At 39.3% G+C, this 288,358-nt stretch overlaps 1 protein-coding gene, 3 long non-coding RNA genes and 1 other non-coding gene across 9 annotated transcripts; 3 read left to right on the top strand and 2 right to left on the bottom strand.

Moving 5' to 3' along the window:
• Positions 1-5,628: 5,628 nt before the first annotated feature.
• On the bottom strand, positions 5,629-25,733 carry LOC106824794 (uncharacterized). 3 transcript variants are annotated; one of them, XR_011506492.1, is made up of 6 exons: positions 25,635-25,733; positions 13,139-13,248; positions 12,343-12,484; positions 11,642-11,774; positions 10,526-10,607; positions 5,633-6,619 (listed from the first exon to the last, which is right to left on the bottom strand). It is a non-coding gene; the product is annotated as an uncharacterized lncRNA (long non-coding RNA). The 3 variants fall into 3 exon arrangements; XR_011506493.1 differs by lacking the exon at positions 10,526-10,607 and having other exon boundaries at positions 5,629-6,619; positions 11,642-11,778; XR_011506491.1 differs by lacking the exon at positions 10,526-10,607 and having other exon boundaries at positions 5,630-6,619.
• Positions 25,734-100,256: 74,523 nt separating this feature from the next.
• Positions 100,257-138,283, bottom strand: LOC123289611 (uncharacterized). Of its 3 annotated transcripts, none has more exons than XR_011506490.1 (5): positions 138,074-138,283; positions 137,079-137,155; positions 122,955-136,509; positions 122,788-122,847; positions 100,257-102,842 (listed from the first exon to the last, which is right to left on the bottom strand). It is a non-coding gene; the product is annotated as an uncharacterized lncRNA (long non-coding RNA). The 3 variants fall into 3 exon arrangements; XR_006533677.2 differs by lacking the exon at positions 122,788-122,847 and having other exon boundaries at positions 122,955-136,024; positions 136,364-136,509; XR_011506489.1 differs by lacking the exon at positions 122,788-122,847.
• Positions 138,284-147,680: 9,397 nt separating this feature from the next.
• LOC123289440 (uncharacterized) lies at positions 147,681-215,920 on the top strand. Its single transcript, XR_006533429.2, has 3 exons — positions 147,681-147,772; positions 208,121-208,198; positions 215,722-215,920. It is a non-coding gene; the product is annotated as an uncharacterized lncRNA (long non-coding RNA).
• Positions 193,429-193,535, top strand: LOC123289644 (U6 spliceosomal RNA). The gene has a single exon (XR_006533708.1). It is a non-coding gene; the product is annotated as a U6 spliceosomal RNA (small nuclear RNA).
• A 53,027-nt stretch (positions 215,921-268,947) lies between the features above and the next one.
• PTGER4 (prostaglandin E receptor 4) lies at positions 268,948-282,626 on the top strand. Its single transcript, XM_014831247.3, has 3 exons — positions 268,948-269,526; positions 269,983-270,907; positions 280,652-282,626. Exons 2-3 carry the CDS (start codon positions 270,026-270,028, stop codon positions 281,240-281,242), a joined length of 1,473 nt encoding a protein of 490 aa, XP_014686733.1. The 5' UTR covers positions 268,948-269,526; positions 269,983-270,025; the 3' UTR covers positions 281,243-282,626.
• Positions 282,627-288,358: the final 5,732 nt, after the last annotated feature.

Here is a 288,358-nt window from a genome sequence, read left to right as displayed (position 1 = left end):
CACAACCTTGAGGCCCAAGAGATTATGGAGGCATTATCGCCTGCTAAGATCCTTTATAAACTCTAATTCTTTCACAAGCCTTACCTGTACCTTGCTGCATTCCTCAGCTAACTATCTGGTAAATTATTCTTCTTCTAAGTGGTTAATAGCTCATATTATCATAATATATTGTCCTCCCCAGAGAAAAATGCCTTCAACATAACTTTTACAAAACAATCTTTAAATGTGGAATTTCAGTTATTGGGGCAAGCCAATGAGGGAGGTAAGTTTGATAAAATTGTCCTAAAATCATGGGATTTTAGAGTTCAAACTTTAGAAGCCAGTGCTTTTACCTCTGCCGGAAACCCTCATTTTATGGTTAAGAAATTACAGCCCAGAGTGGGGAAATTTACCCCACATCAGCTAGACTTCAATCCAGGTCCCCTGTTCACTGACTTTTGATGAACACATACAATTTTACCAATTCCTCCTAAATTATGCCCAATCAGCAACTGATTATTCCCACCTCAGATCTGCCACCTTTGATCAGCATTCAGATATCTTATCTAAAATTGATGCCTTCTCAATTTTTTCATAGTACTAAGCATCAACCAGGCATTCAAACAACATGGTCTTTCCATGGGAACTTTCAAAGAGCCCTATTTCAACATTAAAAAATAAAATCTGTAAAAACACAAGATGAAAACTTATAATCTCCTCTGTGCTTTCATTTGTTAAGATAAGGCTTCATGGACATAGATCAAGTCATTTTAAAAGCCAAGTAAGTTGGCCCAGCTCAGGCTTTGCTCACAGAGCCAGCTCAGCTGTATGGCACTTTGTTCTATTTGGTCTGTATTAATACTGCACAGTTAGTGGGATGGTTTTCATCTGTCATCATGTAGCTGAGAGACACAATCTCCTTCTGTTGGGATTCTTGCTACCCAACTCCCAAATGTCCCCCAAAGTCTTTTACAAGACTGTCCCAGTAAGCGATAAATGCTGCAAAAAGGGAAAACCCAGGACAACGAGGAGGGGAAATTGGTAAGAATTTGGAGTCAGAATTAAGGGCTGGAAAAGAAAACCCTAGAAGTAGATAAAGGCAAGCCCTAGGCAGGTAGTAAGGAAAACCAAAGAGAGGGTGTGAACGTACCTGGATTCTGCAATTTAAGTGAAGAAATATGGAGGCCTAATGATATTCCTAAAGAAGGGGCTGGTGTTGGCCAAGCTGAAGGGACTGGGTGGCACGCTTTAAATCCACAACTCTGCTGTCTTTGGTCAAACTAGAAGAACCTAGCAGTGTGTTTCCTCCAGAGTCCTTTTCCTTGCCTCCTTTCCTCATCCACTTCTCATCCATAGTCACAGTTAGACAGAGAAGAGGCTCTATTCAGATAACCCCTTTTCCCTTCTTACAGGACTCAACAGAAAGCAGTTTATTATTTAAACATACTCTCTGGGGTTGTTCATTTTAACACACGCTCTGGAGAGGAGATTAGTTCCAGACCAGGGGAAGGAGAAGGGTCATCCCTGCTACAATTCCCCCGAGTTTCTTCCCCTAAGAGATTGCTCAATCCCTCAACTAATGGATACTTGTAGATTGGGAAAGAACAAGGCCTTACTAAGAAAAGCCACTGAACACCCAACCACACTAAATTCTCTACTCTAGTTTCCTTATCCATCCCAATTTCCTCCTCCTTTATATAAGTAAAGGAGAGCAAGACTTAAGTTTCCTGAAATAGACTGAATTTGAGGGATGATTGGGATTGAAATTATATTCCAATCTCTTTTACATACCTCATATTATTTATCACAAGCATATTAATATGATCATTTACCATTGGAATCAAACAACAACAAAAAAGTTACCACAGATTCATATATGATGCAAAGTCCTGATCCAAAGTTTGATTAAATAACCTGATGTTCCATTTGAAACAACCCCCAAACAGTTTGAAGAATCCTTTTTATTGAAAGCTACCCAAAGTCCTAACAACCATCTGAAACTTTCTCAATGCCCTTTGCTACACCTGAATTACTGCTGCTCATTTTATTTCAACAAGATGCATGTGCTCAGAAGCATTATAGGAAAATAAAACAATTTACAGGGCTATGCAGTAAGTGTTTGGTTTGGCTTAAAAATAATTTGGAGTCTGTAGTTGATCATACACATGGGAAAACAAGAAATTAACAAATACACATCCTTTTTAAAAATCCTTATAAAATCTAATGTCAGTTGCTACATAAGCAGAGAAGGATAGAAAAATCAAACAGAAACTTGCAAATCAGAAAATACCCTAGAAATCTTTATAAAAAATGAGTCATCCTCTCCCAGAATGACTCTTTCAGACAAACTCTTCATCTTGGTAACAGTCCTGGAGTCATATCAAAAGACACTGGTGAGAAAACACTATCTTTTTTTTTTTTTCGATAAACTAAATTACATCAAAGGATCATTTGGAAATCCATGGGAATTATCTAAAAATAACAAATACCAAAAGAAATATTCATAATCTTTATTATATTAATGATTTGAAACATATGTGGTAACACCAAAACACCAGGCTCAAATGTGGCAGCTCCACGTGTGTTTCAATCAAGGTTAGCTTTGTGAAACTAGACTCTGGATCACACATGACAATAGGAAAAGGACAGAAATAAGTACATAATTTTCTGGTTAAGTCATGTCTACATAAATATTAAAAAATCAACAATTCATAGTGTTGGGTAGGCCCTGAATGCCTTTGAGAAACTGAATCTTCTCCTGGAACAAAAAAAATGGACCTACCGTACGCAATATTGCACACTATTCTGAGGGCTATGGACTCCTGAAGTTACTTTATAAAATTCATGCTAAGAACCCCTGATGCCAAGTTAAACGTCTGATGGAAACAAACAGAGGTTAAGTAAGCCTTTAGATGATATTTTGTAACAGCCTTTACAAAGTGTGAAATCTGTGAGCCCAGAACCAATCCAGGGCTTGCTGGCTCCTCTTCCGCAATTGGATTCCAAGAGAGCTACAGGAGGTCGTGATTTAACAGCCCCTGCCAGACTGGGAGAGTGGCCTGGGTTACTGGTGAGGGTCAAAGGAATGGGATATTTTTCAAGTACCTAGAAAATTGGCTCACTTGGAGGTTGTGGGCAGTTACTGGAAACTGTCTACTGAGCAGTGACGGTAGGTGACGGTCATTTTCCTCCCACCTCCTAACCTCACCCAGGTCTCCTGGAACTGAAAAAAAGGTGGCAGTTGGTTTCTTTGGACCTGGATAGATGTGAGGCTGGCTTTTTCCAGTTACTTCTTTGAGAAAGGAGGCGGAAGTAAAATCCCAACCATAGGAAGAGAAGGTCTGAGACACTGGAGTCTTCATTTTAAGTCCTCCTCTTCCGCTAGTATACTTGGGGTGAATTTTTCTCTCTGCAATAGGTGGCAAGAAATGAAAGAACTCAACCTCATCTCTCCGGCAGATGAGAGACAAGACCAGCAATTTTGAAGAAGCAACAGCCAATGGCAATACTTCCCAGAGTGGGTCTGGCCCCAGCACATAGTGGGGCATGGCAGCAATGGAGCTTCTAGCAGTGCAGCAGGCACTGGTAATGACCAGGCACTGCACTATTCCTGGGACAGGGCATGCACAAAATAAGTGCTTTCCAAACATTTTTGGAAGGAAGGGAGGGAAGCAGGGAGTTAGAATAAGGGAGGGGTAGAGAGACACATTTATGAAGTAATGGAGGAAAATACATGAGCAATGAGACCAGAGGGTGTATTGGTTTGCTAGGGCTGCCACAACAAAATGTCACAGACTGGGCGGCTTAAGCAACAGAAATTTATTTTCTCACAATTCTGGAGGCTAGAAGTCCACGATCAAGGTGTTGGCAGGTTTGGTTTCTTCTGAGGCCTCTTTCCTTGGTTGCTGTCATCTCCTCTCTCCTTGGCTTGCCTGCTTGCTGTGCCCCACACAGTCTTTCCTCTGTGCGTGCACACCCTTGCTGTCTCTCTGTGTGTCCAGCTTTCTTCTTCTTATAAGGAAATCAGTTCACATTGGATTAGGGCCCATACTAATGACCTCATTTTAACTTAATCGCCTGTTTAAAGGCCCTATCTCCAAATGCTGTCATTCTCAGAGGTACTGGGGGTTGGGGCTTCAGGATATGAATTTGAGGGGATACAATTCAGCCTGTAACAGAGGGGAACATCAGTTCGCTGTGTTCTAGCTCTTCCTTCTCCCCCTCACACCCAAAATCTTGACTGGGGGAACAGATTCTCAGAGAGGAGGCCCAGCCAGGGCTCCAGGCCCTTAGGTGACATGAGCAGTGATGGCATGAAGTCTCTCCAACTCTCCCTATAGGACACCGCAGTAGACAGAGTCACAACTACCAGAAATCACAACCACAGAGACAAAGGGCAAAGGACCCATCTCGGAAGTTGCCTAAAAATGTTTTCAAATGCAGGAAGCCCTCTGTGGAAGTGTCAAATGGTTTTCTGGTGCCTGAGACTCTATCTTTGGAAGTATCTTTAGTCCCCAAGCAGAGAAGGAGCCAAAATGAGAAAAATTTAATCTCAATTCAGGGGTAAACTGAAGGAACTTGTCAGGACCATGATAATGTGATTGGCTAAATACATTAGGAAACAACCAAACAAAGCACCTCATCCTACAAGTTGGAGCTTGACGGATGCCATGCTGAAAGCAATGAGAATATCAGACCCTTAAGGAAATCCTGCCTTTCTCCTATATGTCTTCCAGAATATTTGTTTTCATTATGCTTATCTAAATGACTTATATTTGATGACATCTAGTAGGAAATCCCCTATTTGTTGTGGATTTCAAGGCTTCCTATTTTTGGTCACACTCTGGCACAGTATGCACTGGATCAGAGTTGTGAGCTCCAAAGATGACCCCACCACACTTATGGGACGTGTGGCTGCTGTCAGTCACTTAACCTTTCCGAGCTTTCATTTCCACATCCATAATTGTGGGCAGTTAGTAATCTCTGTCTGGAGATGCCATACCTTTAATGCAAACAGTGAGAATCTCCCCACATGAAGCCATATAAGTACAAATTTAGTGGGTCCCACTCCCACACATTCTCCTAAAATGTCTTTAACTTCTCTGTGGAAAGCTTTGACCCTTAGGGACTATTTAGTACAGAATTTATTTTAAAACTTGCTCAACTTATTTAATGAAAGATTAATAGAGGTTATTACCATGACGAATGGGTTACTTGTGCCTTAGAAGTTTCAGACTGCAAACAAGAAATGCTCTTTATGGTCACCCAGAGACTGCTGATAGTGGACACAGAATCAGCAGAGCATCAGAAGACTCTATTCCGTTATCTCTACTTCTGTCTCAGCCTCTCTCCAAAATTTACAATGTCTGTTTTACTAAGATAGTTACAGTGGCAATAATAATAATAATAATTGCAAGAATAGAAACACGTTTCTGGACCTTTGCTGTTCTTCTGCTTCTTGTAATACTATGCTTTCCTGGATGAAGCCTTACGGCCACTGAAAAGTTAAAAAAAATCAATTTAATTTTCATATCAGCATCCCAAATATCAAGAATGGAATAAAGAAGAAAAATCATTTCATTTGTCCCAGAAAAAACATTTGAAAAAATTTCACATCCATTCATGACTTTTTAAAAAAATTGCACTATTAGAAAACAAGAAATAGAGAACTTTATTAATCTAGCACAGAGCATTGCAAAAGAACCTACAGCTAACATTATAATCAATGGTGAACTATTTAATGCTTTTCTAAAATTGAGGAGTTCATAATAATATACCAGAGTTCATAATTAGTGCAAAAAATCAAAAAGATAAGTTAATAAAAGGCATAAATAATGAAACACAAGAAATAAAACTATCAAAATCCAAAGATAACATGGTTGTATGTGTAGAAAATCCAAAAATATACAATACATCATTAGAATTAATAATCAAAACATTAAAGGTTGATTTAAAAAATAAAGCAACTATAATTCTATACTGCAGCCACAAACAGAAAATAAGAACTTAGAATCTGCATTTAAAATTGCATGAAAATGCCACGTACCCAGGAATAAATGTAGCAAAATATGTGCAAGACCTTGACCTAATACAAAGTATGTGCTTGTCAGATACAATTCATCCAAATCAGAACTCTGACCCTTTATTAAGTGTTACTAATAATTTCAAGCACACAAGCAATCAAGTCACCAGCAAAAGAGGAAAAGGACTGAAGCCTCCTATGTGGCTCCCTAAGGCCCTCTTTCCTGCATCAGACAGGAAATCTGTGGTCCTGAATAATAGATGAGGTCTCTAATGAGATTTGTAGGTCACTTCATACAATGGGGAAATTTTAAGTTAGGAAACATCTCATTTTATAACCCAGAGAGTTTTATAGCTTATGTGACATTCTCCAAGGAGTCATACCTCATAAATCCATAAATTGTAGGTTTGTTTATAATAAGCAATCCTAAACCAGGGATATCTTGCTCAAATCATTCTATAGATAAGGCCTCTTCTAGCAACTGTCATTATTCTATTTGTCTAGAGGTCCAGTTACTAGGTTTATAAGGAGATAGACCAGGTCAGTAATCAGAGGGAAATAAATGGATCACAGGTCAGCTGCTTTAAATCCTTCTTTCCCAGATCTGTAAGCAGAAAACTGTAAAATAAAAAGAGACGTCAACATCAAATAAACAGAGAATTTCATTATTTTCATGGATAAAATTACTCAAAATTCAAAGATATCAATTCTTTTAATTGGATTTATAGATTCATTGCAATGTTAATCAAATTCCCAACAGTTTTTTTCTGTAAAATTTGACAGATTCTAAAATTTATATGGAAATGCAATAACTAAGAATGGCCAAGTCATTCTTGAAGAGGAAACAGGTAGGCAGCCTGCTCTACCGGATGTCAATCTAATGTAAAGCTACCGTGATTAAGACTGCATGCTAATGGCCAAAGACAGATAATAGTCTTAGGGAACAGAATACGACATCCAGAAATAGCCGTCACACGATTGTTGACGCTTGACTTATAATAAAGATGGCTTGCAGAGTATTGGGGGAAAAGGCCATCTTTTCAATAACTGCTAGGTGAATTGGATATCCAGAGGGAAAACTTTATATTTTGACCCCTTTCTCATGCCATACACAAAAACCAGTTCCAGGTGGAATAAATATGGGAAGTTCTAAATGTGAAGGGCAAAACAATAAAGCTTTTAAAAATTATTATAAGAAAATATCTTTGTGCCTTTGGGATAGACAGTATTTCTGAAATAGGACACAGATAGCACTGTTCTTAAAAGAGATGATTGATAATATGATTACACTAAATTTTAGAAGTTCTCTTCCTGGAAAGACCTCATAAAGAGACTAAAAAGACAAGCTACAGAGTGGAAGTGATATTTCAATTCAATAACTGACAAAGGCCTTGTATCCAGAATATATAAAGAACTATTTCTAATCAACAAGAAAAACACAGTCATTAAGAAAAATGGGAAAGAGATTTCAATGGTCCCTTGGAAAAAGAGGAAATCCAAATAGGCAATAAACGTATGAAAAGAAACTGAAAGAAATGCAAATTATAAACACTTTCAGATGCCAGTGCATATCTTCCCAAATGGCTAAAAGCAAAAAGACTATCAATATTAAATTTTGGCTGGGCTGGCCTGGTGGTGAAGTGATTAAGTTCGCATGTTCCGCTTCTGGGCGGCCTGGGGTTCACCGGTTCAGATCCTGGGTGTGGACACGGCACCACTTGGACAAAACCCATGCTGCTGTAGGAGTCCCATGTATAAAGCAGAGGAAGATGGGCATGGATGTTAGCTCAGGGCCAGTCTTCCTCAGCAAAAAGAGGAGGGTTGGCAGTAGTTAGCTCAGGGCTAATCTATCTCAAAAAAAAAGAAAAAAATTTGGCGATGACATGGAACAGAAATGTGCTCTCATAGCAAGTGGAAGCATAAATTGGTACAATCATTTTGAAAAACTGTATGTAACTTTCAGACTAATTAAAAATCAATAAGTACAGAAAATAATATTTTGAAATATTATATCTTTAAGATATTAGGGGAAGAAATATATCATTTGGTTTTGGTGTTCAATATAAAGCTAAATATGAGAGTCATATTAATATAGATTGTGTGGTTACATTTCAATGGTGTATTCTGCATGTTAGATCAAAAAGCTGAAATCCTGCATTTTTCACACATATTCAATTTCTGTATCTTGAGAATACTCAGGCAAGCGTAATGTCTCTTTTTGGTGATATTCCCTCTGAAATTAGAAGGTAGTTTTCATGTCCCCCTGAGTCTTCTCTCCCCTGAGTACCTCCTTCATCTACTTTTTCCTTCACAATCTAATCACTTTCCAATTTGGTTCGTATCTCTTGAAGTGTCGGGGTCCAGAATTAAACACGTTATTGTATGCGCGTCTTGACAAAGCAGACTAGAGTGAGACAGAAATTTCTCTTTTATCAGATATTATATTTCCAGTAATGCTAAAATCCTGTTAACTTTTTAAGAGTGACTTATGACTTTTATACTTTTGAATATGTGCTGCTTCCTATGAACCAAAACCTTTGTCTTTTCTACACATATTGTTACAAAGCCACTCTCTCTTTCGTGCATTTTTAACTCACTTGCAGACATTTATATTTATCAATTTTTAAATGTATATTGTTAAATTCCACACAATGTTCCAATCTCCCTTTAGGATTCTATTTTTGACACAGTAAACATTCATTAACTGACCACATAGTATAGCATGAGCTCCGTGGGGGGTGGTGTGTGTTGTGTGTGTTGCGCGTGACATGTGGTGTGCGGGTGTGTTGTACAAGTTGTGTGAGTGTGTATAGATGAATATAAATAGATACAGATAGACATTGATATATATTAGTATAAAGATATATGGCAGGTTTTAACTACAGTCATTCTGAAGTGGTAGGATTAGGTGTGATTTTTATTTTCTTGTACTTGATTTTGATATTCTTTTGTAACATGTACCTAGTGAGGCAAAAGTTTTGAAATTAATGCCATCTTCTATGCTTAGAGGTGAAGAAGGCAAGTTACATTGGGACAGGTTAGCCCCAGGTAATACTTGGGTTACAAATGCTTGAGACGGATCTTAAAAATGAATAGAATTTTGCTCCAGGTTAATGGATTGTCATTAGCAAAGAATATTCTAGAATATTCTAGATTTGTGGAGAGACTAGATAGAAAAAATGTTATGGCTTCATCATCAGTGACTTAGAATACCATACCAAAGAGTTTATTATATAGGTAATTTATTCTAGCGATACTAAGGAAAATTAAATGATTTTCAGGAGGAAAGTAACATCTTATCTATGCATTGGAAAGATACCGGTGATAGTAGTGAAAAAGCTAAATTTAGAGATGAGAGATTGGAGAGAAAGACAGCTGTGAAACATCCACGATAGGAATCTTGAGCAAGATGACTGGGTCTGGATAGAAAATTGTCAAGGAAATCAAGAGACTAGATTCCAGCAGTATTTCCCAGACTAGAATACCAGTATTTACTAATGAACATCTTTGAATACCCATTAGTATCAATGTTCTTATTAGTATTTCTGTAATTGGGAAATTGAGGGGATTGTTTTTGATCAAATAAACATTAGAAATGTCATATATTACATTCCTCTCTTGAACATTTGAATGCACACAAATATATTAAAGACCTGAGAAGTCTTGCCATAAAGAAATGTGTTTAATTTTCTTTAGTACACCATTTTCCAAACTCATTCGATCCCACAGAAAGCCTGTAAACATCTAATGGTATACTAGTATTTCATACACCAAATTTGGGAAACATAGCATTGGAGAAATATTGAGAAGGCAGAAACAACAAAACACAGTATCTAATTACCTAAAGAGGAAGAGAGATGAAGAGAATGAAAAGATGATAAGTTTTTAGCCCCCCAACTAGGAAAACAGTGCTATAATTACCAGGTTCATAAGAGCTGGTTTGATTGGGAATTATCCGTGTAGGTTTGGATTAATTAGGTGTCAGGTGTCAGTGTACTAACATTTGAAGATACTCATGTAACAAATCTACATATCTGCAAAACATACTTCAAAAGCTGCAGTAGAAATTCAGATAAGCTATTCACAGAACTTTGCTGCTAATCAAAATACATTGCCTAGCAGAATGTTCCAGCACAGCGTCTGGCATACAGAGTGACCCATTTTGTGTCGGAGGAGAAGAATGATGGTAAAGACGCCGCTAAAAAAGTCACGGTAAACGATTCTCATAAATGTGGAAGCTGGAAAATTATTTCCTAGACTTTATGGTGTCTTTTCCTAGACACCATAACTAAAGGACTTCAAGCCTCTTGCTCACTGGCGCATGAGATTCTGGGAAATATCTTTAATCTTTATTGCTATTTCCTTGAGTTTCCTGTTATTTAAGAGCTTAATTGGCATGACTGTTTTAAGATAAATTCAAGAAAGTAAAACAAGATGTGAACTGCTGGGGGCTGAAATTACAGAGCATGAAGGAAATTGTCAGAAAGAACATTAACATCTAGTAGCTGTGGATATATTTCACACCTGGGAGAGGCAGAGTGACTACCACCCTCTGGCAGTCCCAATCTGGCCGAGCTCTGAAAACGTGTAGGAAATCTACTTCCTTCTGAAAGGAAAAAGTGAGAAGGCTAGGACATTTGTTCCAATTCCAGCTGTTTTGCTGACCTGCTTTCTGAGCTGAAGCAATTCCAGGAATTGATCTTCTTCGATCCCACATGTGTAGAAGGGAAAGAACAGCCACAGCAATGTGCCTTGGCTGTCTGCTCTGTAAGTTTGCTGAAAATTACCAGAAGAATTAACGCCTGTAAGTGTGGCGTGCCTGGAAAAGGCTTGAGGTCAGAAGGAGGTTTACCTCCCACAACTCCTTTACCAATTGAAAAATGTGACCTTGACTTTTTGGTCTTCTACTTTTCTCATGTGTAAAACAAGAAGAATAATTCTAAAACTATGAGAAACTACAGAATTAAATAATACCTACACATGTATTTTAAGAAATCATAAAATTATAAAAGATCAAAGCAAAATCATAAAAATCAAAATACGCGCTGAATAAATTATTGTGGTTATTATTGCTATTTGTATTATCTATTCCATATAAGTAAGCTTAATGAAAATATGCATGAGATTTCTCTAAGAAATGTGATGCATACATACATAATTCCCAACACTGAATGTTAAACTGTTTAGTTCCAAAACCGAATGCCTTTCTTCATGCTCTACTCAATGATTTTCAAAAATTCATTTCATAAATAAAGCAATTGTCTATGTTTCCTTGTCCTGCTTTCTCTGTTTCTGGGTGATATTTTACCATTTTTATTTCCAACCTGTCCTTAGGTCATTCATCCAAAGAAGAAAGATTTTTTTCCCTTAAGCAGGGTATTTCTTCAGCACTTTCTGTTACGTGCAAAGTTGCCTCAAGGAAAAAGTTCTTTCAAAGACTCCTTTCACTTCTCTGTTAGATCCAGCTAATGAAACTTTAACAAGACCCCACAGGGTGCCGGCTTTTCTTGTTAACTGAATTTTCTAGTAAACAGGAGAATAAATCAGAAATGATTTTGTGTTATCCATTCATGTTTCTAGTAAGTTGATCTCTCTCTTGCAAACCTAACTGAATTAATTTTTACTGTTTGAAGTTCTTACCTGAGTCAGGGCTGTCATTTTAAATACAGAGATTTTATCTCCCAGGAGTCAGGGCGTGACTGTAAACTCAGTGTATTTTACAGCATTGACCGTGCAGATGCAAATTCTTCGAAGACATTGCAGTGAATGTAGACTGGCTCCAAGATAAAGTGAGAAATTTGCATTTTTTTATTGAACAAGTTTCTTAAAAGCTTATTTTGTGACTATTTCCTACTTCTTTTTAAAAGTAACATACCTGAAAAACTATGTTGATTAGTTGAGGGTTTGGGTTAGATTCAGTCCCTTCTCAGATCCAAAATAGTTCACGAAAAACTTTAATTCATCAAACTTTTATTCCCTACCCATAGTGAGCAATGCACTAATGCGGGTCTAGTGCCAGGTGAAAGGACTGCCCGACGTATCTGGTACCCTTTGGAAACTTCTACCTCCTCCTCATCTCTAGCCCTTCCTAAACACCTAGTAACGAAAGTAGTCAAGACAAATATTCCCATTTACTAAGAACAATAAATGGACAAGTGAACTTGAAGCTTAGGAAGTGTACATATTAACCCTACATCTAGAACCACTAATCAAAGCATCCAAGTGGCAATACTGGGTAGCACCTGACCAGCAGATCTCTTTCCCACTGGTACCACCTGCAGCGACCTAACTTCCCCAATAATGAGATGGAACAATATTGCAAAAATTACTTCCATTCATACCTATTTGGAGTTGCTTGCCCCTCAAGCGAGGCTGTAACCACCTACAGCCTGGCCAAGACTCCCGCTTGCTCCACCTAGTGTATAAGGAGCCATGGCTCCTGTTTTCTCCATCCGTCTTGCTTCTGCACTATTTTCCATCCTCCTGAAAAACAAGTTGACTTCTGTAAACATATTTTTCTATGTATAGCATTGCCAACATGCAAATAGATGATAATACATTTCAGCCAATAGGAAAAAGGTAAATATTTATGTCCCAGGTTGAGTTTCCTGGGAAGCAGAATTGGAGATAAAGTTTTGCATACAAGATGTTTATTTACAAGTGTCCTTGGGATCAATATTTGGGGAAGGAAGGGAGTAGAAGCAGAAATGGGCATAAAGGAAAGTCAAACTACAGTGACCACCTGAAAAGAGCCTTGGCCAATGCCATGGGGAACTCTGGAGCTGGAATGGACCTTTAGAGTTGGCCCAGATAATCAGACTTTTACACTCCATCAATCATTGGACATGGGTCATCTGAGGAAGGGTATGACCCTGGGCGAGATGGCTGTCTATTGCCAAGGTAATCACTGAAGGGGCTGACAACTGAAGGATGTCTGCTGACAGCACTCCCAACAAGCCCTTCATTAAAGGGGATCGGGGCTGTGCGTGACAGCGTCCACTACAATTTGGCAGTGCTTAAATTTGGTACATGATAAGCCCTTTCAATCTCATCAAGTCATGGTATTGTGGGATGGCTGCCAGCTCCAGCCACGGTAACTGCACAATAGAATGGAATGTGCTAAAGCTCCTGAAGTACCTATCTTGTGGACTATTCCATGAAGTCTATTCAGCTGGAGTCAACCGACAGGCATCTGAAAGCATGTTTTGATTCATTCTTCAGGGTTCCTGGGGCATCCTTCAGGAAGACTGCAGGAGTACAGTGAATTCAGCTGGACATATCAGACAGTTCTTCATAATGAGCCACAAAGAAGACAGGGCACCACCGCTCGTAACAGTGGTTATAAAAATAGCAGACTCAGATCAGCAATCTAAACTATGAAATGTTATTAATCTTGGTCAAGATATACAATTAGTCAAAAATAATTCTCATAAACCAAATAAAGTTAATGCTATTTTGGTAGTTCGCTTTACTTCATAAACTTTCAAAAGCCAGAGTGATACTGTGCAGCTGTTACATAGCATTTATAATGAACAGGGTCTCCTTAGCTGCTATGAACTATATTCACATCCCAACTATGAAGAGACAAAGCACATGGTCACGAAGTATTAATCATATTATTTATATGATCTCCCACTTAACCTTATAGCTTGGCACATTTAATAATAAAGCCATTCTAGCCATTTTAAGTCAGGGGCTGGTTTTGCTCCCTTTAATGTTTAAGAAGGGATAATTCTAGACCAGCATGTGAAGGTGACAGTGTTTCTGGGCTAAGAATTGGAAAAGTTCCTGATATGCCTCCAACCCAGTGACCTTGGACAATTCAGCCTCATTTTCTTCATCTGTATAAGGAGAGGATTAGAATATTATATAATCTTGAACAGTCCTTCTAATCTAAAACTTTATGATCCTCTTCACATTTCTGATTAGTTAGTAGTTGAGAGGAAGCAGATTAAGATTCAATAACACATACACAACAAACTTCTGTAAATACGTGTGGTGACTGATGTTAACTACACTTATTGTGGTGATCATTTCACAATATATACAAATATCAAATCTTCACGTTGTACACTTGAAACTAATATAATGCTATATGTCAATTATACTTCAATTAAAAAAAAGATTCATTAAGAGTGACTGCAAGATTTCCTCTTTGAGAGACGAATTATGAAAGTCCCATGTGTGAAATAGTCAGGATATGAGCTGACATCATCCTTCTGATCATCCATCAAGATTAAAGACATTTTCTTTCATTACAGAAGATGGCTAATGAGAGTCTGAAACTGAGAGACAGTCCTGTGATTGAATATCATAATTTTGCATGATGACCAACCCTAGGTTTTCATTAGATCTGAAAAAAGTAGGTTTTTAATTTTTTTTGTTGCTGTAACATTAGATTATAACATTATATAACTTTCAGGTGTACATCATAATATATTTTGAATTCTGTGTAGATTACATCATGTTCACCACCCAAAGACACATTACAACCCATCACCACACACGTGTGCCTAATCACCCCTTTCACCCTTCTCCCTCTGCCCTTCCCCTCTGGTAACCACTAATCCAATCTCTGTTGCTATGTGTTTGTTTATCCTTGTTTTTATCTTCTACTTATTGAAAAAAGTGTTTTTTTAATGAACCGTCTTTTCTTTTTCTTATTACAATAGTTTCATCTCAAAGTGTTAAGATTACCGTAATACATCTCTTGCAAATGGTGTCCAAGACAATAGAGTCACCTAAGTTAATATTAATCATGTACTTTATATTTAAGAATATCTTAAAAATGCTTTAACTAACACAGCAGTTTCATTGTAAGCTCTAACCAGGAAAATAAGGGTAATTTCCAAATGGTAGATTCTAGGAACTGGATTGTATAACCCACTTATAGACTTAACAGCTGGTTTATGCACCCATAGTTGCCTTTTGTGGCTTAAAAAAAAAAACTATCAACACAATTTGGAAAACCACTCTCAGTCGGAAAAATGCAGGCTCTGCTTCCATCACATTCCTGCTAATTTGAACCAATCCTTTTAAAGAGGGAAATCCTATGCTATGATTTGTCAGATCTGAGTTTCATGTCTACCCTGTGTCAGCATGCAAGCAGAACACTGAAACTGACGGTACCACTAGAACTACCTGGGATAGTGGTGGGGTGGGTCTCAAATAGAGATAGCTTTGCTGAGCAGACAACAAGACTGACATTACCCACATCGTAATCAGTTTATTTTTCTTGAAATTCTCCCCTTCCATGGCTTCTTCCATGCTATCCTCCCCTGATTTTCTCTTACCTTTCCAGCAACTTTTCCTCAGTATCCTTCCAGTGTTCTCTTCTCCCACTCCCCTTTCAAAAGTGAGTTTTCCACTGAGCTCCATCCTCAGCCCTCTTCTCCATCTGTACTTTTCTTGGATAAACTCATGGCTTCAATAGCCACTTTTGTTGCTAAATAATATCACTAGCCTAGACTTTTCTATAAGCACTAAACCCATATTTTCAATTGTCTGCTATATAATCTATAAACACTTCAGATTCAGCATACTTGAAAACTGAACTTATCAAGTTCCTCAGAAATCTGATCATCCCTCTTTTAGTCAGTAGCACCATCACTTCCATCATAGGCCTGAAGCATGAAGAGGTAATGCTACAGTCGTCTCTTCCCTTTCTGGTCTATAGTCAAGTAATGTAGACAGAAAATAGATCAAAGCAAGGGCACTCCTCAAGAGACTGCTGGCATGAAGGTATGCCATGGAGAGCCGGGGGATTATACAGATGTGCTGGCAGTGGGGACCAGTCTGGGCAGGGTTTGCGGGTGGGAAATGGCTATAATGGTATTAAGAAGGAGGAGAGAAATGCAGGGAGAGGGATGGACATGCTCAAAGACAAATGTCTTTGACAAATGTCAAAAACAAATAGAGATATGGGAAAACATACAAAAGACGTTGAGGTGAAATCAACAGAAGAATAACTGGATAAGAGGAGTAGGAGAAAGAATGAAGTTGACACGACCCCAAGATTTCTGATTCCAATGGTAGAGTAGATTCAAGTGTTTTTCATTTCTATCTCCAAGGCTACCACCCTTCTCTAAAGAGTAATGAGAGATATCATCTTTTCTCACCTAGACCACTGAAATATCCTCCATATTAGTTTCCCTGAATCTACTCTTCCCCTCCAATTCAGTCTCCCAATAACAGTCAGAGTGATGTTTTCAAAGCATAAATTTTATTCTTTCACTATAAGGATTAAGCCTCCCATAATGGATTTTCTCTAATTGGTTGTAGGAAAAGATGAAAATACTTGATACATCTTAGAAGGGCCTACTTGGTCTTGTCCTTGCTTGCCTAGTCTATACTGAAAACTTTTACCACTCCCCTAGATATATCTATCTTCTTTCTAGTCTCTCTAATATGCAAGTCTCCCTCTAATGCGCTATGCTACCCCCCCCCCCCAAGGCCTTTGCAGATGTTATAATTTCCGCCCGGAAGTCATCCTCTGCCTAGTTAACTACTACTCATCTTTTAAATCTCAGCTTAATTAGCAATCTGTCATGGAAGTCTTTCTCCCTCTCCCCCCTCCTCCTTTCAGAGAAGGCTGCTCTCTTGTTAGATGCTCTCACAGCATATTGTACTTGCCCCTCTTAGCACTTATTCCAATGTGAAATTAATTTCCTATTTGCATAATAATGTGATTAATGAGTCTTCCGTCTCTAAATAATAAACTCTATAAATGCAGGGACCACTATTGTTTTGTTCAACATTTTATCCTTAGTGCATAGGCCGAGGTCTGGTCCTCAGTGATGCTTGACAAATTCTATCTTGGTTGAATGCATGAATTAATTGCCAAAGGGGAAGCAGATATGTTTATTGGCTTTAAGAGGCCTGTAGGAGATTCAGAGGAAGATGTTTAGCATGTGGTTCAGAGGCAGATCTCCATGATTGAAAAACCCTCCTTTTAGGGTCAAACTATCAGGGTTTAAAGCTGAGTTTAGACATTTTCTATCACTGTAACCCTAGACAAACTGCTTGATATCACTGAACTTCAGTTTCCTCCTTATAAAATGGAGATGATAATAGCATCTGCCTCATTGGTGGTGGTTCTAAGAGTTAAATGAAATCCTGCATGTATACTTGGTAACCCAGTACCTTGCACATACTAAGGACACAGTGAATATTGCCATTGTTGTTGTTAATATTTTGGAAGTCTGGACTACAAGGAAATGTTGGGACTGGTTGTAGTTTTCAAATTGTTCAGGATGGTTGAAATGGTGAAAGTGGTGAGATTGCCGAGAAAGAAAATACAGGGTGGAAAAAAAGGCCAAAAGAGAGAACTGGAGTGAACACCAAAAGATTCAGAGGGAAAGGAAAAAGACCTACGAAAGACTGATAAGAGAATAGGAAGCAGGACAGGAAAGTTTGGCATAAAAGAAGACAAGAGATCTGATTCTTTCCTATTCATTGATGACTTTATAATAAATTTATTCTTTAGATGCTAGACCTTAAAATGTCATGATGAAAAGTCAAAGTCCTTATTGAGTTCTCTAGAAATTATCTACTTTGGCTTAGCAAAGTTCTTACCAACTGGAAAGCAAGGAAGTCAATGTTCTTCCCTCATTATTATATCAGAGAACAGCTTCCTTGGTCCTTAGTTGATCTAAAAAAGACTATGATGAAACAACACATTGATGGAAGATGAAAATGGCTTAAAGAATTTTCCAGCAAGCAATGTACAGCCCTACATCAACCCCAGGGTCCTTTGTGTATCAAAGAATCTGCTGCAGAAATAAAATGACTGAGTGCATGCCATTTTCTTATGATTAGAATAACAGCAAAAAAAGCAACCTGCTGCATGTTTTATATCCAATTCAATGCATTGTATTTTCATTCCTAACTACTCTCCATTAGCTCTGACATTTCCAGATTCAATGGAAAACCAGAAATTGCGCATTCTGCTTATAGTTTTGTCTTCTTTTTCCTCAGGAAAATAAATGACTGTTCAAAGAGATTTCCCAAGAAATTCATCTCCAAGGACTGCTACTCTTATCAAGTGGCCACGCCCTTTGTAACCACAGCATATTGGGGACAATCTGGCAATCGAGAACACAAAAAAACCCATGCTTCTTCACATTGCTTGCTTCCAGATGGTAAACAAAATAATCAAGTCTCAGAATTAGATGCATTTTTTCATCAGATAAAGAAATGACACTTGGGTTATGTTATTGCATTTTCTGTAAGTAAATAACAGCTCTTATAACTTTACAAGTAGTGGACATGACAACAGCAAAACCAGAGTGGTTCTAATTATCCTACCAGATTGAAAGTGCTGATCAGTGTTCCAAAATGTTCCCAGCCACATATTCTCCATGAATAATTCAGAGAACTATGGATATATATTATTCAGATTCAAAATCTAGAGTTGTTAGACAAAACTTTTACAGACTGTTTTCTTGACTAGCTGTTTCTGGAATTTGTAACTTATGTCGGCAAATTTCAGAAAGAATTTAAGCAATGAGGGCCGGCCCTGTGGCTGAGTGATTAAGTTCACACACACCGCTTCAGCAGCCAGGGGTTCGCCGGTTCAGATCCTGGGCATGGACCTATGCACCACTTGTCAAGCCATGCTGTGGCAGCATCCCACATAGGAGAACTAGAATGGCCTACAACTAGGATATACAGCTATGTACTGGCGCTTTGGTTGGGGGTGGGTGTAAACAATGAGATAGGTTTGCATCCATTCATGAGAACTTCCAGTTTCACTTAGTGAAACCACATCAACAAATACATTTTGCATGGGATAGAACACAAAGATTGTGTTATGTTAATATTCACTGTACTAATTTAGAGAATTTGTCATTGATATGAATATCTACACAACCCTATCTGTCTAATAACATTATGCCCAGTGGAAAAGAATCTCCTTTTTGAGTTGGCTTGGAGTTATTACAAGAGTCACAGTTGTTTTAGAATGCATTTTGAAGTCATAGCGAACAGAAATACTGGCTTTAATTTGGAAGTAGCAACTATTATTTCTCTGGGTTCTCATTTACCTCAATCACAGAGAGCTTTATTACCTGAATCAGTCCTATCCATTATAGTGACATATTTAACACAGAGTGGTTGATAAGTGTCAGATACCATACTTCAGCATTCGGCAAACATGTCTATTATACCGTGGCCAAAAACTTTAAATAATAATAATAATATCTTCTGAATGATAGATAGTAGACCACGAATTTATCTCCAGAGTTACAACAGCCCATTTGGGCATATCCAGTACAGATCGCTTTCCACTCAGCAAACACGTTCTGGGAAGCAGTAAGTAAATTCAGAAAGGACAGAGAATGGAAAAAAAAATTCATTTCAGAATTTGCTTATCTTTGACGCAATCAGCAAATCTAAGAGCCTGCTACAGACAAGGTGCTGACAGCAGAGCTAAGAGCATGGTCTCTGCCTTCTAAAAGCCTGGAGTCTAGACTAGTTAAATTCATGGAGCTATGCTCTCCATATCAATCCACATTTTACATGATCTCTTATTTCCCAGCGGGCAAACTTTTCTCCGTGGGCAGTTTCCTGGAACTCTAGTCCAAAGATCAATTTATTCCTTCTTAGGAGATTTCTGTTCTCTTTGGAATTCTCTGCAATACTAACCTGATTAGCAGGGAGGCCAGGACCGAGTATTAATGAGATAATTATGATGTTTTCTTACACCAGGCAACCAGATACTTCTGGCAAGGACCAGTAGGATGGAAAGCAGGAGGACAAAGGGAAAAACCTGGCTTCCAGAAATGACTTAGGCTCTCTGATATCTTCATTGAAGAAGCAAAATCTAATAATAATCATCACAAATACAACAGCACACAACAGTGAGGGAAGAACAATGAGTACAAGGCCCTGGGAAAAAAAAATACTTGAAAGTTTGCCTGTAACATGGCAGTCTAGTTTATGGAACTTTTCTGCACACATTCTGGTAAATATCTCCTATAATTAAAGTGTGTTTTTTAAAATAATTTCTTTTTCCTTACTGGGCACATTGCAAGGTCACAAAATTTAAGTCATTCCACAACTAAGGTATACATAGAAAAATTTAATTTCTTGATTTTTTTTCTAAATAATGTCTTTCTCTTGAGTCCCAGACCTTGGTTAACAGAACAAAAGATACAAAATGTCTGATTTAATTTAACACTTAATTAAATCAAATAATTTACACATCTTTCCCAAAAATGGTGAGTTGATGTTGGCATAAGAAATTTCCTCCTGGTGTGAGTCCTCAGGGATGTTCTGGCTCCTGTTAGTACCCAGCACGATGTCCCTTGTTCTCCTAGTCCATACGTAGTGTGAAAGTCAGCACCTGGCTTTTCGTGGTCTACTTTTTGCCTAGGAAAATTACTCCCAAGGAGCATCTGCAATTTGTTCTCTTTCTAACTCAGCTTTAAGCTTTTCAGACCTGTAAAGATCTCTTCCTCATGGCCCTGAGACCCAGCAGGTCCCCCCCAGCTCTGGCTATGGGATCATCTCATCCCACTATCATGACCCTGTGGGATTTTTTAAAATCCATCCTTTGACAAATGCTCTACTGACAACTTTCCACACAATCAAAAATTTAAAATATTCAGAATACAGTAGACAGTATCTTGTGCACTAGAAATCAACATAACAGGAGTCCCTTCTCATGATTATAAAAGCAAAGCAAAACCTAAAAACTTAGTTTGAGTGGTGGACAGGACCTCTAAAATAATAAAATAAAATAAAAAAATAAAATTAACTAAAAAATACCAGCAGAGAATTAAAACTGAGGTGTAGGGTAAGGAGGGGATGAGATTTTAAAATAAATGCTTTTGTGACACAAAAAAACGTGGAGTTAGAAAAGAGTTTTGGGTGAAGCAGTGTCTCTGACTGTAGCTATCACTATATGTCCTTCTTGCCCAGTGCCCTAGTGCTGACTGGAGGTACTGCTATGAGCAGCCGCAGGGCGGGAATGCATAGAGCATGCCTGTGTTTTCTCCCCCATTGGACACACCCACTGGCAGGCTGACAACCCCTGTAACTGTGTTCTGTTTGAATTAGGAGACCATGTTCCTGAGTAGGCCTGGCTCCTTCACAGGTGTACCCTTAGTGCCAGGCCCACTCGGGGTCACTTAGTGTCTAGGAGACCACATAGCCATTCGGCCTTTCCTGCTTGATGCATTTTATTACATGACCTTGTCAAGATTAGGTTTGTCCAGTTGAAGGTGCTGGACAATCCTCAGACAGGCAGCTTATGTGGTCTTTGAGGAGCTCGTTAATAATCCCCTGGTCTTCCTCTAGGACGTGCATAGATGTTGAGAAGCAACTGTTTTTCAACACAAGAAGCCCATTCCTACCCTGTGATGGTACCTAGCTCTCAGGACAGTGCCCATGACAGGCAGCGACTGAAAAAGGCTTAAGAGGGTTCTCTAGACCCAATGACACTCTATTCTCTTCACTCCACTAGAATAGTCTACACCATGCATACAGTGGTTGGCTCCCAAAATCCCAGGCTGGGGAAACTAATCCAACATGGGGAGTGTAAGAATGTATTGCCTGAGCTTAGTTTTGAAACATAAGGATGAGTAGGAAAACTAGATGACAATGGAGAAAACTGTTCCAGCCAAAGTTAGAGATAAGTGAAAGGGCAAGGAGGCAAATCACATTATGACATTTTCAAGAGAGCTGCAGATGGTTTAGTAGGAATAGATAACAGAAGTTTATATGAGAATGTCAAAATATATCTGGGGGTATAGTCAAGGCCTAAGTCATTTAAGGCATTATCTGCCATGCTTCATGTTTAAGACTTGAGAGAAGCGTTGAAGGGTTATAAGCCTAGGATGAAATTGGCACTTTAGAAAGATCACTCTAGAACCATATGGAAATTTAACTGGAGGCAATTTAGAAGACTTGCAATAATCCAGCTGAGAAATAATAAAGTCATGAACTAGTACAGTGGCAAAGAGAGAGAATGAGGAGACAGACTTGAAAATTATTAATGTGGCAGAATGAAGGAGTTGATATCTGATGGTCTGTGTGTGATTAGAAAGAGAAAGGAAAAATGAGACATTTCTGACTTGAGGGAGGGAATACAGGAAGACAAGCAGGTTTTGGAAAAGATGATGATTATTCCCAATTTGTTATTAATTTTGTAATTGACAAGCACCTGATAAAACTAGCCCCAATGAGACAGAGCTTTGATAGGGAGGAGAAGAAGAAGAAAGAAGACAGGTTGAAAGGGGGCCAGAAGAGGGCAATGTGTTTCACAAGATCCTTGAATCTTTAATTTCATACTCTCCTTTATTATGCATACCCACCAAATCCTGTTGATCTCTCAGTCAGAAGCCTAGAACACTTTTTTAGTCCTCTATATTTCAACTGAGCCTTTTATTCTTATTCATTTATATTAGAGGAAAATAAGTCTCATCCTGTACCCAAAGGAACCACATAAGAGTAATGCATCTTGAACATATCACCCCTTCTCTACCCTATCTCCATAAATTTATCTTTACAGAATTACCGTTTAGTAAAGAGTTTGACTTTCTTCGCCAAAACCAATGTAAAAAAAAACACTGGATGTGGAATCCATTAGCATTTTTAGTAAAAAAAAAAAAAAAACAAAAAAAGCTCTTTGGTGCATAATTTTGTGTTTTAATATCTTTACAGACTTGATGTCCGGCCTGCAGCTTTAGATTCATGGTTTTGTTCAGTGCTGTCTGTATAAGGACATCACGATACATTCACCTCATATCGAAGGGACAGGAAAACATTGTTTCTTTTCATCAGCTGATAGATGGTCTATCCTATTGTCAGACAATGAGAACTACACCATTCGCTGTTTTCCTCTTGCCTGGGCTACAGAAAATCTGAGTATAAAGTTTAGAGTTAATTATTTATACTATTCTTAATCTGAGATTTGTTTTGTTTTTGCTTCTCTTCTTCATGCCCCTGCTCCCCAACTTTGTTACTTAGTTTGACTTTTATTTTACGTTACTGATTGCATCCATCTGTACCATGTTCTCACTATAAGCCAACTTACACCCCCTTTAGAGCTCCTGATTCCTGTTCTACCGGGGATCCTAGAAGCCTGCCTGCTACTGAGGGCCTCCTAGAGTTCTCAAGCTATATAAACATTTTGCTGGGATCCTTTTATTTCCTCCTCAAAAGCAACATCGAATCTCCAGCTGCTGGGAAATAGTGATTTTCCCTATTATTGGAATCAATGAGTCAAAGCATATGCCTTTAATGGAGGTTTTGGCAAGCATGATATTAGAGTTATTATTAGATAGAAGTAAACTGGATGGTTTATTTTCTGTGCTGCATATACAAATCAATGGTTTAAATCAAACACTGCAGTTTATAATGTGGTAGAAATATTTACATGGGAAAAAAGCACTAATCGATGCACAGCATTAAGAAAACCTAAGTTTTGCAAATTCCAGAAGCCAAAATATTTCACAGATCACTAGAAGGGTAAGAACAAAGAAAACTCAAAGTATATAAACCCATGTTAAAAAATGTGCTCCGCCCTCAGTCTGGATCAGTCAGCATCTTCCAGTTGCAAGGAAAAAGAGACTCACCTAGTGATCCCAAGTAATCAAGTAACATTGGGGTGGCGAGGAGGTGTACTGTGTGAATACAATTGCAAAGGAATCCAGGAAAAGTTGAATAACTAGAGTGGGATTCACAGTAGAGCCAGGCTACAGAATCTCCACTGAAAACCTAGACACAAGTCTGTAAATATGGCCAAACACATAATAAATGGTTTACTGGTATTGTGTTACAATGCATGATGAAATAATATTATCTGTTTCTACACTTTATGGCTACCCTGGAGTGATATGTCACTAACATCTCTCCTTGCCCTCTTCTCTTCATTATCAGTTTTTTGGTTCTTTCTTTTTACCTTCATACTTTTTCTTACGTAGTTCTCTTTTAATACTTTCTGCTTTCTTCTAACTCCAGCTTGATGCTACTTATGACCTCAACCACACATCTTAATTCTCTCTATACGTCCTCTGATATGCCTCCCAATTCCCTCTGCAATTCCTAATTTGGTCCAAACAAGAAAAAGCCTGATTGGCCTATACGTCTTTTTGCACCAGGCCACATAATAGGCCATTGACCTGTCTGTGGATTTGGTTAGGGAAGCCTTTGGGGGTCATATGATACTCCTAGACCTGCCCTATGAACTACGAGCAAAGAAGTTTCACTTAGGAAGGACAAAGGGCCTGGCACCAAGACTGTGGGTCTAACATGTAGCCCTATAATTAACTCATGCGATGAGAAAGTGACAGAGTTCTACCACTGTGCTCCTTCAAAAAATTAAATTAAATTTCATCTTCTGAATTTTATACAGATTTCCTGGGTACTCAATATGGACTTCCAGAATGAACACATATAGCCTAATCAAAAGAATCAGTGAATCAAGGCATATGTCTCTAATGAGAACAAGCTGCTGCCTTTGTCTTATGCATTCAAAAGATGAATGCAAGTGAATTTCCGATTATTGGGTGTTGTTCTTTATCCTCATCACCCTCCCTTTGAATGACATAGTCTCCTGCTGTAACTGATCTTCTCAATAGGCACCACTACTCAACTCCTGATGCAGCTATTGCAATTAATTCCATCTGTATGTCTTGCACCTTGAAGGCTTCAAGTACTTTTGGAGCAAAATGTTCTTGCTTCAAAACTCTAAAGGGATTAAAGCTATATATACTTAATAAATGTGGATTAATAGAATATGTGATTATATCTAGACTCAAAGCTCATTGAAAGTAGGGACTGTCTCTCTTGTTCATTTCTCTTCCCCAGATCCTAGTATGATGTCTGACACATAGTATGTGCCCAAAATATTTTTCAAAATAAGTAATCAATCAAATCAATGAACACCATATCTATTTGCCCTCAACTTCTAAACAGTGGAAAGAGTGGAGAATAGAGTCTAGTAAGGACCATTTTTTGAATAGTATCCGAAAGTATCATAGTATGTCATAGTATATCATAGTATGATACATTCCATAGTATCAGTGAGTAGACAATTAAACTAGAAGTGAAACAGGTTTAGACGCAGGTCTTCTAACTAAAAATGAGTTCCTAGATAAAAGCGAAAGTAAAACAAAATACTGCAGAGACTCTAATAGGAAAAAAAAGTATTTAATTGTTCTTAGATGGATCTAGATGGATAGATAGACACATGGATACATAGGTAGATGATTGATAGATAGATAGAGCTAAAGATAGATCGATTGATAAACAGTAGCATCTACTAGCCAAAGCTTGGTGTTTACTGTTTGGTATTCTCACACGAAGAATTCTCAGATATAAGTTTCTGTGCCTTTTTCTGAGGAGCGAAGATTCTTAAAAATAGACATAAGGGGCCTGGCCCTGTGGCCAAGTGGTTAAAGTTCCACACATTCCACTTTGGTGGCCAAATTTTGGATCCCAGGCATGGACCTACTCCACACACCAGCCATTCTGCAGCAGTGTCCCACATGTAAAGTAGAGGAAGATTGGCACAGATGTTAGCTCAGGACGAATCTTCCTCAGCAAAGAAAAAAGAAAGAGACATGAAACCCCTCATACCCCAGGGCAGGACCCATCCTCCAGCAGGAGTTAGAGCCCCATTGCCTACCTGGGAGTGATTTTGTAGAAAAAAGTCCTTGCTCTGGATTACCTCTCTCATCTCACTTTGGTCAATACAGAGTAATTAGATTTCTAAGCCCATCTTCACTCTCTAAACAGGAAGAGAAAAAGGCAGAAAAGAAACCCACAGAATGTTATCTGTGACTCATTTCAACTTTGTGTGAATAATTTGGCAGCACTTGATAAGGACAAGGGCATGATTTTGCTATTAATGAGGAATATTCACATATGTTTTCTCTCATACTGTTGTGCACCCAGATGAGAGACTAACTGCTCTGAACAATGCTGTTGTTTCTCCTGGGGCTTGTTGTCATTAATTGAAATCATAGAAAGGGCCTGATTCACCAAAATGAATCACTCACATAATGGCCAAAGTTCTAGAAGCTTGTGCCCTGGGGCCCAGGGACTGGATTCTTTGTGTTTCTGATGTGGGCAGCTCTGATGCCAGCTCATTTGGTAAGGTTTGGGGGAACTCTTTAGTCTCTTCCTTTAAATTAAAAAACAAACTTTGTCATTTGGATCTTTGACAAAAAACAATCCCTTTGCTAAATAAATAAATTTTAATTTCTCTTTTAGCTATGAGTCACAATCTCTTGGAAGGGGTAAGATCCAACGGGTATTAATGGTGTCCTCCCTGGTTTGAAGGACTGGGTGCATTGTTTCTGCCTAGTTTTGTTTATCATTTTTAAATAGGACCAACGTGGGAAGACTGGCAGGTGGCACACAAGGCCACAGGTCCCTCAGCCCTCCCGCCTGACACCTGACACACCCTTCCTCCTTCAACCAGAGGAGCTGGGCTTTTACTTCTGTTTTGCAGGTTGAATTTCTGCATGATGTTTCATTTGAAAAAATGATTTGAAGATTTAAAAAAGAAGGAAAACCAGTGCTGTGAGGAAATGAGCCCCAAACTAAGAGTTAGGGTATCTTAATTCTAGCCCTATTCTGTCCCTACTGGCCAGCAGACATTGAGAAATCACTTCAACTTTTTAGAGCCTGATTCCCCTGCTGTTGAATTGAGGCATCAGATGGTGGAATTCAAGCCAGGCCCTGTGAAGCTCAGAGGCTCCTTCAGAGAAGCCCTCAGGGTTCATCTTGGGAAGGAAGGGTGAGGCCTCCATTTTCCCAACTCTACTTCAAACACTGCAACTCTGTTATATACATGTATACATATGTATATATGTATATATACGTATACATATATGGAGAGAGCAAGAGATTTTCCATATAAAATTTAGTTTGAGAAAAGCTTTAAAACTTTGGAAAGCATTCAATTCTATATCAAAATACTCTTCCACTCTGATGTTCTGTTGCTCCACAATACCTGCATCCTACCTTGCACTGATTTAAAACAAAACAGTTGCAATGAATTTTTTATTTCTAATATTATGCTATTTGTTAATGTTAGTGACATATATGATAGAATAATATATCACACACACATATATAAAACATTTTCTTTTTCTAGGTACTCAGAATATACATGTAAATTCACACATATATGTAAATTCATATTCATATATATGTAAATATATATACACACACATTTTTGTCTGGTCAATATTAGCATTTTCTACACTACGTTCCATGAAATAATCTTCTGGGACATATTAGCAAGCATAGCACGAAAAAGATGCCATATGGAAATGAGTTTGGGAGATTATGTACATTTAATCTCTCTGTAGATAATTCACAAGGTACATGCACATGTTTGAGGCTCTGAAAAGAACTTCACTGGAAAAATTTGCTGATTTTGTTTAATCCAGAGTTTCCCAAACTCATTTGAGTGAAGCACTCTTTGTTATCAATATATCTATTGAAACTGCATGAACTATGGTTCTGAAGCAAACTGAGAACCAACAACGTAGTAATTGTCCAGTGTTATAGACTGGATGTTTGTGTCCCCCAAAAATTTCTATGTTGAAGCCCTAACCCCTTTGGGAGGTAATTAGGTTTAGATGAGCTCATGAAGGTGGTGCCCTCATGATGGGATTAGCGGCCTTGCACGAAGAGGAAGAGACACCAGAGCTCTCTCTCTCACTCGGTGCTAGCACAAAGAAGAGGTCATGTGAGCACACAGCCAGATGGTGGACATCTGCAAGCCATGAAGAGGACTCTCACCAAGAACCAAATCTGCAGCACCTTGATCTTGGACTTCCCAGAACCTAGAATTGTGAGAAATAAATGTCCGTTGTTTAAGCCACCCAGTCTACGGTATTTTCTTATGGCAAGCTCAAGCAGACTAAGACATCCAGGCTAAGAAAGTCATGATTTGACTAGTTATAAAACTTAGCGATTCAAATAGCATTCTAAATTTCTACCTAAAAACCTACTTGAAAACTTCAGTCAAGATGGTGAATTAACTTCATACTTTACCACACCCTACTTCCTCCAAAATATAATTGAAAAATCTAAAAAGAGAAAATCCAGAATATATAACTGAGCTTCAAAGTAAAATATGCATCATTATGAACGAGAATTGGAACAGAAATGCAAAGCAGAAAATATGGCTAAAGCCCAGAATCTGCAGGGTCTACAGTCTGGAAACAGGAGGGGGTTGAGATTCCAGTGACTTCAAGTAAGTAGGATGTAAAATTCTACAGCAGACGTGAGATAAGATCAGGTGCTGGTACGGAAGTACTCCTCTCTGCCCATCCTCCCCTCCTCATTGCTCATAGGAGGAGGCTGATAAACTGCTTTCATCCAGGGCCCATGACCTTAGAAACAGTGGGCTCAATGAAGCTGATTGACAAAGCATAATCCCGAGCTCAAGAATGGGCTCCCAGACTGGATGTGCGCTATATCAACCATCTGAACAACGCGGGAGCCCCCATCTCATCAACACACCTGATTCTAGACTGGAGGCCCAGAGAGCTGTGTGGAGACAACAGAGAAAACCATGAGACAAGGAGGAAGTGAGCACAGAAGAGAAAAGAAAGAAGATAAAATCATCCTACTCAGAAAAGGATCCCGCATACCATAGGAAGAAATCTCCTGGTAAGAAAGGCAACCAACAAAACCCACAATGAGAAAAAGAATCCCCTGCAGGGGACCAGTAGTCAAAAAATATTCCACCTAAGAATTGTAAAACGTATTTCGTTTAAAAAGAATTATAAATTATCACAGAAAAATAGGAAAATAAAATAAGAATGTGCACCTGCACATAAAAAATTTTTAAATAAAAAAAAGCTAGTTGAACTCAGGATTTGACAAAAAAAGGAATTAATGAATAGAAATATAGTGCTGAGGAATTTCTCACAAAAGGACAAGGATAAAAATTTTGAAAGAACAGCTAGGACACGTAGGAGATAGAATAAGAGATGCCAATATATGTTTAAAAGTGGTGGTGAGAATAATAACCAAGTGATATTGCATCTCAAATTTAGATGACATGCAGGCAGTTATCAAGGTCCAACAGGATGACGACAAATTGATTTCAGAAGGAGGCCCCAGGCTTGACTTCATTCTTAGTTCACAGCAGACTGTAGAGCCATCAGTCAGGCAGCAGCCTATGGGGAATCCATCCCAAATTCCACGGAGAAGAGCAGGAGAGGGTACTCCCACCAACCCCCAACACGAGCTCTAGCCAGGCAGCTCAAGGGCCAGGAGGTAGCTTTTAACAAGCACCAGTCTTCTAAGGATTTCTAGAAACCAAGGACAGTCTAACCTCCTTGGGGAGACGTTAAGGGTCTCCTCAGGCAGAAGCAGGCAAAGGTTATGGTTATGTCCACACACTTGTTCCATGAAATGAGACTCGTAATATCCTGCCAGCCGCTCCTCAGTAGTTTCAGGGCAGATGAAGAATGTCCAGGAATCGCACACAGCTGCGATGGGTGCAGGAATTATTAATTTACATAGCAATTCATTGAAAAGCTAGGAACTGAGTGGAGACTGACAGAAGAAATATTTTAACTTAAAAAAATTAAAAAATAAAAGGAATGCAAATAGCAGAAAATCAGAAGAGCAGTGAAGGAAAAGTAATGAATGCCTCTCCTGGGCTGAAAACCCTTCACAACTATCCAAATTATTCTGAATGAAATCCGAAGTCCTTGACATCACCTTCAAAGCTCACAAATGTCCCCACCCCATCTCACCTGACACCACGCTGACCTCATCTCCTCCTGATCTTTGTTTTGCTGTCTGTTTTCCAACCACACTGTCCTCGTGGCTCTTCTATGACCTTTCCAGGCAAGCTCCAGCGTCAGAACTTTTGCACTTGCTGTTCCCCTGCCTGGAAATCTCCTCCTCCAGAATGTCCCACTGCTTACTCCCTCCCCTCCTGCACTTCGTGGCTCATGCCATCTTCCTCAGGAGGACCTTCCCTGAGCACCCCGTTAAAACCTGCCTCCCCACTCTCGCCCTCCAGTCTTCCTTCCCCACCTATACTTCCCCTCAGCACTCAGCACCATCTCATATTCCGTATGCTTTATACATCTACTTGTGTCTGTCTTCCCCCACTAGGCTGTAAACTCTTTGAGGACAGAGGTGTTTATCTCCTGTGTCTACTGCTGTCCTCCAGTGCCAGGAACATTGCCTGACACGTAGTCACTAAGTAACTGTTTGTTGATAGAATCAATAAATGACCCTTAGCATATGGGAAGTACTCGACAAAGGCTAAGTATTGTGATTTAACTACAGTCGTTCACCAACCAGTAACTCCCTACTTAGTCTGCTCTGCTAATCACTCTGCTCCAAGAGGGTCGGTCATGTCATGAACATAGTAATGATAACCACTAATGAGGTGCCTTTGCCATTTTGTATTTCTTATATCACTTTTACATCAACTCGGAAATGGGGAAATTATTATCCCCATCTTATTATGATTAGGAGACTGAGGTACTACAAAATTAGCTGATTTTCCCATATTCATATACCTAGAAGAAGATAGGGCAGATCTGGAACCTGAGTATGTCCTCCTCCAGATTCTGCTGTCCTCTTCACTGATGGATTGGTCCTCTTGAAGCTCTGCTCAAGGACTCTCCATAATCACCCCCTCTTCTCCACAATGCCTCTCTTTTATTATAATCATCTCCCATAGCGACTCTAGTGAACACTGTTACCCATTCCTTCTTGCTAAGCCTAATTTATCTGGATTCTCTCTCTTCCAAAAATAACTCTAAGCATCCCCAGCTCCAAGGGTAAATCTTGATTAATCTAAGGCAATCAGAAAGCTCAAGTGATATCACCAAAAACAGCAGAGTGGGGAACTTCAGGGCTCTGTCCCTTCACGAAAGCAACTAATAAACTGGCAAAAACTGTCAGAATCTAAGCCAATTATGGCAATCCTCGTCAGTGATTGGTTCAGGAACAGGCATTTAACACAATTCCAGCCAATAAGACATGAGGAGAGTCAGCTGAGGCACTTTTGGGAACAGTTTCCTCACTCTCAAGTGGAGGGAAGACAGGAGACATGGACTCTGCCTCCTCCACGCATGTTCATCTTTAAATGAGATGCCTGAACTACTGTCTTTCAATCATGCACAAGATGAAGCTAACACAGGAAAGAGAATAGGGTCGATAGAACCTCAGGGAAGTCAAGTTAGAGACCTTGTATACCAAGCCTAATGCCTGCGTTACCGATGGAAGTTATGTGAAAGTTTTCAAAAGTGCTTGTACAGTAGTAGCAAGGTTGAGTTTGTTTTCCATTACCATAACGAAAGTACCTGATGCCACAGCACTCTGTTCCGATTTTAGAAGCAGCCCAACCTCCAAAAATCACTTAGATAAATCTGTCTTCAGTTCTACTACTGGAACATGGACAACCATTTATTTGAGTCTGATTACTTCTGAAATTGGGTTGGTTACAGGGCTGCTGCTAAAAATAACTTAAGATAGAATTCTGGTTCTCTCACTGAACAGTTGAAAGGTGGAGCAGGAGAGCTGAGATCAAAGATCAGGCCCTAGTTTGGTCACAGAAGGTTACATCTTTAGGAGTATACTGAGGCATGAATTTAAGTAATTTGTCCAAACTCACCATGTTAGTTACAGGCAACGAGACTGTAAGTTAAGTTCCTCACCTTCTCTTATAATACATTATCCATACCCAGGTTAAACCTAGTTATATTTATACTTCCAGGTGCATTGTGTAACTGGCCTAATGGGAGAAAAGGGCTGAGATTTATTGGAATTCAATTATACCTGGGAGATGCATGCCTAAATTTTGTTCACCCATGATTATTCTTCATAGTGAGGAAAGAAGCTACCATTTGAACATATAATTCCACAGAGCTGTTGATCTCTTCATTGGATTTCTGTCAGGTAAACAATTAAACTACAGCATCTCCCCTCTTTATCAAGAACAATATTAGAAAACCCAAGCCTGTTTCATGTCTTCCATCTTCTTTTGTAAATGATTTCCTTTGACCTCATTCCAGGAAAACTATTGTCTTCCAGCATACAAGTATACTTCTCATAAAACTTGGCTCCTTTCTGACCTTAGACGTCATCCTTGGAAGGATATTAATGTTCATATAAGATTTGTTCTAGGAATTAAGTCTCCTTTAAGTGAATATATGTATATGTATAATTTCAAATGATTGGAGATAGAGAATGTCTTGGTTTAGAAGTAGTATGATATTATAGTTAAGAACACACACTCAGGTACTAAATCAACTGAATTAAAATTCTACCTTCTCTGTCTGCAAGCTGGGTAACTTTCAACAAATTATTTAATTTTTCTGTACCTCAACCCACTCTTCTGTAAAACTTAAACTTTTTCTAATAGCACCTATTTATGATGTGGACAAAATTATACCAAACTTTTTTATTGTATATAATAAACAGTACCCATATGTTATGTGAATTAAATGAGTTAATATATGTGAAGTTTCTAGAACCCAGCCTAAAACATGGTAATCATTATACAGGTGTTATCTACTGTTACTGTTTAGAACGTTAATGGTAGATGCAAACAGTAAAGTCAACCGACTGTTTGCTATAGTCCAAGCACAGAACCAGATGTCCCAAGTGCAATTGCACACACAATAGAAACAGTTCTTCCCCTCATATGTTTCAGTCTGGAAATACAGACAATAAACAAACAATTGCAATGTAAAATCAAAAATGCTACATACAGGTAGTACAGGATGCCATGCTAAATGTGGGCAAGGAAAAGTGAGAGGAGGGGAAGAACATCACTTCATCTAAAAAGAAACCTTCTTGGAAGGAGAGGCACCTCAGTTGGGACACCAATTAAGTGTGGAAGTTAGCTATGCAAACAATTGGGGGGGCGGGGAGTGATAGAGGCATAGAAATAAGTCTTACTGTTTCTCTAGCCCCATAGTAACTAAAAACAGCTCCCTTGCTTGCCCCAGCCTCATCACTGAACACACCAATACTGTCTTAGATGCCTGTCATTGACCAGGTGGAGCAGGGAGATGCGGTCTCTTCCCTTCCCTCTGCCATGTGAAGACATACCTTAATAAGTTTCAATTAACTCTTTACTCCAGGTTCACAGTGGCACAGTTCAACTGTACTGAGTTTGAGAGAGGGATGAAATCCAGGACTTTCCACCTCTGGTCTATCTAATTCCTCCCAAAGCACTGTACACCAGCATGCAGACCCATGGCTCAGCCCTTCCAGTGATCCCCATGTGGATGCTCCCTAGGTTAGTGGAGGAGTCTATTCATCCTCATCTTTCATCTGGCTAGCCCCTCCCCCAATGCCTCACTCCTCTTACCATCTTCTCCTAGCACAAGTCCCCCCATCTCCTCTCTTTCTGATGGAGCTGTGTTCATTGACCTAGTGGTTAGCAAGCTCCAAGTCTTTCTGTTTCTTATAAATTTTCCTGGATTCTTGTGCTAATTATGTGAAACTTTTCAGATAACTATTCTTATATCACTATTCTTCCTCTTATTCTAGTGTGGGATAGAGGAAGGGGAGTTTCCACCCTCCGAGTAGACGAGAGAAAACAGAGCATTGAGGGTTGTCTTATGCCAAAGATTTCTGACATTCTTTTCTTGTTTTCCTGAAAAAGATAATTATAACAGCAGCAACAACAATAATCATCAAAGACATCTTACACTGAGAAAGTTAATTTCCTTTTGCATCATGCTCTCCCCACCCCCAACTCTAACAGCATAAGTTTTAGGTCTTACTTTGCTAAAGAGAATGTTGTCTCCTTTCAAACCACATTACAATCTCTTCCCTTATTAATTTAACCTTAAGAGTATTTTACTCAGTTCCTGGATACTCTCCACACCCCTCGCCCTCTATCCCCAGTGGTGAAGGAGCAGGAAGTAGGAAAGTCTTGAAAAATGGAAAAGTATTTATACAAAACAGTAATGGTAGTAAATTTTTAATAGTAGGATTGTGGGTAATTTCATTTTTATTCATTAGATTTTTTTCTTTATTTTTGACCTAACAACATTGCTATATAATTTGGCAATATAGGAGAAACACTATTCTTTCAAATGAGTGATCATTGACTTCAAATGAACTTAGGAAAAAAATGTAAGAACTTCTACTTAAACAGGATAGACACACATAATGTCTCATCTCCCTCAGCTCTGACCTCCCTGGGTGTCTAAAAATTATAGAAAAAAAGTCTTTTTAAATCCATAACTACACTCAAAACCAAGAAAAGGAAACTCAGTAAACCAGAAGCCATGAGGGATCTCTGGAAGAGGGATAAGCCAAAAGAGTCTATCAAGCCTAAAGAATAAAGTCAGGCTAATAGGACAAATAATAAATCAAATATTATGGGAAAAATGGTATTGAAATTAAAACTAAAACCTTTAAATAAAATGAATAGTAGAAAAGACACTGCTGAAGTTGAACTGGTGAGCTGGAAGCCTGAGGTGATGAATTTTCTAGAACATATCATAAAGGAATGAAGAAAAGTGTGAAAGAAAAGTCAAGAAACATGAAAGATAAATTCAGAACTTACAACACCTACCTCCTGGAAATACCAAGAAGAATAAACTGAGGAGATTTCTAGAGAGGCAAAATTCAAAGGAAAAAAACCCCAAAAACATGACTCTGATTATTCCTAAACTTTTTTTTAATAATGAGGTGACCATTTTTAGAATTCTTTTTTCATTCATAATTCACTCACCTAATATTTAGTCAGATTCAACAATGTGTCAGGCACTGTGCAAGGTAATGGGAATCTAATAATAGTAACAAATCCTCTCCAGAAAATGCATATATGCACACATCACAATTTTCCACATTATTTTAGGGGTTAAGAGTTCATTGAATCATAATCTTTTGTATTTTTATTACAGTTCACCTGTTTTGACTGGAATGAGTTGGCAAAAACAAGACTATTTTTTTTCCTATTGAATTGCTGGATTGTTTGACAAAGAGTATCTTAGCAACTGATTGTTGGAAGGCATGAAATCATAGAGAGACTCAGTCTATAATACACTGGAATTGTTGAACTCACGGTCTTGGGGCTATTCCACAATGGTTATAGAATGGTAATGTTTCAAGAGGTAAATTGGAGTAATTTTCAAATTTCAAATGAGGTAAACTGAAGTCCTTTGAAGAATTATGAGCTATGTTGAGTACTAAAAATCACTAGTTTTCTACTAAGGGTTAGTGGACAATCTCACAGGTAATCTCAGCCACAAAGAAAGTCAGCAACCAGATAAGAGGGCAGTCTCCCTACAGGATTTTGGGCAAAGGGAAATTTGTAGTCAACTGGGGAAGTTAAAAACAAAAAGTTGTCTAAGATAATCATATATAAATAAAGAGTTGACCATTGAATTAATTTCCAGAAAATTAAATATATTTAAGAATATCACGAATTCCTTTGGGGACATTTATTGAATTTTGTCAGATACTGATTGACACAGAGAAGGGCTAAAGAAAAATAGAGAGAAAAGAAAGAAAATAGAAAGGACTTTAATAAAAACTAGAGATGAAAATAGAGCATTATAAACAACTAGAAAACCAACCTGAGGACAAAGAGACAGGTCAGTCAAAAGACTGGATTTGCAAATGATAGAAAGAAATAACATGTTACACAATGGAACATAAGTGTATGATATGGAAAAAAAAATGGTTCCTTGTATGCAAGACACGAACACATACATGAAGAATTACAGTAGCTGGGGTGAAGTTGATGTCTGGCTACGTATCTATGCCCTGACTTCTATTCCTTAGTGTTCACAAACATTATACCGTAAGATATATTTTCACAGTGTCTTCTGATTGAATATGACACACCAGATGAAAGGCATGGTGTTTGATTCATCATTTCCAGAGTGTATCCTAGAAGCAAATATTACAATTGCTAAAACAAGTTCAGATATCAGGACAAGTGCTCTGAAGCACTATGAAGAGGGTTGTGTCAGTAGGATGCCATCAGATCTATATTCACGGTTAACAACTCATAACTCTGTAAACTCTAGAAATCACTTTTATTCATGGTTTAATTTTATCTTTTCTCAGTGTTCCCTGAGTGTGGTTCTTTCTGAGTTGTTGACAAATTATCACAACTTGTCTTGTGTGGTCTAACCAAAATGCTGCAGAGAGATGCTAAACTAAGTTAAATCTGTTGTGAAAAGAGTTGACTCACAAAGTTGGCCACCAAAACTTACGGTATTTTATGTACTCAAGATAACACGCTGAGGTCTTCATAGCCAAAATGTCTGTTGGAGTTTCAAATGGGCTTTTCCGCACACAGTGGCCAGCCACACCTTTGTGCTCATTCTTTGCTTGGCTTCTTTGTTTTATGCAACAGTTTACAGTCATTTATTGTCTCTTGCATTGCCACACAAATTGTTCAGTGAGCTTAAGCAGCTGGGTGATTTTACCAAGACACAAGAAACTTCATCCACTAGAAGTTAACTGTCATGTTGTAGAGGTTAAATGAATTTTTTAAATCTGATGATGTTCATCATTGTTATATTTTGCTCTGGAATAAATGTTAATTGTTAAATGTTAACTTTTTAAGGACAACAAAGTGAATCTGATTTACTAGGAACAAACTTATAATGAAGAAAGTCCTTATCAGGAAAATGTTAATGGATCATGAAGCCCAGTAGCAACCTGGCATGCCTTAAATACTATTATAGGCCTCTGGTATCTATTAGTTTTGAAACAAAAGAAGGTTGAGGGCCTCCTCTAAGTAACAATAAGACTAATTATAACTAATCAATCAAATCCTTCGCAAACCATGGGAAGACTTTGGCCCAGAATGAGCCCAGAATTAAGCAGGAAGAAGATAGAGTGGCCAAGATTGTAAGGATAAACAGTAGGAAGTGCAACAAAATGGCCCCCTCCTGCTGTCTGGGCATATCTGCTGCATGAATGTTACACTGAGTTCTGAGTTGGTGATTGTGGATAGGCTTGCCATGGGTAAAGGCAGTTACCCAGGGAAGGAATGAGCAGTCTCTGTGTCAGCTGACTGAAGGAAGAGGTAGGTCCTCAGAAAGAAAACTTGCACTAAGAAAGCCATACTGTAGGGAGGAGACATGGGGTGGCCAATGAGCCCTGTACTTGGAAGAAGCAGACCTGGGTTCAAGTCGTGGCTTTACAGTTTTCTGTTTGCATGACCTTGAATGAAGCACAATCTCTCTGAGTCACAGTTTCTCCTCTGTGTAGAATGAGATACCAATACTCACCTTGACCTTTCCATAAGATTGTTATGAGGACCAACTGATCTATGTACTTAAATTATAAAGTTTCTCTTATATGCAAGTTTCTTATTTTTAAAAATAAAACAGTAGCAAATTATTATCAATACTGTTGGTAGTAACCAGGAAAGAATGTAGTTACTAAAATCAGGGCAAAAGTTAAGACCAAGACAGTTGACATATGCAGAAGCTGTATAATATAGACGAGGCATAGGGGACAGCTGTTAAGGGCTCAGACTTTGAATGCAGTATCCCTGGCTTTGAATCCTGGCTCTGTGACTTAGTTGCTGTGAGATTGTGGGAAAGTTACTTACACTACCTGTGCTTCAGTTTCCACATTTATAAAGTGTGGATAATGGCACCAACTTCATGGATCTGTCGTGAGGATTAGGTTAGTATACATGTATTAGTGTTTAGCACTAATTAGTGTCTGGCACATAGTGTTTGCTAGCATTAAAATGCTGAGCTAAGGCATTTTAAATCCCTCCTCCCTGGGGACTGAGCTGCTCATAAACTCTAGAATTAGGCTGTAGGACTCTAGATGTGTAGAACTACAGGGACCCTGGGCAGACATCTAAGCAAGTCATTACATAAACCACTGCACATTGACCATAGCTCAGATTTCTATTCCTAAGTGAGAATAGCACAAAAAAAGTTAACTTTTCCATCATATTACTACTTTCTGGCTGTCCATGTGCACCTAAAAAGAGCACATGAACTTTTTCAGAACATTAGATGGATCCTGGTCATTATCTGTATTAACCAAGTGAGAAAAAGTATGTCAAGTCAGTTTCATCATCTCCATTAATCTTGTTTGACTTATCCTCACATTTGTTAACAGAAGCAAAGCACGCGTTTTCCTTTATCCAGCGCATATCAGTGGCATAAGGCCCTTGGTTTTCTTGTTTTGCTTTTATTGGTCTCCATTTAGATAATAGATTTCTATAGTCTATTTTATAACCATTTGTCCTTTAATAACGTCTAGATGCTGCAAATCACCACAAAAGCAAATAAAGAAAATTGGGTCACTGGATAACTAAGATGGATGGATGCATGGACAGATGGATGGAAAGACGAAGAGAGAGAGAGAATTTTCTTCAACTTTTTTTTTTTTTTTGGTACTTTATACCAAGAAAAGAAAGGTTCAGAAATTGCCTAACTAGAATTATATCAACTTTTAAGTTTAAAAAATTTCTAATAGTGAAAAAATCAGTTAGAAATGATCAAAAATAGGACAGTATGCAGGTAAATTCAGTTTTTAAATATTTGCTTAGAAAAAGTTAGAATTTATCAAAACGTAAAAAAAATACTCATCCACGTTTTGTCCCTTTTAGTAAAATAGGTAAATAACAACAGTGAGTAAGAGTAGTGCAAAAAGACAAAAGAATAGAGATGGACTCAATGGAATACGAAATCCTTATCATCTGTAGCAATTAAAATTATATATGCAGCAACAGCTTTGCCATAATTAAATGTGTGGGTGCATCTCGAAAACAACAACAATGTTTACTGTGTGCTTTATAAAGCGGATTCTTATAATGTTGAATGAGAGAAATACGTTGTTCAATGTATTTTGAGGAAAATGAAAATGTAAGGTATCCCTTTCATAAAAATCCTTCCAAAGAAGCTGGTCAACACTCAAGATCCTCATCAGAATTTTCTAATGTCGAACACACTCCAGAAACCACATATGTCAAAAATCACAAGTAAAAACAAAATTGTGTCAGTTTAGGAATATGAATGGTATTGTTCACACTGAATTAATTTCACAAAATAAAATATCCAATGGAGCTATTTATTTTGGTTGGCATTCTTAACAATAAAGTCTCTGGGTCTCAGTTTCTTTTTGAAAAATAAACTGGTTATGCCTATTAAATAAGATAATCTACAGGAAGCTACAGTGTAAAAGAGCTATAAAACTCATAAATATAACTTCTAAATGCCGTAGCACATTGAAGAGCCATTGAACACGTTAAATGTTCAACAAATACCTGAGTTAATGATTGAAGCGTTGCAGGGAGTCAGCGGTGAGGCACTTGGCCTGAACGACCACACAAGGACTGTTTTCTTCACGATGACAATGCTCTAGCTGAAAGTGTATTTTTTGGTGAATGTTTTCAATCTAAACAGTATTACTCAGCATGGCAACCTACCTTATTGATCATGATTTAATAGTCTTTCCAGTATTCAAATTCACTTTCAATAAGCAAACATTCATCACAATCAATACTATTCAATGAAGAAAACAAGCCCTGGAAACAAATCCAAGATAGGAGTCTAAAAAAAGAGACAGCATTTAAAAAAACAGTACATAATATATGAAGGTGATTACACTGAAGATACCAGTACTCGTAGATGAAGAATTCTGGGTGTGTAGTTCCGTTTATTTTTCTACCACCAATCTAGCAGATACTGCTATGCAGTAGTTGCTGCAGAATAACTCCCTCCATAAGCTTTTAACCCTTTTTAGTGTACCTTCTTAAAATGCAAAATCAGGAAGCTAAAATGATGCTTCTCAGACTCCCCTGCAGCTATTCCAAATGTGATCGAGACGCAGAGGTGGCTTAGACTTGGGTAGCAGAAGGAGACAGAGGCCTCTCTTCCGCTGCTGCAGGCATTTCTGCTGGCAAACCTCGGGGTAGATGTGCTCAGATTTCTACAAACACAGAGCAGAAGTTATAGTGACTGGTCCCTCGCTCCATGGCTGTTAAGAAGAGTCTGAACCCATTCTGTTGGTGGGGATGACAGGAGGTGTGATTTTAGAACCAAAGGTTCTGGCGGTGGCTTTCTGGCCCATGGATGGCTACTGAGGCCGTGTGTGCTGGCACCAAGAGTTAGGCAGCAGCTTTCTGATTCCCAAGCTGAAGGAAATGTCCCACACTTGTTGGTCTTGGCACAGGATTCAACCCCCTTGGCAGACCAGTTCTATGGTGTTTTTTGGGGACTCACTCCTGGAAGCTTAGCCCAGAGCCTATACTCCAGCTCTTCTAACATATTAAAAGCACCCAATTCCCTGTGTTAAATCTCTTTCTATTTAAACTAGCTCAAGATGGTTTCTGTTTTCTGCAACTGAACCTTAACCAATACGATACTCATACTTCACGTATATGCAGACATAATTGCTCTGATTTTATGAAGAATTACAGGCACATTCCATGAACACACCATACCCGTATCTGTGTTTTGGTGGAAATGCTCTTACTCCCTTTCAACACTTAAGAGACAACTATTCGTTACCTTCTTTGCCAAGCCTGATCTAACTTCCTCAAGCCAATGATGCACTTTCTTGTCTTTCCTCCTACAGTACACATGGACATACCTTCACTATAATAATTGTTACACTGTATTCCGTTTCTTTGCCTGCAGGTCTCTTTCCCAAATAGACGTTTAGAAAAGCATTGCTTCTTTTCATTTATGTACTCGCTGTGGCTGGCATATATACGGTAGGTCCTGAACAGTATTAGGAGAAGAAAGAGGAAAATAAGGGCCTGCAGTCAAAATAACTAAGTTGAATACTGGCTTCTCGCTGCTCCCATTAGGTGATCCAGGGCAACTAAATAAGTTCTTTGTGCCTCAAAGTCCTGATTTTTTAAATGGGGATAATAAGAGTATCTAGCTCATTCAATTAACAAATTTATCATATTTAATCCTCAATATATACAAAAGAGATGGAGTCTTTAGAAAAGTGGTACATAGTAATGTACAATAAATATTGGGTTTAACTATTCTTAAAAATTAACTTACCAGTTTTAATAGACATATAGAATTAACACTACCCTTTTTCATTATGAACATTAGAGTACACCTTAAATAGATGATAAATAAAATGACTTTTCCAAAAATATTAACACCAAAAGATATGAATCATTAACTGACCGAAAGAAAGAAAAAGAAAAAGGCCCTGTGGGATTTAAATTTAAAGGATATTATTTTTTAAAATTCACTCAGGGACAATCAGAGACTAACAAATCATAGCTGTCACATTTTGGAAGATATAGTTTATCCACTAGCCATAAAATTTTGGCAAATTTTCACCTTTTATTCTTTCTTCAATTTGTTTTCATAGCCAAAGGAGCCCAAAAATACCTCTCAATGGGCTATTGATAAATAAAATCCAAGTGACAACTCTGATCATTTCTCACCACCAACTTTCAGGACTCTTACCTACGTTTCCAAATATATCACATTGTAGGAAAAGTCTTCTATATTAGACACAAAATTAACCTCTACATCCAACAATGACTTATTAAAGTTTATATTTTATTTAAATCCACAAATTTTATAGACACAAATGGAGTAGAATTTGAATAAATTTGGGTGTATAATTTGTTCATTATCCTTTAAGTTTGCAAAAATCTTAAAGATAAGCTGGTAAAAAAAAAGAAATGGAAATTTTAGAACTAAAATATACAACAATCAAAATAGAAACTCACTAGATGGACTTAACAGAGAATGGCAATGACAGAGCAAGGAATCAGTAAACCTGAAGACGGATCAATAGAAGTTGTGTTATCTGAACATCAGAGAATTACAAAAAAATTTTTTTTAGTGAACAGAATCTCAAGGACCTATGACACAATATCAAAAATGGTAATATTTATGTCATCAGAGGCCTAGAAGGAGAGGAAGAGTTTGGTGCAGAAAATTATTTAAAGAGATAATGGACAAAAACTTCCCACATTGGGCAAAAGATATAAACATACAAATTCAAGGTAATCCAGAAGTTAAATAAATGAGGAATAATTAATTAAACTATTACACAATGGTTTGATGAGGCAGAATGCAGCCATTATAAAATGGTATTCAATTATGCATCTAAATATGGAGTAGAATTTTAAATATAAACAGGAAATTCGTTTTATTAAAATAGTAAGAGCATAGATATTATTTGGGAGGCAAACTTTCTTTAATATTGTGACATTATTTTTACAATGGAAAAAAGAAAGGAATAAGGCAGTACATTGACATTTATTCATTGAGCTATCACATCAAAGCATTCCGCTTCCCACATCGCAGAGAAAAATGAAAAGATTAGTTAGTTATTGGAGGAACAGTGCTTCTACACTCAACTGTATGTCCATATGAAAGGTATGGTTGGCCCAATCACACCCAGATTGTGGTGAAGACAGAAGCTTGCAGCAACTAGACATTATAAGGTTATGACAAAATACCCCTTAGAGCTCCCAAAACATTTCCAAGAGCATTGACAGCTTTACTGGAAAATATGTTTCCTTAAAATGGATAGTCATAAAGCTAACCAACCCCAGATTATGGCTGTTTGTTACAAAAATTAAACATCTGCTTTCTCTTTATCTATGGCTCTCTCTCCACTTTCATGAAAAAGGGAAAATAATACGTTTAGACTTTGCCTAAATAGCTTAGTAGATGGGTGAGTGTTGATCATTATATTAATAACTGGAGAAATTTCAATACATAAAATTATTCAAGTTCCATATTATATCCCTTTTCACTAACCATACTCCCAACAGGCCTAGGTAATTTAAGGTATCTTCAAGCCAAGTCCTAATGTCTATAACCTCATGGAATAGTTGTCCAAGTTTCTTCCTCTTAAAGTTTTATTTTCTGATTTGGAAAATATGACTTATTGAGCCAACCTTTCATTAAATACTAAATTCTTCTCAGCCAACTCCCAGAGGGGAGGTAATTTTGTTTCAGTATATGAATAGCAATACATGGAATTTGTGGGCAAGCCCCTGCAACTATCTCATAGTTCACTGCACCAACTTTTTATTTCATGATCCAAGTTGATATATCCCTCCACATCCAGGCTAAAGTTCCCCATCTAGAGGCTAACAGAAAAAAGAGGAGGAGGGGCCAGCCCTGTGGCACAGCGGTTAAGTTTGCCCATTCTGCTTCGGCAGCCCAGGGTTCACTGGTTCGGATCCCACATGCGGATCTATGCACCACTTGTCAAGCCATGCTGTGGCAGGGTCCCACATATAAAGTAGAGGAAGATGGGCACGGGTGTTAGCTCAAGGCCAGTCTTCCTCAGCAAAAGGGGGAGGATTGGCGGCAGATGTTAGCTTAAGGCTAATCTTCCTCAAAAAACAAAAGAAACAAAAGGAAGAAATATTGTATAGCACACCTAAACCTAAAAACCCAAAGCATGTTAAAATAGGTTTTATTTTTCATAGCATAAAGTAGACAGCAATTTACTACGAGTAGAGCAGAGACTAGTATAGTGCCTCCAATTTTCTAAATTGAATTACAGCGATAAAACATTTCTATCAGAGCAATTTGATTTCTCATCTACATACCTCATATTCATATTTAATTATTTACTAACTCATTCATTTAACTACTGTTTGAGTGCTAACTATGGGAAAAACACTCTACTGGCACTGTGGACATAGTGTTGAACCAAAAGAAGATGGTTCCTATCCTCATAATGGTGAATACAGACATTAAATAGTCAATTACTCAATTACGTATATAAATACATGTTGTAAAGAAGACCTACAGGCTGTTAATAGCATGAACAGAGGGAGTTTTGAAAGGCCCCCCTCAGAAAAAACAACACATGCTGGAATATGAAATACAAATAAGCATTAACAAAGTCAAATTGGTAATGAGGAGATAAGAGAATGAGGAACAAAGAATGTTTCAGAATGAGAATAGCAAGTGCAAAGGATCTGAGGCAGAGAAAGTAAACTGAAAGATGGTTAATATTGCTAGAGAAGACAGAGGATGAGGACAGAATGTGAAATGAGGCTGAAGAATGGGTAGAGGCAGATCACGTCATGCCTTATAGGTCACATTAGGATTTGGCTTTTGTTCTAAGAGCAATGCTAAGACATTAAAGTTTTGGGAGCAGAGGGATGACATAAACAGATTTGTGGGTTTTTTTTTTAAATCACTATAGCAACAGATGAAGATTGAGTTCAAAGGAATCACATATGGAGGCTAGGAGATTAGTTAGCCCATAAAAGTTGAAGGAAGAAATGATGGTGGCTTGGACTAAAACAATGGTTCTCAACTGAAGGCAGTTTTACACACACCCCCCAAGAGTACATCTGGAGACACTGTGGTTGTCGCAAGTCGGGATAGTGGTACTACTGGCATACGGTGGGTAAAGGCCAAGGATATGGTTCAACACCCTACCATGTGCAGGACAGCCTCACAACAAAAAATTACCCAGTCTTCTAATGTCAATAGTCCCAAAGCTGAGAACTTTGGACTAGGGTGACGGCAATAAAAATGAAGAGAAGTATTTAGAAAGTAGAAATGACAAGTCTGCAATGATTGAATACAAGTTGAGGGCGGTAAACATAATAAAAAATGTCAAGAATAAACCCCAGGATTCCGACTTGTGCAATTGAGTGAAATGTGAGTCACTCACTGAAGATCCCTCGAGTTTGGAGGCAGAAGATCAAGAGTTTGTGTTCAGATTAATTGAGATGAGATGCCGTTAAGACCTCAAGTTAAGTAAGCAGTCACACATTATTGATTTGAGTTTCAAGGAAGTAGCAGGCGCTGAATGTTCTGACAAGTCAAATAAGATGAGAACTGTGCCTTTGGCAAAGTAGTTTGTCCAAGATGAGATCAGAAAAAAGACTGGTAAGTAGAAGCGTAACTAAGAGTTAAGAAAATGGAAAGTGTGAATACAATGATTTCCAGAAATTTGATTAGGAGGTGGGGCAATGGCTAAGAGCAATGTGATATGGGAGAGCTTTTCTTAGGGCTCCTTGTGTTTACAAATTGGAAAAGTCTTGGGAATGTTTAAAAGGCTAGTAAGGAAAGATCCAAAAGAAAGTGAGTTGAAGACATAAGTAGCAGGAATAACAAAATGACAACATTTCTCTTCTCTAAAATGCAAACTCTTCTTGACAGCTGCATTTGGATGTCTCAAAAACATTTCAAATATACTATATTAAAAACTGAGTTATGCTCTCTCTCCTGCCATGGTTCCCTTTCTCAAAAGACAGCATCATCCAGCCATTTAGACAACCCAATAACAGAGGGCTCAGGCTTGACATCTCCGTCTCAGCTGCCCCTACATTCAATCTATCATGAGTATCTCTCCAATTATTTCATTTCTCTCCACATCCCACACCTTAGTCAAAGCAATCACCCGCTCACCAAACTACATAATAGCCTCCTGTTTTCTTGCTCTTTATGTTCTTCTACCCTAGCCACAAAATCTGATAATGTTATCCCACAGCTTAAAACCTGTCAGTGACTTTTCATTGCCTGATAGACCCAAATCCTTAACACTGCCTACCAAGTCCTTTTTCTGTTTCCAGTCTCAGCTGATAGCAGTTGTTCCTCACTCTTTCTGCTGTAGCCTCATTGGTCTTCTTCCAGTCACACCTCCATCTGGTCTTTGCACACACTGTTCTCTCTCTACTGGGACTTCTCTTCATTTCGCATTCCCTACTCATCCTTCATATTGAAGCTCTAAATCCATTTCAAGGAAATCTAGCCGAAGAGCCTATTTTTCTCCCTTGTGGTACCTCCCCTTGAAGGAATTCTACACGCAGTTTTGTATGCTTCTGATCGTGTGCAGAGGTCCTGCTTGATTTTGTTCCCGGTCAAGTGGCTTATCTCCAGCATTGTGCCTGACACTTAGGAGGCACCCAGTAACCACCAGTTAAATAAATCAATGCATCTTTATAACAATCCTATGAAAGGAGTTTAGTTGGTTTTTCGTTGTGATTGTTGTCTTTGTTTCTTACTGATGATAATAAATCTAAGGCTTAAGGATTTAAGTAATTTGCGCAAGGATCACAGCCCTGACTGGTGAACCAGTATTTGGATCCATCTCTCCTCACCTCCTGAACTAACCCCTTTCCCACTCTGCCATGAGGCCTCCAAATTAGGTAAATTTCCAATCAATGTACAGATCAAATGACTCTCTGGGCTAATTCAAAGTTTGAGCATGCCTCTCTCATGACTCCCACCTGGATTTCATTTTACACCACCAACTTCAATTCAGGATAAGCTTCAAACACTGCCACAGGAGATCAAGTAGGTAATTCACATGAAAAAAATTTTTTATAAAAAAGCTTACCACTGAGAACTGCGGTTTTTCTATCAGAGCTTTCCCAGAACACCTACAGGGAAACAGTTTGGTATAACTTGATAAACTGTGTTCACTTAAAATCTTAATTAAGAGTGCAGTATCAACTTGTAAAAGATTTGCAACTAGCTTGCTCTGAGAATCAATGGGTCTAAATTAGAAATCATCTTTAGTAAAACTGCTAACTCACATTTACCACGTCACAGTCTGCTAAATTCTACATGCACTAAAGATAAATGAACCTTAGCTAAAAATTTCTGACCTATGGATATAATAAATAAACTATGTTGTTTGACACCTTAGCAACACAATAAACTCAGAGTACACTAAAATGCCAAGTATTCTGGTACCACAAGATTTAGCATATCCATTATTTACAAATTACCATTTTTCAAAGACATAATGTTCTATAAGATAACATTAAAGTTATTATAAATACCCCCCTCCAAACATCAGCTCCACCAAAAAGCGGGTCAAGTTTCATTATAAACTGACTGTGGCACCCCCGGGGACCTCTGCGTCGTCATTGCTTTTATTGTCTGCACCAGACATTAAGCACTTGGGCAATTTCTGCCTTCTATTATTCATGACTGTATGTCATTTTGTTGAAATTTCCAACATTGTCTTGGACTCAAAGTCAAGGGAAAAGGGGATCTCATAATTGAGTACCTATTCAATTGCAAACAATGTGTAAGAACTTTAAACATATCTTCTTATTTAATCCTCACAAAAGCCCATGAGATCAATATCTCCATATTGCAGAAGACGTAGAGTCAGGAATGATTCCAGATCACCACGAGTCCAGATTTACTGATTTATGGTAAATTATGGGTTTGGGTATTTTTCCGATAATATTGCAGAAGTATCTGAACCCTGCAGATATCACAGGTAGGGCTTTTCCAGGTCAGATAAGATTCAGCAGTTCTCGAACAGTACTGTCTGATTCAAAGAGCACTTTGACCTTCTTTATCAGTTTTATATTGTTTCTTGCAAACAAAATCTCTCTTTCTTGGGGTGGGGGGTGGGGGGGGGGGTGTTTAAGAAGGATAGAGGGGCTGGTCCGGTGGAGTAGTGGTTAAATTTGTGTGCTCCACTTTGGCAACCCAGGGTTCACCTGTTCAGATCCTGGGTGCAGACCTACACACCACTCATCAAGCCATGTTGTGCTGGCATCTCACATAGAAGAACTAAGACTTACAACTGAGATATACAACTGTGTACCAGGGCTTTGGGGAGAAAAAAGAAAAGGAGGAAGATTGGCAACAGATGTTAGCTCAGGGCCAATTTTCCTCACCAAAGAAAAGGATAAAAAGAAGATTTTAACTTTGAATAAAAACAAAAAAAAGAAAGAGATAGTGGGGCTGGCTTGGTGGCATAGCAATTAAGTTCTCTTGCTCCGCTATGGCAGGCCAGGGTTCGCTGGTTCAGATCCTGGGCATGGACCTACACACTGCTCATCAAGCCATGCAGTGGTGGCATTCCACACAGAACAGCTAGAAGGACTTACAACTATGATATACAACTATGTACTGGAGCTTTGAGGAGAAAAAAAAAAAAAAAGATTGGCAACAGATTTTAGCTCAGGGCCAATCTTCTTCACCAAAAAGCATCCAAAAAAAAAAAGAAAGAGAAATTTTAATACTATGATTTGTCTAGGAAAATAGTATCACAGATAAATTTTAATTTTGGCAAGAAGTCTCTGGTGTCTATTTTTCATAGTAAAATCATGAGCAAACGTCCATTTGCAAGGAAAAATGTCCAGTGTTTATGTGACTTTCAAGCATTCTTTAGGAACATGATTTTAAAACACATGCTAAACTGACAGGCCAGCACTCACCTATTTACTGTTAACTTTTACTTAATAAAATCAGCTAGAATTATGAACTCAACCTTGCATGACTTGGCCAAGATTTGAGAGAGCAACATGTTGTTAGTCCAGTTTATCTCAGAAAATCAGCAATTTTGCTAGGTAAGGCAAATCCCCTGGTTTTACTTGTGTGTTTGTTGGCTTGTTTGCTTTAGATCTATGATTCATTTTTCTAATGATGACCTAAGTATGTGCCTTAGCTTAGGTTTATGGTGAATTAATAAACTAAGTTCACAGAGCGCCATAGTGTCTGGAATTAGGAAATGATTTGCCTTTGCTATTCTTGAAAGAGAGGAAGTAGTTTTGTTTTAAGATGCAGGTGCAGTGTTTGCTCAAAGAAGGCAAGCTGAAACTGATGTTTAACCTGAAGAGGCTTCTGTGAATTTCTGTGTAGTTTCATCGGGATTTTAGAAAGATTATATTTTCCGATTTAACAATACAAATGATCGAGAGTGGGTAATACTTTAATATTACTCTGAATCTAGCGCACAGTCCTGGAGGAGGAAGGAAGAGAGGCAGGAGGGACAGAGGGAGGAGGAACAGAGAGAGGAGGGAAAGAGGCAGGCAGGCTATATTATTCAAATTTACTATTATAATACTATATCGATGCAAAGTCAATGACTTTAAAGTAGCTGGCCAACAGAAATACGCACTCTGTAGGCCCTTATTTTTAGTCTGACACCAACGATGCAATAATAATCACAGTGACCAGCATTTATTGAGCTCCAGCCAGGGGTTGGCATTGTGGTAGACACAATTCATCATTATGTCATCTGGTCCTCACCACACTCCAGGAAGTGAGTATGATTGTGACACACATTTTATAGATGAGGAACCTGCAGCTTAAAGAGAGTTCTGGAGCTTGAGCAGGTGGGCAGAATTAGAACTGCACAGCAAGAAGCCCTCCCAGGTCCGACTCCAGAGTTCATTATATGCTTGTCTGTTCATTTTATTTATTTTATTTCTTTCATTCTCCATTCTGTTATTCTGTGTTGGAGAGAGGTACATATCTAAAAGAGCTTCTAAGAAGAAAATCATCCTTTGTTTTAAGCCCTAAGCCTCCAGAGACAAATTTATCAGGGACCATATGATTCATTCAAATCTGTTTAAAATACACGCACACGCACACACACACACACACACACACGCAAAGCATCTCTTCCTGCACATCCTCACAAATCAGATCAAACTCTGTGAGAGACGAGTCATCCTGCAATAATAAGACTCTGAATTTCATTTGTGCATTGTTTTACTTCTCCGACTTGCCCAGGTCTCTCAGACAGCTATGGCATCTTAGGAAGTCAAGGAATAGACAATAGGGGGAATGTAAATCTGCTACCCTCTAAGATATAGTCTTTTTACTCTTAAGAAGTTTACTATATTCTCCACAGTAAACAATATTTGGTAAAACACCTTTTTATTGTCCTCAAAATGTTACCAGTAAAATGAAATGCAAAATTCAAAGAGACAATTTTTGCACAAAACATCTCAGTTTGCAATTTCATAAGACTAGCACCTAATTTCAAATCAGCCTTAAATTATGCAAACTGTAGAGAATAAACACATCACCTAGAGCCCAAGTTGCCATGTTCCACAATTCTTTCTAGGACTTTCTAGCATGTAACTTCTGAGAGAATCCAAATTCTTTCTTTTCTCCACCTGTCATCACTTTACACACAGCGAACTGTGATAATTTTTTCTGTTTAAGTGATATATGTTAGACTCAAGTCTGACACCATGATAGAAGCCACTGAAGTGGACACCCACATTCCTTTGGATTCTCTACCAACTTGTGCACCCAACCACCCTGCGTACTTTTACTAACAGTCAGCACCTGCCTCTCTTCCTCAAGGAGTTGGCCTCAGGCTGCTAGAACCCCTTTGAGAGCTCATGTAAAGCAGGAACCTTCTGAAAATGTTCATTCCTCATGGGGAAGCCTTTAACTAATGACTGATATTAGAAGGGACTGGCATTCCGGCTCCCTTCCTTCTGATGAGGAGGGCTCTACGGTGTGACCACTTCAGACCTGAGCCAAAGTTTCCTGGGTGGGACTTAAACCTGATATCATGTCCTTGCTTGGCCAAATTCCTTTCCCAATCCTATTTCTCAAAAGTCCTGTTTTTCCTGGGAACACTTATTAATAAATTACTTTAACACGAATTCTCACCTCTGAGTCAGATTCTGGGGAAGTCAGCCTAAGACATGACGCGTTGAGTCCTTACAAGGTAGGGACTGGAACTGGGCAATCCTACCTAAAGCCAGGAGCCTCGAAGAACAGTCCTTTCAGTGCAAGAAGCACCACCAGCCTAGGCAAACCATAAAGCAGCTCTCTGAATGGAAATATAACAAGAAAATTCTTGGGGCCATCCTGGTGGTGATTTTATAAAAAATTATAAAATCAGCGCACACATGACACTTGGGTGGCCTGGGGTTCACCGATTTGGGTCCCGGGTGTGGACATGGCACCCCTTGGCATGCCATGCTGTGGTAGGCGTCCCACATATAAAGCAGAGGAAGATGGGCAAGGATGTTAGCTCAGGGCCAGTCTTCCTCAGCAAAAAAGAGGAGGATTGGCAGCAGATGTTAGCTCAGGGCTAATCTTCCTCAAAAAAAAAAAAGAAAGAAAGAAAGAAAGAAAGAAAATTCTGCCATGAGAAAGTGAGATCCATGCTTCCAAAACACACATGTGGAACCAGAATTTACATGATTTATGAGATGCAGGAACTGTCAAGCTAAGAAATTAAGATGCAAAGTGGTCTGGAACAGGTGAGATGCAGATGGAAATGCAAAACTACAGCAACATTTCTGCCATGAATAAGACAGGCAACTCCTACAGAAGTGGGGGTGAGGAAGGGGTGTGTTGGATGATGAGAGAAGCTCATGGTCTAAAAAATTACAAACCACACAAAGAAATAGTTTCACCTTGATAAAATCTCACTTAGGCAATTGGAGTATTCTACAATGTGAAAAAATTATAAAATCAGGAGTATCAAATGATTGAAGAAAATACTAAGGAATGGAAACCATGATGAAATCACTATAAAAAAATAGCAGACACGTTCGAGGAAAAATGTATTAGAACATCTATAAATGTTATGATGGGAGATTGAACACATGAATTTCATTTTACTGACTCCATGAAAAAAAAATTTTTTTAAGCCACAAAGATGGAGAGAGTGGTAAAGAAGACAGCGGTAACAGAATTTTGAAAGTTGGAAAGCAGGACCAGTGTAAATGACTTAGGAGACCCAAGAAAGATGAATACAAAATTGGCAGTTGGAAAAACGAATAACCAAGTCCATTCTACCATAGAATCCTAAAATATTCTTAAAGTAGCAATACTCAGTAACTCTAGAACTGTGAGTGAAGGAGAGTGCTCTTTGTATAGAAGCAGTTCTGTTTCTGCTAGACTAGATGCCCTCTCCTTTATCTTCCCCAGTCCACTCTTTGGAACAATTATTCCTGCCCCAGAAGTTTGGAAGTTTCTTTTCTGAGAGGGTAAACAAAGGCTGTACGGACTGATACATAGCAGTGAGAGCTGTGTGTCTGTATGGGAGGGTTACCAAGAAGAGGACATTAAGTGACAAGGTGAATACTCAATGCCAAATGGCTTGGCTCCCAGAACACAGTCAGACCGCTACCATCCAATAGGTTAACAGAACAGACTTCTCTAAGTCTTTAATCCACCCATGAGGCAAAACCTAGAGATACTGATCGTCCTACAGTGATGTTCAAATCCCCACTCAGGCACTCATCTTCCAATCAGCTTTTAAATCCCTGGTTCCTAATCACGAATAATGAATAGAGACTACAAGAGCCAAACACACAAAAAAATCACTTTGGAAGAAACCAACTCTAAAAAGGGAGAAGAAAACTTTAAAAGTGGATGAATAAATAAAACCGTCACTAATATCCCCAGAGAGAGACGAATATTTTTTAGTCCATGAGAAATAATAGATGCCATAAAGATAAAATAGACATTCTGATGACAAAAAAGAAGAGACATTTTGGAAACCTTTCTAAAATTACAGGGAAAATGAAACATTCAACAGAAGAGTTGGAAGATAGTTAAGGAAATCTTCTGGAAAATAGAACAAAAAGAGATGAAAAAAATGAGAGAAAAGATAAGAAAATTAGAAAACCATCCCATAAGGTCTAAGATCAAAGAACAGGAAATCCAGAAAGAGAGAAAACATGAAAATACATCACTGTGACAATTCAGAACCCAGGAAACAACAAAAAGATTCTACAAACATCTAAATAAAAAAATAAAGTGACCATATAATCTATCATACCAACCAGACCACCTTAAAGTTAGACATTTCTAAAAATTTCTTGACGAATAAATTGGTTTATTTCTTTGGCAGTACAAAATACTTCTATTCAAAAACTAGCTTCAAAAAAAGATCCATTCAAGAAAAATACATTTGTAACATTAAAGCAAAAAAACCTTCTTTTTATTGGTTTTCTGAACATTAAATAATAACAAGTAGAGTAATTTTTGACACATATTCATTTACATTAATCATTTTCTTAGCCATTTCTGTTTGTAATAATATGTCATTTATATTTTTCTGAAGAATGCTTCTTTTTATTATGATCATATAGTTTTAACTGTTTTAATGAAATTGACTTCAATCTTCTACATTTAATGGTTAATAAATTTGAAGATATTTATACTCTTCTTTGGCTTTTCTCTATAAGCCATTTTTAATTCAAAAACTACTTTCCCTACAAATACTGGAGTATCTGGTAACTTTAGAGCAATTTTAATTTTTCCCTATTGAATCATATGATTACTTTAGCTCAAATATATTTCATTCAGGGTACCATACTTGACAATTTCTTTTAAGTTTATTAATTTTTTTATTGAGGTAACATTGGTTTATAACATTATATAAATTTCAGGTGTACATCATTATATTTTGATTCCTGTGTAGATTACATCATGTTCACCACCCAAAAACTAATTACCATCCATCAGCATATACACGCGCCCTTTAATCCTTTCACCCTCCCTGATCCCTCCTTCTTCTCTGGTAACCACCAATCCAATCTCTATATCTATATGTTTATTTGTTGTTGTTGTTGTTTTATCTTCCACATATGAGTGAAATCATATGGTATTTGGCTTTCTCCTTCTAACTTGTTTCACTTAGCATAATGCCCTCAAGGTCCATCCATGTAGTCATAAATGGCAAGATTTCATCTTTTTTTATGGCTGAGTAGTATTCAATTGTGTATATATCAAGGAACCCACTTCACAGAAAATGAAGTAAGACAATGGACCCATTCTTACTGAATTCACTGGACTTACCACGTTCCCCACCATGCTGCAGCAGCTGGCTTAAGAGAATGGTAGACTGGCCTTTTGAAGACTGTTACAGCACCAGCTAGGTGGCAATTCCTTTTGGGACTGAGGCAAGGTTCTCCAAGAGGCCACGTGTGCTCTGAATCAGTTTCCAATACATGGTTCTGTTTCTCTCATAGCCAGGATCCATGGGTCTGGGAGTCAAGGGGTGGAAACGGCAGGGGCATCAGTCACTATTACTCTTAGTGACATAATAGCAAAATTTTGTCTTCCTATCCCCTAAAACTTTATGTTCTGCTGGGTTAGAGGCCTTAGTTCCAAAGGAAAGACTGCTCTCAACAGGAGACACAACGATTCTATTAAATTGGAAGTTAAGACTACCACCCAGCCACTTTGGACTCCTCATGCCTCTAAATCAAGAGAGGAAGAAAATTACTGTGCTGGCTGCATGAGTGATCCAGACTATCAAGGAGAAATTGGATTACTACTACACAATGAAGGTAAGGAGGAACATATCTGGAATACAGACGATCCCTTAGGGCATCTCTTAGTATTACCAGGTGCTCTGATTAAAGTCAACGGAAAACAATGACAGCTCAAGCCAGGTAGGACTTTAACAGCCTAGACCCTTCCAAATTGAAGCTTGGGGTCATCCCATCGGCTTAAGAATCATAACCAGCTGAGGTGTTTGCTGAGGGCAATGGGACTACGGAATGGGTAACGAAAGAAGGTAGTACTAAATATCAGCAACATGACCAGATATAAAATTAGGGCTATAATTGTCATGAGTATTTCTTCCTTATTTTATTATGAATATGTGTGCGTATGTCAAATGTCTTTGTTTTCTTGACTCTCATCCTCTTATTACGAAACATAAGGTATGTTGACTTTATAGCATAGCATTTAGCATTGTTAGCTTTATATTATACCACTTAAGTCACAGGATGTCAAGGAAAATAGTAAACACCACCCAAGAATTTTGCATCTTCTTCTGGGAAAAAGGTTAGGGCATTTTCAGTTTTATGCAAGATAGTTATATCATGTTAGGTATAAGTAGGACCTTGTTATTGTCTTTATTTGGAGATTGAGTATGGTTTAAGGAGATGTACGTGGATGGTGAGTTGACAAGTGGTGGACTTGTGCTGCTTAATTTTATGTGTCAACTTAACTGGGCCACAGTGCCCAGACATTTGGTCAAACATTATTCTGAAGGTTTTTGTGAAGATATTTTTGGATGAGATTAACATCTAAATCAGTGGCCTTTGAGTAAAGCAGATTGCCCCTCATAAGGTGGGTGACCTCATCCAATCGGTTGAAGGCCTGAACGGAACAAAAGACTTGCCTCCCCTGAGCGAGAGGGAATTCTGCCAGTGGACTTCCTTTGCACTCAAACTGCAACTCTTCCCTGATCTCCAGCCTGACAGCCTTCAGACTTGAACTCTGGCATCAATTATTCCTTGGGTCTCTGGTCTGCTGTCTTATGCTGCAGATTTTGGACTTGTCAACTTCCATAATCACATGAGCCAATTCTTATCTATAGATAGATAGATAGATAGATACATACATACATACATACATATCTATACATGCACTTATATATATACATACACACTCTCACGTGTTCTACATGTTCTGTTTCTCTGGAGAATTCTGACTAATGTAAATGGTTAAGGAAAAGTCAGGACAATTGTTACCTGGTGGTTGCTGGCATGATTGGAGAGAGGCACACAGGAGGATTCTAAAATATTGGAAATATTCTATTTTGTTACCTAAGTAGAGAGAACATACATTTTATATTAATATAGGCATACCGTGGAGATATTACAGGTTTGGTTCCAGACCACCGCAGTAATGAGAATATTATAATATCACAATAAAGCGAATCACAGGAATTTTTTGGTTTCCCAGCACATATAAACGTTATGTTTACACTATACTGTAGTCTATTAGCGTGTAATAGCATTATGTCTTAAAAAGACAATGTACATTCTTTAATTAAAAAATACTTTATTGCTAAAAAATGCTAGCCATCATCTGAACCTTTGGCAAGTTGTAATTCTCTTGCTGGTGGAGGGTCTTGCCTTGGTGTTGATGGCTGCAGACTGATCAGGGTGATGGTTACTGAAGGTTGGGGTGGCTGTGGCAATTTCTTAAAACAAGACAACAATGAAGTTTGCCATTTCAACTGACTCTGCCTTTCACAAATGATTTCTCTGTAGCATGAGATGTTGTTCAACAGCATTTTACCCACAATAGAACTTCTTTCAAAATTAGAGTCAGTCTTCTCAAACCCTGCCACTGCTTTATCAACTAAGTTTACGTAACATTCCAAATTCTTGGTTGTCATTTCAGCAATCTTCATAGCATCTTCACTAGGAGTAAAATCCATCTTAAGAACCCACTTTCTTTGCTCGTCCATAAGAAGCAAATCCTCATCCGTGATAACATGAGATTGCAGCAATTCAGTCACATCTTCAGGCTCCACTTCTGGTTCTAGTTCTCTTGCTATTTCTACCACATCTGCAGTTATTTCCTCCACTGAAGTCTTGAACCCCTCAAAGTCATCCATGAGGATTGGAATCAACTTCTTCCAAACTCCTGTTAATGTTGATGTTTTGACCTCTTCCCATGAATCATGAACGTTCTTAATGGCATCTGGAATGGTGAATCCTTTAAACCAGGAGGTTTTCAATTTACTTTCCCCAGATCCATCAGAGGAATGACTATCTATGACCCCTATGGCCTTAGGAAATATATTCCTTAAATAATAAGACTTGAAAGTCAAAATTACCCCTTGATCCACAGAGTAATGAATGTTGCTGAAGAATAGATGTTGTGTTAGCAGGCATGAAAACAACATTAACCTTGCTGTACATCTCCATCAGAGCTCTAGGGTGACCAGGTGTATTGTCAATAAGCACTAACATTTTGAAACGAATCTTTTTTCTGAGCAGTAGGTCTCAACAGTGGGCTTAAAATATTCAGTAAACCATGTTGTAAACAGATGTGCTGTCATTCAGGCTTTATTGTTCCATTTATAGAGCACAGGCAGAGTAGATTTAGCGTAATTCTTAAGGGCCCTAGGATTTTCAGAATGGTAAAATGAGCAGTGGCTTCAACTTAAAGTCACCAGCTGCATTAGCCCAGCCTGTGTTTTGAAGACTTGAAGCCAGGCATGGGCGTCTCCTCTCTGGCTATGAAGGTCCTAGATGGCATCTTCTTCCACTATAGGACTGTTTCGTCTACATTGAAAATCTGTTGTTTAGTGTAGCCACCATCACGAATGATCTTAGCTAGAACTTCTGGAGAGCTTGCTGCAGCTTCTACGTCAGCACTTGCTGCTTCATCTTGCGCCTTTGTTATGGAGACGGATTCTTTCCTTAAACCTCAAGAACCAATCTCTGTTAGCTTGAAACTTTTCTTTTTTTAAATTATTTTTAATTATTTTTTCATTTATTTGTTTATTTTTGGAGGTATATCATAATGTATTTTGAATTCTGTGTAGATTGCATCATGTTCACTGCCCAAAAACTAATTATAGTCCATCCCCTCACATGTGAGCTTGATCACCCCTTTTGCCCTCTGCCATCCCCCACTCCCTCATGGTAACCACCAATTCAATCTCCAATGCTATTTGTTTATTTGTCGTTGTTTTTATCTTCTACTTATGAGTGAGATCATATGGTGTTTGACTTTCTCCCTCTGACTTATTTCACTCAGCCTAATACCCTCAAGGTCCATCCACGTTGTCTCAAACTTTTCTTCTGCAGCTTCCACACCTCTCTCAGCCTTCACAGAATGAAGAGAGTTAGGGCCTTGCTCTGGATTAGGCTGTGGCTTAAGGGAATGTTGTGGCTGGTTTGATCCCCTACCCAAACACTAAAACTTTCTCCGTATCAGCAATAATGCTGTTTCACTTTCTTATCATTCATGTGTTCACTGGAGTAGCACTTTTAATTTCCTTCAAGAAGTATTCCTTTGCACTCACAGCTTGGCTAACTATTTTGCACAAGAGGCCTAGCTTTTGGCCTACCTCAGCTTTTGACGTGTCTTCCTCACTAAGCTTAATCATTTCCAGCTTTTAATTTAAAGTGAGAAATATGCAACTATCCCTTTCACTTGAATGCTTAGAGGTGATTGTAGTGTTATTAATTGCCTAATTTCAATATCGCTGTGTCTCAGGGAATAGGGAGGCCCAAGGAGAGGGAGATTAATGAGAGAACAGCTGGTCAGTGGAGCAGTCAAAACACAGACAACTTATCTATCAAGTTCACCTTCTTATATGGGTGTGGTTCATGGTGCCCCAAAACAATTACAGGAGTAACATCAAAGATCACAGATCACAGATCACAATAGCAAATATAATAATAATGAAAAAGCTCGAAATGTTGTGAGAATTACCAAAATGTGACACAGAGACACGAAGTGAGCAAATGCTGTTGGGGAAATTGATGACGATAAACTTGCTGGATGCAAGGTTGCTACAAACCTTCAATTTGGAAGAAGGGCAATATCTGTGAAGCACAATAAAGGGAAGTGCGATAAAATGAGTATGCCTGTAATATATATGTTTGATATACTTTTCTGTGTAAATAATGGATATCACGCACGTAAACACACACATACACACAGATTTAAGTCAGGACAGGTAAAATAGCAGACTATCAGTTTAAGACAGAAACAGTAAACTGGAAGATTATTATCAAAAATATATAATAATATATAATATAATTATTTCCTCCATGTTTCTTCTCTTTCAGAAGAGATTGGAAAAAGTACAATATTGCTAAACTCTTTGTTTTCTAGTAGTGTGTTTTCTTAATTTCTTCAGATTCTATCTGCTTAGGAGTTCAGCCGTGCATTTTAGAGCATGTTTGTTGTATTTTATGCAACATTTCTGGTGTTTGAAGTCAGGAGGTTTCCTCATTGGCGATGTTCTCAGCAAGTTCATTATCAAGAGATTTACTCTCTCACGCTAGCTTTTCCCTATCTAGCTGTGGAATCGTAAGCAAAGCACTTAACGTCTGTTAGTTTTCTCCTCTTCAAAGTTATAAGACTGCAAAAGGTGACCCGGTGCAGCTCTGAGTTTCTTTAACACATGACCCTATGACTTCTATCCATTTTTAACTGATAGATCACTCTGCTGTGTCATAGTGAATATCCTTTTTCTGTCTTATAAGGTTTTGTTAAATGCTGAAAATAGTTACCCACCCTCTCTTAGGGTCTAGAGTTGGCTGCACATTTGGGGAGTCAGGAAACAGGCTGTTCCTAAAGCTGTGAATGTTACCTGAATCTGACCAAGGTGCATAAAGCCTGTTTACCTTTACTTCTTTCCCACTGTTGTCAAAGTTATTGCGTTAAAAATACCACTGAACTAAAACTCAAAAACACAGTCTTCTTGTGATAGGAAGTGAGAACCCTAAAAGAAGAGAGAGTCAGAAGAAAACAGGTGCTTCTGTCTTCCCACTGCCGCTGGTGGCTCCTTCTTTTAAATTCCTCCTGCTGGATTTTAGATAAAGAAAAAGAAAGGAAGAAAAACTCCAATATTTTAGCTCTATCATTGACTGGGAGTCATGTATCAACAGGAAATATCAAGATTCCAATGGTGCAAGGAGTAACCTTAGCAATTCTGTGGACGGTACGGAACACTGCTGATGAGGTGGCTCTGTTAGGATCAAGTTGACCATTGGCTCGCTCGCTACATTAGGATTAGGAAGGTTGAGGCAGAAGCAGGATGCACTGGGAACATTCCTTCACTTTTGCTCAGAAGAACTTTGCCATAATTGTTGCAGAACCATACCATTCTAAGTGAGGTCCCTAATGTCTGCCCCCTGCTCTCCAGTCGTTCCTCTCCACAGCTAAACAATAATGAAGTCTCAGCTGAGTCTAGCTTCAGCCTGATCCCACAGGGAGCGCTGGAGCCTGAGTTGTTCACAGAATTATTCTACCTTCAGATGAGGAGATTGGTTTTAAGAATGCCTATGCCACTCCATCATTGGCTGAGGACTGCTCCTTGGGGCCAGGGCTATAACTTCCCATGATAGGGTTCCTGTTTGACTGCGGGTACTTCTCCAGAGAAGCCAGTAGCAGCAAGCCTTAGCTTGCAGCACTCACAGTACCCAGAGTGGGCGTTGGAGAGTGCACCAGCTGGTAATGGGGGTCTAGATAGGGCACCTATAGAATTCGCTAGTTTCCAAGACTTCCTGTTCCTATAGCAAAGTCTGTTTGCAGGGTGAATGTGGCCCTTAAATGGTCTATCAAAAGGAATAATTGGGCTTTCCCACTTTTCTAACACTGCCCAGGATAGAGTTTGCCCTTAACTTCTCAAAAGCTGATACTTCTTTATCGTTTGGATGGGGTGAATAGAGAAGAAGAATGTTCCAGAAACTCCTTTCAGAACACCATGATATTTTGCTGCCTTATTTCAGGATCCACTTTTTGAAACTCATTGAAAAAACCAGAGCTAATTTCAGACTTCCTATGCCTTGCAAAGATCAGAATATTCTTTATAAGGAAAACATATTTGCATCAGGGTACACACAAACCCGGTCAATTTAATTAAGCACAGCAGGTTCTTTATCATCTGGGCCTAACCATATTGAACTGCCATATAAATTCAATATAGAACAAGGTAATGTTTGGCACAAAAATAGAGCCATAAAATATGTCCCACAGTGCTGTAGCCTAGGTGTAAGACAAGTTTTAGATACAACTGTAGAAAAATTACAATAGACGCATGTGTATAAAAGTGGTAGCCCCTCAGTCCTTATGAAAAATAAGAATAATTCTTCATACCAGTATGGATGGGAAATTCAGATTTAAAAACAATTGGGAAAAAAATGCCTTTTTACTTATGCCTGTAGATGCACCAATTTTCTCTGGTAAGATTTTCAAGAAACTGGTAACATTGGCTCCCTGTTCAAGAAAAACTTTCTGGCTGAGAAGGGTGAGTGATACAAAACCTTTTAGCTTTTTTTGCTGTTTGAATTTTGAACCGTGAGAATATATTATAGTTTCAACAGTTCTTAAGAGTATTTTCTCCTTCTGATATTCCTCCAAATATCTGGATTTTGATTTTTAGGAGTATGCTTAAAATAATTTTATATTGACACACATAGAAGTGGAGATACACATTCACTGAGCAATAAATTTAGTGATGTCGTAATTCATCAATTGCCTACTATATGCTAGCTATTTTTGCTAAGAGATTTATTTAATCCTCATCACAAAATTTGGTGTAGGTGATGATATTTTTGCCATTGTACAAATGAGGGGATTAAGAGTTATTATGAATAAGCAGCTTATATAAGATCTCACAGTTAGTGAGTAACTGGTATAACCTGTTGCTATAATCCAGGCAGTCTAACTATAGAGCCTTCTAGCTAAAAACAAGTTAGTACACATTCCCCAATCTGAGTCCTTCTTTTTTAAAAAATTCATTTATAGACTCTAATTAATACTGTTGTAATCATTCATTCCCCTTCAAGTTAGCATTAGGAAAATTAGTATGAGTGATTGTGGTCCTGCTGAGACTTCTCCAGATCAGATCTGGAAGATGTAGGCCTCCAGGAAGTATTCCCAGGTTAACCTTTCAGGCCAGAGGATGGCCTAACCTTGAGAAGATCACTTTCTCCCCAGTTTCATGTTTTATCTAAAGTTAATTATTTGATTTATGGATCTCAAAGCCTCCTAAGAAATGGACATCCAAGTTTCTAATAAGCCATTGGGACTGATGAGACATACGGTGTAAAATAATCATTGCTTCATCCAGTTCATCTCATTATTGTACATTTTTTAGAAACTCACCTAATTCATGACCTGTTTTCAAAAATATGTGGAGATACGGCCAGTGCTAACCCATGGAAATCGAAAGGGGAAGAAGAGATTTCACAGACAACATTGACCTGTATGCTACTTTGTTCTAATTCTGGAAATGGGAATTACTCCACCCACTGCTGAGAACATTCTGGTCTCATGCCTCACCCACTCTCACCAGGTAAGAAGGATCTGCTCAGCCCCACCTGTGGATTCAGACACAGACTGTAGTGAAACACATAATCCTGCAAGAAAATGTATAGAGTCTGTTTGTGTTGTTTCCTCATGAAATCAGTTAGGAATACCAATAAGGAAACCTTTGGAATAATCCAGGCAAAACACAATAGAACCTGATGTAGGACCATGGCAATAGGGATGGAGAAAGAAGGGGATGAACTGTGGATGTTTAGGGAGTGAAATCTACTGGCCCTGAATAGTCATAAGGTGCCATAAGAAGTCTGAAGGACGCGTAATAGTCATAAGAAGACAGAGGGAGAAAAATGAGTCAAAAAAGCCTGCCAGATTTCTCAGTCAAATAACTTAGTAGGTAACTGATGCCATCCACGGAAACACCGAGGGAGCAACTGAAGTTTGGGGCAGTTGTTTTTGCCTTTCATGTGGTTTCACTTGTGCTCAATTGCTTTTGACTTTGGTGAGTTGGAAGGTGGTTAGAGTGAGATGATTGATTTCATGTCAACTTCAACAAGCCCAAACTAACCAGTTTCTTGTTTCCCTTTCTTTGGTTTCTATTCAAGTCTTCGTGGTTCTTAAAAGGACACAAAGGGACCCCAAAGCATCCAGAAGACAGAAGCTGTGCACTACTCGTAGCCAAAAATTCTCCTGAAGCTAGACATCACAAACTGACACCCATCAAACTGACTCCAGCCCTTACAGCATCCTATACCTGGGGAATTAGCTGCCAAGGTTTAAAAACAGAGATGTTTCATTTAAAAAGACAGATTTTTGCTTTCTATATTTGAGAAACCACGAGCCTTGATTCCCACATGACAGAAACAAGTGGAACTGACCCTTCCGACAGAGCACGCACTCTTCATTGCATCACTGTCTACTCCATCCTGGCTTCAGTCTGTACACCACCTGCTGGCTTCCCTAGGCATTCTATTTTAAATTGCCTGTCTTAGGCCAAAAGCCTTGACTAGCTTTGAAACTCCTTCCCCCCTCTAAATATTATCCCCTAGCCTCACCCCAAGTTTGTGATAACAGACCCTAAGGACCAACTAAAGCAAAGGAAGAAAAATGTTTTCTTCTTAATTACAGCTTGGATATTAACCTACCTCTATTCACTGGATTCTGGATAGGTACCAAAACTATTTTGCACTTCCATAGCAACCTGAAGCCCTCTTTCAATCTTTAGCCACCCTTAGGTCCTTATTCAACAGTGCCCACCCCAAAAGAAAAGTGGTTGAGAGAGGAAGATGGAGAACAAGTACTGCTCAGGTGTTAAGTGCCTGGATCCCGAGATCTGGACCACCCCTCACTCTGAAGGAATCTCTTATTACCCACTCTTTCCTACCCTATGCTGATGCCCTAGACACATGGACCTAACCTTCCAGGTTAGATATCTAAATCTATCCTTGATTCCAAACACTTGATTCCAAACTCAAGATGCACTCTTGGTACCTACTATATCTCAGTGCCCTCCTATCCCATTCCAAACACCAGACATTGAGCCTACCATCTGTCTCAGTGAGTCTACAAAGTAAGATGGGGTGTGGGTTGTAACAGAATTATATAGTTGAGGAAGGAGTCTCAATGAAAAGCTCAATTATAGTTAGCCAACCTTAGTGCTGGAAATCTGCATAATCTCTTGGCTGGGTTGGGACGGGAAAAATATTCAGAAGTCCCAGCATACATATTCCCCTAAGGTAACTCTGCCCTCTCCCTATGACCAACCAAATCCATCCTTCATGAATTTTCCATCTTGCCACTGCTGTCTGGCTCCTGTGCCGAATAACCGCTCCTTTCTCACTCATAGCCCTAGAAAACTGGCCAATATCCTGTCTTGACTCATTCGACTTTGAGTGTATGAGGACACAGAAGCCAGCTGGTAGTCTGAGAAAAATGCATTTAGATTTGAACAGCTAGTTTTATCATGGGAAAGTTTGCTTATTCATTCATTCAATTGAATTAAACATCCAATGTGTGCCGCACGATAGGAGTGCAGAAATGAGTAAGACACGATCACTAATGAAGAATAAGCAAAAAAAATTAATTATACAATTCAGTGTGGTAAGTGCTCTAATGGAGCCATAGTCATAGTTTTATGGTATATTAGCAAGCACAAACGAGAGGTACCTAACTTCTAGAATAGTGTTTCTCAAATTTTATTGTGCTTCCAAATCACCAAGAATCTTCTTAAAATGAAGATTCTGGGTCAGTAGATCTTGAGTGAGACGAGAATCTGCATCTCTAACAAGCTCCCAAGTGATGTTGATGATGCTGGTCCGTGGACGAGACTTTGAGTAGCAAAGCCCTACAGGACCAGGAAATACTTTCAAGAAGAGACAGTGCTTGAATTGATGTATTAAAAAAATGAATAGATCTTACCCAGTAGAATAAAATAAAAGTGGTCCAAGCAAAGAAACAACACATTTTGAAAATCATGAGAGTTTTCTAGTGACTTGATAATTAGCATGAAGAATGTGGGAACTGGGCTCCCTTGTTAATGAAATTAATAGTATTCAACACATGTGGATGGGCTAAAATAGTTTAGATACTCTTCACCCTTCCCTCAACAAGTTGTTAGAATCTAATGGGGCCTATATCCTGAATACCTTAGGGACGGCACCTGAGCCTTAGTTGCTGATCAGTCAGTGTCCAGTCAATAGTTTTGGAGAACACAGAATTCAACTCTGAATGTTGTCCTATGTGCCTCAAGTGAATCTTTCTTATGCAGTGTTGTTAAAGAACCTCAAAAGAGAGTGGCCTGGAGCTTCATCACACTTACAGACTCATTTTGTGCCTGCTTCTCTAATAAATGTCTAGCAGATATCCATAAATGTCACAGATTATCATCTGAGACATGCTATCATTATATCCTGGCCATGCAGTTATGGGGGAATAGTTAACCAGCCCTCACCACCCCAAAATCTTTGATTGCTCTTGTTGTGAACCAAAACTTTAAGAGTTGTTGGCCGAGTTAGGTAAGTTGACATCATATCTGCAAAATGAAGGTAGCAATATTTGCCGTGCTTATCTCACAGAACAAATTAAGATAGATATACTCAGAAAAATTAAAATATGATGAAAGCATTGGCTGTAATTCAAAGAGCCGAGGGCTTTCCTACAACATCCACCAAGGTAGAAGTTCTCAGATTTGCATGATCATAAGAATAATCTAAGGTTCTTGTTAAAAATACATATTCCCTGATCCTACTGTTGGAGATTCCGAGTCAGTTGTTGGGGGAAGCCTACATATGTAATAAGTAACACCAAATGATCTTTATGATGATGGCAGTTTGGGAACTGTGCACTATGCAATGGAATCGGGAGCACACAAGACAGAACACTCAGTCTCCTCCCCATCACTGATCTCATTATACGCAAGAGCACGTCTATACTGTTACCGTTACTATGAATGACTCAGAGCAAGTATTTTCCAGTCATGTAGCTCCCTTCCTCCCGGCAGTTTGTGTGAAACATGAGACTGAATTGATGCTATATACAATACAACTTACAAAGATATTTGAGAAGCAAAAATTTGAGACTTCCAATACACCAAATTATTTTTCCTTATCACTTTATAATCAATGAATTGCCTCTATTTGAAAGACTTTTGAATTTTTATCCTCAAAGACGAGCGAAAAAATAATGAGTCATTTAAAGATGTAATCTATTAACTATTTCTTTCTAAAGCTGAGCTATAGTAGAGCCCTGGCAGGTATGGCCATGGGATGAACATTACTTTATGAGGACTAAGTACACAATATTATGCTGGTTATGTTTGTGTAAAGTCTCCATGACAAAAACAACCCCAGCAGGCCATCCAGGTACCTAAATATAACTGCCACATAAAGACTCACAGGTGGAGAGCACAACTACGCCGACAGTGGATTACTTCACTAAATTTCTTACCTGGGAGTCACATCCAGCGGGGCGAATCCTCTTATGTCTCCCTCACAGAACCAGACCAGTGAGCTCTGGAACCAGGTTAGATTCAGACAGAATTGCTTAGAGAATCCAATCAAATAAGCCTGTGCATGAAATTATAAACTACTGCTTTAGTTAGAGAGTGGTGAACTTCTAGATTTTATTATCCCTAGAGGTGCTGAAAACATCAGTTGATTTAAGATAAATCTGTGCTGATAGATCGTGAATGGAGAAATTAAGGATATTTGGGACACAGCCTTTACCTTGAAGGTTGACTGAAGGAGGATGAACAGACGCCTGCGGGATGAACTGTGGTGAATGTCACAGGTAGACTGGGCAGACTGCGTCCAAGCCGATCAGTATGTGCTAAGGGTTTGTTGCTCTTTGTTCTTGTCAGTTTCCCAATGTGGTTGAAGCTCTGTCAGTTTAGCCCTATAAACATCTCCCCCACGACTAATAACTAGAGCAAAAAGTGTGTGTGTAACAAAATGTGCAATCTAGAGATCAAACCGTTTTACGAAAGCTTCAAAAACATCAATGTTTGCTTTAGGAAACAATGTCACGCTGTTCAAACACTTGAACGTAATATTGTCTATTTTGCTCTCAGCCTGACTACAGATTAATGCCAGCCTGAACAAACTTGATCTTCTTCCCAACTTATCTACTTCAACAAGAAATCATGAAGGATCATTATCGCCTATAAAATATTTTGAAAATTGGAGAATAAGTAATGGTAGCTATTTTATTAATAGAAGGAATATATCTTTAAGTAAGCGCCTCTGGTTGCCAGACATCCAAGGGTTAAAAAAATGTCAATATATACAGAGGACAAATTCACAAAGCAGTTAAATTGCAGAGTATTTGCATGAAGCAATCATGCCTACTTCACTCCAAAATGAAAACTGTGAACTGACAATTTTAGATGAAAGGCAGCTAAGACCTAAATCAGGAAGTTGGTCTGGTATCCCTTTTTTAAAGGATAGGAACACATGTTGTGCATCACAACTCTCCTCCTAGATGGAGTTTTTCTTGGGAATTGTTGTGAGATGCTTGTAAATGCTGATAATTAACAATCACACAACATGACACAGCACAACATAACAATCGTACAACTAGAAGAGGTCCCAGAATAGCATTCAAAGAAAAGACAGACTACTTCTCACTTTATCTCCAGCCCTAAGCGAGCGGGGGAGTCAGTCGTGTCACTAAATATCTCATAGCTCAGCTTCCTCACCCACTTAATGGGAAGAACGTGCGTGCAATATATCTTGGCGGATTACCATGGAGTTGAATGAGATCATGTACAGAGGCAGCACAATCTGAAACAATGTTTCCTTTACCATAATTTTTCTGCTAAATACCATCAGCGTCTGAATTTTTAGCTCTTGTTTCAATTTAGTGTGCGCTCCTCTCCTAATGCCCTTTGTAACTAGTGTGCTGAACTTCCTGCTTTGTGATTATATAGGGTTCCCTTTATTTTCATTTTTTATTTCCCCTACATAGCCACCAACCCTTGCCCCAGTACAGTACTCCATCCTTGAAGCTACCCCATCTCTGGCTAACAGGACTTTTATGCTCACTAAGTACCAGTAGGGCAGCGTAGCCTGGTCAGGGAATTTTCACACTAACCCATAGAATCAAAGCAAAGGTGTTTCCCCAGATAAGTGGCTAAACTCTGGTTGCCAGAGCAAAAAGCACTAGAGCAGAACTATTTATCTTCTGATCGTGAGAGATACTTCAGGCAATTTTTATTAGAAGCTTCATATGCAAAGCATTCCCACTAAACCATGAGGAAGTTGGAGTAATGGCCTATTTCCAAACCCGTCAAATTCACTGAGTGAATCAGAGCAAATCTCACCTACACCTTCTCACTTCCTGGTATATTTTTCATAGATTAGTTATTTTCCTCAAAATCATAGACAAGCCTCACCTAGGAAGACTTCACGCTACATGTGTCTGATTATATGGCACCAATAGCCCCCATCAACCCCCTTTCAGATTTAGAGAGAAATAGCTTGAAATTGAAAATGAAAGAAGAACAAATTACATACTCTTAAAAGTACACACTCTTCAACTACAAAACATTGTAGGCCATGTCTAGGACAGTGGGATTAACAAGGATGGGACGTCTTCTCAGCCAGCTGTGTCACTCTACACTGGCCTATCTTCCTCCTGCTTCCACACCTCGGCAATCATTGCCATCCTACAATAATCAAGGTTATTAATTTGGTCAATGTCGCTGTTTCTCATTTAAATCCTCCCATACAACACAGAATATACATTTCACTCCTAACATAGTCTCAATTTTTTTAAAAGCCTGGCATGAGAAGTAGGAAGCTGAGTGAGAAAAAAGGCAATGAAGTAGATTGCCAAGAATATTATGAAATTGTTGTTCATTTCTGCTTTTTTTTTCTGCTTTTGCCCTCTGCTGAAAGTAACCACTGAATTACTTCATCTTTCCATCTGCCTACACACAAGTTGTTTGTGCACATTAAGATATACAGTTAACAAATCCATTGGTTAATTCACACTTAACACTAAATCTCAACAGAGGGGGAAAACAAAAAGATTTACTGTCTTTTCCCAAAAGAAGTATGGAGAAACTATTTTCCATTATTAAAAGCATAAGAAAAAAATGAAACTGATCCAAGAGTCAAGAGACTATTTTTATATGTGAAAAATATATATATTTTAGCCAGGCGTTGTGACATAAGTAATTCCCTTTGGAAACCAAATTTCCACTCTGTAATTGTGCCTCTGATGATTTAGAACTGAGTCAGTTTGAACGTGATGCCTTAGGAATGCCAACTGGCTACAGAAGTGTGAAGAAGCCTGTGTGGTCACTGACACTTCAGCGGCACTCGCAGCCCTGGAGGAGGGCCATCCTGGGAACACCTCCCAGGTGCTGTGTGCCGTCATGAACAGGTAGAACATTTCCACTTCTCTAAAAGGAAGAGAATGTGGCTCCACCTTGCCAGGAAGAAGAATCTGACAAGCTTGCCATCAGGCAATTCTTCCAAAGTGAGTCACCCATACACCCTGGGTATAGGCGAGGTTCACAGGAAGGACCAGTCCACCTTCTAGTCCAGCAGTAGCCACACTATCGGCTTCTGAATCGCAGTATTCAACTCATCTCCAAACACATTTATTTAAATTTCTGAAGCCAAAGAACATACCTAATCATTGTTCCCAGCCTTCTCTCCCTTCATAGGATCATTAATTCCATAGATATTTCAATGTCTATTATGTGCAAGATATTGCACTAGGCCCTGGGTAGAGAACGGTTAACAGCAAAAAAAAAAAAAAATACCCTTATATTCTTGCGTCAAATGGGAAAAACAGAGAAAAAGAACTGAGAACAGTTCTAAGAAGGAAACAAACAGCCGCTGTAATAGACTCACAGGGGAGGGTTTACTCAGGGAAGTCTCATGTTCTAACTTAAATTCTTGTTCACATGCAGGTTCCAGTGTAATAGGTCAAGGGTAGGACCCGGGATTATGCGTTTCTTAGAGGCTCCGATGTGCTGCTGCTCCACAGACCACTTTTTTGAATAACAAAGATGCTGGGGTTTCTCCACATAAGCAGTTCTAGAAGTGTGGTCACCAGACCAGCAGCTTTAGCATTACCTGGAAACTTTTATTAGAAGTGTAAATTCTCAGGCTCCAACCCAGACCCACTGAATCAGAAGCTGTGGGGGTGGAGCCCAGCAATCTATCTTTTAACCAACTCTCAAGGCGATTCTGATGCCTACTAAAACCCCAATATAGCAGCCTCTAGCCACACATGGCTACTGAGAACTCAAAGTGTGGCTAATCTGAACTGAAATATGCATAAATTACATGCCAGATTTCAAGGACATGAAAAAAGAATGTAAAAATGCCTAATTAATAAATTTTTATATTGAATACATATTGAAATACTATTTTGGATATATTGGGTTAAATTACCTATATTATTTTTTTTTAAAGATTGGCACCTGAGCTAACAACTGTTTCCAATCTTCTTTTTTTTTCTGCTTTTACTCCCCAAATGCCCCCAGTACATAGTTGCATATTTTAGTTGTGGGTCCTTCTAGTTGCGGCATGTGGGACGCTGACTCAGCATGGCCTGACAAGCAGTGCCGTGTCGGCACCCAGGATCCAAACCAGCAAAACCCTGGGCCACCGAAGTGGAGCGCACAAACTAAACCACTCCACCTCGGGGCCGGCCCACCTATATTATCAACATCAGTTTCATATGTTTTATTTAGCTTATTTTAATGTGGTTACTAAAAAAATTAAAATTATACATGTGGTTAGCATTATTTCTACTGAGCAGCACTGCACTAAACTTTGAGAATCATTGCCATTGGGTAATAGTTCTCAACTGGGACAATTTTGCCCGTCAGGAGACATTTGGCAATTTCTGGAGATATTTAGGGTTGTCACAAATGGGGAGCAGGGTTCTATGGACATCTAGGAGATCAAGGCCTGAGATGCTACTAGACATCCTAGAATGCACAGGACAGCCCCCCCACAACAAAGAATATCAATGGTGCGGAGGTTGAGAATCTCTTCTACCACAGTGATTCTGCACGTTAGAATCACTCAGAGAGTTAAAAAATTCTGACGCCCTTGCCCTTGGCCTATCCCTAAACTAATTAAATTGGAATCTCTGGTACAGAAGCCATGGCATTGGCTGTTCCTTTCTCTTTGGTTTTTTAAATTCCCCCAGGATTCTAACGTATAGCCAGGGTTGGGAGCTCCCTTGTAGAGGGTAGGATGGGGGCCTCACTCATTTATAAATGCTCTGTGCTGCCAGCACCCACCTTGCCTGAGCCTCACACCTGAGAATTTGCATTTCTATCAAGTTTCCAGGTGATGCTGAAGCTGCTGGTCCAGCATCCTGAGGAGTATTTACACACCATCCAACACAGCTCTAGGCACTGCTGCTCTCCAGATGGCCGAGTACACAGAGGAAGCAGAGACCTCACCAGCCCTGGGCAGTCGCTTCCTGTGTAGGAGAGGACAACCCCACAGCCCAAGGTCCCCTTTGACTGGAACCCGAGGCTCTATGGAAGTGACTTGCCCATTTCACTGAGCAGATGCAGCTCTGTTATGGAGCAGGGGGGGACAAGAGGTCAAATGCTCACCCAAATCCCCTCTGCCCGCATTGCAAGCAGGAAACAAACATTTTAGGTAAGGGGTCATCTTAGTTTTCACTTGACTCTTCAATTTCTGCCAACACAATTTAAATCACTCTAAAATAAGTTTTTATAGATTATAAAATGATAGAGATTGAAATAACTTCTCCCTAAAACTAATTCCTAAGAAAGCAGGAGCCAGGGAAAACTGGAGCTTTAAACATTTTATGGTTTCCTACTCCATAATTAACTTTTGAGAAATAGATATATAAATCTAAAATAGGTGGCCCTCCACACACAGACACACCCACACGCACACCATTACCCTGCTGAGCACATCACCCACTTCTCTGCTCCAGTCACAGTGACCTGGCCTCCTTCCTGTTCCTCCCACACATTAGGCAGCCTTAGGGCCTTTGCACAAAGACCCTTCCCCAGCATCATCTGGTGGATGACTCCTGACTTCCTCCTGCCTTTGCTCAAATGTCATTTTCTCTCTCCCCTCTGAACCCCTCTTTCTCAACCACTTTTTCTCTGTTCTCCTGTTTTTTCCCTAGCACTTACTACATTTTGCCAGTACTACCCGATTGACTTATTCTGTTCATTGTTTATCTCTCATGCTGGAATCTAGGTTCCACAAAAATGGAAATCTTTATTTTGTTCATTCACGTTACTCAAATGCCTAAAATGATGCCTGGCACATAGTAGGAATGCAATAAATATTTGCTGATTTGAATAGGTGTTTTTTAAAATCCAAAATATTTCATTTTTCTCACGACTTTATTGCCTTTGTTAAATTACTTCCAAAATTCTTTGTGGGGGCTGTATTTTTGCTGTACCCCAAGCAAATGATTAGAAAGCTCATTTGACAGGCCATCACCAATTAAACTGAGAACTCAAGCACTTTCTAGAAGTGAAATGCTGTCCCTGTGACTGCACCATGGTGAACCAGGGGAAATGATCATAGTCAGGGTCAGAGGCCAGGCTATGAAAGGTCTTGTGAACCAGGGCGAGGAGTTTCAGTTATGTTGTCAGGTAATTAGGAAGCCACTGGAGGTTTTAGGCAGTAGGTTAGGCCAAAGCACTGAGTGTCATAACATGTGGTTGGTACGGCCCACTGCACTGCTCTGAGGCTGCCATTTGTCCATGCTTTTATTCAGTGAAATGTATCTGTCCCTGATCATCGGATGATGCTTAGTTTAGCCAACTTGCCTGCACCGGGGAGTGCTGTATTAGCTAGAAATGCAGTCAAACCATCATCAGAATATTTGATTTCACCCCTAGATCTTTGCAACTCAAAGTGTGGTCTGTGGGCCAAAGAAGCGGCATCATCTAGGAGCCCGTGAGAAATGCAGAGTCCCAGGCCCCACGGTGGCCCTACTAAACTGGAATCTGCATTTTAACAGGATCTCCAGGTGATTCAGATGCACATTTAAGTTAAAGAAGCACTGCCCTAGGGTGGAGAATACTGACTGATCTTTTCACTTCTAGCTCTGTGAGGACCACAGTGGGGAGGGGCAGATGAGAGAACTCTTTCTACGCAATCTCTAAGCAGCAGCACTTATATCCTCGACTAAAGAACCCAGAGAGATAAAATCGCCCTGCCTGGTGATCCTTCCTGGCTGCCTCTGAAGCAGAAGGCTTATATTCTTCAAGTTCATGGTTTCTTCAGGCAACTTGTTTCCCAATAGAATTTTCTCACCTTACTAAAACTTCAGAGTGTGGTCAGGGGACTCCTGGTGGTCCCCAGCAGGTTGCAAAGTCGAAACTATTTTACAGTAAAACTATGGCATCATGTGTCTGTTTCACATTCATTTACTCATGAGTGCACAAAATACAAAAAGCTCATTGATGGGGTTTCATATTCCACATTGCAGCTAAGTTTTCAGAAACTACTACTTGTCCACTTTGAGTGTAGTGTCAAGAAAGAACATTCACCGTTATCTGAAAAGGCTGATAAAATACTTCTCACTCTTCCAACTATGTATCTGTATGAGGTTGCATTTTCTTTATATGCTTCAATTCAAGCAACATATTGCAAGAGATTAAATGCAGAAGCAGGGATGAAAATCAAGCTGTCTTTTGTTAAGTCAGCCATTAAGGAGATTTGCAAAAAATGTAAAATAATGCCGCTATTCTCACTGGGGTTTTTTTGGCTTGGGAAAATAGATATTTTTCATTAAAAATATATTTATGTTAACTTGCAATGGGTTTATTATTTTAAACAAATTAATAAATATTTTTTTAATTCTGTTTTAATTTCTTTTTTTTTTTTGAGGAAGATTACCCCTGAGCTAACTGCTGCCAGTCCTCCTCTTTTTGCTGAGTAAGACTGGTCCTGAGCTAACATCCATGCCCATCTTCCTCTACTTTACATGTGGGACGCCTACCACAGCATGGCGTGCCAAGCGGCACCATGTCCGCACCCGGGATCCGAACCGGCAAACCCTGGGCCGCCGAGAAGTGGAACGTGTGAACTTAACCACTATGCCACCGGGCCAGCCCCTGTTTTAATTTCTAATACAGTAGATGTTGATAAATATAACCCATGTAAACAACAGCTCTTTGAGCCTTCAATAAAAGTGTCTGGAGATCAGAAAGTGTGAGAACTGCTACATTAGAATGAAGTAAAATGAAGACTGAAAAGCCTCTTGTGGGAAACAAGCTTTTCCAGTAGGCTGTTGGTAAGCAGCATGAAATATACTGATAAGAAGAAAGAAAAGAACAAATCTACTTATTAAACAAATAAACATAACCATGAGGACTGGAAGCGTCTAAATTAGATTCTCAATGTTCTCTTCATTGTGGCTATTTACTCTGTCATAAATAACTGATTGCTAAAACCAGGCACACTCCCCACTTTGGACCCTGCTGTTTTCTCTGCACGGAATGCTCTTCTAACAGCTATCCATATAACTAGTTTCCTCACCTGCCTCAAGTCCTTTATGAAAACCTACTCTCCCAGTGATGCCCACCCTCTAACCATCCAATACAAAATTGCAGCCCATCCGGCTCCATTCACACAGGTTTCCAACTCCTGTCACTCAACTTTGCTTTTTCTTCTTCCATAGTGCTTACCACCTACCATAAACTCATTTGTTGATTGTGTTTACCCTTGCTAGAATGTAAGCTGCAGGAAGGAAGGCTTTTTGTCTGTTTTATGATCTGTCCCAATCGTCCGTCCTAAAGCAGTGCCGGTACAGGGTACCTTACAATAAACCTTTGTTAAATGAAGGAGAAAGAGTTCTGCAGATAGAGGCAATGGAGCTCAGGAGGGCAGGAAAGGCTGTCAGACTTAAGCAAAACCTGGATTTGAATCCTGGTTTGGACAGTTACCAGGCTCGTGATCTTTGGCAATTATTAAACTCTAGCCCTCAATTTTCTCACTGGAAAAACCTACCTCACAAGATGATGGTGAGAATAAAGAAGAGATATGAAAACTGGAACTTAGTCATTGATCATTAACACAATGGATCATTGTGAATTAACATTCACACTGCGAGACTCATCACATCATTATTAGCTACTTTGGCTTTCATGCTCCCAGTAGCCAGTGTCCAGGGTTTCCTGACTGGGTTAAAGGCAATGGACAGCCCCAGGTTCACTTAAGCTACACAAAGAGTAGCTCAATGTTCCATTGCTCAAGAAGACAATATCTTCCAGACTCAGGGATATAAACAAAATAGATTTAACTCATAGCATGTCTGCGCTGGAAGCATTTTGAAGGGTCATTTAATTCAACCTTTATTTTATCTTAATAGGTAAGGAAATGGAGGCCTGAGGTAAAGAGGTTTTCTAAAGATCACATAGCTTGTTAGTATAGAGCATAACCTAAAATCCAGCTTCTGGATTCCCAGGCCAACATTCTTTCCATTCCAGTCAGCATAGAAACTGTTAACTGGAACCCTTAAAAAGTCCCAAACTTTTCCTCCTGTACAAGGTTAGCACGGAGAAGTAGAATATAACTGAGATCATGTCTGGGATGGACCTAGGGTGCCTCTCTATCACCCAGAAGCCAACTGATAAAACATGCCCATCATCTTTACAACTCATAATCAATGGTTTGCACAACAATACACAGTGAACAAATAAATCCTATTCATCCACTGAAAGAACACTAAGTCCCTTCATATAACCACCCCAAAGATTCTAACCAAGGAAAGATTAATCAGTCAAGTAATTGCTGCAGAGTTTTTTCAACTTTAGTATATTAATTTTAGATCTCTTAGATTGTATCTATATATTGCACATTTGGATTGAAATTCATTAACCAATTTAGTCACTATTTTGGCTGACTTTTTCCCTGAATATTGTCCTAAAGTGTCAAAAATAGCAAAATCCATGGTCTACTCTTGTTAGTAGCACTCCTAAACACATATTCAGAATTGGCCCACATACTTACACATAGGTTATTATAAAGATGGCTCTTCCACTTGTACAAACAACCAAATGACACAGACTAAAATGGAAGCTGTATAAAAATTCAAATATACCAGATGTGACAGTCTAGTCTCTGATCAAGCCTCAAAAAAAATATATTACTAAAAATAAACCAAGGAAGCAAATAAAACCGTTGTTATGGAAACATCTTTGAATCACTGAAAGCAAATTAAAGATCCCTCCTATTTGGCAAACATTACCACTCAGACTCCACTGCACGATACAGGCCTGTGCAAATCAACACCGTAAAACAATATATGGAATGCAGTACCACACTAGACCTCCAAGACAGTGCACGACACTGAATAATAGGAAAGTCCCCACTGGTAGTTGATTATGAAGTTCGTTACCTAAGGAATCTAATCTATAAGCCATCATAAATTCATTCATTTATTCAACAAATATTTATTAAGCACCTGCTAAGTCAGGTTTGAAGCATCTGGAATTCAAAGAGGAATGCCATTTTGATATATTATCCAGCTTAGAATATAGGGAAGAAAGTCCAGACCAAGTCTGTTTTGAAAGCTATGGGTAGATAAGGAAATAAAAATAAAGACATCCACGTTTAGCTGAAATAGATACCACCCTCACTGTTGGGCAAAAGCTAAATGTATAATTATAAAGGGTTGATTTAAGGAGGAAAAGAAACAAACAGGAAGTGTGAACACTGTTCTAATAGACTAAATCTAAGTTTCAGGAGTCGAATGGGAAATGCAAGCAGTAATTTTATCATGGCTAAACAGGAAATATATGATCAAGGAAAGGCAAACACCTGTCCAGAACCAATGATAAGTATATAGAATGTGAGGAAAAGAATAAATGTAGTCCTGAGTCTAGAGAATATTGGGGCATCCACCAAGGAAACCAATCATGATATCATCACAGATGACACTCTCCTGTGTAGGCATTAGGACATCTCAGTCATAAAGTACATTTATTCCCACCCCATTTCTTAACCCAATAGACAAGACCAAGACAGAGCCAACACAGTACATAACAGAGTATGTGGGACTTGGCAAAATGCTGAGTAATATAGACTAACAAAATGTTTGGGTCATTCTAGCTTCTGGGAATCAAATGAATAAATCTTGCTTGTTCAGCTCTGGAAAAGTGAAGGCATAGGGAGTATTTGGCAATGACACATACTTTCACTAGTTGCAAGTAAAACATTCCGGAAGGGTTCTTTAGCTTTTAGGGCCCTGAACTTCTCTTTCCCAGCTCCTAAATCATGGCAGTCAACTAGTTTCTTAAATAATCCCACAAAAGCAATTCACACCTACTCATTCACATTTATCTGCTTTCATGTTTCCCCAGGTCTTCACCCTAAGGAGACACCAAATATCGTGGAGAGGAGCGTACACTCTGATATTGGACAGCCCGGGCCAGAGTCAGGCCCACCTCTGCCAGCTGTGTCATCTTAGAAGAGTTCATACTGCTACACTTCAATTTCCTCATCTGTTAAAGGGGGAGGATGGTAAGGAACCATCGCTCAGGATGGTTGTGGAGCTTAAAAAAGGCTGCCGCGTGGTAACAATCTAATAACTTTGGCCATGATAGGTGTGACTGCCTAAACATCATAAAACAAATTCCAGTATTAGCAGTGTGTGTTTGATATTATAATAAGACAAACGCCCGGGTATGAGGCAAAGGAGATTATGGTGCCGGCAGCCATCATTGGCCTGAATAGAGAGTACAGTCAACATCCTGTTTTTAATATTTTATTATCCTTCTTACTAGGTTCCTTCTTAAATGAATTCAGATATTGATATATATGTACTATTTACTATGCATGCTAGAAGGTCCTGTAGTCATCCTCTGGGGTCTCTCTGAACGGCCCCCTTCACCTGTGCTGATGCTCACATCTGAAAGGATTATGCCTCCATTTCCTCCGTGAGTTAGGCTCTGAGTAAGGCAGTTTCCATTCTAGCACTTCTTCTGATGTCCAAGGAAGGCAAATTCCACAACTCAGCCCCCACCTCCAACATCACCCAGTAGGGGCATGGACAGCGTATGTCCTCAGGGCACTGCCCTGTGCAGCCTGGCTGAGGGGGCAAAGTGAAGCAGCAAGTAGGGAAAATGATTCTGGGAATGGTTCTAAGAACAGCAAAGGCTTCTAGACCCAGGGGCCCTGCTGGCCATAGTTGATTTGGTTTCCTTCTATACTCACCAGTGTCTGGACAACAAACTACCCCTGACTCCTCAGGAAAAAATCCCAATAAGATGCCTTAAGGATTCCTTGATACATGCTCAGATTGCACACATTATGTTCAGTGTACAATAATAAATCAGGTCTTCAAGTCATCAGGACAAAGATAACTATCAAAGTAAAAACAAACCAAAACAAAAAGTCTTTTTGAGTGAGAAAAAAACAATAACAGGAAGCACAGTCATCTTTCCTGACCTCTTGAGTACCTTTTATCAAGATCTTTAATCTGTTCAGCCTGGAGCTCCATGGAGTACACCATGATCTTGAACCCTTGTACCAAGCTTGGATAAAGATCCCCAGGACCATTGCTGTAGCATGAATTATCGGTGCTCAGAATACAGAAGTTGAAACCATCAAGTCCTGCGTCCCTGAGTCCCCCTAAGCCAAGATTATGTAACATCATGAAAATACATAATTTTGGTGGGATTGGTCCAATTGACCCTCTACTCCGAGGTATTCTTTTCGGGCCCTCCTATGCAGAGGGCGGAAGGACTATTTGATTGTCTATGAATCTACTCTGTTTCTTCCACACCCCAACCAACTGCACCTTCCACTTTTAGCCCTAATAATGCTGGAAATTGCTGTGAAGAATATCATGCCCACAAGAGAACTGACTGGAAGCAAACACTTTACAAATGTGCATCCTTTTAAGATCTAGCTCTCTTTTAAGAATTGTTAGAGTGAAAAATTAAAATAACACACAGGTATGGCTACCCAAACATCATAAAACAGACTCCAGAATGAGCAGTGTGTGTGTGCTATTATAACAAGACAGATGCCCAGGTAGGAGGCAAAGACTAATTGAAGTGGACGGGTTCCAAATGGAGACAGACTTGTTTACCTTCTGCTATTTCTCCCTGAAAAGAAACAACACATATTCCAAATATTTCTGTGCTCTTTCAATAACAACACTGTGCATCCAATTTCTCTGAAGCCTCTTGTTACGTGTTGAAAAGATTACTATTTGCCTTTTGTCTGTGGGTAACCAAAGATCAAAGATCATACCTGCTTAGGTAAGACAGCCAGCTAACGAAGAAGGCAAAGCTACTCTCCAGACCAGCCTGAAATGCTCATTAAAATAATCTGTGAAAGGTCAATCTTGACACACTGGCAGTTTGCAAAATCTTCAGTGCGTAAAAATCACCCGGGAATCTTGTAAAAATTACATATTCCCAAGCCCTCACTGCTCAAGGATACCTGAGGGTAAGAGCAGGAATTTGTATTTGTAACAAGCATTCCAGGAATATGATACATATATGATTAAAGGGTTGGAGATAGGACTTACAGGTAAGGGCCAAAGGAAGCGAGTTGTTTAGAAAAATAGAGATAAGATTTCATTTTTTTCCAAGTCCTATGAAAATATATAGATATCAATATACAGATAATAAAGGAACAATCTTCTATTTCCACTAGACAGGACAACTTCGAATTGCAACAGAAGACATTTAGATAAGACAAGCTAACTGAACATTATGTTACCTGGCTAATTATAATAAAAAATGGGAATTATAGATATTTCTTCTGAAAGGATTATAAGGATAAATTATCAAACATTCTCTTTGAGTTTTTTTTAAGAGCAGGGCTTTGTAGAAACAGGGACGACAAGGAGACTGCCTGGAAAGCTTTATCATCTGATTCTATTATTTTGTGAAAGGAAAGGGCATCTTTCCAAGGTGTCGTGATGTTACTGTAAAACTGCTCTCACGTGTTGGCCAACACTGCTCACATCTGTTTGTCCTGCTCTTGCCAATCCTTGTTGATGCCTTCGCATAGATAAACAAGGTACAAAAGATTCATTTAACCAGATGCTACCTAGGGGAAAAAGCTGGCTTTTAAGTATACTCCTACTATTCTTAAACTCAGCTTAAGAGAGACTCAGAGTCCCTTACCTCTTCTTCCAGGAAATATATGCAGTCCACGAAGACAAATTAAGAGCAAGGAGGAGGAGGCGGAAGGGGAGATGGGGGAGGAGGAAGGAGGGGGGGGACTTCCACTGTGAGTGAACCACATTTTCACATATAATTGGCATGACTATTGCTCAAGAATGAATAATAACTTTGAGCGGGAGAACGTGAAAATATATTCATTTTCCTCCGATTGCCATGTAAAGAATTCTGTAAAAATTGCATTCGTTTCCAATGTATTTCTCAACATTGGCACTACTGACCTTTGGGGTCAGATGATTGTTGTGGAGGCTGCCCTGTGCACTGAAGGATATTTAGCATTCCTGGGTTCTACCCAATCGACACCAGAATCACCCACAGCCCCCCATTGTGACAACCAAAACGGTCTCCAAATATTCTCCTGGGGGGACAAAATGGCCCCTGGTTGAGAACCGCAGTACTAGAGCAATAGTCCAGGATGGTAATCTCATATCCTACTTTGAATTGCTGAAAGTAACTATAGCACAATATAGACTGGAATTTACCTGTTCCTGGAATGCCCTAATTAGCACCATTTCTGGGTCTCTTCCTCCTTCCTGTTGTCTAGACATTGCAATGCCCTGGCAAAGAGGGGTAAGCTTTCAGCAGAAGTCATGAGCAGGGCATATACACTGGAAAAACCACTGCAGATCATCACCCACCCAGGGAACTCCAAAGGGAGAAAAAATGGGATAGGGCCAGGGTGCTCCAGGTACCAGTAACTTATCCACAACCAACAGCGGCCACAGAAGGGGACCAGAGCCGTGGCACTGCCACTACCTGGCACTTATTTGGACCCATCGTCTTCTGTGCCCAGGCCTGAACGTACATAAAGATGTGACATAAGCAAGGTTTCCTTTGGTTGTCAACTTGGTGACCTGGTGTCCTCAAGTCATGGGCTATGGGGTCACACTAACAGAAGTTCAGATTCTAGTTCGGCCACTTACTAACTCTATGATCTTCATCAAATTACTTAATCTCTTCAAGTCTCGGTTCCCTTGTCTGTAAGGTGAAAATAATAAGTCAACCCCACAGGGCGTGGGGACCATTAAATGAATTAATGTATGTACAATACAGATGCAATGTAAGCCCTCAACGAATTCTAATTTTTTTAATTGTCATTTTTGATGTTGTTTTTGCTGAGACTGAAATCATCAACATTATTATTATTATTATACCAATGGATCCCAAAGTTCTTAGACTTCCATGGGTTCAGGAATTCCAGGTAAAGGATTCCTGCTTCAGCCCATTCCCCCTTTTCTCTTTCACATTTAAGAAATCTCTGCAATCTTCTAATGCAACTCCAGTGAGTGAATTCGTAATAAAGTGTTATCATCTCTGTGGCTAATTCAACCATCACCAATTTTATGAATATCTTTAAAAGAGTGCCCTCTATTTCTTAAATTGAAGCCATAAGCCTAATGATGGAAATCTGAGACATTGCAACAGATTTGAGGCCAGAATTTGAAGGTTAGGAGGATCTATCAGTTGCTCTTCATTCACACCACCTTGCACGAGGCTAACTAAGAAAAAGCAGAATCGGCTTTCCCAGAACCTCCCACTTCTGTTAGTGCTGGGAGAAGACTGAGGCTGGATCAGGAAATTTGGCTAGTGCTAACACATGATTACGAACTTCCAGTTTCAATACCCCTTTCATCCTTCCACCCTTGACTACTTGCCAGAGAAACTGCGTACTTCTCACAGCCTGGAAAAGCCATGTTCCTCTTCTCTCCCTAGAGAAATCTTAATCATTCTTCAAAGATCATCTCAAAAAAAGTACTCCTCTGTGAAGCCTTCCGTGATAACCCAAAGTTGAGGGTAGAACCACAGAGCTAGAAGAAAGCTTCTCTAATTTTATGGTTTGAATAAATTCCATGTTTTAAAGGTACCATCAAAGAGCGTTTAGTAGGAAAAAGAACTGACTGATTCCAACTATGAGCATTCTACTTGGAATTAAATTTTTTTTTCATCTGCACATATTTGTCTCAGGACTTGCTTTCACAGGAATCCAAGCAAAGCCAGTTCATAATATTCATACTTGTGAGGGTCTAGGGAAATGATCAGACTCAAACATCGTGTGATAGGAGCAGACTTTTCCACAGCCCTTTGAAGGGTAATTGAACAGGCTATCCACATTTTAAAAGTGTATACTCTTTGAACCAGGCATTCCTCTTCTAAGTGATCTAAAAAGTAACTAGTAAGGGTAAGTATCAGTTGACGCTGTTGTCTTTTATATGACCACTTGCTCTTTTAAGAAAATGAGAAAAGCCACATGAACAGAAAATATCTTTGCAAACACTCACAGTTTTCATACGCAAACTAAGGAATTACAAGGGCACAGGAAATTAAAATCAACTTTAAATGTATACTTAAACCTCTTGCAATTTTTTCATTTGTTTCTTTTTTCAGGAAATTAAATGATGCTGAATGACAAAGATCTGCAGTCTCTCAAGTGTTTGAGAGGAAGTACAGCACTGATCTAAAAGCAGACTACGGCCAAAGATGCTATTGGTAGGAGGACTGAATAGATTTGAAAAAAACGCAGTGAATAACTAACTCCAGGAAGAGCCAACCAATTGTGGCCCACACTTGTTTGTCTCTATAGAATTCTATGAATGTGGGAGATTACCTACTGCCTAGTTACAGTGATTCCAACAATGCAAAGAGAAAGACAGGGAGTCAGTGGTGAGAAATATGCCTTCTGCTTGGCATGTGATTATAAGCAAAGAATCCCTAGCCTTACCTTTCTGTAAATAGTTATATTTACAGAATATGTATAACTTTCTGGAATAATAATATTAAATGATGAGGTTGCTCTGAGGATTAAATGAGAAAATGTATAACCAAAGCATTTAATCAAGATAACACTACTCACACGTTGATTTTTGTCCTTATTCCACTTGTAGTTTTCAAAACTCTTATATGGGATGAATAATAATAAGATGATCAAAAGGTATAAAAGACTTCAATAATACATCACTTCTGTAAAACTACTAATGACCTACAACCTGATCAGTGTGGCTGGCAGGTTTCTATGGAAACTCAAGAGGAACAAATACGCTGGCATTGACACACAGCAACAAATTATGTGTGTTAAATCTGCTTGGTTAATGATACGGGGTCCATTCATTGAGCTATAAGTACTGAATACGAACTATGCTTCATGCACTGTGTTAGATGCTGTGAACAGACAGTATTGAATAAAACAGGGCTCTTACCCTAACAACTTAGAATCTAGCACAGATGAAAGACAACGAAAAGAACAATACATAATTCTAAGTATGTAATAATTTATTTAGGAGATGATCTCAAGAGTCACTGTGAGGGAATGGGGAAGTGAGACAGGGAAGGGAGGAAAACCAATAAAGAGTGCATTGACTAGCCAGTTACCTCTACGGTAGTGTGGTCAACTATCCTAGTTCATGCAGGACTGAGGGGGTTCCCAGGGCACAGGACTTTCCATGCTAAAACTGGGCCTGTTCCAAGAAAGCTAGAATGACTTGATTACCCTACTGTATGAGCAACTGGGTCTCAGTCATTGGGGGAAAATTCAGAGAGGGTACATGGAACACAACTTAGAATTATCTCAATGAAAGGCAAGGAAGTGGAGTATTTATCCACTGACCCTCAATGGTTAATTGCCCCTGCATCCAGAAAAAAGCCCTCTGGAGGAAGACATGGGAAAATGTCAACATGTCTGTGAAGTGTCTGCAGGCAAACTCTTCTAGGCTCAGCCAAGGGGACATGGATGGGACACCAACACCATCTAATATGTGATTATTTTTCCCCAATCTGATTGGCAAAAGGATTATCTCAATATTGCATTCATTGGGATTCCCTAATTAGTGGAGAGTTTAGACCTAACTTCATATTTGCATGCCTTTTTAAGCATTTAAAGACAGTTTTAGGGTAGGTTATTTTCTTGGCCTGGACAACTGACTTCCATAATAGAAAACAATACAAAATTTCACTGAATTTACCTAGAATATGTGTGTGTTGGGGTGAGGGTAGATGTGGGGAGCAGGGTAAACTCTTTCATGTGAACCAAAGGTGAGAATTTAATCATAGTGTTCCCAGCGCCATGATCCTTGTTACACTTCCCTTTACCTTCAAAGCAGAATTGAGATCCTTGAGTTTTGCATGTCATATTTTTTAGGTTCCCACTGAATTTATTTACAGTCATGATTCATACCTGCTTCTCCTCCAAGGTTCTTCTCACATACCCATTTCCTCTCAAGTATATTTTCAGATCACTTCTAATTCCCCATAAGCCTGTAAACCATCGCGGGTGTGCACTGCCTCCTTTCACTTCTGCTGTGCCCATTGCTGTCCATTGCTATCTTCTTCAAGTCTCACTCACTGCAGTCTATTTTGAATTGGATTCCAGCTTACTAGTGGGGAAATCAGGATGTTTAACAGAGCTCTCAGAGCAGTCATTACTGAAATCAACACACTCAAAACTCTTGTGTAACATAAAACCCATGACATTGCTTAGCCTAAAAGCTACAGTCTGAGGGATTCACTATATCACAATAAGAACGCGAACTCTGCACACTCAGAGGATAACTATATCATAAATTTAAACTTTAGCTTCTGTCACTTCACTTAAGCTCTCAAACATTTCCCCAACTACCTAAGACATGTTACTATTTATCTTCCTTGTTTGACGCATTCCATCTCGCTGCGTTTCTCAGCACATAGCTTATGGCCTTTTACCAACCTTATCCTCCAATCACGATTAAAAGCTGACAGTACCTCAGCACGATGATTGTTTGATGGTTTTATTACTAAGCAGGAAGCAATCTATACAGTTCCTGTCTCATAAACTAATTGCTTAGACTTTTCCTGATAACCTATCATCTCAAAACTTACCCCTATTTCAAAAAGTAAACCAGCCTTCATTTTACAAATAAAGGAGTTGAGATTCCAAGACATTAAGTGACTCACCTGAGATCACACAACTCATGGTCAAGGCCAGAAGTCCTCTTCCTAGGCTACTTGTCTTTCATCTACTTTATCCATCTTTGTCTTCTTGCTTCTCTGGAAAGAGAACATCTCAGGCAGTCTTCTTTCCATTCATCCACCTGACTCTGACCTCTGTGCTTCAGGATTTTCCTCTGCCACCACCACGCCCCACCCTTCAAACATTCCACTTCAGACAAGTTAAGACCAGCATCTTTTCAAGACCCCTTCAGAGCACTGACCTCCATAGGCATGGCATGAACTCCGGTAGCGCTTACAATCTCTTCCAGACATTTGTTACTCATGGTGCTCTATCTGGATAGCTACTAACCTCTTCATGAATAATGTATCTGTCTGCACAACTCAAATTCAAGGACCCTGAGGGCAAACATTGTATTTTTATGATACCTATCACTATGCATATGGTAGATATTTCACAAATATTCAATGAGGATGATAATGATAATTTCATGAACAGAATCAATTTCTTAAATTATGTTGTGCATCCCAAAATGAAATATATATATATAAAATTCAGGTATATATGTATATGTATGTATATTGTGTGTATATATACCATGTGTATATAATATATACACATATGTATTATGCAATATGCATGGTACATATATGTATATATTATACACAATAATATATACTCACATAAATATATGGCATTAATTTTTTATTCTTGAGAATAAAATTAATTATATTTAGTAATGAAAAAATAATAAGAGACATTGGCTCACAAATGCAGTGCTACCTGTACAGAGACCAGAGCAGATTCCACACAAGCATCTCCATCTGTAATAAGGCAGAAGACTTATTTCTCATTTTTTGTTGTGTTTTTATTTTTGTGTTTGTTAGAGCAACCACGTTACAGACCTGAAGAGATGAATTCACAGTTAGAGAACTGAGAATTTTAGTAGACCCTTGATGTGATATGCTTTCATTCAATTTACTTCCCCAGAGATAGCAAAGATCTTGAATCTGAAGTCAAATTCTGCAACATCTGGGCAAGTGATGAATCCCAAAGGCGACTTCTGTTCTACAGTTGAGGGTCAAAAGAGTACCAGACACAGAAGGACAAGTGTGTCAGTGAACAACTGGCCAGGGAACAGCAACTCACATTTTTAATCTTGCCACTGCTTTGGGAAAGTATTAGGAGTTTGAAATTCTGCCTAAATTTCTCCTGTAAGGTACACGTAGAGATCTGTAAAGTGAGTCATGAAGAAAGGTTTAGGAAATTGCACTTATAGGGGAAAATGTAAAAAGAAAAAAAATGGAGTTTTATCTAAAACAAAGGACAGAGGTCTTTTTGATCTTCAGGTATTTAAAAGTAAACAATGATTTTATATTTCTTCCAAACCAAGACAGGTATGAATTGTCACAGAGAAGCTGGGAATTTTGCAGGCGAAGGATAAACCATGTTAAAGGAAGAGAATATATTGCTAAATTAACAAGGTATCTTAACTGTCCCAAACCAGGATTTACGCAAGTCAAGTGGTTCAAGCTGCCACTTGGCAGACTGGACAACGAGAATAGAAGTTTGCATGTCTGAGTATGCACCAAATTCCTGAAGTGAGAACCTTAGTTTGCATTTGTAACCCGAGTCCTCTACTGCCCTTTGGGAAGGTTAATAACAAGAGCCCCATGTTTCAAAGGCCCTGGAGTGGGTGGCATCTGGAGAGAATGGCTCCTGGCAGGACATTGGAGGTAACTTACTCAGCATGCCTGAAGCCATCAAAATGTCTGTCAATCAAAGGCTAGACATTTGGGCCATTCAGGGCTTAAAATTACTATCTTGAAAGTAGCCAACAAAAATTAATAAACTTAATGAACTACGTCCAGCTACAAAACACATGACACCACAGAAGGATACGGACACTAACACTGATACCAGTTTCATCTCTTCTGAAGCTAAGAGCTAGAAAGAACAAGAGGGCAGGACATGTCACAGAAACCACTGATCTACCACAGAACCTGAGGTGTTAGAGAAAAAGCAAACTAGAGAATTTCCCATTTGTGAAGACTGGAAACGTGTGCACACACCTATAGTTGACGAGGTAGTGCAAAGTGAGGAAATCTGGTTTCCTACTTAGATAGCGTAGATGGGATTTGGCACAATTCCATGTAAGAAGAAAGCGCCAAATTTTCAGAATTTCTTATGTAAGGTGGTGTTAAAAACAGAAATTGTCTGGTGCATAGCCTGTATTTCTTTGTCATAAGATCTCAGGACACTAGGGTCAATATGAGACTCCGCATGGATAATACTGTTGGATTCTGCTTCAATTCTTTTTGGAAGTTGGTGGGAGTATAAAGTTAAGCATGGCACAATGGTAGGAAATGTGAGGGGGTTTTTTTGTTTGTTTGTTTGTTTTGCTGAGGAAGATTCTCCCTGAGCTAACATCGGCTGCCAGTCTTCCTCTTTTTCCACGTGAGCTGTCGCCACTGCATGGCCACTGACAGACGAGCGGTGTAGCTCAGCACGGAGGAACTAAACCTGGGTCACCGAAGTGGAGCATGTCGAACTTAACTACTAGGCCACTGGAGCTAGCCCAGGAAATGTACTTAATTCTGTTTTCATACTAGGACTTGAAAAAGAAAAGCAACCATTCTGGCCATTTGTTCTTCACCAGAACAGTATTGTTCATTTCCAAAACTGGACAGCAAGTTCTAAAAGCCAAAAACCTGTCACTGACCTTAGACCCCAAAAAGAACCCGGTAGGCTGGACTTAAGCAGGCTGAAGCAAGTTTACGTTCTTAGATTAGGTTTACTATGAGTTAACCCTGCGTTTTATAATACATTATCTCAGGCATTTTATCATGACTTATCCCGTGTGGATACTGGTCAGATCAGGGACAGGTATTTCTACAAATAAAAAAAAAGTGTCTTTTTTACATCTTTCTGAACAGCTGAGTCAAGACCTAGTCCTGATCACCTAGTGTGATTCCAGGAGATGGAATTCTAAAATATGACCGGAAAGTACACGTAAAGGGTCAACCTTTGAACCTTGTGCTTTGAGTGTTCAGAAGTCACTAATTAGACTACAAACACCCTTGTCTGGTCTATCACCTTAGGCCTTATCAGCAGATAGCTGGCCTGTGTCTGTGTACAGAGAGCCTTTTAATCAAGCCTTTCAGTACAATTTGTAAATATTTTTATAATATTCTTGCTGGAATATATATTTGTATTTGAAAAGTTATCTGGGATATTACATAGAAGACTTGCCTAACCTTGTAAAGTTGAATCATTATAATCATTGAATTTTAAGAAGGATTTCTGGTCAAGCATATATAAAATACCATATTTAAGTGAACTTTATATTGACCAGGACCAGAATGTAGTCTATGAATGTCATTATTTTGAATTAAGAATTAATATTTAACATTCCCAACTGTTTTAAGTGTTTGATATAATTTGTAAAAAATGTTTATTCTCAAGGTTTGTTTAAATTCCAAATAAGTTTATATTATTATTATTATTATTATTATTATATTATTGGAGACCAGCAGACAGCAAAGTTGGGTGAGACTGGGGCCTAAGTTTAGTACAGAAGTGGTGGGTCAGGACAGTGGGAAGTAAAGACCACGACAGGCTGAAAGAGAATCAAGGGCAGTATTTGCCTCTTAGCACTCAACTCAACCCAAAATAGAGACCTCACAGGAGTAAATTCCAAAGAAAATGAACAATCAGGCATATGATCAGACTACCTAGAGAAAGAAAGATACGGAAATCAGGATCCTGGGACAAACAGGGAGCATGATATCCATGAACAAAGGACATCTGGCTTGAGAAAGAGCTGAGGGGGCACCAAGGTGCAAACTGACTAATTTAAACCAGAGAAATCACTGATTTGGGTGGCGGGGGCAGGGGATGCTGCTAATGAGCAGGCTGTAACCGGTCATGTCTCTCCCATGCCCGGACCCAAGCTTACTGCTAATTGTTCGGCCGGCTTCCTTCTCCACCGGGTTTTGACAGTCTCACTGACCATCTGGCTTTCACTCTCCTTAGCAGCAGTATGGGCTGAATAAAGCACCTATTTCTTGCCTGTCATCTAGCACATGCTCAAAAAATATTAATCAATTTCCTTTCTCTTTTTAACCACAAAATAAGAACCGAAGATCAGACATATTTTCCAATTAAGAATTAGAATGGATATATGTATGCTCAAACTCCAAAAATATTTCTGAACAGTAGAGAGGGTGGTGCTTTTTCTGAAAAGTTTTATAGATACCTTTGAGGGCTGAGCTCTTAAAATCACCTTGTCAATGAATCTTGAAGAACCGGAAGTTTGGATAAAACTCCCTTGCAAAGCTAACGTGCTCCTGATTAGTCCCAAAACCACTCACACCCCAAGGAAGAAATTCTAGCTCTCCAGAACCTTCTTCCCACATCTAAAGAACTTTAATTGTTCTTCTTTGAGGCAACTCGTGGCCACTGGTCCCCTGGAAATCTTCTTTCCAAATCTGTGCAGCGTGCTACTCTGTCAAACTCGGAAATGCTGCATGTGCTAAAATAAGTCAGAGATGGCTGGTCAGATTAGGAAAACAATATTGTAGGCGGGCAACCAGAGACGAATTTGGCAAGAAAGGATGTCAAGGGGATTTCCAAAGTCTTCAAACTGAAGCATAGCGATACCAATTACAAATAATTCCACAGTGGTCTAACGAGGAGAATCCACCCATGGCAAAAACTCTAATAGTTTTGAAGGAGAAAGGAGCTTAAGGATGAAAAACAAGAAACTGCCTGACAACTATCATTTTCACCGTGAAGGAAAAAAAGGAAAAAAAGATACTTCATGGAAAACCACTTCATGACAAACAGCAAAACTCCTCTCCGGGTAAGGTCTCAGCCCAGGTGTGTTTCAGATGTCTGAGGAAGAGTTTCTAATGGTTGAGCTCTCCGCTATATTACAAAGCATTTTTCTAAGGTTTGCACTATCTCTATTTACGATATCTGATAATCAAGGAACAGAGCACTTTGAGCCAACACATGGACTCGTCACAAGGATGTGAATTTGCTTGAGCCCAGACAGCCACCAAAAGTACAGGCTCAGATGAAAGTTCAAAGTTCTCAAAACACACACACACACAACACTACCAACAACAAGGGCAGGAACTGCAGATGGCTTTTCTCAATTTTGAGTCACTGCTTCTCATGAAGAGTCCCCTCTCTCGTGTTTCTCTGCACCATAGAGAAAAGGAAGAGCTGTCTATGATCCTAGTTTTAGCACTAAGACAGACCTCTTCCTTTCTCCTGTGAAAACTTTGAGGGTTTCTCATTGCCCACAGAAAATTTACAGCCAAGCCCCACAGCCGTAAGTGGCTAAGTGGCTTTTTAAAGAACAAGGAAGTGCTGCTGCCTATCTCTCGCAGTGGCAACATGCTCAGCTGCTTAATGCGATCCACAGCAGCTTTGCTTTGCTAACAGTCTTGACCACGAGAGGAAACGTGCAAAGAGGCTCCGAGCCTTCAGCCAGCAGAAAAGAAAACAAACGCCCCACATGGCATCCAGAAAAAGCAACTGCTCTGTTAGGGTGTGACCTAGAACTGTGAGAAAAGGAAATACAGTTACCAAACCAGACCAAGGGGTGGAAGGGTCTGGAGCTCTCCTTCAGCTGCTGAACTCGCATAGGACGATAACCTTGCCTACCTCACAGGTCTGCAAAATATAGCAGATGGGTTGTCTGAGTAGATGGGGAATAAAACTGTTTGAAATGCCTTCCATCTCCATGGAATTTTGGCATATTTAAGCAATATGTCTATCCTGCATGTTTATCATACGTATTTTTGTGTGTTGTAAGCAACTGGATTTTCCCTCGAAAACTCTGTAATATAAACCAAGCAAATCCTTCAAAAATTATTTCAACTGGGGAAATTCTGAAATGGTTCACTCTCACATATAGTCATATGCAGAAGGCAAACTTTTGGATGGTTACATCTCTTTGATTTCTAATCTTCAAGTCAGAGAATTAATCTAAACAAAGGTATCTGCTGAAAACTAGACCTTATTTCTTTATAGCAAAAAAGAACAGCACCTTAACAGTACACCCACAAATGGAAGATGGCAGAAAGGAGAAAAATCGGACCCTGAGCTGATATTATCTGGGCTGGTGTATTCTTTTTTTTTTTTTAAAGGAGCAGCTAAGCCACTCTTTTTCTTTCTTTTTAGATTGGCCCTGAGCTAACATCTGTTGTCAATCTTCCTCTTTTTTTTTTTTTTTTTTTTTTGTTTCTCCCCAAAGCCCCAGTACGTAGTTGTATATCCTGGCTGCAAGTCATTCTAGTTCTTCTACGTGGATGCTGCCACAGCATGGCTTGTTGAGTGGTGTGTAGGTCCACACCCAGTATCCAAACCCGTGAACCCCGGGCCACCAAAGCGGAGTGCGTGAACATAACCACTCAGCCACAGGGCTGGCCCCTCGGCTTGTGTATTCTTTAGCTACCTATTTCTATCCAGTGAGGGGCAGCGCTGATTTCTCTTTCCATGAAACTAGCATGTCTTCCAAATTATATTATGTATGTCATTAAGAATACGGGAATATACCTGAGGACTTCCCTCCCAGACAGCTGGGGGCCAGAGTGAGCCTGCAGACCTCCTCGCTCCTATTTTAGGTATTTTTGGAGGTGGGGTGGACCGTTTTGGGGCTGAGTCAGTTTATGAAGAAGACGCTCATCCCTAATAGCTCTGCCTGGCCCAAGCTGGTCTTTTCCTTGCCTAGACACCTAATAATTCCAGAGCTCAGAGAGGAAAACATGAAAGATCACAGAAAAAAATCCCACATGTTAGAAGGACGAGGAAGAGGCTTCTCTACTTAGTTGAATTAATACAGTTAAAAATCAAACAAGAAGCAGTCTTTGGCAGATGAAAGATGGGCAGAAACTCTCTGATACTCTTCTCTGAGAGGTGGCGTCTCTTTCCCTTCCGCATAAATCTGGGCTGGCTAGTAACTACTTGATGAAGAGAGTGGCAGGAAGGACACTCTCCCCGCTCTGGGCCTTATCTCTAAGAGAACTGGCAGTTTCCACTTCAAGCTACCATGTTAGAAGTCGGACTAACCCGCTGGAGGTGTCCTGAGACTACATGGAGGAGGAGAGGGCTCCAGGTGAGTCCCACCTTCCAGCCATCCCTACCAACACAGCAGGCGTGTGACCCATCAGAGCAGCCTGAACACCAGCTGACTACCACTAAGTAACTCCAAAGGATGCCACGTGGAGCAGAAGAATCACCTAGCCAAGCCCATCCTGAACTCCTAACTCTCAAAATTGTGTGATATAATAATATGGGTGTTATTTTAAAAAATATCACCAGGTTTTAGGGTAGTTTGCATGCAGCAGTAGATAACCACTGCACAGCTTCTGATAAGAATGCATACATTTACGTGGGTTTTTTTTTTTAAGGTATGCTTTCTTTTGGTGAAGAAGATTGGCCCTGAGCTAACACCTGTTGCCAATCTTCCTTTTTGTTTTTTTCTCCCCAAAGCCCCAGTACATAGTTGTATATCCTAGTTGTAAGTCCTTCTAGTTCTTATGTGGGACACTGCCACAGCATGGTTTAATGAGTGGCATGTAGGTCTGTGCCCAAAATCCGAACTGACAAACCCTGGACCGCCACAGTGGAGTGAGCGAACTTAACCACTATTCCACCAGGCTGGCTCCAGAAGAGTGCTTTATTTCAAAAACAAAATCTCCAATTATGGAATACTTGATATATTCCAAATCTTGGCCTCCAGTTAAAAAGTAGATTACAATCTAAGTGTGTATGCTCCATAATATGTATAAGGGAGGAGGAAAGCTAGAGAGAAAAGATATTCACCTCTTGCCTGTTGACAAAGCTTCTCAAAACAATGGCATGTAGTAGGTATGCTTTTGAAAGTTGTATGTCGGCTGGATCATTGTAAATCTTTGCAACAAATACCTATTGATTTACTGCTACATGTCAGTCACTGCGTTAGTGGATAATTGGCTAGTTGATATGTAAATTTAAAAATTGGTTTAAATCAAGAGTTGGCAAACTTTTTCTGTACAAGGCCAGATGGTAAATATTTCAGGTTTTACAGGTCAACTTTGCCAAAATAGTACAAAAACAACTTTAGACAATACGTAAATGAATGAGAGCAACTGAGTTCCGATAAAACTTTATTTTTAGACACTAAAACTTGAATTACATGTAATTTTCATATGTCTTAAAAGACTATTCCTCTTTTGATTTTTTTCAACCATTTGAAAATGTAAAAACAATTCTTAGCTCACAGGCTGGACAACAGGCAGTGGGCTGAGTTTGACCCTCAGGCCATAGATTGCCAACCTCTGGCTTCAGTTTTGATCAAATGGGCTTGAAGCAGGTGAAACTTGCAAAACAAATAAATAAATAAAAGGTTAGTACTATCGGATGAATTTACTATTTTGGGCTGCCATGGGTGCAAATAATAATCTGCTTTCTATTTCTGATTTCTTCCTTGCGTAAGGTCATGAACCATAGTCTGCAGCAGGAGCAGGCTTAGATGATTTACCAGGGAGGAGCTCTGGGAAGCATCAGGGACCCAGATGAGAGGAGAAGTGGGCCGAGGAGGGCAGAGGCCGCAGAGACAGCCTGAGGTTGTGCAAGATGCCCTCAGCTAGTGAAAGTGGCACTTTGGTGCGGAAAAGACAGAGTGCCAATATTTAAGACAAACCTCCCTGCTTTGTAAGTGCCTAGTGCCCTTAGGTAAAACTCCCCTTGGACCATACTGGAGCCAGGCAAATTGGAAGCACAGAGATAGATAAAGAAGAGAATTTAAGAAGACAGTCTTGTTATTAAATGGCTGTTTCTGGTTTATTTTCATGAGGTTGCCACTCACCTTTCCTTTAAACTTTGCCATTCCACTTTAGGATGAAGTAAGTGCGTTTGGGCAAGAGACTTGCAAAGATTTGATGCTTTGCATATTAAAGTTTTGCATTTGCTTTGTTTTTATACAAAGAGCCTTCAAAAACTGCTGTAAAAATTGAAAATCTATGGAGTAGCTCTTCACAGGAAGCCTGTTGGCCCCTGCCATCCTGCTACCCCCGCTCCACGCCACAAGTATGATGCCATGAAAGAGCTCTCTCTATCTGGAGAGAGAAAGGAAGTCGAAGACACGCACATTTCTACCCTCTGTTTGTCAAGAATGCTGGGTCTCCCGGTGTATACCCTTCCTACTTCCTTCCATGCTTTCAGTGGCATGACAGTGTGTGTCCTGTCCCCAGGGTAGCAGCTGTGACCTACATTTTTACGTTCTGATGCTCTTTGTGGCTGCTTCTTCCATTCATGGGGCCCATGATGCGTTTGTTCAAAGTACTCTTTCCAATAACCAATGGCTTCATGTCAGGCAAGTCCCCGATTGTTTCTATCATTCTGTCTACGCAGACACCCAAACAACAAGAATTAGGTATGTGTAGAAACCAAACAGACCTAAGAAAGGTCTGGTCTGCTTTGGAGGAAAAATGGAAAGACCTCTAACAATATAAGGCAGCATTTTGCATGATTTATATATATCAGCTAGATGACTAATGACTTGCGGGTTTCTTTTCACTCAGAAGGTCACGGTTCTTCTCTTGGGTCCAAATCAACCACTTCCACTTTGCTTGACTTACAAAAACAAAGGCCTCCGACAGTCAACAGTACCATTTTTTCTTTAAAGTAGATTCTGTAACACCTCCCTCACCCTGAAAATCATGCTTTTTTTCACTTGATGCTTCAGCTCTTATTGCAGAATATAATAAAAGTTAAAAAATGTGAATATGGATGAAGTTTTGCTCTTCTTATTTGTGTTGTTTTCTGTTAGAATGAGCCTAGCCTTGACCTTCCAGACACATAATCCATTTAGATAGGAACAGTGCTTGTGTAACTATTGTTTCCCAAAACACATCAATGGCACAAATTTGAAAATAGGAAGGAAGGAAGGAAGGAAAGAAGGAAGGAAGGGGAGAAGGTAGGCTCAATTTCAATCAAAGATATATTTGGCTCATATTTCTACCTCTTTTAACTGGGATTCCAACTCTAAACGTGTTCCTCCTCACCCATCCCTCTACGCCCGACCTGGTGAGCAGCTTGGCTTTCCCCCAACTAAGAGAAAAACCTTTAGTACCTTCCTTCCCACAAACATTAGAAACAACTCAGCTAAGTCAGTGCATAGGTGAGGAGTCCTCAGCCAACAAGGATCCTTCAGCCCTTCCAGGTATGACACAGCCTCTCCCCTCTTCATTCCCCCAACCAGCTCATAGTCTTTCCACCATTACTGCTCTGCCAGCATCTGCACTGCCAAGAGCAGGAGCAGGAGGCTTTCCTTCCAAGTCAAACATCCAGTCTTGGATGATTGAATCCTATGTCCTGGAACATGCTCCTTCTCCCCAATCAACCTACTGTTTAAGAAGCTGTGGTAGGTAGAATAAAGATCTCCCAAGAATATCCATGTCCAGGTCCTACTCCCTGGACCTGTGAATACGTTAGGTTACATGGCAAAAAGAAATTGTAGGTTGAAGATGGAATTAAGGTTGCTAATGAGCTGACCTTAGAAAAGGAAGACCAGCCCCCATTATCTGAGTGGGCCCAAAATAATCCTAAGGGTTCTTAAAAGTGGAAGAGGGAGATAGGAGAGGAAATGAGAGTGATACAAGGTAAAAACAACTCAACCCGCCTTTGCTAGCTTTGAAGATGGAGAAAGAGGGCGACGAGCCAAGAAATGTGGGCAGCTTCTACAAGCTGGAAAAGACAAGGAAGAGGTTTCTCCCCTGGAGCCTCCAAAGGGGAAACATCTCTGCTGACACTTTGATTTTAGCCCAGAGAGATCTGCGTCAGACTTCTAACTTACAGAGCTGAAAGATTATAAGTTTGTGTTGTTTCAAGCCACTAAGTTTGTGGTCATTTGCTACAGCAGCAATAGAAAATGAGGACAGAAACCGTTGGTGCAAAGCAAGTACATAATGCTTGGGTAGCCATCCTCCAGTCGTCCGAGATTCACAGGTTGAGGTCCAGGCACACAGCTTATCCCACCTGGGCATATGGTCTCAGTCTTCCCATTGCACCCTCCCTGGAGGTTGACATCAGACCACATCTGCTCTACCTAATCTCTCCAGACTTAATTTACTCCTAAAGTTCCCTTCACAATTCTAAGGATGCTTATGCAAACTGTTGTATTGATTGGCCTGCATAACATCCTTGTAGATGTGCAGAATCAGCCCAACTCTTCACTCATTCATGGAAGAAACACTTACTGCTGAGCCAAACGATCCCTCAATTTCCTGTAGACTCTAAGACTCTAAAAGATGTTAAGCACTCAGACAAGCAAAAAGATTATAGTTATTACTCCTAAGAGCAACTGTTCAAGAAAATAACTACGTAAGTAAATGCCTTTGCCATTACTTTCGTTTTTCTCTCATGTTGGTCTTCTCTAGAAATTTTAAGAACTATAGATCGAAAAGCTCTAACTGGCATGGAGTTCATGGTTTTGCCTTTATAGGAATTCATGTTACTGTAAAAAATCCTTTGTTTGGTTTAAAGGTAAATGAGTTTCCCAGAGAACCAGCCCTTTACTGGTGGCATAGTGCAGTGGAGGAGGCCCCAGTCCCCAAGTTAGACGGCTCAGGTTCAGAATGATCCTGGCCCTTTTTCTCACAAGCTGTAGAAGAGGATGAGTTATTTAACTTCTTACTGCCTCTTGTCCCCATTTATAAAATGGCAAAATAATAATCTGTACTTTATAGGACAGCTTTAAAGTTAAATAAGCTAATACATGTAAGAAGCTTGGAGCACTGCCTGGAATAGAGTAAGTGCCATTGATCGCTCTCGTATGTTCTCACTGCTTTGGTTCTCTCATCATCATGACTTTGGGTGTCCTGATAACTTCGGGTCTAGCCAAAGCCCAGACTTTCCAACTCACGCTTTCCAAAACGAAATATGATGTTGTTCTTATTCCCAATGGCCACCCAAATGTGAAATCTATGTTTGGAAAATTTTGCAATGCTTCTTTTGTACTCTAAACTCCCCTTAATTCAAGTTCAAAACAAGTTCCTCCAATGGTTTTAAAACATGGGTCCCTCAAAACTAACCCTCTTAAGCTATTTTACGAAATTCCTTAGGAGAGGAATTCCTCAGTATAAAAAGCACGTGGGGTGTTTGTTAAAATGTAAATTCTTAGTCCTCTCTTAAGACTTAATGAATTAGAATGGGTGCCCATAAATCTGAATATTAATAAACACATATATACCATGGGATTTTTATGCAAAGTTTAAGGACCATTGCCTTAAAAATCTGTAATTTAGAATCTACCCTCGTTTTATTGTGTTAGATAATACTGCAGGTTAAAACAACCATGAGGAAAGGCCAGGTTTAGCTGACTTGTACATCATTTTCTTGTAAGATATTTTTAGGGGCTAGCCCAGTGGTATAGTGGTTAGGTTCGCATGCTCCACTTCAGTGGCCCAGGGTTCGCAGGCTGGCAGTTTCAGATCTTGGGCACAGACTACACACTGATCATCAAACCACAATGTAGTGGAGTCCCACGTACAAAATAGAGGAAAATTGGCACAGATGTTAGCTCAATGACAATCTTCCTCAAGCAAAAAGAGGAAGGTTGGCGACAGATGTTAGCTCAGGGCCAATCTTCTTCATCAAAAAAAAAAAAAAACGCAATAAAAGATTTTTTAAAAATCAATCACCCATCCACTTTCTCAAGAAAGAGAAATAGGAAGGCCTAGCATACTGATGAAAAGTGACTCATTAACAGCGAAAACCATTATTTTCTCATAGCTCAGACACCACAGGGATGAATGAATCTTACAATGCAGTCTTAGCAACACAGATACATGTGGTTTTCACAGTCGACACTCCATTATGAGAATCTAGATGCTAGTATTAGAGTATTTGAAATATACTCACATGTGATCATATTGTTGAAAATGCTGGTTGTAGCTGAAGGTATTCCTTATTAGTTTTCCTTCAATGAGAGATATAATTAACTGACAATCATCAGCTCTTAGTCTAAAGGAACATTGCGTCAGCACGCTTATTGTGAAATAAAGGGTTACGTGTCAAAAATGTGCTAGGAATAGAAGAGTTGACATCATCTACAACTTGCTGATGAGTTTTTTACATACCTCCAAAAAAGGAAAAGAAAAACCATGTTTTGGTAGGCAACACCAAGTATTTCTTAATACTCTTTTCCTTTTTATTTATTTATTTATTTATTTTTACTGTGATAGGTTAATGTTCAACCACAAACATTTAATGAAAATATTTTTGGATACGTGTCTTCATGTGGCTATCTTTCCATTTTTTCAAAATATGAACAGTAGCCCACCTGCAGGCGAATCTTCAGTTTGCCTCCTTTGAAATGAAGATGTTCAGACCAAACCTCTAGCCTCTGAGGTTAGGGTCTAGGAACCTGCATTTTTAACAAGCTTCCCAGCTCGCGATTCCTGCACACATTAAATTTACAAAACTACTCCTTCGAGAATATATACTGGAATTTAAACGTGCTGTATTCTTTCTTTGTTTTCCAAGTACTTTAAAATTATCTTTATGGTAAACTCCATAAACAAAAATCCAGAAAATTAGCTCACAAGATATCACATTCCACAAGAAAGCAAGTCTAAGACTGTAGTAAGAATAAATACTTTCCAGATAAGTGAGTAAATTTAATTAATACATGAAGAAATAAAATTGGGACAATTAGCTATGAATTCTTTGACTTTATCAGTACCAAAAAGATAAATCATTAAAATTATACCATCTCTATTAAACTTGTACTCACAGGCCAAAGTAACCTATAATAATCTTTCAATCTATGTATCTCACTGACAGTCTTCATTTTTTTCTCACTTGTTGAGGGGTAGAAAAACATTTATTATGTATTCACCAGAAACATGAATAAAAGTTTTGCAATTTGTTATTGCTGTGTTATCTTTGTTTTGACTTTTCAGATTTTTTTGATGCAGGTAGGATTAGCGTCGTTCTATATGAGGTCCTCATGGAGGAGATCATGTACGGTCAGGAGATAGTCACTGGCCCCAGAATTCATGAGTCCGGTTCCCTGACAATGCAGGTAGGAATCCCCTGACTGGCCACTCTTCCCATGACACTCTTTGTCCTCTGTTTGAGAAATGGCCCTTGCCTCCATCTAATGTCAACAGTAGTGCCACAGGCATCACAACCGATGAGCTGGGACATCCACCGAATCTCTCACTCCTAATCAGTCACCCACCTCTATGGCTTATCTCCTTACATCATCAGTTTCCTACTTAAAATTATAAAGAAATATTTTTAAATTATAAGAAATTTAGAACATGGACAAATGTTTAGATCATTTTGGCATTACTCCATGTGCTTATGACAATTAGGTATGAATCTGTAACTATTAATCTCCTTTTCACTTAATACGTCACAGAGGTTTTCATATTTTCATTTATTTTAATAATTATATAATGTTCCTCCAAATGGGAAAACTATGGTTTACCTAAATTAGCCCTTTTGTTAGACATTTATGTTGTTTCTCATGTTTTCTATTATAAATCATGTTCTGATGACTATCTGTGGTGTTTTCTATATTATGAATTATTACTCAGGCACAGATTCCCAGGTCTGGGATTAATAAAGCAAAGGTATAATATTTTTATTGATTTTTGGAAAAGGTTATGGCAGTTTACTGAGCCCCAACAAAGGTTTTATTAGTTCACGTTCTCACTGTAATCTTGTCAAAATTGGATATATTTCTTTGTTTTTGCTAATTAAATAAGTAAAAAGCAGTCCTTTTGCTGATTCTGTATTCTGAGGTTTTTTGTCATTTTTCGGCGAGTATGTTTACAGTAAAGCTTCTTGAAAACTGAAACGGGGAAAGCTGCAAACAAGCAGAATCTGAATGGAAGGACTGATACAAAACAATTACAACGAGCCAGTGAAGTAGGCCAGGAACATACCAGAACAGTTGCAGAAGGATGAAGATGCTGACTGGGTGGAAACAGAATAAGTTCAGATCTGGAGGAGTTCAGCGGCCAAGTGGGGAGGCCACAGGGCTGGGGGCTGGAAAGGACGGAAGAGAACTAACATTCATTGAGCATCTGCTATGTACCAGCAACCAGGCTAAGTAATTTACAGAAGATATATTATTTAGTCCTTGCAATGGTTCTGTACACTAGTGTACTGGATTCGATAGTATCCCTACAAAGTTTCAGGTCTACCCACATCTTCAGAATGTGACTTTGTTTGGAAATAGAGTCTTCGCAGATGTAATCAGTTAGGATGAGGGCATCCCGGATTAGGGTGGACTCTGATTCCAATGGCTAACATCCTTATAGGAAGGCCATATGAGGATACAGACACAGACACTGACATACTCTGGGAAGACCATGTGACAACAGAGTAGAGATTGGGTGATGTAGCTCCTATATGCCAATGAACCCCAAGGACTGCCGGAAGCCACCAGAAGCTACAAAGAGGCAAGGAACGATCCTTCTCTGAAGCCTTCAGAGGGAGCATGGCCCCACTGACACCATGACTTTGGACTTCTGGCCTCCAGAATTGTGAAACAATAATTTCTGTTGTTTTAAGGCACCAAGTTTGTGGTAATTTGTTATAGCAGCCCTCGGAAACTAATACAACTAGGTATTTCATTCTGGTTTTTAGATGAAAAGGAAGTTCAGAGATTCAGTAGCCTCTCAGGACCCATAAGCAGCAGAACCAGGATTCAAACTAAAGCAGCGTGCCTCCAAACTGTGTTCCTTCTTCCACATTTTGCTGCCTCATAGGAACCTTTGGTTCTAAGCCTGATTGTGCCACAATCTGCTGTGTGAAGCTAATTGAGAAGTTCACATAATCTCTTTTGACCTTAGTCCCCTATGTGTAAAGCAAAGTGACTGGGCTGGGTGATTTCTAGGGTCCTTCCTCCTCTACAGCATTTGCAAGTCAGCGCCCCAGCTACAGCTCCAATCCTAGGAGCACCAACTAGGAAGGGAGGCTCAAAAGCCCAGGAATCCTTGTCCGTGGCTCCGCTAAAGGCATTTTCTATGCCCCACCTCCACCCACACAACCCAGGTCTAAAAAAAGGACCCACAAGAAAGAAAGGAGGCCTGAGATCCTTAACATCAGGGAGTTGAGTCATGGACCTGCTGGTATCAGAGGCCAAGTTGTATCTTATTAAACAGCTTGAGATAAAAGTCACCACACTCAGAGCAGAACACTCTGCTATCGACTTTCTTTTTCTCTCTCCCTACCTTCAGCAACTGGTTTTGCCAATACAATACCATCCCTGCTTTAGGATTCACGGTCCATTCCCATGCTCTGGCATTCCAAACACATTGTATTAGGCTTACTACCTGTCTCCAAACTGTAAGTAAAGGCTACCATGAATGATTTCAGATCCTCTGAACCAAACTATTTAGCGTATCTCTCTCTTTTCAATGAGAAATAAAATAATAGCAATAGTGGCTTCTAATTACAGAGTGTCTGTTGTGCGCCAAGCAATGAATGAGCAGTACACATCCATCATCTCATTCCACCCTCAGAACTCTGGACACTGTAGTTGCTGTTATTGTTCTCATCTTTTTGGGGAAGGATCTGAGAACCAAGAAGTTCAAGGCCATTTATTTATTTAACATACATTTATTAAACATCTCTATATACCAGGCACTAGGGATAAAAAGAACCAATAAAACATGGTCACTAAATAATAACAATTTTGATTAAATATATATACACAAATGGGAAAATCTGGAAAGATATGTCATAAAATGTTAAGGGTTATAATATTTGGATAAAGGATGACTCTTACTTTCCAATTTGTTCTTCCATTTTTTTTTACCATGAACGTTGATTATATTTGTAATCATAAAAACTTTTTTTAAAAGACAAAATCTCCACTTTCAAGGGACGCATAGTGAGGGAAAGCAGACATATCAACAGTCTGCTCAATCTCACAAAGCTCCTAAGTGGTAAGGGCAGATTCTAACCTAGTGCTGTCAGAATTCCAAAGCCCATTTTATCTTCTCTACCCTATCCTGCCTCTGGAGATATATTCATTTGCTTGGAGGTTTGCTTATATTTATTTTGCTTTATCAAAATTAAGCTATAGATTTTAGAGGGCAGTGCCAACATTGCAAACTGAAAGATCTGCCGTTTGCGGCCTCACCCAAGGTTGCTGGTGGCCCTCCCTCCTTTCTTTCTCCACCCACAGATCTTTGTACCGAAGGAAATGCGGAGGTGGTGCCTGTGAGCATTTTATGTGATATCCTGGCCCCCTGAAGAGGTGCTTCAGATGCAATTAAATGCTTCTAAAATATTCATCACACAAATTATATTTTAACTGCCCTGTCACGTAAATCCGAGGTACATTACATATTCCTTAATAACCATACCATCCTAACACCACAGCTGATGAATTCAAAAGGAAACGCCACAAACTCTTTCTCCTTATCTAAATATTCATCTGCAAAAGAAATATTCAGTGATAGTGTAAGATGTCAAAATCTGTCCTTCTCAAATACCCATGAAGTCATAGAAGTGGAGTTTTGATATTTGCCTGCCTATGGTTGATTTACTTTGCCATCCTACAGCAATATTCTCATAGGGATAATTAGAATTATTTTGATTTTTCTAGCTTTATTAATGTTTTCAGTCTCTCTTCTTATAACTGTGTTAGAGATCTCGGGCAATAGACTACATTCCTGATAGTCCTTACTGTAGTTCTGAGCACAGAATGAGTAATGAATAAACACTGACCAGCAGATTAATTCATTGATGCAATTGGATTTAGGGGATCTTTTTTTAAATGTCAAAAACAGTCTAGAGTAATTACTTTCCTATTATAAACCATACAATGATTAACTCAATCTTATAGTTATTCAGCAACAAATTCTCCCAAATTACCTTTCTAATATTTCCTCCTACCGTCCACTCCTTCCTCCACTAGGTCGAAATAGAATTCTTAACCACTTCATTGAAAAAGCAATCGAAGCATAAACATGATGCCAATTCCATTTAGCACTATTTTGTTTCACTATCTTCCCATAAGCCTTATCTTGCTTTATTCAGTTCCATTTCTGTATAAAATATTACTTGTCATTGAAAGTCCGTGTCAATTAGGGTCACTGTCCTTAAAAATTAGAAGCAGTGCAGGAGTCTAAAAAGAGGGCATGTGATTTAGAACAAGTGTCACAGAGTGACGTAAGCTCATGTCATCACATCACAGACTGGATCCCTGTGCACAGTGAGGACCTGCCTTTTTCAAAAATTTCCTTTCTTAATCACAAAATGTACATTCCCATGGGAAAAGAGATGAGAAACAGTGAGAAATGAGGGGAGTGGGCAACAGGATGGAGCAGCAAGAGAGAAACAACCAGCTGGTGGCTAGATTGAGGATTTGATTGAACTTGCTATGGAAATATCTCACTGTGTGAATTAAACTCACCATGGAAGTATCTGCACCATCCTGGAAACTAGGCTTAAGTCCAAGCACACAGTGCTGAGAGCTGCACTTGGTTATTGAAAGTCTGAGAAAGGTAGGTGAGGACTCAAAAGAAGTTTGAGATAAGGGTTGTCCGACGCATTCTTCAAGACTCCCGAGTCTTCCTCAATCCCTGGTTAGTGTCATGGTGGCTGGCACGCTGGCCACAGTCACACACTGGTACCGTCCCACAGAGTGGTTGCTGAAGGCCTTGACAAGGATCCCTTGGATGATGAGGACATCCAGAGCATCATCTGAGCCATTCAGCTCGTTCCCGTTCAGGCACCAGGAGGTGTTCATCATGGGGGTTCCACCACACAGCCCAGGCTCACAGCTCCCCTAGGTTTCTGGAGAAATCAACTCCCCTGCAGTGAGTCATCAAAAAGACAAAAAAAGAAAAAAAGGAAAGAGTGAGGAGAAAGGGAAATATAAGAAAGAAAATGATATATTGAATTCACTCACAAAGTGGAGGTTTTCCCTGATCCATGATAAAAGGATTCCAAGATTTACAAATGGCCAAGACATTTGGGTTCTTGATCTAAGCGTGACTTCAGAGCAGCAGCACACTGCTGGGAATATGTAACAGAAACCCACGAAAAAGTTTTCATCACTTTCAAGGAGGGATGTTTCCAGAATTATTGTTTCTATTTATAAATTGAATTATTTTAAATGTTATGTATCTTGGATGAAGAAGAGAATTGCAGCCTCTAGGAAAAAAGATTTTATGCTATTGGTTAAGACCAATGATAAATATAAGCTAAAACCTATTTTAAAGCAGTTATTTAAATCACAGGCATTTTCAAAAGCAAGCAGTACGCCAAAGTACACATATATGGTTATAAACAAGTATTTACATATTTTGTAGAATAAGTGTATTTGACAAATTTGACATAAAACAAAACATTGTAGGACAATCCTGTTTCCCAGGGACTTACATTTTTAAATCTCACATTTAAAATTTCACATTTTATTTTATTTATTTATTTTTATTTTTAAAGATTTTATTTTTCCTTTTTCTCCCAAAAACTCCCCAGCACACAGTTGTGTATTTTTAGTTTTGGGCCCTTCTAGTTGTGGCATGTGGGATGCCGCTTCAACATGGCTTGATGAGCGGTGCCACTTCCATGCCCAGGATCCGAACCGTCGAAACTCTGGGCCACCAAAGAGGAGTGCGCCAACTTAACTACTAGGCCATGGGGCTGGCCCCTAAAGTTTCACATTCTAAAATGTCCTTTTTAGTGAACTCAGTTGAAAATGATACTAAAGAAAGGCTGTGGTGATAGCATCAAAAAATCAAAGTCCAAAACAGGACCATCCTCCCAGCAGCCTTAGCTTTTCTCTCCATCCATCCCCAACCTATTCATTTCATTGGCAGCTTTTCTGTGATTCAGCTCCTTTTTCCTGGCCTCCCACTTCTAACCCTCACCCATCACAAATCCCTTCCTGCCACCTTCAAACCGTAAAACCCACCCCTGACTTGGGGGAATGCCAGCCCCCTGGAGTTTGCCTCTTATTTAGGGCACTTTATGTAATATAGATTATATTTATACATTACATATAATATACTGTATTTATATATACTTATATATGGGATTTATATATGATACATAATGTCACCCCCATAACAGGTGCTACCTCCCACAACACCGCATTCTAGACTCATAATTCTACCCATTCAGCCTTCTAAATTATATAAAATAAGCTAACTATATGATTTATCATATGTGAAATTTAAAAATCTTCCATGGCTAGAATTTCTTTAGCAAAAATAATTAATAATAGCCAGCTAGGGGCCAGCCTGGTGGCATAGCAGTTAAGTTCATGCACGCTGCTTCGGTCCCCCCCAGGGGTGCTGGTTCAGATCCCGGGCATGGACCAACACACTGCTTATCGAGCCATGCTGTGGCAGGCATCCCACATATAAAGTAGAGGGAGATGGGCACAGGTGTTAGCTTAGGACCAATCTCCCTCAGCAAAAGAAGGAGGATTGGCAGAGGATGGCAGCTCAGGGCTAATTTTCCTTAAAAAAAAAAATAATAGTAATATCCAGCTAACTTTCACTGAGTGCTAAGGTACGTCAGGAACGATGCTTATGTGTTATCTCATTTAATCCTCACATAACCCCATGAGGGCGATACTTATATTCTGCATCATTCTCAGGAATTCAGGGGCCTGCTGTGGTTAGGTAGCTAGTTAGTAGTGGCAGAGATGGTTCCAAACCGTCAGCCCTCCACTGGGCCCCGCTCTGACTCACTGCACTGAACTGCTTCGGATATCTGATAAACAGCCGAATAACCCACAAATTCCTGGTACGACTGCAAAGTCTGACCACAGAAAGCAGGTACCCAGCAAGCAAATCAATCAAGAATAATTGCTTTCTTGGCATTTTATTTTAATTATCAGTTTTCTGTAAGCTATAAACTATTAGGTTAATATACTTCAAAACTGCTCTGATTGCTCCTTTCCCAAGTCCCAGTCAAAGGAAGATGTTATCAACTTGCAGTTCTGGAATCCTAGGGTTATTATAGTTTTAAGAAAAGTATCAGGAGACCATTCATTGTTTTGAGAATAAAATGATTTTCTGCTAGAACTGATATGCAGCCAGTAAAATATACATGAGATGATGCCCTGAGTGAGCTTTTAAAGCCATAAATCAGATGACATCACTTCCATGCGCAAATCCTTACCGGGTTTCCTAGGCAGCAGAGATCAAAGTCAAAGATCGAGCCCGTCCCTCTCTCTGGTTTCCTGGCCTCCACACTGTCTCCCTCCCCCAGGTTTTCCTTGGGTTGCCTCTTGCACTTCATACAGATTTCTAATCACTTTTCTCCCACCCCTATCTCCCACTGTACTTGAAATTATATTTTATGTTCCTATGTTTATTTGTTTGCTTTCTCTCTCCCCAGCACACTCCATGAGGTCTAGCGCTTGATCCTGCTTATTACAGTAACCGCAGAACCTAATAAATATCTGCTGATACAAAAACAAATATCTGTGGAATGAAAGAATGAATTAACTAATTGCTCCAGACCTAGAAATGTACAGGATACGTCACAGCAGGTCACCTAGAGACGAAATTGACTTTGCCTTCTAATCCTCTTGCCCATCTCGATGCATCAATGATCAGCCACATTTATTCAATAGAAGGTAAAAATCAAGCTCTTCCCTCTCACTCTTGCTTATTCAGCTCCTTCCTTTTCTGTTGATGCCAGCACTTAAAAGAAAGTGGTTTTCTCCCTTCAGCACCAGCCAGATGATAACAACTTCAAATTGCTGCCATCTTTTCACAGCAAAAGCACTACTTGGTTGAAACGCTGCCGAGCTATACTGCAGTTACCCGGCGTCCCCAGACACACATGTGCTTACACACACAGTGAAAAGCTGCTCAAGACACACACCCACAGGGGCAGGATTAAGGAGAAGGAAACACAAGAAAATATATCACAATCACATACGTTATTTTACAACTGAAAAAGGCAACTGGCGGTGATTTTACAACAGATAAAATTAAAATGTCACTGCCATTAGAGAAATGATGATTACCAAGCCACCCATATCTGTCTTCAAATCTAGTCCAACTCCAAAAATAGCTCCAGATGCAATCGACAGAGCCACTCATGACCGGATTGGGCAGGTACAGGGGACGTGCTAATTTCAAGAACTTACACACCCAAACCCTGAACATGTTTTAACAGCCCCTGATAAGTGCGCATACCGAACTCTGCTTTTATCTTCAAAGAAACTTGTGTCACCCACATAAATTGACCTGGATTATAAATTGTGGATAGCTGTAAAGATAAAACTTTTAAAGTTTTGATGTCTGAGTTTCTAGTTTCCCAGACATCATGGGCTTTTTCCAGAAAACTTAGTGTCTCTCTTTGCGTGGTCCCTGGCACAGACCAATTAAATGACTAGCTCCTCACCAGGGTGATGTATCTGCCTCCTGGTGGCAATGGCCTTGACCCTCTTCCTACTGCTAACCAGAGGCTCCAGGTATGGCTGCCAAGAAAATGCCAACAGAGGGAGGATGAGAGGCAAAACCAGGCCACACACCTAGCTTCAGAGATATTTAACCACTGCCTTTAACCTCGATTCTCCTAAAGCAAAAGCTCTTTGTCCTAGTACCTTGGGATACTCATCTTCCTTTTTGAGACAAAAGCCCAAAAGGCACTTGGTAAGCAACTTGTCACATGACATCACCAATAACTGAAGATATAGCAGACTCAAAAGGGGAAAAAATCGTTTGTGTTTACTCAGTTTGTGTCAGTGATATGACTATCTCAAAGTCCCTCTAAGAGAGGAGCCGCCTGCTGCAAAGGAGTAACAAGAAAACATAGCCACAGAGTCACTGATCTGTCCCAGAGCATCCCCTTTGCGTCTCCATCCAGTGTGCATCTCCATCCAGCTGGGAGAATTCAATCCACTATCCCTACTCTTACCAAAGCCTCTGCCCAGAGGACCACACACGTTGCCTCGCCAAGCAAAAGAGGTAGGGAAATGATGCAGGCTTCACTCTTGCCCTTGACCCGTGCAGCTAATCAAAGGGACATAAAAATCCCTCACTTGAGATATTTACCACATGGAGCAGGCCTTCGCTGGGAGTAAGAGCTTTGGTTCCCCGTCCCCACATGCCCTTCAGGAAAGATCATCACATTGGCCAGGCAGGGGACAGCCACAGCTGACCCAAAGTGCTTTCCCTCTTACCTCTCAACCCTTCGTCCTTTGGTTGCCCATAGCAACCTGAGTTTTCAGAAAATTCCCAAGTGACTACAAGAAGCTGTTTGTGCTCTCTCAATCTGCCGAAGACATTGAAAATAAGGAGTTATAGTGATTTAGGACATCGAAAAAAAATTATTTGTAGTGTGCGGCAAATTGACTCAAGCCATTTTTATTATGCACATATCTCAGATTCATTTTTGGTTGATAATGTCAATTGCTGAAAATGTTGGAAGTCACATGTATTAGCTACTCTTCTACAGCCTCTTACCAGGTGATAATGAAAGCAAGTCTCATGCTCAATTCTGCCACCATGTTGACTGACTAACTTCATTAGTGAGCAAGAACAAAACAGTTGATGCAAACTTCTCTGTTAGCTTGAAGTTCTAGCTCTCTGTCCTTCTTGGTGTCAAACCATCATCTTCCAAGAAAGGTTTCTGTGAGGTGGACATAACACTCCAAAAGGAGGATTCTGGAACTCTGGCATTGGTGTTAACCATCCAGAAATCCTCCTCCATAATGGCTTAACATAGGATTGTTTAGAGATTAAGCCTGGAGCACCATCCTTAAAGAATAGGCTATAGAATTCACTATCTCTTAGAACTTGTTTATGCAAAAATGGAAAGCATCTTTGAAAATATTTTAGCCACTCTTCGTGTCTTGAATATCTTGTCAATGTGAGTCCATTTCTAGTATCTATCATGCTACCAGGCCCAAAATTTCACCAAATAAAAAAATATATCTGACACTCTCCATGCTAACAAGACCTCTGCTGTTGATCAAGGTATGAAGAGCTGAAGCACCCATGGTAGCCAACTTTGGAGGGTGGCTTTTCTGACAATGCTTGCTGTCCACCCATCAGATGTGGAAGCTCCATTAGGGCAACTGACTAGCCCAAAAGTCAAAGGCACTAGCTAACTAGAAAGTATAATATCACACTGTTCTAGGCTGCAATATTTGAAATTAAGTTGCCTGCATCATACCTGGATGGGGAAGAATAGTGTTTTAAAAATTAATAATGAATAAGAATTATTTTCAAAGCCACTTCAACTCTCATCCTCATTCAGTTGGCAGATACAAAAAGAAGGCAATGTGGAAGCTCAGAGACCTCTACCAATAGGCCAAAAAGTTGAGCCCCCTAAAACGATATGGGTAAGGCCTTCTTGCTGCTGGGGAGTGAGGTTAGAGCCATAGAGTAGTGTGTTTGTGCACGGGTGTGTGCGTGCATGCTGTGTGTATCCACTGCCCAAAGAGGTAAATATTTCCTTTTCATTTTTATTATGGTCTGTTGGTCTAGTCCCTGTGTGGGTTGAGCTTAGCTTCCAATCTCCACTCCACCCTTGAGTGGAAGAGTCCTTCCTGGAAGAGGACACCTGAAATAAAGCAAAATCTTGGAGGTTAAATACCAAGAGCCTCTAAGCACTTAGAACTGCAGATACTGCCATTGAAAGCTGCTCCATCCCTTGAGTTTCAAAACTAGAAAAGAGAAATTCAACAGGACTAACAACTGTTCATGAACATACTATTAAGCTGATACATAATCCTGAGATCATTTGAAAGGCATTGTTTGGAAATGTTTGCCGCAGGTGATGTAATTAATAAAATTATTAAGTGTACGCATATTAATAACATCAATAATTTTTTCTATAGATGTTTTTGGAATGTGAACACATTCTTTGGTCCCTTAGAATTATGGCAAATATACTCTTAACTCTGAGTATGAAAAATTGTCCTGCTAAAAAGTTCATTTATTTTTTTACTGTTCCTGGAGGCAAAACTTAACTCAACGGGTAGAGATAACCTAAGAGAATCTTTCTAAGAATCAAAGCTGTCCAACGGAGGAATGTAATTTTTTTTAAACAAAATGATATTCTGGCCACTACAGGAAAGTTGGTATTGATTCTTTCTCTCTTTGTCCTGAATTTCAAATTATTTTCCTGCCTTCCCCTTTTCTTCCTGGCCCACTGACACTGCTCCACTCCTATTTCTAAACACAAATCCATAAACACAAGCCCACACACCCCCGCCACATATCATCCTGAATGCATATGCATCTTGATTTCTTCAGAGATAAGATTTCAAAGGAATTTTTACTAATAAATTAACTGTGTGGTAGAAGAAGAGAGAAAGAATAAAGCACAAGGACATAAGAAGAGATCCATTCATGAAACATAATTGTTCTGTGAGCTAAAGAAAGGCATTTTTCCAGCTCCAGTTGGGGCCTCAGTGCCTCTGAAATTCTGTTTCCTAACACCTCCAAGATCATTATTTCTGACTCCTATCTACTTTGCCTTTGCAAATTCTATTCTCACTTCTACTCCCAAATATCCTCTGAACTCTGACTACTCTACAATGATCTTTTTTGTCTCCCTTGAAGATCACTATTACTGGACCCCTGGAGTACCTGATCACACTTATTGTCTGAAGCACAAGCACAGCAGGTGTTGGCTGATTATACCTTTTAGGAAACTTACGCTGTTTTGCCTACTGCTCCCAGCTGGTGTTACATAGCCTGGGTGGTAGATGCTATCATGCCTCAGTCTGTCTATTCACCAAGTCTCTCCTTATTTTGAAGCCCACTTTCCCCTTTGGGATGCCCAGCAAATATCCTTTTCCATTAGAGGGTGCTCCCAAATCTTAGCTCACTCAAAAATTGGAGATAATTGACACATCTTGAATCCAGCTGGTTCAGCCCAGCCTGACCCAGGGTGGTAACTCTTAACTTCCTCAGGTTCTCTTTTGATGACTCACCTTTGGCAATTCTCAAAGAAATGCTTTACCAAACTCTTATTTCTATAGTGTTGGAATACTAAAACACTTTTATGTATGAAGAGAAAGACACATACTTGTCCCCTAAAGGAAGAAGGAAACTTCATTACTTCACTGAAAGATGCCTTCCAACATGACCTAATTAATAAAAAGCACAGTCTTATTCTACCTAAGAAGCTTTAAGTGCAGGTAGCATAAAATCAATGCTAACAATCCAATATGTGTGTTCATGATCAGTGATGTTTTGAGAAACATCTAGAATGTGTGACCCCCGAGCTTGTGCAAAATGGTTGTAGAGAAATTGGGAAATCAAATAAAGAGGCCCTTTTAAGGGATTCTGATCTACAAACCTGAGTTCCCATGACGCACATTGGAAAGTACCCCTAGGAAAAAGAGACACGAAAAGTGAAGATCCGGAACAAAATCAGCCTAATGGAACATTTTCAAACTAAACTAGTTTTTGGAAAGGAAAGTTGGGACAATTGTTGCTGTGGGGGAAGTTTTTAGTCCTCCTTACTGCTAAAAGAAAAAAAGAAAAGAAAGAAAACTCTGAGACTAATAGGATTAGGAAAGCTGGAGAATAAACAAGATACAAGATCTGGAAGACGTTGGTTCAACACACACATCCACCACAATGGCACCCAACCAGTGGTCTAAAGCAGCAAAGACTTCTCAAAGGACATCAGTGTCATATGCATCTTTCCTCTTCACTTCTCCCTCCCATCATCAGGGTTTTCATGAAGCAGTGTGTGGTACAAATGAAGCCTCAGTTCCACAAGAAATACACTCCCACATATTGAAGTGTGTTTTCTGATTAATATTTTTGGTACCACTATGTTTCTTCTACTTTTTGAAATGATTCTTTTTAGATAAAAGTTCCTTCCTTCTTCCCTTTGACATTTCGTTAATGATATTCATGACATAATAAACTCAAATAATATTTAAAGAGATCTCTCCGGTGAATTTTTTGGTATTTATTGAGAGAGATTCAAAGATAAATTTCACAGTTCTTCATTTAAGATATTTATATTCTAACATATACAATAAAGCATTATAAAATAAATTGAAGTAGTATAATATATAATAAATGCAAAATACATATATTTTATGTAAAATGCAATCAATTTAAGTAATAAATACAGTATACAATAAATAATGCAATACGAAATGAATAAATATAACACAACATAAAAAATAAATGAATGCACAAAGAAATAAATACAATATACAATCAATTCAAGTAATAAATACAATAAATATAAAATACAATAAATTCCAGGAATAAATCCACTATACAATACACTCAAGTAATTCAAGCAATTTACACTCTGGCATATACAATAAAATATCAGATGTAATACCTACTATGAGTGAAATAAGAATTAAGTTTCCCATTTCTCCCTTCCCTGACTCTAAATGCAAAACGCAATTAATATTTCTGGTCTTCAGTGCCCTTATCTGTAAAATGAGAAGGCAACGATGCATAATCTCTAAGATTTTTGTAACTATAAATATTCTACAATTCTACAAACATTTGAAGTTTGAGGAGGAAGAGTGAGAGAATACAAACACTGCCGATGGCCTGCCCAATACAGAGGCTCCTTCTTCCTTACTAAGAGAATCCCAATTTTATTCAGGATGCAGTATGCATGCACTAGAGGTAGCCATGTGAGATCCAGACAATGAAATATAAACAGAAATTGCTGAGCGCAGCTTTAGGGAAGGTCTTTTAGGATAGAGACTTAGCTAACGTTGCCCTTTGTCCCTTCATACTTTATTTTCATATGCCTGGAACGTGTATATGAATCTGGAAGTACAGCAGCCATCCTGTGACCATGAGTTGGCAGCAAGAGGTCAAAATCTTACATCTTTGGTAAGGGGAATGGAAAGATAGAATCAGCCTGGGATGATGCCTTTGGCATCCCTGGATTATCTTCCCCCAGATTTGTGTGTGTGTGTAAAACACAAATAAATTCCTATTTATCTAAGCCATTGCTAGTTGCAACTCCTAATGGAAATCCAATTCTAATGACACATAAAGAGAGTGAAGGAAGATAGAATCACACCATATAATTGTTATCATTATATTTCATTTAAAATGAAACATAGATGTCTTCATCCAAAAGGGCTTAAACACCTTTGACAACAGAGATTAGATAAGAAAACATAAAAAGAAAAATCTCACCATGATCCATAAACAAACATGTAACTGTATAATGAGGCACTTTTCAAGCACCCTTACTTTTGAAACCTAAATAACAATTTTGCAATGTCTAGCACTATTCCTCATTTCAACCACAAATGACTTTTCTTCAAGTGGGGCCTGACTGCAGATTTCAGTTATGTCAACAGCCACAATCTCCAGCAGGTCATTCCCTTGGGATAAGAGCTTCTGATACCACTGGAACATTTTCCCACTGTCAGCAGGGTGGTGGCCCTGTGTGGAGATCAAGTTTAGGAGGAGCACACAGTGGAGAGGGGTTAAACATTATGATAGACAGGAATCCCCTGTAGATACCTAGCCCTCAAATTTTGAATTGCACCATTGTCTGCCCCCAAAATCAGCAGACCAGTTAAAAAGTCGGATTTTTAAAATAAATGAATAATGAATGGTCTCTTAGGAAATCCCCTAAGCTTATTCGGGTGTTGGGTATAACCCACAAGGAAAGCTTTCAACCTCATTTCTTTTCCATAATGAAAATAAGAGCAACTTGGAGATATAAGCCATGTCTTATTTCACCCCTCGCTTCTCCTATGTGTGTACATATTCACACACACACACATCCCTTCTCCAACTGGGAATTTGAGCACTATGAAAGAATGACTTCTTTTCACTTATCTCTGTACCTCTAGTTCTTATAGTGTTTAGCTCAGTAAAGTTTTATGATGCTTTTGAAAATACATATGGAGACTATTAGCTAAACTCTCTGGGTCCAAGTCTCACTTCCACCATTTAGTAGCTGTGTGAGCTAGGCAAGTTAACTCATCTTCCATGTTTCAGATTTCTGATCTGTAAAATGGGGATATAATAGTTCCTGCGTCAGTCTTGTTGTGAGAATTATATGAGTTGGGCAAGTCATTTAATCTTTCTGAGTCTCAGAGGCTCTGGGGTTATTGGTGGATTAAACAACTTAATGCATCCAAAGCACTTAGAACAGTGTTTGGCATAGAGCAAGCACTCGTCGAATGCCTGCCATAATTGCCAAAACAATTTAGGGAAAAATTGTTTGAAAAATTGTTAAGCATGATACAACATTCCTTTCCCAGAATTACAAGAATGTATCCTTTAATTTAAGAAGAGAGTACATAGAGTATATTTCTTGTATACATTTTCACAATGCCCTGTTTTTATGTTCCATATTGGATCTTCCTTCCTGTAACGGCTGCCTTTGTGAGGTTGTCACACTCCCATTCCTGGCTGGACACTGTCCCAGTTTCTTCATCCCAAAGCACCAATCACCAAATTCTGTGCTGCAAACTTTTACTAAATTTGGGGGAGTTATGAACAGAGACTACAATATAGTCCAAAGTTGTATGTACAATACAAAAACTTAAAAGTAAATATTAGACTCACCGTTTGAAAAACTCAGTAGCCATTTCCAGCCATGAATACTTTCTCTAGGGTTTGTTCCTCTTTTATCTACCCCATCCCATCCCCTCGGCTTCTCTACCTCCCAGAGACCCTTCTCCTCTCATTTCTGGATGCCAGCCTCAGCACCTCAATCCTGTTCGTTTCTCACCCACAACATTTTAGTTCCCAGCTGTCTACCTCAAGCTAAATTACAAGCTTGGATTTGTACATTCAAATTTCCAAAGTCATCTTCTTTCCACCCTTTTCCAGCTGAAAGAATAGGCAAGTGGTTTGAAAGTTCAAATTATAAAGTTAGATTCCCTACTCACTAATCTCTTTCAGTAGAAGCTCCTGTGGATCATGAGTTCTTTTCTTCCTCCTTCTGCCTCCTATATCTAAATAAATTAAGACCTACTCAGTACATCAAAGCTTTATTAACTGCTGTCTGTGGAGTGGACATTGTTTAGTATTAAAGAAATAAGGAAAAACACACAGTTCCTTCCCTTGAGACACTCAAAGAGTAGCTGGAGACACGGATGTTGACACATAACTAGAAGACACTGTGATCATTGCCACAAGAAAGTTGTGTATAAAGTATTATAGGAAGAAAGCTAAGTCCTGTCAGCTATGTTCTTCAAAAACTTAAAAATGCCTTCAGCACAGGCACAGCTATCTTGGTCAGGTGACAACACACCTGCACAAATACCTTTTCGCATACAAGGGAATCTATGCAAATTCTTCTAACTCCCACCCAATTGTGCTAAGCTTCGGCCTTGTAAAAGCTATATTAGGCTTAATTCTTAGTATTTCTCCAAATACAATGTTTCCATTTTGAAAATATTGTTAAAAGTAGGAAGTAACATTTTCACTTCTGCAGTGGGATTTCCTCCATGTTTCACTAAAGAGATAACAGCCGTGGGTCCTTCTTACACTCTTAGACCAAACCAGTCACGGATCCTCTACAGTAGTTCACACATAGACAGCACAACACAGAGGGCTAACACCCACCAATTTCACCACTCCCACCCAGCTTTTATCACTTACTAATCAGCTTGACAAACACTGATTCAGCAATCCTGGATACCTTGGTAGGAAAAGGGCCATTACTCTCAGTATTTCTCAAGAGGAGAATGGTCTGGTGGTTAGAATGGGACTGTGAGTCACAGAGATGCTAATCCCAGCCCAGGCCTGACTCATTCTGTGACCCTTGCCCTATACTCTCCACCCGTGGGTTTCTCAGCATATTGGGGCACACTCTCTATTTATCTGTCCCAAGTAATGAGCTATATTTAGAGATTATTTGCAAGTTAGCTAAAGTGGTGGGACCCAAAGTGGTAGAGATTATGTGAAACAGATTTGGAAACATAAAAATAATTGTTCACAACAAATAGTTTCTCAATGCTTGAACATCTACCAGAGAAAGGATTCAAATTTAGAAATTAGGCAAAAATTACCAAAGTGCACAAGGACCCATTCTGGCCAGTCACCTTTATCTCCTATGCCTTTCACGGATGTGTGTGCTGAAGCACAGAAGGTTAAATGGGAAGGACAGCTCTGCAGGGCCTAACCCAGCACCATCCAATGGAAATATAATGTGAGCGATAAATGTGAACCATGTGTACAATTTTAAATTTTCTAGTAAAGAAAGTAAAAGAAAAAAAAGGTGAAATTAACTTTAAAGATATACTTTATTTAACCTAATACATTCAAAATATTTTCATTTCAACATGCAGTCAATTTTTAAGAATTATTAACTAAGGACCACGTAACTTCTTTAGACTGTCAGAGCAGGATTCTGGTCTATTCCTTTACTCCCTCAAGACTCTTTTAAAAAAGAATCTCATCCTTCTACAATAACTCTTCTTTCCATCCCATTCTGGGACTTCACTCTGACTAAATTCGTTTGAAATTCACTTTGAAAAATTCATTTTCTGTTTACTTGGGACCCCTGTATGTCTAGGAGAATTATCAATATGGATTTTCCTCTTATTTGGAAATTGTCTTTAATTCCTAAAATTTCTGCCTGTCTGAAAGCATTCCCAACAGAAACTAGCCACAGAATCAGCTTCTGCTTCTTCCATCATCAGTTGGTGACGTCATGGGTAAAACTGAAAGAACTGATGTTTTCTCTCCTCCCGGGAAGCTGATCTAGCTATGTCAACATCAGGTTCGTTCTCAATAATATCAGGCCTTAAAATGATGCCTCCTTTGATCCTTAAACAGAGTAAGGTATGATTCCAAGTTTAAAGATTTCCAATGATGAATATTTCAATTGAGTGGAATTACAAGGAACCGACATGTCCACAGAACATTATATGGTAAGTGGGCTAGACCTGGGGGGCATGCTCCTTTCTCTCTGAGCTCCAAGACAGCCCACATTCCTGCAACTGCCAGGTTCGCTATGGACAGTTGCTAGGGCTGCAACAGCCCCAGTGAGCTGTTCAGTGTGCAACAGGGCTGTCTTTCAGATTTCTCTTGATCCTTTTTCGACACACAACAGAATGTAACTAAAATAGGCCCTAAGCAAAACTGTGCAGTCTAGAGGACTGGATTCCATGCCACCGGAATTCATTTTCCAACTTCCAAACCACTGTCTAATCTGTATTATAGATGAGAAGCTGGAATCTAGCTGAAGGTCAACAAGTTCATGGCAGCAAGAAAAGGGGAATTTGGGGGAATGTTTTCAAAGAATGAGAAGGAGGCGGGACAATGTTGGTCTCAGAGAAGAAACCACCTCAATGGCTAACAAGAGTGTTTATATGTTTTTGTTTGGAAAAGGAGGAGAATGTCTTAAAACATTTTTCTGATCAGGCTGGAACCTACTAGATCTACAAAATAGGGTATAGGATGTCAGAAAAAAGGCATGTATCAGGCCCCCTGGGCCACTAGAAAGTTATGTTGGATGGAAGACACCTGGATTTTCCTCACCGTTCTGTCTTTAAGGGGTTATATGCTTTAGATCACGTGGCTGTTCTTCACTTGCAGAACTTAATCAATTTTTAAGTTCTCCTAATGTCCAATACTATGAAATTTGTGAATAGAAGCACAGAAATGCCTTGGAAAAAGAAAAGCTTGTGAAACAGAGATGGCACGATTGGTAGGAAAGAAACTAAATGTTGTTAACAGCCTCCCACATATTTCCAACCACACCACTTCCTTCTAGAAAGCAATTTTTTTTTCTTCTACTGGCACCCAGCTAGATCTTGGCAAAGTTTAGGCCAAAAAAAATCCCCCTGCCCCCTCAATTCACATCCAGCCACATTTGGCATCACCAAGGATATCCTGGAAACATAGAGATAACATAACGAGGAAGACTGGGGGAGGCAGCGCTAGGCAAGGAAGTGGATGCTAACATGATAACAAAGCATTTGTTACTAGTGCCTCCACCCACCCCCTTCCAGGTACTTCATGCCCAAACTTGTCTATTTACAGAGTTTCTAAGATTATGAAAGCATCAAATATTGGACATAAAAATATAAATGAGCTTTATTGTTCATAAAATTTCAACTTCATAATCGTTAAAGTTATAATCTACAAGGAATGCAATAAGTAACCAATCAGGATGAAATCTACTTTTTGGCCAACAGCATTAGTTCCCAAGATAAGTTCACCCAGTCTGGTCCTTGGAAAGAGAAAGTCTGCCTTAATCCTTGGGGTTCCCAAAGAACAACATAAAGCAATGGAACATCAAACAACATCTGTAGTCTGAGAAGCTCTAAACATCACATGATTAAAATGCGCTTCTATTTGTTTGCTATCAAGATACAAATTCCCCTTCTCCTGTGGTACTGTTGACCTCATCTCTAACATCTGTACTGTTTTGAAATATATTGTATGCCCAGTAACAGAAACTATGGAAAGGCTTCAAGGAGGCCTTGTTGTTTCATGAGATTTGTGGCCACAAAAGTTAAACATTTAATCTGGCAGGAACTCAAAATCCAGGCTGCCTCTAGCTATTGAGCAAATTGTGTTCTAAAAGCATGTAGATTGGTGTTTTGAACCTGGATACAAATTGCAATCGAAACAGTGCAGTGAATGGTGGTTAGGTTCTTCGGTCAGCCTACAATGCCCACTGTAGCTGGCACACTATCTGTTTATAGTAAATGTGGTTGGAAAGAATATTATTTTAAAAATTCTGTATAATGATTCAGCTCTGCATATGTCCCTGCTTTCAAATGCTTCTTAGAATGTTGGAATAAACCTTCTTCCATTCAGGCTTGGTACATTAATTCAATATAAACTATGATAAAAGATAGCTGATAAGTCTTTCAGCTGTTGTGGTAACAAGGCATGTATTTTATTTTGGAAATACCCCAAATTCTTCAGACTCAGGTCTAATAAATAAATTAACTTGAATAATTTGGTTTGGGTTCAAGAACAAGATATAATCCTCAGGCATTAGTGATTCCCCCAGAAATTTCCTTCAGAAGATAATATCCAAACAGGAGTTCCAGAACTTAGCAATTGTAGCATTGCACTGTCTAAGGTTACTGTTAAGAAAAAGCAGTGTTCATTTGAATCCAGAAATCTGAATATGTTTTTAAAGTTTATTTTTTACAGTCACATCTCATTTACTGTAAGAACATCTAAACAAGTGGTTTCAACAGCTACATTTTAAAGAAGTAATAAGATAATCAATCTTATGAATGCCACGATCTAGAATCCTAGGTTGCCTAACCAGCTCCTTCACACTCAGTCAAAAGACGGCTGACTCCTCTCGTGTTAGCTCCCAGTCCCTGACTCCTTACAGCTCTTTCTTAAGAGAGAATCAGGAAAGGTCTTCAAAGACAAGAGACTTAAGAGTGTGACTATGCCCAAAACACACACTTAGGTACACAGTGATCTTAAGAATTAACGGTAAAGGAGAGGGACTTGTCCCCAATAAAAAATTCAATATCCTTTTCTGTAATTAGGTTAATAACTACAAAGAGAAAAAAGAAAAAACACTACTCTAACTCAAAACACAAAATATAAACATGGGTTTTGTTATACTTTGTACCTATAGGTAAGAGGTAGGAAATAATATTTTCAAACTTCTAAGGGTTTCATTTACAGAAGCTTCCTCTTGGAGGGATCATTATTTCAATATCAAAGAATTACTCTTTCTATTATCATGTCCCTCCTTTGGATCTGAGTAAGGACCACACTACCATCCACTTAATCCTTTTGTGTGATAAAGATGCTTCTTACAGTATATTTCTAATTCATAATAGTCTTTCTGTGAGAAGAAACTCCTGACCAAATGCATGAAAGCCCTAGCTGAACAGATACAACAAATTTCAGGTTATTAACTTTATCACGATGGTTATATTTGCTAATGTGCCTTGAAAGCGAAGTTAAGAGTGGCATAAATGAAAGAGTCCTCCAGCCAAAGATGTAGCAATATAGATAGAACTGAAATAGCTAGATATACTTCTAACTCCAAAAATAAACAGATTTAGCTTGCCATTGCAAATTCAAAATTCAATACCACAACAAGAATAGTTGGACACATTGCTTTCAATAACAGATAGAACAAATAGACAAGGATCAAAAAGGAAATAGAAGACTTGAACAACACTACAAACCAACTAGACATAATGGACACCTATAACACACTCCCCCAAAAAATGGCAGAATATATGTTCTCCTCAAATGTACATGGAACATTCTCCCAGATAGAATGTATGCTAGGTAATAAAACAATCCTTGATACATTTTAAAGGGCTGAAATGATAAAAAGTTTGTTCTCCAATCACCATGGAATAAAATTAGAAATCAATAACAAAAAGAAATTTGGGAAACTCACAAATATGTGGAAGATAAACAACACATTCCTCAACACCACTGGGTCAAAGAAGAAATCAAAAGAGAAATTTAAAAATATTTTGAGATGAATAAAAGTTGAAGATATACCAAAATATAAAGGATTCAGCTACAAAAAGAGCTTAGAAGGAAATTTATAGCCATAAATGCCTATATTAAAAAAAAAAGAAAGATCTCAAATCAACATCAAATCTTCAACTTTAACACATGGTAGAAACAAGAGCAAATTTAACCTAAAGCAAGAAAAGAAAGGAAATAATAAAGATTAGCATGGAAATGAATAAAATGTCGAATAAAAAAATAGAGAAAATCAATGAAACCAAAAGAGGGTGCTTTGAAAATCAACAAAATTGACAAAACCTTAACTAGCTTGATCAACAAAAAAAGAAAGAATACTCAAATTACTATAACGAGCAATGAAAGAGGAGATATTACTAACAACCTGACACAAGTCAAAAGGATTGTAAAGGAGTACTGTGAACAAGTGTGTGCCAATAAATTATATAATCTAGATAAAATGGACAAGTTCCTAGAAAAACACAAACTACCAAAACTCACTCAAGAAGAAATAGACAATCTGAATAGATTTATAGTAAGTAAAGAGATTGAATTAGTAATCAAAAAAGTACCCACAAGGAAAACCCAGGCCTAGATGACTCCATCAATAAATTCTGCCAAACATTTGACAAAACATTAATACCAATTCTTCTCAAACTCTTCAAGAAATAGAAAAGAAGGAAAACTTCCAACTCTTTTTATGAGGACAGTATAACTCTCATGACAAAACAACACACAGACATCACAAGAAAAAAAACCTACAGACCAATATCTCTAATCAATGTGGATCCAAAATCCTCAACAAAATAGCAAACTAAATTCAGCAACATACGACTGAGTGAGGTTTATCTCAGGAATCCGAAGTTGCATTAACATCTGAAAATCAATTAATGTAATACACCATTTCAACAGAATAAAAAACAATACCCCATGATCTTTTCAATGAATGCAAAAAAAGCATTTGAAAAAATCAAACCCCTTTAATGATAAAAACATTCAACTAACTAAGAATAGAAGGGAATTTCCACAACCTAATAAAGAGCATCTATGAAAAACCACAGCGAGCATACTGAATAAGACTAGATGCTTTTCATCTAATATCAGGAACAAGGCATGGACACTACCAAGAAAATGCAAATATAACCTAGAGAACGGAAGAAAATTTTTGAAAATTACTTATTAGACAAGAGTCTTGTATCTAGAATCTATAAAGAACTTAACAATTTAAAAATAACCCAATTAAAAAACGGGCAAAGAACCTAAATAGATCTTTTCCTAAAATGATACAAATTGCCAATAACCACACGAAAAATGCTCAACATGGTTAGTCATCAGGGAAATGCAAATCAAATCACAATAAGAAACCACTTCACACCTACTAGGATAACTAGAATCAAAAAGTCCAACAAAAAACGTGTTGTCAAAGATGTGGAGAAATCAGAACCTTCGTACTTGTATGAGAATGGGGGAATGTAAATCAGTGCAGCCACTACGGGAAATAGTTTGGCAGTTCCTCAAAGGCTAAACAGTTAAACATGGAGTTGCCATAAGAGCCAGAATTCTACTCCAAGGCATACAAGAGAAACGTAAACATACGTCCATACAAAAACTTATACATGAATGTTTACAGCAGCATTATTCTTAATAGCTAAAAAGTGGAAACAACCCAAATGTCCATCAACTGATGAATCTGTAACCAAAATATGGTATATCCATGCAATGGAATATTATTCATCCATATAAAGGAAGTACTATTGTTACAACATGAATGAATCTTGAAAACTTTCTGCTCAGTGAAAGAAGCTAGTCACAAAGGCCACACATCATCTGATTCCACTTACGTGAAATATCCAGAATAAGCAAATCTAGAGACAGAAAGAGATTGGTGTTTATTTAGCCCTGAAAGTATGGGCATTTGGGAGGACAAGGAAGTGATGGCTAAAAAATCTAAGGTTTCTTTTTGAGGTGATGAGATGTTTTAAAATCGATAGTGTGATGTTTGCACATATCTGTGAACAGACAAAAAACGATTAAATTGTATACTTTAAATTTGTAAATTGCATGATGTGTGAATTATATTTCAGTAAAGCTTTAAAAACAAAAACCAACTGAATACTGAACAAACAGAAATCTGCCTAGTTCTCTGCTGCCTCTGAAAGCTTCTCTCTGTCACTCCCCCTCCTAGTCTGTCAATTCGAAGCACATGGACAAGTTTAGTTTCTACCAGTCGATTAGCTAGATTATAGGCAGGGGGAAAGGATTTGGGGACAAGAAGGGATTTCCCAGTGCTAGTACTGGGAAAGTTCTGGGCAAACTGTGACAAGTTGGTCAACCTATGTTGACAGTGGCAATCAGTTAAAGCCCAAGGTGGTTCCTGACTCCTAACCCTGTGCTCTTTCTTCAAGGTCATGTTCTCTCAGAAGAAGAGCTCTCTACTTTGAAGGAACTTCTGGGTCTGCTTTCCATGACTTCTTTCTGGATGAGAATTTTTCAAAATCCAAATGAAACTGAGTTAATTTGATTTTATGAATAAATACTTATATTTCAAGACCTAGTATGATTTTGGGCCACGAATCAATCATTTTACCAAGATATTTAATATAAACTGAATATCATATCACTTTTCTTCTTCTTTATTACATTAATTCCAGTGAAATTTAAGTTTTCGTATGTCTGGAACTGATGTTTGCTATAGCCCGCTGTGTGGAATGGGGAGGTGGTCTTCAGAGTCTTTGCTATCACTGAAATAATCCACACTAAAAACATAAATACATAAACAGAAACAGTTTTGAGTGACTAATGCGCTCACTTTCCTAGGGGCTGTGGTTACTTCATCACAGGCACAAAGATATTTATACAGAATCGGTTTCCTTCTGCTTACCTTAACCAACTGTCCATCTAATGCCCACAAGGCCATCTTAGAATCAAATTTATGAGGAAGGAAAATAAAGCCTGCATAGCCTAAGGCTACATGGGGCTTCTTAACCTGGGGTCTGTGGACAGAGTTGGGAAGTTATAGGGAGTCTCTGTGGCATATGAAATGTAGTATATTAAAATTTTCATGGGTGTTTTGTAATGGAGAGGGGAGCATTTGTTATGTTCTCAAAGGTGTCATGGAACTCAAAGACGGTCAACAGTTTAGCGTTATGTCTTTCCTAGAACAATATTATCTCATACTCTTAGAATGGGACACAAAAGAAGTAAAGCGGTTAGACCTGACTCAACGGGAACATTGGTTAATCCTTGATTAGCTCTCCAGAGACTACAGAGAGATGAACACACGGAGTATGAAAATGGATTGGAAGTAAAAGTACTGAGAGGAGGAACAGAAACAAAACAGTAGCTTAAAATCATTTCTAATACATAAGCGAAAAAATGAGTGATATAGTTACCATTAAGGAGTTCCTCTACCTCAAGTGACTGAGACAGCTGGGATCACCATAAAATTTAATCTAAAAAAACATAAATGTCCTTAAGCACAATAAGAAATTATTAACACCGGACAGATTTTCTCTCAGAAACCATGGTAAGTGATTTCTCTTCATCATTTGAATCTTACCTCTCGTTCTTGAAAAACACATTTCAATATTGAGATAAAGCAGCCTCCTTTTCGTGACAATCCTGAGAACGCAAGTTGGAAAGCTTTAAATCTCATAAGTAATTGAAGCAGGCAATAACCTTTTCTTCCAAAACCAATCTTTACATGATTGTGCCCAGAGGCAAGGGCAGAGCCGGAAAATGATCGAGCTGTCCTTTACACTCTGGTTTTCTGAGTGACTGGTATTAAGAAGAATGAGCCGACCACATTCTCATCAAGATCTCTTGTGTTCTCAAACATCTCAAAACAGACTGAAAATTTAAGTGACAGCACAGTAAATGCACTGCGGAACACTAATCATAGTCAAGCAATTGATATTGGAATGAAGAAATGTTATAAATTTAATGCTAAAATATGTCATTCTTGCAATAAAAGAAGGAAAAACATTGGCTTCCAATCAATAAATGTGATCTGCGATAACTTTCTGAATATTTTACAAGCCAGACTTAATTTTTCTTCCAAAGCCTTCTTTCTACTCTGCTTCTTCACTTTATGCTTGCTTTCATAAATCAGTGGTTTCAATGAAGGTTTTTCAGCATGCAATTTCTAAAATATATGCATAGACAATATATCACCAATGACTGCATGAATATGCTTACTGCACTTGCACAGAAAAATAATTTTATGGCTTTCCACAACTGTTATATAGGAAAATATCAAAATTTATTGTAAGTTTTGGCCATTCTAAAAGGATATTATGCTCATTAGGTACAATGCTGATGTAAATATAATCTTCTAGGGGGCAGAAATTCTCTCTTTTGGGTAATTTAGGCCTAGTCTAATTCCATGCATACCCAGGCACTTAACATTATTCATGAGATACGACACTATAATGATGCTGGTTTACCGATATTCAAACACGTTTCAGTGTGATGCTTTTCCACACTAGAGGTTGGAAAATTTCAATGAGAACATTATTGTAAAATCAGAATGTGAAGAAAAAGCTCAATTCCGCTTACCTAACCATCACTAGGATATTACCATGTGTTGACCATATGTTAAGTGCTACTAAGTTTAAAAAAGCAATGCAATATTTTATATGTTCTGTAGGAGTTTGAAAAATCATTGAAAATGCAGAGCAAACACGGGAAATAATTAGAAAACAACACAAACCAGTAAATAATTAAATGTCAAATGTGAGATGAGAACAATAAAGGCTAGAGAATTCAGAGCAGAGAGACATCTCTATCAGCAAAAGAAGCTCAAGAAAGTTTCAAGGAAGAGGTCAGACCAGAGTGGCTTTTAAAAAATAAAAAATAGAGGCCGGCCTGTTGACATAGTGGTTAAGTTCAAATGCTCAGCTTCGGCGGCCCGGGGTTCGCCACTTCAGTTCCTGGGCACAGACCTACACACTGCTCACCAAGCCATGCTGAGGCAGCGTCCCACATTGAAGAACTAGAAGGACCTATAACTAGGATATACAACTATGTACTCGGGCTTTGGGGAGCTAAACAGATGTTAGCGCAGGGCCAATCTTCCTCATCAAAATAAATAAATAACAATTTAGAACTCTTAAAACATAACCCAGACAAGAAAATGGAATTAGTAGATGCAGGCATAGACCTAGAGCGTGGCGGAGGATGATGAAGAAACTGCCCAGAAGAAATAACCTGCATTCCAGCACAGGAGAGGATTGAGCGTTACGGTGAATAGCTAACACAGGACTATAATGCAAACAACTGTGAGGAATATAAGATAAGATCTAACAACTATGACTTGAAAGGGTCTCCAATTCTCAGCATGCAAGGTGTCATAAAATACCCTTTTGTTTAATACCAAGAAAATCTCATTGCGGAAATTCCATTTTACAGTAGACTGTTAGTTGTCAATCAAGAATAAGGCAAGACAGGAAGAGGTATCAAAATTACTCACAGAGCTTTTTCATATAACCTGTGCCTGTGTTTGGTGTCTAAAACATCCCTCTAAAAGCACGTGCCAGAATCTTTGGAGGGGAATATATATGTCTAATTGGAAAAAGCTCTACATACACCCTATCTAGATGAAAGCCATAGCAGAAGGGCTTTGGGACACCACATAATAGCATCTTTAATCAACAACACACTGCAGGAGCAATATATTTTCTTAACCCAATGTGCCTGACATTTAGATGCACAGAACAGCTCTTGCCACATCCTACCATTCTCACCAAACACATGGCTTGGGTTTTGTTTTCAGTTGCTGCAACAAAACCAAACATCTCAACCAGAGCAAGCACTGAAGTTGAGTAATGTGACACTATGGGGACATAATAAATTCAGCTGTCAATTAAAAAAGCAAGAAACAAAACTACCGAAAGACAAGCAGAGGTCAGAGACAACACAGGTTTATAGCCTATGTCAACCTTCTATGACATAGATTCTTGCATCATCTCTTGGCATTACTACATTTCTTTAGAGATTTAATAAACGAAAGGAAAAATTTCTCTCTCACTGAAAGGACATCAAATAGGAATATATAAAACAGATGAACGCTTCTTATTATTTATCTAATAAATGGATATTTCATTAACTGTAAGGTTTAATCAAGCATTTAGGGCTTTTGTCTTTGTCTTTTGTTTATTGTTATAGAGCTTAGAATTTTCTAGATTGAGGTGGATTTATTAATGCAGGGAAATACATAATCATAACATGGCACATGCTGTGGATACCCACAAAATATCGCAGTTGAGTTGGGGACCACAAGCACAGACAACTAGTGGGCCTGCTAGTTAATAGGGACTTAGAAAATAGGACTCTCTTCATATTCCTTTCTTAGGAGGCTTGAGGAGCCAGATTCCATTAGAAAACAGAAAATGGTAGAGAAGTTTTGAACAAGTACTTCATTTTCTTGATTCTAAGATACATTCTTCCCATATCAGTGTTTCTGAAATTGGTATACCTCTTTCCATAGGCACATACATTTGATATAGGAACTTTTTCCTGATATTATTAAATTGATGATGCATCTTAAAATTTATAGTATCTTAGAATCAAGGAATTTTTCTTAAATAAGAGTATAAAAAATAATTTGTTTGGGGATTTGTGAGGACATAGTTAAGGTTGGACAGTCCACGGTCAGGTTGATGAACATATCCTGTGGCTTTCTCCCATCTCGACCGTTTAACTACAAACCTAGTTGATATGATTATAATACAGCATTGCTGACAAGGCCTCCTCACAACCATATATTAATGATGAGCTCCATCTCATATGCAAAGGATCATACATAAGAGGTACAAAGGGTTGTGAACAACACACAGCAGTGAAAAGCCAGAAGCATAATGTGGGGTTCTGACTTAATCCTAGAGGGAGGAATTACCTCTGCTACCCTCACCTCCCATTCATATAATCAATTATCAATCCACCTTGTGGCAAGTAATCCAAATCTTTTTCTCTCTTGTTTCAGCCAAGAAAGAGTCATAGAAACAAATATCAGGTCAACTGCTGATATTATATTGAGAAACAGGATGCTGATTAATGGAGAAAAATGATTCAGAGAGAAAGAGCAAGTGTCACAATACAAGGACCTGGATTTTAACTCTGGCTTCTTCACCTGGGTTTTATATAAATGACTTAACCTTGCCTTGACTTCTTTTTATTGTCCCTAGCTAATAACATCTAACAGAAAATAATAAAACACTGACTCACTTCCCAGGGATGCTTTAAGCAGCAATGAGTAATATTTTCAAAGGTTTTCCCCTTCCATTATTAAAGTTTCAGATTTCAAAATCAAAATAGCTTAATTTTATTTAAGTTACTTGCTGTTACAAAAGCACAAAGCTCTTGGATTTAAAGAGAATTTCATCAGATGCTAAAGTTGAATTTGAAATGGTGTGTAGGGGGAAAAATAGAGTATGTAGAAAAGGAAATAGCCACAGAAGCCAAGTTTGAAAGCTCATGTGAAAGATATACCATCAACTATCAGCTGCTTTAAGCAAAAAGCTTCTTTTCAAGTATAGAGCTTCTTAACCACCCTCCACAGTCCATCCAGAATTTGCACAATGGTAGAATTCACAAATCCAAAGTTTAGCAGCTGCTGAGATCTGGAAAACACGTCTTTCATTTGTGAGACTGTGCCAAGAATTGTTTTTGAGAAACTTAAAGTGAAGGGCAAATAGCTACAAACAGCAGTCAATTACCTTGTGACCACTTCAAAGCCATTAATATAGATTCTTTCCCTGAGGAAAAATGTGAGAAGTAATCATGATTGGATAGTTTCCATGGGGGAGAGGTGGAGCCCTAACTGTGTAAATTAAGCAGCTATCAGTAGATCAATATCAGATTCAATCATGGAAACACTTCTGTACTCAAATGGGAGTGACCTTGACGAAATCAATCTTACTCAAGGTGAAGGAGAAAGTTTAAAAGTTCAAGGCACACATAAAGGCTCTTTCTTCTTAATTATCAACCTGATAATTACTCATCTGGGTATCTGTAAGCCAGCCTATTGGATAGATGTCAGCTTATTAGAAGACTCCCTACTTGCTATGATGTAAAATTAGAGTTCATTGCTTGAAGCACCTTCACGGTCTTCCAGCAGCTCTTCCCTCAACCTTGCACAAGTTTCCTCTCAATGTTTCTACAAGAATCAAAAACATCTGCCTGGTCTCTCTCTCTCCTACTCCTTCTCTCTCTCTCTCTCTCTCCCTCCCTCCCCTACATACACACATACACAGACACACTTATTCATCCTGTCCAACACTTGATGCTTAATAAATATTGGTAGACTCATCCAATAGTGTTATTTCTTCACACACAAACTCTTTCTCTATTTTATCAGAAAACAACTTTTAAAAAATTGTGAAAAAAACTCATCAAAGGAATTAAAATGTTACACTAGTCACTACTCATTTAATACAAAAGAAAGCCATAAAGGAGGAACAGAAGAACAGAAAAGACAAGCAATAGGTAGAAAACAAAAAGTAAAATAACAAATGTAAATCCAACTATATCAATAATAGTATTAAATGTAAATGAATTAAACAACTCGATCCAAGTCAGAGATTGTCAGATGGATAAAAAACAAGATCCAACTACTTGTTCTGCAGGAGACACACTGTAGATTCAAAGATACAAAAGATTGAGAGTAAACGGATCAAAAAAGATACATGAGGCAAACAACCACAAGAAAGTTGGAATAGCCTTCTTGGAATAGCTTTATATGGAATAGCTGGAATACTCATATCAGCCAAAACAGACTTTAAAACAAACAAAAAAAAAGTTACTAGAGATAAAGATAGACATTTTATAATGATAAAATGGTCAATTCATCAGAAATATAAACTATAAACATATTCATTTAACAACTGTGCCCCCAAAATACATAAAGCAAAAACTGACAGAATTGAAGAGGGAAATAGGCAATTCAACAATAATAGTTGTTTTTTCTTTCTACAAGGGTAGAAAAACTAGACAGAAAATCAACAAGACAATAGAAGAATTGAACAACACTATAAAGCAACTAGACTTAACAGACATCTTTGAAATGCTCTGCTCAACAGTGTAGAACAGACATTCTTCCCAAGCACACATGAAAATTTCTCCAGGATCCATCATATGCTAGGTGATAAAACAAGCCTCAATAAGTGTAAAAAGATTGAATCATACCAACTGTGTCTGCCAACTATAATGGAACGAAATTAGAAATCAATAACAGAAAGAAATTTAGAATACTTGCAAATATGTACAAATTAAATAACCAGTGCATGAAAGAAGAAATCACAAGAGAAATTTAAAAATCTTTGAGATGAATGAAAATAAAAGTACAGAATATTAAAACTTATGGCATGCAAATAAAGCAACAGTTAGAGAGAAATTATAGTTGGAAATGCCTATATTAAAAAGAAATTCTCAAATTAATAACTTAACCTTTACTTTAAGATACTGGAAAGAGAAGATCAAATTAAGCCAAAGCATATAAAAGGAAGGAAATGATAAGCATTAGACTGGAAATTAATGAAATAAGAAATAGAAAAGTAAAAGAGAAAGTCAATGAAATCAAAACTTGGTCCTTTGAAAAGACAACAATATCGATAAACTTTTGGCTATACTGACCAAGAAAAAATGGAGAAGACTCAAATTACTATAATCAGGGATGAAAGAGGAGATATTGCTACTGACTTCATAAAATTCAAAAGGATTATAAGGGCATGCTATGAATTCATTCCAACAAATTAGATAACTTAGATAAATGTATGAATTCTTAGAAAGACAAAAGCTACAAATTCTGACAAAAGGAAATAGAAATTCTGAATAGACCAATAAAAAGTAAAGAAATTGCATTAATAATTTTAAAACTTCCTACAGAGAAAAAACACTTCCCAACTAATTCTATGAGGCCAGTATCATCCTGGTAACAAAACCAGACAAAGACATCACAAGAAAAGAAAATCAGAGACTAATATATCTTATTTATAAAGTCTTTAAAAATCTCAACACAATGTATCAAGCCAAATCCAGCAACCTATAAAAGGGATTCTACACCTCGAGCAAGAGGGATTGATCCCAGGAATGCAAGGTTGGTTTAACATTCAAATATCAATTACTGTAGGGGCCAGCCCCATGGCACAGTGGTTAAGTTTGCATGTTTTGCTTCGGCGGCCCTGGGTTCACCAGTTCAGATCACAGGTGCAGACATGGCACCACTTGGCAAGCCATGCTGTGGCAGGCATCCCACATATAAAGCAGAGGAAGATGGGCATGGATGTTAGCTCATGGCCAGTCTTCCTCAGCAAAAAGGGGAAGATAGGCAGCAGATGTTAGCTCTGGCCTAATCTTCCTCAAAAAAACAAATCAATTACTGTAATATATCAATTTAAAAAAAAGGACAAAAACCACATGATCATCTGAATAGATGCAGAAAAAGCATTTGACAAAATCTAACACACTTTCTATTCTAAAAAATACTCAACAAACTAGGCATAGAAGGTACTTCCTCAACCTAATAAAGGGGTTCTATGAAAAAACAACACAGGCAACATTATACTTAAAGGTGAAAGACTGAACACTTTCCCCTTAAAATCTGAAATAAGAAAAGAATATCTATTCCTGCTGCTTTTACTCAATGTGGTACCAGAGGTTCTAGCAGGGCAAATGGGCAAGCAAAAGAAATAAAGGCATATAGATCTGAGGGAGGAAGTAAAACAATTTCTATCTGCAGAAGAAATGATCTTATACATAGAAAATCCTAAGAAATCCACTGAAAAACTATTGGAGCTAATAAATGAGTTTATGATGCTCCAGGGTACAAGATCGATATACAAAATTCAATGTATTTCTATATAATAGCAATGAGTAATTGAAAATGATGTCAAGAAAACAATTCCATTTACAATAGCAATAAAAAGAATAAAATACTTAGGAATAAATGTAACAAAAGAAGTGTAAAACTTGTACTCTGAAATTACAAAACACAATTAAAGAAACTTAAAAGATCTAAATAAATGCAAAGACATTCATGTTCATGGATGAAAAGACTTAATATCTTTGAGATGGCAATATTCCCCAAATTGATTTACAGAATTGACACAATCTCTGTCAAAATCCCTTGTGATATTTCGCAGAATTTGATGAATGTATCCTCAAATTAACATGAAAATAGAAAGGACGCAATATAGTCAAGACAATCTTGAAAAAGAAGAACAAAATTTCCTGATTTCAAAACTTACTACAAAGCTACAGTAATTAAGATAGTGTGGTACTGGCATAAAAATAGACATAAAGATAAATGGAATAAAATTAATAAAATACAAATAAGAATAAAATGAATCATTAAATGTAATACTTTTAATGAAATTATTAAAAATAAATCCTCAAATTTATGGTCAGTTGATTTTCAAGACCATTCAATGGTGAAAAATAGTCTTTTCAAGAAATAGTGCTAGGGGCTGGCCCCATAGCCTAGTAGTTGAGTTTGGCACACTCCACTTCGGTGGGCTGGGTTCAGTTCCCAGGCATGGACCTATACCACTTGTCAGTGGCCAGGCTGTGGCAGCAACCCACATACAAAACAGAGGAAGATTGGCAAAGATGTTAGCTCAGGGCGAAACTTCCTCAAGCAAAAAGAAGGAAGATTGGCAACAGATGTTAGCTCAGGGTGAAACTTCCTGAGCCAAAAAAAAGAAAAGAAAAGAAATGCTGCTGGGACAATTGTATATCCACATGTTTAAGAATGAATTTGAACCTCTGCCTTGCACTATACACAAAAATTAACTCCAAATGGAAATTAGATCTAAATATAAGAGCCAAAACTACAAAGCTAGTAGAAGATGATGTAGGATTAAACCTCAGTGACCTTGGGAAAGGCAAAGCTTTCTTAGATGCAACACTAAAATCATAAATGTCTACAGAAAAAATAGATAAATTAGACTTCATAAATTAGGACACCTTCAAAAGACAATCCACAGAATGGGAGAATATCTCTGCAAATCATGTATCTGATAAGAGACTTGTATCTAGAATATATAAAGAACCCTTACTACTCAATAATAAAAACACAGATAAGCCAATTTAAAAATGAACAAAGAATTTGAATAGACGTTTCTCCAAGGAAGATATGCAAACGGTAAATATGCACATGAAAATATTCTTGCCATCATTAATCATTAGAGAAATTCAAATCAAAATCATAAAAATATTCCACTTCACACACACTAAGATGGATATAATTAAAAAGACAGATAATAACAGGTATTGGTGAGGATGTGGATTAATTGGAACCATCATGTATTACTAGCAGAAATGTAAAGTGGTGCAGCTACTTTGGAAAACATTTTGATAGTTCCTCAAAATGTTAAACACAGAGTTATGATATGACCCAGGAATCCATTTGTAGGCATGTACCCTAGAGAAATGAAAACAGTCCACACAAAATCCCATTGATGAATGTTCATAGCAACATTATTTGTAAGAACCAAAAGGTAGAAATAACCCAAATATCCATGAAGTGATCAAGGAATAAACAAAATGTGGTATATCCATACAACGTAATATATTTAGCACTAAAATGTCACAACATACTGATACATGCTACAACACAGACAAACCTTAAAAATACGCTAAGTAAAAGAAGCCAGATACAGGGACCGGCCTGGTGGCGCAGCAGTTCAGTGCACACGTTCCGCTTTGGCGTCCCAGGGTTCACCGGTTCGGATCCCAGGTGTGGACATGGCACTGCTTGGCAAGCCATGCTATGGTAGGTGTCCCACATATAAAGTAGAGGAAGATGGGCATGGATGTTAGCTCAGGGCCAGTCTTCCTCAGCAAAAAGAGGAAGATTGGCAGCAGATGCTAGTTCAGGGCTAATCTTCCTCAAAAAAAAAAAAGAAGAAGAAGCCAGATACAAAAAGGCCACATGTTGTATTATTCTATCCATCTGAAATGTCCGGAATAGGAAAACCCATAGAGACAGAAAGTAAAAGAGTAGTTGCCTTGGGCTGGGAGGTTTGGGAGAAAATGGGGTAGGACTGCTGATGGTACAGCATTTGTTTGAGGGATGATGAAAGTATCCAGAAATGGATTGTGGTGACAGTTTCACAACTCTGAGAACATACTAAAAGCTCCATAAAGCTGTGTGTGTGTTTGTGAGAGAGAGAGAACTTAGAACTTACAGTGGCTTTCATATTATGTCCCAATTATTGTGCCAGTCTTTCAAGTCTCTCCCTGCTCCACAATCAGATCTCACACTATCTCATTCTCCTTTCAAAATCATTTCCAACTGTATTAGTTATCTATGGCTGTGTAACAAACTACACCCAAATTTAGCAACTTAAAACAACAAACATTAATTATTTCACAGTTTCTGTGGGTCAGGAATCTGGGGATAGCTTATTGGGGTCCTCCGGCCCGCCCTCTGCCAAGGCTGTAGTCATCTCAAGGTTTGACTCAGGAAGGATTTACTTCCAACTCACTCACATGGCTGTCGCAACGCCTCAGATCCTCGCTGCTGTCGATTTGAGACGTCAGTCACAACAGTTGCTTTCCGCACTCTGCAGAGCAGCTCATCCATCACATGTCAGCTGGCTTCCCCCAGAGAAAGTGATGGTGCAACAGAGTGAGCAGGATGAAAGTCAGAGTCTCCTTGCAACCTCATCCTGGAAATGGTATGCCATCACTTTTGCTGTATTCTGTCCCTTAGCAGCAAGACCCAGGCCACGCACAAGGGGAGGGCATTGCACAAGGGCATAAACACCAGAAGGGGGAATCAGCAGGGCCATCTCAGAGGCTGCCTACTACAGCATCTTCCACCATCCTAGCCAAACGGTCTGCTTTCCTCATCACCTCACAAGCACATTTCACTCATTCCTGCCCCCGTGCCTTCACTCTTAACTCACTTTATTCCTTTGTCTAACTCCTTTACCAATTCAAAGCCGGACGATTATTCGAGATGAGCTCAAATCCATGTGTACCACGAAACTCTCCCTGATTACCCTTCATTACTCTCAACTCCTTGATGTGTTATAATTATACCACGTAATTTGCCCATTAATTATCTCCTGCCTTGCCTTATTATTCAGAGTCAGTCTCTTTTCAGAGCATATGCTTCACTTGAGAGTTTGTAAGAAATGCAGACTCGCAGACCTCACCCCAGACCTACTGAATCACAATCTGCATTTGAACAAGATTCCCAGTGATTTTCATGCCCATAAAAGTTGGGGAAACAAAGCTGAATTGTACCATTCATTATTGTTTTACCTGTGTGGGTCTCATTTCCCTGACTAGGTTGTAAGTACTTGGAAAACTAGTACCATTTCTTCTATTTCTTCTGCTCTTGTAGGCGCACACACATGTGAGTATATTAAACAGCTTAGTTCTGAGCACACAGAACACAAATTAAACCTGCTAGAGAGGAAACATCATTATGAACTGCCTGAATTTAAAAAGATGAGAAGAGGCCAGCCCGTGGTGTAGTGATTAAGTTCAGCGTATTCCACTTCAGCAGCCTGGGTTCATGGGTTCTGATCCCAGGTGTGGACCTACACACCACTCATCAAGCCATGCTGTGGTGGTGTCCCACATACAAAATAGAGGAAGATTGGCAACAAATGTTAGCTCAGGGGCCAGCCTTCCTCATCAAAAAAGAAAAAAAAAAGAAAAAGATGAGAAAATATAGATGAATCCAAAGACCTAAATTGTAATCCCAGTTCTGCCACTCAGCACTTAGTAGGACTTTGGGCAAGTCACTTGAGTCCTTTGCATTTCCATTTCTTTTTCTGAAAAATAAGGGGACTATCATGCAATCTCTAATTTTCAATGCACTTCTAAATATTTATTAATCCACAATAAAATTAGAATGAATATAATTTGATGTTGCTTAAGAAAGAAGAAGGCATTTCGTAATCTTTTAGTGCCTGAATGTCATCAACACGAGCCTCAGTGATAAGTGCATGTAGATGTGGGAAAATGTTGCTTGGTTCAGGATTGTTTAGGAAAAAACATGCAATTGTATGTCCTATATTTTATTCCTCTTATAACTTAGGCTATATCAAATGTTTACTCGATTAAAGAAATAAAGTGAATTGTTCAGCTTAAAATGAACTTTTGCGTGAGAACAAGGGGCCAGCTAGGAGAATGAATGAAGTCTCCCTATTTTACACTCTGGGACTCTCCCCCCACTCCTTAGTTCTGCCTTAGAAAAGGAGCTTCAGACACTATCTGTAGAAATCAGATTAAAGACAAGGACTTTGCCTTCAAAAGAAAATTATGAGTTTCTGCCTGGGCTCCAGCAAGTTCCGCCGTAAAGAGAGGAGTTAGATTTCTTATCCAGAGCAGCAGAACTAGGCTGGGTGAACAAAAAAGTGGACACATAAATAAATTGTTTTTTTAAGGCACTCAATTGAATTTCTTCTTCTGCCAGTAAGTCAGTAAAATCCAATCCCACCCGCAGAGTTTAAATTGGTCCTTTCCCTGAGGACCAGGACTCCAATTAACTCTTATCTTTTGATCTCTAAATCTCTTCAAGTTCAAGGACTCCACCTACTCTCCAGGAATAAAGAGCTGCGCCTCCCCGTCACCAGCTCCCCACTCGTGTTCTCCCTGCTCCAGTCTTCCATCCTCCTCTTCTCCTGGAGAGGGTCCTAATTCTCCAGCAGGATCCGTTTACTTTACACATTTTTTTAGATTTTTTATCATGAGAACAAACCCTGAGTGTGGAAAATTGGCCTCACAGTGATAACAAGGCTGAACACTTGTGGGAGGGAGAGCTAAGAGCTGTGGTTTGAGCGGGAGGGATGAGTTATGGGGCCGTACTTGCCCCTACACTTACTTGTCTAAAATTCATCATAGCTCTTACTTCCTGCAGGACTGCTCCAGGAGACAGAGCCTAGCTACTTACCTTTAAATTTATGACAAGAAGAATGATGGCAGTGATGATGATAATAACACTAGTAATTGATGCTGTTGGCTGCCTCTGAACAGAAGCATATTTTTGGTTTCTGTCCTCAGGCCCCAAAGTAGTTCACATGATGCAAATTGGCTAAGTGTACTCAGCATTTTGGCATTTTCATTTAGTCTATCTGCCTACACCCCCAGCTTGGCAATGACCTGCACTTTGAAATGTATTGCTTGTTCCTATGCAAACTGGACAGCGAGTGCAATTACCAGACTTTGAGATCATTCAGGACATGCAGGTTCCCAGAGATCATTATCCTAGAAGCACAAAATCAAGAAAAAACATGGGAGCTCGAAATCTGCCTAAAGAAGAGAACTCACATACCCTTCTGGCAGATGAGCTGTGCCTACAGCCAAACGCTGCCTTAGTAAAGTTGTTCTGAATTGCTCCTTCTATACAGCCAAACTTAGGCACCTGGAGAGAAATGGCAGAGCCATCACAGAGAAAAGAGGTGATGAGAATAACACTGCACCAGGGACAGGGACCTGGGTCCTAGTTCCAGTTCCACCACTAACTGACCTTCAGCAAGCCGTTTCTCCTCCTGTGCACTTGGCTTTCTCATCAGTGAAATGCAACAGCTGCGTATTGCAGTATTTCCCAACTTGTCTGTTCATAAATATCTCGTAGGACACTTGTTTATAAATACAGATTTCCATACCACTTCCCTGGAGAGGCTGGTTCAGGAAGTCTAGCAGTGAGGTCCAGGAATCTGCATGTTAACCCAGGACCCAGGAAAGCCTCCAGAAAGGCAAATTCAGGAGACATTGAAACACATGACATCTGAAAGCTGTTCCAGGTCTGCGTTCTGCAGAAGCCAGTTAATTAATGGTCACTATTCAACTTCCACTGCCTACAGAGCCCTGCTAGATCCTCCAGATGATAAGAATAATAGCTACTATTTATACAGTGCCAGCCACCATTCTAAAGGCTTTGCATATATGAACTACTTTAATCTTCGCTACAACCCTGTGAGGCAGGTACTATTATTATCCTTTTAAAGATACAGAAACAGATGCATGGAGATTAAGTGATTTGCCAGAGGTGACCTGGACGATGAGGAGGCAGGGTTGGGCTTCAAACTCAGGCATCCAGCTCCAGTTTCAGCGCTCCTGCAGATGTCGAACAGCTCAGAATCCCCCAGCGCTGGGCACTAGGAAAATAGGGAGAAAAGCCCTGTAGCAACTAATAGTAGTAATTTAGCAATCACCTACTTCATCTGGATCAGTGTCTCAGGAGGCACTGTGGGCAAACAGGGAGGCCAAGAAGGCAATGCTCTGGGCCCCACCCCTGCTTCAAGCAGAGGAAACTGATTTTGCCTGTTTGATACATTAAGGTCCATGTCAGATTTCGTTTGGAGGAAAGAAGAGTTCCTATGATTAAAAATGAGGTGTTAAAAATCATTGATCTAGGCCACTTCTTTCATATAGATGAGAAGTGACATCAATGGATTAAGGAACTTCTCCAGAATCACACAATGGGTCTCTGCCAGCTACCCCTAAAACCCCTGGTTTCCAGACTCCTTTCTCGGAGTCAAAGTGAACTTGTCTACCTAATAGACTCGAACCCATTAACATTAATATAGATTAACAAAGTAGCCATCAGAGAATTGAAGATCAGATGAAGAAATCAGGGCAGCAGCATTTGAATGGTGACATTCACAGTGACTCCAAGTGGAAAGGAAGATAACCCAGATCAATGGATGTGTCCACCCTGCAGTACCTGTGACGTCAAGATCCATGACTGTCTCCTCCAATAACTGTAGCATCACCAAAAATCAGGGAAAAAGCTCAACCAGCCTGTAAAAGTTGAAAGATGACTAGAATTGGAGTTAGAGTTGCATATGAACTCTAGCTGTGCCACTTCCTACCTGGGTAATGACACTAATGACTAGACATGCCACTAAAATGATGCTTTCAGGAGATCATATGTCAGTAAGTCTACCACTGTAAACGTGTTCAATAAATGTAATCACCTTTTAGATTTGAAGCTCCAATTTACCGCTTGGTTTTACTGGCCTGAACTTGTGAAATAGAAGGGATCTGCTAATACAATTATGATAGCATGATGTTGAGGGGACAGCTGACCACACAAAGGAGGACTAGAGAGACCAGAACCCTCAGGAAATTTCCCTGGGCTCCCCCTTCCCTTGAACTTCTGTGGGCATGATGATAATCGTAAAGAAATAATGAGGAAATTCTGTAGTGCTTGGGCATCGATGAGCTTCCAAGGTGATATTGTGACTGTTATCACTGTGACTCTGTGAATGACTCATTTTCACCATCCAGGCACCACCCAAAGCTCACCAGAGGTTTAAGATTAACGGGCACCTTGGCATGGAAGTCAATGCTGCTGATACCACACACTTTTCTTGCTCTCCTCTGGCACTAGCTAGTAGGCAAAAAGGGAGTTGTATATGTCAGCCTAAAAGCAGATTGCAGATTGCAGATGAAAGATACTGGAACACCAACATAGTGCCATCATGAAGGAAGTGGTTTCATTGCAAATCAGGCCAATGTGTATCTCCCCTCTCTGCCAGACAGAGAGTTCTTAGAAGGAACAACTGATAAAATGCGCAAATTTCTCCTCATCCCTCCTGAATTCTCATCATTCATTTTGTTGAGAAATGGATCAAGCATTGACTCAGTCCATTCTGGCTACTATAACTAGCTACCATAGAAGGGGTGTCTTGTAAACAACATAAATTTATTTCTCACACTTCTTGAGACTGGATCAGGGTGCCAGCATGACTGAGCTCTGATGAGGACCCTCTTTTGGGTTGCAGACTGCCGACTTCTCAGGGTATCCTCACATGGCAGAATGAGGTGGAATAAAGACATTTTCAAGCAAACATAAAGCCAAATATGGTCCTCCAACAACTGATGATTAAAGGATGTATTTCAAGAAAAGTGAAAATGATCCAGAAGGAAAATCTGAAATATAAGAAGGATGACGAACAAAGAAAATGGTAAATATATGCGAAATTTGAACACAAGCTGTACAAAATAGTAATGGTAACGGAGAAAGGGTGGTAAAAATCAAGCTTTAGCACTAAGATACTGAGCAATATAACATACAAACCAGGAGGCTATGATTGGCAATTGGTGTTCAAGTATTCTAAAGTCTTGTATTGCTAGAGAGGAATATCTAGGTCCAATTTTGTTTGTCAATACATGTATAGGCCATTTGCTTAATAAAATGGCCTCTCAGATGCAGTGAGGAAATACTAAAACAAAACAAATACCACACACTGCAATGCTGACCAAAGTAGGAAAAGAGGATAGCTGATGGAAAGGAATTTTCAGGTAAGGAAAAAAAAGAATAACTTCCGTTTTCAAAGTTCACTTAATAAAAGAATCCTTAGAAAAGAACACTTCAGGGCATCAGCAAGATGGCAGAATAGGAGGTTCCCAGCTCACATCTCCCACAAAATAAGGATTTGGCAGCCACCCACGGACAAAAGTACCTTTGTGGGAGCTTTGGGATCCAGGTAGGAGGTTGTGAAACCCTGGTGGAGCCCAAGACTAAGAAGGGCTGCTTTGAGAAGGAAGGCACATGCCCCAGTGGCAGGGTTGCTGACTGTGCCCCAAGTGTGGAGCAGAAGCAGCCCCATGCCCCTGTGGACTTGGCTCCAGTCTTGCTCTGCCATGGTCTGGGGGCAGTCCTGCACCTATTCACGGACCCAAATATGGACCCAGAAGTAGCCCCAAGCCCAAGTCAGCAGAAGGAAGGAAATGATAAAGATTAGAACAGAAATAAATCAAATAGAGAATAGAAAAAAAATCAACAAAACTAAGAGTTAGTACTTGAAAAATAAACAAAATTGGCAAACTTTTAGCTAGACTAACTAAGAAAAAAGTTAAGACTCAAATAGATAAAATAAGAAATAATAAAGGAGACATTACAACAGATGCCTCAGAAATAAAAAGGATCATAAGGTACTATTATGAACAATTATATTCCAATAAATTGGATAATCTAGAAGAAATGGATAAATTCCTAGAAACATACAACCTATGAGAACTGAATCTAGAAGAAATAGAAAGCCTGAATAGACCAATAACAAATAAAGAGATTAAATTAGTATTCAAAAACCTCCCAACAAAAAAAAGGCCAGGACCAGATGGCTTCATAGGTGAATTAACACCAACCCTTCTCAAACTCTTCCAAAAAATAGAAGAGGGAACGTGTCCAAACTCATTTTATGAGACCAGCATCATCCTTACACCAAACCCAGACAAAGACACCACAAGAAAAGAAAACTACAGGCCAACATTCCTGATGAACATAGATACAAAAATCCTCAATAAAACACCAGCAAACCAAATTCGACAGCACATTAAAAGGATCATATGCCATGACCATGTGGGATTTATCCCTGAGATGCAAGAATGATTCAACATGTGCAAATCAATCAATGTGATACACCACATGAATAGGATGAAAGATAAAAACCACATGATTATCTCAATAGATGCAGAAAAAGATTTTGACAAAATTCAACATCCAATCACAATAAAAACTCTCCAGAAAATAAGCATAGAATGAACTTACTTCAACACAATAAACATAATATATGAAAAGCCCACAGCTAACATCATAATCAGTGGGGGAAAACTAAAAGCTTTTCCTCTAACATCCAGTACAAGGCAAGGTTGGCCACTCTCACCACTTCTATTAAACATGTTACTAGAAGTCCTAGCCAGAGCAATTAGACAAGAAAAAGAAATAAAAATCATCCAAACTAGAAAGGAAGAAGTAAAATTATCTGTGTTTGTAGATGCCATGATCACATGTGTAGAAAACCCCAAAGATTCAACAGCAAAAAAAACTGAATTCAATAAAGTTTCAGGATAGAAAATCAACATAGGAAAATCAGTGGTGTTTCTATACATTAACAGTGAACTATCTGAAAAGGAAATTAAGAAAATAATACCATTTACAATAAAAACAAAAAGAATAAAATACTTAGGAATAAGTTTAACTAAAGAGATGAAAGACTTGTACTTTGAACATTATAATACGTTGATGAAGGAAATTAAGGAAGACACATATAAATGAAAAGACATCCCATGTTCACAGATTGGAAGAATTAATATTGTCAAAATGTCCTTAACACACAAAGTGATCTACAGATTCAATGTATCCCTATCAAGATGTAATCCCTATCACAATGGCAACCTTTACAGAAATAGGAAAAAAAATCCTAAAATTCATATGGAGCCTCAAAAGACCCCAAGGAGCCATGCAATCTTGAGCAAGAAGAACAAAGCTGGAGGCTTCACACTTCCTGATTTCAAAATATATTACAAAGCTAAAGTGATCAAAACAGTATAGTACTGGCAGAAAAACAGACATATAGGGGCTGGCCCAGTAGCAAAGTGGTTAAATTCGCATGCTCTGCTTCAACAGCCCAGGGTTCGCAAGTTCGGCTCCTAGGTGAGGACCTGGCACTGCTTGTCAAGCCACACAGTGGTAGCATTCCACATAAAATAGAGGAAGATTGGCATAGATGTCAGCTTAGCGACAATCTTTCTCAAGCAAAAAGAGGGGAGATTGGCAACAGTTGTTAGCTCAGGACAATCTTCCTCATACACACACACACACAAACATATAGACCAATAGAAAAGAATAGACAGCCCAGAAGTAAATCTATGCATTTATGGCTAACTGAACTTCTACAAGAGTGCCAAGAAGACTCTAGGGGGAAAGGCCAGTCTCTCCAATAAATAGTATTGGGAAAACGGAATATCCACTTGCAGAACAATGAAATTGGACCCTTATCTTACACCATATACAAAAATCAACTCAAAATGGATTAAAGACTTGAATGAAAGACTTGAAACTGTAAAATTCTTAGTAGAAAATGTAAGGGAAAACTTCTTGACATTGGTCTGGGCAATAATTTTTTTGATATACCATCAAAAGCACAGGCCACAAAAGCAAAAACAGATAAGTGGGATTGCATCAAACTAACAACCTTCTGCACAGCAAAGGAAACAATCAGAAGAGTGAAAAGGCAACCTATAAAATGGGAGAAAATATTTGCAAGCTATATATCCAAAGGATATATAGTTAATATCCAAAATATACAAGAAATTTATACAACTCAATAGAAAAAAGAAAAATACCCACACACACAATTAAAAAAGGAGCTAAGGAGTTGAACAGATGTTTCTCAAAAGAAAACATACAAATGGCCAACAGGTATGAAAAGGTGTTCAGCATCAATAGCCACCAGGGAAATACAAGCCAAAACCACAATCAGATATCACCTCACCCCTCACACAGTAGAATGGCTACTATCAAAAAGACAAAAGATAAGTGCTGCTGAGGATGTGGAGAAAAGGGAACACTTGTACACTGTTAGTGGGAATGTAAATTGCTACAGACACTATGGAAAACAGTATGGAGGTCCCTCAAAAAAGTAAAAACAGCACTACCATGTGACCTAACAATCCCACTTTTAGGTATCTGTCCAAAGGAAGCAAAATCATTATCTTGAAGAGACAGCTACAAGTGAATGTTCATTGCAGCATTGTTCACCATAGCCAAGATAGGGAAACAATTTAAATGTCCAGCAATGGACGAATGGATGAAGAAAATATGGTCTATATATAAACAAACCTATGTGTATATTTAGGACTATTATTCAGCCTTAAAAAAGAAAGAAATCCAGGGACCAGCCCTGTGGTGTAATGGTTAAGTTAAACACATTCTGCTCGGCGGCCTGAGGTTCCTGGGTTCAGATCCTGGGCACGGACATATACCACCTGTCAGCCATGTTGAGGTGGTGACACACATACAAGATAGAGGAAGACTGGCACAGATGTCAGCTCAAGGAGAATCTTCCTCAAGCAAAAAAAGAGGAAGATTGGCAACAAAGGTTACCTCAGGGCAAATCCTCCTCACTAAAAAAAAAGAAAGGAAGGAAGAAATCCTGCCATTTGCAACAACATGGATAAACCTGGAGGACATTATACTAAGTGAAATAAGCCAGACAAAAAAACAAATACACGACCTCACTTATATGTAGAATCTGAAAGAGTCGAACCTATAAAAGCACAGAGTCGAAGTGGTTGCCAGGGGTTAGGAGGTAGAGGAAATGAGGAGACATCCGTCAAAGGGTACAAAGTTTCAGTTATGTGAGATGAATAATCTCTGGAGATCTAATGTACGCATAATAAAGATAGTTAATAATACTGTGTTGTATACTTGAAATTTGCCAAGAGTTTCGATCTTAAGTGTTTGTACCATAGAAACAAACAACAAAAAAATCGTAACTATGTAAGATGATAGGTATGTTAACTAGCTTGATTGTGGTGATCATTTCACAAGGTATATGTATATCAAAACATGGAGTTATACACCTTAAAAATATACAATTTCCATTTGTCAATTATACCCTAATAAAGCTGGAGAAAAAATAATTCACCCAACTCCTCAAAAGTGAAGTAGTAACCTCCATCCTAGCCCAGAGAAGTGTCTTTATAGACCTTTATGCCACTCAGATGACATCTACCTTCCAATGAGGCATCTGCCTGTGGGTGATGATGGTTGCTTACATGGTTTCTATCTCCCAAACACTCATCAAACCTCTGTGAATCTCTCTGATGTAGCGCTAGAAACCTCCTGTGTACACAGTCTTCTCAAATTGGGGTTGGGGAGGGAGCAATTTCCTGGGGAGAGTGAGCTCTGACACCCAAACAGAGCCAAGACACTGGCTCCTACACACTACAGATCTTGTAGAAATGGTTTTACCCATGCAGACCCCTTAAAAAACCACCAACTATGTAAATCATCCACTTTCTTAACCAGAAACAAATATTCTAAGTGAACAAAAATACCAAGTTGAAATCAGTTTATTATAGAGTTATATGCTGCATCTTAAAATTATGTCCCTGGAAGCTATTCCTCCAAATTCATAAAGGTGCCCACTTTGTATTGTATAAGGTCTCTAGGTTAAGGCATGAGTTTTGGGGTCAGACAGCCTGGATTTGAACATGTAAACAGCTTCACTACATCTACCTGATCCTTAGCCTCAATTTGATCGTCTGTGAGGTAGAAATACTAACACCTGTCACATACAGATGCTGTGGAATTAATCGAGTTACGCACTTAGGTTTCAGAAAGGAGATGACACCAAGGTAGCAATCAGTGTTAGCTGTGACTATTGTTAACATTAATGGAGGCAGCATCAGTGTAACCAATCTGTACCAAGAATTAATTTAAATGTCGCTAACATCAGACTGTGGAATGCACAGACACATAAAATCCTGGAGGTTACAGGGATCACTCATTTTGTAACCGAACTCAGTGGGTCCATCTGTCACAATTCCAACTCTCATTTTCTAGATGAGGATTTGAGACCCAGAGAGACTCAGGGACTTGTCCAAAGTCACACAGCCAGTATAGGGAACTCAAATCTGAACCCCAGCTTCTGGGCATCAGTCTGATACTATTTCTTCTATATCAGAGCTCATGTGTTTTCTTTTACTTTCCCAGCAAATAATTTGTGAGGTTAATATATTAAAATTGAAAGACTTTTCCCGCGCACACCCCAGTGAAAGGAAGGAACGTGGGAGGATAGGGTCTGGCCAAGGAAAAACCACGTCTGAGGAAAACTGTGTTTGGCCTCCCTGGATATAGTTCACCACATTGTGAAGCAAAGGAAAACAAAGAAGCCAATTATAGGTGCATCTTGATCTGTTTCAGGCCTATTTATTCAGTGTATACTCAATTTCATGGACAAACAATCCTATCTTTTCACCGATTATATTTTCTGAGCAAAAAAATCTAGAAACTTGGGGGCCAGCCCCGTGGCTGAGTGGTTAAGTTCGCAGGCTCCGCTGCAGGCAGCCCAGTGTTTCGTCCGTTTGAATCCTGGGCGCGGACATGGCACTGCTCATTGAGCCACGCTGAGGTGGCGTCCCACATACCACAACTAGAATGACCCATAACTAAGAACATACAACTATGTACCGGGGGGCTTTGGGGAGAAAAATGAAAAAATAAAATCTTTGAAAAAAAATGAAAAAAAAATCTAGAAACTTGTACAGAAAATGAGATGAAATATTCAAAATGCATACATATTATTCTTGAAAATTCAATCACAAAATCTCACCTACCAACCATTTCTCATCATTGCACCTTTTTTTGACTCTTCCCTCCCCCAAATTGAGAGGCATTTCTGAAAAATCATTCACATTTTGAGGCTGGCCTCATTCCGTTTTCTTTAGCTACCTCGGAGCCCCATTTTCTTCAATTTTCCAAAGTGACTTCCCTTTCTGTGCCATCACCAAATATCAACCAAGTGGCCCATGAAGTCACTCTGATGCCCATGTGATGGAAAATCATGCTCATTATGACTGAGTCCAAACTTGGTACATTGTTATTTTCAAATTGTTTTAAGGTGCTGTTTTTTTGAGCTGCTATAGCTATTGTAGATTGGATTCAGAAAAAGTTTTTCTATCTTGTCTGCGGGAGCCCCCAGGGTCTTCTCATTCACAGCCAGAAAGGCCTCTCCTCACCCCCAGGTTCTGAGATTACTACAATGTGCTGAGAGCGACAGGGCAGCTTCAAAAACCATAGTGTAGCCTCTCAGCTAATGGGGTGATGATTGGTGTACCTGGAACTGAGACACATTATGTCATCTATGCCACAGCTCCAGGTGGCAGAGGTCACTTCAAAAGTGACCTGCCTTCCTAGATAAGCCCCTTCTAGTCATAAAACCCACAGGTAACAGCTGAAATGACCTAGTCCAACGCCCTCATGATACAGAAAGATCTGCCAATGTTCAGAAAGGTGAAGTTACTCACCAAAGATGAATCCAGATCTCCTGACCTCTAATTCAGGGCTTTGACATGACATCACTAAGTCTACGGTATCCCTCATGGCTCTCACTTCTGCTCTGCTGCCTCCACAAAGTTCCAGGGGATTCACTGAGTCACCCTTTTCTCACCTCACCCTACCCTGGACTCACCCTGACTTCATTTTATATGTTTTCATTATAACCTTTTCTTAAGTAGCCCCAAGTCTTAACTACACTAAAAACTGAGGTCTAATGAAATCGTTAATATAAAACGACAGCATTGCTGTCAAAGGGAGGATAATAATAGTGCCCCGACCTCCAGGGAAATGGGGAAGTGATCAAACCACACTGCTTTTTTTACCTGCCTGTAATTATAAAAAGATGCGTATGAGTATAACTGAACACATGGTCACATGAACAGTGATTCAGAGCTCTCAGAAAATTCAAGTCATATTTAAAGCAATAAAATTCCAAAGATTCTGACCTCTTTCTTCTGCCACTAAGTTATGTGCCCTGGGAGCACTAATAAACCAATTTTTGCCTAGATTTTTTCATTTGTAAAATGAATTATTTGAAATGGGTAAAAGCGGTCAAAAGGTACAACTTCTGGTTATAAAATGGATAAGTCCTGGGGATGTAATGTACAGCATGGTGACCATAGTTAATAATACTGCATTGTATATTTGAAAGTTTTTAAGAGAGTAGATCTCAAAAGTTCTCATCACAAGAAAAGAAAATTGTAACTGTGTGTGGTGACGGCTGTTAACTAGATTTATTGTGGTGATCGTTTCATGACATATACAAATATTGAATTATGTTGTACACCTAAACTAACATAATGTCAATTACATCTCAATTTAAAAAAGAAAAGCATGAAGGATTTGGACTACATGATTTCTAGTTTTCCTTCTAGGTGGCCATTCTAGTCCATGTTTCTAAACGCTCAGTGTGAAGGATGATGTAGAGAGAACCTTGGGGGGGGGGGGATGGGCTAGCAAGTCTTCCTTCACATTTATAGTCTTCACCTTCATTATGAGCCAAGAGGCTTTGGCTCTGGTCCCTTCAGATCTACTCTCCTTATCTCTTCTACCATTTTACCTGTTGGAATGTACAAACTCAAAGGATGCTTCTAAATGTAAATTTTGATAAAGAGGTTAAATCTGTCAATCCTTCACGCTTAACATAAATCAACTTCAGCAAACAATTAAGACATTTCTTCTTAACATTTAGTGGGCCTTTTTTTTTTTTTTTAGAGGATGATTAGTCCTGAGCTAACATCTGCTGCCAATCCTCCTCTTTTTGCTGAGGAAGACTGGCCCTGAGCTAACATCCATGCCCATCTTCCTCTACTTTATATGTGGGATGCCTGCCACAGCGTGGCTTGCCAAGCGGTGCCATGTCCACGCCCGGGATCTGACCCGGTGAACTCCAGGCTGCCGAAGCAGAACATGCGAACAGCTACACCACCGGGCCGGCCCCTAGTGGGCCTTTTGATGATGGATCCAGCTATGAAAACTAGATAAATGTTGGACATCAGAGAACTTAAATGGGGAACAGGTCTTTGTAGGACACATGGGCTCTGTGCCACAAGAGACTACATGGGTAGTAAGACAGCTATCTAACATGGAGAAGAAAGAAGCAGAAATAAGTGTTTGGAATATACTGCACACACTCTGGGCATAACTTGAAGATTTTCTAGGGTCCTTGGTGTGAGCCACCACGGACTTTGAGCACTTGCTCTGCCTGTTCTGGACTAAGTTCCTGGGATGCAGTGGTGGCAAATGAGGGGATTTAGTATTGTCTCAAAGTCCTCTTAGTTCCATTCTCCCTTGGGAGGCAGGGGCAACCTATGCCTCCCTCATGTCTCAGCCCAACCCATGAGGCAGGAAAGCGTCCCAGAGTCCAATCAACTGACAGCGTCACAGCATCTGAAGAACATCGTACTTGACTGAGGCCTAAAATTACCAACTGTAAGGAAAAAAGGAACATCAGTCTGATGTAATCATTCATTAAGCAAGATACTAACAGACTAAATCTTATAGCTTGTTGGTAACAATATTCACCGCCACTTTACAAGGTCATTCAGCACAATCCTTAAATCACTTTTAAAAGTCCATATTCTATTAGTACCTTTTGACTGCAAGAAACAGAAACAGAAACTCCCTGGGCCTAGCTAATGCAACCAAAAAAGGCGGCACTCTAATATATGGGGTAGACTCTGTTCCACGCCTACTCAATTACCCACTTCCTTTTTCTAGAATTAAGCAACAGATAATGATTGCCTTAGCCAGGGCATGCTTTTCCCCACTTTCCCAACCTCCTTTTCTGCTAGAGTGGCCATGTGATCCAGTTTTATCTAGTAAGATAGAAGGAGAAGTCTGCCTCGGTAGCTTCTGGGAAGGCTTTCCTTTCCTGATAAAAGAGGCAGATAAACGTAGTACCATCCCTTCCTGTTTGAACAAGGATAAGAAGTTTGGAGCTACAGCATCCATCGTGTAATTATATGGATTACAGGAAAAGAGAATCACAGAGATGCCACTCTGACATCACTGAGCCCCTGAATCCATCCCAGCAGCCAACTACCTCCAGACTACCTGTTTTGAAGGTAAAGTAAATGCTGATTTGAGCAAGCCTCCATAACTTCAGGTTTTCCCTTTCTCTTGCTGCTAAAAGCATTCCTAACTAGTGGGGAGAATTTTATGAAACTCAAGGCCAAAGTGGAAGCAACTTTGACTTAATCTCTTGATACCAACTACATCCAATGACTTAACCCAACTTCTAGTCCAGCTTCTCTCTCTTTTTTTTTTTTTTTTTGAGGAAGATTAGCCCTGAGCTAACTGCTGCCAATCCTCCTCTTTTTGCTGAGGAAGACTGGCTCTGAGCTAACATCTACGCCCATCTTCCTCTACTTTATATGTGGGATGCCTACCACAGCATGGCTTAATGAGTGGTGCCATGTCCACACCCAGAATCCAAACCAGTGAACCCTGGGCTGCCGAAGCGGAACGTGCGAACTTAACTGCTGCACCACAGGGCGGGCCCCTAGTCCAGCCTCTCTTGACCTTGCTGGTTTTACTCCTATTTTGTGTGTTTCATACATACACTACTCATTTTCTATCTTGCTCCTGAAAAATTGGATAAAGAAGCACTTAACCATTAAGATCTTACTGAAGAGACTGGCTTGTTTCTCTCTCTTTCTTTTTTTGGAAACACTGGATTTCGTTTGCTTTAATTAAATTTAGTATGTAATAAAATTTGGTTTTTTTCTATGAAGAGTACCCAAAACTAATAGAATTGGATGGTTTTGAGCTAAATCTGGTGCATACAGTTCAAAGACTTGCATTACAGTAACATTTTAAGTGTGATGGGCAAGTACATATCATAATTTACTCGTACACCTTTTCACCAAAAGCATTAGTCATATGGATTGGTTAAGGAAGTTCACCATTAAAACTGTCAACTCTACCATGTTGCCAATCTTAATGTGGTTGTTGAGCTTCAGCATATAGAAATTGTCTTTACATCTGAGTTTCTACGTAACCCAGGCTCAGTTACATAGAAAAGAAAGATATTCTTTCTCTATCTCTAAGCAAAGAGAAATGGGCTGCAAAAGGACGGCATGGGAATTTCAGTATGTGCTAACACCCCTCCTAGGGAAAGACAAAAGAAGTCTGCTACCAAAAGGATGAACTCCGGCTATTGTGACTACCTGGGGTTACCTTACAGGTGAACACTGCGTGTAGCTTCTATGCTCCCTCCTTTACTCATGCAGAATTCAGGCACAGGATATAAGGAGTGTCTATGTTCCTAACTACGCTAAGATGGCTTTCAAGTGACAGAGAAGGCATTTGGTGATACCAAGAAGTACCAAGAAGCTACTACAAGCTTCCTCATAACCTTTGCCTTAATTTCATTACAAAATAGCTAATGTTTGTTAACATTTTCTATGCATTTCACATGCATTATTCCATCTAAGCCTCACAAAAATCCTATGAGGCATGTACTGCTGATAGTCTCATTTCGCCAATGAAGAAACGGAAAACATAGAATGCTATGTAACTTGTCAAGGACACACAGGTAGAAAGTCTAAAACTTTGATTTAAAACTAAGAAGTTTGGTTCCAGAGTTGGGAATCTAAACCACTATGCCATGGAGCAACCCATATATGTGTAAAGATTTCAGCTAAGATCTCCGAGAAAGCTACTACAGAGGTCAATTCAGAGGTATTTCCATACTAGGAAACTCTGGTCTTCACCTCTTGGCCGCGTGGTGCCCAACCTTCAGGCACAGGGTTACAGTTCTTCAGCCTGCCCATTTGTGCAGATGAAAGCAGGAGCTGAAGTGGGATTCTCGGAAGGGCTACTAAAGGCTTTGCCTTCATTCTGAGTGTTTCGCGTGCCTGGAAGTTTGTATTAGCACTGGAACCTAAAGTAGGACAGGAAGGCGAAACTCATGGGTAGAGGATAAGCCCCTGGTCGATCCTTTGCAACAAGGATCCAACAAGACACTGGATTATTCATCATCTGTTCTGACGGGAACAATCACTTCATAGATGATGAGAAGTTCACAAAAACTTCCCCATCTGTATGTAAATGCTGTAAATGCTACATGCCTCTATTTTAATGGTTCTTGTTTCCCTGCTTAAAATGTAACTGCCCCTTACAAGACAACTCAGCAATCATTGTCTGAAATGTGCAGGTTGATAGGAATGGGTTTATCAGATGCTTTTATGAGAGCTGGATTTGATGAGGGAGAAAAAGAAGAAAGTAGTGTCTCTGTGTGTAGAAAACAAGGAAACAAACTTTGACTGCTTTATAATTCAGGCCTAGTCATGGATGACTAATAGGCCTGAGGAGGTGCCCAGGACACAGGATTTTCAGCTCAGTTCAGCAAATTGGGATCATCATAGGATTGGTCATCCTATCACTGATGCAAGCTTGTCCATCAGCCTACTGCTCGAGAAAAGTTCTCAATTTTCAGTTCTCTGAAACCAATCCAACTGTCCCTTAATGGGTTCATTGATAAACTGTGGAACATCCATACAATGGAACACTACCAGCAATAAAAAGAAACAAACTATTGATGCATGCGACAACTCAGATGAATCTCAAAGGCATGATGCTGAGGGAAAGAAGCTGGTTTCAAAAGATTACATGCTGCATGAACCCATTTAAAGAACATTCTTAAAAAAACAAAAATGATAGGGATGGATAACAGATCAGTGGTTGCCAGGGGATAGGAAGTAGGGAACGGTATGAATATACAGTAGTCCCCCCTTATCTGTGGTTTTGTTTTCCACTATTTCAGTTACCCATGGTCAACCACGATTGGAAAATATTAAATCGAAAATTTCAGATATAAACAATTCATAAGTTTTCAACTGCACATCCTTCTGAGCAGCATGATGAAATTTTGGGCCATCTTGCTCTGTCCCCATCTCCCACGTGAATCATCCCTTTGTCCAGTGTATCCATACTGCACATGCTACCCACCCGTTACTCACTTAGTAGCCATCTTGGTTATCAGATCAACTGCGGAAGTGTACCCGTATCGCAGTGCCTGTGTTTAAGTACCCCTTATTTTACCTAATAATGGCCCCAAAGCACAAGAGTAGTCATGCTGGCAATTCGGATATGCCAAAGAGAAGCCATAAATGGTTATTTTAAATGAAAAGGTGGAAGTTCTCCATAAGGAAAAAAGAAAAATTGTATGCTGAGGTTGCTATGGTGACCTTTATTACAGTATATTGTTATAATTGTTCTACTTTATCATTAGTTATTGTTGTTCATCTCTTGCTGTGACTAATTTATAAATTTAAACTTTATCATAGGTATGTATGTATAGGAAAAAACAGTTTGTATAGGATTCAGTACTACTCATGGTTTCAGGTATCCACTGGGGGTCTTGGAACACATTCCCTGCAGATAAGGGGGCACTACTGTAAAAAGATGACATGAAAAGCTTTCAAGGTAATATAACTGTTCTCAATCCTGGTGGTGATTATACAAATCTATACATGCATTAAAATTCATAGAATTTTACACCAAAAAAAAGTCGCTTTTACTGTGATAATTTTTAAAATAAAATAAATAAACTCATTCATGAACAATGTTCTTGAAAAGAAAAAGCTTATCCACATATCTATGTATAGCACAGGACAGAGAATCCTACTTACCACACAAGGAGTCAGAAAATATGAGTTCTTGACCCAATTCCTTTTCACTAATTAGCTCTTTAGTATTATCCATTATGCATTATGCCATTAATACTAACAATTAAATTAACCCACACATACACTTTGGTAAATCACTGAACTCCAGGATTCAGTGTTCTAATCAATCATAGAGTCATGAGTTTAGTCTGTAAAACATATCTGACACAGCTCTAAAATTCTAAGAGGCTAGGATCTTGCATCATATGGAATTCCCCAAGTTGTTTGTCTTAAACTCTAGCATAGACTAAAATTAGCTAAGGGTGGTAGTTGGAATGGGCAGACATCAAATGAGGATACTTCCTAATTTAAAATGCTCTCGAAAGAAGAAGTCAGGGCAGAAGTCTTTTCTACCAGAAAAAAAAAAAGTTGAACTTCAAACTCAATGAGCCTTCTCAGGCATTTAGTCACACAAAGGACCCTGCAGATAATTTCATGCAAATTTGTAAATCACCTTCTTCCCTTCTTGCTCAAAACAAGACATACAAATTAAAGGGAAAGGGAAAGAGAAAGAAAATCACACTCTCTCTGCTGAAAGTAAGACTTAGCATTTGGTTTTGCTGCTCTATATTAGAGACAAGGATGAGAAGGAAGAAGGGACTTTTTCAACGCTACATAGAGAGATGTGAAGTTGCTCAAGGGATATATATTCAACCCGAAAGCAGTCAAGCTGCTCACAGCTTCATAGTGAAATTCCAGAATGGAAAACAATGCTGTTTCAGCTATATGGGAATGTCCCTTAAAAGTTTTATCTCCATTTCTAACTGAGAAATTCCTGTAGAACAGAAGGAAAAGAGAAAGGCCACTTAATGCAGGGCTTTGGAATCTCTAAACAATTTTATGGGGAAATGCCCTAACAAATCAGCATCTTGCCACTACCAGGAATTTCAGAGATGATTAAAGGAAGTGTGGACAATGTGATCTCTCTTAAGTTTTGTTTTAATTTTTACTAGTGTCTTTTATTAATTTCTTTAATGTCATAAATTTGCTCCAAACTGTAACCTAACACTGAATTAATAGAACATTAAATTTTATATATGGTGTCCTGATTCTTAACACTTAACATTTGAAAGCTTTTGAGTATTAAAAAAAAAAAAAACTCAAATCACACATTCTTTATTTATTTTCACTTGTGTCACTAAATTGTAGTTTCATAAGAGCCTCTTCATATGCTAAAAACTATATTGAGTTTATTGTACACTGAATTTTCCTGCAACCCTTTCATCTCGTAACAGATTTGAATTAATGGCAGAAATGAATCTTGGAAGCTGCTGCCTCTTAAAGGTGTTTAGGTTTTAAGTTATAATGTGTAAATGTGAAGTGAGTTTTGAACTAAGCAAAATATGATTCCCGAATCCATCATCTCTTAGAATTTTAGATCCCATAGTCTTCAGTGGTCATCGGATGCAACCTCCAATATGATGCCAAAATTCCTCTGTTTTCCCCTTGCTGGAACACTTGTCCCAGCAAACAAGCTGCTCAGTACTACCTACTACACAAGGCAACGCTGCACCATTGTGAAACAACACCATTGGCTAGCCACCCCTTCTGATGACTGAGTCCAAATCTGTTTCCAGAGGCTTCCATTCCCTAGACTTGGTTCTACCCTCAAAAATACCAAAGATGTTATCTTCCTTCCACACATCTGCCCTGTGGCTCTAAGAACTGCAAACATGTCCGCGCCTTGGTTTTCTCGTTTTCACATTAAACATCACCTTCCCCTTCAACTAGTCCTCACATGACTTTATTCTGAGCCTCTTTTCAGCCTGGCTGAGCTCCTCTAAATGTCTAGATTCTCAGTGATTTTTAAATACTAAACACCTAGAGCAGAACACAATGACCTCAGTATACTCAACTGGCCCAGACTCCTTACTTTGAAATGAACAATGTACTTCTACTGTTGTGATATCCATGGCATTATTATTACTTACCATGACAGCGACAAATTCCTTAACATGAACTTTCTTTCAAAAAGGAAATTTCCTTGTTTTTAAAATGAAGAGGTTGCATAAGATCAGCAGAGGAGCTGTTTCATCAATTAAAATGATGATGGGAAAACCAACATGCTAAAACGCCAGGCAGGGAGTTGCCTTGTTAAAAGCAAGAGTATGCAAAATATCTACAGATTTAATGCAATCCTCATGAAAATTTCAACAGCATTTTTCACAGAAATAGAACAAACAATCCTAAAATTTGTATGGAACCACAAAAGATCCTGAATAGCCAAAGCAATCTTGAGAAAGAAGAACAAAGCTGGAGGCATCACACTCCTTGATTTCAAACTGTATTACAAAGCTATAGCAATCAAAACAGTATGGTACAAGCATAAAAACAGATACATAGATCAATGGAACAGAATAGAGCCTGGAAATAAAGCAACACATATATGGCCAAGAATATACAATGGGGAAAGGACAGTCTCTTCAATAAATGATGTTGAGAAAACCGGACAACCACATGCAAAAGAATGAAACTGGACCACTATCTAACACCATACACAAAAATTAACTCAAAATGGATTGAAGACTTGAATGTAAGACCTGAAACCATAAAACTCCTAGAAGAAAACACAGGCAGTAAGTTACATGACACTGGTTTTGGTGATGATTTTTGGATTTAACACCAAAAGCAAAGGCAACAAAAGCAAAAAATAAATAATTTGGACTACATCAGACTAAAAATCTTCTGCATTGCAAAAGAAACCATCAACAAAACAAAAAGACAACCTAACAAAATATTTAACAAAATATTTAATACAAAAACATTAACTAAAAAGATATATGCATCCCTATGTCCATTGCAGCATTTACAATAGCCAAGATATGGAAGCAACCTAAGTGTCTATTGATGGATGAATGGATAAAAAATATTTTAGATACACATACACACACACTGGAATATTATTTGGCCCTCAAAAAGGAAATCTTGCCATTTGTGAAAACATGGATGGACCTTGAGGGCACTATGCTAAGTGAAATAAGTCGGACAGAGAAAGACAAATACCTTAAGATCTTACTTTATGTGGAATCTTAAAAAAAAAAGCTTATAGATAGAAAGAACAGATTGGTGGTTGCCAGTGGCAGGTGGTAGAGGGTGGAGAATGGGTGATGAGGGTCAAAGGTACAACTTCCAGTCATAAAATAAATAAGTCCTGGGGATGTAACATACAGCACAGTGACTACAGTTAATAGTACTGTATTGTACATTTGAAAGTTGCTAGGAGAGTAAATCTTAAAAGTTCTCATCACAAGAAAAAAAATTTGTAACTATTTATGGTAATGGATGCTAACTAGATTTATTGTAGTGGTCAATTTGCAATATATACAAATATCAAATCATTATGTTGTACGCCTGAAATTAATATACTGTAATATGTCAATTGTATCTCAATAAAATTAAAAAACCAACAAATTAGAAAATTTTTTTAAGTAAGGATATGGATAGCATGAGGGAGGCGGGATGTTCGTCCTTTTGAGCACCGCCTCACCACCATCCCTGCATTCAAGCTTCTCAAATATTCTACGAAGTCTTCACTCCTTGTTCTGAAAGTCCAAAGCCCAACCTCATGGTCCTCTGGAAAATGAAGAAAGCTTTCTAATTCAGAGGGTTACTTGCCTCTAAAAAGCTACAGGTGGTGAAGTACTTTATATTCCCCTGTCCTAGTATGATACCAGCACCTCTCCGGTCACTCATGTCTTCTTTTAACAGTAGGTGCAAAAACTTTTCTTGTTTCCTTGTTTTTCGGTTTTGGTTGCTTTGTGTTTGACATTGCAAATCACTTTCAAGCCAGAAAAATGTAAACCAGGGGCTGTAGGCATGAAAATCAATTAAACTCCACCTTTATTTAGTTTAAAAAGAGCAAGACTGTTTGTTAAGAATTAAGAAGACGGTTTTAAAAAAACAAAATCAAAGAAATTTTTCAAGTAAAATAAGAGCTATAATATAGGTTTGATCTAAAGAATAAGGGTCAAATAAAAAGAAGGAAACATGGGGGATAGGATGAAGTGGAGAGAGAAGACAAGGCAATTAGAGATACAGAAACTCCTGCACAGAAGCACGAAAGGGTGAGCCGGAGGATGGGGAGGCAGTGGGAGGAGACGGGGATTCTCGTGGTGAAGCACAAATGGGATGTAGTTTTGTTTCTCTCCACACCCGCCCAAGAGCAGAACCCTGCTGTCCTGGGCACTACATCCTGGAGGTTCCTGATGGTGAGAACCAGCCCTTCCAGCCCAGATCACTGCCCTTTCCATGCCTGTAGGAAACAAGTGCCCATCCTAACACTCAGTATTCTTCTCATTGGCTCACCCACAATACAAGGAACGCTGACAAATTTTACTTTATACTCTTAGGATTTCTGTGTTTTGTGGGATTTTCACTTTGTTAACATAACATACCAAAAAAAACCCCTCAAATTTTCAGTCATTAAAGCCATTAAAGATGAAAAACACATCTAGGTTCACATCTCTCTTCTCTCACTTTGCAAATGGAGAAAATGAGGCTCGACACTAAGGCAACTTTTCCAGTCCAGCAAGGGGGTAACGGAGGACTCGATCAGGGAGGGAGCAGAGCGTTAGTGCTGTCAACATGAGGGCAGAATCACTTTCTGAAAAATGACCACTAAAACAGTCTGAGGCTTTGTTACCTCACGTTTTCTCTACCATACATCTGTTGGCTTGGCTTTATCATGTTACCACTTCCTGGTGTGGGGATTGTTTTCCTTTCAAGAATAAGTAAACAGTACAAGCCAATGAACTCTAGAATGATAAATGTCCTCTTGTCTCAATATTTTCTTCCCAGAAGATAGAATAGGATATGCAAGGAAAATTCTTTTCACCAAAATAATAAATATTTATTGTAAGATACAAACAGGACACCACAGAAAGCCTCGGAGTGATTTTACTTTCTGTCAGTACAACATTTTCTGCAAGTCTTTGGGGCTGTCAGCCAGGGTGGACGTACAGAGAGTGAGGCTAGCTGACTGATCCTGAGCACCAGTTTGGCCACACTCTAAGTCCAGTTGCCCACAGGGGATGGGACTGCTGAGACATGATGCTATGCTATTTGTCCCACCCAAGCAAATTCCAGGCATTAGGTTGCCTGCCACAAACCTACCCATCGTGTGGCAAATGCAATTCCCACATCAACCAGAAGTCCCAAGGCCCACTCATTCCTACCTCTCAAAAGAGATTGGTCCCAATGCCTGGAGGACTCCAGCGGAGGAAGTTTCCCCCTACAATACAGGTCATTTCCGAGAGGTGCTATGAGACACTCAGCACCAATCAGCAACAGCCAGGATCTCATTCTGCTCCCCAAGGAGGTGATGGACCTTAATCATCTTTAGTCCAAATCTTCTCCACCCCTTAAAGACACGCTGAAAAATCCTGTGAATCTGATCGGAAAGAATCCATGGCAAATAACTCTTGTGTCACTGATACACCAAATTGAACTGAACAGGTTATAAGTACTTACTGAAGACCTACTGTGTACAGGGCATCCTATTAGGGGTTGCACAGGTGTGGCTAGGGGAGAGTGAATGGCAATTACACCCTAACATAAAACTGGTCTAATTCCAATTTTGTACAAGTTGTCCCTTCAGGTTATAGTTGGCCTTTTTCTTGTCCCCATTCCTGTGTTGCTTTGCCCACTGTTCTTAGTAACACCTCTCCAAGAAGATAAAATGGAAAAATTTAGGTTAAGTAAGACAATTCGAAAGAATTTGTTGATAAGATGGAAGTCAAAGATTATACCTGAATATCATTAACTCTTGCTATCTGAACCCCTTATTACTCCCATTGATTGGTTTTGTGGGGATGAGGGTGGGAGCATGATCATGGAACTTCCCCACTGGCAATGCATCAGCACTTCCCAAATAAAGAGAACATTCCTGCTGCAGCTTTTAATCCTCACTTCAGGTCTCAGTTTTTCTACTTAAAGAACAGGTGCTGATGTTTCTTCTTCCCAACGATCCTTTCACTGTTCATGAGGACCACGTCTGCCAACCACATCAAAGTATCTAGATGCTAGTTAGAAGACCTAGTGCTTCTTCTTGTCTTAACAATCCCCTACAAAGAAGTCGTCAATGCACAGAGAGATGACCTTTGTAATCTAAGACACACAGGTAATGGATCACGGGTGTAGGTGGGGTCCCCCCCCACAGTGTAAGCACAGGTACCCCTCTACTTCCTGGTCCCCTTGGAAGTACAATTGCAATAGATTGACTTAGATGTGATCCTGCCAAAGGCAAGGAACATACTAGATGGCATTTGATGAATTTTTCTAGCCTTAAAATCTGATTATCGATTCCATGCCCCTAAGAGATCTGAAATTAAAGGGAGCAGCATTATTGAATTTTGTAGAAAACACAGCCATAGGAGTGATGCACTTAACTTCCTTTACTGAACATTCTATGACAAAGAAAATGGATAAGTGTGATTCACGAAGCTAGGGGAAACATGAGGAAAAGATGTAGCCAACATCTTCTGCTAATGGTCAATATGAGAACTAACTTATGCTGACCCTTTCCTTGAAGGGCTAATATTTTCCAGGCAAAATTTCCCAAGATCGTTTCACCCACTAAGACATAATAAGCCCTCTTTCATGGGCATCACCAGGTGCCATGTATTGCAAATCAAGAACAAAGCACAACAGAAAGCAACTGGTCACCGACTTAGAATGACTGCATTTTTCGACTGATGTTTACATCATTTGGTTAGTATTTCTCAAAGTGTCGCTCATTGATCCTCTGCATCAGAATCACCATAAGAGTTTTGTAGAAATGCGTAGACTTGAGTCTCACCTAATATCTAGTGCTTTCAAATCTCTGAGCAAAGGGCTTTTTTACAAGGTTCTCTTGAGATTCTTTAGGACCCTGAAGTTTGGACTGTTGTTGTAAAATGATTGCAAGTCTGTATCTTTGAGGAGATTCCAGTGCAGGCCTCAATGAGGGAATGACTCAATTACATGGAGTTAAAATTTACTAAGAGTCTCATCCTCCCATTTCCGTCTTATACTCAAGCTCACATTCCAACGGAATTCCTTTGGCTCTTATGATTGAGAGGAAATTGCTGAATGTTCCTGAATTACCCTTACTAATAGTTCAGCCACACTTGAAGAGCTGAATGCAATAATGCTTGATTAACTCGGACCTGTGAAAGGAGAGATGTCATTAATTTGGGAGAAATCAGAATCGGTGGATCTTTTTAATAAAGATTTTCTTTTTCCTGTGGCATAATAATAATGTATTCTAACTCATAAGCTAAGGCTAAATTTTAGATCTAGGCTTTTGGCTTTGATGTGGGTTGGATACACTGAATATCTCCAACCACCTCATCTGTCCTCTGTTCCATCCTAACCAATTGTTATCGATTTTTTTCCTCTGGTTTACCAAACATTCTTGTTCTGAATCTGAATAACTAATGGTAAAGAGAACGACATAATCATTATCAACACACACAATATGCCAGGCACTGACTTCCTCAGTTCTTTCTCATATCACTTATTCATCATCATCATAACCCTGGGGGTAGATATTATTAGCCTTATTTTATAGTTGAGGATAGGGGATCACATGCCTACTAAACATTAAAGCCGGGTGTGATGCCAGGTCTCTGCCCTCCAGATCAGGGAGCTGCCTTCATTACAGTGGGCAGCATCTTCTTTCAATGCAAATACACTTGAAGGAGGCCACACATTTATCACACTAGGGAGTAAATGATGGAATGGGGAATAGAGTAGTTTAAAGTCCATCAGACTGAGTTTGAAGCAAGATTGGTTCAAACTTCTAACTTCTAACTTCTATCCTTCTAACTAGATGTATAACCTTGAGCAAAGTCACTTCATCTCTCTGTGGCTCAGTTTCTTTATGTACAAGAGAGGATACCTCTTTTATCTCCCCTCTTATGAGGAGTAATTAAAATTAAGAGGTAACAACGTGAAAGCATCCAATGCCATAGCTAACAGTTAATAAACTTTAGTTTTTGTTCTTCCTTTTTCTTTTTTTTAATATCAATTAGTTCAATAAAAATATTTTTCTAGGGGCCAGCCCAGTGGCATAGTGGTTAAGTTCACGTGCTCTGCTTCGGCAGCCTGGGGTTCAGTTTTGGATCCCAGGAGCAGACCTACACACCGCTTATCAAGCCACACTGTGGCAGGCGTCCCATATACAAAATGGAGGAAGACAGGCACAGATGTTAGCTCAGGGACAACCTTTCTCAAGCAAAAAGGGGAATATTAGCAAGAGATACTGGCCCAGGGCAATCTTCCTCACCAAAAAAAAAAAATACATGTATATATATTTTCCTAAAATATCAGTGAGACACCTCATGAAGAGAATAGAGAATCAAGAGATGTAAATCAGGCAAGGAAAGAGTCTCTGGAGAGTGGAAGGAAAAGCGAGCATCAGCAGATGGAATGAGAATATAAAGGGAAAATCGATGGACACCCAAACCAAACTTCTATTTGACAAATTTGTGAAGCCCTTTCTGATAGAGGTCCCACCAGGCCTGTCTTGATGAACATAGAAAACTCACTTATCAGTAGCAGCACATCATAATGAACATCGTAAAGAATTCCATGTACTCGTACTCAGTGAACATTTCCCCCTTTAAAAATAACATGCCTCTTTGAAATTTGAATTTCACGATGGCTGAAACAGGTTTAAAAACTTTTTCTATAATACCGGACTCCATAGCTGACAAAATAGTTGTAAATTCGAGAGCTCACTTGATTAATGAGTACCACAACACCAAGCTGTCAGATGGTAAAGATACTTCCCATGCATCTGATGTCTCAGCCACCACAACACATTCCTGCAAAGGAGAGGCCTTCCCGGCCTCATCTTCCAGGTGAGATTGGCCTTCCTCAAGCCCACCACACAACCTCAGGACCAGAGAAAGGAAGCTCTCAGAGATTCCCTTCTTCCTGAGACCAGCACACTGAGGGCTCTTTCACTCCCCACTTGACCACCATCCAGCTGAGAGCTGCAGGAGAGAATACCTGTCCAGTGGCCTCATGTCATGCTGCTTGGCCATCAGGTTCTAATACCATCATGCCTCACATCCCTGTTACCTGTTAACCAGAAACTGAACTCCCAGGTCATCCATAACTTCAAGTGTTTTGTACATCTAGTACACTTTCTCAATCATCCTCTACCTCCGAAATCCTTCCACTGTGTCTTCTCGTCTGTCAAACACCCATGTTATGGGTTGAATTGTGTCCCCGCTCTTCACTCAAATTCATATGTTAAAGTCTTACCCCCCAATCTCAGGGTATGATCTTATTTGGAAATAGGGTCGTTGCAGACATAATTAGTTAAGTTAGAATGAGTCCCTACTGGAGTAGGGTGCCTTCCTAGTCCAATATGACTGGGGTCCTCATAAAAGGGGGAAATTTGGAGACAGGCATGCACACAGGGAGAACATCATGTTGGAGCTATGCTCCCACAAGCCAAGGAACCACCAGAAGCTAGGAGAGAGGCTTGGAACAGATCCTGCCCTAGTGCCTTCAGAGGGAAAATGGTCCTACCAACATCTTGATTTCAGACTTCTGGCTTCAAAACTGTGAGGCAATAAATTTCTCTTGTTCTAAGCCATCCAATTTGTGGCACTTTTTTTATGCAGGCCCAGCAAGCTGATACAATTCTTTTCTGAATGCTCGCTTCTCCAGGCTGCCTTCTGGTGACACAGACTCCTCTACAGCCCTCTTGAAGGACGAATTTCTTTTCCTACCCCTCCATACCTCAAAGTCTGGAAGTGGAATAGATGTCCACCTTGCTCTCCCTGCTCCTTCTAAACCATTTCTTCTCTCTCTGTGCTCAACAGCTCAGATCTTTTGAAGTTCAAGTCACCACACTACTTGTTACTCTCATCTTCAACTCCTGCTCTCTCCTCATTACTCATTGATGACTTTATTCCACAAGTTCCTTTCCACCCCTACTCCTGTCAAAAAAAACTAACATCAACACTTTAGTGTCTCAGTTCCTCCACTTCTGCATGTCCAAAGATTGTTTCCTCCATTCAAGCCCAGTCATCCACTCCAACTTGTTGTCACCATAAAGGGTAGCACCTTCAAAATCTCAGCCTCAAACTTCCCACTCTGTACACCATTTTCTAAACTCTCAGCTCATTTATTCTATCACAGTCTCCAGCAATTCTTCCTCTCTGGTTATCGAGACTTCCAATCCACTGTCATCCTACTTTCCCTCTTGATCACTCTTCTCACATCTCCCCTGCTCTTCTTATCCAGTTTGAATTCCATTAATTCTTAATTAGAAAAACTGCCTTGGAAACACCCTTCACTCTTTCTCCATTTTTGCCCTAGTACAACTATATGGCAAAAATTATAACTCTGGTAAAACCCACCAGTCTGCCTATTGTAGGTCTCGGTATGAGAAGTAGAATTTGCCAGAGTAATGTACAACCATGCTGTCTGATCTCCCTTTAAAGTTATAACTACAAAACTATATCTACCAGCTGCTACCTCACCTTTCCAATTATCTTCCATCCTTCCAATCATAACCTCTTATTCTTTGAAAAGTTTAACCCTTGGATTGTCTTTCTTCCCCTCGCTTTTCCTGTGATTTATTGGTGATTATAACATTCAAATAACTAGTTCATTTACTACTGTGCAATACTATGACATATCAGCTTCTCGACCTATTCATTACAACTGATCTTGTCCTCAACGTTACTTCATGCACACACTTCGGTGATTACACTCTAGATCTTGTAATTACTGACTGAAATTTTAAGGACATCATTCTCTAATCTCTGACTACTATCTTTACAGCTCACTTTCTATCCCATACTTACTGCAAAATTCCATTGGTCCTATTGGGACATCCAATCCATTGGTCCTCCCACCCACCCTTCTCAAGTCCCTCCTTCACCTGTCACCAAATTTAGATCCAAGACCCATCATTTTAATTACTCCTTGCATACATCCTCATCTAGCTTGCTTCTTTCACATTTATCTGACAAAACTCCAACCTGTTAAAACCTAATTCTATGCCTACAGCACATCTGCAATGGAATAGCTAAATATGGCTGACTGGTCTTTCAAGAATGACCTCAAATATCAAAAAGGCTGATACTGCCCAAGCTAATACTGTTTCCTTCCCGATACTGCTAATGCTGCTTCCTTCCCAAACCTCTACACTAGCTCCATCTTTACTCTTTGCCTCTTATTTTCCTAATAAAATAGAACCATTTAAGAAATAATTCCCACATCCTTCCTGTGCCAAGCTTACCAACCTACCTACATCTGCACCCATGCCCTCTACCTTCCCTCCCATCACATGGATGAAAATGTTCCTGCTCCTATCTAAAGCTAAGCCCCTCCTTTAATTATTGGGATTCCATCCCCTTACCCCTATTCCTAGACTTTGCTCCTACAACTATCCCCTCTCCTAATTACAATACCAGGTTTCTCCTCTGTATACAACTATGCTGTAACATCCTACATCTTAAAAATACTCTCCTTGATTCCACAATCTCCCCACAACACCTGGACCATTTTTCTACTCTTGTTTATAGAAAATTTCCTCAATAGAGATGCCTATGATAGCTATCTTCATGTTCTCAGTCCCTCTAATCAGATGTTAACTCAGCATTCCACTAAGCCCACTCATGTCACCAAGTCCCATCATCAATGCTTGGTCCCCATTCTACTCTGACTCAGCAGCATTGAACACAGTTAATCAGGTCCTTCTTAAAACACATTCTCCTCTTGGCATCCAGGACAATACCTTTTATTGTTTTGCCTCCTGCTTCACAGGCTGCTCTTTTCTACTTTGCAGAATCATCCTTCTCTTCTTAACCACAGTGAGGTGGGGTGAGCAGGGCTCAGGTCTCCACCTTCTTATCTAAGACTACGCCTACTCCCCAGGTGCTCTAATCTAGCCCAACAGCTTAGGATTCTTTCTCTATGATGATGACTCCCAAATCAGCATACCAGACCACTCAGACTCTAGATGTGCGTGTCCACTTACCCACAGGACCCCTCTTAGTATCCCCAAAACCCCACTCTTGATTCCTACTCCACAGCCTTTGAAAAGTCTCCTTCCCGAGTCTCTCCATGAATGAGAGACTATCCCATTATGACCACACTTATCCAGCCAAAAACCTAAGGGTGCTCTGACTTTTCCCTTTCTCAGCCTCCACACATTCAATCTACTAGCAAGGCTGGTTCACGGTGCACTCTCAATATGCGTGTGTGGAATGAATGGACAGATGAATAAATAAACAAGTGTATGAAACTGCTTTATGTCAGGGGTAGAAATTATGAAAAACTACTCCTTACAGCCCAAAGATACAACCAACAGCATTCATTGTTAATACGCCTTTCTAAAAACTTATGACGAGGGGCCGCCCCAGTGGCATAGTGGTTAAGTTCATGCATTCTGCTTCAGGGGCCCAGGGTTCACCAGTTAGGATCCTGGGCATGGACCTATACACAACTCATCAGGCCACACTGTGGCAGTGTCCCACATAGAAGAACTAGAAGGACTTACAACTAAGATATACAACTATGTACTCGGACTTTGGGGAGAACAAAAAGAGGAAGATCGGCAACAGAGGATAGTTCAGGGCCAATCTTCCTCACCAAAAAAAAAGCTTACTCTTTAAAAATAAAAAAACTTACAAGGAAATGAAACCTGAATAAAGATGCTGAGATTTGTAGCAAGAGGCCTCACTTCTCAAATTTGGTCACTTCCCCTTAAATTACTGGTCCATTCTGCCCTGTGCTATTTTGGGAGATCTAATTTCGCTTCTGTTAACTAAATAAGTTCTGACATTCTGCAGTTTTAAATCCTTGCTCTCCAAATATAATAAATACCTAAACTTCTGTAACATATTGACTGCCAGCCATTGTAACTGCTCAGGTGAAAACTTGGAGAACAAAACTAATTAAACTAACTTTCTAGATGAAAGGAGCAATAGCTTTGGTGGAACAGAGCAGAAAAATAATGAGCCGTACCAAATTTGTTCTGGAAACAACCTCTTAGGGTGGGATAAATAAGGTGTTTTCTCCAACATGATATTTTAATCCAACATTTTCTATTTGCTTTTCAAATCCAAGTTCAATTAAAAATGTAAACAATTAATGTTTTTAGGAATGAGAAACATTAATTCATTTTTCTTGTGGTACACAAAAAAAACATTATTGCCTATAAAAATACCTTGGGTCAATGCTTTTTCAATAAAGGAGCAAAAACATTGAGCCAGGGTGACCCATATCTCTATTAACATCTTAGGTTTACTGATTGTCATCCATGTTCCTTTCAAGCTCTTTTGAATTCAGAGAGAATTTACCAGATGATAAGTGTACAAATCATACACTTTAATAAAGTTTTGTCTAAGGCCCAGGTTGTAAATTCACTCCCCACACTAAGTCAGTCATGAGACAGTTAAGGCCTCCACAGAGGTACTCAATGGTCACAAGGACCACTGGAAAGCAGAAAGCATGGACTATCCACCACCGTGGAAAATCATTGCATGACACATTACTCTTGACAGGAAGTCTCTAGCATTATTTTGAAAACTCTCCCACCCAGGTAATGAGCCTAGTCGTTTCTTAGTTTTTCCATCTGCTCTATGACAAAGTTAACACAAATGAAAAGATAAAGAAATTACGCTGAAAGAAGGTAACAAAGCAAGTGACTTGGAGAGGAGCAGAAACTTTCAATATAAGAAAATGGAAACTATCGAGGATCTCTTTTGTTTTTAAAGATTTTTATTTTTCCTTTTGCCCAAAGTCCCCTGGTACATAGTTGTATATTTTTTTTTAGTTGTGAGTCCTTCTAGTTGTGGCATGTGGGATGCTGCCTCAGCGTGGCCTGATGAGCGGTGCCATGTCTGCGCCCAGGATTTGAAGCGATGAAACCGTGGGCCACCAAAGCAGAGCACAGGAACTTAACCACTCGGCCACAGGGCCGGTCTCCTGTTGAGGATCTCTGAGCCCACAGAAGGCATGACTGAAAGTGTTACATGAAGTGTACTTTTTAATCTTCAGGAAGAATTCCTGACAATATAGAGACACTGAAGAAAGCTCTTAAATAAAACTTGTGGTGACTCCTTTGCTGGACAGTGGGACATAGTGGTTAAGAACTTAATTTCTTGGAGTCATTTATGAAAAAAAAAAAATTAACAAACAAAGGAGTATGTACAGCTGCTTCCTGCAGAAATTGTGACAGACTGCCACCCCAAGTCAAAGCCCTGTGCTGTGACTAATGTTGTGACCTTGAACAAGTTATTTCACTTCTATACCTCCAGTTTTCTCCCTAGGAAAATGGATAAGAATAGCACCTGTCCCATGGGGCGGATGTGAAGGTTGATAATAATAATAGCCAACACTTATGAAGTGCTTACTACAATGAGCCAGGCAGCCAAGACTTCAGTAGTATAAATTCACATAATCCTTAAAGCAAATAAGAGGTAGATAGATGCTATAATTATCCTTATTTTGTAGAAGAGGAAACTGAGACACAGAAATGTGCTCCAGGGACCAGAAACATCAGCATTGCTTGGAAGCTTTTTAGAAATGCAGAATCTTGATAACTGAATCAAAATCTGCTTTTTAATAAGATCGACAGATGATTCCTATGCATGTTAAAGTTCCAGAAGCACCTAATTAAACCACCTAGAAGGTCGTGGAGGGAAGTTTGAACTTTACAGGTCTCGGGTCATAACCACTGTGCTATATTGCCTCTTTGCACTAGAGAATGCATATAAAGTGCCTAACATACACAAATAAAAATACCGCTGATCATTATAATATTTTAAGGATAGTTTGTACATAGTTCTACCCAGAGGTAAAAGAATTTATATATTGACCTTGGATTCAAAAAAACAAAAAGCTGAAATTATTATCACCTAACACTTAGCATTGACAGAAGTTTGAATCACAGAATTCTAGAACTTCACCATTAAAAGGAAACATGAAGAACTAACAATTCAGATCTCTTGTTTTATTGCCATGGGAATTGATGCTGAGAGAGAGATGAAGTAGTCTGACCAAGGTCAACCAGGAAACAAGGAGCACAGCAAGGCCCTGAACGTGGACTTCATGGATGGCTCTGCAACCGTGCAGTTGGTACTGGCTTCTCGTTATTCCCTGCTACTTCACAGGTCAAAAAAGACGCCCGGAGAAGTAAGCAATTAGCAGCTGCAAGCGGTTTCACATTACTGTTTAAAGTGCTCTGCCGACCACAGAGGCCACTTCTAATGTCTATGAATATAAAATATCTTCAGAAACCAGTTGTTTACTGGCAGATTTTCATAGCAGATTTTCTCATGGGTATTTTCCTGGCATTTGGCCAGAACATTGATGCAAAATTAGTGTTGTGTAACATGGTAAATTTTGGGCAATAGTGTAGCTAGCCTTTCCTAACAATCTCTCTTTCTATGCAACATTAAATCTTATCATTCTATCCATCTTCATGGGAAATTTTTTAAAAGGGTGACAATGCTTTGATCTTCTCTAAATTACATCACATTCTCTCCCACATACACAGGAGTCCCCATCGCATAAATATTTGTCTGCTAATTAGTCCAGACAAATTTTATTTTCTACCTGCCATCTCTACATTAACATTCCTTTTGCATCTGTAAAAATAGACACCTACACTTGGGGCCGGCCCAGTGGCATAGTGGTTAAGTTTGCGCATTCCACTTTGGCAGCCCAGGATTCATGGGCTGGGATCTCAGGCACAAACCTACACACCACTCTTGATGAAGTTTGTATGTAGGCGGCGTCCTACATACAAAATAGAGGAAGATTGGCACAGATGTTAGCTCAGGGCCAATCTTCCTCACCAACAACAACAAAAAGACACCTACTCTTGACTGTCCACATCTCTTATCTCTACACTCTTCCAAGATACTCAATCATGCAAAGCATATTCAGATTACTGTTTTACAAGCTACTTTATTCTTTTTTCAAATTACTCAAAATTCATTTCTCCCAAAGTCTATTCTCCACTAACATGAATTGTTGAGAATGACCGGGATTTTTTATTAGACTTTTTTAAATCTTTACCATGTAGTCAGCAGTAAAGATCTAACATGAATGATCCCTGACTTCATCTCCTATTCAGTGTTATCTATGTAGATACCTGAGGGTTCCCCAGCAAGCCCCCAAATGTGTGTCAAATGAGATGCCTGCCCCAGCAACAGGATCTCCCAGAGGGGAGCTTTTATGGCGTCCCAGCCCCAGTCTTTGCCACTGCCATCCTAGGGACCCCTCCAGATTGCCTGGCACTGGTGGCCAGTGGGGCTTAGGCTCGGGGTCCTATAGGACTGTATATATTTGCATGAGCCTTTTTCATATAAAGTTTGCTTCTGTGTTTATAAATATAGTTATATAACTAAAAATTTGCAAAATGAGTTGCTTTGTGTCATAATAACAAAGTGAAATCTATTCAGGATAAAATTTTTACTAGAGACAGAAAAATGATAATTTCAATTCATATACACAATTTTTGCAAACTGTATGCAATCAATTAAGACATTCAAGCATAAAAAATGATATTAGATTAAAAATATGTGGAGAATGTTGAATAGAAATAAGTTCAAGAAGAAAAGGAATGGTATAAAATTTCTGACTATTGAAATGATCTTGTTCACATATTTTTAAATAAGAGATTGTGGCTAGTGAATTGCTAATGTATTAAAATTTCACTGGAAAAATTTTAAAGTGATTTGGTACTTTGCTTTCATGTTAATATTTACAATTGGCCATAAATTACATTATTTTCAATGACTTAAAGTAAAATATTTTAGCAGTTAATCTAATGTGGAAGAAATACATAGATTTTTCAGTATTATTTTAATTGATGTGCAAGCAAGAAGTTTGAGGTCCCCTATGATAGACCGTGAAAGACTAATGTATACATACTCCACTATTCATATTGGTACAAGCCCAGCTGACATGCTTTTGCTCTGAGGCTCTGGTTCACCCTTAAATTCATCAGTTAGGGCATTCTGTAGCCTGCACAAGATTTCCCAAAGGTCTAGTCCAGGTAGCTATGCACCAAGCCCAGGCTAATTCCTTTCCACAGCCATTCCCCCAACATAAGGGGGGAAATGTCAGATCTGCAGGTCCTTCCTGGCAGGTTTCCAATTTTAAGGTCTCCTGAAACCGTATATTGATCAAAAATAAAGATACACAGACACACACAGAGCCAGCTTGAGTCTAATTCTCTACTTTTCTAACTCTATAATGATATGGTACCCTCAATTTACATTACTGAACACAATACTTAACATTCTAGTTTTCAACTTATCAATTCAGATTTAAGTAGTTTTACTTTCTTTTCCTAAAAACATTGAGTCATTCCATGTAGTATATTGATATTTGGGGGACTGTCTCAGACACTGCTCATGCAACATTTCAGATCGCCTCGCCTTCACCTGTCTCTCATTCCAGCCAGTGCCATGACGACCTGTGCTGCACAAGCTCTGACCCACTTCTTGCAGGAGCAACTTGACAGTGCTTTGCATCAGTCGTGTGCCATGCACACCTTGCTTTCTGCCCTGGGGCTTCTCTGTTGACACCACAGATTGAGACACCACAGAAACCTGTTCTATGCTAAACCATATACAACCCAAAAGTGCAAGTAATTTGTCCCAGAAGGTGAACTTGTGACAAGTGGGGAGTAGGAGCCTGTGAATGAGTTTTTCTCCCTTTCCTCCCCAGGAAAGATGGTCTTGAGATGCATTTCATAAGGTTTCTAGGATGAACCCATGAAGTGTTGGCCAACTTGATAACACTTGCTTTTATCCGTTCTCCCTCTTTCTCGAGTTGCTGCTCCAAAATTCTGCTCTCTGAAAAAACACTTCCCAATAAAGTATTTGCATGTGAACTTTTGCCAGATGTTTTGCTTTCTGGGGAACCTAGTCTAAGACCATTGATACCAGGAATGGCCCTAAAAATCATACACTCAGGATTAGATTGCAAAACTGGATGACTCAGGGATCAGATGGTGGTAAGGACCCCATTAGTTATAACAAATGGAGTGATAATAACCCATGACATGCAGTAGCATCACAATTACTAGCTGTTGTTTTCTTAACTTGTGGTTTATTCAGGTAAGATATAGGTTGGATGTGAGGTATGGGGTTATACCACAATTATATCTCTTGAATGGTGCAGAGACAAAGATATATATAAAGTATAAGGATTAAATAAGGATTGTAGAGGTTGGCTTTTTTAACTCTCTCTGATAGTGGTGGCCAACTTGATAATACTTCCTTGTACTGGCTCTCCTTGAACAAAGAAAATGATACGCTCTGAGTACCAACTGTTGATGTAAAGTAAGCTGCGAAAGCCAGAGTGTGTTGAATATCAGTCATAGAATCTAACTATAGGGGTAGCAGGGCTGCAAAGGAAACTAAATATATAGGCTTGGGAGTCACCTATGACAAACTAGAGCCCTTATAAGAAAAACAGGGGATCTGAGACGGGGTGGGGATGTTTGGTGGATGAGTCTGAAACACTTCAGCTCTCAGATTCCTCTAAACTCCGTGACAGCAAAAGCAGAAGAGAGCAGCCTGGATACCCTGAAAGGCTTACTAGATACAGGTGCCTTACAAGCTCACGTACGTCCTTCTCAAGAGCTACCCCCACCATGCTTCATTACCCACAGGCCAATAACAGGGTCATGTCTTAGCACAGCTGATGTAGGGATGTATAGCCCATACTCTAGGAAGAAATAGCTTACACTTGAAGGAATTGCCGTACCTGGCTAAGATGTCCCATAAGAACTGAGAGAACATATGTAGAAGTGGATCTTAAGAGTGCTGGTCCAAGGGAAGAAATATAAAGCCAGACAATGATGAATTTATTGAAAAGGGGACTGGTCCTAATATACTGCTGGATACTTTCTTAAAGCTCATTCATGGATCCACAGTAAATGAAGTGGACCTGCCAGAGGTTCCTTAGCATAGTACTAAGAAAGGGATCAAGAGGCTCAGGGAACATGGAATATTAAAGTGGATTTATTATGTAAGAACTGAACCCTTGTCTAGGTTCCCTGGGAGAACCCAGAGGAGACCCCTTAACTAGAGCCACAGACTGCATGGGTGGGGCATGGGAGGGATATTTAAGAAACACCTTTAAAAAATTCAGTGAGGAATGTCCTCTGAAATGCAGTGTTGACAGTAGAAGGTGGAGCCATGCAGCTCTGCTCCCTAGTGTCAAAAGGGATGATAGAATTCCAGAAGAGCAGGGATCAAGTGTTGCTATTTAATTGTTGAAAGCAAGGTGAATGTAGTTACCAAGTCATAAGATCAAGAATGCTACCAAGTCATAGGTCAGGAATGCGTATCAGTAACTTGAATGATAGGAATAATACATTCAGCATCAGGTCCAGAAGACACCAGTAAATTATATGAAAAGGAGCCAAGATGCCCAGGTCACATACCTTTGTTGTACTGACACCAATTCCTCAGCTTACGTGTGTATAAGATCTTATGAGGAAGAGAAGATGGTCCCTTCCAACCAACTGTTAGAGGAGGAAAGACTTAGTCCTGGGACACAGATGAGTCAGTGCAATGTTGGTGCTGGCAAAAATGGACTTCTGTTGTATTACAGTCTCACTCAGGAGTGGTCCTAAAGGGCAGCGATGAAAGGAAATCTTCCCAGTAGGTACATCTACAAGCAGTCTGTTTGATTATTTACTTTGTGTGGTGACAAAAGTGGTCCAAGGTGAGGACATACATGGATTCCTGAGCAAGTGAATGGCTTGGATGGTCATGAGAAGTCTGGAAGGAATTACATTAAAAGATTGGGGACAAAAAACTCCTGGTGAAGAAGCATGTGGATAACCCACGCGAGATGGCCAAGGCATGCAGATTTTTTTGTTTTATGATAATACCCATCTTCACCCATTACAATAAAAACTAGGTACTGAGCATGACTTGATCAGTCAACGTCACTAAGTCTCTCTCCTTAATCAATCCAGAACTGACAAAGTAGACCCATGAATGTAGTATCCATGATGGCAAGAATGAAGACTATTCATGGGACCAACTCTCACCAAGTCTGATCTAGCTACTGTCCCTGCTGAGTGCCCAACCTGCCAACAGCTAAAATCAACGTTGAGTGTTCAATAAGGAGCAATCAAATATGGAACAATGCCTCAGGAAAGTAGCCAGCCACTTTGTGGCAGGTTGATTACATTGGACTCCCTCATCCTGAAGAGTGCCATAATTTGTCCTTTCCAGAATTTACCTCTACTCTCAGAAGACTTTATCTCTCCTGTCCAAAGTGCTTCTTGCAGCACTACCATCTGAGGGCTTACAGAATGCCTGATTATCACGTGGTATCACACACAACATTGCCTTAGATCAAGGGGCCCATTTTATTGGCAATAAGCTGTGGCAATGGGCATATGACCACAGATGTGATCCATTAGCCTTACCATGTACCCCATTTCCTAGTAGTAGCTAGCCTGATAAAACAGTAAAAGATCGCAAGAACTTGTTGTTATCAGCTGTTGTTGATAACAACAGATCACCTAAGGCACCAGCTCAGGGAAAACACCATGCAAGGTTGGGGTGCTATCCTCCACGATGTGAATATGTGCTGAACCAACAGCTGAAAGTGATGCTATATCCTCAACAGCTGTAATCCAGGGATTTCAGGAACAAGCAGTCAAAATCAGATTGGCTCTTCTCACCATCAACCCCAGTGTTCTGTTTGTGGAATTTTCACCTCTTACCTTCCACACTGGAGCTTCTCTGTTGAAGACAAAGCAAGAGACACATGGAAACCCATTTAGTGTCCGCATATGTGCTCAGAAGTGCAGGAGAGTTATTGCTTGTGGGGCAAACCTTGTGGGAGGATGGGAGCTGACGGAAAAGCATTTCTCCTAAAATGTGTTTCATGATGTTCCTCAGAAAGTTCCTTGGGATTGAACAACCTGTCTTTCCCATAGTGGTTCCAACTTGTCGAAACTTCCTTGAATTGGCTTTCCTTCCTCCTCGCTTCACCGGCCCTTTCCCACACTCCTGCACCCTAGTAAGTAACACTCCCCAGGAAAGTACTGCCCTTAAGTACTCAGACTCTGCTTTCTGGAGAAATCTGAGTGGAAGAGGTCCTGTACTACTAATTTTCCCAGAAAAAAGTAAATTTGCTCCAAAACATAATTAGCCTCTTCTCTTCTAGAAACAACGCTTCTAACAATTTTCTTTCTCTTTTAAAAAAATATATTAAGGTAAAACCTACATACAATGGAGTGCACAGATCTTAAGTGAATAGCTCCATGCATTTACGTTTGTATATCTTTCTTGCCAGCAAACCTTAAAGATAAATTCTCTCCCCACCAAAAAAAATAATTTAAACTCACATCTCTAACAGGTGCTTCATTACATGTGGATCTATGCTCTTCTTTCTAGAAGTAAAAGACCATTGTTCCAGCTCAGGCCTTCAGCATCTCTCACTACCTTGGCATTCCAACAGGATTCCTCTAATGTTCATTTCCTTTAAATCAGTCCTTCACTCTCACCAGAGCAAACTGTCTAAATGGCAAATCTGACCTTGTCACTCCCCTGCTTAAAATTCTTCAGCGGCTCCTCATTACCTAAAGGATAACGGTGAGGTTCCTCATGCTGGTACACAGGCCCTCTGGAACACAATCCCCATTCACCTTTCTAATCCCACTTTCTGCCGCTTCTTGGCAGTTCCTACCTTACTACCTACCATCTGTCACCTCCTACTTTGGCTTTGCAGTCCTCCCAGCTAGAATGTCCTCTTTCCCATTTTACACTGCCCCTTGCCCCAGCCTTTCTTCCTGAATACATGTTGCTCACCCATTACACTTCAGATTGCCGCTGTCCCACTCCAAGAAGCCTCATCTAGCCTCCTCTTCCCAGGCTGGGCCCCATAGTACTCTGTGCATAAATATGGTCCCTTGTACTGACCACTTGATATTTTAAGTATCAGTTCAGCCATCTGATTGCTTCTAAAGGCAAGTATCATGTCATATGCATCCCTATATCCCCAGTGCATAGCTTATTACACGAGTTATAACATGCAATTAGTAAAACTTTTGAGTGACTAGATTGAAGGCAAAAAGAATCTTTAAGACACTTTCCTCAACAAATGTGTTCCTAAAAATTTAAACAGAACAGCTCTTGACGAAGCCAAATCCCATATTTGAATTTCTACATTAGGGTAGACAGATGAGCCTTGTAATCACATGTCTGACTTCCTACCTTTGTGATACTCAAACATTTGCTATTGCTCTGACGTAAGCATTGTCCTGGCCTGAAGCCTCATGCTCTCAGGTGTCCTGGTAACCCACAGCTCTCTGAGTCAATGGCGAGCTGCTCTCACTGATGGCCCATGGTAGGACAGGTCCCAACTTACTGAGTTTTAGTTTTCCATATCTTTGGTATTCAGTCTTAGTTACTGCCCACCTTTTCACGTCTCTGTTTGATACTCTAGCTCCTCCAAAGTCTAGGTTTTCCATCCTTTATCCTCATCTTCTGGAGACTAAGTCTCTGATCCCCCTGGCTGCCTTCCAACTCCATCGGGGGTAATTGTCTGACCTCTGAATCTCTATGAATCACCTGCCCCAGATCTTAACTTGATTTGAGCACATGTACGTGTATGCTGTCCATCCTTCTTGCCTATTGGCCTGGCATCCAGTTTGGGACCTTCCTTCAGACTCATTTCATATTGATTTGCCTGGACGTAGTTACAATCCTGAACTTATCCTGGCCAGTTTTACCCTTCCTCTCAGAACATAGGATAGCACATCTCAAAATTTTTAAGCTTTTGTGTAAATCCATATTTTATTATATTGAGTTTGCTTAAAGTGAGTTATATTTGTGATACAAAGCAGAACCAAAGCTTTGGAGTGAATTCAGCAGTAAGAACTCTCTCCTAGTGGACTCAACAATTGAGAACTTTCCTTTGGAGGAGTGGTTCCCAAGTAAGTCTAGTGAAAAGCTCCTCTTAGAGACTCACTGGGTGTGAACAAGTCTTCGACTTCAAGGACCTGACAGTGTGGCTGGTGAAGGCCAACAAACAAGCTCTTATTACTTCATCTGGAAAGTGTACACTTACGTGTTTATAAGTGTATTTCTTAATTTATCAGCCTCCCTTTAGCTATTTCATTCCCAAGATTGACTTAGCTTATCCAAATGCCCTAAAATGCAAATCATTTTTGTTTCCCCCAAAATCTCTGGAATAGTATTGATAGGAAGAGGATGTCGAAATTTTGTCCCAATTAAGACTTGGGCATTATTTGTACATTTATGTTAGTAATGTTTTCTTCATGTTCAGAATCAATTTGTTGGTGTTTCTCTAACTCATCTGCATCCTTCCTTCAAGTATTCAATGACTTCCCAGTTTAACAAGGTTTCCTTATTAAGCACAGGATATATGGTACATCATGTATGACTGTCCTCTGCTTTTATGGACATCATGGAATTTGGCTAACTGCTCTAAGATCTCCTTCCTTGCTGCTGCTCTTTTTAATCCTGTGGAAAACTAAGACTGGGGTTAATATGGATGTTCATGCTATTTTCTCATCAGTCATTTCTAAATCACAACAGGAAAATGGTCAACAAGGTCATCTTTGGGTCTTTGGCCATCTTTTTAAAGAAACACTTTTCCCATCATTTCCCATATTATTTAGTTGTTGTAAAGTCTACCAGTCAATGAATTGTTGGATCTGCAGCTTTTCAAGGAAGAGAACTGCGTTTTGCTGAGTAAAGTGCAGCAGGCTGCATTTTCTATGCTGAAAATGAGGTATTGATTTTTTTTTAATGATGTTTGGCTTGGGCATATATATTACTGTTGAATTATTATGCTTTTTTGAATTGAACACTTGACAAATGATTCAAGATGGTCTTTTATGGATTTAAATACTTCTGAACAGTACGTTATCCATAACAACAAAATAAATCACCAGTATGTGAATAAAATATCGATCCTATCTTCCTTTCCCCCATTAATTTGAACTTTACATCTAGTATGCTGGTTTTTACATAATGAGATGGCATTATATCCACATTGATTACAGCCTAGAAATGTTTTCAATTAAAACTTCAACTTAAAAAATATTCTCTGTTTCAGGTAAAATTAGGCTGAAAACAAAAGTTAAAGTGGTATTTCAAAATAATTTGTTTGATGTCAATAACTTAGTGAACTTTTCCATGAACTCAGAACAATCTCATTGAAAAATTAGCTATCTCATAAGCTGCCACAAATAACTGCGAAAATAGATTTTAGGCTGGCTCTAAGCACTAGCTCTTGATTCAACCAAAAACAGGAATTTGAAAATACCTATAAAACTTAACCTATGGAGAAAGGTACTTACGTAACTCATGTTCTCCCACTTACATCATATGAATGGACTTTTTTCCATATTGTGGTTGCAGTCAAGGGTCCTGGAAATAACATCACAATGATCATAATCGTCATCACTATCGCCACCAGTGTGTACACAACCCTAAGGTGGTCTTAACGAAATTGAAACCAGGGATTTTCCAGAAAGACAGTGTAAATGTCAAATATGGTTCCAAAATTAAAAAGAAGGACCTGGCAGTAGGTCAAAGCTGAGGTTCGTTATCAGGTACCTAACATAAAGATATTAAGAACTAAGTGAGGGAAGCACACTGACACAAAATCCTGCTTCTTGACTTTTGATCCACTGCATTTTCATGGCTATTATCATCAACAATAACAGGATATAAAGTGCTAGTACAGGGATATATTTACATTTTAGGAGAACAAAAGAAAATGATACTCACGCAAAAAAAAAAAAAAGAAAAGGAAAGAAAAGAATGTCACCAGGTAAAAAAAATGAGAGAGAGAGTCATAAAGAAAGGTTGTACTAGGCGTTAAACCCCTGTTAGATCCTATAACGTGATAGACACATTAGATTAAATTGTATACTCTTCAAACAAGCTTTTGTGGTGTTGACACTATTCATCCTGTACTACACAGGAGGAGTAGGGCTCAGAACATTTAAGCAATATGCGTAATGAGGCAGAATTGAACACTGTGTTCAACTGACGCAAAGATCATTTGTTATAGTGACGGTGTCAGTGGTTCTCAAATTTAGCCTCATGTTACTATCACCTAAGGATCTTTGAAAAAAGACCTCAGCCTAGGCACCACTCATGGTCAACTGAATATAAACCTCGAAGGGAGCCACAGCTCAGATACTTACAGCTTGTAGCCAATGTTGCACACACTGTGCTCATAAGGCTACCTAAATGCTGTGAACTAATAGGCAGAGAAAAGGCCATCTGTCCAGGACACAAAGTAACCAATATTTCTAAAGACCTATTGACAGAGTTCCTCTAAGTGGCCAAAACAAATATTTTTCAAAAGCTATCAGCAGATGATTCCTTTCAGCATGTTTATAGCTAATTCACAGCCCCAAAAGAAAGTTGAAAAACCATGATAAGTGGATATAGCTTCCTGATAAAAACTTAAAATTGCATAGATATTTCCTGGGAGAAATATCTAAGTTAATTGAGGCATAAGAATTCACTCGAAAGGCCACTGCAAGAAAATAAACAGAGCTCGAAACTTGTTCTTTCCCTTTGCAAAAAGGCCTGTTTACTTTTCAGAATAATTCAATATCTAAAGCTTTAAGGAATGTAAAGAATAAGACCAAGAGACAGGTCAAGCTAGAGTCTTATAACAAGCATATAGAGCTTATTTAAAGATTGGGAATGGAAGACATCACTGAGAGAGAGAGAATAGTGACAAAAGAGAAAGGTGCCTAGGATTGAACTTTAAGGACCTCAAGAGACTTTTATGAAGGCGTGGCAGGAAGGTAGAAGGAAAACAGGAAAATGTAGGGACCTGAAGCTAACAGAGGTAAAGATTTCCAAAAGTAAGCAGTGTTCAACTCATCAATCACTGCTGAGAAATCAGGAGGATGAAGACATATTGCTTTTGGCAATACAGATGTCACCAGTGACCAGTGATATTTTTTGCTGTCCACTTTATTCCAAGTGTGCAATTATACCTCATTTGTGCTCTGCCAAGAAATTTTACCTCCTATTGTGTTTGATGGCCAAATAAGTTGGAAATCCTGGCCTAGATCAATTTTACAACCTGCAATTTTAAAGTTCCTTTTAGCAAGAGCTCAACCTCAGTTCTTGGAGGGAGGACAAGAGTTAGAAAAGCTGAACTAGAAAAGAGAAAATTATATATTTAACCTTAAATTTTATCTTAAAATTTTTGAAAAATAAATCAGCAGTACACTTCCAGTTATTTTTCTTGAGTCATAAAAATTTACAATAAAGTGTAATTTAAATGTTTCAATTTCTGTACATCAAATGTCTGTAAATGACAAGATGCTCTTTAGAAAGTTGTGGTTGGTGGTGTATTTAGTAAAGTGCGAGTTTGGGACCTTTATTTACTAATAACTAATCATACTATATGATTTCAATTATATGACATTCTGGACTGTAGACAGCAAAAAGATCACCTGTTGCCAAAATTTTCAGAGGGAGAAGAGGAGGACTGAAGAGGCAATGCATGTGGAGATTTGTCAGGGAGTGAAACTACTCTGTATGATAGTCTAATGGTACAGACCTGACGTTATGCATTTGTCAAAACCATAGAACTTTATAGAACAGTGAACCTGAATGTATACAAATTTTTTAAAAAATCATTTAGAAGGTCTGGGGATCTCAGGAAGGAATCAGACTATGACAAGAGAATCTAACTGCATTACAAATGTATGAAACAACCTCACTGAAGGGACTGGAGCCGGGAAAGGTGCTGACCTAAGTAAATTCAGAAATGGTGGAGTCCAGGGCCAGCCCGGTGGTGCAGCAGTTAAGTTTGCACATTCCGCTTCTCAGTGGCCCGGGGTTCGCCGGTTCGAATCCCCGGTGCGGACATGGCACCACTTGGCAGGCCATGCTGTGGTAGGTGTCCCACATATAAAGTAGAGGAAGACGGGCTTGGATGTTAGCTCAAGGCCAGGCTTCCTCAGCAAAAAAAGAGGAGGACTGGCAGTAGTTAGCTCAGGGCTAATTTCCTCAAAAAAAAGAAACAAATGATGGAGTCCGCAAGATGAAAGGAAAAAGAACTGCTTATAAGCACTGTAGTATAATTGATAAAGCTATTTCCCATAGGAGTACAGGGGCAAGGGATAACAATTTTGAAATTGTTATACGTGTTCTGTAATTGAACCACAAATAAATGGAGATACTATATGGTGTGGTTCTCGATGTTGACGTGAGAGGTTATAGAAGAACAGGGAAGAGCCTAGTATGATCCATTAGGTAATCGATTAGAACTGGACATATCAGCTTGAACTCATGTTTAGCTTACTATAGACATATATGGCTCTATATAGAAATATTTAGAGATGTTATAAATAGATAATACAAAACATATGACATATAAATATACACACACGTGTATTTCCCTACTTCATCAGCAAAGAAGACTTAGAGGGAAAAATACTCCTATAATGACAAGCACACCTACCACCTAAATCTTGATTTCTAATACCATTCACCTATAAAAGAAACCCAAGTTCCCTGGAGAAATAACTGGCTCTAGGACTGGAACCAGAAATATACAAGATAAGCCTGGAGCATCTTATAGTGCCAGAAAATAAGGAAGTGCTCTAAAAACAGAACAATAATCTCCATATTGATGGCGTACGTCAAAGAGAAAGAGAAGCCAACTGAAAAAGCTCCCAATCACCTATGATAGACTAATTCGAGCAAGAAAACAAATAAAATAGTACTAGATTACCATGCAAAGGATAAAATAGATATCCATGAGTCCATACTGATATAAATAAATGATTACATTAAATAAATAGAGCAGAATAGACTAATCTCCCATGAAGAAAAATTCCAAATAACTTATGTAGACACTCCACATAGAAGGGAGAAACATAGCTCTTCAATCCGTAAGTGTGGGCAGCGAAAGTGACTTCCTCACTAAGAGTAGAGCGTGGAAAGTGGTAGAAGGAGAGTAACTTTACAGTGGAGAATATTCTCTCTCTGATACTAGGGAACTCAGGGGTGACAGACTGTTAAGCAGGAAGTCTGCTGCAAGCCTTTTGCTAACCTCTAATTAAACATAGCATTTCTTTCTATTATAAATATGGACTAGTAGCACAGGTATTCAGGTACCTGTAACTTCATCTCCATTAGCCATCTCAAATATTTTAATATCACATTATAGTTGTTGCAGATATCTTGAAATATTATTTATGCTCATCATTACTACGAAGTTACACAGTCATTGTCTGTGCACTAGATCTTGTTTTTAATGCATTAATAAAGCACATCACAAATTTTCAAAAATTTTGATAAACATCTTTCAACAGTATTGGTTTTCTTTGAAATTTTAAGGGTTTGATTTTATGCATTAAAAATATTAATTCTGGGGGCCGGCTCAGTGGTGCAGCAGTTAAGTGCGCACACTCCACTTCGGCAGCCCAGGGTTTGCTGGTTCGGATCCCAGGTGCAGACATGGCACCACTTGGCAAGCCGTGCTATGGTAGGCGTTCCACATATAAAGTAGAGGAAGCTGGGCATGGATGTGAGCTCAGGGCCAGTCTTCCTCAGCAAAAAGAGGAGGACTGGTGGCAGATGTTAGCTCAGGGATAATCTTCCTCAAAAAATATATATATATATTAATTCTACCAGAGGGACCCATAGACTCCGCAAGACTTCCCAAGAGTTCATGACACTAATAAGATTGAGAACCCCTACCTGAGGCCATATAATTAGGAATATTTTAATATGGGATGACATACAAATTGGTTTTGTTTATTGTATTTTGATTGAATTAAGACATCAATTCTACTAATCAATAATCCCCAAACTGAGCATCTCATATTTTTCAATTAATTTCTCATAATATATATTCCATGAAAGGATCTCTTTTATTGACCTAGTAAATCAGCCTTTCAGACTTGCATCATCAGAAGAAACTCACTTGTTCTCTGCCATTTCACCTGTTCACAGATACTTTTCCTTATACAGAGCAGATGTGCAGTGGGATTTCAGGGGCGCTAGAAAAGGTTTTGTTCCCATCTTCCTCTTCCACCAGATTCATGCTAATTACTGATGCCTGTGATTCCTTTAGGAATTTAGAGTTTAGGAGAGCCCCTTCAAAATTGTTTGTATCATAATAAGGGATAAGAATTAATAGTCAAGTGCCTTCTAGAATGAGGAGGACTACTAACATTCAAACAGAGGTATAAACATCTAAAACAGACTTTTTCCGAAGGAAAGTTTCAGTGGGAGAACTGTTCAGTCAGAAAGAAGTATCAAGGAGGGAGGAGAGAGTACAGCAAGAGACACAGGGCGCCAAGGTCTCTCTCACAATTTTACCTGGAGTCGGCCCTCCACATCAAGGATTCACTTAATTCTAGTTACTACAATTTCCAGTTCCTCGGTGTGCCATTTGTCAAACAGGAGTGATAATATGGTGCTGGGCACTTGTGTATTGGCTGTGTGGTGAAGATTGTCAGCCTCCTGGGTATCGGATGCTTTGCATTCACTCAAGCAAATGTCACAATCAGTGGTGGCAAACCATCTCTTCGTTATGATGGATCTCACCACGGCCTGTCCTCTCCATCTCTCAGAATATAGTTCTTCAATCTCTAGGCTTCCCACAACACAGGAAGAATGCAATTACATGTGTTTTTAGATTGACTCATTTTCTGATGGCAACGATCAGTATTTAAGCTAATTAGGAAGATTCTTTTGATGTCTTCTATTTCATTCACAATTAGTCCCCTGCTATATATTTTTTTTAAATAAACTCCCAGCCGGTGGTGGGAGGAGAAGGAATCATTTTACTATCCTCAATTTCTATCTGGTTTCAGGGAATTGCTCATCATCTGGCTGTTTATCCCTTGAAAAGCTTAAAAAATAGAAGATGTTTAGAGAGAGCAAGTGAGGTACTCTGAGCTGCCTCTCATAATGGAATTCTGAATCCAGATCCAAAGGGGCCCCATATAAGAAAGGTCAAAAATCCCAGAATGCTCTGTCTCTTTTGGATCATTTCCCTGTTTCCACCAAGTCCCTATTAAAAATCAAGTTGAATTTCCAGACTCTAGCACCTTGGCAAAGATGAATTTAGTGACCAGCCAACATCAGAGAAACAGGTGGATGAAATTAGACGAGAAGCAGAGGTTGGAGAATCTGCTGGAGATGTGTGCAGTGAGGGGTGCTCTAGAGCACAGGAGGGCCTTACAGAGGTCAGCAAAAGAGGTGAGCCTTCCCCCAAGAAAGTCTTCACACTTTAATTAACCACAGGCTTTTTAATCAAATGACTGCTGTCCTGCGGCTTGAAACAAAGAATCTCAGAGTATTAGTCTCCAGCTGAATGTTTTTTCTAACAGGTCACAGAGGCAACGTTAGGGCATGTCAATGTCAGCCTGGACAAGGAGGGCAAAGCCAAGGTGAGACTATTCACAGGTTCTCCAGGATGGCTCATGACCGGAATTCATTTAACCAGCATTTAAAGCAAACCTACAGAGACTCCTAAGGCATGATCCTTGCCCTGAAAGCACTCCTGATCTTGGGTAGGAATGAAGTGCTTAGGCCACTCATGGACACTGACACAGCTTGGGTGTCTGTGTGGATAAGGTGTCACAGAGCACTACAGATGGGTTCACCCAAAGAGCGACTCTAAGGCTTCAGAAGGAAGATCCACTTATATTTAAAGATGACACCACAGATGGTGATCACTATCTTGTGGATGTAGATGTGGTTGACAAAAAAAAACCCAAACAATCCTCCCTTCATTGCCTGTCTGTAAAGACTGACATTTGGTTTACAGCTGCAGAAACTACTTGCTATTCCAGATGTCAGGGGTTCCAGTTAAAAACTCTGAGTTGAGCTCCTTACTTTTGTTCAGACAAAGAAGTCAATTTTCTATCCAACTGTTGCAGGCCATCTTTACTCACCTCTGGAGAACCCCTAAAGTCAATAACCATGGTCCATCATTTAAAATTATGGGTCAAAATATACTAAAAAAAAAAATTTCTCAGCCTAGCTTCTATGTAGGATTCTATCTTTCTCAATTTCCATCTTCTTGGTTATACAACTTCACCTCTCATCACTCTACTTCTGCACACAATTACACAGTACTCTGGCACAAACACATCCCACCGTGAGCACCGTCATATTGCTAAAGCTGTGAACATCCCCCAGGTGTGCAGTGTGACATTCTCTTTCACAGCTCCAAGCCATGGAGCATATCACTGAATACCTTTTCTCTCTTCTTTGCTTGTTGAAATCCTATTCATCCTTCAAAGTCCAGTTGAACCATGACTGCCACTGTGACACATCCAACCCTAAAAGTTATTCCTCCTCGATGTTGCCATATTTGGCTCTTTTCTCCATCATAGCATTGATATCTCATTCAGTTGTGTCATTTCTTTATACGATTCCCCCTCCAAAGATCAATGGTTATTTTTCAAGCATTTAGAATGGTTCCTGACAAATAAATCAATGATGAATTAATAAAGAAATTAATAGCCTACTCCTCTGATAAAAGTGTTTTTCAGCAAGCATCAATTTAGTGCTATCAGATCAGCTGTATTACAAGACATCTGGATGAGCTGGGCTCCTCATTTTAAGCCATTAATGTAGTTCAGAGATGAAGCTGAAGAAAAGGTTAAAAGGTTTGGTACAAATCTGTAACTTGAAGAAGCCTCAGAGTTCTTAAATAATAATAATAATAATAAGACAGAGCTTCTCCTCTAACGACCTGCAATTTACTCTTTAACTTGATTTAATCACAGCCACACACTGTATAGAAGACACAGCAAGGTCACTCTGAGCTTTGATTCAGTTCAACAAGAGCAGCATGCGACAACTCCCCTCATCACTCTAACCTACGCCAACCACTACCCAGAAGAAGAGAGAAGCTCAAGTCTTAAGTGGTCCCTGACAAACTTTACTGAACACTCCTAATACCCAACCCTGCACTCCATCATTAACTGGTAGACTCGTAAGTGCTTACACTTGGAAAGGATCTGGCAACCACCTGCTCTGACGTACCCTCAAAGTAGGAATCCTCTACAACCTCTGGGGCAGATGGTCGCCTACGTCTGCTTGAAAACATCTGCTGACAAGAAGCTCCTCAGTCTGTGAGGTATCTATGAACCTCTTCTGGGCAATTGTAAAAATTAATGGACAAGTATACACAGCAATGAATAAATACATGTAAGATATAAGACAACGTACAAAGGGGCAAAACAGTATGTCTAGTACACCTCGGTTTGACTAAAAGATAAAGAATATACATAAGTACATGATGATGTGTGTATGTGTATGTTGGACCTTGCTTACAAAGCTTCTTGAAGAAACCTCCAGCTGCCACTGCAGATGATGCCCATTGTGAGAACGCAAATGTCCATGCTGAAGATGCTGTCTCCATTCCTCTGATGCCAGAAAGCTCTGTGCCAAAGGTGGAATGAAAAGCCCGCCCCCCAATCTTATGTTATAAGCTGTCACTTGGACCTTGAAGCAATATTGCTATATCCAGACTCACACAAAATCCATCACTCATCTAAGGCAATCCAAGACACTGGGCAGGGAGTCATCTTCCCCATCTCCAACCTTTCCAAAGCTCAGCTGTTGATCCCCTGCTGTGCTTAACCCCACTATCACCTGATATCACTTAATGTCACTTGGGGGAAATGAACACACACAAAGTATTTCCAAGAGAATGAGTAAATGTTTCTGGATCAGTAGTAACAAATTCCCATGTGGGAAAAGAGATTATCTCAAGGACACAGTGTCTACAGAGATGCAGCTTTGGCTAGAACATAAACACCTTTCAACATTGTCACACAGAGCAGTTTAGTTACTGAGAGCTACAGCTCTGAAACATACACTTTTCTAATTATGGGCTAAGCTCTGCAATTATAAAACCAACAACCCCGTTCCTGTGGTTTCTCAACAAAAGAACTCTTTCTGCTAAAGGTGTATGCAAGTCTCCAGCCCACGCAGATACACTTGCAGCTTTGAAATGACAGGTGGGTTTTGCCCTTACCTTCTACCATTCTTACCCAGGTTTCAAAGATTTAAACTCGAAGATCTAAGAGCCAAGTTTCAGGCAGAACTCAGATCCCAGGTATTTATGTTCTCTTCCCCCAGGAATTTCTGCAAGAAGCTCAGGGAATGAGATCTTAGCTTGACTACCCAGCCACCCAAAATACATTCATTAGTTCATTAAATAAACACATTGAGCACCTGGTTTGTGTGAACCATGTACCCTTCCCTATTGCTTTCCCACAGATATCTTCCACCTTGTGGAGTGTCTATATGAAATGTGGGAGAGCATGCATAGTTCCTTTCCTGCCAATTCCATTAACATTGTGTTTTGCTTATTTTTTATTACAATGAAAATTTTTCTGAATTTGAGATAGAAATCAATGCAAAAGTGCAGCATGTCTAGTCTATTACTGCTATGTAAGAGAAAAAGACCATGCATAAGTGGATATTCAAATAGATGTGAAATACCTCTGGAAGGACCTACAAGAATTAGTATCATTGATGCCTCTGAGGAGTTAAATGAGGTAGCTAGCTGATAAGGCAAAATCTTAGGTGATAAGGCAAAAACAAAAAGCAAAATACTGTTTCTGTCCTTGGAGCTTCAAGAAGCAAACATTGAAAAGCATACACATTCTTTTCATTGTATGCTCTTCTATACCTTTTCAGTCTTGAAGTATGCTCATATGTTGGGCATTCAAAAAAATTAGAAAGAAACATTGCCTGACACTGACATGATCTCAATAAATTTAGAATTAACTTTTGAATTAAAAAATTCTGGGGTCAGCTCCACCTTGGCATAGAGACTCTTCTTACATTTTTTGCCTCTTATCAGTGATGAGGTCGTCCAAGCCCCATCTCCCAGCCCACCTGGGAAACTCACTTACAGTAGATAAGTAAGTGTATTCGTTTCCTATTGCCACTTTAACAAATTACAGCAAAATTAGTGGCTTAAAACAACACAAATGTATTCTCTTACAGTAGCATAGGTAAGAAGTCTGGCACAGGTCTCACTGGGCTAAAATCAAAATCTAGCAGGGCTGCCGTCCTTTCCAGAGGCTCTAGAGGAAGAATCCATCTCCTTGTCTTTTCTACCTTGTAGAAGGTGCCCATAATCCTAGGCTTGTAGCCCCTTCCATCTTTAAAGCCTGCAATGGCTGGTCAAGTCTTTCTCATGTTTCATGATTCTAATGTGGACTCTTCTTCTGATTCCCCATTCCACTTTTAAGGACCCTTGTGATTGCATTGGGCCCACCTGAATAATCCAGGGTAATCTCCCAATTTTAAGGTCAGTTGATCAGAAATCTTAATTCCATCTGCAACCCCAATTCCCCTTTGCTATGTAAAATAACAGATCCACAGGCTCCAGAGATTAGGACTTAGACATCTTTGGGCAGCCATTATTCTGCCTACCACAGTAAGTAGACTAAATACATACATACATATAGCTTCCAAAGGGATATAGCCCCTTCCATGGGATAGCATTTTCTGTTACAAAACATAATATTCAAAATCCTTGTCTGAAATCAATGCTTTTGGATTCCTTTGGCTCTTGGGAAAGCCATTCTAAGACATATGAGGAGGTACTTAAGGCAGACTATTAATCCTAGTCCACCACTTACTCTATGTGATTTATGCCTCAGTTTCCTCATTCATAGAGTGAAGACTGTATTAGTATCTATATCATAAGATTGTTGTGAGGCTTAAATGAGTTACTACCATTGAGAACAGCGCCAACACGTAGTAAAAACTCAATACGTGCTGCCGGGTGTGACTTGACTCATGTCTGCGTGACTGAGAGTGCTCACAAAGGCATCTCTCCCGGGATGCAGAAATGGGCAGCCCCAAAGCAAAATCCTGTTTCTGTCCTAAGATCCTTGAAAAGAAAATATTGACAATTTTTTAAAACCCACCTTGTTATATCTAGTTTTTCCCTTTTGATTTTACCAGACTGAAAGTTAAGATACCAACCTGTCCAGTTCCATACTAAGAACCTAGTAAACCTATTAGTTTTCTGCTATTGATTATAGGGACTAAGCCAGACAATCTTTGCTCTCAAGGAAACTGTCACATAACGGGTAGGTAGTACAAAGATCGAACATAAGTCTACAAATTTAACAAAAAGATTGATTTCTAGAGCCCCGGATAGCTTGGATCTAATAAAGCGGAGGGAACAACTCTCTGTTTTGGCCTGTTCACCCTCAGTGTCCTGAGTCTAGAAGTTCTGCATAGCAATTCTCATTGCCAACACAAAGGAAACCGGACACAAAAGTGTCATTTAAGGCACCTACTCTGGAAATGTCATCACACAACTGGAGCAAACTCCATTTCATTAATCTTTCGGTAAATCTTTCCACTAGTTTCTAGGGATTGTTTCTAGGAAATAACTAAAAAGAGAGCTAATTTATCTCTCTAGATTTATTATAGTAAAGGATTATCCAGTGCACAAAGCTCACAGACAACCAAAGGAGTACATGGCATCTTAGTTCAACAGCTAAGCATTATTTAAAACATGAAGATTACGCTGAAAATCCTTTGGGTCTTTTCTATTAGAATTTGGTAATAGGCTATCCTCATTCCCATGAAATTACTGCCAAATTGGAATCAGTAAATCTTTCTCTATTTATTCTCCTTTCAAGTATTTTGGCAGCCAGTCCCCTATATAATTTAAAGCACATAAGAAACTGACAATACCTGAATGTCAACATCATGGAATGTTCTATACTTCATCATGACCATCAGATGAAATTCAATTTTATATGATCAGATACAGCAATTTCTCTCAATGTAGTAAGCTGTATAATTATTGAGCTAAGGAAAAATTAAATACTGCCTACCAAGTGTACTCTTACAATCTGATTAAATCCAGTCTTTAGCCATTCCCTAATTTTAATTACACCTGTGAAAAGGTTCTGGTCCAGCAACCTCTTACTTTAAGTTTTTTTATAAGTAGGATGAAATTTCCTTTAATGTGAATAATGTAGCCAGATTCTGTAAAACGGAAGGTTTAATAATATTTGTCTACAGCTCCCATTTAGAAATATCAAAGTTATGAAGCAAATTAGTTGGTAATGTCATATTTATTGGATTTATGTTATATCAGATTATGAGCACTTTTAAGTGAAAAACATTTTTTCCTCTTTGCTCAGAAATTGTCCAATACTCCTGGGTCAGCAAAGAGAGAAGAAAAGATTTAACAAGGAGGCTGAGAGTCTAAATCAAATAAGATACTGTATAACCAGAGCAAAAGTCCTCATTTTAGCTGGCTTTTATTTTGGTTGATTTGTTTGGTCAAAGTGAGTTTTTGATGAGATAAAAAAATAACAAGTGAATTTATTCATTCATTCAAGAAACATTAAACATCACTCACTAAGTGTCAGGCACTGTTCTAGGAACTGGGAATACATAGCTAAGGGCCACAGTCAAAGAAATGTGTCATCAGAATTCCGTATGTTAGGAAATGGCTAAAGGTGAGTGCTTGAGAGTAGCTGAAATGGCTGCTGGAGAAGAGAGGAAAAGAAGTGCTATATTCCAGGAGGAGGGTCCAGCCAACTAACTTTTTAAAAGAGTGATGGTTCAAAGATCTAGTGTTAAAAATAATTAGAAATTAATAAAGCTGTTGAAGATGAGGCAAAAGATACAAAGCACATAAGACAGGCCCAAGAAGAAAATTGAGAGAAATTGGTCAGCAAATACAAACAATAAAGAGAGAATGATTGGGCACAAAGAAACCCAGACGAGAAACGTCCAATGGTGAAGTCGATTCTTTGGAGAAGTAAATCTGATGACTTTGAGTGTGTCCATCTCATCCGACTGTGTTTATAAAAAGGAAAACAATGATGATCTCGGGATTGTTTCCCCTCGTATTCCAATCAATAGAAACTTCCTTTTCGCAATGAGACTTTAAACAATTAGGGAAACATTTTGGTTTCCAGCTAATGGATTTAATAGCGATTGCCATTTCAGGAAAAGCACTTCATCCAATTGTAGGCATGCCAAAGGTGGAAGAGAGGGGAGCAGAAGAAACATAAACTGTACTAAAGGCCCTCACAGCTGGCTTTGAGTCACTGAGAAAATAAGATCCTTCCTCTAATAATCCCTTCAAGACTTGAGTTTGCTTTCATTGGGGATGAGAATGTGCTGGCCTAAAAACAACTGTTGTTTGAGTCCTTGAGCATCAGGGAGCTAGATGTTCTATTTACTGTGCTGATGCCAGGCATTCCTGAGTTCTATGTGTGCTGTCCTTGAGAAAATACACCTATCATGGAGGCTCCACTACTCAGATACCAGTTTCTAGTTAACGGCATATTCAAGCCTCCCACATTTTTCCCTCCTGCTCATCATCCTAGGGTCTCTGAATATTTGCTTATTCCCTTACTCTTCATCAGACAGCAAAGTTAGGCAGAGACAGGACAAATACCCTGGGTCACAACCCTTTGGCCACAAACATCCTGAGCGCTGAAAGTAATCTGCTAGTTTGTGGCCTGCTTTTCCAGAATTCACCCTTGCATTTGCCTCCACCACTGCTATATTATTTTAAATATATTGAAATACGTTCTTGCTTTATTTAGGCATCAATATTTCAACTGACCTACAAATGTCAGTATGTCAAAATTTCCTGCAAATACCGATGTTAATATGATATAGGAGGATGATAATTAGGCTTGGATAATTTTATGGATTAAAGCTGATTGGCATTGAACTAATAAGGCACATTGACGCATTATGTATTCGTTAAATTAATTTCTTGTTTAGTTTCTTAACATTCAAGTGTCTTCTCTATCGATTTGCGTTATTAGATTATGCCATTTACTGTGTGAATAAATTGTAGTTTTAATTAGAGTGTAAGAGCTTTGTAGTGTGAAATCGAAAGTTATGAAAAGTAAACTGTAATATACAATACTTTTTAAGATATTTTATCAATTAGGAATAGTTTTAGCCGCAAGTAACAGAAGACTTCACTAGTAGACTTAAGCCACAAGGATATTACTTAACAAAAAGACCAGAGAGAAACCATCCCAAGATTGAATCAGTGGCTCAATGATGTCATCAAGGGTTCAGGCTCCTTCGAATTTTCTGCTTGGCCATCTGTGGTATGTATTCAGTGTTTTCCCTAAAGGTCAAAGATACTCATCAAAGCATCCCGTCCCCCCACAACAGTAGGACTCTCCCAACATGTTACTTACACCCTACTTTCCAAAACAGAATCACATGCTCATCCAGGCAAGTTACTGGCAAGGAGCAGCAAGATTGTCATAATCCGTTATACCAAATGTTACAATAAGATCGTCACAATCCATTTCACCCAGGGGCTGGGTGCATTGGCGTGGAAGGTAAGCAACCAACAGCGTCTGCCACATGTGTGGCTCCCCTGAGCATATAATGGAGGTCTTACTATGCAACTAAAGGGTGACATTTTGAGTCTTGCAAACTAGTATTAAAGCCGAAGAGAAAAGATGACTATCGGTTTTGGCATCTGAGTGTCCCCATGGATTTATCTCCAAGCCAACAGGTCCTCTCCTGAATGGAGAGGCATCACTTCTAATGTTAATAGTAAGACATAAATGCCACCATCCACCATCCCCAGTGGAGGTTTGGCAAGGATGAGAGGAGAGGCAAAGAGACAAAGAATAGAGAGCAACTTCATTTTTGCAGTTGGGAACTACAAAAAACTATGAAGTCTTAGGTCTAAAAGTTCCACAGAGAGCCCCAGATAACGTTTTCTTTTATTACCTGCAAGTCAGCCCTCTCCAGCTCTCACTTTTAGCAAACTCAGTGTGAAAGAGTCTCTTCCCTCTACTCCATAACCCCCAGAGACTGTCCTGGGAAGACTACAAGAGCTCTAAAGCAAAGGTCAGAACCCTGCTTCAACTCCAAGGTCAAAGAGCTTAGGAGCAGCATCTACACACCCTCATCACCATCAAATCATCTTTGCGACATAACGTCTCTTTTAAAATAAGGAGCAAGGCTCAAATTTCTGAATTAAACAATGGTCCCTACTAAATACACACATATGGCAAACTAGTTCAAAAACTGCTTTAGAGCATAAATCTGGCAATCTGGCCTATCACGAAAGCGTTCTCCAGATTTGCAGTCAGAATGTACTAAAGGGAAAGAAAACAAAACATGAAAGTGAAGCTATAATCAGCTTAAGGGGAAACAATACTCTCTGTTCATGATTGTCATTCCCAGCATCAGCTGAATTAGCCAGAGTCCCAGACTGCATGACCCCGAGCTGGAGGCTTCAGATGACTTGGCACCGCTACTCAGCAATGCCGTGTAACGGAAAGAGGACAGGTCATTCATCAAGCTGGCCAGCGGTGAGCCTTTAGGAAAGTTGCTTAAACTTTGTGGGTCTCAGTTTCCTGATCTATAAAATTATGAAAACAAAGTCTGTGCTACAGGGTTAGAATGGGACCAAGTCAAATAAAATAAAAGGTGCTCATTTATTATCATATTGATAAGTCAGGTGAGGTTCTTCTTAGAAATATCTTAAATATATGGGCACTAAAAGGAATAAATATATAGCGAATGAAAAGACAAGAGAACAGTCTTCATATGACATATTTTGTCACACAATTTGTTGTTTTTCCAACGCAGTGGTTTTTATCTGTCATAGTATTCCCCATAGGACCCATTAGCTACAAATTAGGGATAGTCCATATACTTGGAGAAATTGAAGAATGAAAATGACATGAAGTCCCAATGCAAGTCTATAAGCCAAATGTGATTAGAAAAATGTTGACAGTGAGCCTGATATTCAAAGTAAATCTCCGAAATTTAAGCAAATGCTTAGGAATTTAAATATTTAACAATTTGACATTTAATTTTCTTGTCTTTTTCTACATCCGCTGGGGATATAATCAATACACTGTAGAGAAAACCCTGAACAAACACCTCTTCCCATCTTCTATGTCTCTGTTACTCTCCCTCTCTCTTTCTCTCAGTTTCTGTCTCTGTAACATGCAACCCCCACACACACATCCACACACACAAATCTGGGCTAACCAGCCAGGCAATGATTTAGAATGGTGAGGCCAGAAGGGCAGATCGTGCGAAAAGAGGTAGGTTCCAAAGGAATCCAGTCATAGTTACCTCTCTGCAGTTAAAGCCGCTTTGTACGCATATGCATATACGTGTAGACAATATGCTCACCTTCCCTACTTCTTTTCTCTTTAAATGCTACCCTTGGTGCTCATTTTAGTCTGCAAGAGACAAGTAGTTGGGGAGGAAAGATAATTCCCAATATAATTATGTTAGTTCCTTATAGGCACAGGTTACACTCTCAGTGTCACCACTGCTGAACACTGTATCTGGTTTATTTCTCTGGTTGGCAATTTACATGCCATTTTCCCCCATCACTCTTCTCTTCTCAAACTAAAAGATTTTCTTTAAGCAACTATTTCATTTTTCATTACCTGCAAAGGCAGAACTGATCCTTAACAGCTATTTTGAGAATCAAACTTTTATTTTCTTCCATTTTTAATGATAAACCACGTATGTTTCTACTTTTTTGATGCTTCTTTTCACTTCTCTGCTTTCTTCCTGATTAAAGGCAGGAATTCTTCGATAAAGTTCGTTTTGTCATCCTAAGTCCTAAGCACCATGTGTACATGTAGGATGTCACTTCCCTTATTGACCCCAAATTGGGTTTTTCATTAGGCGTGCACCCTGTAGATTTGTACCCTTGAGAATAGATGGGTCTCAAAATCTATAATGCATAGAAGAGAAATAATTTGAAAGAAAGTTATTACATTTTCTTAGGGTCCTAGAACTTTATACTGCGAAGGGGTATCACAGTTCAACTATTTTATAGAACGCTTCCCCTTTCCTTTCTTCCTGTTACACCCACTCAAATGTACAACATAGTAGAGTAAATGGGAAAATCCAAAAGACATATTTACAGAGTATTTAGGATATTTACAGAGTATTTAGGACAATGTAAATCATCCACAAAGGCAACTGATCTTTCCGTGTGAAATCCTGCATCACAGATGGTTCCACCGTTCTAAATAGTCACACCCTCAAGCAATATTTTGCCAATGAGATGAAATGTGAAGAGGAGGAAATGGAATCTTTTCTCTCTTTTTTTTTTCATTTGGAGAAAATAAGGAAGTGGAGGAGTTTGTCAACAGCCTGAATCTCTTTGGGCAAATCTTTTTAAAGATAGTGGGACTCTTTCAGAAGCTCCTGAAAGAAAAAAGCTCCAGGAACTTTGTCTCAGACCCATTTTCCCAAGCCCCCACCTCTGGCTGTATGAGAAGACTTTTCAACTCATTCCCCAAACCTGCATCAAGAACCTATTCTGTGGCAGGCAGGCCCTGAACGAGAGATTGGGAAGACTCAAACAAAGCCATGTCTCTAAAGAGCTCCAAGTTTGGAAGGAGAAACAAACACGTGGAATAATAATTAAAATACCACGTGCTGAGAAGCATAGCAGAGATATCTGCAGTGGCTGGGGCTCATAAATGGGGCAAAACCAGGTCCTCCCGGTGAAGTCAGGGAAGGCTTCTCAGAGGCAGTGGCACATTAAGAAAATGAAGAACTCTGCAAAATCTGTGCAGGCAAGTCCTAGTTCTTCCCTACTAGTTTCCCCAGAAAAATTCCAAAGAGAGCAGCCCAACAGCATTACTTCTTTAGGGGAAATCATGAGAGTGCCACCCCTAATAGCATCTTTAAGGAAAGCAACTAACTAGCAATTTTCCTTTATTATTTCATTCATCCGCATAAGTAAATATTCTTAACATATTTATTTCATAGTATTTTATGAAGAATAACGCTGTGTTACTGTATACTAATGATAATATAATTAGCCACCAGTTTCCCATGTATTCTTTCAAAAACTTATTCTAAAACACAAGTTTAATGTGAGGTTAATATTACACTAGCCTTTTCCTCTAAGATACTACTGCTTGCCTTTTTTCATAGTGGGGAAATATCTTGAAAGGCTTGCCTTAGATTCCTTGCCTTAGATTTCCTGCTTTCAGGGAAAATAGAAAGGTTTATTTGGATATATTAAAAATCTCACTGGTCGTGCTCGCTTCGGCAGCACATATACTAAAATTGGAACGATACAGAGAAGATTAGCATGGCCCCTGCGCAAGGATGACACGCAAATTCGTGAAGCGTTCCATATTTTTATAGGTGGAAATTAGTATACTGATAAGGAGATCTGATCGGTGGTTACCAGGGAAAAGGGGGGGAGGGGGGAGGGCACAGAGGGGGAAGTGGTGTACCCACAACAGGACTAACAAAAATGTACAACTGAAATCTCACAAGGTTGTAATCTATCATAACGTTAATAAAAAAAAAAAAAATCTCACTGGTCTCTCAAAAATCACTCCTAAGGGATTTTGTCAGTTTTCCCACTTTGCTTTCAAAAACATGATTACTGTCATTGTGCTAGCTTTATTATGCTATACAAATATGCACACACACATATATATATGCACATATATGACAAACATAAATAAATGTATAAATCTTTTGCATGTATTATATATAAGAACACATACAGATATAGTTACATGTATGATGGATAGACCGATATATACGATAAAGAGCCCTTTAACCTTGACTCAAATCTCATCTCTATGTGTTACCAATATCAAAAATTATTTTTCCTCAATCTCTTTCACAAAGTCTTTGTGTGCCAAGACAAAAATGTTCCATTGAAGATATGGTTTCCTCAGAGTTTTGTGTTATGAGGCAGCATCCTCACTCTCTACCACAGCATCCCATGTATGCAATTTTAAATTCACTTTTTCTAAAAGTGAGTAGGAGTCCATTTATTTCACTTACTTTCACTGTCACTTTCTGCAGTTCGGGCTGTGTTGGAATCAGTCGAGAGGGGCAGAGAGCAAGCTCTACAACAAAACAAACCAGTCCATTGATCATTATCCGCGTAGCTTGTCTCTTTCTATCCTAACATCTCATAACAGAGTTTCCTTTGTAAGTTACAAGCTACTGCTTTTTGGGGTGGATTAAAACCAATTCTTGGTGTACTCAGTGTCTCAAGAAATGACAACATTTCAAATGATAATATCTCCCTTGTATGAAGCATTCTTATTTTCAATGCATTTTTATATCTAGCATCCTGTTTATGCCCATGAAAGTTTAAATGCTAACTGGTGAAGGAATTTAGGATAAGGACTCCTTAAAACTGAGGAGATAAGCGTTAATACCTGTGTTAAAGGCTGTGTTATAATAACTTTTGAACCATAACATGGGTAAATTTGGAGGGAAGCAAAGCCAAGGATCTGTCTTAGGTGACAGTCACTCTTGTGGGACTGAGACCAAAGTCGCTCTCTTTTTCCTCACTCATCAAAACACACTGCCTCTTTCCTTTTCAAATGTATACCTAGCATACAAAATTACAACTCCAGGTGCTGAGCCAAAGCTCATGTGGTAACTTCTAGTTTGCAAATACTACAAGACAATTTACTTCACACTTCTCTTAAGCTGGTTTTGGGTTCCAACAAGCTGGCCAAGATTATGCCAAGAATTTTCTGTTAAGATCTTTAAAAGTTTGTTTTATTCACAATTATCATTAAGGTCAATGCAGAGCTATCTATCCAAGCAAGTCACTTATCTGTGCAGTGGGCTTAACAAAAATTAGGCTGTATGGTTCTTTAAATACCTCATTACTCAGTGTTGCTGATGCTCCTATGTCATTAACCATAAACACGCTGGGATTTTCCAGCTCCGCTGTGTATCACTGGCTGCCTCACTAGAATAGAGGTGTGTGAGTGTAATTAGGGACTTATTTCTTAATGTCATGCAGGAGTGTAGAGTGTACGCTCTACAGAGCATTTTGTCTTAAGAGAGAAGGTTGTTTTTTCCAAAAGCCTAATTTACATGCTTCCAGGAACAGTAGCAGTTGAGCATGAATATTGAGAAATAAGTGTGATTTCTAAGAGTACTTTCTTATCTGTTCCTGCCTATGAACATGGTAATTGCTTTTTAAAGAAAACAATGTTGAAAAGGAGATTACCAAACATGAAAGATCTGCCATGAATTCCAAATCAGAATGGAAGCTTCGGTTTCATTAAAAGGGATTTCCACATAACAGAGAGTTATTAATGTTTTAGCATTTCTCTCCCCCCATCATCCACCACCATTTGTCAACTTCTTCACAATATCCTTTAATTTCTTGCTCCTTTCTATTCAAGTCCTCCTTGCCAAGAGAAACACTAGAATAAACAGTTCTCAAGGTTTACTCCTGTAGAACACTGAGGTTCTAAGAGATAGCCTGAGATTTCTCTTTAAATCAAATCGTAGTGGTTTTCTTTTAATATTTTCAGGAGATAAAACAAACAACGAATTGGTTTTTCTCAATGGAATGTGTTTGCCCCATACATTTTTCTTAAAAGTCTGACACATCTGTACCTTATCTACACTATAATTTGTTATGAGGTGGTATTTATAGCACAAAATTTTATTCTGAGTTGTTTTAAGCTTAATATAACAATGGTTCGTTATATTCTGCAAAGATGATTATGACTTTCGGGAGTTCTGTCACATGAGCCAGTTTAGGCTTCTAAATCTGCCTGCTTCCAGTTCCTCCCAGAATCATGTCCCTAAAACAAATCTCTGATCTCACTTCTCTATGAAAAACATTAGTTGGTTCCCCATTGCCTGCTGCACAAATTCCCATCATCTGAGCAGACCACTCAGGGGGCCTCTGAGCTACACTACAGTCCACTGTTTCTGCCAAAATAAACTTCGCCTACTTCACATCGTAAGGCTTGTTATGCATATGTCTGTGTGTGTGTCTATGTGTACACAGAGAGTCATATCACACAACAAACACTGAGAGAGAGAGAGAAAGGCCCTTTTCACTCATAATACGTTTTTGCTATGGGATTTCTTTTCCCAAAGAAGTCATCTTTAATTATATATTGTATTCTTTTTTTTTTTAAAGATTTTATTGTTTTTTCCTTTTTCTCCCCAAAGCCCCACGGTACATAGTTGTATATTCTTCGTTGTGGGTCCTTCTAGTTGTGGCATGTGGGACGCTGCCTCAGCGTGCTTTGATGAGCAGTGCGGTGTCCGCGCCCAGGATTTGAACCAATGAAACACTGGGCCGCCTGCAGCGGAGCACATGAACTTACCCACTTGGCCACAGGGCCAGCCCCTATATATTGTATTCTGAAGAAAGAAATTACAAAATAAATTACAGACAGGCCCACAGTTATACAAATGAAGCTGAGAAAATAAAGCTGTAGATAATATCCTAGGACACCTAGATATAATAAAATTATCCTTCAAGTCAAATAAGAAGCATGATCAAATATCATAATTGCAGATCACCTAAGGGACTGATGCATGAGTACCACACAAGACTATTCTATTCTGTAATATTTTACCTGAAATCAAAGTGCAGGCTATAACAAACACTTAATTTCTCATTAATAATGATCATGCTTATAGCCTAAGAATTTAGAAATATTTAGAGGAGTAGTTCAGAGTGCTCAGGTCTCTCTAAGAAAGCCGTCCAAGGAGAATTGTATTGGTGTCTTTTCTTTGAGGTGGTGTTCAAATTCACTCAAATTTCTTCAGAGATATTCTCAAGCAGGTACATCAATATGTTTTTCTAGGTGTTATGCTACTCCCCCCGACTCCCCCCCCGCCCCCGCCAAAAAGTATTTTTTTTCTTTCAATAAGGGCTGTTCCAACATTTCCCCTTTCACTTTGTCCTTCTCAGTGTAATGAAAGCTGGTAACAAACCAAATAAGGATCACCAAGAAAAAATGGGTTTCACTCACTTATTTTCTTGACACTAGTCAGAGGAAGGTAGTCTTCTTTAGAGACTCATATATTTTAAATTTTTCATTAGTATAGACAGTTTAAAAATTATTTCAAATCATCTCACATATTATAAAGGAAGCTCAGGATGACATCATCTAAGCGCCACCTTCAGTTGAATAAGAGAGGCTTAGGAATTTAGGATGTCATTGAATAAGAGCTAGGAAAAGATTAGAGCCTTGGGGATGAAAAATGCATTCATCAGTTGTTCTACACTTTGCAGTAATCTAGGTTTAACATCAGGGCCCTTTGTTTAACTATCCTTTCTCCTTTGTACCTTTTGAGTATCAATCAAAAGAAGCCAAGGATGAGAAAGTAAATTGGTACAACCACTTGAGAAAATTGTCTGTCAGTATCTGCTAAAGCAGAACTTATGCTTATGTTGTGACCTACAAATTCCACTTGTAAGTATACATCCAACTCAAATACATACATCTATTCACCAAAAACATGTCCTAGCATGTTGATAGGAACACTATTCATAATAGCCAGAAAAACAGAAATACCCAAATTCTGTCAATAGTAACGATAAATAAATAATGTATATTTACACATCATTCATAAATAAGAATGATCAGCAACGATATGCAATATGATGACTCTCACCATCGTAATGTTGAATAAAAGAAGCCAGATATGAAAGTGTACATGGTGAATAATATCATTAATACGAGCAAAACATGACCGAAAATACAAAAACAGGCAAAAGTAGTCTATGCTGTTAGAAGTCAACCTCAAGATCATCCTTGTTAGGGAGCGGAGGTAGGGACTAGAGGAGAGCTTGAAGGGGCTTATGTGGTGCTGATAGTGTTTTGTTTCTTGATGTAAGTGTTGGCTCCATAAGTCTATTCAGTATCTGAAAATTTAATGATTTTTATACCAATGCTATGTGTACTTTTCTGATATGTGAATATCTTACTTTGAGAAAGAGTTTTTAATAGGGACTGGAAAGTCAGAAGCACCTTTCTGCTGCCACAAAGGAAAAATGATCCTTTAAAGATTTTAAGGTTTTCTGAGCATCCCAATAAATAGCAAATGCAGCTATTACCCAGTAGAGGCACAAATCAGTCAACATTCAATCCAGTTGAGCTGGAGCTTTTTAGTTTTTGCCTTTTTTTTTAGGTACAGACTATCAGAAAACTGGAAATGAAAGTAAGTTAATACCCCAGATCACTCTCTTCACCAAGTAGTTTGTCTTAGGATTGCCTTCAACACAGTTCCCATGAAAGAAAGTACTTATGGTATACCACTCTAATTTTTTTAATCGGATGTAATTCCTATGAATTAGAACACTGACAGAGAATTAAACTTTATGGAGAATCTCAAAAGGTCAAGAAAGTGACAGCTTGTCTTCCTCTGGAAATTTGCTGTGGCTTCATCACCATAAAAATATGTTTCTCCACCCTCACGGTCACTTCCCCAAAATTGTTTTTCTTGAATAACTCAAACATGCAGAAAAAAATTCTTACCAACTATTCTGCCATTGTGACATTGCTATAAACTATACTTCCCATGACTGAAACATGAACAGACTGTAATGATAACAGCTGGACGCTTGGAAGATGTTAGCAAGCGACCGTGCTGATACTTTAAATCTGGACTTTCTTCAGATGCCAAATAGCATATTTCTAAGATCACATTATCTTCTTCAGGAGTCAAACAATCTCTTCACTCAGGAAGTTCCATGCGGACAAGATATAGAACAAACTATAAATATTCAAAGAAGAGAATGTGTTGATGGGTCTGCTTCCTGACCACTGAAAAATTAAATATTCAGACCTGGGCAAAAGCTGTAGCTTCCTCCTTCATGAGAATAAATGCGGAACTCTCTTCTAATGGCTCCTTCTCTTCGAATGCCCTTTTCTATTCACTCTTACAGGATCCAAAGACATAGGACAGGCTGCTGTTACACAGCATTATTTGTAGTCCTTTGGAATGAATTTATTTCAACAAATGATCTCTCTACCACCTAAAAGGACACATGAGCCACACCTGAGTATGCAAATAAACATATGCCAAAAGCATGTCACACTCTTGAGGATGTATTCCTCTCAACTTCACAGATGCTGAGAGTGCTAAGATTTGGAAATAACATTTAGATCATTTGTATTAAAGCCTTCATTGAACAGCCAAATTAAAAGACTTGACTAAGAGTACGCAAATAATTAAAGCTTAAGTTAAGGCTAGAATCCAGGATTGCTAATTCCTAGCCTAATACTTTTTTGTGCTATATCAAGATGCCTTTGAGTCACAAGAAATTACATGAATGAATGACAATCTAATTTTGTGGGTTATGCATTGCTACTCAAGCAAAGCCAAGAGTTGTAAGCCACAAAGAGTAAAATAAGACTTTCTATGAACTGGACATTCTTCAAGGATGTACATGATCTGGCAGAGATGCCCAACTCCACCAAGTCACACAGCTATTGTATCACGTAATGAACACCAAGAAGAAAATATAAGAAAAGGAACTCAGAGCACACACATGCATGTGCATACACACACGTGCTTTCCCTTACCCAGATTTATTCCCTCCTGACAAGCGACTCATATTCTAAGAATGAAGGTCAAGAAAGAGATAAGCAATAGCCTCTCAGTTTTACCAGAGAGAAATGGAAAGACCAAGCCCACTAGAGATGGACTTCTTCAAGGACCTAAGGAGTCGATAAAAAAAGAAAGAAATTCTCATTCATTCTTCCATTCATTCAACATATTTGTATTCCATGCCTACCATGTCTGGGAATGGTGCTAGTCAGTGAAGACAAGCAGATGAAATACGCTGGTCTCTGCCCTCTGGATGCTGGCAGTTAATTGGGCAGACAACAATTGCCAAGTGGTGTATTAAGTGCCATGCTAGAACATGGCAGCCAAGAGAAAGAGTTTACAAAGAGTGGAGGTTGGGGTATGTAGGAAAGTAGAAGAAATAAGAGGATAAGGAAAAGAGTTAATGGTAAGATCTTCCTAAGAGTGACTTGTAAAAAATAAGAGAAATTGTATCATTTTATTCTCTGAGACACTTTTCCACATTCTTACTAGTTCAATGGTTCTCAAAGTATGCCATCAAGGCTAGAAGCATCAGCATTACCTGAGAACTTGTTAGAAACATAAATTATTGGGTCCTACCCCATAACTACTGAATCAAAACTGAGGGATGGTAGCCAGCAATCTGTCTTGTAACAAGTCCCCCAAGTAATTTTGACACATGCTAAAGTTTGAGAACCATTGTACTAGATAAATCAAAGTGAAGTTGGGTGAATGAAAGCTCATATGCTCAAACAGTTAAAAGCAGGTCCGGTTTAGTAATTTTGTGTGTAAATGTACCAGTCTGAAACACAATCTTTTGTCAGACATGTCCTAATTTATATTTCAGAAAACACAGTTCTTTATGTTTGGAGACCTATGGACTCCATATTTGCTAAGGTCAGCCTTAGAAATGGCCGATATTTCTGAAGTAAGTGCTTTGCATTTTACTTGTAGTCAGGCGTCTTGGATCGAGTCAACATAGATCAAACTTCAGAAAGCACAGGAGGGTCTTATGACACAAACTACAGGGTATACTAATGGGACTCACAGGGAATGCACCAGTGACTCTTCCAGGCTACGCAGTCTCTGAGGCGCAGTGTCTGCTTCTTTCTCTACATCCCTTCTATGGAAAAGCTTTTCGACTTCAGCTTATCTGGAGTTTGCCACATACCCACCCTTCGCCCTAACTCTATAAGACCTTAAAGCTCCAGGATCTAGCATGTCTAGTGACATTTTCTAAATGTCTAGACTTTAATGCCTCTTAGTTCAAATTCTTAAGAGAAAGAATTTGATTGTCCCAATTTGGCTTAATAGTTCACTTAGTTGTGGCCTCGGGTATTAACAAGGCAGAAAGGGCAGAAAAGAACACTGAGTATTCACCTCAGACGAGGTTATAGTCTCAACAATGAGACAATGCTCATAAAATCTAATACAGTCGAAATAATCCATTGGCCCCGAGAGTTCCGTCTAACTTCAGGAGTCTCTGAAGCAACAGGGCATCCTTAATTTCTGTGAATCCCCAACAAATCATAGGAAATCCAGGGAAGAATGCAATAGTTTTTAAGAAAATAATTTGATTATATATCAAAAACCTTAATTATATACACACCCTCCACCTCAGAAATTTAAATTCTAGGTTTTTATCCTAAGGAAAAAAATTGAGATCTGTCCAATAAGAAATAATAAAAAGGATTCTTGTTGTGGTATTATTTTTCAGAGCAAAATTTAAAAAGAAAACTACCTAAATATCTAGAAGTAAGGACTTTTATTAATAAAAGTCATTTTCATGATTCTTCTTCTACAAAAAAAAAATGCATCAGGATCTATAGATCTATCTCTGGTGCTTTTCTGCTTCATGAAAAAAAAAAATCAGTGAGCCCTAACATTGTTTTAATACTGGCATAAGGAAATTGCAAGCAGATTGCCTCCCACATTCTGTTTTTCTTGTCTGGGCTACAGTCACCAAGATGATCAAGCTGCAGCTGCTGGATGATCTCTTCCAGCTGCAGATATGATCTGCTCCTACTAGTCCCTAATTGAATTTAGTTGCTTCCCTTGTCTCCTCCGCTTTAGCAGAGGCCTCCCAATCTTAGACTCCAAGCCTGCCTCCTTGCCTCTATCCTGCAGCCCAACAGCAGAAAAGTTCATACCTTAGGCTCTAAAGGTCAACTAGAACAAATTTTAGTCATTCTAGCCAATAATTTAATATAAATTTCATAATACTGTCTAAACAGTTCTAGCCTTTGACTTGATATGAAATACTTGAGTTTCCATGTCTTCTGATTATCTTAACAGATAAGAGTAGAATGAGCTGAAATGCTAAAAAGATAGAATGAGATGTATCTTTCCTTTAAATCCAATGTCCAAGAAAGACTACTGAATTATAGTGTTAGAGCACAAATAGCTAGAATTAATAAAGAGTGATTTCTCCTAACCCAGAATCTTCTCTCTCAGAGTGTTTGTTAAGATCACACGAAATTGGGTCTGCATGATAATTCTTAGTCTACTGCTAAGTAATCTTGAAATATTTTTACTAGAAATTCAGGACTTCAACTGGAGACATGGGTAACAAACCCAGAAGAGTTTTGTGAAGATCTGGCAACAATCTCCATAAAGAGCAAGGCAATTTACATCACACTCAATGACCACAATTTTGTAATAGTTCAAATAACCACATCTGCCATTAGTTAATGCCTATAACATGGACATCTGAGTGAAATATGACTGACTTGTCTGAGGTTCTCAACTATGATGAAAGCTAAACTTACTCCAAAAAAAGAGTATGAAGAGCATAAAGAATACTATGTAGCTCATTGGTATGGCACATAGAAGGATTCTATTTTGTGCTTTCTTAGCCCACCATGTTGGTGACCTCAGACATTCACTATCCCTAAGTTTCTTCATCTGTAAAAGGAGAAAAACTTCAAAAGGGCCAGTAAATAAAAGTTTGGAGCTGCTCTACTTAACATGGGCAAGACAAAAGCAGAATTCTATAACTCAGGCTCCCCTTTGGTTCCCTCCATTTCTTCCCTGTATCCAAAGATCACCATACATAAATGTTGGCATAACCCAAAGCCTCTGCAGAACTCAGAATGACAACCAATAGACTATGTGATTTCTAAGGCCCCCTCCCCACTATAACAACCTTCTCTTCGATGTGCCTGTGACTTCTTTGTAAAAAGAGACACTGATTACCTATCTTAATAACACTGACACCCAGCACATAGCAGGTGCTCCATGAATGTTGAGTGAATTGAACTTGAAATTGTATCTGTTTGCCCAATGATCTAACAAAACTTTCAGAAGAGCAGATATTTCTAGGTTCTGGCTTACTCACTTTTTAGCAAATAGAAATAGAACAAATTATAGCTAATTTTTTAAATTAGAGCACCTCTTAATCAATTGTATGATGTTTAGCTCCTATTATTAACACAACCAAGCAGCTGTCTTTCCATAGCCTTACCTGTGGTCATAGCTGATTAATGTAGGGTGTGCTTCTAAATCAAATTCATCAGTTTGGGGATTTGAAGACATGAAATACCAGGAGGTGAGGCAGTCTTTCTTTGGTGGCTATAACATTAGAAGTAAGGCTAATGAACTATTGGCAGCCATGTTCCCACCTTTGACTGGAAGGCAGAAACAGCGATTTATATAGACAACAGAAAGGATAAGTCAGATGCACAGAGAGGAGCAGAGACTGGAGACAGAGAGAATTGTGAGAGCATCTGCGGCCCTTTTCCTGAAGCAAAGCCACTTTTCTTGGGTTCTACCACTGACTGTTATGAATTCCCTTTTGGCTTAAGGTAGCATCAAGCTACTAAAAAAGAAAACCAAGAAATACAGGGTATTAACATATGGATTAGGAGGCCAAGACCAGAAATCTCTCTAGGAATGAATTTATAAACAGAGATAATCATATTCCAGGGCAGATAGAATGCAGAGAACCTTCCTGTACCCAACAAGTCATGTGTCAGTGGCTGTCTATTCTGCCTTCTTTTAAGTAGAGTGACCATATGTCCCAATTTGCCCCAGAAAGCCCCGGTTTACTCAATTTCCCACAGCATACTGCACAGTTAACTCCCTCTGTCATAGTTGAAACTGTCTGGTTTGGACGATAAAGTGTGTGTCACTCCACTCAAAGGCTAGATCTGACATTGCCAGCCGTCTCTTCTGCCCTTCGCCTCCTTCTCATTCTATTGCTTTCACTTCTGCTTCTGCTGATGTTTTCACTCTTTGTTGTCATGTATTTGGCAAACTTATGAGTACAAATGCCAGGAAGTATGAAGCATATGAGAAAGCTAAAAGAACCCATAAAATGATTAAATAACAGCACCAAGTAGTAAATAAATGCTACAATAGTAAGTTAGGTAACACATGTAAGGCACATTGAATGGTTTTTGGAAAACTATAAGCTCTCAATATTTATTATCATTGTGTTGCTTAATAAGATTACCTCAACTTTCATGGCCATGGATGAAGTTAAAAGGCATAAAATAAAATAAAAATTATAATTTATCTCAAGATTTCACAAAAAGAAGAAATATTCCTTGACGCCAGCAATCTGAAGCAATTATGATGAGTTCTTTCTGGAAAGTGATTTATCTAATAATTGCAATAGAATTATCCATCTTTATGATTTTGGTCCTCCATCAAAGGAAAGGAAAAACTGTTACTATGGATAGAATGCAAACAGAAGTAGTTTTACCTCGAATATTGCCAGGTAATTGTGGGTTTTTTTAATGTTGATATAAAGGTGGTAAATAAAGATACACAAATTGAAATTTGTAAAGTTTCTCTCTTAACACAGTCAGCAAAAAGACAACTTTTTTAATCTTAAAAAGGCGAAACTACCATAAAGGAAGAGAGGAGAGTACAGAAGACACAAATGTATTACTATGTCATGACAGATGCTAAGGGATAAATGCTATAGTCTCCTAGAGTGGCAAAGAAAAACTTTTTTATTGGTAATATTATGTTATATTTCATCAGATTCCTTCCCCTGCTCCCATTAGACATATTAAGTCCTGAGTCATTTCAAAACATGAGGGTAGGGAATATTAATAATAAATAAAAACAGTCAGGATTTCTACACCAATTTTCCTCCCAACAACACCAAGTAATCTCTGTTATTTCACAACATTCCTCAGAGGAGGATACAGATGGGGATCACTGCTTCTATTATATGGTTAGAGGAGTTACACAGGAAAAGCTCAATAAACTGTCCAGTAACATGGTGGCTAAACTGGGATTATAACTCTTGTCTTTCTTGTCATCTCTTTTTTTTTTAAAGATTTTATTTTTTTCCTTTTTCTCCCCAAAGCCCCCTGGTACATAGTTGTATATTCTTTGTTGTGGGTCCTTTCTAGTTGTGGCATGTGGGACGCTGCCTCAGCATGGTTTGATGAGCAGTGCCATGTCCGCACCCAGGATTTGAACCAACAAAACACTGGGCCGCCCGCAGCGGAGCACGCGAACTTAACCACTCGGCCACGGGGCCAGCCCCTTTCTTGTCATCTCTTAGTGAAGGGAAAATGAGAGATGATGGGAGAAATGTCACCGGTAAAATGGAAGATTTAAATTTATTTATGTGTTATAAAAAGGTTCACGGACACTCTTTAACACAGATAATAAAACAGGATACATCCCAATTTCAATTTTCTAAATGTAATTTATGCATATAGGTGTGTGTTACAAAAATGGAATCATACTACACATTGCTTAATAGCCTGTCCCTTTTGGGTGACAGCATACTGTAAACAGCTGTCATATATCTACATCAACATTGGCAATGGCTGCAATGTATTCCACTTACAAATATATCCTCATTCATTTACTTTTGGAAATTTTTTTCCCAAAGCCAAGCATGAATGTGCTTCTTTGGAAAACATGAAAGGAAACCCCTCAAAAAATCAAAACAGTTTGATTCCTTCAACAAATAATTACCAGATACTCTGATAAGAATCTCCATGAAAGACAGCATGATCACACTCAAGCACCAAAAATTTAGGGAGGAGGATGAGCAAATAAGCCAGCAATTACAATAGTATGTGGTCAGCCACACTTATAAACTGAAGTAATATTTTCCTAGAGGTTAATTTGGTTAAGTATATTAAAGGTCCCTAAAACTGTAAATACCCTTTGCCGCAACAACTCCCTTTTGGAAAGTTATCCTTAGTTTGTAATGGGACAAGTTACAAAGAAGTTTGTTCAAGGATATTTCTGGCAATATGTTAAACAACACTGAGAGAGAGGGAGCAATCTAGACATTCAGGAGAAGAGAGCAATTTAAATAAATTAGGATACATCCGAACTGAAGCCTTAAAAATGACATTGCAGATTATGGAATAATAAGATACATCGTTCAAGATACATGATTATATTTAAAAAAAAAAACAGGGCACGTCAACCGGTTTTGTGTTGTATGTGTAGGTATGTGCGTTGGAAAGATAAAGCCTAAAATACTGGTAGTGGTTCTCTCTGGCTTATAAGATTATTGGAGACTTTTTCTTCATGTTCACTGGATTTTCTAATTTATACATAACGAATACAAAATACTTACCCAAAGTAGAAGTTAACATGAATATTTTTCATAAAATGTGGTATTATAAAGATATCAATCTTTGTATAAAGACATAAATGTGGGTATAAAGACACGTATTATAAAGATATATACAGAGTGCTCTAAGAGTCCCTAACTCAGGCTGAAGCTGAGAAGACTGGGTATGGCCTCCCGTATTAATGACACTTACACTGAATCTTCAAGGATACACAGCAATTAACCAGTTAAAGAAAAGGAAGAGCATTCTCCATGAGGGAAGGCTTTGGAGGAATGTGACAGCGTGACCCAATAAAACAGTGTGAGTAGTCCACAGGCTGTAGAGAAGGCAATTAAAATAAGAATTAAAAGTTCCTGTTAGATTTTGAAATAGGGGAATTCAATTTTGACATAAGCTTGTGTCGTTTAAATGAAAATATGAAGGCAGAAGCCGGATGGTCACAAGCTAAAGAACAAACGGGAGGTAAGAAAGTGCTGATGAAAGTAAACACTAACTCAAGAAATGCTGATACAACAGTGGGAAGAGAGAGGGGTGAACACGATGTGGTCTGTACAGAAGTCGAAATATAAAAACATAAGGATGTACACCTGAAATTTATGTAATATTATAAACCAATGTGACCTCGATAAAATTTTTTAAAAAGAGAGAGAGAGGGGTAACGGGAGTCAGATATGGGGTTGTGAGAAGGTTTTATTTTCAAAGATAGGTGAGCAGAAAGATGTTAATAGGAGAAAGAACCAACACAGAGGGAGAGATTGATTTTTTTTAAAAAAGGGGGTAGTGGCATGTAGACAATAGCTGGATGTTTCTAGTTAAGGGTAACAAGCGGGCATTCAGAACTGGAGTGGAAAGCTGAGGACTCCAGCAGTCAGGCCAGGTGACATCACAGGAAATCATCCCTTAGTTTCAAACTACAAAGCCAATTCCGAGAAGGAATCACAATTTCACTCTCTTAGAAGAGAGACCAGTGAGCAGCTGAAGGGAGAAGAACCCAGAAAATATTTAGTATAATTGGAAAATGCGATGGAAATAAAACAGCACATTATTATCTCACCTCTGCATGACAACAAGAAAGGTTCTGTGAAATTTCTATAACCTAGCTTACAGAAAAACATGATCACACTGGAAAAGTACAGAAAAAGGGAACTAAAGAGCTTTAGCAGACAGGAGTTGCATTATAGGAGTACAGACAAACAAGATTTGGACTTTTCATCAAAAACAACCAAAGCATATTGAGGGACATATTTTATGGTTGTGTCTTCAGGTCTGAGAATAAAAATCTTTTTTAATATCAAAAATGTTTGAGAACACACATACATGGTATTTAAACATTTAATAATTATTGATTGGGAAAATATATTCTGGGGAGAAGCATTCACAAATTGAATCATGTTTTAAAATTAACTTGCATTTTATTAATCTCAGCAGTATCTACATATTTTTGGTATGTGTGCATCTATGTGTGACATTATATATTTATCCTAAGAAAGACAGAGTTTAGGTACATGTATGAAGTTGCAGCTCCCTTACAATAATTCTGAACTACCAAGCACCATCCCACACCCGCCTAGAAATCCTCAGGCCACATTTGAGAACCACTGTCCTAATTTATAAAACCCTGAATTGGGATGAATGTGCATCTCATCATCTAATACCCGAAAGATGGAATTAAAACATGAAACTTGAATACATTTAGAACAGAGTAGGCTTTTGGAAGATTTGCAAACATTACTTTAGAAACAGTAAAAAATGAAAAACAGAAGTTGTTTCCAAAATGTTTGTATAAGTCACTAAACAATATATCTATAATAAAATTTTTTAAAAACTTGTTTTTTCAGAGGCCACAACTTTTGGTGACATCAGGGAGTGCAAATGGGCTATGCCATGACACTTTGTGCCGCTGAGGTGAATAAACTGTAAGTCTTGTCCATGTTAATTCTCACATTTGCATCCCCATCAGGCATAAAACAGAGGTACACATATGCTCAAAATATTCTTGAACAAAGAGAAAAGGAATCAATGAATCAATGAAAGCAAGGGATGGAAACTGAAAGAAACCCAGTTCTAGGACTTGATAATTTCACCATCCTACAGACACAGTACAGAAATGACCCAAATACAGGGTTCTAAGAATGAATTCCATCTGGATTTTCAGAAAAGATGGAAAGGATAGATTAAAGAGTGAAATCGAGAATGATTTAGTCTCTTTTTCGTGACTGGAAAATACCCTTTAGAATTTGCATACCTGCAATCCCACACAATTTATTTTCTAGGGAAGCCCAAGCAGTCAGTCCTTTTGAGGTTCCTTTAAGCGCATCTGTACGGGCCCATTTAATCCCCCTGTGCAATCTGCCTTTGAATCCAATGCCCTAGTGACCACAATCTCCATAACTTACTCTACGAGCTTCTGTACTAGCCATTCAAGAAGGAAGAGCAGAATGGACAAAATAATTATAATCTTCATGAACAATCTGTGTCCTGGCAAAATCTGCTTTTGTCATTAAATAAAAGGAATAATAGAACAATTTCAGTTCTATTATTTTTTTTAAGTTTTATTTTTTTCGGATGTACATCATATTTAGAATTCTGTATACATTACATCATGTTCACCACCCAAACACTAATTATAGTGCATCCCCTCACATGTGAACCTGATCACCCCTTTTGCCCTCCCCCCCTCCCCCCTTCCCCAAAGGTAATCACCAGTCCAATCTCCAATGCTATGTGTTTCTTTTTTGTCGTTTTTATCTTCTACTTATGAGTGAGATCATATGGTATTTGACTTTCTCCCTCTGACTCATTTCACTCAGCATAATACCCTCAAGGTCCATCCATGTTGTCACAAATGGCCGGATTTCGTCATTTCTTATGGCTGAGTAGTAGTCCATCGTGTATAAATACCACATCTTCTTTATCCATTCATCCTTTGATGAGCACCTAGGTTGCTTCCACATCTTGGCTATTGTGTATAATGCCGCAATGAACATAGGGGTGCAAGTATCTTTATGTCTTTGTGTTTTCAGGTTCTTTGAATAAATACCCAGCAGTGGAATAGCTGGATCATATGGTAGATCTATCCTTAATTTTCTGAGGATACTCCAAACTGCTTTCCATAGTGGCTGCACCAGTTTGCACTGCCACCAGCAGTGAGCAAGTGTTCCCTTCTCTCCACACCCTCTCCAACATTTGTTGTTTCCTGTCTTGTTAATTATAGCCATTCTGACCGGAGTGAGGTGATACCTCATTGTAGTTTTGATTTGCATTTCCCTGATAGCTAATGATGTTGAGCATCTTTTCACACACCTGTTGGCCATCTTTATATCTTCTTTAGAGAAATCTCCGTTCAGATCTTTTTCCCATTTTCTAATTGGATTGTTGGGTTTTTTGTTGTTGTTATTAAGCAATAGAAATAAAATTCTAAAAATTCAGTAAGCTGCAATGGGAAAATAAATTCACACTTACACTCTTCCTTTCAAAATGAAAAACCAAGCATCACATAGTTTTTTGTTTTGCTTTGTTTTAAAGTGGACCTTACAGAGTCCATTTTCTGCTGTGGCTCTGTTAATAGCTGTGTGGCCTAAATTAATTATGCCATCCTCAAGTTCCTCTTTGACAATATGCAGAGGTTGAATCGGGCAATCTTTAATGTCTCTATGAGTTTAAAAACTTCAATGACTCTCTCATTCTTGAGAACTCTCATTTCTCTTCCAAATTATTCTTTATGTTAAGAAAAGAAAATGGTGAAATTTCTGTCATTCACCAAAGTCATCAGTCAAAACATCTTCCCATTCGTTAACTATGTCCACAAAAATGTTCTTGATTGCTCCCCAAATTAACAATATCTGTCCACATTCTGAAATAGAAAGACAAGCTCGAAATCACTATAGCCCAATCATTTTAGATTCATATTTAGAAAAAAGCTAGTTCGTTCACTAATTTAACAAATAATTAAGTACTAAGTAGATGTCAGAATTAGCAAGCACTGGGCGCACAGAGAAGAAACGTAAAGCCTTCCTTCAAACATCTTAGAATTAGAAGGGGGCAGACTCATAGCTCAACATTTATAATTCACTGTGATAATTGTTAGGATGAAGCAAATTATACCCAGTTTAGTTTAGTTGCACATTACGTTGTGATTGTTTGATTATGTCTTTTCTTCCACTAGATTCCAAGCTCCATGAGGGCAGGGAATCTAGATTTTTCCGGTCATTATTTCCCAAGGGCCTAACACATGATTGGTTCTTAAAAAGTATTTGTTTAGTGAATAAAAGAATGAATGAATGGCCAAGTAACAGGGATGTAAAGAAGTGATCTTAAGTCTGCTAGGAAACAGGTACAGTTAAGGGCAAGGTTAGAGGAAACATTCTGGAAGTCCAGATTGTTTTCTTGTCAGTTGTCTTTTCATTATATTAAAGACATAAAGAATAAAATTCCTAACTTTCCATTTCCCTTGTTCATTCCAAAACACATTTTTAAGATTATAGAGCCAGGGCACTTATATAAACGGAGAATTTTCTATGTAAATTCAATTTCTAGAATCTATGAATTTATGTAAATGAAAAATGAACAGTCCATATGGTAACCATTGTCACTTTTGGTTTTGGTTTATTTATGTGACATTTGTCATACTTATGTCAAACTCCCAATTCCCACCACCAAAAAAAGGCAAAATGACAAATTAAAAACCTCTTTACACTTACTGTTATCATTTTTTGTGTTTGCTAGTGGCTAAAAGCATGGATTCTGGAACCAGATCCATTCGCTCTAGATATGGGACCTTCAGCAAGTTACTTAAGCTCTTTCTGCCTCAGTTTCCTCATCTGAGAAATAAAGATAATAGTGCTACCTCATAGATTTTTTAGGAATATGAAATGAGTTAGAGTGTGTAAACCTCTTAGAGGAGTGCCCGCCACATGGTAAGTTCTAAGTGTTTGCTAACTACACAAAATAAACAAATCAATATGTCATCAGCCTACTCCATTCAGTTAGGGCAGTGAAAGACAATGCATGATGAAGACAGTGTTTTTGGAATCACATTGGTGAAATTTTCAAAGAAGGCTGTGGACTCAGAAAAACCCAAATTAAAATAAATTGGTTGAACACAGAGGTTGAAGAGAAAAAAAATTCTAGAACATCCTAAAATGAACTAAAACAAGTCACTTAACTGCTTCCATTTTCTCATTTGAAAAATTCCCCTCAGGGGAAAGTGATGACTCTAAGTTAGAAAGTATATTAACTAATATTATTTTTGAAATAGTGCATAAAGATGATTTTAAAGGTATTAGGTTTGATAAAATTTAATGAAAAGGAGTAAAAATCCATCCAGTAAGTACATTCATAAAGTTTTAAAATAATACCCAGTAAGTGTACATTAAAGTAGAAGTCCCTAAACATGACCATGTTCATAATTACTTGGGGAGCTTTGTAAATTTGACACCCTGGAGATGATGATTCAAGAGGTCTAGGGTGGAGTCCAGGTATCTTTATTTTTTAAATTCTCCCAGTGATTTCCGGGTACAGCCAGGTCAGAATGATTGGACTGAAGACTTGCTGCAGAGAAGTTTCTAGTGGTGTGCGGCTGGATTGCCTCTTCAGCCCTACCTCTTACAACCTTGTTATCAGTAGCAATATCAAAAGCCATCAACAGCAAACAGGATGAAGTCAGGAGACAGGAGCACATGCTGCCCAACCAACCCGAGAGTCTAAATGGGCAGCAAAAAAATGAACCATAAGTCTCGTGATAAATGAACCTGCATTCAGGTTCAAAAGTTAAATGCAAAATTGCAATAAATAGGTGCAATAAAAAATGATGTCAGAGTCCTCCTGTTGAAAATATTCCCTGGATCTGTTTTACCACCAGACACCCAGCCTACTGGGTGATGCAGATGTCTGCAAGCTGACACAGTCCTACCCTACTCTGTACCTCAGACTCCCTCCAGAGCATCATGTTCTAAACTGGAGTTATGTTCTAAGAGGGAGGTTGACTATGCTGATATTCACAAGTATGCACCAGTATAACCAGATTGTTAAACTACTGCAATACTTTAGTACTAGTTGGCAAATAGCTGCTATTTAGAGCCTCCTGCCATTTCGGTCCCTTCCTTGTGACCTCATCCTCTCCCCAGCAACCAAAGAGTTAACACCAGGCACAGCTAGGGTCTCCATTTTGATGGGGCGCTACCTGTGCCAGATGTGCTGTTAACATTTTCAAAATGGAAATACCAAGAAAAACTACTAACCAAGAGTGGTAATTGCCTGGAAATTATATCAAAGGAAGAACCATTGAGGGTTAGCCTTGAAAGGAGAAGACTTGAGGTGGGGTAGTAGTAGGAGGAACATGAGCACTGCCTTCAAATACATGAACCAGCTCGTGTGGAAAACATTAGATTTATTCCACGTAGCTCCAATGGGAGGAATTATGGATGATGAGTGAAAGTTACAATGAGGCTGATGTCAATTCCATATAAAGAAGAATTTTTGAATCCTGGCGCCGCCCAACAATGGAACTGGCTTTGTGACAACAGTGACACAGGAAGGGAGTGATGACTCAGAAGAGTGCTGCAGCTGCAGGTGCCTCTGCTCTGGATGGTGAACGACAGAGAAAAGGGCTCCCAAACCTGAATGCTCATCTGAATCCTCAATGGAACTTTTCTTAAAAATAGACTTTATTGGGTGGGCGAAAGGGGCAAAGGGACACATATATATGGTGATGGATAAAAACCAGACTACTGGTGGTGAGCACAATGCAGTCTATGCAGAAACTGATATATAATAATGTACACCTGAAATTACACAATGTTAGAAACCAATATGACCTCTAAAATAATTATAAAAAAATAGACTTTGTTTTGTAGAGCAGCCTTAGGTTCACAGCAAAACAGAGAATATCCATATACTCCCTGGCCCCACGTACACATAGCCTCTCCCACTATCAACATCTTACTCCAGTCATACATTTGTTACAATAGATGAACCTGCATTAACACATCATTATCACCTGAAGTCCATAGTTTACCTTAGGGTTTACTCTTGGTGCTGTACATTCTATGGGTTTTGACATGTATCCACCGTTACCAATGGAACTTTTGAAACATCAGACCTCCAGTTCACCACCCCAAACCCACTGAGTCATTGTCTTTTGGATTTGGAGTTTGGAAATTTGCATATTTTAAAGCTTTTCAGGTAATGTTCACATACAGATAGCTTTGGAAATCTGCATTCAGTGATCTATAAGCTTTGTTCCAACCTTCGGATTCTATAATTCTATTCAATAAAATCACAATGACTTTTTTCTAAAGGAATATATGACTCTTGAAAACTGACCAGAGTGTAGAGGAGAATCTGTGGAGTATATATAGCATGTCAAGCACTATGTTAGACCACTTTAATCCTTATAAGAACCATGCAAGGTATTTGTTAATGTATATTCCCATTTGCCAGCCCTGTGACATAGTGGCTAAATTCAGCATCCGCCGCTTCAGTGGCATAGGTTTATGGGTTTGGATCCCCAGCACAGACCTACCCCACTCATCAGCCATTCTGTAGAGGTGACCCACCTACAAAATAGAGAATATTGGTACACATGTTAGCTCAGAACTAATCTTTCTCAAGCAAAAAAGGAGGAAGATTGGCAAAAGATGTTATTTCAGGGCAAATCTTCCTCAGCAAAAAAAATATATATACACACACACACATATATACACTCCCATTTAACAGAAAACAAAACTGAGACCCAGACAGGTTAAGTAACCTACCTGAGGTCACAGAGTCAGTAAAAGGCAGAGCTGGGATTCAAATAGAGTGCTATTTGATCCACCTTCTTTTCCTTACACAATCAGATCTTCAAGGAACTCAATTATTTGAAATTAGCAAATGAAGACATAGAGTTTCAGATTTCTAATAATGGGGATGAGGAGTTGAGTTTTTTGTGTTTGTTGGTTTGGTGGGGTTTTTTTTCAAATAATAAATTCAGCACTTGAGAGGGATGTTTTGTTCTAATATATCGTTTAAGGATACATAATTTCCAACATCAGAAAACAGTCGTGGCAGGCCCATGCCAGTACAGGTCCCCATGGAATCTGAAAAGCAGAGACCTCGTTAGATGAGTTTTGACCCTTTGGCTAAATTGTTTTAGAGTCACTGACATTTCTCTCAGGCTTGGAACCCTAAGACACCGCTTTTTCTCATGACCATCTGGATCTTCTGGTATTGACCAGATTAGAAGATCTCTGAGGAAACCTGCCCTCCAGGGAACAGATAGGAAAAGGGAGGGTGAATGAAGGAAAAAAGGCAATTTACAGATACTGCAAACAGTTGGGAACATTTCTAGCCAGGGGTGTCCTTTCTGCTAGCACTAAATGGGTTAAAAAGCCATTTCATCAGATCAGTGGAACCAATGAGAAGCCAAAACTGTGAGTCAATTGATTTACCCCTGTTTTGCTTTAGTGAAGTTTGAAAAGAAAAATGACACCCCAGTAGAGACACACATTTACAGTAGCCAGCTTTCCTAGGAAGGTCAATCAGGGACCCCACAAATGAAGTACATAGAATTGGAGCAATATTTCTGATGAAGCCTTATCGAAATAGAAACCTAAAGTTTTTGCAAATATAACATGTGAGACCAGGAAATTTGTCTTTTCAACTTGTTAAATAGTTAATATTTTAGCTAACTCAATAGCAAGGGCACTAACTGAAGCAGAACCTAGGGTTGAGAATTAGCTCCAAGTTCCATAAATCGAGAAACCGGCCAGGACCTGAGTATTTTGCCCCAAAATACTAAGACATTTTAAGTACTCCAGGATCATTTGAAATTATCCTGTAACTAAGAAAAAAGATATTTAATTGAATCAGGTTTTTTTAATGTACTCACTGTATTCACAAATTCTCTCCAAATAAGTTCAGGGATGGCTGTAAAAAAAATTACTCAGGTCTAAACAGAACCTAGCAGGGCTAGCCCCGTGGCCGAGTGATTAAGTTCACGTGCTCTGCTTTGATGGCCCAGGGTTTCGTAGGTTCAGATCCTGGGCATGGACATGACACAGCTCATCAGGCCATGCTGAGGCAGCGTCCCACAAAGCAGAGCCAGAAGGACCTACAACTAGAATACACAACTATGTACTGGGGGGCTTTGGGGAGAAGAAGAAGAAGAAGGAAAAACAAAAAGAAGATTGGCAACAGACGTTAGCTCAGGTGCCAATCTTTAAAAAATAAAAAGAACCTAGAAAATTTGTCAAAAACTCGCTCTATCCCATTTAGAAACTGCAGACAGAGCTCCTGCTGTGGATGCTGGGCTGGTCAACAGGGAGACAGGCCAGCAACTGTGGGAAGAGGAAATAGCAATGCCATCAGCCACTTCAGGGGCAGGGGTGGAGGATGGAGGGAATTCCTTGCTTATCACTTTCAGAGGGAAATCCCTTACCACGTATTTTCTCTTTTACAGAGTTTTCCTTCTCCAGCTGAAATGTATTGTCTTCACAGTGACCTTGGCTCCTCTTGAAGCTTCTTGAGAACATGTTGAGGCATGCTGATACCTCAAAGCATTCCCATATTTTCAGAAAATGAGGAGACCAAAGCTGTTGAGCCCAGCTTGCAAGGACAACGACGGCAAAGTGAAATAGGAAATGTGTTTCAACAAGCCTGGGGGGTTGAGCAGGCTGAGCTTTGCCTGGCTCTGTTATGATAAACACACATTCTAGAATGCTGACCTACACCAAAAACATACATTCCAGAAGTAACAGGTGAGGCCAGTGAGCCACACAATCTCAGATCACTCAATGAGCACCCTCCTCCTCTGGGAAGACAAGAAAGAGGAATTACAGAAAGACAAAGGTGAGAATCAGCCACGTATCTATCTTTTGGTAAACCTTGAGCTTATACAAGGACATGAAAAAGACAATCTCTGGGAGGAAAAGTAACCATTGCCCTATACTAACTGAGCAGTTCATAAGAAAGCTGCTTCTCATTTCCAATGATGCTGAAACACCTCTTCCAAGAAGTCTTCTCTCTGACTGATGGGAAGAGAGTTGTAGTAAATCACTTCTAAAGATCGTCCCTCGGGAAAAATTGTAAACTTGGTAAAATACATCTTACAGATTTTCATATCCCATCTCAATTCTAAGTGTTTTTGTGTTTCCCATGACCATCACATACATCTCCATTCCTAGGACCTGGGTGTAAACCCCACGCTCTGAGTATTTTCCTACCTTTCCCTTTCATGTAAAAAGTATCTGTCCTGTGTTCTATTTCCCTAGATCCTGTCCTCAGCTAAAGTCACAGTGAATTAGTCATAGGAACAAATTAGCTGGCCCATGTGCTGCACATTAATGTCTCTAATCTTGTTTAAATGCTTGTTTTTGTCAAAAGACATTTGATTAGGCTAGGTGACCTTCAAATTCTTATGAAGAACTCTGATCAGAAAAATTTGAAACCTTGGGCGGAGCTAGTTGGCAATTTAATCTTTTAGGGCCCCTGAGTGTAAACATGTCACATCTGCTAGTGTTGCCCTTCCATTGGAAAGATTAATAGCAATATTTACAGGTTATTAGTGCATGTCTTGCTGTATATTATATATCCTGTAGCAAATTGAAGATGACTCAAATTCTTTGCTGTTCCTCTCATCAAGAAATTAGTCTATTTTCCTCTGACATGGAATCTCAGCTGGCCTTGTGCCTTTTCTAATCAAGAGAATATGGTGAAAGTAACACTTTGCCCGTTGTAACCTAGCCCTTAAGAGGTGTAGAAGCTTCTGCTTTCACCCTCTTTGGAGCCCTAAGCCACTTGGTTAAGTAAAGAGGTCCAGCTACTCTGCTGCAGAGACTACCTGGAGAGAGAGAAAGAGATTGACTCTCAGCCAGCCACCCTCTCTTCAGGCAGCTCAGCTGAGGTGCCAGCTGTGAGTAAAGCCGTTTTAGATGTCCAGCCCTAGAAACCTCGGGTAACTGCAGCTGCATGAACAGCCCCAGACAAGACCAACAGAGGAACCACCCGCCTCAGCTGTGTGCATAGATGGTTGTTATTATTTTAAGCCACTAAATTTCGGAGAGGTTTGTTATACTGCAATAGATAACTGAAGCACATCCCTAAAAGCCGACCTAATCCTTTCTTTGAACAAAGAAGGAATGGATAACAAATTTTTATAAGTTTTACATGAAGTTCCTAAACTACCATAGTCATTCCACCCTCCAGCATACGCTTACTCCTTCATGTATACTATGGCACATCCATAAATTCGTTTAACACTTTCTCAACTATACGCATGTCCTTAATATCTATTGCCATCCATACAGCCACAAATTGTATGCTCCTGCTGGCCAGGAGCTAAGAACTCTAATAAGTTTTTCCTAAAGGCTTTTAGGTAATAATAATTTCAGCAGAGGCCTTCAGCAATGATTGATGCTGTTTCCCACAAGACTTGCTACTTTTCCACACTGAGGAGTCTAGAAATGGAACCTCAGAGAGAAACTCCACTTTGAAAGCCTGTCATCCGTTTGACTTTAAAGAGCATTGAAACCATAAGCCCCTCTCAGTGCACTGCTCCCAACAACGAAATGCATTATGCTGTGGCCACAGACTTAGTCTATAGGAATATTCTTTATGGGTTGGTTATTCCTACAGAGAAATTTTAAATTCCTCTGCCATGCATTCCTGTGTGATAAATCCCTGACACTCGTGTGGAGATTTTCAGGCCAGAAGCCTGTGTTCTTGTCTTGCGACCCTATGCCAGAGTCATCCTCTTAAGAATCCATAGATATAAGAGATTACAGCGTGCTCCTTCTAAATGCTTAGAGTTTGCAAACCTTCACCAGAATCCCACTAGGATATGCATCATCTTTCAAATGTCAAGAAAAAGTGAAATGTTGATTTAACATTTTTTCATAAAATTTTCAAAGTTAAAATGGCATGAATTCTTTGGGGTAAAGGATATTTGATTTATATTCTATATACCTCTGAATTGTTGTGATCTTTTTAGAATAAATATGTATATTTCAGTAATAAAAAAAAGTATGATCAGCAGGGAAGTTAAATTGTGTGTAAGATATTCATATCAACATATATATCTTTTCATTCTTTTGGGAACAGTCATAACATAAGTCCGGAAACAATGAGGTGCCATAAAAGTAGTGGAAAAGTCTATTATATATGTCAACAAAGGACTAATACTGTGATGCTTTGTATTGATTTACAAATACACTATAAATGCATCATGCCATTTCCTGTGTACTGCGTTAATCACCACATCAGACACCAAACTTTAAACTCTGAATAATGGAAAACATCGGTGTGTTTGAAATGTAAACTGTCCCCATAAAATGTGATCTAAAAGTCAAAAGTCAATCCTGCTCCCTAAATCTCTTCTCTACCAGCCTGACTCTGGGCTTGAAAGTCCTACTGAAGCCATTGTCAGGTTAAGGTGTTGCAGTGCCTACAGGAGACCTCTCTGAAACACTAATAGTGGTTTTCTTAAGGGGGTAACCAATTAACCTGAATCAATGGTTTTACCTGATTAAACCATTACAGGGCAAGGCCCAACTCCAAGTCATGGTCACTGTTGATTGGGCTTAACTTCTTCATCTATTTCTCCTGTTATGATTCATAATAATGATCACAATTATCTCTACTATTTACTGAGCACCCATAATGAATTGGGCCCAGGAGTTAGTACTCGCCACAGATTATGTCTAATACAACACTACAAAGTATTATTTTTCCCATTTCATGGATTAGGAAACTGAGATCAATGAGGTTAGGTGATTCGTCCAAGGTGGAATAGCTCCTAAGAAACAAAGTCAAGATTCCAACCAGAACTGTCTGAAGCCAAAGCCTACATTCTTTCTTTACTGTGCTAATAATACTTGAGGCCAAGAGAGAGCTGTGCCTATGACACAGTTATAGAGTCAGCTGATTTGTGAAAAACTTCTGTTTTCTGTGCCATATTCTTGCCATCTAGAGCCAGTGACAGAAAGAAGGCCATTGCATTTGCTTACTTGCCGATCCAATCTTGCAGGCACTTTTTCTCAAGTCCCGGCCCTTAGCCAAGCCTCTGCTCTATCCATCTCCCTCCGGTTTCAATAGTCTAATTATAGCTCTCAGAAGACTCCCTAACTGAGACGGTCATCACAACATCCTGTTGAGTTCAAACAAAATATTTTTCAAAAACAAGCATAATTGCACTTCAAGGTGTTTTATAAATGATAAAAAGATAGTAACTCCTTAACTCATAAAATGACAGCACTTCCTTCTCAAAGAACTTCACAACAATTCACTAATTGGTGCTTTAATATTAATATTAAATTTCCTTTGACCTGTGGAAGCAAAAGTGTCTAAGGTAAAGCAATTCTACCTCTCGTCTAACTGCACAGCAGCTTCTGACTCTCAATTTGTGGGGAGCAGCCTCCTGAACACAATAAGGAGAGAGTGGAAACTCAACAGAGAGCAAAGTCTGGGAGTTTATGAAAGTCCTTCCATCTATTAGCCAGCCTGCGCGCAAGGCTTTGTTTTGATAAGATGTTCCTTCAGCCATATAATTTGCTGTTTTAAAAGGTGGCTTCCATCAATTACGATGATGTGGTATATGATGTAAGGGAAAGCTGAAATCACAGTGAACTATTATACAAGAGTTGACCTCACACTGGATAAAGGACTAAGCTAAGAGTAAACACACATGGGAGCTGGCAGCTAACCAGCCCTTTCCAACCTAAGGAAATGCTTCAGATGACCAAATAATATTTCCCTAGTTCTGTGCCAGCTTCTGTATGGAACTGTAACTAATTTCATCTATTGTTTTATTGTAATGTGTTCTAATAGTTAAATAACATAACATTTCTCTATTAATTTCTCTACTATCTGAAGATTTCCTTTGAAGATTTCCAAATGATCATTATTTTCATGAAAACATGGCCTCTAAGGGGTGCAACTTTGACTCCACAGACATATATGAGACCCTTCTCGGATTCCTAGAACTGAAAAACACAGAAGAATAATCCAAACTAAATAGAATTCTGTACAGAAATGTGACTGCATGCAACATTCAAGAAACCAGCTTTCTGGAGCCACTAAGAAAGAAAGACAAAATTCAGCCCACAAATCTCTTGACCGATGGATGGACCTTTAAAAAATAGCAATAACTTGAACCAACGTCCTTAAGGCTTAGCTATTTCAATGTCCTGAACAACAACAACAAAAATCCAGACTGACCTTTAGCATGAAACTTTCATTGTCTTTTGGCTTAAGAAGGATGCTTGATAGATATTCTGGTAGCTTCTCCTGTGTTCTTATTCTTCCTTCAGCCAAGAAGAACTCATCTTTTTTTTTTTTCTGCTTGGAAAGATTTGCCCTGAGCTAACATCTATTGCCAATCTTCCTCGTTTTTTCTTTTTTTCCCTCCCAAAAGCCCCAGTATGTAGTTGTAAGTCCTTCTAGTTCTATGTAAGCCGCCACAGCATAGCTACTGACAGACGAGTGGTGTGGTTCTGCACCCAGGAACCAAACCCGGGCCACCAAAGTGGAATCCTTAGACACTGTTATAGACTGAATGTTTATGTACCCCCAAAATGCATATGATGAATGCCTACCCCTCAATATGATGAATACCTAACCCTCAATATGATGAATACCTAAACCTCAACATGACTGTGTTTGAAGATAGGACCTTTATGGAATTAAGTAAGGTTAAATGAAGTCACAAAGGTAGGGCCTTGACCTGATAGGATTAGTATCCTTACAAGAAGAGACACCAGAGACCTTGCTCACTCTCTCTAGCATGTGTGGACACAGTGAGAAGGTGGCTGGCTTCCTTCACCAGGAACTAAGTCAGCCAGCACCTTGATTTTGGACATCACAGCTTCCATTACTATAAGAAAATAAGTTTTTGTTGTTTAAGCCTCCAGTCTATGGTAGTTTGTTGTGGCAACCCTGTCAGAGTAATACTGATACCAAACTAAAAACAAAGTGTTCTACTGGTTTGATGAGAACCATATGACAAAAGAATATTTGCCACTTAAAATCTGCAACGGAACTTGCTTGTATAGTTTTTTTCAGTTGGGCTTCCATGGAAGAGTCCAGTTAAAAATTCTGGAGAACCATGACATGGCAAAAGGGCAACTTGATTTTTTTTAATTGCCTTGTATGTTTAATTTATCTTAATAAAATAATTTCCCAGAGGGCTAGCAGGCTGGCTCATCTGTATGCTTACCTTATTTGGCATTTATAGCTCAGTACCTAAAGCTGCAGTGGAAACCCCAGGTCTCTAGAGAAGTCCTAATGTGCCAAAGATAGTTAGCACTCATCAAATATTCCATGAACTCCCCTATATTTCAGAGCCTCGATTGCAAGTACTTTTGGAGTCACATGACTAATTCTAGCCAAGGGACTCTGAGTGGAAATGCATGTCACTTTCCAGCCAACACAGTTGCCAGCCAGTATACCTCTGCCATCTCTCTTTTCCCGCATACAATAACCACAGAGGCCACATGCTCCAGGCTCCGTAGCTGAAAGATGGATTGAGAAATAATCAAGAAATAAACATTTATTTGGTAAGCCCCTGAGATTTCAAGGTATCATTTGTTATGGCAGCTAGGACTAAGTGTCCTAATGCATCTTGGAACTCTCATTCCTGCAGAAGACTTTGTGACTTCAACGTTATTTGAAGTTTGAATATAGACTTGAATCTACTTGTCAGGTTGTGAAAGATCATCAGCAATTGAACATGGAGGTAACAAGGCAGATCAAGCATCAGTGCCTCCACAGGAACCATTTACTAACTCCTTCTGTGTTCCTTGGCCTGAGCTATGTCATGGGGAGAAACCAGAAGGAAAGACACAGTTTAGGCTTTCACAATGTTTGGGGAGTTGTTCCCAATAAGGTTTTAGACTTCTGCCTCTCCTAGCCAGGGTGTTACTAATGCACTGGGGCTACATTGCTTAAGGAGTTACATAATTGTGCCACATTGAGATTTTATACGTACCTAGAATGATGATCACATGAACCAAGGGAATAATAAATGAGGATTTAATTGATGTCATGGGTTTCAATTCCAATAGAGCAATAAAATTCATAATTTGGTTTATAGTAACTTTCTCCACCACATCCCTGCCAAAGTACTCAGGGGCTGGAAGGGTAATTAAAAATAATCAAAGAAAATAATGCTAATTAAAACCATAAGCTAGAAGTAGATTGATGGTTAGATTAAAGGAAATTTTTGCTAATGATACATTATCTTATCTTATTCCGAAAGACGAAGGAACGTTCTTTTGTCATTCACCTTCTTTTTACTAATGGGAAACTGAGGGACATGGAAGCTATCTGTATGGGAACATGGAAGACAGACTAGATTAAGCCCATGTGGACCACTAAGTTCATTTTGTGGGCCTGTGCTCCCTCACAATCCCCATGCTCTTTCCTTTTGTCCTCTTCCATTACTACTTTTAGACATTACTTTATCAGAAGATAAAAAGCTTATTTTTCGTCTTGGTTTTTGCCTCTTTTGCTTCTATGGCATCTACCTGTTGCCTTTGAGTTGCTGAGAAACCTGGAGCCCTGCCTGGTTCTCTTGTGACCGTCCTCCACTGGCTTCTTCCAATGTCTGCTTCTGAAATGAAATAAGAGTGGTTTACTCAATGGATCCTGCCCCTTTAAGACCCAGTGGAATCCTAATTATCAAAGACTGATATAGCAACCTGTCAAGACTACAAACCGATTGGTTTCTATAAGGCCAACTCTCTCCACTTGAACCTCCCTTTACTCAGTTAGAACAACTTCTTTTAAATTGTCAATTGGTTCTTCCAGCTACCAGAGTAAGCATTTCAGATGTTTCCTCCGAATGTCTCAGGACAGAAAAGAAAAATCTGGTTAAAGGATGTTATGTTAAGAAAAAGAAGAAGAACAAGAATACTGACACTAGGGTCAAACACAGTTTTATTTATATTATATGAGTTTATTCATCTAACTCACAAAAAATTATGAAGTATAAATATGGGTGTGACATTTGCCCAAATATGGCACTTAATAAAAGTCATTATCATATGACATTAACACTAAAACATTGCCTTTTTTATAAAGTCTTCTGAGAAGAGTCAGTCCTTCAATCTTCTTTGTGAAATCCCATAACACCATGAATCTTATGTTGAGTATAAAGGCATTTCTCCATTTCCATTACTCTAAAATATGCTGGAAGGAATCAGCATGCCCCATAACATTAAGGAAGTTTATTTTGCTGAGTGTTTTCTCCATATCATCAGAAAATAACTTATTTTCATCCATTGTCCTAAAGTGAATTATATTGAGGTAGATTGGATAGAACATGGAACTGAGAATTGGGACACCTGCATGTTCAACCTGGCTATGTGCCTTAGTCAGTTGTGTCACTTGAGGAAGTCGCTTAACCTTTCTATGACCCACTTCCTCATCTATAAAGGAGGAGCAAGTTTCTGTATCATCTATTTTGACTAAAAAGGCTAATTTAGGATACATGCTGTTTAGGATACATCCATTAAGAATATTTTCCATTTCTCTTACATCTCCATCTTTCCATCATATAATAATCAATGATCAGTCGCCTACTAGATGTCAAACTCTGGTGGGTACTAGAGATACAAGATGTAAAATATTACTTTTGTCTTCTACACGACCAGAATTTAGTGGGGAACAGTCATGTAAACAAGAACCTCTAGTACAGTGTTATCGTTACGTGGTAGGGGAGGATCCAAGTGCTATAGAACAAATGGGAATTTGAGCTGTCAGAAAGACTTCAGAGCAGATGGAACTTGTGATTGGTGCCTTAGATGAATATTTCACATTTTTGCATAATACCCTCTTTCTCTCCACCTACAACTACTTTGATGGATACTTGGTCTTCTTTCACGATACATTAAAAACCAGTGTTCCAGCCAACTTGACCATGGCTCTAAATAAAATTTCCTTCTCACGATATAGCAGCAATCCACTTGCCAAAATAAAAACCACATTTCTTCTCTCTTTAGGTGTGAAAATGGACTGAGAAAATTAAACAGCACGGAATTTGGAAGTGGCCTGAAGACACAGAGTCAACTGAAGCCATCCAAAGAGCCCATGGTTCCCCTTTCTCAGAAGGAAACTCCATTTGTAGAAGTCTGTAGAAGCCCTGTGACTTTATGGCTTCCTCGAGCTTAGATACCTAAACTCCTATATAAGGAATTCTAGCTAGAGAATTAAGCTCCAATTTCTCTTTGGGGATATTCTCACCCTCTAAGAACATATACTGACACACATGAGACATGGTGACTCAAGCATCTCTATTAGGACATCTATAGCAGCACACTCCAACCAGCCTCTAGCAGTATACCCAGAGCTGTACACTCCAACCTGCCTCTATCAGCACACCCACAGCAGGGCATTCAAACCAAGCCGGCTAACCCATTCCTTCATATCAACACCTGCATCAGAGCAGTATTGGTGTGGGAAGATGCACAAGATGGTCTAGCAATATGCCAAAGTGAATGGAGTAAAAGCTTGAAGACATATGCACAATGGGACCCTCTAGGAGGATCTTAGATAAAATGAAAATTGTCCCTTTTATGTTAAAAATAAGTCCTGAAATTTGACAAGCATTTATTGAAAGGGGTAGTACTTACTGATGCCCTCCTGGTGGCAGGGCTGTGAAGGACTACAATCCTCTGGGAAGTAATTTATTCACCTGTATGAAGAACTTGAAAATGTTCACACTCTTGGACAGAGCTTCTGGGACATCACCCTATTTAGATAAAAAAAACCTTTATGCATGAAGATGATCATTACAGGATTGTTTATGGTAATAAAAGACACAGTACAATCCAAAAGTGCAACAATAAGACAATAGTTTACTAAAAATATTGTACATTTATATATTAGTATACCATGGATCCATTAAGGAGAACTTAACAAAGGGTTTGTAAACTCTTGGAAAACACTTAGTTTACAATATTAAAGGAATAAACCAAAGTACAAAACGGAATAAACAATTTGATTTTAGATCACAATCATGCTTTAAAAATGCATAGAAGAAAAAGATTGGCAGGAAATACACCAAAAAATTCCCAGGGATTGTCTTTGAGTGAAACAAATTAACTGACACTTACATTATTTTACTTTGAATATTTTCCATGTTTTCTCTAAAGAGATTCAGGAAGTAAAATTCAGTGCATTGAATGAAATAACTCAGAAAGACACTGTCTAAGTCTGGTGTTAGATATTCATAGATCCACAGACAGCCAGACAGGTCAATGATCAACATGAGCCAACAGGAAATCTAAAAGAATGTTGGTGAACTGAAAAGCTAAGGGAGGTACAATGATATAACACAGGAAAGTTAGATTCCCATAACTTATGAGTAATAAGATAAATGCAGAGAAAAATTGCTATTAGAAATACATCTGATTTTCCAAATAATCTGCAAAATAGATGCATTCAGAATGGCTCTGCTAATGAACCTTTATTTAACCAAAGGACTAATTCAATTAATTCAACAAATCTTTATTGAGAATCTGTTGTACGCCACATGTGGTATTGTCCACATGTCCGGGACACAAAGATAAATATGGCATGGGCCCTGCCTTCAAGAAGCTTAGCAGAGTATGGTATGGTGCTATGGCTTTTATAATATCTGGATTTAATTAATGCAGTTACCCTCCTAAAAACTGCCTAAAGACAAGAAATTTTAAAATATTTTATTTGGACTAGTGGGAAGGAAGGAAGGAAGATTAAATTCTAGGGAACTGACTGATGAAAGAGATTAAAATTTGGGGTTAGAAAGTCAAGTTAAAGGTTTAATAATTCATCTAGAGATCCTACAGCTGCTAACAGCAAAACAGTCTGGAAGAAGAAGGCAGCTCACCGGAAGCGAGTCAGTGGGCCACGACCATTTGTTGGGTGCCCACTTCAGCCAGCGGCAATGTAAAGTCACTGTGAAACAGTGCACAAAAAATAGGACATCCGATCTGGTCCACAAGCAGCATCCATGATGATTTGAGAAACAAACACACAAAAGAAATAGTTAAAGAAAACTTTTGTAAATTTCACTTGTCAATAAATCCAAATCGAAAAATAATCCATAGGAGTAAAGAGGGCACCAAACAGAACAGGGAACATAATGTAGGGTGTGAATCATAGAACATTCACTGGAAAGACGTATTTGAAACGACATTCTGAAGGTAATAAGGGACCTTGATGGAGAAAAGAGAAAGGAATGGCATACTCAGTGGAATGGGAACAAACAGTGACACACAGAATAAAGCCAGGGGTTGAGTTTGGCTTGACTCTGCCCAATGAGTCCCAACTCTCATTGTACCTGGAAGCTTTTTAAACACACCCACACCCAGAGATTCTGACTTCATTGATCTAGGGAGGGCCCAGGCATTCATATTTTTAAGAAAATCCCCACGTGGTTCTGGTGTTCAGCCAATGTTGAGAACCCCTGGGTAAAGAGACTATGTCCCTAAAAGAGGGGAGATGATGGACTTGAAATGGGAAACAGATATTTGCAACTTAGTTAAAAGATAACTTTAAATTCCATAGTTAATTTGGCTCATTAGACTGTGAACTTCTTGGAAGCAAGGATTATGTTTTTGTTCATTTCTGTATGAACACAATATTAAATTAATATTTTTGAATGAATGGTTGAATAAGTGAATTAATACAAGTAAAAAAAATTGCTGTAGGCACTTCAGCCAATAGATAAGATGATAATAACGTTTAAGGGAGATTACTTCAATATTATAACAGAATGGAAGAGAAATAGGCCACAGCTGACATCCACTGAGGGCTCCCTATGTGTCAGGCACTTCACAGGCAGCATGTCATTCATACTCACAACCAATCTATTAAGTAGACATTATTATCCCAAATGAGGGAATTGAGGCCCAAGATCTCTCAGTGTTGACAAGCAGCAAAGGTGGAATCTAGCTTTGCAAAAATGGCATAGTGGTTCTTCTTTGTAGATGCCTAAATGTACATGAGCAAACAGTATACAAACCAATTCAGGCTCAAATTTCTGAATAGAGTTCCAGCTTTTGGCCTATTCTAATGATGCAAAACAGCATGTGATTTAATTAAGATATTTACCTAACTACAAGATTAGACCTTTGAACAGTAATCAGACAGGTGCATTCACATCTGGTGTTTCCAGAAAATAATTTCTATTGCTTTGTCTCTTCTCACATAGGATTTTATTAGAAATGCAATAGAAAAGAAAACATGTCCTATTGCACTTTGTTTTGAAATAGGAAATTTAATTGCTGTATAATTTAGGGGAAATTGTTTGCCATCCATTGTTTCTCTGTTCACATTTAAGGAAACCTTTTCCTTTCATCCTTTCAGAGCTTGTCTGAATAGAAATGTCTCCACTTTACCTGACACCATGTAATTTCTAGAATAGCAGGATTATATGTCAATAGAAATAAGAAATCAATGAACTGGAGAGGGTTTCTCACACTCTTGTGTTACAGACTGTGAGTGACCTTAAAAGGCTGCTCTGGATGACCTTATACTGGGAACTACAAGAGAACTAGACACTCAAAACTGTAAATTTGTTTAAAAAATAAAATTGAGGACATTTTTGGTAATATTACTCTCTACTCAAGGATAAGCAGAAGCCCTCAATTAAAACAGAAAAATTTAGCCATCCCAGTAAGGAAAATGGGAAACCATCTTACCAGCATTTGGCGATATTAAGACAAAAAAATTAAGCATGTTAATTGCTGTGTATTTCTTTGGGAAACTAGAAACTGGATCTTTTGAGAAGTTCTGTGTTTGGGTATAACCAAAGCCAATTTACTTGAACACCAATTTGCAATATATTGCCAACTGGAAGCATAGCTGAGTTCTACATCTGGCCTGAAAACACCTTAACTTTGTAACTTCAACCACCAAAATAATAGAACCTTTAAACATTTTCCATTCTACCTCATTTTTTTAATAATCTTATCACTTGTGTTAAAAACAAGACAACAGGCCCAAAATGGAGTCACTTATGCTAAACCCCATGTCATCAAACTGAGACTTCATTACAGTTTTGGTCTCTCCCAGAAATGGAATCTTAAACCAGTCAATCAGGAATCAACTGGTCAGCACTAGTGAGGACATCTGCCAAATAGACCCCTGTTGTACCCTAAGGGAAGGTCACCTTGCCTCAACCAATCTTCTTTTTGCTAGTGTAACTTCCTTGTCCCCACTCTCTTCTGCCTATAAAAACCTTTCATTTTCTACAGCTCCTCAGAGCTCCTTGCTATCTGCTAGATGGGATGCTGCCCAATTCAGGAATTGTTGAATAAAGCCAATAAAATCTCTAAAATTTACTCAGTGGAATTTTATTTTTTGACCCTTGAAAACCTTGAATTCCCTGCTATAATTTTAGGCTCAAGCTCAGCAACTACTCTCTCTGAAATATTCATTCATTCATTAATGAAGTTTGCTCATATCTTTAAATACCAAGCTTTTAAAGTCCCTCATTCTGGTCTACTCCTCCTTCAGATCCATGTATGACTCGATCATAAACAGCATCACTCATTTTTAATTGACATCAAAGCTTCAATCTTCTAATCTGGAGCTTTGCATTTGGTTTGGACTGTGCAGTGGGGATACTAAACAAAGGTCTTGTGACAGTCTCTGAATCGCTCTGAATTGGAAGTAAGAAAATAGCATTATCTAGAAATTTCCTCAAATTATCTTTGGGCCTAGCTTACTGCCCTCTTGGTGCAGAACTTATTCTCTGGAACAAGTGAGTTACTTGGAAGGGTACTTTTAGGGGAAGAAAGGTCTTTCTGACTTATTAGATGTAAGACTGAGCTTCTCCATAAGCCAGCCTAGGAGGGCTGCTCTGAAAAAGATAAAAGCCTTTCTTGGGCAGGGCTGTCTAGAGGAGACACAGAAGTCCTCCTTGTTGGGGACACCAGCTGCCACCTCATATAGTAGCTGTAAATTCCATTTCTTCCCATTTCCACTTTCTATGCCTCTCACCACTATACACTCTGTATCTTATTCTTCAATTCAAAGTGACAGAAAAAGAGAAGTGAACAATGATAAAATAGTCCAAAGATTACACAATTAAAGGCGGAATTCAAGGCATAAAAAAGTTGCTACAGTAAAACCACCAAACTCCAACTGGATAAAAACACCACCAAGGCAGGCAAAGTCTCCTGCCTAAATTTGGTTCATTAAAAGAGAAGTATTTTTGGAAGGGAGGCCAGGCCAGAAGGCGATCCCACGTGAGGCTTCCAGTGGTCATACACCATTAATATCCAAAAGAGGCGGACCTGCTGCCATCGGCAGCCCCTAATAGGCAAAGCTCTGTGCCCAGCACACAGCCCAGACTTTTCCTTTCCCAATCAGTCGTGCACAATGTTCTTCCTTTCCCTTTTTCCTTCCTTAAATTACTACTTTGCACAGAGACTGGGTTTTTGGTCCTCTTTCTTTCACTGCAATATGATGCTTTGCAATACATGTTTGATGAATTAAAAATTCTAAATGGATGTTGTGCTGTTAATATAGGTCTTTTATTTTGTTTTGTTTATTTATTTTTTTTGAGGAAGATTAGCCCTGAGCTAACATCTGCTGCCAATCCTCTTTTTGCTGAAGAAGACTGGCCCTGAGCTAACATCCATGCCCAGCTTCCTCTACTTTATATGTGGAACGCCTACCATAGCACGGCTTGCCAAGCAGTGCCATGTCTGCACCCGGGATCCACACCGGCGAACCCCAGGCCGCCAAAGCAGAACGTACGAACTTAACCACTAATACAGGTCTTTTCATTGCAAATACACCAATGGGAGATCTATTTCTATACATACAGACCAGTTCTACATGACTGCTATGTAAGAAGTTTTTGCAGCAAACTAATTGTTAGGATGTCATGTTTTAAGCATAGTGTTTTCTGTATAGCACTCAAATACTATATGTCGATCATTTGAATGTTAGTCTTTGAACCTGTTATTTTATGAGGTGATATTTAACTGTCACAGCCTTTCCTTCTTATTCTAATACCAAAAAAAGAAAATGTGGGATGGAGGGAGATTTAGCAATCGTGCCTCTTCTACATAACACTAAAAAATTACTTTAATTTAGATACACACAAATAGGAACACTTTTCCTATTTCAAAACTCTAGCTATAGTTTCTATGTCAACACTGATTGACAGGAAAAGACTTTCTTTTAAATTTTTAGCCAAACCAGATTGAGAGAAAACTGAACATATTTTCCAAAGGATCGTCAGTCAATAACCTTCAGAGCCACTGAATTTCCTCTAAATTCATTTCCCAAGTCACAAAACAGAAAGTAAGGGAGTGAGAATTTTTTCGGGTCAAAAATATCAGACCTCAAGTTCTCTGGTCATCTAGGCTAAGTACAAGAAGTAAGGGAAAATATTTCCACATAAAAACTTCAGTCCCCACTTCCCTTTGCATGTGAAAAAACTCTTAGAATACAGTAGTGATAACAAGAATCTGGAATTCTGACTTTGTTCAAAGCTCGACTCACGTTATCTCCATCCAACTTCTACAACAGGCCAATGAGGTTAATATTGTTGTTATTCCCATTTTACAGACAGAGAAACTGAGGCTTAGAGAAGTAACTTCCTCCAGTTTCTTCAGATAACTTTTTTCGTCTTCTTACAGGAAAAGAGAGACTCATCCAAGATCTCACACCATAAGAATAGAGGACATAAGATTGGGACCCTTTAAAATTTTGAGAAAAATGAGGCTAAAAAAATTAATTTACACGGAAGCATGAGTGATGAGATCAGATTCCTTTCTCTTATCCCAGTTGAAAGATACTGGCTCTTTTTCTCAAATCCAACAGAAATTCCCCATGTAATGGTAAAGGTAGCCCAAGTTTTCATTGACTAGCTGTGTGGCTTTGGGCAAGATCCCTAGCTTTCTTAAGCCTCAGTTTCCTTATCTCTGAAATAGAAATGAGTAAGACTTCTCTCTGGAGATGGTTATGAGGGTCAAATGAGATAATATGTGAAAAGCCCCTAGCACGTAGTAGTCACTCAAGAAAGAAACTTACACTAACAGAAACTTACACTAAATCCTCAATGGATGAGATAGAGACCCTGGGGTCAGGAATTAGAGTTCAGCAGCCTTATGCCTTGGAATAACTCAGTCTTCACCTTCAGAAGCTACTGGACACTGTCAGCACCAGAAGGGTGTCATACGTGGAACTCGTGCTCCCCAACCCTTGCTCTACTCCCAGGAACACTTGCTTCCACCTGGCTCTTCGGAATAAGTCACTTGATCCCAAGGAGGCCTCTCCTTCACTCCATTCACAGCCACAGGGACATCTGTGAAACACAATTTATTATACCAAACAAGGTGCATCAAAACTTCAGTGTCAGTCAACAGATGATTGGATAAAGAAGATGTGGTATATATATACAATGGAATACTACTCAGCCGTAAAAAAGAACAAAATCGTCCCACTTGCAACAACATGGATGGACCTTGAGGGAATTATGTTAAGTGAAATAAGCCAGATAGAGAAGGACAATCTCTGTATGACTCCACTCATACGAGGAATTTAAAAATGTAGACAAAGAGAACAGATTAGTGGCTACCAGGGGAAAGGTGGGATGGGGGGTGGGCACAAAGGGTGAAGGGGTGCACCTACAACACGACTGACAGACAATAATGTACAACTGAAATTTCACAAGATCGTAACCTATCATTAACTCAATAAAAATTAAAAAAAAAAACTTTCGTGTCAGAAGAGCTCTGTATTTCAAGGATCTGAAGCTTCTCCCTTAAAACCTCCTCACCCCAACCCTCACTAGGCCTGAGCTCATAACCACAGAGCTATGTGCAAACATACTGAAGCCATATCCCCTTATATAACTCTGTGAGGTAGGTATGAGCAGGAAGGCAAGCGAGGAATGATTCAGTTTATATCACTGCAAATCCCTTTATTGCTGAGGAAAGCCTATAAAACCAGTCATGCAATTTTTTTTAAACAAGTAAAAAAATTAAACTGAACGGTTCCATGAAGCCACTTTCAACAAAGTTCCCTCATTACCAAACTATTGCATATATCTCAGTATTCAATAAATCCTGTCTTTAGGTCTTGGTTCTAAAATTCCCTCTAAGTAATACATTTGAGTTCTGTACTAAAGTTCTTTCTCAATGATCAAAATCCAATGTCCTTGGGACACGTGATTTAAAATAATCATGATGAATATTTCAAATTATTTGACTCACATTCCAGAGAAAGATGTCACAGGAACCCAAACGTGAACAGCCTTTTGGAAACATTAGCATGAATAAGATCAACAACCAGGAACGCCATGAAATCTCTCATTTGGTTTGTAGAGTGTCTAACATAAACTCCACAGGGAGGATAGTTAGGAAGGCCATTTATGATAGAACCACACATGAGGGGGGAATGTAAAAGCGGACTAACAGGGAAAAAAATCTAACAGTTTTAAATGGTTGCTTTTGTGGACAGCAAATAAAAGTGATTTCTCTCTCTCTCTGGTTTTGTTACTCTCTATATTAGTTTTAAAACAGAGAAACTTCCATATTTCATAAAATCTAAGATCTACCAATTTTTTCATTTACTTTTTTTCTGGTCAGCTTTAGTGATGTACAATTCACATACGAAAAAATTACCAATTTTAATCACACAGTTCAATGAGCTTTGACAAATGGATTCAGTCGGATGACCGCCATCACAGTCATGGCGAAGAACATTTCCATCATCTCAACAAGCCCTCTCATACACCTTTGGAGAGGCTGCTCACCCCAGTTCCTGGGCTTTGGCAACTACCAATCTGCTTTCTATCACTATGGTTTTGCCTTTTCTAGAATTTCATATGATCGTAATTATACAATATGAGGATGTCTACACCTGGCCTTTTCACTTTTGAGATTTATCCATGATGTCGTATGCATCTCCAGTTTGTTTCTTTTTATTGCTGAATACTATTTCATTATATGGATGCACCACATTTTATTTATCTATTCACAGTTGACAGACATTTGAGACAGTTTTAATTTGTGACTACTGTGAGCACTTGTATATGTCTTTGTGAGGACATGTTTTCATTTCTCATTTTTTAATACCTAGGAGTGGAATTGTTGAGACATATGCTAAGCGTGTGTTTAATTTCTTAAGAAAGTGACAAATTGTTTTCTAAAGTGGCTGTATAATTTTGCATTCCCACCAGCAATGCATGAGAGTTCCAGTTGTGCCACATCCTTACCAACAATTGGTTTTGTCAGTCTTGTTTTTTTTTTTTTTTGAGGAAGATTAGCCCTGAGCTAATATCCATGCCCATCTTCCTCTACTTTATACGTGGGACGCCTACCACAGTGTGGCTTTTGCCAAGCGGTGCCACGTCTGCACCTAGGATCCGACCCAGCGAACCCCAGGCCGCCGAGAAGCGGAACGTGCGAACTTAACCACTGCGCCACTGGGCCAGCCCTTTGTCAGTCTTTTTAATTGTAGCCATTCAGTAGGTATGTAGTGATATCATATTGTCATTTTAATGTGCATTTACTTATGCCTGATCATGAGTATAAGATGCTGCTGACATTTAATGTGCTACTAAAAAAGAAAAAATGCTGGCAAGTAAATGATGACACAATGCTTTCTTATCACTTAGAAATTTTATTTTATCACCTCTTTAAAAAGTTGTCTTAGGGGGCCGGACCCATGGCCGAGTGGTTAAGTCTGTGCGCTCCACTTCAGCGGCCCAGGGTTTCACCAGTTCGGATCCTGGGCGTGGACATGACACCGCTCATCAAGCCATGCTGAGGCAGCATCCCACATGCCACAACTAGAAGGACTCACAACTAAAAATATACAACTTCGTACTGGGGGGCTTTGGGGAGAAAAAGGAAAAATAAAATCTTTAAAAAAAGAAAAAAGCTCTCAGACTTATTTGGGCATAGACTTTTTATCATATATTCCTCACATATGAATAAAAATGGAATATATCATTAAAATTAATTGGTGAAGAAAACCTTAAAACTTCTTCAAATTTAGAGTCTAACTTTTCTAGATCATCTTTTAGCTCAGAATTACCCATGTGTTTTCCACAGAACATTGACTTCTACGTCAACAATCGCACTGAAGCAGCCTTTTATTTTGGAAGTCTGCACCATCGTTGCTTCGGAGATTCTTCTCCGTGCTACTGACGACGTTACGCAAATTTTGATGCTGCCACTTGCTTGATCTTACCAGACTGAATTGAGTTCCTTATCAGAAAAGATTCATACTCCTTCTTCAAAAGGCGTGTGAGCCGCAATGGTGAAGGGCTTCCGTTGTTCAGTCATGCTATCAGCGATGACAACCAGGCTTGCATGTGCCCAGGCAATGACAAACGAATTAGCTACCCAAAAGCAGTTATTATAAAAATATCATCGGTGGGTAAGATACACCTCAGTTTCAGAGATGGAAGAATATGTAAAAAGGGGCATCTTAGAAACATGAAATACAGTATAAGATAAGAATACTTTTTAAAAGTTTTCTTTATCTTAGATCTGTGTATTGCGATACAGAAAACACACTGATACAAACTGAACGTCCATCATTCTTAAACTGCATCACACAATTTAGCAACTAAATAATCAGGCTTAAAACTCACTTGCATGGTCTATGAGTTAGTTTTCCCCAGTAGACTACAAGTCCCCCTCCCTCAGGAGATTTCCCTTTGACTCCTGTCATGTTGTTTACAGCATTGTTCTTGAAACTTTGTGTAATGACCCACTAAAGATTCATGAAATCATTTTAGTGGGTCATGACCAGCACCTTTTAAACAAAACAGAATAGACTAAATTAAAAGTGTAAGACACAGGAAATGTAGGAATCATTTTATCACACTTTCGTTTTTGTCAATTATATTTATATATGTGTATCCTGGTTGTGACAACAAATGTATTTCTTACAGCATGCCTTGATCAAAAAGGTTTGAAAAACATTGCTATAATAGCATGAGAAGCATTCAATAATACCGAATAATTGATTTTTGCAGACTGAAGCCAATTTTAAACTTTTTTGTGGCCCAAAGTTTTGGTTCAATTCTTTAAGAGTTAATATCAGATTGGTGCACTTTTTTTTTACCTTTTTTAGTGATGGTAATGTTGGAAAACCCTTTGCAATCTCTCAGTTTACTTATATGATTGCATATCATAATCTAACATTTCTGTTTCTAAAGGGAAGAGTCTTAGTTCCTGACTTGCAAATGAGAACATCAGAGTTCTGTCATCTGAACTGGATCCAGACTTTTGAGTCCTGGGGAGGCTAATTATTTAGCACTCTTGCAAACTGAGATTCTTTAAACAATTATTCAACATTTATTTGAAAGAAAGCCCTCTCCTCAATTCTTCAGTCAGTAAGTCTGGCCCCAAAGCTGCCAACTCAAACCAAAGACACGAAGACTGTGGGGGAACCAGCTTCATCCTCCCTTGAAAGCAGTTCCAGAACCATTTATTTGCAGTTTCTCAACCACACCACTTGGAGGGAACTCACCTCTCACGCACATCACTTACCAAAATATTTCTTCCAACCAAATTTGGTCGTCTTTCAGAAAGAGTTCTGGTACATATAATTTCTTGCATCTGTTACTTTTCCGGTAATGTCCTGCTCCCTGGCAAACTGGCTTCCTCCAGAGCAGCCTGGCTAACCCGCCTCTTACTCGCCTTAATCCAGCTCTGGCTCTGACAGGAAAGTCTTTGCCCTGGAGCCAGGAGATTTGAGTGCCTGCCTGGCCATGTCACACAACAAGTGACCTTCAGCATCTTATTAGACCCACTGGGCTCCATTTTCTATCTCCATGCTTCCATAGCTTTGACATAGTAGTTTTCATATGTGTTCCAAGGGATGGGGGTTATGAGAGTTGGGAGTATGGCCCTCCTTTTAGCCGCAAAAATTCTACTACAATCAGTTTTGCTTGTTAAATCTATGTAAAGTTTCACTTGAATAAACAATTCCCTGGGCTAAATAAATAAATAAAAATATTATAGGAAATTTACTCATTTCAAGTATTTGTTGAGTAGCCCCCACGTGTCAGCCTAAGTCCTAGAGTTTTGCTTGTGAACAAGACGGAGAAGGGGGCCTGCCCTGGTGGGTATTTGAGGAAGTATTTATGTTAAAATCATTTGTAAAGTTGAAAGCACTACACAAGGTAATATGTTTACTTACATTAGGTAGATACAATTTTGTAAAAAATAATTTTTTATTTGATCATGAAAATATTTCTGTCAGATCTAGAATTGTTACGGTCAAGAGAAGAATACCGTGAAAACATCTGTATAATCAACTGGAAAAGAAAAACAATCGGTAAAGAGAACCGAATTTCTGTAAAATCTCTCTCACTAAATGAAGTTAACAAAGATATTACACCATTTCCTTTCAAATAAGGAAGTGCTGATAATCTGTGAGATTAAAATCATGAGAACAGAGACTGAAGTAAATAAGAACATATCAGTATTGTTCTGACTATTAGTAATAGCCATCTCTCACAACACTGTAAACTCTTTGAGGGGAGCAGACGTATATCTGCTATATTTCTATTTCTCTCACAAAACTTTATTACATATTAAATAAGACTTTATTATATATTAGCTTAATGAATAAAGAGTTCCAAGCACTAAACTCTGGGAGATAATGTCCCTCTGCCACCACCATCATAAGTAGAGTGACTCCATGACCCTGGTTTTCCCAAGACAGTCCCAGTTTAAGCCTGTTGTAGGGTAAATAGTGGCCTCTTCCACCCTCAGAAGGGTCATGTTTGGCAAAATAAATCACATGCTTGCCCTAAAAATAAGCCTCAGTCACATTCATCTTGCTTTTCAGTTGCTTTTAAGGTAAGGAATTCTAGAACATTCTGGCTCAGGTTCTGATTTTATTTTACTCTGTGAGCCAGTAGAATAAGTGTTGACCTTGAGAACTGAGCTCTTGTTCCACTTTCATTATAGTATTATAGAGGACTGCAGTCCCTTAGGTGGAAAGTTTGTCTTTGGGAGACGGAGCTAAACCACAAGCACACCTTGCCCTATGAAGAGAAGGCCACCAAGACACTTGACTGAAAGGCAAGAAGTCTCAAGTTTCCACCACAAATAAAGATATGACCTGGAAGGAACTTTTCACCTCAATCCTGGTGATCCTACATTCCTATGGGACGGATATGCCTTGCTGCCTGTTACATCCAGGAATTTAGGAGGATAATTGGATCACATCTGTTAATCACTTTGAGTTCCATAGAAACAGATCCCAGATAAATTCCTGGCATTGTTAGAGAAACATTACAAAGGCCAGACTGTAGGAGAACTTCTCACTAGTCACAAATTCAGGGAAATTATCCTAATCTAGACTTCTGCTTCCATCAAACACACATAGGAACAATAACACAGTAGCATCCATTTGAAACTCACCCATCTGCTCTTGCACAACAACCCTGTGAACATGGATGGGAAGGCAGCACTTCAGGGAAAATGGCAGCACACAACACTTACGTCAGGGAAATGCCGGCATGACTGGCCAAGTTTCAAACAGAGAATAACCTTGAAGAGAAATAAAGTAAAAGCAATCTACATCATTTGTATTTATATAAATAAAGTTCAGATAGGGAGCTGAGCCATGATCTTCTGATTTTTAATCCTCCCTCTCTCCTGGGCCTGGCAGTGATGTAGGTAATGATGTGGCAGCCCCAACAACATCCCAGATGTCCTAAGAAGAAGGTCCGAGAAAAAGAAGCACCACTTCCCTTCTTCCCAAGGTGAAGTTAATTCTTGCCCAGTCTTAGATGTCCAAAGTTAGATCAAAGAGTGCTGGAGACGTCAGTCTGACCCTAGGAAAATTCTAAAGCTTGGTGCCCACTCAGATATTCTTGAGGACAAGAAATTTATAAATTTATTTCAAATTGACAGATTTATGTCACTCTGGACCTGCATAAAACAGGACATATATCCCAAATTTAACTCTGGTAACAGGTTAACATACATACCTTCCTTTCTTCCTCTTTTCTTATTACTTCCTAGTTACCCCCACTTTATTACCCCAAAATGAAAAGTCATTTAACCTCTCTGAATTTTAGCTTTCTCAATGGCAAAGTTGGTGGGCAGTTGGGAGTGGGACAGGGACTATGTTTAGGCAACAACCCCAGAGTATTAGAGAAGCCACATATTTTTCACGAAGCAAAGATATAGCTATCATCTCCCTTCCCCAATCATTCTGGCAAAGAGTAGGGACCAAAGCAAAAGGAACCTAGGGCACCAGCATCAAAGGCAAGTGAGCACTGTTGCTACAACAAAGGATGGTTATGGTGTAATCAGTCATACATAGTTCCATAAAACACTTCATTTACCCACAACACTCAGTTCAGTTCCTTTATAGTTTCTTTTCCCTGTCTTCAACTTGGGGCTTGGAGTCCAAGTGACTTGCGCACTCATTGGTCCCAAAGAACTTGCCCTAATCTGCTCTGCCTATAGAAAGGGCACAGAATCCAAGATGGGATCCTGGGATCTAGCACCCTCCACACAATAACCAGCTGTGCGGCCTTAGCACAGACATTTAGCCTCCTAGACCGATTTCCTCACCTGTGCAATCAAGGGCTTCCATGAACTTTAAGATCCCTTCCCAGTCAAATATTTTCAATTTCCTAAAACTCTTTACTCTTTCTTTTACATCCCCTCCTTTCTGTCTTCTTACAGTTGTGCTCATGCTCCCAAGTTCCTATATATTTAATCATCTGGCAGAGGCAGAATAGCCCAGAGGTTAAAAAGTACAGCTTTGGTATCAGAGAAACCAGAATTCAAGGTCCATTCCTGCTAGATACCAGCTGGGTAACTTTGGGTAAGTTATCTTGCCTTATCTGTAAAATGGGATTAATAATAGTATCTGACTCATAGGGTTGTTATAAAGATTAAATGAGGTACTGCATGCAAAATGCTTGATACATAGACTTGTTGTGGTGATCATTTTGCAATGTATACAAATACTGAACCATTGTATTGTACACCTGAAACTCTATGTCAATTATATCTCAATAAAATATATATACAAATGTTTGACACATATTCATTCAATGATTCAAGCATCTACTATGTGGCAGGCACAGTGCTGAACACTGAGAGTATGGCAGTGAGCAAAATAGGGCAGGTCCCTGCCTATGTGGAGACTATCGTCTGGTGGGGGGGCAAGCTCCTGAACACATCATTGCTAAAGTGCAAGAGTGATATGTGCTATGAAGGAACGATCTAGAGATAGGATACTGAAGAATGTAACAGGGACATTAATTTTGGCAGTAGCATGACAAGAAAATCTTCTTTAAGGAAACTTTGAGTATGAGTAGGATGGGGTCAAAGAAAGACTGGGAACAAGATCCCAAGCAAGGTTTGGGAAGGGCTTCTGGAAAAGCCCTAGAGGTGGAAAGAGTGGCCATGACCAGAGAGAGTACAGGAGGGGCTAGAGAAGGCAGAGGTTCCACCATGCAGGCAGAGTAGGAACAAAAGTGTTAGCTGTTGTTATCATTACTGTCCCCACAACTTTAACGTATCCCAAATGGAATCTATCTTTCCGCCTAAAGAAACTCTTCCTCCTGCCTTCCCCCATTTCTCGTCATGGTTATGTTACTTTGCCGACCCTTATATTTTGAAATCATCTTTGGCACTTCTCTCCCCTTAGTCCTTTCTACTCATTCATTCCACAGATTTTAAGTACCTTCTGTGGCCAAGATACATAATCTAACGTTTCAACTTTTGAGACTTTCTTCCGCCCTGGGCCCTTGTTTCCATTCTCACAGCTCCCACCCAAGGCCTTATGTCCGCATGCCTAAATTACTACAAAAGCCTCTTCACCGACAGCCTCACCTCCACCCTCTATTAACTCTACGAAGCCCTGCCCCCAGACTAAATGCCACGAAATACTGCTTTATTGTTGCTCAAAAAAAAATAAATAAATACTGGGCCCCCATCAATCTTCAGATAAGACCAGTTTTCAGAGTACTTCGAGTTTCCTGTCCAGATGTGGACGGCTTTGCAGGGGGAGGAGGGGACCTCCATCCCCTCCAAACTGATCTCCTCATGTCCTCTGAACACAGAAGATTCATTCCAAACTCTACGTCACTGATTCTCAACCCACAGGGTGTCTTGTGATCACCTAAAGAGTTCTTAAAAACCCATGCTTGCCCACACCCCTGGAGATTCTGGAGAGGACCTTAGTCACCCAAGGTGATTCAAACGTGCAGTCAAAGTAGAGAATCTCTGCTCTGAGCATCCTGCCCTGCTGTTTCCCTGCCTAGGACGCCTACTCTCCTCCCTCCCCCACCCTATCTTCTCTGCCCTTATGAGTTCAGCAGTTTAGACTGTCCCTGTCTACTCCTGGCCATCCAGATTCCATCTTTCTCAAGATCATTAGAGTATCAATGGTTAGAATCAATTATTTTGACAACTCCATCAAAGAAAGTAGTTTTCAAATTTTCTTGCTAAGTGTGAGTTCTAGACCCCTGTCCGTCAGGTATGTCATGGAATAAAAAGTCTTGTGTGAGCCAGTCTAGGAAACTAACCCTCTATAAAATTTTATCTATAGAAAAGCGAATCTGCTCTTATTAAAGAACTGAAAGACCATTAGGAAAACGTGTCCAGATTTCCAACTTGACCCACCAAGCTTGCATGCTTGCCTGTCCGTAACTGCCCTTGCCAATCCCACTGGAGCAAGAACTTCCATTTCTGCGACATCTCACGTGCTGGTAGACACAGGACAAATCTTCATGTCCTGAGGCACCTACTAGCGTCTCCACCATCACTCGTAGTACCTGCCGCCTTCCTGAGTATATAGCGTACATGCGGAACAAGTATGCTAATTTTCTCTCCTCATCTTGGAACGAAGTCCTTAATATAACTGGACTTTCAAAATAACCTGTTTACCTCTTTGAATGTACAAATTTTTTACCTTAACCATTTTGACAGAAATCTAGATGAACATTACATTTTGACTTACCTTAGTGAATAGAGTAAATGGACTGAAATCATTTCTTGACCACTCAGAACTATTATTATAGGCCAGCAGCCGAGCTAAGCAGCATCATGGAGTCCCTTGAGAGGGATTTTAAGTATCTCAACTTTTCCTCCCATATATATTCAGTTATCTCAGACATGAACCCTTGGCATGAATAACTGAGAGGAAGTCAAAAAAGTAATGACCATCTACCTTGTGCCTGAACTTTTCTTTACATGCTTCCATGTGACAATGCACCTAAATTTATGGCTGTAATGTTCTGTGTATTCCAGATGAAGGCCTGAGAGTGACTCCTCTTCTAACCTCCAATAGCATACTTAAATTCAATGACAGATATTTTTCTCACTGCTTAGAGGCCTCTTTGCTTCATGGATCATTAACCCCAACGTGGCCGGAAGCCTGAAATAAAGTTAATGTATAGGAGAGACCCTCTTGTTGGGTAATAGTTACTTTGTATTAATCACGCAAGTGATTCTGGTCTTTTGGTGGGAAAATTGCAATAGGCAATGAATGACCTACAAATGAATATTAGAGCTAATATCCCCACCCCCTCTAATGATAAGACTTAAAAATCTAAGTAGCCTTTGTATTGCATTGAATATATGTTTGGAGTTAGAGAGCCATGAGCTTAGACAATTTCCTCAAAATTTACTTGGGCCCCAAAATGCATAGCTAGGTCCTTGAATGTATTCTGTGATCCCCACAAGATAAAGGTTCACAATTCCCTGGTGATAATCCTATACACAAGCTCCTGGAGCCTTTCCAAAATGCCCATCATGTCCAAAATAAGACACGCTTTAGATTTAGGCCAAAGTACGCACCTCTATCTAACACGTTATCAGCAGCTACAACCATAAGATTTATTTGCCCTCTTTGATAATTTTCTGATTGTTGAACTTGTGGTAAGTATTTCAATGCATCTATTTTCTTCCTAGTCGAAGCTCCTGTTTTTTCTCAAAGAAAAGTAAAAACTAATGCTATTTCTGCACCAACATTGTTGTGACTACATCTTGTTATCTGCAAATAAATCCTGGTTTGTGCATTTTGTTGGTGGTTTCTCTCTCTCTCTCTTTCTCAAATGTTGGAAACTTGAAATGAAAGTGAATCAGCAGCAGTGACTGGGGCACTTAAGGAAATGTATGATCTGGTTTATAATTTATGCATTGACTCCTGAAGGAACTTAAGTACTTAACTCCCAATTTATGATGAAAGTATGAGTAACGGCATCTCTCAAGTTGCACCTGATTCAACTTGCTTATTTTATCCAAATCTAATGTCTAGATTTAGTTCTCACTCAATGTTCACTTTACCAGCAGTTTAATCCCTAAATGTGGAGCTGCAATGAAGTATCTGTGTTTATCCAAAACGCCTTATTTCTCATCCTGAGACAAACTATAGCATAGTATCTTTGATAGTCTCGGAAAACGTTACTGTTCTACCTGACAGTGAAAAGCAGTGGACAAAGGAATTCTTTCTCGGGGAACTACGGGGAAGAGAAGGAAAGAGAGAAGAACGCAATCACTTAAGAGAAGCACTTTTTAATCTGTTGAATTAATAATCAACTAAATACATTCTTTTCAAAATTTGCTAGAGACTATTTTACTCATGTCTCTCCTATCACCACATCAAATCCGAACTTCTCTGTCTGGCTTTCCAGATTTGGCACTGTCCTTCCATCCAATCGTGTCTCCCACTTCCCTTCAACACAGCGTCTGCCCCCTTGGGTCCCACACAAACTCTGCTCCCTCCCGCCTCTGGAACTGTGTGGCTTGACTGTCTAGGAGGCGCGTGCATATTGGAAAGAACCCTAGACTAGGAGATGGTAAGCCTGTATTTTATTCCTTCCTTGCTAATAAGCTAGGTGACCTTAGCCATGTCACTTAACTCATCTGAGCCTCAATTTCCTCATTTATAGGATGAGAGGGTTAGCTTGATACTGTCTGATTACATCACTTCTGAGAGCCTTCTCTATGCCTACCTTACTAACTAAATATTCTTTTAACTTCATAGGACTTATTATCATTGGATATAACACATATTTTGTTTTTTTATTTTTTCTTGCCTCTCTCCTTAGAATGTAAACTGTGCGGACAAAGATTTCTTCCCATTTTGTTCTCTGCTGTATTCCCATAGAAGTTCAATGCATTGTAGCCACTAAATAAATATTTGTTGAATAAATTAATGCATTAAAAAAAAGTCACATGGGGGTGGCCCGGGGGCACAGCGGTTAAGTGCACACATTCTGCTTCTCGGCGGACTGGGGTTCGCCGGTTTGGATCCTGGGTGCAGACACGGCACCGCTTGGCAAAAGCCATGCTGTGGTAGGCATCCCACGTATAAAGTAGAGGAAGATAGGCAAGGATGTTAGCTCAGGGCCAGTCTTCCTCAGCAAAAAGAGGAGGATTGGCAGTAGTTAGCTCAGGGCTAATCTTCCTCAGAAAAATGAACAAACAAACAAAAGTCACATATACTGCTCTTCCTCAAAGATGCTCTTCAGGTCAAATTTTCTCCATCAGACTCTTCTGACTATTCCAAACCCAAATCTCTCCCTTCCACGCACTTGCAAGCCATTACAGTTAGTTCCATACAGTTCAGCAGTTAAAAATTTTCTGAGTATTTCAGATATATCAGCCCAGCTTTGTTAAGAGTATACATTTCCCAGGGCCAAGGGCTATGCCTTACACCTTGTCTGTCAGATATTTACTAGGTATTTGAATGATTGGATTTGCGGAAAATTTATGGAAAATTACGGAAAAACTCAGGTTTCAGTCTGCACCTCTATCTGCTAATTTCTACCTCTGTTCTCTGGCCAGGGCTTACGGGAATGAGGAAACCACCCAAGATAAGTCTCTGCAACCCGCAAAGGAGAAGAGCAGTCAACATTGCCTTTGCCAGTCACTGCCAATGAAAGAACATGATAGTCTCCACTGCTAATGCGGAGACTATAGGGGGCAGAGGGAGTTTTTTGGGATAATCAGAATAAAAACAACTGGTAGGATCTTTTAAATAGGGAAAAGAAGAAGTCAAGGACCTGACTTCAAACAGGATTTTAGAGATAAAAAAGCGTCTCCGATATTGTCTTTTCTCCTCCCCTGTGCTTGTCTGAGGAAATTGACGAGCAGAGTAGTGCAGTGACTTGCTTAAATGCACACAGATTATTAGTGAAAGTACAAAGAACTACTGCTCATCAAACTCCTGTCTGGTAAATTGAATTTGCTCATTAAAGTTTTATAGGAAACCCATTTGATTTGTGGCTATGATCAAAAAGCTTTCTAAAATACATCTGCAAGGATATAAAATATATCGGGATGTTTTCCTTCTAAGTATAGCCTCGTTAAAGTAATTGAATCTGTCTCTGATATTTTAGGGACATATTAATGAGCAACAGTGATAACAGGAGTATATTAAAGAAGTGAAAATTGTAGAAGATAGAACTGAGTTGGGCTAGGCCCTCATAATGGATTTGGGGATATTTGGTTTTTATAATAAATTGTTTGCTTGGATTTGCTTCTTTCTCCTAAAAGTCAAATGCTAAAAATAAAAATTTAAATTAGAAGTCCAAATTAGTTCGTTTCTAGTTCTCACTTTATAATCACAGAACAGGGTTTTTTGTAACACGAATTAACTGTATCATTGCAGACACTCTGATTTTGCTTTAATGAAGAGGTGTTAGTGGACTAGTCAAATATATCTTTATTCACTGGGCCTCCATTTCCACTGCAGAATCAAGACCGCTGGATTTGGAAGAGAATTTAAAGAACACTTTGCCCTATCTCCTCAGTTACCCATGAGGGAACCAAGGTCCCAGAAGTTAAGTGACAAGCCCGAAGTCATTCAGCCAGTTAGTGTTAGGGCCTCTAACGAAATCCCGATGGTCAACTTCAAGACTGAAACCAGAGGTATCTCAGTTGCTGGAGGAGGCAGCCTCCTGCACACCACGGGTGTCTCACAGCTTCCTGTGACTCCATAGACCTATTTGTGAGAATGTAACTGTCAATTGCTGGACATTGCCTTGTGGCTCCTAGGGAGGCTGCCAAGTGAGTGCTCCTGACGTCCTACTGAATCCTCCATCCTTTCTGTTAAGGAACCCACAGCAGTGATGCCATGCCTATGGATTTCTGAGAAAAGCTCTTTCTGTGCTCTCAGTAAATTTCCAAAGTGATTCCTTTCTAGGGAGCTATGATCAATCTTGTCTGGACTTCACTTTAATAGACTCTCTTTTCTTTCTTTCTTTCTTTCTTTTTTTTTTTTTGGTGAGGAAGATTGGCCCTGAGCTAACATCTGTAGCCAATCTTCTTCTTTTTGTTTGAGGAAAATTGTTGCTGAGCTAACATCTGTGCCAACCTTTCTCTATTTGTATGTGTGATGCCACCACAGCGTGGCTTGATGAGTGGTGTGTAGGTCTGTGCCCGGGATCCAAACCTGCAAACCCCAGACCACTGAAGCGGAGTGCTCGAACTTAATCACTATGCCACTGGGCTGGCCCAATAGGCTCATTTCTTGAGCATTAATCATACATAGTACTCACTGTAAAAGATTCGAGGGACCTGCCATTTCTGAAATGTGTCATTGTTGCTCAGCTGGTGAACTCTTTCAGATTTGGCCTGGGAAGCATAAATCTTAATTTCCCAAGTTAACACTTACTTTGCTTGTGGAATGCATTTATAGGTGAAATCATTTTGTTTGTTTGTTTGTTTAATTGGGTAACATCACAAGTGCAGAAGACTTAAATTAGCTGAGTTGGGGTCAGGGGAGTGTTTCCACCTATTTCAGTGCACCAATAAAGACATCTGAAAAAGCAAACATTCACAGCACCTAAGATGCACCAGGCACTCTTCTGAGAGCTCTGCACTGACCCATTCATGGAATCTTGAGAAAAACCCTAGGAAGTAGGTATCGATATTATCCCATTTTACAGATGAGAAACTCAGTCACAGATCCAGTAGGTAACTTGCCCATTGTCACACAGCTAGTCAGTGGCAAGGCCGCGATTATGAACCCAGCAGTTCATATTTTTACCCCATGCTATACCTAACACAGGTAATTTGAGAAAAGAAATTAAAACAACCTTTTAGCCTCCATTTTCTAAGCACTTCACCTTAAAGTATTTTGGGGTCTGAGATAATTATTTGGACAATTGACCCAATAGCTAAAGACTCAACATGCCATCGTCTGACAGTTTTTATCCTAATTCAGTTTACATTTTCACATTTTACGAAACAGAGTTAAATGTATGAGAAAATTTCTATCCTACTTGTCCTTGGTAAATAAAATATTTCACTAGCTACCAACTATGTGCCAGGCTCTGGAGCGATAACCGTGAATTAGCCATGGTCCTTCTCAAGATGCTGACAGTCTTATTCATGGGGACAAACTCTGAACACAGGAAAAAATGCAGCAACACAGGTAATGTACAGTACTTGTCAAATTGAGAGGCTGACAGTAAGTGTAGAAAACTTGTCTAGAAATAATTTGAGCATTCAGCATTCTAAACATTAAAGAATATAAAAACCTCTTGGAATAACTCAAAGTTACAAAATTGTGAAAAGTTCTGTATTTTCTATTATAATTGTGGAGCTATTCCTTTTAATCTTGGTATAATCAGATGAACATTTTACTAAATATATACTCTAATTAAAATACTTTGATTATGTTTTTAAAAGGATTTTGAATTGGATACCAGGTAAATATTTCCTTTGCTACTGAATAACAACTTCTCTTAAAGCTTCGGTGTGTTTAACATTTATGCTTTCGATGTCTGCTTTTATTTAAAAAATAATAAAGAAAGTAACATAAGTCCCTTGACTATAAAAGTAGCAGGATTTCAAAATAAACCACACAAGCATCAGAAACGCCAACATTCTTAACAAGTTAATTTGCTTCCCCTATAAATGTACAATTTCTTGATTATTCTTCATGCATTAAATGTGTAGCGTAACTTTGCTTAAATCTCAATTTGATCTTCAATTTTAATTTTCTTTATTTTGCACAATAGGGTAGTGATTATCTGTTATTCTTCAATAAACTATAATTAGTTACTTTGAGTCTGAATATTTATAGTCATTTGCATTCCCAATTCATTCTCACCAAAATCTGTAAGAATAAAAATCTCTAGGAGATTTTATCCATTATTATAGACTGAATTGTGTTCCCCCCAAATCCACATTGAAGCCTGAACCTCAGAATGTGACTGTATTTGGAGGCAAGACCTTTAAAGAGGTGAGTAAATTTGAATGAGGCTGTTAAGGTGTGCCCTAATCCAACTCATGGTGTCCCTATAAGAGGAGACTGGGGCAAACCAGGGCTGTGGACCCACAGAGGAAAGACCATGTGAGGACACAGTGAGCAGACAGCTGTCTGCGGCCAGGAAGGGGGCCCTCCCCAGGAACTGAATCTGCCAGCATCTTTGTCATAGACTTCCCACCTCCAGAACTGTGAGAAAAGAAATTTCTGTTGTTTGAGCCATCCAGGCTGAGGCATTTTGTTACAGCAGCCCCGGCAAGCTGATACACCCTTGTAAAGGCTTACTTTCCTCTCTCACAAGTCAATTCCTTAGAATCAGTGCTTCAAGAATTTTGGTTTGTCCATGCGATTTCATTTTCTGTATTCCCCTCCGTGTCAAATTTCTTCTCCTCTTCTCTATTCTGTCATGCTCGATTTAAAACTACAAGCCACAGGGGCCAGCCAGGCGGTGCAGTGCTTAAGTTCACACATTCCCCTTTGGGGGCCCGGGGTTCACCAGTTCGGATCCGGAATGCAGACCTAAGCACCGCTTATCCAGCCATGCTGTGGAAGGCGTCCCACATATAAACTAGAGGGAGATGGGCATCCACGTTAGCTCAGGGCCAGTCCTCCTCAGCAAAAAGAGGAGGATTGACGGCAGATGTTAGCTCAGGGCTAATCTTTCTCAAAAAAAAAAAAAAAAATTATATATATAAGCTATAGCTCTGTGAGAGGATTATTTCTGAAACACGGGCAGAAATGCTGACAAGTTTTTTGTTTTTAGTAATGACAGTACAGAGTCAGTGTCTCTCCAAAATTAAAAGCATTTGAGAACCGCTAGTTTTTGTCACAATCATTTTTACTACAAATGTAATCTACATCAGTTATTTTTAAAAAATCAAACAGTATGGGTATATATAAAGTTAGAAATGGAAGCTACCCTACTTGCAGACCGTCCACCAAATCCTCCTCCAAAGAAATATCCGCTGTCGACAATTTGGCGTGTAAAACTCCTCCTTTAAATGGAGGCATCTGGGGCCAGCCCTGTGGCTGAGCATTTAAATTTGTGCACTCCGCTTCAGTGACTAGGGGTTCGCTGGTTTGGATCCTGGGTGTGGACCTACACACTACTCATCAGGCCATGCTGAGGCGGCGTCCCATAGAAGAACTAGAATGATCTACAACGAGGATATATAACTATGTACTGGGGCCTTGGACAGAAAAAAAAAGAGGAAGATTGGTAACAGATGTTAGCTCACTGCCAATCTTCTTCACCAAAACAAGAAACATTAAAAAAATAAATGGAAGCGTCTCCTTTAAAACACATTTGCAACACTCTGTAGGCTGCCTTGTTATTCTGTGAGCACTGCTCTAGCCAGTGTCTCCCTGGGAGAAAAGATACCTCCCTGTTTTCTCAAGCTGGAGACCCAGTCATGGCTTCCTAACCTGGGTACCTGGCAACTAGAGCCGAATGTCAGCCTTTGCAGACAGACTTCTATAAAGTCCTAATAAAAGAAGCCCAGGATCACTCAAATATTACATGAGTGGCTGTTCAGATTTATTTGTTCCTGACACAATATGCCAGCCCTTGCAGGTGAAAATTAAACGATGATAGACTTGCCCCTCTGCTCCACAAAGCAATAACCTGTTTCCCTGGTGGATAATCAGAGGCCAAGAGTGGTAATTTATCACAAAACAGAAAAGGGAGGATTGCCAAGAGCAACAAAAGGGGCAGTGATATCCTTGCTCCCACTGTACGGCACCGGTTTAATTAAGCCAAAGCTAATGAACTTTACCCCTGATTCCTGACAACCTAAGGTCAAGTTCAGTCTTCTCCTGGAAGCCAAGGTGGCCAGCCAGATCACAGAAAATATGCAGGAGGTAATAGATACCATGCTAATCACCTCTTTTATGGTCAAGAGCTATATTCCTAGGAATCAAAAGACTACTGTGTTATAATCTAGTTGGTTTCTTTAAAGATCTCTGATAACATTTTATACAGTCATGTAAATTACTGTAGGCCATATACCAGGAACTAAAAGAAATCAAGACAGGGCTCAGGGAAAAGATGCAAAGCCATTAAGAAACTGAAGTTCTGTTTCCCTTTAGAAAGAAATAATTTATGCTATTTTTCATGAGAATCGCACATGCGCTCGTGTGTGTGTGTGTGTGTGTGTGTATGTGTGTGTTTGAAACATCTGTGTTCATTCTCACAAGCATGTGCTAACTGAGCCTAGTTAACAACTTGCTGGAAATGACACTGAGGAAAGAGAAAATAGTATTAATAAGTAGATGAGGTGTTAATGCAAATTTTGCAGCTGCTAAATTTTGTTTGCGGGTTCAAACTTGTATACATGGAAACAGTGACTGTAGTTATACACACAAAATGAAACAAGAGAATTCACAGTCAGTGCTTAGCTAATTAATGTAAAAACCCGTGTAATGAGACATATAAAGAAGAGATGCATTACATGCCTCATGGTGGGGAAAGGGACACCTCCCTAGGGGCTATAGTTATAACAGCAAATATTTCTTGAGCGCTCAGTCTGTACTGGGCATTATTGAGTGTTGCACACGTATTAACTCATTTCATCCTCACCACGACCCTGTGCAGTAGGTTCTATTCTTGTCCTCATCTTACTGTTGAGGAAAACAAGGTCCAGAAAGGCTAAGGCACTTTCCCCAAGTCACATCATTGACAGCTGTTAGTGACGTTGGTGAGTTGGTCACCTGATCCCAAGACCTATGCTCATCCTATCTCGGTGCATCTTAAGGTAGAGATTTTGCAGTTTACATACACACACACACACACATGCTAATTCAAACTAAAATAATCACTTTAGGTCATAGAATCCCCAAATGGGAAAGCATCTTAAAGGTATTTTATTTCTGTCCCCCACCAAAAACTGGGACAGGAAGTCCTCCATCCTCCCGTTGGGTATCTCATTGGAGAGAGCAAGCTCACTGAGGATATCTCCATGGGGGCAGCTGTGACTATGAGAAATTTTTTTCATTCTAGACTGAGCTGCACTCATTTCCTCTGTAACTTTCACTTAATGCATTCAGCTCAGCGTTTGGTCCGCACCCTCGAGGAGCTAATCATCCATTCACAAGACAGCTTTGGAATGTTTGTGGAAGATGCTTACGTTACCCTCTGAGACTTGTCTTTATTATATCCTGAAAGTGATTTTCCCCTAAAAACAAACCTGATCACATCACTGTCTATTTGAAAGGTCTGTTGACTCCTCTTTGCTTGAGAGACAATGTCCAAATTCCTTTGCATAGCATGTATATGCCATGGCTCAAACTCAATAGAAGTCTATTTCTTGCTTATATTAAACCTAAAATGAGTGTTCCTGATCCCCGGGAACCTATGCTCCAAAAGGTGATCGAGGAACCCAGGCTCTGTCCATCTTGTAGCTTTGCCATCTCCAACAAGTGGCTTCTGAGATGGAGATTAGCATGTAGGAGATTTTGAAGGGCCAGATCCAGAACGGCACAGATCACTTCCACACACATGGCAATTGTAAGAACTCTAACTGCAAGGGAGGCTGGGAAATGTGTGTGCTCAGGAAGAAGAGGAAACAGCCCAGTGCATAGATAGCCACTCTCTGGTGACCTTACCTTCTCTTTTCTTCTTCATGTTCCACCACTCTCCCTTAAGCAACTATACTCATATCCAACCCAACTTCCTATTATTCCAAAATGTATCAGATCCTCACTTGGCTTTACCGCTGCTGTTTGCTACTTGTAAGTTTCCTTCTTTGTTTGGTGAAATCCCATTCATACTTGAAGTCCCAGTTCAAACATCACTTCCCCTCTGCCCCATCTCTCATTTCCCTGCCTCCTAGTGTTATTTTCTGCCTTTAAAGTTTCCCACAAAACTTTAAACATGTATGCATTGTCAATTTTATATATCTATAAGCATATCCATAAAAATCCCACTGTACCATACTCTGTTGTCTTTGTTACCTTCATTATTGTTAAAACTCCTAAATTTTCCTTTTTTCTTCTCCAAAAAGCCTTCGATATCTCTTACCTGGACCACTGCAAAGTCTCCAGACTGATCTCCCTTTCTGACCATCTGCCACTCTCCACACAGCGCCCCAAGTAAGGTATCCACAATGCAAATCGTGCTGTGGTCCCCACCTCCTACTGAAACCCTGCTAACACCCATGGCCTAGAGCAGCTGGTCTGAAAACTGAGGGATCCCCGGAGCCCTCCTCCAGAGAGTTTCATTCTGTTAGGCTAAAGTAGGATCCAGGAAGCTGCAGTTCTAATAAGTGCCCAAATGATTTGGACACGAGAGGTTGATAGACCACATTTGGAGAAATATTGAGCGACAGGGTAAAACCCAAACATCTTGGCATGCTACATGGTCTATCAATACCAAGTTGTGTGTATGTCCCTGTACATATGGTACAACTTGAGTCCATTGTTCTGTACTTGCTTTTCCCTATATCTCAATTGGTCTTCTCTCTAAAGTCTTCTTAACAGCTGTCTATTCATTCTTGAAAATGCTGCTTAGACCTTGTCTATCTTGGAGCCTTCCCAGTCCCTCCTTGCCCACAGCAGAATGAATCTCTTCCTCCATATAATTTCTGTGCCTTATAAACACTTACATTTTTTACATATATCATATTGGTAGGGATACCACCAGCTTGGACTGAGGAACAGAGAGAGTATAAAATGAAAAGAGGTCTTTATACCCCCATACTTCTACAAGCAGGAGGTAGGCTGCAAAAAACTACTCAGCTACAAGGACAACCTACCTGTCAGGAAAATAAAAACAGTGGCTCAGAGGTTGGAAATAAGAGCAGAGGGTGGGACCAAGAGCCATGAAAAATTCTTTCCAGGTCTTTATTCTTCATCAAGAACTGCAACCTGTGCCCAGGTGGATGTCAGAATTGCCGTGGACCAAGGACTCCTGTGTACATTCCATTTTCCCTCTTTTTTAACAGGATTGTCTATAGTGGTTATGCTAGCCCCAATCCACCATTGTAGGTTGGCTGTGGGAGGAGTACAAAACTTGTTTCTTCTGTTCATAGGTCTTCAGATCAAGAGGAATGGTTTTAAAGGAGCTTTACTTAAGGGACTATACCCAAGGAGTCTCTCCACATTTGGACCTGGTTTTGAAGCCAACATCCTGGATTTTGAGCCGATGATTTAAACGACTGAAACCCTTGGGGTTAGTGGGAGGAGTTCAGTCTATTTTGAATGTGAAGGTACTATAAATAATTTGCGGCCAGAGGAAGAACTGTGGTGGTTTACAAATATGTCTACAAATTCTTTGACATCCCTCTTTTCTAAAGATGGAGCCAATTTCCTCTCTCTTTAAGCATGACCTGTACTTGGTGACTTCCTTTTAACAAACAGGATGTTGTAAAAGTGACACTATGTGATAGCTGAAGTTAGGACATAGGTGGCCACTCCTCCTTCATCTCTTTCTCCCTTGGATCATGTCTCTGGAGGAAGCTAGCTGTCACATTACGAGAACATTCAAACAGCCCTAAAGAGTGGCCCCTGCAGCCCATAACTGAGGCCTCCTGCCAACAGCCTTAATAACCCACAGAAAAATTAATGAGTGAGTCCTCTGGGAACAGATCCTTCAGCCACACTGAAGCCCTCAGATGCCTACAGTTTTGGCTGACGTCTTCACTACAACTTCACCAATGACCCTGTGCCAGAGCCACCCAGACAAGCCACTCCAAATTCTTGGCTCATCGAGACTATGAGATAAAAACTGTTTGTTGTTTTAAGTAAATGTCTAAGTTTGTGCATTAATTTGTTACACAGCAGTAGGTAACTAATATGCTGGGTAACTACAAATCTTTACTTTTATTGATTCAGGACCAGGCGCTAGGCTAGGCCCTGGGGATTTAGTAATGAACAATATATCCATAATCTTTTCTCTCAAAGTAGACTAGTGGGGAAGGAAGATATTAACAAACACATGCATTTATATTTACAGATTGTGATAAGTACTGAGAGAAAAGAATACGCGATGAGGAGAAATATGCGAGAGACATCATTTAGATTTGGAGGAGCTCTCTAAGGATGTGGCATCAAAGCAGAGATCTAAAAGAGGGACAGGAGTTAGCCAGGCAAAAATTGGGAGAAGGGCCTTCCAGGCAGAAGGAACAGCCTGCACAAAGGCCCTGAGTTAGGGAAGGGCTCGGATGGGTCAAAGAACCAAAGGGGCGAGGGAGGGAATGTGACTAGGATGTGATGAGCAAGAGGGAGTCGGGATTGAGTTGAGGTCGGAAAGGGAGGTCAGAAGCAGATCATGCAGGATCTTATGGGCCATGATGAGGACCATCACCCGAGAAAAGCCTCTGAAGGATTTTAGGCTGAAGGTTGACATAATTCTCTTTATTTTATTAAAAACACCACTCAAGAGAACTCATTGGAAAGGGATAAGAGTAGACAAGGGGAGCAGCTGGGACCCTCTGGTTATAGATCAGGAGAGAAAAGAAGGTGGATCTGCCAAGATGGTGGAGATGGAGAGAAGTAAACAGATTCTGGCAATATCGAGGGGTCAGAATCAGTAAGACTTTAATCCATCCAGTCCAGCCGAACAAGCAAAACCTCTAATTAAGATAATTTAAGTCAAAAGCCAAATCCCATAAAAATGTTTCTGTGAGTTATTACCTAATATTTGACCGTTTAGTAATCACTCTGCTCTTTCTCAAACGACTCTCCGAAAACACATGAACTTTAGTGTTACTCAATGTCTAGAGAAAGGAAACAGAGGAATAATCTTCCCAACCTTTCTTTTGACTAAAAGTTTGACTTATCAACCCTTTCATAAAATGATCCAATTACACAGCTGCAGCACCAGAGGTAAACTTAGGTGCAATAGAATGCCATTTGGGAGGGAGTCAACTGTTAGCCTGTTTCCATTTTATTGCTACTTGTATAGTCACGTAAAATTTTAAGTTAGAGTGTTTTACCTGGCTACGACAATAATACAGATAACACACCCACAAGTTTACCAAGACAAATAAGCTAAGGGTGATCCTTTGCAAAGCTAGGCCCGTTCTACCAGGCCACTTCCAAAGATGTTGCAATCCAGGGGTGTGATTGGAGTTGGATGTTTCCTGTTCTGGTTATACAAACTGCACCACTCCTAGGTCAAATACCAGGCGTCTAGGTCCACAGCAGGAAAGCCTAGAAAGGAATGAAGGATGCAGCAGATTTGATGGTATATTTTAAAAACTGAGGTCATGCAGTGTAGAAGGATTTTCTTAGGTAACTGCTTCAATTACCACTGTTTTCAGAATGTCTTTCTTCAAGAAGAGACCTTTATCCTCTAGAGCAACATTCCGCAGAGTGTGGTCCCGGGGCCATTTGCATGCATCAGCATCACGAGGTGCTCCTGAAAACGCAGATGCTGATTCAGTGAGTCTTAGCTGGGCCTCTGGAATCTGTGTCTTAAATAAGCATCGAGGTAATCCCTATTCACATACACTAGAATTTAAATACCTGTACTCTAGGATACCAAACTGTTTCAAAAGAGTGATTTTCCATCAGAATTATAAATCCAGTATTTCACTTCACAAGTAGAGTAACAGTGTTAAACATATATAAACCTTTCAAAATCTTCCATCTTTCAAAATCCGAAAACCTAATGCTGGCTGTCAAAACTAAATTGGTCAAAGCAAAGTCGATTTTCTTTCCTCAGAGGTTTTGCATACAAAACAGTCTTCAAACTGGAAGTGAGCACAAGGACAGTTTCTGGGGTGTAGATAATATTCTGTTTCTTGACTTAGGTGTCAGTAAGAAAGCTGTCCTCTTTGTGAAAATTCATCAAGCTAAACACCTGGGATATGTGAACATTTCTGTATACAGAGTATCCCTCAAAAAAATTTAATTGGTCTTTTAAAAAATTCTACCTCATTAAGAGTTATATTAAAATATTTTAACAAGATATTTCTTGGCTTTCACGTTAATACCCCTCAGTGTTCACAGCTGTTGACTGAAATGGTCATTCTCATATACATTGCTTTTTGGAAATAGAAACCGATGTAAGTCTTCTGGAAAGCAATTTGACCACCAATATTTGTCCAGATCTTTTCAAACAGTCATACCCATTGACCAAGTAATTCCACTTCTTAGAATCTGTCCCAAGGAAATAATCTATTTCAATATGGGAAAAGCTCTATTCCAACATCCGAAATATAAACCCGCCTAAATAATCACAATAGGGGAACTATTAAGTAAATTGTAATACATCTATATGGTAATATGTATACACTGGCGGTAAAAGTTAAAAAAAAAGAAAGGCAAGAAAATGATTAATAAAAATTCTCAATGCAACTGAGAAAAGGCACAGGGGCTCCAAGTGCCTGCTAATATTCTATTTAAGCTCGGAACTTACACAGATATTCCTATTACTATTATTATTTAAACTATATACACATTTTAATACTAATGTATACGTACATGTTATATTTTATAACATACAATTTTCAGTATAATCCAGAACAAATAATGTTTACCAAAAGTTCATCAATATCAAAAGTGCTCATGTCATAATGGTGAGTTAAAAACAAAACAGGACATAAAACTGATTATAAATTATGGTATAGAGAGTACGGGAAAGTTGGCATTGTCACTGCAAAGACACAGAAATCATCTCAACTCCTACTTCACATTGTGCTGAAGATCCCAGTAAAGAATTCCTCTCCTGTGCCAGCCCCGTGGCTGAGTGCTTAAAGTTCTGCGCCCTCCGCTTTGCTGGCCTGGGGTTCCCGGGTTTGGATCCTGGGGGTGGACTTACTCCACTTGTCAGCCATGCTGTGGTGGATGCCACATAAAAAACAGAGGAAGACTGGCACAGATGTTAGCTCAGGGAAAATCTTCCTCACCAAAAAAACTCTCAAAAAATTAAAGAAAGAAAGAACGCATCTAAACTGATATTCTTTTCATGATATAATTATATACCTAGAACTTTCAAGACAAATTAACTGACAATGTACCAACACTAATAACAATTCAGTAATCTGACCAAATATTATCCAAGACACCAGAGGTAACAATAACAGCTAGCCTTTTTTGAGGGCTATGTACCTGGTACTGTACTAAGTGCTTCCTAATGTGTTTACTCTGATCTTGAGGGAGGTTAGTATTATTATCGTGATCTTAAATATTATAAACACCCTAAGGAACAGATAGGTTAAAAAACTTGTGTCAGGTCACACAGCTAGTAAATGACAGAACCTGGCAGAGTTTGTGCACATAACAATTACATTATGTTGCCCTAACAATAAGTAGTTAGAAAATGTGATAGGTCACAGGATCCCATTCATAAAACAATCAAGAATCATTAAAAACACAAACAAAAATCGAAGCAAAACCAAGCCAAAAATAAGGATAAATCTAACAAAAAAGCCATATTTTAAAAAATTTAAAACAAGACCAGATTGGAAGACTAAATATCATACTATATGGATGTCAATTTTCCAAAATAACAAAAACTTTTGTGAGGTGAAAAAAAGGAGTTAGTCTTGCCCTCTGGATAGTCTAGTCCTCTGGCCTGTCACTTAGGGAATCCTTGGATCTAGAACTGCAAGATGCCCCATTCACACAAAGTTAGCTCAAATCCAGGAATCTGGGTCAGCGACTCTCAGGAAAAGGCTTAAGGAGATCCCAAATGATGGCATGCCATGGAATGAAGCGTTCTGCTTCACTGCCACCGAGGACCAAGGCATCAATGTGACACGTTGATCAACATTCACTAAGGTGCGGTCAGTGCAACATTTGAGCACTGTTTTCCTGATAAACATAGCAATGCAGGTTTCAATTCTCCAGCTATGCAGAAATAAAAGAGCCTTCCTGAGGCCCAGAGTGCCTGAGGGAGGTAAGCAGATCAAATCACCCCTGTAACTTTCTGTTCACATCGACGTTGTTGAGATGAAGTCAACCATTGATATTTACAAATAAGTAAAGTGAGGTCTAGAACAGGCTTCTCCACCCAGGTCTCAAAATTATTTTAAGCCAGAACAAGCGAGCTAACTACCTCCCTTCCCCACGTTTCCTGGTGACCAGTGTGAATATACACATCCAAATTACTGCACTTATAGATTAAACCAGCATTTCCCTACCTTCACACATTCACCTACCACCTTCCTGATTTCACTACACTATATATTGTCTCTACTATTATTCACTATTTTTGTAAAATCTACTCCTTTTCTACATACATTAACTTAGCTTCATTCTAAGTAACAATATCCATAATCATGAATGAGATGTGCATTTTTCCTAACACATCAAAATAAACATATTTACTGAAATTACATGTTTGTCTCTGAACCATTCCTCAGAAAAATAAACCATCCTTTGCCATATATGGAAAGATCCCCTACCTACGTTCCAAGGAATTCTAATCTATATCATGTTAATGAAAGAGTTGATGAAAGAGTGCATGATTGAATAAACCAGGGGGATGCTAACTAAAACAAAGTCAACCAGTTTTGAATTTTTTTAATGGTTAGTCATCTCGGGGCCTTTTGTAACAATAAGCAAAGAGACTTTTTAACCTGGGAATATAGAACATTTCCAAAATGTATTTGACCATGAAACTCTTTCTTTCAGACAGGATCAGTATTGAAAACATGTTCTAAGCTGTGTTAATATCCAAAAGGCTACAGTTTTTCTTTTTGAGCCCAGAAATTATAAAAATAGATGATGTATACAACAATTTACACTGTATCTCTATTAGCATAGTTAGGATATTTTTTAGTGGGGGAAAAAGAATGGGTAGGAAAGTGTAATCTTTCTTCTTGTCATTTTCAAAGGATCTGTCTCTTGGAGAATGATAACTCAGAAGGAAAGACCTGCAATGATATCAGGCACTCTAAAAGAATATACATAACTTCCAATAAGTCATACAAATCTTCCACATTATTGACGGCAGTTGATGATACACAGGCTTTCCATTCAGGTTTGCTGTTGTTGCCTTGGGGCTTGTAGGTGGAAGTTCAAGAGGGACATGCCCGTAACATCACATTTGATCTGTGGGTGTAACTGTGAGAAAATGTGTAACTGTTTACCACCCAGTTATTTTCTCTCTTTCTCTCTCCTTGGTCCGTCCCTCCCTTCCTCCTTCCTTTCTCTCTTTCTCACCCTCCCCTTTCAAACGCTTTGATATTAAAAACTGAAAAGGAGTGTTCATCCTTACGCATTTTTGTCTTCAATTAATTGTGTTATCATGGGGAAAATATGCCATAGTTACTAAACTAATGTTTTTTGGTTTTTTGGTGAGCAAGATTGGCCCTGAGCTAACATCTGTTGTCAATCTTCTTCTTTTTGCTTGAGGAAGATTGTTGCTGAACTAACATCTGTGCCAATCTTCCTCTATTCTGTATGTGGGATGCTGCCACAGCATGGCTTTATGAGCAGTGTGTAGGTCCGCACCCGGGATCAGAACCTGGGAACCCTGGGCCCCTGAAGAGGAACACATGAACTTAACCACCATGCCACACAGCCGGCCCTAAACTAATGTTTTAATGCCAAAGTATATGAGTATTTCCTTCTATTACATTTTCTAATAAAGTTAAGAACTAAGATTCAAGGCCAAGAAAATGTTATAATACCCTTTCTTCAGCATTCATGTTAATGAAATAAAGTATGACATTAGGAAAAGAGAATGCTGATGGGTTAAGAACAAGGTGTTCCTTCATGCAACCAGGCACCAATTCACAGAGTACCTTGAGTATATCACTCTTATACTTATTTCCTAACAACCAAAGTTTCCATATATTCTCCCTGTACACCTTACGGAGATTATCAAATCATAGAATGAACTTTTATTCTACAGAATGCTTTTTATTCTCTTGTTCAAAAATATGTATTAACTAGAAAACTGTGTTTTCCTGAGGTTTCTCACCAAACATTGGAGGTCAGCAAAAGATTTAGGAAAATAATTCAGCTCCTGCAGATGTCCACATTTAACAATAACGCACTGCAACAGAATCAGCCTGAATGAGCTCAGTTCTCCAAAATATTTAACATAGGTACAAACTGAGACTAAAAATTGGGTTTTCTCCTCTCTGGTTCTAGAGTCAATTGTGCACAGCACTGCATTCAGAATGTAGAAATAAATAGCATTTTATCCTTTTGGTAAGGAAGATACACAAGAGTTTAACTTGTGTAAATATAATTAAAAATACATATTCTAATTTATACAAGTGAGAATTATTAAAATACACAAGCATCGAAAACATAAGATAAAATAGATATAACTAATAAATGTTTGATCCTTTACGGAAATATTCCCCCAAGGACTCTATTATTTTAGCAAACTTCTATGCCTTAGGTATTAAATGATTCAATTTTCCAAATATTCATTTTTGTGTATGTTTAAACATCACAAAGTACCTACTGCATAAAGTAAAGTTAGGTTTTAATAATTGCAATTCTTTGGTTTTTTTAATCATTTAATCTCCACTTGGCTCCCAAAATTCTGTCTGAGGTATTGGAAGATTTAAGTAGTTCACAAGAGTTGAAAACATTCATACTGAAATGTCACAGTTTGACCCAAGTACAATCCCCTCCCGCCTCTCCAATTTTTGTCCTGCTGCTCCCTGAATTGCAAATGTGGATATTTTACATAAAGGCATTTATTATACTGCTAGATACTTTCCAGACATTCTTGAAGCATCTTTTTTATAGGTGAATATGCTTTGCAGTCCCTTCCATCCTGCGTGAGATTTTTTTCCCTAGGTACATATTTAATGATCGTGATCTCTCTCTTGCTATACCCCTTTCCTATTCTCTTGGCACAAAGTTTGCCCTCCAAAGCAAAAACTCCTGATGAAAGATCTTCATAGCCATTCCATAATTGCCTCGGCAGAGAGGACTTCACACACACACCTTCACAGGTTTACACAACTACCATCTCTTAGGGTCTTTTAGAACCAATTCTACACACATCCTATGCTGGATCAAGCACAGTGAAGAAGTTTAATTTCTTGCGTCATCACTAGTAGATTGGTGGTGGTCCTTGAAGGAAAGAGTGATGTTGTGGATTAGCAATGTCTCTAATGAGTTTAGAAAGACACAAAGGGTTAGATGATGTATTTCCCACTCCCCCTATTTGTCATCCCTGAGTTTATGCTAATCCTTCTTGCCTATGCCCATTTCCACCCTAACTCCCATAAAAGAGATGCACCATATGAATTCAGATTTTCTTACTGACTTTACATCCTGATAGAGCTCCAGGTGCAATAATGCCACCTCCCTTGTAGATTTACCATAGACTTATCTAAGATAAATATAAAAAGCTTAGTATAATCCCTGGCACATAGCTTATGCTCGATCGATGTCTTTTCATGTTATTGACACCATTCTTCACTTTATCATTACGCATAGGCTCAAATGAAGCAGGAAAATTGATTTGGGTGGTGTGTTTGTGAACAGAATAAGCCAGAGCTTCCTGAGGAAGTATTGGATCATTTAAACACCAAGAAGTTATCGATCCCCTTGGTAGTTGCAGAAGTGGTGAACGATGCCACATGAAATAGAAAATTAAAATAAGTGGCTATAATCTCAAATCAGAAATACGATATCGTGATGAATTTTCAGCTCCTTGCTTTTGGAACCTGCCTCTTGAAGGCAGAGGGATGGGTAGTGGGTGGCTAGACTGAATATATCATTATTATTCAGAAACGTTTTACCTTTATCCTTTATTGAAATGCAGTGGTGTTGTTATTTTGTTTTTTAATGGATAGGTGAGGTGTTTGGGAGTGGGCCCCTGACTTGTGCTGGGGAAGGGGAAGTAGATGGTATATAATTCAGTGGTCAGTAACACGCACTCTCTGCCACAGCACTTATGAGCTCTGTGATCTTGGAAAAATGACTTAACTTCTCTCTGTCCTAGTGTCCTCATATGTAACACAGGGAAAATGATTCACTAAAAGCACCTTTCCTGGCATGTGATAAGTGTTTAATAAATGTTAGTTATTGAGGTTGTTGACAAAGAGTGAGAAATGCAAAGAATGGAGAGAGATGGGGAGAGAGAAGAAGAAAGGAAAGAAGGCGCTCTAGTTGGCTTTGCTCTGTCAGTCATTTTTGGACAGCTGTCTAGAATCCTGGTCATCTGGATTCCTGGGTTTGTTGACTCAGAGCTCAGTAGGTGACTGTTATTCGAGGGGGTAGGGCATTGTTGCAGAGCTGGGAGGGGTTGCACAAAAGGGAAGCTCCCAATAGTGACTCTTAATTTGAATCACAGGAAAGCTTTTATCATTATTATAAAAGGGGGAAATGAGAGGTTAGCATTTTCCCTAAGCTTAAAATGCCACTACAATTAACACATCAGCTCAGGCATCACGGGGTAGGTACTGGCTCTTTGAGGGAAAAGGTTCCCTCAAGCTCCTAAAAATATACAAGGGCCCCAGGACCCTCCACACAGCAATCAAGGGATTAGCTGGACAGAATTGAACACTTTCTGATAAATATAGCTTTTAGACACTACCAAGATCTCAGCAACTTTCTCTAAAAGTGAACGTGTCTGTGCAAATCCCTCAAACAGCAGACTCGATCCTCTAACCCCTTTGCACAGATCTCATCTCAGAAAAAAAGTCAAATACAAAAACACATTTTGGGGGCCACCCAGTGGCTTAGTGGTTAAGTTCGTGTGCTCCACTTCACTGGCCCCAGGTTCGCCTGTTCCACTCCTAGGTGTGGACCTGCATGCCACTCTCAAGCCATGCTGTGGTGGCATCCCACACACAAAATAGAGGAAGACTGGTACAGATGTTAGCTCAGAGACAGTCTTCCTCAAGAAAAAAGAAAAAAGAAAACCACACATTTTGTCAAAGTCCTAAGAGAGTAAACTAATCTTTAAAAATTAGCAAGGGAAAATCTCCTAAAAATAGAAATTACTGAATTTTTAAAAGTATATATAGATTTTCAATTTTTCTTAAGACCAGCCTTTAGCAAGAGCTAAAAGATGTGATTTGGGATTAAAAGCTGAATGGTCTGCCATCTGGACCAAAAAGAGAGACCTTTGGACTATCTTTGACAATCTAGGACTTCTGGATGCTTCATAAAATGGGCACTTCTAGCCCCACACCTTGACATTCAGGTGACTGCAGAGCATATAAGAACCTAAAGGAGTCTGAAAACGGGATCTCCCAAATTACGTGAGTCCAGGTAAAACCTCATCCAGAGCATATCCTCCTCCCCAAGAGGAAAATATACTTTACTTCCATTCTTTTGGGGGTATTTTCTTTTAAATGTTCAATTTGGGAAATAAAATTAAAAATAGATACAGGCCAGGGGCTGGCCCTGTGGCCGAGTGTTTAAGTTCGCGCGCTCTGCTGCAGGCGGCCCAGTGTTTCGTTGGTTTGAATCCTGGACGCGGACACATGGTACTGCTCATCAAACCACGCTGAGGCAGCGTCCCACATGCCACAACTAGAAGGACCCACAATGAAGAATATACAACTATGTACAGGGGGGCTTTGGGGAGAAAAAGGAAAAAATAAAATCTTTGAAAAAAAAAATAGATACAGGCCAGAAAAAGGAAAACAAAACTCAATAGTAATACTTTTTCTCTTTATGGTTTCTTTGGCTATAAAAAGTGTTTTACACACAGATACAGAGAACAGATTGGTGGTTATCAGAGGGGAAGGGGCAGGGGAGGGAAGCGAAAGGGGTAAAGGGGCACGTGTGTATGGTGACAGATGGAAACTAGACTTTCAGTGATGAATACGATGCAGTCTACACAGAAGTTGAAATATAATGACATACACCTGAAATTGATATAATGTTATAAACCAATGTGACCTCAATAAAAAAATAATAATAATAATAATCACCAAAAAAAGGGTTTTAATCTATAGATGGAATACTCAGGTAAGAATAGACTGCTATCAAAGTTTAAATTGAACATACACAATTTAGAGAGAAACGCATTCCAGACAAGGTACTTCTCTGTAAGAATGAACATTGTCTCCGCGAAAACACAATGTAGACGGTGCCAGCGTCTCTTCTTAAGTCCCTGCACCTCTGGTGGAATACGATCTGAGATGAAAACAAACCATTCACAGCAAGACGATTCTGAGAAGCGCACGCTGTTCTCTCAGCTACTCAAATTTCACGATTTTTTCACTTCTTAACAATTGACACTTTTACACTAATTCAGGATTGAGAAGAAAAAAGAATCCATCTTGGATTCTCAGCCCTCACATTTGATATCTTCAACATGTACTTGCTTTTCTTCTGTTGGATTAAATGAATGAATCTTACCGCAGAAAGGCTTCAGGAAAATTTTACGGCTTTTTTCATATGTAATCTCTTATTTTATAGGAAGATATATATTCAAAATAATTTGGCTTCAGAAAGTCACATTTAAAAATTGTTTATAGGAACAATCAAACCTCATTTCTTGTTAGATCAAGTGCTGTAGCTAGTTTTTTAAAAATAAGTTTTCCTATAAAACAAACAGCCCATCCAATTCATTTGCTTTGAAGGAGCTGGCCTGCCTCAGACTTCCATACCTTCAAATCTTCTTAAACTACAGCTGAGTTTTAACTTATAACTTTAGTTTCCTTTGAGATCAATACCCATTATTCTGGAAGGCAGGGGGCAGGCCAGGCCTGAGACTAATGTTTGGCTTGAATTTCAACAGATGATGAAGTTGATATTATTCCCAGGGGGCAATCCTGCTTCATCCCTCTGCTCCCCGATTAAAAGCTTTGGACTTCCGTTGCAGGGATTCACTAAGCATCCCAGTCAGGGAACAGCTTCTTTCAAGGCATAATATTAAACTCAGATTTTCTTTATCTCAAAGCGAATGATATCGAGGGAGAAAAGAAGAGGACTGAGAGTCATATGGTTGGAGTTCCAGTTTGGACTAAGAAATATAAGGGTCAGGGGTGCAGGTGGGGGAATCAGGAAGACCTAGATTAAAATTTTTGCTCTGCCATTTACCAGTACCGTGATCTGTAACTTACTCAACCTCTCGGTACCGGGTGGGGTTATTATTTGAAAGCAACAGAAACTGAGTATGGCCAATTTAAGCAAGAAAATAATTCACTGGAAAGACAACCAATTGCACAAACAGTCAGTAGGAAGGCTGGCAGCAGCCAACTCAGCCAACGCCACACCTAATTGAGGTGGTTAGGATGTCTCAACCAGCAGCCGCTACACTATAAGACACTTGGCACCACCATCCCCAGATGCTGTGTAGTCTTTTAAAAAATGACGGTGTCCTCCACATTCCTTAACCAAACTTCAGTTTGCTCATCTGTAAAATGGGCATATTACTATGTAGTACCTTCCCCATAGATCTGTTGTGAGGATTAGATGACAAATGCATAAAGCATTCAACACAGTGTCTCACAGACTAATCATTGCGTACATTTCAGCTGGTCTTACTAATTCTTGTGTCTCTGAGCAAGTCACATAGCTTTTCTGCGCCCACATTCTCGTTACTGAAGACAGATGATTCCCATCATACTTATTAGTCAGCACAGGCTAACTGCTGAAACAAGCAGCCCCTCCAACCTCAGCGGATTATTTCTCTTTCAGTTCATTGTCCAATGAGGGTCACTGGGATTGGAATGAGGTCCCACTCCATGCAGGCATTCAAGGACCCAGTTACCTTCTATCTAATGGCTCTGCCATAAATCAGGGCCTTTTATCTTGTTGGCAGAAGAGGGAAGATAGCATGGAGGATCAGGGTCTATTAGGGACGAGGCCTGGAAGTGACATACATCACTTCTACCTGTATCCCCTTGGCTGGAATTCAGTCAAACAGGCCTCACCTAACTACAAAAAGTTTGGGAAGTAACATCCAGCTATGTGTTCAAGATGAAATGGAAACAGGATTTGGTGAAACATGGCAGTCTCCATCACATCTACCTAACATCCTCAAGGAGTTGCTAATAAGACCGCGTGTGAATGCCAATGTCAAAGTGCCATGGAAAGTGATAAACGAGCTACAGACGATACTGGTATTGATGATCAAACTAGTGAGTCTCTGTGTATTTTCTAAAGTGCTAAAAAACACAGCAATTTGGGCGGTGTGAGAATAGACTGAAATGTAATCACAATGTCCATCTTCCTGTAGAAGAGACTCTCTACCTGTGTCTTCAAAAATGGGCAACGAGAAGTAAATAATCCCCTTTCTCTCCCCATTGGCCCATCCACAATGGGAGTGCAATGGAAACATTTACTTGGAGAAAAAAATAAGTGAAAAGTAAAGGGGTAGAAAGCCATCACTTTGAGGAGTGTAGTTGTCAGAGAAGGAAGCAGCCGGAAGCAATCCCTTGGTGGCAGCCAGCTTCCACAGCAGTAATTTATCACCACAAGAAGATGCAGGGGAGTTAATCCTGGCACTGACATGTTAACAACTCCAGGCACTAGACTCAGCACAAAATTCACGCTGAGAAAATGAAAATAATTAGGAGACCACACATTAGAAATGCACCACTAAAAAGGGAGGGCAGTCATTACAGCCACAACCACAATCACGGACCTCTTTTCACACCCAAGGTCAGGTTAATGCTTGTAATCCCCTGAACCAACTGTGCAAACGTGTCCCAGGGCACTGTGTTATTTGCACCAGATAGATGTCTTTTTCACTCTGTTTTGAGTATCCACGTGGCCTGTCGTGAAAGACAAAGAACAAACACAATTTGCACAGGCTTCGTTACACGAATATTAGTGCTTTAGGAATGCTCTACCATCAGGCCAGCTTTGCCTTAGTAAGGGGTCCAGGCCAGATCTGATTCATCCTGCTGCCTTCCTCCCCGGAACTATCCCCCTGTCTTACCCATTCCTCTGACCCAAGGAAGATTCAACCTAGTCAAAGGGAATGTGATTAGCAGCCCCCATGTAGCCTTTGCTTTTAAAGGGGTTCCCATCGTATGGTGTTGACTCAAAAAAGCAGTCAAATAATTAGCTAGGACAGAGCAAGCAAACTGATCAGTCAGGCTGTTCTTGGACTAGTTCCAACCTTCAGACAGGATTTAACAACAGTTCTAAAGAATTGAATCAGTCTTCCAGTGTAGAGAAGTAGAAGTTGAGGCAGAAATTGCAAGCAAGGATAGAAAACAATGTTTAGAATAAAAACGTCTTCATTGAAATATACAGTGACAAGAATCATCCACATAATCATGGCAATTCTCCATTTCCTTTTGCTACGTAGATTCCTGGCAGAGTGTGAGTGAAATTGAGCTGCACAGTCCCAGTTTTTCAAATTAAGAAAATAATTATTTGTTTCCCTAATCTTCAACTTCTACTCCAGAAGGCAAAATTTAAGCTTTAAGAATCATGCACCAAAAAAGGGTACAGGTAAACCTCATTGCATTTTTTTCATCTTGTGTCCTGGTTACTTATTTTCATCTTCCTAAAGCTACTGTGGAAAGAAATTTTAAGGACTAGGAAGAAAAACAACTCAATATTGATAGCCCAGATTACATTCTAAAAACCGATAATACTTAGTCATTATCTCAGCAGTGTGCCTGAATTTTTACATTTAACATACTCTTTACCCTGAAAAATTAACAAGTACCAATCTTAACTGTTTTTCATTTTAGGAACTTCAAATAGAAAGAAAACTGGAAAAAATATTTTTCTTAGCTGAAAGTGAGTATAAGTGGAACTTCCCATCTCCCCTTCATATATTTACTGACAACCACCTGACAGGGTGACAGTGATGCAATGTGGTTAGGGAGGAACTGGGGCAGAATGTGCAGTTTCCTCTTTCTAGAGCCGATTTGTTTTCAATGATGACAATTCTGGAGGTTACTACTCAAAGGAAGCACAGGCAACAGAAGTGTTTATAGTGATGATTAAGAGAAGACTCTGAGACACTCACCAATCACCATGAATTCTTTTTATATTGGCTAACAAATGTGTGTTTTTCTGAATCCTTGCTATTCATGAGCAAATAGAATAAACAGGAGAATGATGCTATATTTATATATCCATATGGTGCCTTACCCAAGTAATGTGATTCTAGTTATTTTATGTCCTGTAATTAGTTGAAATCTGGAATGCCCTCTGTTTCTATTACTCATTTGATACTGTGCCATTTGAGAATAACTGGAGAACCAGATCAATTCTTGGGAGGTTTGTTCATTCATGAAATAACATTTAAGGAACGAGTGCCTGTTTATCATATAAAAGAATAGAGTTGTTTACTCGCCTTGTGAGGAGATAAAACACGTTAAAATGCATGTATACGGTACACGGAAAGAGGTTTTCCTAGGAACTCAAATTGTGTGAAAGCTCATGCAATCTTACTTTATGGTTTAAAAAGAAAATGGTGACGCGGTTATAATTATACCATGATGTTTTACAAGCTTTTTTTTTCTCAGTTTTCAGTTCAGATTTTAAGAAATAGAGTAGGAATAAGTGAATAATGAGTATACAGAAAAATTGTTCCCACAAAAGTCAAACAAACTGCAAATCAAACAAAAACGAGTAGAGCAAATAGGCTTTTCGAAGAGTCAACTATGGAGGTAATGACTGGAGAATTCTTTTACTCCAGTTTCGAATGAGTTTCGAATCCCCGTCTCGCTCTCCATCATCCGTTCAAAGGATTCGTGGGGAAGGTGTCTAACATGAATATAACAGGGCCAAGGCATGAAGCTCATTCTAACCGTTCTTACAGGACGGAGGAGTTCTCCGGGGGAGGAGAAAGGTCTCCGCGGTTAGACAGCCAGCCCTCCCAGCCTCTCCCATGGGGTGCCGGCGGGCCACTTCCCTTCACAGCCGCAGGACTCGGCCAGCTGCGCCGTGAGAAGCTGCGGTCCCGTCTCCCTTTTTTTGCCTGGGGCTGCCCTGCCCAGCCCAGCCCACAACTCAGCACTGCCAACCAACTCCTTTCCCGGTGAGAGGATGGATTCTCCGTTGTTTCCCCGCCCAAGTCTAGTACCCACCCTCCCATCCACCCACCAAGCCCGTTGCGCGCACCCCACTTCTGAACAGGGGACACGCGCACGCGCGCACAGAGCCTACTCCTCCTCCGGGGGCCACGCGCGCACACACGTACACCTCAGCCGCTCCAAGGTAGAGTCCTAAAGCAGTTGACTTCCCTTCCCAGCACCCAGATGTTACGACCTGCGTGTATAAGGTGCACGAAACAGCCCACTCGGAGCGGGAGGCAGTGAGGAAGAAGAGATGCTGGTTTCAGAGCTGGGCCCCTGGACGCCGAGTTCAGAGTGGCTAAGAGGGTGCCCGGGAGAGCACCGGGGCTTCCCGTGGTCCCCGCCAACGGCGACCTGTCAGCACCATCAGCCCGAGACATGGGAGGCACGTCTCGGCGACCTTCCCCTCCGAGGGCTGGAAAGCCGCGGGGAGCCACCCGCCGGGGCGCAGTGGGACCCTCTGGGTCCGGAGCCCCGCCCCCGGCCACCGCCTTCCCCGCCGCGCCGCGGAGGGAGGGCGCGCCCCGCCCCCTGCCCGGCCGGCCAATGGGCGCCCGGGCCGCGCACTGTGTGTCCCCGCCTCCGCCAGGGAAACTTGAAGCAGGAGAAAAGTTTGTACAGAGGCTGCAAGGGCGAGAGCGGAGCTCGAAACCCCGCAGCCCGAGAGGAAGAAGATGAACGGCCCCAGGTCAGAGCCTCAGGCCGAGTGGACCTCAAGCCGCCCCCAGGGCGCCAGAAGCGACTTCAGCGGCAGCCACCAGCCCCGGTAGCTGCCCGTGCTGCCCAAGGCTAGGGAGGAAGGTACTCCGAGCCAGGGACTGAGGCTCAGTGCCACCTGCGCGCGCGGCCGCACATCTGAGCGCTATCCGCCCGCGAAGGGAGCTTCGGGCTCCTCAAAGCTTGGACTCGTCTGTGAAGGAACGAAGAAACAGAAAGAAATTCAAGATCAGGCTTCACTAACCCTTCCGCTGCCCTTCTGGTTCTCCAAGTTTTTGAAAGCTTGCCACTGTGACCTAGTTCCGGAAAATTGGCAGCCACCGAGACCCAGCTCTGAGAAGGCAAACGCTTGGCAAGTTCCACACTGAGCGGGGCGAGACTGCGGGCTGTCTGGAGGCGTGTCCAGGACCTCTGAGGCTTGACCCTGGGGGCTCGCGGGGCTGCCCCTGCCGCAGCCACCACAGGTGAGATGGGGTTGGGGGCACTGAACAGAGAGCGGTGGGCGGGCGCTCCGGGAGAGGAGCCAGGGAGGAGAGCGCCTCCTCCAAATTGTCTTCCATAACTTGTTTTTAATGAGAATTTTATTGACTCAGAATCTGTCGGGAATAAGAGCGAGCCACTTTTCCCTCGAGATAAGTCTTGTTCTTCTTGGCAGTGGAGGGAGTTGGGCTGGGGAGAGGAGGAGAGAATGGCACTATCAACTTATAAATATTAATGTCAGTAGAGTGATGCTGCTGGCAGGACGTATCCGGAGCCTAGACATTTCGGTAGCCGCATTTGGTAAGTGGATACAATCCACACTGTAGGATGGAGTTGCTCCCCTTGTCTCATCAGCGTATTGTTTCTTGGACGCGGGTCTGACACCTTGCAAGTGGTCATTTTCGCTCACCGCGCCTTTGTCTCTCTCCTACCATCCCCAGACCCAGCCTCGCACTCCAAGGCTGCGTCCCGCCGGCCACCATCATGTCCACCCCGGGGGCTAATGCGACCGCCTCCTCGATCGCCAGCTCCAACCTGCCCAAGAGTCCGGTGACCATCCCGGCGGTGATGTTCATCTTCGGGGTGGTGGGCAACCTGGTGGCCATCGTGGTACTGTGCAAGTCACGCAAGGAGCAGAAGGAGACGACCTTCTACACGTTGGTATGCGGGCTGGCGGTCACCGACCTTCTGGGCACGTTGCTGGTGAGCCCGGTGACCATCGCCACGTACATGAAGGGCGAGTGGCCCGGGGGCGAAGCGCTGTGCGAGTACAGCACCTTCATCCTGCTCTTCTTCGGCCTTTCCGGCCTCAGCATCATCTGTGCCATGAGTATCGAGCGCTACCTGGCCATCAACCACGCCTACTTCTACAGCCACTATGTGGACAAGCGGCTGGCGGGCCTGACGCTCTTTGCCGTCTACGTGTCCAATGTGCTCTTCTGCGCGCTGCCCAACATGGGCCTCGGCAGCTCGCGGCTGCAGTACCCGAACACCTGGTGCTTCATTGACTGGACCACCAACGTGACGGCGGACGCCGCCTTCTCCTACATGTACGCGGGCTTCAGCTCCTTCCTCATTCTCGCCACCGTGCTCTGTAACGTGCTCGTGTGCGGCGCGCTGCTCCGCATGCACCGCCAGTTCATGCGCCGCACCTCGCTGGGCACCGAACAGCACCACGCGGTCGCCGCCGCAGTGGCCTCGGCTACCTGCCGGGGTCCCCCGGCCGCCGCCTCCCCCGCCCTGCCGCGCCTCAGCGACTTTCGCCGCCGCCGGAGCTTCCGCCGCATCGCGGGCGCCGAGATCCAGATGGTCATCTTACTCATCGCCACCTCCCTGGTGGTGCTCATCTGCTCCATCCCGCTCGTGGTGAGTGGCCGGACTGGGACCCCCCGCGGCCCTTCTCCTGCATCCCTCTCCCTCCTCCTTCTCCCGCTCCCACCTTTCCCGCTCTTTCCTTGGCAGGGAACCCGTGCCCTCCAGGCCAGGGCTGGGACCCCCAGCTCGGCTTCTCAGAGCAGACCCAGCCTCCTCCTAGGCCGTCTCCCCAGAGATTTTGCAGGTGCTTTTACCCTACATCCCCGAGTTTCTTTCCCCGAAAGCCGGTTGCCTTTCTCCCCCGGGACGGCCCCTACCCCTCGCTGCCTGACATTGGCCCTGAGCCTTCCGGGAACACCCGCCACCCTCTGTCAGAGGCGGCGGGGAAACTGCTGTAGTGTGACTTAGCCCAGTCCTGCACACTGTGAACCGCAGAATCCGAAACGTCAGGGCTGGTGATCTCTTTGTGTACACCATTCCTTAGAGCAGTAGGGGTTTGGTGTTTTGGTTTATGCAGGGTTTTTTGGTAGATGATGTAGAATTTTAGAGCTAGACGAGATACTGGATGCTTTTTGGTCTAATCTAACTCCCTCACTTTACACAGGGAGTAACTTGCTTAAAATAATCTAGCAGAAATACAACTGTCAAAAGTCCGTGCTCTTTACCATGCTGGGCCCTGGGACCACGTCTCAGTGCACACTCGGGTCACAATTCCTGCACAGGACATGGCCCAGACTCGGGCTCCTTCATTCTCTCTAGGTGCCAGGCAAGCAAGGTTCTCAGGGGGCCTGTTAAGGGCAGGCTGCTGTACATGGGGCATTGACTTTGAATTCTCAACCACTGTGAAAGGTACAGTGCCACTCTAGAGGAACGGAGCTCTAGAGATGGTCATCATATTTATTGCCAGGCCCAAGCCCCACGGCGTGTGATGAACCTCAGACCCACCTGACGCCAGACCTTGCTCGTGTGGTAGCACATTGTGCCTCCCTCCCAGAACACTTCTAATTTTGACCTTTGTATCTTGTGTGTTTGAGTGTGGCGATGCTTCATTTTTAGGACAACACTAGCTTTAAAATTCTCCTCGGATTAACTTTTTAAATATTAAAAGCAGAAAGGTTGAAAACCTACCTCGTTGTCCTCTACTTTGCCTGTCATGAAAACGGAATGCACCAGAAACTGATGGGCAGATGAACACAATACTTTATCCAGAGTTTCTCTTAAAAGCCACTAGTCCTGAGTTTTTCCATCTCTCAAAACACTGCATTCCTGGAAATTCTAAAACTACCAACTCAGAGAGGACTTCTCTTTCTTACGCTGATTGAGAACAAGAGAAAAGAAATGTAACACACTGTTATTCCTTCTTTTCCCTTATTAATGCTGTCCAGGGATCTTTAAGATAAAAATATCCTATCTCTGATAAAAGTGACTGTAAATGGAAGGAACTTAGAGGTGGCTGAGAGCCAGCATACAGTAGCTTCTTGCCAATTTGTATAAACAAAAGTAAATATAATTGGCCAGACCGCCCTTTAAACCATTCCAGGACCCAGTATACAGAGTTAAGTCACACTTGAGCCACATAAATATATTTTAGTGTCTGTAATGGCAATTCTGAATAAAGCGAGATTTTGGAAGAAACAGCTTTGCTCCTGCTGGGGCTCCCTTCTCTGGCTTCTGCCTTATGTTTTACAGAACAGTAAATGACAAAGTGAGTGGTCGTTATTTACAGAACATCCACTATAAGGAACTGAGGAATTGGAGCTGGAAGTTTAGCCACATGCACATACTTGTTAAATGTGTTTTGGTTGGAGGTAAACTTGTGAAGCTGTTGATGACTGCACAGTCACAGATGAATTAATTGTTTTCTTCCAGCATCTAGACAGGCATAAAAGCTTAATTCATCTAATGGGCCGAAGTGGCAGACCTAGCCGTAAGGTGCAAGGCCATTTATCACAAAGCTTTTGAAATTATTGGAGAAGCTGGAGGCGAGAAATTATAGGAGCTATATTTGTGGTTTGCAAATTAACTACATTTTAACTTACAAATACTGTCCATTCTATATAAAGTCAGTAACATGTAGTAGATAGTAAGGAATTGTACCTTGAAGGTTGAAGCTGGCTCAGCTAAGAAGTTAACACACGATGAAACACGTACCTTTTTAAGTAGTAAGGAATCATGTAAGTAGTGGTATCTTCAGTTTGTAGCCTTTAGTTTTGGCTACCAAAATCTAATTTCAGAAGCAGGTTAATTGTAAATTAATGATAAGCAATGGGGTCATTGTACTACCCACCCACCCACAGGTTAGTGATTATGAAAGAATTAAAAGGGAAACTTATCCACAACTATAGTTTTCTCTGGCTTCCTTTTACAACTTTCTTGTTTTTTTCATGTTTCTCATATTCGTATTGTAATTTAAGTTTAAAGTTTCCAGACTCTCGGACATTTAAAGCAGTTGGAGCTGTCTTTAATTCCAAGGAAACCAATGAAGCATCTCTGTTAACTTTATTAGACTGAGTTGGTTGTTAATCCTATTTGAGGAAAATCAAACCGTTCGTAACATTTAAAAAGCTTTGGAAAGACTACCAGAGCAAAGACAGTTTACTTGCAATTTCAGAAAGTTTGACACACTATGAAAGGAAAACAAGCAGTCACTGAAAAGCAGCCAAGTTTTTGTCTTTTGGACACCAGGGAAGAAAAAACTAGAGTGGCTCTTAGAGGGCGGTTGATACTGAGTTTAGTATGAAAAGTAAATTGTAATTTGTCATCCAAAATATATGCGTCTCATAAATAGAGCTTGAAATGGAAATTCGAGAAAGGTTGAGAACTTAATTGTAAATATAAGGAACTGTGCTGAACTTGCAAAATTTTCTAAAGTGAGTCATAATCAGTGAACAGAGAAGGTGTAAGTACAACTAGAAGGAACCTTACAAGACAAGACTTAGTGGGACGGTGGTTCTTGTCATTTTGTCTATTCTATTTATAACCAGTCTCTGGTTTTTTAAAATACAAGAGAAGGTGAAGAAATGAAAGAGTCTACGCTTAAGATAAACAAAGGGGATTGAATTCTTTAGAAATATGCAAGCAAGTCAGCCTCATAAGTTCCTGGTGTTAAATGCTGTGGCTAGATCAACTTCTAATGCCTAATTTTGCAGTTACTAATGTTAAAATAATGATTATAATCAAATCTTTTGCCTCAGGACTAAACACTTAATACTGTAGGGTTCGGAGAGGCATTTTGCTCCATGCACAGGCAAGCCAAGACCATATTTATTGCTTACTTATTTCTTTTATCTTCTTCTTTCTCTGAAATAACAAGTATTCATCTCTGTTAGGTGTAGAATGGCCAGTTTGATTAATCCTCTGCCTTGGAGGGTAAAACTTAGGTCTTTGGGAAAATAGCTTCCTGTGAGTGTGTATTTGGTTGCTTACCACAAACTGGTTGTCTCTGTAAAGCCTTACCCAGCATTTGATCAGCAAAGATTTGTTAGGGCAGATGAAAACTTCGTAAATAGATACACTTTTGTTTGCTGTGGGCAAAGTGGAAGTGGAGTCATAAAGCTGATGGGATTTCAGATGAGCAAAGCTCGCATCTATAGGTACAAGAGTAATGCCATAAATTTGGGTACTATTACAGGAGAACCTGAAGGATTTGATTGTTTTTCAAATAAATTCAGCTAAGTTAAAAAAATACCAATTCCTAAAAGCAATCTTTGAGTCACAACATGAAATTTGGAGAGCTAGTAGTGTTACCTGGAAGATCGCAGCGTGGCATAAAAGTAACTTATTTCCACGGCTGGCATCTCAGATGAATCTTGAAAAAAGCTCTAGGGAGAAAGTAGGGCTGACCAATATTTTCACTCTCTCTGCACCTCAGTTTTCTCAACTGAAGATGAAGAATTTCTATCCTTTTGCATCTTACCAGGTGGCTATGGATCAGTCCTAGTCCGGTACTCTTTTCACAGTGCTTTGCTGACCTGTCAAGGCTTGCTGTTATTAAACATCTACTAACAAGATGTTTTTTCCCCCAGAGCTGAAGTGATTCTTGTAGTCTCCTATTAAATGCTGAAAGTTAGATTTAAAAAAAAAAAAAAAAATTCTTTAAAAGTAAAAATAAATTTTTGATGTAGACACTGGCCTACAAAGTAATTTGCCCATAGTAAATGGCTAGTTAGTGACCCAGAGGGAAGGGAAATTGAGCTCTCCTACACCACCGCCCAGTAAGAACTCTTCCCACTATTCTTTACTTAAAGGATTTTTTTTTTTTTGGTCACTAAAAAAAAAAAGTGGTAAGAATTTCTAGTAACAGCTGTGTCAATTTTGGACTCTTCACAAGGGAGTTAGATAACTGAGCACACACAGATCGTTCCTTTTATGTGCTTGGAACACAGCAAGTAGCACACACGCACAAACCTTGTCATTTAGTGGAAAGCATTTCTACTTTGACAGTCAATAACTAAATCGGCCTAATCAAAATTTCAATGTTTTTTCAATTAGACATTCCCTGCCAACAGGTTGTTCTTAAACAGCAAGTACATGGTTTTGATAGCATGTCATTAGCTGTACCCCAAAGCTACCTCTAAGCTGTGATTTTCAAATTATTGATATATTCCAGTGGTCAAGCTTTCACATATGGTTTACCAAAAAAGTAACGACAGCCAAGAAATATGTTAAATGTTAGGCATTTTCCTAAGCGCTTTCATCATTTGTACATAAATTATAAGGAGCAGAGCTAGGATATGAACAGAGGTTTGTTTGATTCCAGAGTTTGGGCAGTTACCTCCACAACATTCAGCTTTCCTGTCATCACATCTTCTTCTGGATTTATCATATTTTCTCCAAGTTATGCTCCAGTGCCCCTGAACCCTAATCTGTAGTCATCCTCAAGTAGTTGAGAATACTGTAATGTCTGCCAATATGAATGATAAACTACGTGCACAAATCTGCAGCTACTAAAAAATGGACTCACTTAATATTAAAACAGAGTATGTGTTGTTTGTGTTCAGGTAATTCTTTTAGGGTGTTTTCCCCCCTGACTCGGAGGTTCTGTTTTATCAACAGCACACTCTTCCAACACGGAAAACTGCCTGAGCGTGTTTATTTGTTTAACGTATGGGGCTCCGTTGGACAAGAATTCCAGAAAAGTGCTTTCCTCTCCCCACATGCCACTGAAGTACTGCTGTGGATAGTCCCATCGTCATCTGGGGTTTCCCCCTTTGGGGAGAGCAAACCTAGTCGCCTTTAAATGAGGAAGAGATTGCTATATTTTTTCAAACATTACGAAGTACGTGGAGCTTTTGTTCATTTTTGTCCTTTTTTCTCTATTTCAAGTCAATATCCATTGAAAACATGCTGCGAAAGAAAACTCATCTGTCTTGATTCTTTTCAAATAATTTGACTGACTTTTGAGAATGCTTTTACCTGAATTTGGAATTTCGCTTTTTGTATTCATCTTTTTGCCACCCTGTGAGCGCCCCTTTGCCGAAACTAAGTGACGAGGCTCCGTGGCTTGTGTTCATTGCAACCCCCATGGATGTCTAAACTAGGGCTTGCTTTCATTCCTTTCTACAGTAGTCAAACTTAATTACCGCTGGGGATGGAGTGAGGCACAGAGACGATTCTTTCCTTGCCTCTTGTCACTTTTGATTATGGAAGCCCATTATTACTTTTTTTTACAACACTCAGACTTTTCTAAAAGGTCATAGAAATTTAAAATAAAGTGGGAATTCCCAATACATTCCTTTAAATAGCTATAAATTTCATTCCTTTTATAACCATTTTAACTGTTAAAAATTGTCCTCCTTTCAGTAGGAACCATGTTTCCTTTGAGGTGGCGGTGGGAGAAGCAACTAGCAACAAAACATTTAAATGTCAAAAATATCAGAAACACAAACTTGAGACTTAACCAAGAGTCTGTTCTGAAAGAGGGTCTTAGAGATGGCTGGGTGAAAAGCTTCTTAGGAAGGCCTCATGGGACCAAGAAGTCCCAAGTGGAGCAACACTGCCACCTAGAGGCTGGAAGTCTCAAGTCCGCATAAACCCTGCCATAGGCATTTTTGTAGACGACATGGAGGGCCTGATGGTAACAGATTTAATCCATCATTTCTTTTACCCTTAGGAATGAATACAGATGATCCCCAACTTCTGATTTTTCAACTTTACAATGGTGTGAGAGTGATAGGCCTCCAATAGAAACCATATTTTGAATTTTGAAGTTTGATTTTTTCCCGGGCTAGCAATATGCCGTACAGTACTCTGGTGGTGCTGGCTCCCAGTCAGCCACTTGATCACTAGGGTTGTACCCATACAACCATTATGTTTTTCACTTTCAGGACAATATTTAATAAATTGCATGAGATATTCAACACTTTTTCATAAAACAGGCTTTGTGTTAGATGATTTTCTGCAACCATAGGCTAATGGAAATGTCTTGAGCACATTTAAGGCAGGCTAGGCTAACCTGTGATGATGAGTAGGTTAGGTGTATTGAATGCGTTTCCCACTTAGGATGTTTTCCACTTACAATGGATTTCTCTGGATGTAACCCCATTGTAAGCTGAGGAAGATCTGTATGTGATAAGAGCAAAATATAGACCTCATTGTTTTTACCAATAATTCCATTTCTGGGAAATAACTGTTAAACAGAAAGCCACTCAGCCTGGTAGAACAGAAAAAGCAACATGGAAGTCATCTGTAGATCTGGAGCCCAGACCAGAGTCGGCCACCAACAGGGTAGGGGGCCCTTGATAAGTTCCTCAAAACCTCCAGGTCTCAGTAACACTTTATCTAGAAAGGTCCGTAGACCTAAGGGAGATTCATCTCTCAGCACCGACACGGCTGAGAAACTCAATAAAGATTATGGGAGGAAGAAACCAAAGTGTTTTGCTGCACTAGATTTTTTAAGGATAGAAAATCAGTCATGCTTTGTCTTGATAGCATCATTTATCCAAGCAGAGTTTCTCCAAGTAGTTTAAGAGAAGTCATCACATATACTGCCGTTCGTTCTAGTTCAGTTTTTACGTAGCTGTCTTCCGGAGATCAGGGTAATAGTTTCATCTTAGAGCTGTTTCATCATTTTGTTCCATGAGAGTTATAGAACCATAATTCCTTATCCAAAACATTTAGGGCAGATGTGTTGTAGAATTCAGAATTTCTTGGCTTTTATAAAAGTAATTTAGTAATACACTGTATAATATAATACAGCCCCATCAGAAGTGGGACAGCACCTCTGGAGCAAAACACAGGAATACTCACGCTAAGTGGAATAAATAAAACTATAAATAGCCTCATGGTCTAGTCAGTTCAGGTTTTGCTGTCAAAATGAGTTTAGGTCAGGTTTTACAACCAAAAATAAAACAAAACAAATGAATAACACAAAGCAAGAGCAAATGAACAACAATTTCTTGATAAAGGATTATGGACCTGTGGGTATTTAAGGTCTAAATCCCAGTTAAGGAAGAAATAGAAATATTATTACACCTCACTGATCTAGCATCATCTAGGAGTAAGTTTCATATGAGTTGTCTTGCAGATTAATGAAATTTCCTTAAAAGTTTTAAACTTCTTTTATCCAAATTGTTGTAAATCTTACTAAAATATCCCTATTCTTTCTTAGTGATTCGTACACCATGAATCTTAATTATTCTACTGTGTGGTAAGGTAGCAATAGTCTCAAGTCTTGATATGGTTGGATATTTGCCCCTAGTTAAATGGCTCCAGGTGTGCTTTTCTGAGTTCTTTCTCTTTTTTATGGTTTTTATGCATCCTCCTTGGCTGTGAGACTCATCTCTTACTTCTTCCTAATCTAAAATAATTACTAAAGGCAAGTGACAATTATTAAATAATTGCTGAAGACATTATCTTAAAACCAATATTTTTATATGAATTACAGGTGAGATTTGTATATAAAGGTCTCAGTAGAATTAGAAGTAAAATCTTGACAAAATAATAATACTTTAAGAGTAAATTTTATATATATTTGTTTTATTGAGATATAATTGACATATTACGTTAAATTAATTTCAGGTGTTACAACATAATGATTCCATATTTGCATATATTGCCAATTGATCACCACAATAAGTCTAGTTAACATCCATCACCACACATAGTTCCAACATTTTTTTTCATGTGATAAGAACTTTTAAGATCTACTTTTTGAGAGTGTACATTTAAGAAGTGCTTTTTCTTCTAAGGAATAAGATGATTGTCTTCCTTACGTTAACACAAATGCATGCTGTCTTCACTGAATCCTTTAACGTTCCCAGAAGTTGGTATATCATTTTAATCTTCCAAGACTTTGCATATGGAATTGCCTCTCTTTGAAATGTGGTATCATTCTTTCTAAATTTAGCAAACTGCCACTCATCCATCAAAACTCAGTGAAGCTTCCTCTCGTCCAGGAAGCGTCTTCTGGCGCCCTCCCGTCCAGGTCTAGATTAACTGCGTATACCTGTATTATGTACGGACCTCTCCCGTTTTACCAATGACCCTGCAGTAACAGTCGGTCTACCTTCCTTCTTCTGCACTGTGGGTTACTCTCTGCCTTTAAGATGTCTGTGGTATTTAATGCACCCTATCACAATGCCTAACACACAATAAGTGCTTACTGTTGAATGATTAAATGCATGAGAAAATGTGAATAAATAAGTTGTTCTAGTAAGAGCAAAATTTTTTTAACTGCTGAAAACAAGACTGCAAAAGCGCAAACAGCTTGTTAGGGTCTCCTTGTGTTTCCTTCATGTAAGCCATACATGGCCTGTGGGGGGCTGGCAGACATGCCTCTGGACTCAGATAGCTCAAACAGCACGAGAGTGAGTTGTCATCCCTACTGATCTATCCAGACGGCCCTTTTGGCACTTGGCTGTTTCCTGGCTCAGATGCTTACAAGCACAGAGGAGGGACTGATTCTGACTCGAGTCTCAGGATGCATTCACTGAGTCATAGTTGTTGAGCAAAACTCTAGTTTTCAAGCATCCGGGAGCCACTGAAGGTTTAGCAGCTGAGTAGCAATAATCAGATCTGCATTTTAGAAATCATCTTCTGGGGGCAGTTTGGAAGAGGAATTAGAGAGGACAGGAATTGGAGATGGGAAAGCTAGATCCGTGGCTGATGCAGTCATCCAGATGAGAAATGCAGTTAGGGAGAAAAGACTTGGAGCAGATTTTTGAAGGAAGGGTTGATAATGCTAGATGATGATAATAACTGGGGAACAGACTCAGAAAAATAAAAACTATTCTGTGGTCATTCTGGATGATAGGAGAGTCAGATGTTGGTTGAAAAGTTTCCAATAGATTCTTTCTAGACTCTAAAATAAAGGAATCTCTGGGCTTGTCTATGATGATTAGATGGTTAGTTGACTTACAAAATGCCTATCACTTAAATATATTAAATGGCAGCCGGAATAAGGGAAATCAATGGCTATTGGAAAAAACAGACCTCATTAATTACTTACAAAAACTTAAAAGCATTCACAGAAATGAAGTTAATAAAGTGCTTCTCAAGGGAACCTTGTGCATATGTTGCCTGTACACACATTGCATTTTTGTATACCATTTTTGATCTAGAGAAGATGTTTATCAGATAGTTACAAAAATATTTAAAGTTATACTATCTGGAAACATACATGTAATTGTACAACCATTGGTTTTTCTGAGGCTTATTGTGTAAGCTGCTCTCTTTTTGGCACCTCTTTGCAGAAAAGAGGGCAGTTACCTAATGTGGCTAAGTTAGACATTGCATGCAAATGAATTTCTGATTGATTGATGATAAAATCTAAATGTAGGCCTCTCATTTATGCAGGTGCGAGTGTTCATCAACCAGTTGTATCAGCCAAGTTCAGAGCAAGACGTCAGCAAAAACCCAGATTTGCAGGCCATCCGAATTGCTGCTGTGAATCCCATCCTGGACCCCTGGATATACATCCTCCTGCGGAAGACAGTGCTCAGTAAGGCGATAGAGAAGATCAAATGCCTCTTCTGCCGCATTGGTGGGTCCCGCAGAGACCGCTCAGGACCGCACTGCTCAGACAGCAGGAGGACATCTTCTGCCATGTCTGGCCACTCTCGCTCCTTCCTTTCCCGGGAACTGAAGGAGATCAGCAGCACATCTCAGACCCTCCTTTACATGCCAGACCTCAGTGAAAATGGCCTTGGAGGCAGGAATTTGCTTCCAGGTGTGCCTGGCATGGGCTTGACCCAAGTAGACACCACCTCACTGAGGACTTTACGAATATCAGAGACCTCGGACTCCTCCCAGGGGCAGGACTCAGAGAGTGTCTTACTGGTGGACGAGGTGGGTGGGACTAGCAGGGTTGGGCCTACCCCGAAGGGGAGCTCTCTGCAAGTGACATTTCCCAATGAAACACTGAACTTATCAGAAAAATGTATATAGGAGCTAAGCAAAGAAATACAGCACTATTTCTGAAAGCTTATAAAATCCTGTGCAATAGACACATAAATGAAGTGTTTAGCTGTGCTCAGAAGGGCTATTTCTGTCCTAGGACTCACATTCAAGAATATCCTGGCTTTTGAGCACTTTTCAAACGAGCAAGGTGATTCACATGGGTCCCGAGGTCTGAAGCGCATCGGTTGCCACCTCGTTATGACACAGGATTTCCGTCACAGCTTGATGGCTGAGAAGATCTACCCTCAGTTTTTCTACTTGACAGGAGGATGGCAGAAGTTTTGCTATTTCCGTAACATCGTGAGCTTTCTATCTGGCACCCCAAAGAAGGCCAGGTACAGAGGGCTCCGTTCCAATAAACTATGAGGACTATCTTATGGATGATTTAAGTGTCTCACTAAAGCATGAAATGTGAATTTTATTGTTGTAAATATGATTTAAAGTATTTAAAGTATGTTCTTCTCTGTGAGAAGGTTTATTGTTAATACAAGGTATAATAAAATTATGGTAAGCCCTCTCTCCCAGTATAACCAGCTGAAGTTGCAGATGTTAGATTTTTTTTTTCATAAACAGATTCAGACCAAGGTGTTGAAAATTCACAGTGAAACTCATATCTATAAGATGGATATAAATTTTTTAAAGGAAGTTTAGTACTGTTAAAGGAATAAAGAAAAATGACTATTTAAGATGTGAAAATTATGGTCCAAAGTGTTAAAGTTCTTTCCAATGTATGTGTAATACATAGTGAAAAATTTTTAGTGATGGCTCTATGTGTTTACCCAGAAAACTGTGATTTCAGGAGACCCTAACATGCTGGTAAATATTTTCTACTTTTGCCCCCACTAACTGGTTCTTTTTAAAATGTAACATAAATTTTAAAGAGTCTTTAGTAAATAACCCGTAATTGAAGTGTATAATATAAAAATAAAAAGTCTAAGCAGCTTGTTTTCCCCCTGAAAGTGTGCATAGTTTTACTTTCCTAAGGAATGGTCTAGAATATTGTTTAAAATTTAAGAGGAAGACAGATTGCACCATAACGCCCTTTATGTGGAAGGAGTGGTTAAATCAGCCTGTCACAGATGTCATAAGAGTTGAACAAGTAACTGTGGGCAGTTGTTAAGGGCGCAGAACTTGGGCATGTAAGGGTCACCTACCAGTTTTGTGTAACACTCAGAAATGCTGTACACATATTTGAAGGCCCTTTCTCAAAGAAATATTAAGCATGTTTTGTTGCTTAAAGTGTTTTTGTGAATTGCTTGGTTGTAATTAAATTCTGAGCCTGATAGTGACATGGTTTTAAGAAACAGTTGTACCAACTGAAATTATTTTGGAGATTATAATAAATAAATAGACTCAATCTGAGTTCCATAAACTGTGATTTTTGTTTGTTTGTTTCGGGTCATCTGTATCTTTTTAAATTAAAATATTTAAAATTTTTTATTTTGAAATAATGTCAAATATAGAGAAAAGTTGCAGGAATAGTACAAAGGCTTGGATCCCCTTAGTGGAGAATGGTATTTAGAAACCAAGATCTGGGTGTGCGGTGTACTCAAAATCACTGGTTTGTAAGGGGGTTGGGGGAGACAGTATTCGTGCTTAACTTGGTACATGTAAAGAACCCAAATATTTATTACAAAAAATTCACATAGACTTGTGCTCTTTCCTGCTTGTAAGTTCTCTAGATCAGTGCTTCTCAAACTTCAGTATGCATCAGAGTCATCTAGAGAGCCCTTGAAAACACAGTTTCTGATTCAGTAGGTCTCGGGAGTGTATACATTTCTAAAAAGCTCTAGGTGATGCTGACGCTGCCAGTATTAGGACACACTTCGAGTACCAATAATCCCCAGGAGCAAGGTCATGATTTGCTATTTGCAAGTTTTTAAAGATAATTTTGGACAATGTCAGAAAAACAGAACTCATTTTCATGGACCTGATGGCACAGTGATTCTCAGCTGAGGTAGGGATGGTTCAGAGAAGGAGCATCTGACTCAAACTTCTAAAATGTTCTATTTCACCGTGCTAACCAATGCCTAAGAAACAATGCTTTTGGAGACTATTTTACTTGTGAAAGAGGCTTTTGTTTTTCTCCCATGTACATGGACAATGAAACAACACCTAGATTTATATAGAAATGAATACACACACACACACACACACACATATGTATTCACCTGTGTTCATGGAGAAAAACAAAAGCCTCATTCACAAGCCAGCATTACTAATACTCAAGTTACAATCTCACCCATCCTCCAGGTTCACCATTGAGGACACTGATTCTGGCTTATTCTTTTTTTTAATTAAAATATAATTCACATAAGATTTGCCCTATAAAATATTTAGTATGTTCACAGAATGCAACCATCACTGCTGTCTAATTCCAGAACGTATTCATCACGCCCCAAAGAAACCTCATACCCATTTGCAGTTACTCTGCATTCTCTACCCTGGCAATCACTCTATCTCTATGAGCTTGCCTATTCTGGACATAAATGGAATCATACAGTATGTGGCCTTTACTGTCTGGCTTTTTTCAGTTAGTATATTTTCAAGGTTCATCCATGTTCTAGCATGAATCAGTACTTCATTCCTTTTTATGGCTGAATAACATTTTATTGTGTGGATATACCACATTTTGTTTATCCGTGTATCAGTTGATGGGCATTTGGGTTGTTTCCACTTTGGTTATTAATAACGCTGGTAGCAGCATTGTGTACAGGTTTTTGAGTGAACCTATGTTTTCAATCCTCTATATACCTGTGAGTGAAATTGCTGGGTCATATGGTAGCTATATGTTTAATTTTTTGAGGAGCTGCCGAACTATTTTCCCAAGTGGCTGCACCATTTTACATTCCCACCAGCAATGCACAAGAGTTCCAGTTTCTCCACATCCACATCAATGCTTCTTGTCCTTGTATTTGATTACAGTCATCCTAATGGGTATGAAGTGGTATCTCACTGTGGTTTTGACTTGCATTTCCCTAATGACTACTAATGTTGAGAATCTTTTCATATGCTTCTTGGACATTTGTATATCTTCTCTGAAGAAATATCTATTCAAATTCAAATTGTTTGCCTATTTTTTAATTGAGTTATATGTCTGTATTAGTTTGCTAGGGCTGCCGTAACAAAATACCACAGACTGAGTGACTTCAACAAAAACTAATTTTCTCACAGTTCTGGAGGCTGAAGTTCCAAGATCAAGGTGCTGGCAGGCTTGCTTTCTCCTATGGTCTCTTCCCTTGGTGTGCAGCTGGCCACCTTCTTGCTGTATCTTCACACGGCCTTTTCTCTGTACACATGCATGCCTGGTGTCTCTCTTATAAGGACACCAGTCATAGTGGATTAGGGCCCAGCCTTATGACCACATTTAACCTTAATTATCTCAAAGGCTCTATCTCCAAATACAGTCACATTGGGGGTTAGAGCTTCACCATATGAATTTCAGGGAGACACAATTCAGTTCATAACAATATCTTTTTACTGTTGAGTCTGGCTTATTCTTAATAGAACAGCCAAGGAAAAAGACTCCAACATTGTTTGTCATCTATTCCACATTTCTTTGTAAGGCTTACCAGCTATGTTACACAAAGATGGTTTCTTGTGGAAAAGTTGTTCCAGACCATTTGTGGCTCCAAATGTTCCATGTAAGAAAGTTCTGACTGTCTAACTGGCTGATATTAAATCCTACCTGGTCGTAGCAGGATATAGCAGACAGAAAGCTAATTTTAACACTATCTCATAATCTTAAAGACAATCTAACCAACCAAGTCAAATGTGTTAGATAAGATTGTAAGATTGGTAGAGCTTCTAAAGTGATACTTTGACCAGAAGACCATGGAATGCAACAGTCCTTTCCCAAAGCCTAGCCACCCCTCTCCACAAGTTTCTTATTGGAGCCACAAACACTAAGGGCTGTGGAAAAATCAGCTATGCCTTTGGCCATAAACCTTGACACAGAAATATTCATTTTCCCTAAACTACTCGTACTAGTTTCAAGACCAAACGAGCCATGAAGTTTGTTCTCTTCCCCCACTCCCCCCACCTCATGCCCTTCACCACCGTTAAACCTGAGTCTAAGATGCTGCAAGTATGATCTCATGATTGCTGTCCAGGTACACCAGAAATGGAACCAGAGAAAGAGACTCAGAGCAAGAGAGAGTGTTTGACGCTATCATTTAGTGTGGAGCTGCCCTGAACCACACCTGGGGTTTTAGTCCCAGGTTGAAAGCCTTTTCGAAAAAAAGAAGAGAAGAGAGAAAGATAGTTGGGCCCATTGTCCTTATATCAGTATCAATATCTCTACCATTCATTCATGACCTTACCTTTCATCCACCCCATTCCACACCATGGAAGAGGAGGACAGAAGAGAACACCAAACATATTTGTGTCCTAAGAACTTTTAACCACAGCCAGTCGACACACTAAAATCTGAACAATTAGGTAAACATTTCTCTCTCTTGAGAAGGCGTGAAACAAGATTCAGTATACGAGGGAAGCCAAGAGAATTTCAAGAACAATGATGAAAGAGAGCTCAAGACATCAGCTCCACAGCAGGCCAAGAGCACAGTGAAACCAGACTGAGTCAGGAGAGGGTGCTCTAGGATGTCTCTAAGGTTAAAAAAGAAAGAAAAGCAAAAGAAAATTGACAGATTATTTGGTGTTTGGCAATACTGAGGGGAGTGTTATATTTCTATTAGACAGTCGGGCTAAATTAGCATTATATACATGGAAAACTAAAGAACAAAACAACAAGGCAATTATTAACTCCATGAAAAACAAACACAAGTACAAGAAATGTAAAATAAAAATAATATACTAGGTGACATCAACTATGTGCAGTAATTACATAGTCATAAAATAATGAGTATAGATCGAAGACAAAATTATAATCAACTTTATTGGAAATGGAGGCAGAACTAGTAAGTATATATATTGAGGAAATATGAAAGCTAAATAATATTCCTCTATCATAAGAAATCAATAATTCAGGTCATAAATGTCTAAAAATGAATAAGCAGTGAAATCACAATGATATATATACCCTTATACACCAATTATATTTGTAGAAAATTTACAGTCTGGAAATACCAAGTATGCCTTAGAAACTCTCACATACTAATGGTGAGGTATAAAATTGGTACAATCATTTCGAAAAAACGAACTTGGAATTATCTCCAGAAGTTCAGCATGTACACACTCTCATTATGAATAATAACTGCAGGGAAAACATATCAAATATGTCAATGCATGACTTCATAATGGTACAAAAACAAAACCAAACAGAACACCTCACTCATCACCTTTGGAGGATGCTAGTGGTAAACAAAGAGAAAGAAGAAAGCCTCCACTATATTACCAGCCTTCAACTACATAAATTGTTTCTCAAGGTAACAAAATAGTTGATGAGGAAAAGTTTTCTTTAAAGATCAAGTCTTCCAGCAACAAAAAAACCAATAATTATCACCATTTTTTAGCCTCCAATGAAATAATGGATCTAGGCAAAGAGAGTCAATTGCTTTTGATATTACAAAAAGAAAGAGCCAGAAATATTTAACTTCTGGTCTAAGTACCCAAAGCCACTCATGATGCATTCTTGCTAAAAACTTGAACCAATGAATTTATAGGAAAATTTATAGGAAATGTAGGTACAGAGGAACATTAATAACATTAGGTGAGATACAATAAATAAAATACAAAGTGTGGAAAATTCTAAAAGACAAATGACTCAGTTCCTTTAAAAGTAAATTGCAAGGACAAAAAAAGGAAGAGGAACCTAGATTATAGAAGAGTAAGAGACATGTGAACAGACGCAATGAGTGGATTTTGGATCCTAATTTAATCAAACCATACCATTACTCAATGTGACATAAATGATAAGATTTACACTGTAGCTGTTTTTAAAACTGAGTTTGTAATTTAAAATCTTCCCGAAAAGAAAATGCTAGGCCTAGGTAACTTCACTTGTTAGCTCTATTAAACACTATTGAAAGAAATGCCAAATGTATAGAAATCCTTTGAGAAAAGAGCAGGTAGAAATACTTCTCACCTTTTTTAAATGAGGTCCACATTATCCTGATTCAAGAATTTTAAAGATATTACAAGAAAACTACCAAACGATATTCTTCATGAACATAGACGTAAAAATTCTTAATAAAATATTACCAAATTGAATCCAGAAGAGCTAAAAAGGATAATCCATCATGACTAAATAGGGTTTATCCCAGAAATGCAGCTGAATTAAGATTTGAAAAATGTAATTCATCTTATTAATGGAATAAAAGAGAAAAATCATACAATCTTCTGATGGATTCAGGAAATACATTTAACAAAATTCAATACCCACTCATGATAAAAGGTGTTCAGCAGACTAGGAAAGGAACTTCCTCAATTTAATAAAGGACATACATAAAAAAACTACAGTTACCATCATACTTAACGGTCAAAGACCAAAAGATTATAGACCAGGCAAGAATGTCCATTCTCACAGCTTCTATTTACCGTTGCACTGGAGGTTCTAGCCAGTGCAATAAGGCAAGAAATAGAAATAAAAAGCATACAGTTTGTAAAGGAAGAAGGAAAACTGTCTTTACTCACAAAGACATGATAATACATGTAGAACATCCTAAAGAATCTACAAAAAAGCTAATGCAACTAATAAATCAATTACCAAGGTGGTAGGCTACAAGGTCAATATACAAAACTAAATTGTATTTTTATGTCATCGTATCAAATTGGAAAATAAAATTTTAAAAACACTCCTTGTAACAGCATCAAAAAAATATGAAGTATTTAAGGATAAACAACGAAAATACGGGCAAGACCTAGTCACAGAAAACTAAAAAACATTACGAAGAGAAATTAAAGACACAAAACAATGACATGCCATGATCATGGATTCAAAGACGTGGTATTGTTAAGACAGTAACTCCTCCTAAACTGATTTATAGGTTCAAAACAATTTCAATCAAAATCCCAGAAGACTTGCAAGTAGATAGAAACAGGTTGATTCTAAAATGTATATGGAAGGACAAACAAATTTGAATAGCTAAATGATTTTGGGGTGAAAATAAGTTTGAAAAATTACAGTGATTTTTAAGACTACGA

The sequence above is a fragment of the Equus asinus genome, chromosome 10 (assembly GCF_041296235.1).
Source record: "Equus asinus isolate D_3611 breed Donkey chromosome 10, EquAss-T2T_v2, whole genome shotgun sequence".
In the NCBI taxonomy this organism is placed as follows: Eukaryota; Metazoa; Chordata; class Mammalia; order Perissodactyla; family Equidae; genus Equus; species Equus asinus.
The sequence above is the reverse complement of the archived record's forward strand: the minus strand, read 5'-3'. Positions and strand labels throughout refer to the sequence as shown.

What these genes read in the sequence shown, in the direction of transcription:
- PTGER4 (XM_014831247.3), top strand. Translation starts at nt 270,026, where the DNA reads ATGTCCACCCCGGGGGCTAATGCGACCGCCTCCTCGATCGCCAGCTCC. An exon ending in TCTGCTCCATCCCGCTCGTG is followed by an intron (nt 270,908 to 280,651) that starts GTGAGTGGCCGG and finishes TCATTTATGCAG; the next exon opens with GTGCGAGTGTTCATCAACCA.